Genomic DNA, 276,569 nt, shown 5'->3' on the forward strand with positions numbered 1-276,569 from the left:
ATGGTAAAATTTAGGGAAATTAGATGTTTGCATGTCGGGTTGAGGCTCTTGAGCAGAAACATGGATAGAATTATATCGTTGCTTCATTGATTTTTATGAAAGTGGCTTCTAAATACAGCTCTGGACTGACTCCTGATCTCATCCGCTGGGATTTAATCTAGGCAAAAGCATCCATAAATCCATACTCGGAATGTTTTGCTTTCTATAGACTCGTCTTGGTGTTTTAAAAGTAGATTTCTTTGTTGGCTGTGGTCCCTCTGTGACTACAACAGCACCTAAGCATCTTGGTGTAATAGTGTTATGTTTTTTGTGTATTGAAACCCTTTTGTTTAGGAAAAGGATTGTGTGGAAAAGTGTCCTGAAAAAAACTCTTAGTAAGACCCATTTTGGTTTTTAATATCTGCTACTCGTTACGAGTGCCCATTCCCCTGGGAGCCCTGGAAATATGTTAGATGCCAAAAGCTGCATATTTGAAACTGGTCCTATTGTAGAGCAAGTAAATATTATCAATATGCTTTATTTGGGAAGGATTCCTTGGCCAAATAAGGGCTTTAAAATCTAGAAAGAGAAGAGAGAGTCTGCAGAATATGAAGATATTGATGAGGATGATAAGCAGTGTGTTACAGATTAGGTATCCACGAAGATGAAAGGAGAAGGAGCAGTGAGTGAGCCCCATGGTGGCTGCTGCAGTAAAGATGACCACATCCCTCAGAGCCTCTGCATCAGATGGGAACACAGATATCCACAGCCTGGGGAACAGCAGGAGGGGTGCTCTGCAGAGATGGAGCTGGGGGAAATCAAACCCAGAAATGGGGAAACTGAAATTTGTCTGATAGGGAGAAGGAAATGAATAACCGGTGCATGGAGACTGAAAGAAGGGCTTTAAAAAAGTTATTTCAAGATGCAAATGCTTCCTCTGTTGTTTCCTATTTGCATTTTAAAGTATTTCAGTATCAGAGCTGAGGCATCTAGAGAGGACAAACCTGCCTCGGGTCAGCTCAGAGGTGACGCAGAAGAGTATTCAAAACATGTTTGTCAAAAAGGTAAACCTCACCAAAGTTTGTTTTCAACTTGAACAGTCTGTTGCTCCAAGAACTATTTGAGACTACTCTCAATGAAGAACAGAGATGGAGGGAAAGGTTGATTTTTTTTTTTCTATGAATTTTTCATATGTACATATTTTTGCAATGCTTTTTAAGAAAGGATACTTGCACTGATTGTTTGGGTCAACAAGGAATAAAAAATATGGATTTAAAGAATGAACGGCACAAACCTGAGTACTCATCACTGCTTTAAATCCCATTGGAACAGAGTGACACTCGAGCCGTACCTTGGGTGCCATTATGACAGCAGGCAGTGAGTGCCCAAATCCTGCACTGATGCTATGGCCCCAGATGAAGATCTCACCCAATGACCCCCAACCTGCTCCCACATGCTCTGACTCACGGGCAGCCAGTTCCACACATACATACAAAAGGGCTTTGCCAGTTGTGCCATGGTGCAAAATAAAGGAAATCTCCCTCTTTGCCCGTTATAATGACTCGTGTGTTTCCAGCCTATTCTACCTCACAGCACAGCGTATGTGCAACAATGCTTAATTACAAAGAGGCCACGATGAAACCAGAGGAGCCCAGTAACCATGGAGATCAGTGATCAATAATATAATACTATTTGTTTATAAATTATCCATAGTCCCTATATCCTTCTGTAAAAGGCAAGTGAGATCCAGGCAACATGTTCAATTTATAATTATTGCCTAAAATAAAATGTGATTCTGTGGCTGAATACCTGCCCATTAATAACATTATTTTCAGATTGTTCAATATGATATGGATCGGTGGAGATAACTGTGTTTGGAGGAGAAATATAAAGCTGCTCAATAAAGTGGTGGCTGTAAAGATTCATCTGAAGGCTGTGATGTGGAAAGTACTGCTTTCAACCAGAAGTCTCAGTAGATACAACTGGGCTGTGTTACATTTGTGGTGCGAATGGGGAATGACCTAAAAGCGTATACACCAAGCACAAAACACAAACCATGCTCCCAGTTCCTTTTCCAGGAACAAAACCCTCATCGTGAAACTCTAAAGGTGGCAACTGTAATGTGAAGGCTGTCTCAGACAATGAGTAACACGACTCTGGAGGAGCTTTCAAATCTTTTAGCTGCTTTTCCTTTTGGAATAATTAAGATAAGTTCTGAGGTTTTTTTATTCTCCTCCCCGCTTTTATATAAACAACTTGTTAGTTCTACTCGGTAGTTTCCATTGGGAAAGCCAATAGTCATCAAAATTTGAAGTTTTCCTTGCTTTACTGTTCTGGTATATTGGGGTGATAAAACAAAATGATTTTCATCTCATTACTACCTATTTCAATGTTTCTGTGGTATTTCCACATTTTTAATATTTCTAGTTTCTTTTCAAAACCACTTTGTTAAAAAATGGATATGAAATGTGGAAATGATCTTTTTATATTATTCAACAATGTTATGTAATGCAAACCCATCAATGACCTGCTTTGTGTTTCACTCCATGATGAGCCTTTTTTTCCTTTCAGCTGGGAATGATACTTTAAGAAATCTTCCACAGAATATGAAATCCACCTCCCCAGCAGTATGAAAGGCACAGCGTGGGGAAACAGGACCCATTTCACCACAATCTACTGTAGTATTTTAGTCAATCTAGACAATGCACAAATATAAGGGACGGAATGATATTCCAGAACAAAAATATAGTTATGTGATTGGCACCGAGAGGATGAGAATTAACTGATTACAATGAATCCCTCTTTTGCAATGACTACATAATATTTATGTAATTGTCATAACAAATCCCATTTTTATGGCTCCTCACAAGTGAAGTGAAAGCATTCCCACTGCTGCTGAGTGTGAGCTTTGGAAGGGACACCCAGGGATGCAGGGTTCTGGTGGACGAAAGTCTGGACATGAGCCAGATGTATGTTCTTGCAGCCTGGAAGGCAAATGGTACCCTGGGCTGCATCAGTGGAAGGGTGGCCAGCAGGGAGAGGGAGGTGACTGTGACCCTCTACTCTGCTCTTGTGAGGCCCCACCTGCAGTACTCAGTCCAGTCCTGGGGCCCCAGGGATATCTCATCGCAGTCTTCCAGTACTTAAAGGGAGTTTATAAACTTAGATGATAGTGATAGCACAAGGGGGAATGGATTTAAACTGAAAGAGGGAAGGTTTAGGTTAGCTGTTAGAAAGAAATTCTGCACTCAGAGGGTGGTGAGACACATGAGCAGGCTGCTCAGAGAAATTGTGGATGCCCCATCACTGGAGGCATTCAAGGCCAGGCTTGATGGGTTCCTGGGCAGTCTGATCAGGTGGTTGGCAACCCGGCCCAAAACAGGGGCATTGGAACTAGCTGATCTTTGAGGTCCCTTTCAACCCAAGCCATTCTATGGTTCTGTGATTCTGTGCCCAAGATCCCCTCACATCGGCTCATAGTGCCGCCCTGCTGGGGCTATCAGCACCGTGGGGCTTCAGCATCCTAACCAGATGGATGGTTGAAACACGCAGAAAAAGGCCCAGAAAACAACACAATGAATGCTGGGGCTCAGCAGAGGAGAGAAAAGGTGAGACACTGTTGCCTAAAAATAGAGATGAGCTACAGCTGTAGGGCGAGCCCTGTTGATGAAAGCACACCAGTCGCACTCAGGCTGCTTGGCAGGCGTCAGGCACACACACAGCTTGTTGTTAAGCAGCATGGAAAGCAATCACGAATGAATAGACTTTCTCCCTGTCCATTTTTAGTCCTACTGCAAAGAAGAGGTCACCAGAATTCCTTTTCCCTGAGCTTCAGTTTTGGAAATAGCTGAGCTGCTAAGAATTGGAGGAGAAAAAAAAAAAAATAAAGAAAAAAAAGAAGGAAGGAAAATAAGAAAGGTAGGCAAGTGTAGACAAAAGATGTGAACTGTGTTTAGACATGTCTCCTTACCAAGAAGGATCACTGCTCTTGACCAGATTTTGTCAGTTCTTTCATTATGATGATTTTCTCCACATTCAGCACTTAAAATCCATCACTGGGAGAGGGATGAAGATGGAGAACAAAGGGAAGGCAGCAATGAAAGCAATAAACCATTTGGTTCCTGCTGGAGAACATACCTGTATATAAGGGGTGAGAAAAATGCAATAGTATGTTTTATTTTGTGTTCATGAAATCAAGGATTTTCATGCAAATTTAGTACCAATATTCTAAAACATACTTTACAGCACAGTAGGAGGTTCCGTAGTTAAGATGGTACAACATTTTAAATTGGAAATGTGAATGTAATCCCTTCAGTTAAATGGAAAACATTTAAATACTTAACCTGATTGCTGCCAACTGCCATTTCGTACAATAAGTAATTATGAGGAGAGAGAATGGTTCTTAAAGGCACATAGTTCACATGAACCTACCGGAGACTCCGATCTGGAAACTGCACCTTCATCTCTGTGTATTGCCACTTGTCATAAAATAGTAATAATAATATGATGAATGTCAGAATCCTTTCTTTTTCTTCAGATGGACTATCTGGTAATGGAGTTATTGACAGCAGATACGGCAAAATGACAGGACTGTAGTCAGCAGAGCCACATGAATTATCTGATATCTGAATTGAAAGGACAAAAGAATTTTTTTCTGGTAAAGCTGAAGAATTATCATTTTATCTATCTACCCACCCATCCATCATTTCTGTCAATAAACCTGGGATTAAAACACACTTCTGCTAAAATATCTCCATGATGAGGACAAGGTACAGGTGCCAACTGGCAGCTGAGTGTCATGAAGGATGTGTGAGCTCACAAGGACACCTTCCTACACATTTAGAGAAAGAAGCAGATGAAAAAAGACTGGGTGCTGGCCTACAACAAAGAATTCTAAATAAACCCATTTCAGGAAGTGGTCATTATAATTATTATAAATCCTGTACACCTCTGCTTTGAAGAGCTGCTCACTGCATAACTAAAACTGCTCTTACGGAATGACGTTCTCCCGGAATGCTATGTGTTCTGATCCCCACTGCTCCCACCGTGGCTGACAACAGAACAGCTCTTTCAGTATATTTGGAGCAAACACTCTACTGAACCCTTCCCAGACGGTGTTTTCAGGACTTAAAACACTGAACAAATCAAAATACTTATTTAAAAAATAAATGAATTCTCAATGACAGGCCTGATCTCAGCAGGAATCATTCACCAGGAGAGAAGCAGGACAAAACAGCCCACTTCCAAGCACTGAGCTGAGGCCATGGCACGGCAGTTCAGTCATTCCTGGCTCCCATCAGCCAAAGCGAGGCTGAGCTGGAAGGGATTTCTGACCTTAAAGTTGGCTGAAGAGCTCCTTCTTCCCTTCTCTCCTGTGTGGATGGAAACAAGGATGACTGGGATTGTAATTAAGCACACTGGCACAAAGAAAGCATAGAATGGAGATGTGTGTCGGAGAACTTTTCCTCTCAGACCTTCTGGCCTGGGTTGAGCCTGCAGACCATTAAGGCACCTAAAAGTTCAGGTTGGATGCATATGGGACAAAAAGTTCAAGGGTGGAAATTCTCAGATAGGGATCTCCCCTCTTCTCTGTTTACTCCATATTTCATCATCTTAATAACATAATAAACAGTGTCGAGAGACTGTCTCTAGGTCAGAGGAGTTTAAGATCAATAGATATATACAGGGGGAAAGGTAAACAGAGTAATCCAAGTGTTACTGAGTTACATGGACTACTCTGTTAGAGACTGACAGATTACTGGGTCCCAATCTCCAGACTGAAATATCAGAAGTGAATGGTATTTCAAAGAACTTTTGTACTATTTTCATTTAAAAATCCAATGGCAAGATCCAGCTTTGAAGTAGTTACTTTAACTTTACCACTGTGAGTGGATGCACATACTGCACAGTAGATGTATGTAGGGGAAGTGATTGTAAATCCCTCTATTAATTCAACATCCATTGCCCATACAACAACTTCCCAGTTTGCCTGCTCCCAAGCCATGAGTTAAACTACAGTATGAATTAAACTACATGAAAATACAGGGAATATGTTAACCTTGCAGATAAAAATTTAGCTGTAACTACAGTAAGACGGATCTGAAATATCTACAAGTACTGTAATGCTATTTGAAATAAAATTTGGCAATCCTTTTTGGGATAAATTTAATGCATATGTTCTACTCCATCCTAGCAAGTAGAAGAAGTGTAAATGTTTTTTATTTGAAAGCTTACTGAAGGAGAACTGACCAAACTACAAAAGACATTAAAGTCAAACAACAACAAAAACATCCTTTGTCTCAGTGGGTAAGATAAATATTACATATTTGACAAAAGCCCTATCTAAACATATAATAGTCAAAATCAGAGCTACAGGAACCTAAAAATGTCTTTTAGAGCAGAGTAAGCCAAGCAGATGCACCAGCAGTTTCTAAAAACAGCTGAAAAAGGAAATTACAACATAGTTTCCAAAGCACCACACGTTGCTTGATTTTCTTGAGCAGAACAGACAAACAGATCTCTTCACAAAAAGGGGTGACACTGCGCTCAAAATGAAGTCTCAACATCTTTTGCGGTTCTAGTCAGTATCAGTTCATTTAAACAAGTAGTTTCCTTCCCTTCCTGATGGCCCATTTCACCTGAGCCTATTTTCTGACCCCATCTGCTTCAAACTTCTTTTTGCTGTAATTTAGAAGGATGCCCAGATCCAACCCCTTGAAATAGTTAGATGAACATTTGGATACAAGTGGCTACTCTCATCATAAAGCTGATACCCACACACAGTTGGATGAGGGATGTTTATAATCGATACTCATGGTTTTTTTCTGTTGTTTGCCTGTGAGCAGTTTCTTTCATGCTCTGTTATTGAAACGCATGTGCTGACTGACTTAAGACAACAGCCTTGTAAATGAGATCTTTGGTCTCAAGAGTTTATTTTATCTTTGAAGAAAGAAAAAGTGAGTTGAATTGGCTGGCAGAACCAAAGCCTCTCTTTCTTCTGTTCTACGGCTGTTCCATCCTTCTGGGGTCATCATTACTTCCACTCCCACCACTAGATACTCTATTTTGTCCAAGGAATTAAAAAAGCTTCTCCAGTATCTCACCGTAGCTGGCAGCACAAGGCCTGAAAGCTCTGCAGCTCCCGGTTCTTGTAGGAACCATGCAGCATGCTCACACAGTTTTGTTTTTGTAGGAGGAACACATTTGACAAACTGCTGAGCTCTGATATAGCAAAGCTCTTTGAGCAACTCTGATGTCTCATTAGAAAGTAAACTTTAATATTCATTGCCCTTCTGTGGTGAAATACAGACTAGAAAGGCTACAGCCTGGAAGGCTGCAGACTGAAAACAAGCACCAGCTCTGAGATGTTGAAAGAAGTACGCAGTTGTTACTCTACGCATTACACTACCTGTAAACGACAGAGGCAGTAACACGAGGGACCTTTGTGCTATCTGCTGCATGTACACAAAAAAAGACACCGCTGGCACAATACCAACACCAATTTACTTCCCATTTGGATCACCAATACAATAGTGTTGTCAAATTGTTAGCATCTGCATTTCATTCAGTTTCTGCATTTTCCTTAAAGCCAGTTTCAGCTACTACAACAAAAACTTCTTTACATGTCCTTGCCACCCTTTCCCCCTTTAGTTTGATTTAATTCCACCATGTGTTCTTTGTTCCAAACAACGTAAAAAAACAAAGGAAATATGAGGACTCTGCCATTTCATAGTAGGTAGATATTTGTACAAAACCAGTAGTTTCCAATTGCCTCAAAGTAATTGCACGCAGAACAGCCAGGCTTAGTCAAGACCTTTAGCACTCCTCATGAAAGCAGGAACGTTTGCCACTAATGTGCCTCAGAAAATAAAGTTTGAAAAATTATTTTTGAGAGTTTTATTAATTGTTTAAACCATTTATACATGGAGGAAAATGCTTTCGCATACAGAATTGCCTAAGGACTTCATCCACAGAGGTCAAAGCAGTGCTTTGGATCTCATTGCTTCTTGGATCTTATTCCTTCTCAGCAGGCTCATCGGCACATGCTGAAGAATTAAAACAGTCTTATTCACCAGCATCACACAGAGCAAAGGGAATATCAAACACAGAAATCTAAAATTTGCTCTTCAGAACTAAGCAGTGAGGCGCCATGCCTTGAATTTCCTTCTTAGACTCATGGAATCTGAAAATGATGGAATTCCAAATTGATAAAAAAATCAAGTTGTGCTTTGTGGGCAGCAGTGCTTCTGAATTAGCTGGCTGTTAACAGGAACAAGGTAGTGCCTTTTCTCCCCTTCCAGTAGGAATGAATACTTATGTTGCTTCCTTTGAATGGCTCTGCTCTGATTCAGCCAGAAGGAAGGCTCGTTAGCAAAGTGCCTATGCAAAAAGGTCCCCTTTGCAGAACGAAGGCTGGGTCTATTTTCTGGAACAGTCTAATCACTCTAAAAGATATTGAAAAGAAATAGGCAGTTCTCTAGAAGAATCAAAGGAAGAAAATATCTAAGAAAGAATATGGCCTCAGTGAATAATGGGTAGATTCACAACGCTACTTCAAGGAATGTGACACTGATGGGAAGAAATTAGTCCTGATGTACCTATGGCTAACTTTGTGAGCTCGTTAAGCTCATGGAAATTCATCACAGCAGATGGACTGAGCAAATCCAACGTGGCTTATTAAACTTTCCTCTTCCTTTTGTGCCCTTTGGCACGTAGAAGGAGACTGCCTTTGGATTTTAAGGACTTACTCGCCAGGCTCGGCCTCTGTTGCTGTAGCAGACACACTCTGGCTTTGAAAGGAAATCTGGTTAATCTGGAATCGCCTTGTCATCAGAGGAACTGTGGCAGTTACCTAAGAAGGGAAGGAGTTAGCCCCTGTTAGTTGCAATTCTGGTTCCTCTCTGTACTCACTAGGTTGAGAAAACCCAAAGCAAGATGAATGATTATGTCATAACAAAAGGGCGGTGGGGAGGAGAGGAAAGCAGTTTCTCAAGCACAAGCTTCATGCTATTGTTCTGAGCAGCCCGTTCGTCCCACACAGGGAGGCTGCTTCAGCTTTTTGTGGACGTGACAGGTTCTCCAGCTAACAATGCAATAAACTGCATATTATTTTGAGCTGCTGCAACTAGCATGGTGAATACACTCTTTGCCTTTCACCCTTTTTTTTTTTTTTTTTTTTGCTCTAGGGTCAAAACCTCTCATCCGTGACCACACAAGCATGCACTGCCAGCTGTGGTAACAAGGTTCAGGTCGTACTTTATAGAAAACAACAGAAAGGGGATCTGTAACCATCTCCTTGACTGACCTCCTTTGCACAGTGTTGTCTGGTTCCACTTCTGAGTTTGTCACCAGGGAGCTGTCTGTAGGGATGGGCTCACACTCAGCCTTCCGTAGAGCTGCTCTGGATGCAATTATACTTTGATTTACCTTTGAACATGTGGGCTTTGGTCTCCTTTTTCTACATTTAAAATTAGGCTGTTCCAGAGGCCTGTATTTACTACTTTTCCAGAGGAAATAAGAAGCGTCTTGTTATGTTTGATTTATTAGAAAGCTCCATAAGGAAGCCATCACACAAAGCAGAGTACATCTTTTGCAAGGAAAATGTACAGAACTACAAATGAAACTCAAAATATGCCACGAACCAAACTCTACTTAAATAAACTATTTAATAAAAGAGAAAAGGCCGAGTAAAGTGTCCACTAATGGCAGTAGCAAAGCTCCCATTTACAGCATTCCACCAGCACAGGATCATACCTCAGGCTTTCATCATTAGCTCTGGAGTTGGCAACCTGTCTTAACTCTGATGTTGCTGATATCAGCTATGAAATATCTTTCAGTTCAGTCTAAACAATTTACATACATACCCATAACACAATGCAAACAGCTTTATTCCAGTTCTTGTTTTAATATACAGAACATATAGAAAAGACTGGCTGGGGCGTTTTACTGCTTAGATCTCAATATTGATTATATTATAATAGTTTATACTTCCATTTTTTAAAATCAGTGGCCTAATGTTTTAAGGACAACCACTCAGCTTTTGCTGCCAGTGACTGATAGGCATTTACAGTGCTATACACTTTTATATGAATTAAGACTGTTTGAAATCTTTCATTTTCCAGAGATTCTGTACCATCTTCACGTTATTAGCAGGCAAATCCATAAATCTTGCTAATTTATAACAGTCTAAGTGTCTTTTTTCTTATCCCAGTGGGAAGAAGTTCACCTTTGTGGTCTGGATACCATTAAGCTTCAATCTACTTTTTATGGATGATGTTAAGCAAGGGAAAGCCTCAACCCTTGCTAAAGAGAGGGCAGCGAGGAGACGCACTCCAGTACCCCTGCTCGTTACAACTCTCACTATGTGCAAATTTTCATCTTTATGGAACACGGCCAAGGATGCAGGCCAAATGCTTAACCTACCGGCCATATTTCTCACCATGGGTGAACGCAACCTCGTCCTCACACTCTTTTGCATCTTCTTTTCTTTTAAAAGGACACCTTACCGGCTTGCGAGCACAGCAGAGCATGACTCTGACAAGATATAATTATTTTAGATGGATTATCTAGCTTTAATCAAAAACAAATGCCAAAAAAAAGTTATGTGCTGTCAGCTGACAAGGGAAGAACGAGTATTGTGAGTTTGTTGGCTTCTCAGCAGCATCGTGCAGCTCTGCTTCCAGTCCAGCTGAGCTGGAGAGACATTTCAGGTTTGAGATGAACATCTTGAATGGAAGCATTCTGTTTGCTGAATGGTTAATTTTTAAAGGAGAAATATAAAACAATCATGGAAATTAAACAGTGCTTCAGGTATGTTCTAATTAGAAAAATAGCAAACAAAACAGTTTTAAGCAGCTTTGTAAAATTAATTCTTTCCTCTGAAGGGTCTGAGTACTCCCAGCTCACAGCAGCAGTGTCCTCGGAGCAGTGTATCAATACCAACCAACCACTGCACATCACCAACACAATGCACAAAATACAGCAGATGAAGGTGTCACAGTCTCACTGAATACCCTGATTCTAAAGTGACACTGAAAAGATTTTCTAAATTGAACAATTTCAAGCTCCCACGAAGTCTCAATGGTCACTGGTACAGAAAAAAAACAGGTCGAGCCAAGTATTAATTGTCACACATTATTTGACAATTATTTATTGGTATGCAGTACACTTACTTTCCCTGAAGCAAGTATTTCAGAACATTTATGAACACAACTGTTAAACACATACTAACAAATACACTTATATACATACATTAAAAAAGATTAAATCTTAAACACGAATATGTAACAGCCTAAGACATTCACAATGCAATTTTTCCATCATTTATGGTATTTATCTCAAATACCTGCAGAATGTAAGTCTGAAAAAATATATATTTTGAGCTACCACAGAGCATAAAAATATATGGAATTACCTACTAAGGTTTGGCACGATATAAATACCCCAAGAGAGAAAACAAGTGTAATCTTTTGTGCAACACAGAGCATTATTCACACAAATCAGTATTACATCAGAGAGCTGCTGCTCATACAACAGCAACTCTGGTTTTAGTTGGAAAAAACATGCTGGAAGCATGTGAGCTAGGGACACAGTGGTCTGTGAGAAAGCATGTTTAGGTACTTAGACATCTAATTTAGCTGGATAAGAAACAATGTAATGTTTTCCTGTTGTTAAACATTGCCATCTGTATCTCTGGCACACAAATTAAAAAAAGGAGGGTGTGACCATTAAAAGTACGTGTCCTGAGATTTCCTTCTTTAGGGGGCAAAGAGGTTAAAATGGAAAAGCTGATCCGTTTATAAATCAGGAACACATGTGGTAGTGAGAACAAACAGCAGCCAACAGGCAGCCTTATAGGACTTCTCCAGGCAACAGGAATGGCACAAAACGAGGGCACAAAAATACCATCCACAGGGAAGAGAGTGGAGCAACCCATGGCCACCTTTAAACTGGTAATCAATCGTACCAAGTACTCCAAATTATTTCAGCACTCAGAATTAACTCTGAGTTTCAAAACTTATCTCTTGGAAAACTCTCTGTCCAGTAGTACAAAGAAGCATGCTTTACTATTAACACTGGCTTCTATCTGCAGAAAATCAAAGGTGATCTAAAGAAACACGTATAGCAGGATCTGCGTGTTTATTACCAGAATGAAAAACAAAACAGAGCAGTTGTACTCAGACTTCATCTTTATGAAATGTTTGTGTCTACAGCCTACCTACGAGAAGCAGATACCAACATCCAGCATCAAACTGAAACAGTTCTGCTTGATTTCTTTGTAGATAAACAGAACCTTAACATAGTAAGTTACAGTCCACTTAGATCTAAGGAATATAACACAGCACTGAATAACAATCCTTTTGATCCAATGGATCTTATATCAGTGGTAGGCCCCCCCAAAAATTAAGCTGCTCAAACTAAATCTTTATCTTCACATTCAGACTTTTCCCTTGACACACAGAAAAGATCAAGAAAACATTATGGCTCACAAAGAACAGAATTTTCAAGCGTAAAGTCGTACCAAAATCTTGATAAATTGTCATTGATGTTGTAGGTGAGCAGTCGGTCAGGAACATCATTATGGGTGCCCTGCACTGCTAACACATGTGGTGCCAGGGCAAAGGGTACATCGCTTAGAAGGTCTGACATGAAAGGGCTGCTTTCCAAATTTTGGCTCCTTTCATTTCCCACCTCTGCTCTCGATAGAGTCAATTCCGATTGGTGCCCTGTATTTATCTGAAGAGAACAGAAGAACAGTAATTTAGATGCTACACATCAGGCAGATATGGCTTCCTCTCATGAAAAAACAAAACAAAACTAAAAAGTAGTTCCAGAGTTTAGTTCAGCTAGATCCGAAATAGCAAATCTTAATGCACGTTGATAGAATTCTTTGAGGTAGGTTAGTTTGAATCAAGGCTGAAAACAACAGTTTTTTTTTCTTGTTTTTTGAAAGATTATCATAATTTCTCCTATTTAATGTTACTCCGCCTTTACGAAAATCAAGGCAGATGGAACACTGTCTTCAAGTTTAGGGGAAAAGACTCTACACAGTTCCATTTATAAACTGACAAAGCTCCTTTTTGGACAGAAAGTTATGTTCCTTGTACCCTTCTATACCCTTTCAGAAGTCATCTATAAATGTAGGACTGTTTAAACAAACAACAAGAAACCCGAATTACCAGCTCCTGCTCTAGCTCTTTCAAATTACTACTGATCACGATCTCCAATTTAAAACAGAGTTGTTTCACTGACTCGTAAGGTCTGCTAACTGTGCTTTATAGAGCATTAAAAAAGCACAGTAAACAAAACTATAGCAGACAAACTAAAACCAAACGTACAAAACCCATAAAACAAAACCAACAATGAAATAAAAAAATCCTGACTTACAGAATAAGTTAAGGTAATTTATGGAAAATGCCATCAGATTGAATGGTGAACACAACAGTCTTACAAGCTTTGATACTGGCTTACCAGAATGACTTTAGTAACCATCTATCCTAAAACTTTTACCATTTTAAAAACAAAGAAAAGACTGTTTACTCTGCCTCTGAAAGTAAATCTAACTTATTCTACTATTTCTAGCAACCAAGTGCTATTCAAACTAAGAGTTCGCACACAATCTCGAAGAATAAGATGATTGTCATGGGGATTTCCATTTTATATAAGTACACATAGAAAAATATTCCAATTCAGCTCCTTCCAAAGTGCTTAACAACTCATATAAGAGCCAAAACCATTGCACGTTGATTTCTGATTGCAGTCTGGACTTCTTCCTTTCAACCCTCCATGCTCAGCACACATTCAGAAAAATCTGTGAGTAGGGAAGAGAAAGTACTGAAAAACCATAAACCGTAAGTCAGTAAGTTCAGGAAAACTCCTACAACCTCTTGTATTTGTCTCCTGTAATTAGCAGAGCTATCTGCAAATTGAAGACCAGCAGCTCTCGCTTTCAAAGGGATCTCAGCTGCTGTAGTTGATGATCAGTTAGCAACACTTAAGTCTTCCTTCTTAGTCTTCCTTCTTGTCATGGCCAAGCAAGCTTAAGGCGTTGTAACAAAACTCAAATCCATTTTTCTGATAGAGACACACTGGTTTACTAAGAACACTGTTGAACACACAGAACATTTCTTTATAACAGTAGTTATACTTACCTAAAAAAAAAAACACAACACACCAACAACAAAATCCTCCACCACACTCGAAATATGTACCTAAACTTGTAGCTGCTCAAAGTTTCAAGACATCCTATACTGTTCTGCTCTGCTCAAATCTGTTAGACTCCTTCCTGAAAGAACAAAGCTGTGGAGCTTTCACTGAGGTGCTGGTATTTGCTTCTATTACATCAGTCTCATATTCTAAAGAAGAAAGTGGAGCCAGAAAGGCCCAAATGGAAAACAGGAAAAGGTTACATCTAGGAATCAATTAAACCAGATCTTCAAAGAGCCTCCCCCACTCATGTGTTCCAGGGAAAAATGATCTCCTGCCGTCTATTCCCATAGCTTGGACAATAATTTGAAATCCCTACAATCTAATGTTTATTTTATTTGGCAAATTATGCTTTTAAGAACATCTTTTTCTGTCTTAATTGTCCTACAAGCTGGATGAACTCAATTTACAATGGAAATCAGAGAATCAGCTGGCAAATCTAACTTCAAGGAGAAAAAAATTGCACAGCGCATAAAGCATCCCACATTTTCTTCTTCTTTTCTTCTTTTTTTTGTTTTTCTTTTTGTTTCCAGAAGCCTTACAGTTGTTAGAAGGGTGCCAAATGGGAACCCCCACAACTTAGACCCCTACTGCACACAGAAACAATGTACTGATAATGACAGGACAAGAATGAGCTTCCCTCATTCTCAGCCCCGCTTCATGTTTCAATGCAAGATTGAGTAAGAAAGGATAAATTAGAAATATTTTACTCTTAAACATCATCTTACGGCGCTTAATATCTATATACTGGTTGAAAAGTTCTTTGCAGCTTATAGATGCTAATACTGATTGAATAGTCAAAACAACATCATAAACAAAGCCTGAAATGGAACATAGGATATGTAAGCCAGGAACAAAGGGGGAAAAAAAAGGCCAGTCAGTGTAACAAATGCCATAATCTGACCTCTCATTCAATAGCTTTTTGGTCTCAGTCCACCCATGCCCTCATAAGATCTTGGATGCAGTATCACAACATGAGCTCACAGCAGAAATGAGAAAAGATCTCAAGATTTCCTATTCCAGTTCCACACATCAACCACTACTATCTTTCCCAAGAAAAACAAAATTAAAACATGCCTAAAATAGTTTAAAATGTTCACATTCACAGAAAGTCGTATTTTAGACTGTCTTATTGTACTGATTCACCAACAAATTATACAATGCAAAAGATACATGACCTGGGGAGGATGGCTGTGTAATACAATGTGCAAAACCCACGGGTGATAGGAAAACTCCAGACAAAGTCAGCCTGGCCATACATCCCTGCTGCCATGCTGTTCAGAGAAGAACAGCTTAAAAATGAGAGGGAAATTAAAGTATGCCACAGAGGTGAGGGAGTGAGGCTGGCCCTTCTGCCTCCCTATCTCATTCCAAAAGTACAGCCCCAGAATGCAGAGATGAAGGCAGCAACAGAGACAGCAAGCGATACCTTGCCCTGAAAATAGGTAGCTGGAGAACTGTTATGTTTGCAGTTTTAATCCTTGAATACTGTGGATCTCATCTTTTTACCTGACGTCCAGTGTCACATGCACTATGGCAGTGTCTGTTATCTACCAGCTATCCAAACAAAAAGAAAAAAATGTTCCTCTCCTGAAAAATTCAGGGTGAATAATTATCTGAACCCTCTTACGATGATATTCAGATAATGGCTTCATGTGCAAGATGTTATCAAGCTAGATACAATTTTGCACTTCACAGAATCATAGAATCACCAAGGTTGGGAAAGATCATCCAGTCCAACCATCCACCTATCAACAATATTTCCCACTAAACCATGTCTCTCAGTGCTACATCTCCATGTTTCTTGAAAACTTCCAGGGACGGTGACTCCACCACCTCCCTGGGCAGCCTGTTCCAGCTCCTCATACTCCTTTGGAGAAATTTTCCCTAATGATCAACCTGAATTGCCCCTGGTATAACTTGATGTCATTCCCTCTCGTCCTATTGCTAGTTACATGTGAGAAGAAACTGACTCCCACCTCGCCTCAACCTCACTTCAGATAGCTGTAGAGAGCAATAAGATCACCTCTGAGCCTCTTCTCCAGACTAAATAATCCCAGTTCCTTCAGCTGCTTCTCATAAGACTTATGCTCCAGACCCTCACCAGTTTAGTTGCCCATCCAGGGCACGATTTTCTAATTATAAAGACAGCCACTCCAGTTAAAAGTCTTCAGTACAGCCAACCCGACCAGCAGGCTTTTACAGCATCTGTGGTAACAAAACAATGAACTGGACGCTCCCGTAGAGAACATCAGGCACCCACCAAGGCTAAAATTGCCCAAGCTGGTTAGAATGCAAACACCAGCACAAAGCCACGCTGCATAACCAAAAGTCAAGGTTATGAAATGGCTCATGTTTTCATGCATGCATTCCTCAAGCACATATAGAACTGCAAGTCCTAGAGAATTTGATATCCCACATTAGTCACACTGGTTTCTGCTTAAACGTCTAATTTATTTATCCCAAATACAATCCATTCAGAGCGTATTCTCTGGACATTAGCTAAATAAAGCACTGCCAAATGCTATGACACACAATCCCACTATGAGAAATATTAATTGAATGCACTTAGAATATCATCAAACAATTTACATTTCAGCAAGCACCAGGGAGTTGAAAAATCAGTTAAAATTACAGAAGGTATAGTGCTCAGATTCAATTCCAATAAGCAAGGTGCTCTCTTCACTCTTGGCTTGGAATCCAAATGAAGAGGGGATAAAAGAAACTGTGTGTAAACATACATGGTAGTTGGCTACCAGATACCAACTGTGCTATGACAGCAATGGCACTGTATGTTATTTCAAAACTAACAAAGTATAAAATTATTCTCTAAAGCAAATTCCTCATCTTATGCTCTTATACTGTTACTTTTCATGTTCCTCAGATGCATTTAAAAACACCCAATTTGCTGCAGCTACGTGTGCTAACGACAAAGTCTGCCAAGGAGTCTCGTAAGAAAAAAAATTCATGGTTTGCAGTGTACTTGGAAACCAGATTTACATTGCTCTGAAGAAGAATCAAAGATCAGTGCTAGCATTATTATTATCCACATTATTGAACAAGCTTTTCTACCAAGAAATGATTTACCTCAAGAAATTTGTACTTTCTGTAACAGAGGCTTTTTTCTTTTTTTTTTCCCCAGAAGCAGATCCATTTCCCTTAAAAAGCCAGCCGTAAGAAACGTAAGAAACAGGTTCCATATTCCAAGCTGTCTAGTAAATATTCAGCAATATCGTAACTCTGCAAAAGACAGAGACTGATAACACTGCTGCTGATACAGAAATATTTTCTTCAATTCAGGCAATTTTGCAGTATTAGGGCAAATAGTGTATCCTAATGCATCTTCAAACTTCGGTAGCTCTGACGTATCAAGAAGCAGAGATTGTCTTAGTGGATCGTTCTTCCAATTGTGTCTCAATTGATGCTTTTATGATATTCATTGGGCCTTTTTAGAAAATCTGTAGGGATTCCAGAGGCATCACCACTAATGACAATGAATGGCTTTGCCATTACTTTTTGTATTTGAAAAGAGAAGCAGGTGGGAAAATAAAAAAACACTTGAAAGGCTTGTTTGCACTTTGTATTCAGAAGTTTAAGCTTGAAATAAAGGACAGGAGGGGTGAAAAAAGTGTACATGACATCATAGTTTCTAATGTCACAAGAACGCAAACCTGAACACAGGAACAAAAAACCCCACACCCTGCACACCAGTAAGTTTGCGGCCTATGTCTTCACAGAGCATACACAGACCAGTAAAACAGGAACACCACTGAAATGGCACAGAAACCTCATGTGAATCTTGAGAGCTGAACAGCTTGAAGGTTTAATGGGCTGTTGTGCTGTTTCTACTATGGGACAACAGAAGTAGATAGAGGGAAGAGTTCAGGACACCTCACACTGGCTGCAATACCATAATGCCTGGTGTTGGCAACGGTCAGAGAATTTCTTAAGAGGAATGCAGGCATAACCATAATGCTAGTGGCCGTCTGGCACACAGAGCCAGGATGGAGTTCTCTCAGAGGCTTTTAGAGCTATGGTTGCTGTCAATGGAAATCAGCTTCCCCGGTCGGTTTGGGCTCTTGTTTCCCAACTTTTTATAACTCCCATTCTGTAACACAGCACTGAGCTGTTTGTCCTAAAGAGCTGCTGCAAAGTTCTTGTTATGAGCCTGCCCCAGCCTGAGCATTCAGTGTTTAATAAGTGTTCCTTGTCCCTTCCAACAGCTAGAAATGATAAACAGAGAAAGCACTGCGGGACTGCTATCTGAACTGCTGATATCCTGAATGTTCCATGGTTAAGATACATTAGTTTAATGGTCCTGGTAAATACTAGAGATGCTTGTGGGTTTTATTTATTAAATACCTGTAAAATGCAATTTCACCCTGGAAAGTATTTTTAAGTACCACAAATGACTGCAAATCTGGTGTGTAACTACCTCATTTACTCATGCTAGAGGAAAAACACTGTTTTCTTAGTTAACAGTTTTGCAAAGTTCAACTGAAACAAGATTGAGCTTCTGTTTTACTCGACTTCCTAAAATGCTGATTCAACAAAAGAAAGCTGTCTCAATGTCTTAATTTCCAAACATAACTACAATATTTGTGTCATAGGAATTTGGAGTACCTAAACTTCTAAAATGAATATACCTAGATTTCTTTACACCTAAACACCATCAAACTGTATAAACCAAAAAGGCAGAACTGCAAAGGTCCCAAACCAATAACTGATCTAAATAAGAGATGGCTCTGCTCTGAGCTCTGCCATAGACTTGGAGCTCTGCCACTCAGCATAGAAAAATGTCATGTAGTCAAAGAAGCCTGATCTTCAGCTGAGCATTACGAGAGGTTTGCAATATCAGGCACAAAAGCTTTAAGCCCTGCACTAGTGAGGTAGGGCCCTAATTTCTTTTTTCTTTAATAGAATTCATTTTCTTTTACCCCTTTCCTGGAGCCAGGGGCATTCTTGCACACAAATGATTTTGCCAACAATAAGACATCAGAAATCAGTCTATCTGGGAGCAGTTTGGCACTATATCATGAGATCCTTCTAAAGCAATATCTTTTATGATAAATTCTTTGAACAATTATAGTTGCTCTGGAAGCAGAACGTCATTCCTGTCCTTATCCCTCCTTTTATCCCAGCCCATTCTAGCACTCTGTGCTACTTCAGTATGCTTATGGGCTTTTATGCCCCTCAGAGCAGGGTTCCTGCTCCTGCTGCCTCCCCAGTGCCTCTAAGTGCTCAGGGCACTGTCCTATCAGGTGGATTTTGAACATTTCCCCCCCAACGGGAGCGCTGTGATAAGAATGATCTTAGAAGTGAGAGTGGTTCAGCCTATCAAGTTCCCCTGTTCCTATGAAGCAGCACACAAGCTATTCATAGCAAGGATCTCACACAGCACAATAAGCAACACCAACAATATTCAGCGTGCCGTGATTGTGCCGGTGCCAGGAAATGCTGCTAACTGGGCCAGATCGTGGCTGTATTTTTTTCTCTGTAGTGTGTATGCTGAAAGATTAAAAAGGTCATGAAAATTACTACAGTGAGTAAACGGTGAGCCAGAAGAACTGTGATTGAAAATACAGGCGGCTCTAAGCACCCAGCAGTGCATCCCACAGCCACAAATCTGAAGTGAAGGACAATATCTGAAGTGAAGGACTTGGGGGTTGGACTCGATGATCTCTGGAGGTCCCTTCCAACCCCTACAATTCTGTGATTCTGTGATTCTGTAATATGCTGCAACGCAAACAGAGGAGGATGATAAATGCTGATGAGGGATTTCTTCTGCGACTTCAGTGCAAAGGCACAAAAAACTCAGATTTATTTTGTTACCCTCGTTCCTGACGTAATACTAACCTCATACTAACTACTAAAATGCAGTCATCTGCTGAAGCAACTGAACCATGAATGAGTACTTTGTATGTGGGGAATAATTTCTAAGTAACTGGAATGCAAATATTCCTCTAAAAATACTCTTTTAGTGAAGCTGAAATGAGGAGCAAAGGTTGTGTTTTAACTGTTCATTTCTTCATATCTTCTCAAGATATATTGATTTTTCTATAAAACTGATTGCATATTTAAGCAAACAGTATTTAAATAATGAGTTTAAAGTTAGCAGCTACGTTCAATCTCTGTGGTTAATGACAGGATCTGAGTTTCTCCACATTGCTCTAGGTAAAAAAAAAATTCTGAAGACTTTTTGGGCAGCTGATGTCTGACCAAAAGAAGCAGATGGAGTCCCTGCCTCCATGACTTTATCTCTTGTTCCCAATCCCTGCAACAGCAGAAGCTCCAGAATGGCAAGCTAGAATTACAGGAGAAAGATAAATTTCCTCTGAAATAGCACATGGTCATGGAGCAGAGCCTCTAAAAAGGAGTGACAATGCTGCATTTTGCTACATTATTGCATGTGTATGAAAATGCAAGGACTGGAAAGAGTAAGGAAGAACTCTACCTGAGAAAAGAATGTAGAAAAGTTAATTAAAAATAAAAGGTTAGTAAGAAAATATTTAGCAAGCACGGTTTCACTAAAGAAGTCAGTAATTTTGCCAGCAAAGTGAACCAAGAAGGAAAAGCTGCCGAAATCAGAAGTTACAATGATGTTTTCATTTCAGAAGAAAAGTAAATCTCTCCATGAGTCTAGACAACGGCATGCCTCCCTACAAGGTAAATATCAATGAGAGGGAAAATACATGTAGGTAACTGGCATCTACAACAAGAGGAAAGAGAAAGGCAATGACCTTGAATTTGGCTTTCTGAAATTACTAACTGTCCATAGTGATTACAGAAAAAGATTAGTAATTTGAGCCCACGGGAAGGCTTCTCCAGCGTAACTGCAAGTCCTGTTATCTGTGGTCCGTCCTCAAGTTCTGTAAGACAGCTGATCCCCTAGGTCTTCTCACCAGCATCTCTCCTCAGTTTTAAGGCATTTCAGGCAGATATACTGTGCAGTACTGTACTAAGGGCTTTACTCCAAGGTTTTTATCCTGAGGTATAAAATCAGTGTTTGTGGCAAGTCTAGCAATATATTGCAGCTAAAAATTAAAAATATTCCAATGCTAAAAAAATGGCCAAGTATCTACTAATGCAACTTTCTACCTGGTCTCCCTACAGAGATTCAAGCCAATAGAGAAAGGAAGGATGGATATCTGCCTGTAAGTTATGCCATGCACAGTGTGTAATGGTAGCACTTGTCAAGAGCACCTTCTGCACAGAGAGGGCTTATCCAAAATCAGAGCTCACAAAACAACAAAGTTGTCCTCAGCACCTACTGCTTAGGCTTTTGTGACACATGGATGAGAGCAAGATGATTTTCACAGAAGAGGAATAAATAAGACAAAAAGAAACAATTACTGGTCATTTCTTTCAGCTCTGTGGACCTTGTGGTTCTCTGTAAAAGGAAGATAACTGGACCACAGTGAAAAGAAAGGGCAATTTTTCAATACTTAAAATAGATTCATTTTTATCAAGCATTGACAAAAATTGCATTGTGACACTAGAAAAATATTCTAAACATTTATGATCATGTGGAATCAAACAAAAAATTGCAAACAAGCCCATTTTATCTTCATATATAATTAAAAAGCACTTCAAGACAAATTTTGCTATGAGCTACCCAGTGGAGAGTCTTTTTAAATTCCAATACAGTGAAGGAGTGGTGAAGTTTTGAGAGAAACTTTTTAAGGTACAAATTAAAGCAAAGGCACGCTGTGGCGGAAGGATCAAATCACATTGATGGAAATTACACAAAAACATATTCCTGTATTATCAATACTTGCATTTTGGACTGAAATAGGGCAGTTTTCACATCATTTTTTCCTTTACTTTAAAACAGACTGGTTACTGCTGGTTTTTGTTTTATTTATTTTTTCCCTGATAGTGGCAGAGAAACTAAACTAAGGACACTGCTACTTTCCTTACTTGACGTTTAGAGTAATTATTAATAAGCTGACCCATACTGTGGTCTTTCAGCCACCATTTTGCGCTAATGCATCACACTGTAAATATCACACTTCCATCAGGCTGTGTTAGCACATTGTTTCATCAAGTGATGTATGATCTAAAATGTATTTTAGATCAATTTTAATATTTTGAAAGCCCAGAAGGGTTACTCCCAGAGGCAGGATGACTGACCAATCAATGCGTTGACAGCAGCAAAGTGAACCAGCATTACTGGCTTTTAGTCCAACCGCATGCGTTTGGGCAAGAGATACAGGATAAGCAATTGTTTCATCTAGGGATTAAGTTAGTCAGAAGATTTCAAAATTAGACAAAGCCTGAAAATGTGAACCATCTGGGCATCCAATTTTAGCATCTCCTTTACAACTAATAATCCAATGTAACTGAATGAGCATGCAAATACAGTAAGCGTACAATGAATCTCTGCCCAAACTAAATAGCAAGGTATGCAAACTGTGTTTCTGCATACACGTGCCTTGGTCATCATATGGAGCATATGTACCTAGCTCTCACAAATGCAGAGGCTGCCAATCAGGACAATTTTACTATTTTATTAACTTCTACATGTGGGTGTATATGGTGCTCATTATAGATTTTCGTTGTTTAGTACCTAACACGGCTGTGTGCCATTCTTTCCCTCCAGGAGGCAGTTCTCCCTCCTGTTGCACAAATCCCACCGATGGGCAGATCAATCCCATCCCAGCTCCCAGTTCCAGCATGGCAGTGGGGATCCCAAATGTCTCTGCTGGGGCTGTGCTCCAAGTTACAAGTGTATTCTAACCACACAGAATGTTCAAAGCTTCTTTTGAAAAGAATGTTAAGCATCCTCAGTTCTTGTCACAATGAAACCTCAACATAAGTTAAACAAAGGGACTACATTACAAGTAGCACTAACTTGCAAAGTACCACAGAAAAGTGTTTTGTAATAAAGCTGCATTACTTTTTTTTTTTTTTAAATGAGAGGAAGCTGGTGGCAGCCACGTTAATTCACACCTCTCCATTCCCAATCCAGTTCCCTAGATCTAAAAATATAATACTACCCTTTAAAAAAAAGGACACTGACATCATTCTTGACATTACTATAATTACTACAGATCTGAAGTAACCTCCAATGTCTATGATGATATACAGATGAGTTTAACTAATCACTTTAGGATTGAAAAAACTCCTAGAAGGCGGTACTCTTCTAACACATGACCAGCTTTTACTGGTTGACTCTAGGTCACTAGATCATGAGAGTTTATAAAACACTGCTTGTGAAGCCACAGTAACTTATCCTTTGTAATGTGCAGAAGCAGACTTTCTTATGGATGATCGTACTGCTTAAATTTTATGCATGCATGTATACATAATACATTTATACATAACACGTACACACCCACACACCTGCACCCCCCAGGTTGCCCACCTGTGGATGGCAAGCAGAAGTCCCCTGGTCAGTATGTTCCGGAGATCTTCCTAGTATGAGAAGACCCCTTAGATATTTTGATTATCAAACAGGCAGCAATACAAACAATGTAATTAAGCTTTATGAAGTACAGATGCTATTAGAGTGTAAAAGCTGGTTTTTAGCTGACTTTGCTGTTTACCTTCTTTCCCAGTAAGATCTCAACCACGTAGTGTGACTTCCTTATCATACAGTAGCTCTGCTTTGAAGGGATTCTCAATCTGTGTCTGCACAGTAAATGTAAGTCCTCCAGCTGTGTATCATACATGCATGGAATGGAGGGAGCTACGAACGATGATGTTCATTGCAAAGCATCAACACTGAAAACGATTAATCTCTTCAAAAGTTTGTAAAAACTTCACTTCCTATAGCTAAAACTCATACACAAGAGTCGAGTAAAGCAGATCTTTCTTCTGAAGGCACCAGCATTCAGAGAAAAGTATGCGCTTGATGACCTGATGTTACAGTCTTATTCCAGTCCCTCCTAAGAGTGGATAATTTCATTAAGTGATTACTGCTTACGTGCCCAATTAAGAGAGAAAATATGAACCAACACACTTTAAGGGCTTTATAGACGAAGAAGAAATACTTGTAGTTAATACGACATATGACAAGCAATTAATCTAACCAGGACACAGCTAGAATCCCAGCTTAAGAAGGCTTTCTTTTTTTTTTCTCTCTCTTTTTTTTTTTCTTGTTTTAATAACATTTTTTATAAACATTAGCATTTGTCAGAGTGGAGCAGACTAACCACAAACACTGGCCAATAATTGTAATGATTTTGATATATCAACCACTTTCTCTAAAGCAAATGTGGGGAATTTAAAATGATGCAGTAAAACTGACCCAGAACATCCATTTTGAGCCTTTAAATGCAGGAACTCTGAACGGAAAACTAAGAGCTGGGTGACTAAATGAAGGCACAATCAGTAATACCTCGTTTTCTGCTAACTTGTAAAAATATTCACGACAGCCAGGGTTTAGTAAAAACTGGACAATACAAGGTCTGGAAGAATGAATTAGTATACACATATATTAAAAAGGAAAAGAAGGTAACATTAGCATTATTCGTATCCTGGAATTATATCAGACAATTGCCAGGTGATCTGCTCTAAAGGAGATCTTAAAAGTCTAACACATTCAGCAAGACTTGCTATTTCTTCAGAACAGCAAAAGTAACAATAAATTCTTTTCTGTTCACTTTTTTACTGTGCGCTCAAGCTCCACTATCTCTTCCTTGACATTTTATATCTTCTGTCTTCCCCATTGACAAATACAGCCAAAGAAATTGCTATTTACAGTTATGTAGAATCCTTAAATAGCAGAGCTTTAAAAGGGATCAATGTAATGAGGATATTATCTGCAAATTCTGATACAAAAGTTTGGTTTTTTTTCTAATTTATTTGGGAACTCAGCCAAAACAGTGCACTGTGCAGTGTCTCCGTGCAAAAAGCCATGGATAATTGTAAATTTACTTCAGGAAACATGGCCCTTCTATCTGCTACATTCCCAGTTTGTAATATTAAATTATGCCAAGAAAGATCACAAGAGCTATAACAGAATGACTGCAATTCATAACAAAGGCTATGTCCTATGAAGATAAGTATCACAGCAAGGTATATAATTAAGAGTGGCTATAACAACAACATATAAATTAGGTACTTATGGATTAAGCAATCCCTTGGAGGATTCTCTCTTGCCCTAGAAAGCGTGTAACAAGCTCCTTAGATAGAAGGCAATAGCAATTGAGTATCTAAAGGAGAAATAGGGCTATAAAATAAACCAAAATCCAACACGCAATAAGAGAAAAAAATCTTAATTCACAATCTAAATGCAGCTCTCATTTTTGGTGGTTTATTTTAATACACTTACTGGTATGGTTTCCACCCATTAAATCTGCTGACATGTGTTGGCTAAAGAGCGTACGTCAGATTATCCAGAAGTGCCATATCAAATAAACATGAACTGCTTCTTAAGGTGACAGTAGGGAGATGCAAAACACTGCAACTATTATCAGATTTTTTTCTTTCTTGCATCAATGTAATAATCCCAGGTGCCCTGCACACCAGACATGCAATAATCTTCATAAATCCTAATTCACAGCTATACCATCTGTCAAAAATATTTTTCATGTCTCCTAATAGACACGCTATATAATTGCTCTCACAGTAGGACAAAAACACACGGTTGCACTAATTTGCTCTACCAGTGGAACAGCTCATTACAAAAAATAACCCCATCACATTACGGGGGCTTCTAGCACTCTGCATATACAAACCTATACACTTCCATTTGGTTACTTTCTGTAACCTTGAATTCCCAATGAAAGCAGATAAAGATTGAATTATCTGGAATGGAAAACCCACAAGCATGAAAAAACCAATCCATAATCTCTCTATCGTGATGGTGTTGCAGTTACAACTAGATGCTTTGCGTTTCACTGTCACAAAGAGACAAATCTAAGTTCCCAGTCCTGCAGAGCACTGAGCACTTTGGCCCACATCCAGAAAAGCACTTAAACATGCATGCAACTTGTAGTCCACAAGCCTGAAGCAGCTTCTGTGGGATGGCACATGCTAATGGGGATGGTGCACACCTGTGGGTGCTGTGTGCTTGACTGTGCCCAGAGCACTCATTACCCGGCCTGACCTCCAAGTTCCCTAGGATTAAGTGGGCATCAGAACCCTTGCAAGCTGGTGATGGAGAAGATGCTTTACGTGGGACTCTTCACAGCAGGAGATTCCGTCTCCACTGTATAGCAGAGTGAAGCTGGTCAGTGAAAACACCAACGAGGCTGTAGATACCTGCAGTTCCTCTAACAGCACCACACGCAACATGGAAACCTCACAAAACAACGCAGATTGCAGGGACTGCCACTGCTACAGGAGCTTCTGTTAAATGTTGCAAGTTGCAGCAAAACAGTCTTGTCTCAAGATTTAATTTGTGCATTAGTTTTATATAAATACAGCAACACTGCACAAACGTATGTACTTGAGAATTCAATAGCTGTGCAAAAAATGAATCCAGTAGTACCTAAATGGGAAATTCCAAGGACTACAATGGTTACAAAAACATACTCCAGAAAACATGTTCTTCAAAAATCAAACGCAACCTCATTTCCTTTTCAGATAAGGAAGTGACCCATAAACAAAGCATGACTTTATTCTTTAAATCATATTTCTAAAAGAACCTATTCATGTTCCACAAAGTCAACACCTATTAAGTTGTCAAATGTATAATGTGTTAAAACAGAAGCAAATTTCCAGCAACTTTACTGTTCAACTATGCATGGAAAATATCTGGTATTACATTGCAGCTTAACAAATCTATTTCAACGTACTGTACTATGTTTCTGAAGTATTCTTGTTTTAATGATAACAAGCTTATTATTTCAATTAATGTCCCACGCCTCTAGGACATACTGAGTATATAAAAACACTTTTCCAGTTTTCTTAAATTGGTAGATTTCTCCCACAAATTTATAAAAATACACTCACTGCTGTAAACAGAAATATTGCTTTCCTAACAGCCAAAACTATCAATTTCATTTCCATGGTCTCTATTCAATTTGAGAAATTGAGAACTCCTCCAAGTAAACATGAAGTTCAAACACATGAAATCCACAGACTGGAATTAAAATGCTGTCTCTCAATTTAACTGGCATTGATTTATACAAGCATTTTGGTGACATGTAAGCCTTTCAATATAAAAAATAAATATTTATTCTATTTTCATGGTAACACTTGCTATTTTATTTTGAAAACTGCTTCTTTCCTCTAACTCGTAAGCATGCAGTTCCTACTCTGAAGCTCCACAGAAGTGCAGTCACTGGCAGCTCACAACATCTAGTGAGAACACCACAATAAGGGAAACTATGTCTGTGCAGTCAGTAACCACAATACCATGGCATTCTACCATCTCAAAATGGCAAAACACTTTGCTCAGATGTCCCTGGATTCAGAAATCAGACTAAAGTTTTGCTATTAACTTGAGCTGATTTATAATCCTATGTTATCAAAAGGCAAAGCTTTCACGGATGGTGAAAGAAAAAATTCCATATAAGGCACAGTTTTTAATTAAAAATTAAAAATGAAAATCTAGAGTGCACCCCCACAGGCATTGCCCAATCTTAGATTAGCAACAGTGACACACACACCTCTGATACTCCAAAGGCTTACAAGGGCTTAGCAGTAATAAATGCTACAATGGTGCTGGGATGAGAGAGAGATATGGTTAGTTCTGATATGAGAAAGAGACAGGGAAATAATGGATTAAGGGGAAAAAACAGTGCCACAAAAACAACAAAAAATAAAGTGAAATGTTATCTTGTAAATGTCTAAGATTATGTAGCAATGGAAAACAGGCTCATGCTTATTGCAAAAGCACTTTTAAAGCAGAAAAAAATGCGTGTAGGCTATATGCTGAAATCTTTTGGAAAGGTATACATAGATTAAATATTAAATAAACAAGAGGACGTTCATATTTACAGTCACACAGCACTGAAACAGAAAGCAAACACAGTGAAGAAAGTCCATTATACTCACACGTTTACAACACGTGAGTTACAAAGGTGGCTGTGGAAATAACTTATGTAAAAGTCTGACATTTTCCATCACTGCACTAATACTTGTACACAATTCACTAACACCCTAGCCACAGTTCCACTGTTGCAAATCTCAAGTATAAAAACAAGATACACAGCAATAACCACACAGTCCAGCCTTATACCTGCATTTTTTTCCATTCAATATTGGTGGTCATAATAGTATTACCATCTAAATTTTAATAATGCTTCTTTTATGATGGATGGCAAGAAAGGCTGAGTAAGCACTTAATCAACATATATCAACATGCTGAAACCTTCTACAGCACACTCACACTTCTCACATGAGCTGCTATCAAAGCTTCTTCATGCATGAGTAAAGTAGCAGTCTCCTACCTGTGGAGGCTGGTTGTACACTGGTCTGGTCTCAGGAAATGAAGCTTTGTCCTTTGCCTCTCTATTTTGGTCATCAGCTGTGTCACCTATCAAAGTCAGAAAATACCTATTAAGTCACTAAAATCCTTCATCTTAGGGAGGAAGAAAACATCTTAAGTCTTCCTAAAATCAAATTGCACAATTTCTTTAGAAAGGGAGAACTCTGTTGCCCAAGTTACATTTTACACTGAACACAAGCATTGAGAAGCAGTCTCTAAAAACTGCGCGTAAATATGTCTCTAACAGTTAAAGTGACAGTTACAGAGAAACAAAGAAAAAGAAAGAAAGGGAGCAGGGCTTTTCTTTTTGAAGACTTCAGGACCATTAAGTCCTAACAGTGGCAACACCTCAAGCAGAGGAGACATAGCAGTGGGAGGATCTGGTGTAATGGCCACAGCTGAGCATGTGTCAGTTATGTTTCAGGCCCAGGTCAAACTAGGACACGTGTGGCCACTCCATTCTCATGTACAACCTAGGCTCTGCACAGGGCATATCTGAGCACGAGTGCCGAAACAGAGGTGTAACGCATGCAGAGCATATGCAGATCCCTAGTTTTGTCCATCCAGGAAAATTACTGGGGGACAGGCTGGCCACTACTTTTCCGCCACAGCACGGACATGGCTACCTCTGCCCAGGATGGTACTGACAACACAGATACCAGTTTACTTAAAAAACTGCAGCTGGTGCCAATCTCAGATGAGCAGATCTCAGCAATAAACTAGTGACAGAGTAATTAAGTGGTATTAGAGAGAGAAGTAACATCAGTAACTTTTTCAAAAATGTGAAGGTAGTAAAACAAATCTACCAATAAAAAAAACAACCCAAACCAACCCACTCAGTCTATCTTCTGTAATTGTCTTTGTCTGAGAGAGGCTGTACAAGAAACTGTGAAGATCCTGTGGTTTATCTCCTTATGCTGTTAGTGCTACTCAGCAAATAGTTTGTAAGAAACAACGTAGAGAGATGAAAATAATTCAGCTGCATAATTCTGGTTTTGTTTTTATTTGAACGGATGGTGCTTTCTGCAGCAGATTATTTTGAAAGCCTGCATTCTTAAAAAGAGTCCTGCAGCCACAGTTCTAAATGAAAAGGTTCACGTTACTTTAGTTTTACTCCTTTGGTAAGCCTGTGCTTGTGGCTTTGCTAGAAGCAGGGCACCTGGAAGAGCCCATAAGGACAGCGGCCAGCTTCTGCCCATGCCCAATGAGCCTGGAAGCTGGTGGCACCTGGGGCCATGCAGCCTTGCACCAAGCTGTCATACACCCCAAAGGACCCTTGGGTACATTGCAGTACCTAGTAAAATATCTTATAAAAACAAGTAGAGATATTTAGTCATTGGGTATGCTTTTAATGCGTTTTAATAACTGTAGGTCACTAGTCCATACTAGCTCCATTAATGTCTAGGCTTGTCACAGTCCTTTCTGGAACTGAAAAATGCTTCTTGGTAAACTGGTAATTCTCTATATAAAATACTCCAAAGTATTCACATTCACATCATCTATTCTAAAAAAGAAAGGGAGTGGGAGGAGTGGAAAAAAAGAGAACAAAGGAGATTAGGAGTCAGTTCATCTGCACTTCTTCCCCACAGTACTCCAAAAAAACAAAATTCGTAAGCACCTATAATGATATAAGTAATGGCCATGAAAATAAACTGCATCAGACCTTTAGTTTACATGCGTAATGAAGGAGACGACTGCAAAGAAAAACTAACTGTGGCCTTGTAAATGCTACCTGCAATGAAATGTTGCAAAAACTCGAGGAGGCATGAAAATAGTCCGCAGATGCAGGAAAGAGAGACTGAGGGATGATTTTGATACATTTGCAAACAAGTTTAAACTAGCAAATTTAGCAAGATCAGCTTCACCAGAAGCAAGGCTGCTTAAGAATCAACTACCTGAGGAAGCAGCAGAACGTCCACCTCTGAAGGATTTTCAAAAGAAGTTGAAGAAACATCTGTTATGAATGCTTTCAGTCCTGCCAACACAAGGAGGATGAATGACCTTTTGTGCTCCCTCCCAGTCCTACATTCAATAAAAGATGCAGGAGGAAAAACACAGGATACCCCTCCCTGAGATCAGGATTTGTCAGGGGAACTTGTGCTGGCGGCAGGGAGCCTCGTGAAGATGTGAGCAGGCTGCAGCTATAGCTGGACAAAGCCTAATCTGGAGTGAAAGGGCAGAGCCGGTTAGCCGGTCAGCAGCAAAGGGACAGCTAATTGAGATCAGTGAGATGGCTCACGTTGGGTATAGTCGGGTGTATGCAGAAGCATAGCAAAAGAGTGTTACAAGGGAAATTTTGTCTCTTTGTCCTTACAGATCATCCTTAGAAAGCGCTTGAAAGTTTTTATACTCAAAGAAACTGAAGATCAATTTGATATGTGCTAATGTCATCTGGAATATACTCTTTTTCCTGTGATTAGATTTCCTTAAGATGAAAATAAATGATAGCTTGAAATCAGAACCAGAAAGTCAAAAATGTAAAAATGATCACAAGAAAAGAACAAGAATAGCTTACTGGGAGAGAAAAAAAAGTATCTTTTCACTTCGAACTCTGGCATCCAGCTCCCACAGGTGGCAAGTTCATACTATCTACGGTTTTTCACAATTCAAGCTGACTTTGTAAAATGAACTTTAATGCAGATCTCTTGCTAAAACAAAAGTGCAAATGGGAAAACCTCAGCATCCTTCCAAGTTTTCAGTTATACAGTCCTGCAAACATAATACACAAATATTTATAAAGATGAGTATTATTTGAGTTAATGAAATTATAGGCAGCTCTAGATTAAACTACCTAAGATGTCCATGAGAATAGAACAGTCTTCTGGAGAAAACACTATGTCTGGTTTTCTTCTTTGCTTGGTTCCTATTTCAAGTATCCAAATAGATTAATCATCCTAATTTCTATTAGCCCAAGTGATTAATTAACTTTCACATACCTGCCCAAACCCAGGCTCTCCTAGCTCTATCAGTTCCCAGCCTTATCATGTTTGCCATAACCAACCCATCTTGTTTCGCCACCCCCAATTTTTTTGCTCAGCTTGCCTTGGTTTCCCATTGACCTCAGTTCTAATCTCTTCCTTAACTGCAAGTCCAAGTTTCTCTTCCCTTGTCAGTCTCGCTTCTCAAATGCTTCCCTCTGATCCGATTTTCCCCTTCTCCCTACAATTTCTTCTTGTCCGCCCAGATGTTAGGAAGGTGGAGGAAGGTGAACCCTAGATATCACATGAGAGCAGACTTTTGGGAGCGGGACCTAAGACGGGTAATTTTGAGCACCTTACAAATTAAACTTTATAGTCCTTGACCTAAAGAAAAAACACTCTTACAGATTCCTGATACAAGTAGGTATGTAATTATAATTTTGCCAAACTAAGCAATGGAGATCTGGCTCTGAAAAAAATCAAGAACACACAACCTCAGTAGGCAGGGCTATCAGCACTCCCCATCCAGCCTTTCATCAGAACTGAATGGTAAATATGTTGATAGATAAAGTCAGAGGGACCACTGTAATCATCCTGCCTAACCTCCAGATAAATACAGGCAATAAGATTTCTTGAATTAATTTGTTTGAACTAGAGCAAGTTTAAAGCTGTATTTTAATGAAGAGATAACAGGCAAAATGATTCATTTTACAAGACAATTAGATTCTGGCTCATATATCTTTTGGCTTAAAAGCATTATGCAAAGTTTTAGTCATAAAACTCATATTAAAAAAACTGAAGTCATGTATTTAATACATCATGTACTATTTTGAGAATCTAAGCATTAGTAATGAAGGATGTTGTGTGCAATGTAATTTGGTTTAAACATCAGCAGCATAATTAGTGACATACAGGAGATCACTTGGTGAATTTATCAGGAAAAAAATCATGCTTCTTCCTGAAAAATATTCTCTTACTAAACAATGGAAATATATCTTCAAATTTGAGAAGAGAGCAGTAGACAATTATCTTGCTTTCCAGACACTCTCAATTCTCAGCCTTGGGAGGCTGTTTTTAGGTTGTATTAAGCCTCTTTCGGGTCCAAATGAATGATGTTGCAATTGAAGGTCAGACACAGGTTTTTCTTCCTCTCTTTGCTGGATTCCCTAAGTTCCACCAGTACCTTCTTCTTTTCCACAAACTGTAGACAGATGTTGACCAGGAAAGAAACACCCAGGTCAGTTTGCAGTATGTACAACCCCCTCAGATCTCAGAATTTTTGGCATCATCAACAACTGGCTTTTAGCCGCCTATCCAGACCTCAGAAACTCTTGTATATAAAGGTTCAACCACAAGTTTGGCTTCTACTCAACAAGGAAGTGGGGTTTCTATTTATACTCCTTCCTCTCCCAGCATTTTGTCATCCTCACGCTGTGTAGTCTCTTGATCAACAGACAGCACTTAAAAGTCTATCCCACCCTCAGCCCAAAACAGAGAAATTACTGTAAATACATGTTAGAGCCTTCTTTAACTTAGACTGCCATTTGGCCTGGTGTGGATAAGAATCCAATAAGAAAGTGAACCATGTGTAACACAGCAAGCAGTAATCAGATACCAAATACAAAAATTTCCACCTTTAGCTTCAAAATGAAGATTGTTATTTTCCATTATACTCTACTTAGTTGTTTTAAATATTTCCTGCTTGTCACCACTTTTTCTTTCCTACCTAAAAAATGGCAGGAACAAATAGTATTCTGACTTCTGGTTGGAAATAAAAAGACAAATAGCTCTAAGAGAGGATTAGTAGGATCTGAAAACAGGAGATGCTGACGGTATGGAAGCATAGAGGTTTTATTGCAGTTTCTCACCCCTTTTTCCTACTCCGAAACCTTCCCCTCCTTCACGGAGACAGACAGCAATTTTAAGTCACTAACAGAATGTCAAATTTCAGTTCATTGACAGATGCAACACTATCATGGTATGAATTCTGGGGAGGTATTTAAGTACTGTAAATCCCTCTCTCCTCTGAACATATGACTCTCAGGTTATTCTACAGCCTCACTTCTGTGCAAAGGGGTCTGATAGCACTGCTCTTCTCCTGCCTTATTCTGTAGCTTCCAGCTCCTTGAGCATCCATTTGCTTCCAGTCTAACTCCATCCAAAGTGATTTACTAAAAAGTTCTTCTTCCTTTCCTTGTGAATATAGCAGACAGGCAACCAGCAATGGATGCCACGTTGCTGCCGTTCTCCTCACCACTATTTCCAGCCTCAAGCTTTGTCTCAACTGCTGTGGCTCCTTACAAGAGAAGCCCAAAGCCACATTTAGTGCCAGAGAAGAGTTCTGAGCTGCCAACCCAGAATATCAGTGAAATATCTTTCCCAGGTACATCTTGCCCAGAGTGAGCTGCGGACTGTAGTGGAGTCATTCCAAAGAACACAGATGGCAGCATCCAGAGCACAAAACTGCGCTGATTTTGTGGGACCAGGACTGTTAACAGAAGGCAAAGGAAAGAACTTTAGAAGTATTTGCTAATGATCATGCATTGTATAAAAGTACAGCAAACTGTAATAAATTGTAAGTGATTTGACACTTTCCGTTACAGATTAACATATTACTCACTGATCTATTTCAGTCAAATAAGGCACTAGACATGTGCTGTCTTCTTCAGTGGGAGAGATGGGACACAGATGGATGGGTGGTTCTCTTCTCTTAAAACACGACTACCAGTTCATACAGCATTTGTGCCATGCAAACTTTACATTAATTCTCGGCAGCTTCTATATGCATATGACCAAGACATAGTAGACTCATAAGTATATATATATAGTTGGCAAAACAATGAAGTCATCTTAGTTTCAGATCATCTCATCCTGGTTTCATATTAGAGCTTTTCATATCAACAGCAGTTTCATTTCAACAAGCTAATAATACCTCCTTAAAATCCAATATATCAGCAAAAAGATTCTCCACAGCTGCAACTTTCAGCAAACCAAAAGTTTAAGAGTTCATGAAGCGTAAGAGTGAATGAGAAGGAAATCTGTCTAAGCCATCCTAAGGCACAGGTCTGTGTTAGACTAAGCAGGCCCACAGTAAATCTTTGTCAGCCTTATACTGAATTTCAACAGTGCTTTCATAGCTGGTATTAAGATACCTATAAATGAAGCTTTTATAAGAGTAAAACTTACCAGTATCTTCTGTAATTATTCTGATGAATCATAAGAAAATGTATATAAACACTGCAGAGTGAGGATTCTGAAAAAATACTTTCTTCAAACTTGTGAAAAGGGAGGTGGAAAAATGTAACAAGGTAAACATTATCATAACTGTTTTGCATTTGCAAAAGGTCCAGACCTTAGTAAGAGAAAAAACAATCATGATACTTCTACACCAAGCAAAAAGAAACTCTGGGGATCAGTCCCATTCCATTTTACTGGTCTGATGCTTCCACGCATGTACCTTCTCCAATACGTGTTCCTACCAACCTTTCCCAGTAGCCCACACCTTCCTTCACCACTTTCAGCAGACCTCGCTCTTCTATTCTGCTGTTTGGAAATCCTGTTCTCGAGTTCATTACTTTATATGCTGTCACACCTTCCTTATCTTAGATTATTATCAGAGTCTTGCTACCCAACACATCTTTAGCACTGAAGCAACCAGTGCAGTACAGATGTGCGTAAGGGCTTACAACGGATTCAATCACTTTATAAGCAAGAAGTTGAAAACACCAGTGACACCACAGAAGTGTAGGTCCTCCAAGACACCTGGCCCAACAGTCATGCTTATCTGGATATGTGTGCCCATGCCTAAGGGAGAGCTTCCAAACTCTTCGCTACTCATCCCATGCTGAACAAACTGACAGCGCTCTACAGATAATCCATAGCATATCTATGATATGCTAATATATTCCATGAACGTTGTCTCTAAAAAAGTTTTACTTGATTTCCTGGCACACACAGACTAGATGCCATAGGTGAACCTGCACACGAATTCAGCTGCTGAATCTGAAATTACTAAAGAATCTACAGTCCTCCCTGTCATTCACCTTCTCTGTCAATAGAACCCCTCTTCTTCATATAAAAACAAACACAACCTTCTAAGCCCAATTGAATCATACTTCACTGGGGAAAAAAGCCACTTAATGTACTTTTTTTTTCCCCTCTTGTTTTTAAGAAAGTTTTATAAATTAATTAGTTTTTCTTTAGACTTACTGAATAATAACTAAGAGCTTACTGCCATGGTCATCTAAACCAGCTTAATCATCCCGTAGAATAACTAGATTGTTTTCAGGTTAAGAATAAAACAAGAAGCCCCTTAAATTTTTTAGATGTTTGGAAAAGTTTAGACTTAAACTATATTATCTCTTTCCACCTCATTCTCAAATCTGCTTCCTGGGTAGTGACTCATTATAATCCACCTTTGTTATATGGATAGTCTGGTATGCAGCAATTGCAAAAGAAGTAGTTTGAAAGCTCTCTTAGGGTTACAGTTTCTTCCTGGATCCTTTTTGTTTTTCCAAGAGAGGGAGGTAAAGATAATATTCTCTGCCTTTATTTGCTCTATTTCTCTTGCCTAACTGCATCTTTACCTTTTATGAGGATATGAAAGTCTACACAATCTCTCTTGCATTTTCTTACTTTGATTGGAAGGATGATAAAAAGTTTAAACTCAGAACAATAAAAGTCTTTACCTCCTCGTTCCTGATGAGCAAGCAGTAAAAGGCTATGTGGAAACAGTAACAACAACAAACTTAGCTGAAGACAATGGTACAGCTCACAGAGTACAGAGTTAGCGAGCAACCTTCTCTTAAAAACATTTTAACAGCACTACTTTCATGCTACTTGCTCAACTAACCTAGAGAGAAACATTTATAATAACGATCCATTTTTCACAATGAAATTAAGATTTTTTCACTGTCCACATGTCATCCTGAGGCTGAAGCCTCCTCCTGTTTTGTTCATGGTAAGGTTCATTCAGCCTGGTTGGAAGAAAACAGCGCATTGGAAGCCACCTTGGTCAGCATAAAAGAGCTTCTCCTAGCATGTAAAAATCTGCAGCATAGACTCCCTGATCAGTCTTTTGGTTACACTGTAAAACTTCACACCACTAAATCCAGCATGTATTAAAATGATTTGTCTATCAAAAATTTCAGTGTGAATAGTCTCATATTTGCATGTGAGAGTTGCTACATAAATGCAAATCAACAAATATTGCAAATTTAAGCTGGTTTCCTAAGGGATTAGATTTACATGACCAACTTCTGTCCCTGGTAAGAAAGAAAAACACTGTCAAACATGACTGAAATGGCACAGAAGAATAAGATTTTTGCAAAACATAATCATCTGTAGGTGGGCAGTAAAATGAGACCAATTCTTGCTGAAGATGAATCCCATTGCTCTCTATTTTTCTTGGCCTGTTGGCAGCACAATTAACAAATACTGCTGTGGTTGGTCACTGCAAACGATGACAAGGGAAGGGTAAGAAGCAGAAGTCACTACATAATGCAGAGAAATATCTACGGCTATTGTAGAGGGATAGGAGGACTAGGAGATCTTCAAGGAGCTCTTTGAGAAACTGAGGGTTAGGATTATATGGATTCACCGATACGCAGTTTGTATGTGAACTTGTGACTCACAGGCACTGATACATCTGATGACAAAAGTTAAGTCATAATATCAAAGCTTTTCTTCAACACATTTCAGACAACAAAGCTTACAGAATTCTGGCTCAAGAAGTTTCCTACCCTTCATTTTTCTAAGTGATTTTCTAGAAGGCAGTCTTACTGCTGGGATCAATCTATGTATATAATGGCAGTTGTAAGGGGAAAACCTTACGTTACAACCACTGTTGCTTTTGCATTTCAAACACATGCCTGCAGTATATTCATGAGCATAGCATACTTTGTTTTCCTCTAAAAAGAAGCATAAATACTATGGAGTTTGTGTAGTAGCAAATACATGCTTATGAATACATCTAAAGGTTTTACACAATGAACATGAAAGAAGCAAAACCTCCATCCAAAAGCAATTAGAAGACATTATTCAGGCACCTCTGCCTCTAAAGCTCCTTGATATATTAGTCCTGGTTTACAACATTAATTTCATTTTATTGCTACAACCTTCTGAACTACCTCAGCCTCAGGAAGGAGATCTAAAATCTAAAGGCAAACCAACAAAAGAGGCTAAGAATTAGGCAGTCTCCACAGAAAATAAAACATAAATCCATTTACTCTGTCCTCAGAAGAGGCAAGAACAGTACAGCAGCTAATCTTCAGGCAGACTTCTCTCATGAACAGCCAGCTTCACAGATGATTAAAAGGACAACACTATTTTATGTATTTATTTATTTATTTAGAGCACGTAGGTCAATAATGTGGATTAACTTGGATTAAAGTGTTATTTTCCAATTACTTCTGTGCTTTAAGCTGGTTTAGTATTTCTAGGAACTTTATTTTAAAGCCAGCTTTGTAGGAGAAACTACACTATGGAACTTCTTGTTTGCCTTTGACTTGTATGTAAACAACATGGAAATGTCAGCTCTAACACATTACCAGTATGCTATTTCATTTGAAAGGCAATGAGATAAACAGCATCAAATATTCACAAATTTTTAATATGCATGGCTTCAGCGCATTAAAATGTTTTTAACCACTGCTTGGATCTTCAATTACATGACAATATTACACAGAGTTGCATCAATTTATAACAATTTAAAGCATCAGCACAACAAAGCGCAGCAGAATTCCTTAAAATCATGCAGAGTGGAAAGTAGAAGCCATTGTGGTGGACAAAAAGGGACAAACCAGAATTTCTGAAAAGACAAAGAAGCTTAGTTCACATAGTCTAAAAAAAAAAGAAAAAAAAGAGCCACACTAAAATATCCATTTACAAAGATAACAGATCAAAAGATTTGGCTGTTACGCTTTTGCATGGGTTTTCAATGAAACAGCAAAACATTCGCCTGCACACAAAAAACTGACACAAACACTGCTCACAAAGCAAAGAGAAAAAAAATAATCAAAAGAATTGTGCCATATTCTTTTTTTTTTTTTTTTTTCATTAAAAAAAAAAAATTGCTGGGGCTTTGTACTGCATTCTTATCACAAATGGAAAAAATGAAGAAAGGCCACAGCTCCCTGTAACTTTTATTATCAATTGCTAGTGCTGTGTGATGGCAGTGATCAGATATTCCTACGCTGTATATCAATCCCTTCCCAAGGGCAAGTTCCCAGGAAGGAGCACCCAACACATGGAATTTTTCTGCAGAAAGCTGTCATACAGCACAGAATAGAATGAGTACCTATCTCAAAACCCAGCATAACAAAAACAGACAAGGCCACCGTACAAAAACAAACTACGCATCTTTAGCAACTCCCTCCTGGCTACTGTTTGAAGAAGTACTATTCAGTCTGCAGTAACATCACTACCCCAGGGTGAGTTTTCACAACGTGGCTGAGTCAGGCTCACAGCTCCACGTGCCAAAAGAAGCAGCCCTGCCTCTCCTCTAGGTGAAATATTAGCTAACACGTATGGAAGGTTTGCAATTTTGATGCATTTTGTTTAAGATGCATTGAAATGAACCCTGAAGATCAAGAATTTTAAGAAGGTGAGTCCAGAACAATCACAATTATACCGTTTCCTGTTTCTAGCCATGTTCCTAGCCATTTAAATTCTGAATTCAGTACTCACAAAAGCACAGACCAACAATATCATTGTGCTGTTTACGTATAAGACAAGCCCACAAATTAACCCAGCCCACACACAAAGGGCTGCATTATTGGATCCTATTCAATTGGCTGAAGACTAGCAGATGAAATTCTAGGTCACAAAGACCTGAACACTTGTGTATGATTGGCAGCTGCTGTGGTGGATTAATGATTCTCAAAAAACAATACCACATCCAATTTCCATGATGCAGTTACAGCATAACACATACTCTACTAAGGAACATATGCTGTATTTGGAACCTAGAATTCTCGTGCCATAACCTGCCTACAACTATTACATAGCCAGGTATGCAATGAGAAGTGGAAAAAAGAAATACAGGAACATAAGCACAAAATGACACTCCTTTGTCCCCCAAAGAACACAGCTTCTGCTCAGAAGACAACTGATTTCAAGTCTCCTTCTAGGTGGAGGTGGGGAACACAGGCTGGGTAGCAGGACAGGTCCCATACGTGGATGTAGTCAGAACAACTTGGCTGGCATAATGGCCATCCATTCTGGAGCCAGTGAAGCTTCCCAGGGCATCAGTGCAGCTCTCTAGTCCAGAAGGACTTCTGGCTGAATGTGCTGTTACTCTAGCGAGCAGTCCCAGCTATCGGGTACCTTAACAGTGCTGCCTGATGAGAAATTAGGAGGTGATCCAGCAGCTCACTCATGTCTTCCCTTCTCTATCATTCAGCCCCTTTGAGCCAATTCACATTATTATGAGAGCACAACACTAACACAGAAGAAATACAACTCACAAAATTGCAGAAAGCCAAACAGCAAGACTGTAGAGTTTGCAGCAGGATTAAGGACCTGGCCTTCCCTAAGGAGGCCAAAAAATTCAGCCCAATTAGCCTAAGATGGGGAGAATTTCCAGAGGGAATACTTCTGTGTAAAATGTAATAATTTGCTTTCATTTATTTATTTTTTTTGCCTGGATAAGGGGGAAAGCCTGGGAAGCCACATGAGGCTGTTTGCTTCCCCTGAGGTGAATTCCTCTTCTCTCTCCCTGGAAGGCCTTGCCCTTAATGTGACCTAAGCCAACAGAAATCCACCCACCTTTTTGTCTGAAACTGAGCTGGTTCACAAAGAAGCCCAGGGGACACTGGAACTGGGCAAAGGAAGATCCACTGGAGCAAAAGTAGCACCTTCATTTTGGGAGGCAGCAACCTCATAAAATCAGATTATCCTCTCTCAAAATCGCTCCTGGCCAAACAACTCTGAGTAAGGTCAGACATAGGAGAAGATAGCATACAGGACTTTGTCTTTGAGATATCCCACTGTAGTAACCATTAAAGCTTTTGTGGTTAGACAAAATTCCTTTGCTTCACTGTCCTGCCCCAAAGGGATTAATAAGGGACTAAGGCCTAAAACCAGTCTCCACTTTCTAAGCACCCTGGAGGTTAGAAGACAATGATGGTTTGGAACTTGCTAAAATGTAGGTGTGTACATAAGCACAAACTGGAGGCTTGTTTATTGGAAAGGAGCTGCAATACAGGCACTGAAGCTAGGAGACCAGGTTCCCCATGCTGCTACTGCCCACAGCGTTCCCCAAAAGGTGGCAACTGTACACCTGCTTCTCACGCAGGGATGCATCTTTTCATCCTGTGACTAAATTGGAAGAACCACTCCCAAATGAAGGTGCCTGCAGTCAAACACTCCTGTAAGCAATATTTTCTGCAGCATTCTCTCCACCTGAACGCCTCCCTGTGCAGCCTGCTGCAGGGGGGCTGCTATGCAGAGCGTTTTGTCGACGATCTCTGGACGTCCCTTCCAGCCTCTACAATTCTGTGATTCTGCAGCAGAAAGGATAAACCTAACCTAGGCAGCTCTCATGAAAGGCTACAATCAGAAGAAAAGCTCTGAGACACTGACAACAACTTCAGATGAGGGTTGTGAGCGTGTTTCTACAGCCCTCAGCCACTAAAGTGATTTGGGAAGAAGAAAATGCTTCAGAGCACAAGAGATGCTCTATCCTGCTCCAGGTACCAGAGGTCCATCCCAAATTGCTGCCACCCCACATGTGCTTCTTTTTATGCATCAGTGCAGATAAAACAAGGTCTGCGGTGAAAGAATGAGCTGCAAATATGAATCTCTGTCTAAATCACAGGAAGATCCAACAAACAACAGGAAACAGAAGCAGATGCTTGCTTGGACTTACACCTTTTTCCAATTTTATGCATAAAAGAGGGATTCTAAGTTTCCCTTACTCGAAATTATTTCTAAATTAATAAAAAGTACTGTAAAAAGTAACAACAAATTGCTCAGAAGCATGACTTCCTTCTCTGCATCTGAAGCTTTAATCAGTTTCCTTAGTTGCAATCAAAAGTAATGAAAACACGTTACATCTTGGAATTAATATCTCTTTAATACTTTCCCAGAACCATAAATTAAAATCTCAGGACAGATCAAAGGAACATTACCGCTGTGTTAATACGTCATAAGAGATGTCAGATTCAAAACAGGGGCTCCCAGTTGCACAGACCCTGCACAGAGTTGCCCAGCTATGCAAATAATGGCTCTTTCATCACCTTCCTTCTAACGTACAGCGCCAGGTGAGCGCAGCCACAGCCTGAACCCCAGCAGCACAACAGAACCGAGTTCAGAAAACAACCCGAGCGTCCTTCTACATGCCAGCTAAAAATATCGCCGCCCTACCAACACTCTCAGCGTTCCCAGGGGTCCAGCAGGAAAACAGGATTATTTTCTTATCTCAGCCCACATGGCATGAATATATTTACCTGCATTAACCTACAACCAGGCTGCTCTCATCTGAGAGCCCTACCTACCATCCTCCCAGCCTGCTCCCCCCCGAAACCAAGAGTCATTTGTGATAATTGGTGCTAAGTGAACCAGAAATAAGAGAATGGTAGGGATTCAGCTGACTCATTAATACCAGTGTAACGGATTAACCCTTTTACATTGTCTTCCCCCCCCCCCCCCAATTAGTCAGCATCAAAGAGACTTGAGACTGCACTCATTGGAAACGTAAAATGGGACAAAGTGTTTGAAAACAAAGGAGGACATCGAGGAGCAACATAATATTTTGCCACAAGGACTGCTATCTTCAGGGATCCCTTCTTACAGCTGGGAAAAGTATTTTAAAAAAAAGTTAGGCTAAATGTTATGGAAAGGGCAGGGAGAGAATGACATTGCTGGTCTGGAAAGAGTGGAATGCTCTGGTCTGTACAATTACCCACAGCTCCATAGCAAACTGGTCACGTATATGAGGAATGTATAGCGCAGCACGAAACACACAACTGGCCAGCTCCAAGTACAAGCTACTTATTAACTGTGACTATGAAATTGTTGATGAAATGTTTAAACTCAACCCTTTCTTTATTTTTATTTTCAAACACGTGGGCAGCACTTTCTGATTTGTGATGCGCAGCAAGATATTTCTGGTTTAGTCAAACAATGCTATTTAGAAAAGTCTCTTCTACAGCAAACTGTCAGTCTGAGGTTTTACATCAGATGAGATGGAACACTTATTTCTCCATGTTAACTTGCTTTAAAAAAAATTCTTCTAAATGCATAACTGCCATAACTGCCGCTACAGATTAATGACTGCCCTCGGTGCCTCTGTTTGCTTCTATTTCATCCCATAAAATACAACCACTTTTATTTGTCAAAATAAGCATACGTAGAGAACTGTGACAGATGCATTGCCATTTAGACAAACGTCCCAGACAATTTAAGAAAAAGACCTCAGCCAAATTAGTAACAATATTTTGGAAGAGCGCAGCATTTCTCACTGCGCAGTGATGCACACGTGCACCATCACCAAAACCTGGATTGCTGTACACGGTAACTTGTGTGCCAGCACCCAAGACTTCAGCTCTGTTTAATGCAATATATGTAAGAACATCGCTTGCTTTAAAATGTTTCATCATGGAGTAAATTCCTGTCTGCATAAGTGCTTCTCATCCTTTTAAAAATTCAGTTACAGTTTAGTGAGTACTCCGCTCTTAAGACATCCATTGGGCATTAACATTTGTTTCACACAGTCTGTCTCAATTATACTGCAGCTGTCTCCCAGGGCAGAGCTGGCCATCTCCATCACCAACAGCCACTGCAGAATCTGAAGTTCTTGATTAAAAAGCGAATGGTTTTGTGAGCAGAGCTAAAACTACCGCAGCTGCTCCATTTCACAAACCCAGCACCATTCAGCCAGGAATAATGGCACCGACTCGGAATTGTTCTTCCTGAGAGTTTTCACAATAAAAACAAACCACACTACTTCCAAATTGTCAAAGACTTAAAAAAAAAAAGAAAGAAAGAAAGAGAGAAAGAAAAGGAAAGGAAAAAAAAGTCTCCACTATTCTGGAAACAAGTGTTTTCTTTTTACTCTGGGCTTTTGATTTCTACGTCAGCGTTCCTCTATGAATTAAGAAACAAACTGAACACAGCCCCTCCCCCAGGCACGCACACACACCACGCGGGTTCCTGTAGGCTCCCTTAATAACTGTTTACAGCAAGTTTGCAGATTTATTAAATGAGAACTGCAGTGCTCCAACCTAAACAACCCCCCCCACCCAACAGGACTATAGGCCCTTGGGCTAATTGTTGCTCATGCTGGTACGTACCAAATTCAGTGACAGGATAACTCAGGGAGATATTATGATAATGATTATTATTCACATACATTGATGCTACAATACAAACTGTAATTCCCTTCACAAAGGCAAAATACAGCTCAGCTCCTGATCCCCTGCACTCCAAAAACTTATCTATTTTTTTTACAGCATATGAAACAAAATGTCAGTATAGAAAAGTGCATCTAAGTAAGCCAGAATACGCATTTGAGAAAAAAAAGTTCTATTTGATACAACGCAGTGCACAATTTTTGTATGCCAACTCCTTTTCTTTTAGGTAACTGCAGCAAAATGTAACGATTCACAATAACAAAAAGTACAAGCCACCCAAAACACAGCCACTAAAAAGGTGAAGCAGAATTTTCCAGGTTTGTCGAAATGACTTAAAGGAAATATCAAAACCCAAACCCTTACGTAGGTTTCATACAACATCCTAATACCACTGTCTTAGTAGGCAACCTACCACGTGTCCAGGAAAACACAGCTAAATTGCACTTAATGTTTCCAAAATAAGGCATGGCCAGTTGGATTTTTAATTTTTCAGTTATCTGGCTACATGAAATCCATTTGTTGTCTTTGTAAAAAATAAGCAGCATGCAGCTGAAAACACTTTCTATTTGATTCAAATGAAACTATTCAGGAATTTCCCTGAAGTTAATGCTGACTGACACAAAAATCAGAACCCTTTCATGGTGTTAAAATTCCCTCATTTCCCAGTTATGTGAAAGAAAAGTTGTGCTCCATTGGAGAATTTTCTTTAAAAAATGGCCTATAACGTCCCTGTCACCACTTTATTCATTACACCTTTATCCCAGAGAAGTATCAGGTTAAACACAGACTGGACATTATAAAATGCTTCAGAACGTTGCCTTTTCAGCATAGAAAAAGAGGAAAAAATCAGAAAAAAAAAAATCAGATCTACTTTACTTTTCCTGGAGCTGAAGAAGGGTTGGTTTTGTGTGGCCAACTAATGAGGACAGTTTTTAGGCTATAGATATCACTGCACCGTTTTTAGCAAAATTAATATTCTTGCTGCCTTTTAAATTCAGTCTGAGAGTAGTAACTGAGGATGACAAACAGACACCACTGGATATCTTCTGAATATTTCTCTTTAAAAAACTCACCGTTTGGAAAAGAAAGGAGGTGGGTGGGTTTGGCTTCACAAATCAACACCTTGCATCTGAAAAGGTTATCAGATTTAGAATTTGTTTTTGAAGTTTGTTGGTTTTTCTTTTTGCCCCTACTGTAAACAAAAAAGACATTCTGAAAGATGAAGAGAAACTGAATGTTTATCTGCAAGCAAACAATAATCTCAGATTTCAGTGGAAAGACTACTTTAATTCTGGAAACCTTACACGCCATGGCACAGAACTGATAAGTTGGAGCTCTTCTGTTTATTTGTCCTTGATATAAATGTTCTGCCCCTATGAAAAATAAGGATTTCAGTGGTCTAACTGCAGCTGCTGTCACAAAGCTATTCTGCCACTTTCATTTTTGAAATGTCTTCCAGGTAGTTAAACTCAGCACAAATTCTGAACTCCTTTAAGCAAAGCTACTTTTTTTTTTTTTTTTTTTTTTTTTTTACTTTATTTTTAAATCTACTCCTTAATAACTGTCAAACAGTATTTCCACCTTAGCAGGACTGCTTGCAAAATAGAAATATGAATTCTCAATACTGACAGTAAGAACGAAGGCTTACAATTTGAATCTATGTTTGATTTTTACTCCAGGATACATATTTATCTCAAGACAGATAAGAATCCTGCTGTGCATTCGACTTTCACCACTGCTACTTCAGAAGACAAGGAGAACACAGACTGTGTGGAGCCCACATGCCAGGGAGAAGACTTAAGCTTACCATGGCAGCATGGAATCCAGTCCCAGCAACCCAACATGCTGATGTTCCCCAGCCTTTTCCATACAAAAATGCTGCTGAAGTTCTGGCTTTTACAGAATTATACACGCTTCCTGATACACCATAACTCAATAAAGAGAGACAGCATTTAAAATTTTCCCCAAAGCAGGGCTTGCAGTAATATCCGTTCCAGTTTCAGATTGAAAGAACCAAGCAAAACCATGTACAATGTTGCATCAGCCTCTACTTCAAGGTGGTCTGCTAAGAGGAGCAAGCAACTCAGTGCAACCAAGTGGCACAAGGATGTAAGTCTCAAAAACAATTACATCTTCCCAAGTTTCATGAACAAAACAGATGGACAGACAGAAATGAATCTTGACTGCAGAAAAACTTTCAGACAGATCTTTCACTAAATGATGGGATAAATCCAGAAGTGTTGGGGCTGCAATGATTCCGAAAACACCAATGTAATTCCCATTCTCAACTTCATTATCATTATTATTATTACTTATTTGTGCATTTTTAGGTCATGCACAATGAGCAGAGGGGAAGAAAGAGAGACTGCCATGACCTACATACTGAACCCATATTCCCTTTTGAATATTCACATCCTTATCTCCTCCAGCTCCTCTAAGGTGTTTAGAAAGAGACCAGGGTACTTTGCTGTTCTCCCATTTCAGAGCTCAGGTGAGAGCAGGGAAATTGTCTCACTTGAATTCATCAAATGTGGGGGTGGGATGGAGAGACAAATATTACAAGTTTTTAGTGAAAAATCCATTTGATGTCTGTAATGTTTGCATATTCCATGGCAACATTTTTACACTCCATGGATTACTCTTATAAAAACTGACTGTTTCTGAACAGGGAGACTGAGAAAGAGTCTGATCTCTTTGTTAAATTTAATAAATGCTTCATCAAGAAAATTATGTAATCAGGAGGCTTGGAATCAAATGAAATGCAGAATCATCACTGAGATACAAATTAAATAAACTGTTTTTAACTGTAACAGAGTATTACAAAACTACTATTGTAGTTTTTACTTTAGGAAATACTCTCCAATTCACTCAGATGGAAGACCTGCTACTACAGCAATGTCAGTAAGATAAATCAGGTGACATTCCTCAAGGGCTCAAGAGAAAGCTAGTCCAGAGTGTGTAAACTGAGGTCAAAAAGGAGTCAGCCTCAAACAAGTCTTGAGATGTGCCATTTACAAACACATTCTTCATAAACAGCTACTTCAAAAGGAAGCTAACAGTGGCCAAACATTTAGAAAAAATAAAAACTAAACACGATCAATATATCTTTATGAACACGAGAATGTGCTACACATCCACAGCAGTTAGTGTTAGATATTCAGCAGGTGCAAAAATTCGTATTGGGTATTACAAGGCTAAAAAACACCTCTTCTGAAATCTCAGCTATTTAAGACTGATAGGGATTTTGTGAGCAAATGCCAGGTACAACCTGCAAAGTCTAGCTGAAAAATAATATCAGAATCAGAAATAAGTTGACCTAACAGTATTCCAAGGGGCAAGAGGGAGGGTGTTTGGATTCCATTCTTGCTCTGTTAAAATACCCAGAGAGCAATGGAATCAACTGGATACTATCATAAACTCTGTTAGGAAGTAAATCTTAATAAATGTTTTGAACAAGCTACGTACATTGTCACTTACTATGAAAAGCAGTGAAATGCCAAGCGTTTTTTCTTCCCACTTTGTATGTTCTAAGGTGGAATTCTGACTGAAATAATCCTGGATTAAAACCATTCAAGTCACATGAACTCTTTGTTCTCAATAATCTGCACTTCCTTTAATTTGAAAAAGGCAACACTAATACTGATGTTTGGAAGAGTATAACACTGTTGGATTCAAAATCTATCACAAATTTTTTCAATTACAAAACCCCTGATAAAAGTCCTTTCCAGTATGGACAACTGAAAGACAATTTCAAGAGACAATGGATTAGCTTCAGTATTACAAAACAAACATTAAATATGGGTGGATATACACCACAAAGCAACACTAATATCTTTTTACTGTGATGGAACACTTTCTGTATTCTACAAAGTTTACCCTTACTGTTACCTCATTCTGTTACTCTTCTTCTACTACAGCTTTCAAGACATGGGGGAACAACCTAGAGCATGGTTGTGTAGGATGTACTTTTACAGTTTGCATTCTGTTCTTACTGATTATGATAGGTGACAAAATTTTTATTTCTTCACATCGCATTGACACAAGTTTGTCCCGAAAAGGCAAGTCAGTCTGGAAGCAGGCAGCGTGCATGGCAAACTGTAGAGCTGGGAGAAAAGACTGAGAGGCTGAAGTCAGTGACATACACAGCAGCTGAAGAAAGCAAAAGCATACAGTTTCAGCCCATGTTATCAGAGCCACTGTGTAGTCAGGCTCCCACTGTTACAACTCAGAAGGACACCCTCAGTTTGCAAAGTGACCTCCTTTCTCAGCCGAAGATTGAAGGCCAAAATGCTTCAGCAAACTTTCGGTCCTATTTCTTGCTAAATGTGTATCATTTCAACAAATTGGCAAGGGCTGATTTTACCACTTGAACACCTTTGAGATTAGAAATAAAGTTACTAGAGCACAGAATCAGCATATCACAGTCTGCAAGCTTCTATTTAGGTAATGAAATATTTATTTAATGGTAATACGTTTTTCAAATCTCTTCAGCCTAAGGAATCAATGTAAACATGAAGTTACTGGCTATGAAAGGGTTAAATGTTTAAAAATTAATTTAGTTATGGTACAGCAGAAAAATGTGCCATAATGCAGTCTGGGTCCATTTATAAGTCAAGGCAAATAGGAACCACCATTTGGGAGGGCCACGCTCCTCTGAGCTACCAGACACTCCCCAAGCTTACATCAGCTGCTCTCCATGGCAGTATTCATCTGCCAGGGCCATTGGTAGATAAACAAAAAAGCCATCCCTTGGTTCGACACCTTCTGCTTGACTTTGCACTTAATGAAGCCCTTCTGTGCATTTTTACCTCCCTGCTATGCCACTTCCTTTCTATGCTCTCGTTACTGCTTTCCACTTTGTTCAGCAGCAGCACAACGTCTCTGCGTTTTTACTGCAGCTCCAAACACGTGCCCTCTGAACGGTATTTCAAGCTGATTTCACAAGGCATTTACGTGAAGTAACCCAATTTTGTTCCCTACGAATGAGGCACACAGCCATCCCCACAGCTGGGCCAGCTGAGGGCCTCAGAACCGGCTGCAGCACTGCTACTTTACCCGATGTTCTGCTGAGAGCTCGGTTTGTTCAGCAGGCAGGAAACGCCAACACGTGTGTGTGCGGTGTGGGAGGGAGTGCCTTGTTTTGTACCAGCTTAGTGAAATGAATCAAATCGTCAAAAAAGCAGACAAGCCACTAGACTGGTGCTAGGTGCAGGAAGAACAGGCCTGCAACCACTCTAACTCAGTAGCCCTACCTGCGCCTGAAGCAGAGGCCGCTTGGGTGAAGATCTGTGAGCTTGGCCTCCACTGGCCACTGATCTCACCTCTTTTTTAAACAGAAGACTGGTGTAAGAACAGTACATGAAGCTAGAGCTGGGCTGTGCCTTGGAACTGAGGTGAGTGTGGGTACAGGAAGACAAGTATTGCAGACGGTATCACTGATAACTTCAAAAATTAATAAAAAAAACAGCAACGCATTGAGCTCAAATATTTCATCACCTATCACACATTAGTCGTGGAACTTCATTACACAAGGTTTTATTATGCAAACGTACCAGTGAAAAAGCACCATTTCTTTGGTGCCATTTTATATGCAATATATTTGTGATGGGTTTCTCCAGGGGCAGGTACTGTTTTCAAGTTCTTCATCTTACTTTGAAATTATCCAGAATTAGGACATTCTTTTAAAAAATCTTTAGAGCAGAAGCTGCTGGCGTTTTGAAGTTACAATAGCAGAGCAGCACCCCCACGGAGAAAAAAACCAAAATGAACTAAGGTGATTGAAAAAAAAAAAAATCACCTTATGCTTGTCCAATGGAATTTAATGTTACTTTAAGTTGCAGCCTGGGATTTAGTTCAAAATGCTATGTTGTGCATACCCTAAATTTCATTTGCTTTTGATTCTACAGGATACTCCTCAGGATATCTGTACATTTTCAAACAACTATTTTAGGACAGTCACGATTCCCAGGATGTTTCCACTGTTGCCCAGAATTTCACTTTAATTACCTCCACAGTGGACAAAGGTCTTAAAACATCGCAGAAGGGAAAAAAAAAAACCAACTCAAAAACAGTTATAAGTATGCAAACCAGAGACAAAACAGTGAAGTTAAACATTAACTTCCGGACAAGGTTGGCATGCTCTTACCTGATGGCAGCGTGTTGTGCTATGCTCATTGGGCCAGACTGCCCTGACAAAAGACTACCTTCATGTAGCTGCACTGGCTCAGAAGCAGATACAAAATACACCCCAAGCCTCTGCAACTCAGACATATTTATTTGACTTCTTTTTGTGCCTGATTTCCAACAAGCATCTATTCTTGTGGGCAACATTCCTTTTTGGGTAAAAGAAACAATGCAGATCAAGTTGTTTTCCTCCCACTTTGTTCCCTCTCCATCCAGGGTTTCTGGAGTTGATTTACATTAGAATTACATTTGCATCTCTCTATTTTAAATCAGGCCCATTATTTCCTTCCTTTTAATTGTTTATGGTGGCTGAGGAAAGAGGAAGGATTTATTTTTCTTTTTCTCCTTCTCAGATAACTAGAAAAGTACAACCAAGTAATGTATGCTTTGTAATATAAAATTTAAAATCACCAATTAAACAGAGTAAAGAGCAGCAGCATCAAACTTCTTGGTATCATTAGAAAACTTAGTACATCTATCAAAATTCTACTGAACATCTATTTGGCATTAGTCTTCCTGAAAGTAACTCCACTACAAAAAAATGGCCATGTAATTCGGGGACTAAATGAAAATGTGCTCCTTTCCCAAAAGCTTTGACATGTGATGCTTGGAAAAGCTGCAGAGGAGCCAGAAATTCCAGATAACAGAGCTCTTCCACATAATGTTACTGCTTCCCTTAATTGCGTTTCCCTTAAAATACCTTTGTATCCTCTCATGGGGTTTGATACTGGTCCTATGAAAAGCAGTTAGCTTTAGCGATGCAAGATCAAGCCTACTATAAGGAAAGTTCAACTACCCGTATGCTGCAAACAAGCTTGAGACAGATAAACTAGATGATGCAATATAAGGAATTCAATGAAGGCACCTAAATTAGAGCCTAGTAAGTTTATATGGTTACCAAAACTATCTGGGGGGCAATTCAAGGTATTGAAGCAGAAACACAAGATGTTTTGTAGCAAGATTTGACTTTGTTACAAGAGCTCTTGATTTGTTTATAACTGCTTTCTCTCCGAATGTAACACAACAATGCTTCTTTGCTTCCCTGTTTATCCAACTTAGATCACTGCTATTATTCTGGTGCGGAGGAAAAGGAAAGGAAGAAACATTAATCACATCCTTACTTGCCAACTTTGAACTGATAGTTTGAAAGTAGTTAGATTGAATAAGGATAGCTGCACCTAGATCATCAAGCCTACAATTACATTGTCCCTGCTATTTACCACAACATACACAGCTAGGCATGTACTCCTTTTATACAAAACAGTACCACTCATCTGTTTTGTTGCTGTTGTTGTTTTAATCTATCAGTTATCAGAACATACAGACAGATTTCTTTGCAAGAAAATAAGATCAGTCTCCTTCCCCAAGCCCCCTCTTTTTAGTTTAACTTCATGACTTCTGATCTATTAACTGCCTCAGTTTTGTGATTCTTTGTATAGCCTTTATGCTGCAGAGACAGATGATGTTTCTTTGTTAAATGCTTTGCTGTTTCCCGTTGTGAGAAATTAATTGACTGTTACTATTCAAGTCCTAACAAACAGCATTACTACTGTCCTTTGCTAATTACGCCATGCCTGTGTTTTACATCACATTTCACACTACATTTGTTTTTCTACTTTATATTTTAGGGAAGCTTATTTGTAAGAACGTGCATTTTTGTTCATATTATCTTGACCTAGCAGACCAGATCTGATTGCTTTTTAAACGTATGCTAATAATTGCCTTGGAAACAACAGACAAATACAAGTGCTGCATTCAGCGTGACTGCAAGAAAAGTTAAATTGAGCTGCCACTTTGAATAAGCTCAACTTGCCATTTTTAAATGCATATTTTGCTATGGTCCCAGTGATTATATAATGGATCTACCTCTGTGGTAGTAATGTCTGATGATCTCACACAAAAAAAAATAAGCCTAGCCTGTTGGAGAACTCAAACAGTAGATTATGGCGACCATAAAATGGCTGGTCAAGAAAGAGTGAAGGGTAAAATAGCTAAGACAACCTCTTAGTATTGCCATGCACACTACTCAGGCAACTAGCAGTAGTTTGTCAAAAATATACAGGATCTTTCTACTATTTTTGCAACAATTAATTCATATGAATTCAAAATAAAAGTACTGATATACATAACTGCTAAAAGATCAAGTCATAAAAAAGAAATTGTTCTGGTTTTCAGACAAAAGTGTTTCTGAAAATTAGCTTCATAACAGGGTGCTGTAAGAAAAAGAGAAAGATTAAAAGGAATGTATTGGTCAGATTGAGGAGGAAAAGCAACAGACATCTTTTCCTTTTTGAAGGTTAGATCAAGAATCAGCAAAGATTTTGACTATATGAAAAGACTGGTTCAATACTGTAACAAAGGTTCATAATTACATACAGTCTTATCTAAGACACATCTTTGATTATCACAGTGTATCTTTTAGACCAGGATTTTGGGGTTTGTTTTCTCAATTTTAACATGGGAAAAAAAGCTGAATCAGTAGGCCTAAGTGCTCGCTGAAGTACAGAGTACAAAAAATTTTGGTAGCTGTTAGAATACAATAAATCTGGGTTAATGGACAAATAACAAGTGTCTCTTAAAAATAACTGCAGCAGTGGTTAGCTGTACTTGTAAAGGCCTAATAACTCGAAAAAGACAAAGTCTACATGCAAAAGTAGGGTAGACAGCTAGAGCAGGCTGATATATTAGGCTTTGGGTCACAGAAGCCTTTTGATACCGAAACTGGAAGCAGTAACTCTGAAAACTAGTGACAAGTGTTGAATTATTCTTTGGAGCTGAGTACAGATTTGCACATTGTTCATAAGAGGTGTTTGTTATTTTATCTGATGGACATTAAAAACCATGGCTTCAGGAAAGATCTTCGTTTTACAGTAATTACAAATGACTCCCTCCTCCCTACGAGACAATGAATCCCTGTCATCTCTCCTCCCACCACATCTCCTTTAAAAACATCAACCATCTTTTTTTTTTTTTTTTTTTTTTTTTTTTTCTTTTTTTGTCCCAGAATGGTTCAATTTACCTACATTTTGAGACACTGTCTCAGCTCCTATCTGGCTGTGGAGCAGCAGCTTTGATTTCCACACCTGAGGAAGGACTCGTCTCTCCAAAAAGCTGTTCTAGTTTTCTGGTTATTAGAAGATATTACCTCTGCCTATGACAGTTGCCCTGCCTAAAGGTCTTCTACCAAACAAACTCATAAAGTAAGTAAAATAAAACCTAAATGAATAAGAAATAATTCTGAAAGACAAACTCTATGCCAGTTGCAGAGAGATAGGTTACCTCAGAGTTACAACTGTTCAACATTTCCTTTCCAAAGCAGAAGCTTCCAATACATGTAAGGATGTTTTCATACACTGTGGTTTACTGAGAGAAAATCTGAAGTAAAAATTCAAAGACTAATCTGCTTTTGAAACACAAAGCAAATTTAATGAGATATCTGTAATTTTGAGTTCAAAGATGTTAGAGTGAATAGTCCATAACATACAGCAAAGACCATTTTTAAGGACAGAAAGTGACATAAAGGTAGATCTTAAATATTCCTATTTGAAAACAGCCTGCTGCCATTAATTAGAGCCGTTATTGTGATGTGCACAGACAAACAATTAACACAGTGTAATCAAGCCTTAACTTCTGCATTTCCAGAGTTCGGTTCTCAGTTCCATAACTGACACCATCTGGCCCAAGCTTCGCATATCGTCTCTCGCCATGTCACAGGACAATAAGCTGATCTCCTTCTATGATAAAGTCACCCGCTTCATGACTACGGCATCAATTCATATGCTAATTCTGTAATCAGAAAGTCTCCATGGAATGCACAAAAATTTTCAGTTCTGATCCCTACGCTGTCTGTGTGCGTAGCTTGAACATCATTTCAGCTGAGACCATGACAATTTGCTCTAGATAACTCAGTGACTAATGCCGAAGTCATTCTCAACTTTTCTCACTACACCTCAATGCTGCCCCTTCCACATCAGCTCTTTACTCTGACTAAGCCTTCACCGTCTTCACTGCTGCTATTTTTCTTTCCAAATTTGTTAATGAAAATAACATCATCAGGTTTCTCTGTGATAAACTTCCTGATGCCATCAGCCACAAGTGGGAAAAACTATAAAACAAAATCCATAACAGTTTTCAAGACAGTTCCCAAAATTCTGCTACCTGCAATACTTACACCAAATTGCCAACCGACAACAACCACCACAACTTTACTTCTGACAAATCAAGCAAGCAAACAACAACAACAAAAGTTCATATTTTTCTTTATTATGCAACTCATCTATCTTTCAGATGACGAATTCTTGGGACGGGGTCTTTTGGTGATACGTACTCACCTTTCATAACATAGCAAAAAGAAGTTAGCTACTAGACAAAACTAGGCTATCACCAAACAGGAATGACAACTACACGCTGGTATTATTTAAATAAGAACTGCAACGTAGCTTTTATTACAAAGACTAACGGAATGGGATGAAAAAAAGAATAAATAACTGCAGCTATAATTTTCTGGAAGCTAGGTGCAACGTTTTTTATTGCATCCCTGAAAAAGGAAAAGTGTCTGGCTTTAGCCTTTAACACATCCATGTCCAATAGAGAAATTAAGCTAGTTTAGCACCTTGTATTTTGCCTAACGGACTATTTCTGCTCAAGCTATAAGGCTCTGCACCAGCACAATAAGATTGTATTTAAAAAAAAAAATAGTAGAAAAAAGAGTTTTGTTTCAGCAAGGACTTCAGAATAAGATTCTCAGAAAATAATCCAATATCTGTTCCTCTAATGACTAGCCAGCAGGAGTATTCAGGCACAGTGTAATCACTCCTCCACCATACCCAACACTACTGCATTAAACTATAATTTAGTTGACCTGCTGCTGAGAGTCACTTTTTACATTCGAGTTCTGTGGATGATGATAGTGCATTCAATGACGCTACAAAACAAAGAACATGCCCTTACCAACTGGACATATTTATCTACTACATAGATAATGGGCTTGATGCTTGATAAACATGAAGATTACTTCAGCAAAGCTCTACGAGAACACCGTTTATGCAGGAAAGTGGTTACTTTTCTTTCTCATTCTGTACTTTCCTTCATTTGATGCTTGCACTTTGTCTGAAAATTGGACTGCTTACAGATTTTGAAAGTACACGTGTACATCAAAGTGAGATTGAATTACTGACAAACTACAACATAATTTTTAAAATTATGTTTGCTGAAGTCTGAAATATATTTTGGTGTCAGTATTTGCATTCTTTAGGTTAGTTTCTTTTATTTGCATTCTTTAGGCCTCTTTAGGTTAGTGAGCAGTGACAGTACCACGAGTAGTTGCTCTGAACTGCCCTGCACCCAGTGGTGTGTTCTTTGAACAGGGCTTGTGAAGGCTGAAGTTTTATACTGATCAATTAAAGCTGTATGGGTGTCAAATAAAATCAGCTTTTTCAATTTTAAGGAAAATCTTACTTTAAAATGCACAGGCTTGGGGTTTTTCTTAGTGTTCTTATTTCATGTGGTAATTGAATGATGGGATTCTCACAAGCATGAGTGAAGGAACAAATTATTCTCCACTCCAGCATGTTGCTTGCTTCATTTGAAATTAATTAGCTGAAGCCTAGATTCTAGATGTCTTCTCATAAAGCACCAAGTGTCTTTAATTGGCAGACTTCATTCTGTTTACTGCAGCATAGAGTCTGTACTAGGTCACCAAAACCACTTGTGTTATTACCAGTGTAAATATTGAGCCTTTACTGCACAAAAAGCTCACTCCAGCTGAGTCCTGACTTGTACAGACTACAGACAGCTTCAAAGTTTAATATCATGCAGAGATTTCAACTTCAATAAATTGATAAGACAGAAATCAGAATTTTCAACATTATAATAATTATTTTCAAGAGTACACTGCATGGATGTATGATTAAAAGCCAAAACAGACCTTAACCCTGTAGTAACACTACAATGACTTACCGAATACAAAACTCAACCAGAGATCTCAGCAAAGTCCATTATTTGGGACCAGCTGAGCACAAAAGTGAAAGAAAAGATCATAGATGAGATTCTTTGCTAGCTAAACATGCTTATCACAGGATGTAGTAGGAAATTAACCTGGTTCACCATGCAAATTTACAATTAAAGCAAACAAACAAAAACGAAACCATCAACACTCATAAATCAGGATACAATTCTAAAAGGAAAACAATTAGTAGTAAAAGTATGGATTTCCCCATACCTTCCGAGTTGGTAGATGCAGTCCTTAATGGCAAAAAAAATAGAAAACAATCAGACAAGCTCTTTAGTAAACATTTAGATGGAACTATTACAGACCAAGAGTACAACCTTTCACTACAGCAGACTTGTGACATTTCGTGAGCAAACAAAGAAAAAAATCAAAACCAAAAGAGAGTCATTCAAAATATTCCACATGTGCAATCTCAGCACCTTCCTAAAATCAGCAGCTAACCAGAGATACGATGGCAAAAATCAAATGTAAATATATCTGACAACAATTTATTACATGCTTTACCTATTTTACCTTTTAAGTTGACGTCTACAGGACTTCCTAGTTAATGGAAAACTTCTCATAAGACTTCTAACATCCAGTTCTGCCAACCTGGTTTATCTTGCTGTGTTTTATTAAATACAGTGAGGGACAAAAAAATGCCATCTCTCCAACTTTTTTTTGTGTGTGTCAGCTACTAATATGAAACACTTTCCGACCATGACAAAATGGAAATGACAGTGGTCTTAATGTTAACAGTGTTAAAATAAATCTTTACAGAATGTGAGAGCACCTATGGCTAAATAAATACTCCTAAGCATCCCCATTCAGCTCAGGTTTTGAACAATATATACACAGTCATATTTTGCCATCAAAATCACACAGCAGGTCTTTCTGAATTCTCTCAATCAAGAAAGTATTCATATTCAGTATATTCAGCTGTAAAAATCAGTGACTTTCTTTTTCATTTGGTTAAAGAGGTTTCCTCAAGAAGTCAACAAATCATTTCATTGGCATGTCCCCAGATCCTCAAATGTTTGTTTCCATCCTATTCTGAACAATCTCTTTATCTGAAGAGTGGGCCAGAACTGTAGATGCCGTTACTGTAAGAACAGTAAATTCCAAGTAAGCACAATATGAAGAATAGGAAAAGATATTCAGATACCCTGCTATATGCAATGCTACAGAGTGCCTTGATAACATACAAGATCTGTCAGTGAAGATCTACAACTAGACCTACATCTATATCAAAATAGATCTACATCTATTTTTTTTCCATATCTTCTGTTTATGTACAAATAGGAAAGGAGATAGTTCTAGATGGTGTTCTAAAAATCAAATAATCTGTCTCTGATCACTTGATCAGTGATAAGCTGCAATATAAAACCAATTAAAAAAACACAACTTTGCTTCAGTTTCTAGAGTGGGACTTGGACACACAACTCAAGGAAGAAAGTCTATAACAGTATATGCTTTTTAAGGATGGCAAACTTTGTAACTGTTTGAGTTAAATACTAAGCTTTAAGGAAAGCTCCCAATTTCCATCAAAATGCTTCACTAAAAATAATCACGACAGGGAAAATGATAATGATTGAAAAGAGATTTAAGTGATCATGTTACTAAACCAGCAGGTTTGGATTGGGGGTTTGATGTCCAAAGAAGGCATTTAATGTGAGTTCCTTTCTTTGAACATGCTTAAATGATTGTAAGACATGTGACCTGCAGTTCAAACACAGCCTCCCTGTGTTATATCTTACAGGACTGACACTATAAAGTAAGGTACGGTACAAATTTTGTAGCAGTCACTAGTCATAAATCAAGGTTTTTTAAGTTCTACTGGTCTTATGAAGAACCCTGTCATCTCTAGAGTCCTTGAAACCACCTGGTTTCCAGACACAAATGAGTTACACATTTGCCCTTGAGTCTGAGGATGTGCTGATATAGCTATGTACTGGCAGACAAGCTCCTTTGCAAACCTTTCTACACAGGCAGGAGTCAAGGCAACCCCCACTTGGACCAGGTAGCTCCACTGCTGTGTCACTGTGCCAAGGTAATCCAAACCTTGCTATCAGCAGGGCAGCAGCTCAAGCACAGTTCCAGCACTGTTGCATTTTAATAAGTATGGAAGTCTCATGTACAGAAAACCTGCCTCCAAAATGAACTCAAATCTATCTGGACTTACTACATAGATAACCTAGAGGTAAGTTAAACTGACTGCAAAAGCCACAGGCCATTCAGGAAGAAACACTTTAGAAAATCCACAGCAGTATCACTGTTATTCTCTTTCCTACAAGGTTTTACTAGACCAAATGTACAGCAATAAGAAGCTTAAAAACGCATCCATGGCCTTGCTCTTTGCTTCTCAGGAACAATCCACAGCTTCACATCCTGGTTCTGATACGTATGAGTAGCAATAAGGTATTGTACTCAAGATGTAAGAGGGCTGGCCTAGCCAAACCTGCTGACATGCTCTTCTTGCAAATTTTGGTGTTCATCTCCCCCTGGTGGACTACGTGCAGAGAAGGGGATCTGGTCCACCAGGGAAGTCCTCTCCTAGAGGAGAAGTCCTCTAGAATCTACCTAACTCCACTCATCTTCCAGTTATTACAGAATCTTTGACCTCAATTCACCAACTGGCAAAACCAGCAAGACCATCTGAAGTAAGCAGGTTCTGAGACATCAGCATGGTCAGCATGTTGCCAAGAGGAAAGGGGTAGCTCTTTTTCTGGAACATACACGTGTGCTGAACATGCAGAACAATTATTCTAACAAGTACAGATTTCTAACTAAGAAATCTACTAACAAGTAGATTTCTTCAAACTTATCTGCTGTGGCACTGGAAGACTGAGTTCAGTTTATGTATGGATGGGATTGATTGGTAAAAAATAACACCCACAATGAGTGTAGACATATGAGATCTGGATCAATAACACAGGAGAACAAACAGAACCAGAATTCCTAATAGACTTACTTGTATATTCTCTGAAAGATGCCAAAATACTGTGCTTCCAGTATTGTGCAAATGCTACAGGATACTCATCAACTGAAGCATGTAAGGACAATGAAAAGTCGATCAATCTTCCTCAGCTGATAACAGCATTAAGCCTTCGCCAGCACAGCCAACAGAAGCTGTCTATACCAGACCTACACTCAATTTCTAGATCTACTCAAGACAATCAATCTCATTAACTTTTTGCAGCTCCCTCTCTTTTATGCAGAACATTTCCTTATATTACTTTTCCTCCATATTCCCTGCAATCCCTCAGTGCTTCAGGTGAAGGAGCTGAAAGAGAACATATGGCTAAATGCTAAAATTAAAATTAAAGTTAAAATCTTTGGAAGGCAGCAAAATAAGAAATCATTTTTCTTTTTTCAATTCTCATGTTTGGAAAAATGAGGTTCAATTTATCCATCTTTTTACATGATACATCCAGCAGGACTTTCTCCAGGTTCTTCTTGCTTTGAATCTACTAATAATATGAAGATTTCAGACAATGGGTAATAGTTTTTGGCATTTGCTCTGCCCTTATTCAGCTTTTTCCAAAAACCTACCTTCAAAGTGTGGGTAGCACACTTGAGAGTGAGTCTCAACTACAAACAAATCTGAACTTACAGCAGACAGTGCTTCATGCTTTCATTCCGCATTTTTAAGGCCCCCAAAATTAAGTGATGTTTACTTACTAGAAGGGCTTAAAAGCAATGTAGACAATGTAATGGGTTAACTCCTTCAATATCAAACTAGGTTTATTAACCACACTGTGTTATTCTTACAAGCCACCATAGTGAGCAGACAGTAGGTATCCCCAGTCTGAGTTAGCACAAGCTAAGACTTTCCATTACAAACTTTCAAGGTGACAACTGTTCTCTCTAGTCAGCACTTGTGAATTCCTAAGTACTTACATTTTATTAAAAATAAATTTGAAGTCACTATCTGTAGGCAATATTAAACACCTTATCTCAATGTGTCAAGTATACAAAACTGTTTAACTTTCTACCAACTGCCATTAATCATATCAAGCCTTTGCAGTTCTTAGTGAAAGCTAACTGGGTAAACTTGGAGGGAAAAAAAAAAAGGAAGTCTGTATATGAAGAGCAGAAATACAGATGACTTCATTTTTTCTGGAGATTTACAGATTTTTTTTGCAGCCTGACAAAAGGTTCCAACTTCACCTGAGTCTGCTGACAATCAGCTGTCTTTAATACCAGAACCAGAATAAATTTTCCAACCTTCTTCAATCTGAATTCACTGTGGGACACAGCACATGAACTTCATTCCTCTGAAAAAGCCTGCTTTCACTCCATTTGTGAGAAAGTTCTGATTTAAAAAACATGCTTTTTTAAATGTATTAAGGTGATGTAGTAAGCACTTCAAGCATACCAGTAAAACCACCTACACTTCAGCTGAGAACACCCAGCTTGAACACCAAATTCGTAATGGGCACACAGATGCATCCGTAGACATGCAAACATTATGTCAGTATCTTCATAAACATCAATCTATTTAAGGATCCGCTTGCTTTGGACATTTGTCTTTTAGTTAAGTTGCTCTGAAGCTTCCAAACAATAGACCAGTGTTTATTTTCTACTATGTATCATAGAATGATAGAATGGTTTGGGTTGGAAGGGACCTTTAAGATCATCTAGTTCCAACCCCCTGCTATAGACCAGGTTGCTCACAGCTCTATCCAGCCTCTCCTTGAATGCTTCCAGGGTGGGGGCATCCACAACCTCTCTGGGCAACCTGTTCCCAGTGTCTCACCAAGAACTTCTTCCTAATATCTAATCAAAATCTACCCTCTTCCAACTTAAAACCATTTCCCCTCGTCCTGTCACTACTTGCCCTTATAAAATGCCCTTCTCCAGCTTTCCTCTACTGCTTCATCCACCCATTCTCAGTAACCTCCGCAACAATTCCAGGTAGCAATGTGTGCTCTCACAAAAAGGCAGTGACATTCTGCTCCTTTTATAGGACTTCTCATAGCCCATGCTTTTTTTAAATGTTTCTCTTTTATACTTATTTTTTCTCTTAAAAGACTCACTTTGAGATCTCAAACCATCCAGACACCTAGCACAGAGATTTGCAAAAGCAAGCAACTTCCTTCTTCTGAATGAAACATCTATGAAACATCATTGGCTTACCATACACACAAGTCATCTTCCAGCGCATGGCTGCTCTAACATAGGTGGGCTCAAGTTGCTCCTACTCAAACACATCCACTCACCAGAGACAGATTATGAATTCACCTTATAAGATGTTTTTAACGAGTGCAAAGCTTTTGTTTAAACAAACAAACACAAACCCCTTCCAAAAATACCGAACCAATACAAAAGAGGTGGTATCAATGCACTATAACAAGATTTCACTTGTGCTTGTGAGATAAGCTTAGCTACAGCTACCTGAGATTTTGTAAGCATAAAAAAAGATCTACCAGGTCTACCAACTGATATACACAATGCTGTTATAGCAATAAAAGAATACCTTGCTGAACCACCCAATTTTAAAAGAAAAATAACATAAGCTCAGCATGAAAATCTAAGATTTTTGTGGGTTTTAATAAAGTTTTATGTAAAGGCTACAACGAATGAAAAGGTTTTGACAAGTTGAGAACTGCTCCTAAAAGAAAAAGTTAGCTTAGAATAACAATACGTACCCTTTCACAGGTACAAAAAAATATAGGTTTTCACACTCATGTGGCTCGTGTGTTTTTCTTTATTACTCATTAATAATTTTATGATTGCTGTACTAATTAAGCTTCAGGGAAGTTTCAAGAATAGAGCTGCTAACCCAGCTCCACGCAAGGAAGGTGACATGATTGAAGCAGCCGCTCACGCCACTGCTGCCCACCAGCAGTCCAAAGCCAAGCACTTTGCTGGGCTTATCCAAGAGCAACTCCTGAGCTACCTTGGTGACTGCATGATTTCAGACTAACCCATCCCCAGCGTGACACCTCTCAACCAACTCTAAGACCAAATTTAAAGGAGTGATCTGAAGGGGGCATTAAAGGACTGACGCAAGAAAAAGGAAAGAAAAAAAAAAAGAGAGAGAGAAATGAGCTAAGGTTAGTGAGGAGAAAGTCAGAGAAGACCAGGTTTTATCAGTTTTGCTCGTAATGCAGCTACCAGCTACTGTGAAAGGGGTTCTTCCTTTCAGAGCCATTGTCCATTGCTTATTACTGTAGACTGCACTTGTGTTACTGACAAAATACATAATTTTCATACTATTTAAAAGCAGGCAAGCTAATGATTCACTAGATGATGATACATTTAGAAAGCATAACTGTCCTATTTAGAATTTCAACTTTTTCATTTAGAAATGAATATTCAGATAGAAATACTGTACAAGTTTACGGGTTGTTTTTTTTAATTTATATCTAATTAGCTTTCACTGGAAATAAAAACAAATATGAAATGTATAGTTTTTCCTATCAACAAAGAAATGTACTATTTAGTTTCCAAAATCACTTATGTTTCTAGCCCAAGAATATATCGCATTTCTTTGTGAATGATCCGTGGAAAATTATTTTCCTCCTTAAAAACCAATGAGCAAAACATGCCCAATTCTTTTGGATAAGATAAACTTTATTTTGTACCACAAGGACTGCTCTGAAAGTAACATCCTTTATTATGTCAGTCCACGACATCAGAGGCAGATGTCAGTGGAACGGCAGTAAGGCTGCAACAGATGGCAGCACAGGGGCAGCCTGACAAAATGGCGTCTGACATGGGAGCGTGTACAAAGCAAAGGTGTGGAACTGAATTTCTCCATATGGAAAAAATGGCACCCACTGGCATTCACCGATGCGTGCTGAATGTTGATGGAGAACAAACAGTGGATGTGAGCACAGTAAGGTGGTGGGTGGTGCATTTCAGCAGTGGAGACAGCAAGAGCGGGTCACTTTTGCCAGTGCAGATGTTTGTGAGTGCAGCATGCAGGCTCTTGTTCATTGCTGGCAAAAATGCACAGCTAATGGCAGTGATTGTGTTGAAAAAGAATGTTTTGTAGCTGAGAATTTGCTCTGTCTAATAGTGTTGTTGTGCTCTGTGCCAATTCCATGAAAATAAAGAGGAAACTAATGCCTGCTATGTATTTTTCTCGAGTACGGGCACCACTCAGTGCCATAACTTTTTTTTTTTTTTTTTTAGATAAATACGTAACATTCAGCTTTCATTACATCACACTGATTTTTAAAGAGTAAGGTATATGACATAAATGTGAAAAGGAAACGAAGGTATTTTCTAGAACTATTTATAGTAATCCAGTCACACTGAACTGATGGTATTTCCTCCTGTATTGAAAATGCAGACAGCTGCATACAAAATAGATAGCACCAACTTTCAATTTACACCTAATGCAGAAAATAGTACTGAATCCTACTAGTACGGAAACTTAATATTGCTTTCAGTTTACAACTGGAACGAAAACTTTACTGTGACCAAATTTTGCAAGTAACAATCTGTATGGATAACCATATATTTCTGTGGAACATATTAGCATATAAAAACTACTAACAATTACATTCATTTTCTTAAGAATAAAATTTTAGCATTGGTAAAACATTTATTTCAATGAAAGCACTTAGATACAAAATAAATTGTTGGCAGAATGAAGTTGTTTTGTATTTTAATTAAAAGAAGCTGTAAAGCAGAGTTTGTATAACACATCGTTTCTCCTGAATGTCTGGAATCCAGCCAACAGCTATTGGTTTCTCTAAGATTTAAGTCTTCTGAACAGCAGAAGTTGAATTCTGAACTGGGAAAGGTAATAATTTGCATCATGTCTTTGATAAGTTATGCTTTTTCTACCTGTCTACCTACTCATTTTAAAATTTGTTAGCTTTAGGGTCAAAAGGGCACTCTAATTTACATGGACAAACTAATCTAGTGACAGGCCACCTGAAATTGGTTAGTTCAAGAGTAAATTAAAGCCATACTGGGTCCCTTTCACATTTCTTCTCATGTTCCAAAGCATTTACAAAGAATTCAATTCCAGTGGTTGCATCATATGCAATATTTAAAGAAGGCATTATCGTGGAAGATACCGACACACCTCACTACATCCTAGTATGCCTATTGTGAACACCAGAAAGAAAAGATGTTGTGACATTGGATCAGATATTTCATCTTTTTCAGTCTTTTGCTTCTCTGCTTACATATTGTTTGACTGTTCAAAGATCTCCCCTAGAAGATCTCACAGCAGCAAGTCTGAACTGTGAAACTCTGGTTTGCTTCATTACCTTTGAATTTACCTTTGAACCTTTTCAGCTTTTAAGCCTGTGCTGAATCCTTCTCCAGTGCATACGCATATTTTAATTTAGACTATTCCTTCAATTCACTGTTATGAAAATAGTTCATTAAACTCAGATTGGGAACTAAAAATCATAAACATATGGCTCACTAGAAATATTCTGTTGAGAAGCAGGTGGTACACATGCAGCAAAATTTTAGTAATGTTCCATGAGAATCAATTCCACAATGTAGTATTTCCTCCAAATTTTATAAAACAGGAAAATAAAGGCAAGAATTATCCCTCCCATGCTAAGATACAGCCAGACTTTAGGGGAAAAAATGTAACCAGACAGTCAGTTTAGAATAAACTAAACATAACAAAATCTCTCCCATCCGAATGCTGTTTATTCAATTTGTATTTACTCAAGGCATGCAATACATCTATGTTGAAATTAACATAAAGATCCAGGACATCTGGATGTTTCAACCATGACTGTATCTCAGATTGTTGTCACCACTGAGAACCTCAAGAGCTCTACCAACTAAAATAATTGCACATAAGGCCAATTTGGAAAAGTAAGAAGGCCACAGACATGACCCTCAACATGCACACCTGCAGCATTTCAAGGAAATCTACAAACTGTACCTAAACTTCTTAACAAACCTCTCAGAGAAACGTCCATCATGCTTAGCTTTGAGGTGCACAGTAAGTACAAATAAGATATCAATACACAACTCCGTTTAAGAAGGAAAATTATTTTGTATTAACTAGTATGCCAGCAGAATGGAAGGAGTATAATTTATACATACATAGGTTATATACTTTCCTTTGGATAGGTTTTTGTCTTCAAGTATAAAATCTAAGACTCTTTTATCTATAATAAATATCTATAATAAATCTATAATACATACAGCAGAAGCTAGAAATATGTAGAAGTAGACAGGATTTAAACAACAGGGACTTTCGCACATTTCTGCCTCTGCCTGACTAGCATTCAGCATCTTATGTCCACGTCACTTATTTTGAATACTTGCCCATTTTACTACACAACTAGGTCTCCTACAGGTGATTCAATTTATAATTCAGAATACGCACCCCAGTTAGAAGTGCTGGGTGTTGTGAAGGGAAGAAAGATGGACAAGATTCATGCCATGGTCTACTCTGGCTTGCAGATTATTTCTGGATGCACTTCATATTAAATTGATCTGTTTAATTACCTTGAAGAATACACTCTCTTAAAAAACAATCTTCCTGTTTATTTCAACACTGGTTCTGTTCTTCTGAGTGGTTTAACAGCAACAAAAACTATCTGAGACATAGAGTAAAAATAAGAGTCAAACAACTACTCAACAGTACACCAGCTATCATCTGCTTGCAGAACATTGGTACAGTGCATGGCTCAGTTCTTTCAAAAGGGGCAGAAGACACAGGACTCCTGCCTGACACATTAGGTGGACACGCTGGCCCTTAACACTCCAAACACCACATAAAAGTAGTTATACTATTTTAAGTCACACAGACAGACAACATAATTAATTGTAGGTTGCTCTTCATTTGGCAAAGATAATAGACTACAATTGAGGAAAGTCATCAGCAGGAAAGTGGAAAGAGAGGCTTTAAAGAGGCCCTAAAAGCATGTTCTTTATATCTCACTTTAAGCTTGATCTTCAGAGCCTAGATCAAAAGTGCTGGGACACATTCTCACCAGAAAGGTCTTAACTTCATAATTCATTCTCTGCTCATTAAGTTCATTGACTTTAGGTACAGAACATAAGCAAACAGATGTCTTATGCTGTCAGGAATGTGCTGATGACTTAGAAAAATGTAAACCCACAGGGAGCAGAGGATTCAGAAGTTCCACTGAAACCAAAGGAGGGTGAGGGAGAAGAAAGATAGCAGACAGCACTTAACACATATGACACCTTCTGAAATCAGAACACAAAAGAATCGAGAGCATCTTCAGCTTTGAGTTGATTCACCAAATCTAGAGAAAGGAAAGAAAACAAAGTCTTTCTTTTTCAAGAGCAGCTGCTAGGAAGGTAAATGCATAAGATAGGGAGCTGAAAGATATTTGTGCTTAATGTACCTGCTGCTCAATGTGAGCTCGTGTTGCCTAGCCAGTAAAAAGTACCAGGAGAATATCTGGCAGGCACAGTGAAGTTCTTTTAATAATGGAAGGAAGCCTGATTCTATTTAAAAACAACTTCCACAGTTGTTTTTAAGCTCCAAGTTTCAAAAAGCATAAAGGAATAAAGTTTATTAAAGATTTTACATTCTGAGGTTCTTAATAATTTCTTCAGAACAAACAGAATCAAAATGTGCTAAACAGCTCTTATTTATTTTCTTATTTAAACACTAAAGATGACCCCTCTTCCTTACAAGCCTCGTTGTCAGCTTTAGTGCCCGTGGAGAGGAAGAAGGTCCATGCTGGTTGGGTCACAAAACCAGTGGCAGAGGGAGCACAGAGGAACTCTGCTGCTTGGAAGCGGTGCCTGCTACCCTCCTCCCAGCAAGGCTTATTTTAACCAAGCTTTGATGGATAATAAATGTGTTCACAGCTGTGACAAGTTGAAGATCATACGTCGGGGTGATATGCAATTATTTTGCCTAAAGTTCTCCCCCTTATTACTCCTAAAATTTTCTTAATATTTCTAAAATGTTAATTTAGTCTAGTAGCGAAGATCTGTGAGTATAGAATTTGACTGCAGTTTAATACTATTTAAAATGAAAAGCATATTATAACAAACCATGGCTCATTATCTTCATGCAGTACACATTTTGCTATCAACAAAAAGATTAGAATGAGTGCGATGTCTGGAAAGGCATATCCAAAACAATAATCTAAAAAAGCAGCTGTCTCAGAAGCCACAAAATGCATTAGGGATCTAAATTCATTAGCTGTAGCTTCTGCAGATGAAAACAAGCATCCCAGATCTGAGTGGGAAGCAGCTTAACTCCTGCCTTCCCATGCAGCACGCTCCAAGCACAATGGGCACCTTCTCTTGAAAAGAAAAATGGGACCCTAGAGCAAATCCCACCTTCTCCCCTTCATCTTCTAACCAGCCTACTCAAGATGCAATGAACGTGAGCTTTGGGCTCCACAGCCTGAAGGTATTCTCCAGCTCCTGTTCATCACAGGAGCTCTCCCAGTCAGCTATGCTCACACTTGCTTGAGGTACCTTTCTCCCTTCCATTTGAAGCTGGATCTGGTCCTTTCACACAGAAAGGAAAAGGTGCTTGGAACAGAGTTAAACCATCAAATGTAATGCTTACAAGTTGGCAGCAAGCACATGTCTCTTTGTGCTATTTATGTTTATTTTTAATCATCTCCATTAAAGAAAACAAAAATCAAAGAGCACAACAGACACAGGGTAGGGAGTAGACACCAATATTCCATTTTCCTTACTCCAAGGTCACTGCAATTCAATGATTAATGCAGCATAACAGAAGCTCATATATCTTGCACTACTGGAGTAGAATCACTGTGCAGCCAAAGTAAACAGAAGTGGTCCTTCCAACTGGACTGTTTCACACTTTGATGCTAGAAGATGTGCTAAGCCCATGCAGAACTAGATTTTGAGGTTGTTGGATGAACGCTCTAATAAGCACAAGTATGCATTTCAAGAAGAACATTCTGTAACTTCAGGTTTTGTTTTGAATCAAGTAGACGGATGTGCTTGACATACAGTGCTTTGACTCTGACAATTCAGCTCCACAGCACACCAAGAATACAAGCTTTCTCCTTTGCTAGTGGGTCATCTTAGGCAAATATGCTCAAAACATTTTGAGAACTGGATTTCAGAAATGCTGAATTCAATTTCTTGGATTGGCCTTCCCTAATTTTGTATAATGCAGTGCACAAGTTGGAAACTGCATATGGTTTGCTCCTGGTTCTCAGCTCCAGTTTACAGAGCAGTAAAGCAGGAGAAAATTTTTCTAAGTTCATAGCCAGTACATACAGCTGAAATTTATATCCAGTTCCCCATCCAAATGAAGGGTGCACTGGTATGTGTATTTAATATCCATGTTTTAAAATATAATACTGACTGCTTTCTACAATATCTGTACTAATGCTTTAATAAGGCAAATCTTCCTTAGAAACAGCATTCCAACACTGCAAGACTTAAACTTGAAATTATTCAGGAGGAATTCAGGCAGGTTCCCTTTAAAAAAAAAAAAAAGAAAGAAAGAAAAGAAATAACTGAATTCCCATTCTCTGCCTCTCAAAAAAGGGGAAGAAAAATCATGAAAACTGAAAGAAGAATAAAAATTAATCCTATGGGTTCTAAGTTGTTCCTCGCCATTACTCACCCTGTAATAGGAAACCAATGAGCTTGAGCTCCTCAATAACTGCATGTCTGTACAGGTCTCAGTAAAGTAAGCTTTAGAATGATATGGTCTATCAGACCAAATCCTCTCCCTGCCCCCCACTCCCCTAAGGAAAATCTCTGCGACTCTGAAACATTTTAAGGAAGTTTGCCTGCTTTCAACTGAAAAAGTGAGTTTATTTTACATATGTAATGGTAGACAGATGCTTAAAGACTTGGCAATTAGTCTGGAGGCAACTGGAAGAAAAAAGAAAGACAGACACTATACCCACCCTGCCCCTCACCCCCCCTCTGATCTCCCCATCAAAGCAAACCAAAAGACACCCTCACAACTGATAGTACTACTTTGAGCTCCCTCTCCAGTTTGTACTCATTCTCATAGACAATATTAAAAAAAAAAAATAAAGAGTAAAGAAAAGAGTGAAGTGATCGTGGGCACCCATCCACCATAAAAATAAATGCGGAACTGACATCACGCATCCTAATTTATAGGGGGGAAGTGGCATGAAAAAACTGAAGCACATTCAGCTGCTCGAGCAGTGATCAGAAAGCACGCTGTATTTTTGGCAAGCACCAAAGATGTGTTATGGCAAAAGCAAAAGACATAATACTGAAGTACAAAGGGAGGGATGTGTGTAAAATCAGCTCAACATAACTTTTCCTTCACAGAAAATTAACATTGATTAACACCTGTGTCAGGCTGAATGACTTCCACCAGACAGCGACTACAGACACCAATACGAAGCACCCATTTGGAAAGAAAGATCTCTAACTATGCTGTAAATTTCTAAAAGACAGACTTTGATCTGAATTTATCATTTGCCAGGATAGCAACTTAGACTTCTGGAAGACATTTTCCACCACTCTGTTTTTCAGTTGTAAGTTCATCTTACAGCCTCTTGAGTCCAAGTCTGATTTTCCTATCCACCTTCAACACTTTCCTTTGCAACATAAAGCAAAGAACTTTTTACTCCTACGAGGGATTTAATGACCAGTATAAGTTGGGAAACAAAGTTTACAGCCGACATCTGAATATCCCTACTTTTGTGTTATATTTTGCTATTCTAGGCAGCCATTATTTTTATTTCTTACATTCCAACCACAGGTAGCTTTAAGAATGCATTACAGACCAACTGACTGAGACACTACCTATGGGAGTAAAGCTGTCAGAACTCAGGTGTCAACAACAGTCACAAATACTATAAACAAAGGTTAAAGAACACTGGTGTCTATGCAAATACATCATTGCAGAACAATCAGGTCCAAGGAATGCCTTGATCTTTCCAGAGGAGAAGTTTCTAGTGAGGGAAAGAGGGATTAAGAAAAATAAATAAATCAGGGGGGGAAAAAAAAAAAAAGAAAAAAAAAAAGGATTTTCTTCATCTGTACATTCTACTTCCATTGCTATTTACAAAAGCTTTAAAATCAGTAGGGTGAAACCTCTCAGGAGCATTCAGGAGACGGGCATCCATAGAAAGTGACTATTATACATCAGCTTGGAAGGCAGTTAATATGAAAAACAGGAATCCAACTCCAACCAATATTTTCCTACAGGGCTAGCAGCAAACTGTCAGATGCATGTATGACCTCAAAACAACCTTTTGCCAGATGCCTCTTTAACCTCTTACAATTACATCAATTTCTAAAGAGATTGGTACGTTTTACCATTTTCCTCTTTTGGTTATGCAACTTAAAAATATGTGCTTAAAAGACTGACTAAAAATGCTTCACTCTATGCATTTTTGATCTACCTTAAAGCTCCAAAATAACAATCTCAAATACACTGGCAAATATTTGAACTTTTTTTCCCCACTCCAGAAATAAAACTGCTATAAAAGTTGAACACAAGAAGTCTTTAGCATTTTTGGGGCCAAGAGAGTATGAAGCCTAACCATCAATTTCAAAAAAGCATTGTTTTAATGTCGTTTTAAATAAATGTTTATCATTAAAAAGTAGATTAAATAACCTACATTTAAAATGAGTAGAACCCAACACAGTGATTCAAAATTTGCCTGCATAGAAACATTTAAGAAAGGGCGTTTTGGTAAATTTAAGTCATTTACAGAAAGACTTTTTTTGCAAATTTAAACTTTAATGAAATATAATACATATCATGAATGTGTTTTCTGAGGCTCGAGCCTTAGAAAGCATAAAGACAAATGTAATGGAAAAATAGGTCGCATACACTGAAGTGCTAAAAATTCTAACGTCTGACTTGTGGCTGAGATAACTATTTGAAAATCTGGAGGTACGTAAATAAGCAATTAAAAATGCTCTGCCAAAAGAAATCCACATTTTGATGAAACAGTAAAATGGAAAGACTGCCAGTACTGCACAAAATCTAGAAAAAATATATATTTCCTTTGAGAAATATACCTACTTGCACAGCACAACAATGAATTTCAGTTGTTCTGTAACCCAGTTCCTTTAATCTGCATAAGAGATGCTGACTGAGTTCACTCAACCAAATCACTACTGGCTTTCAGAATACAATCAACACATGCTTTTCAACAGTATTAATATAGCATGAAGCTTGTGCTCCTAATTATTCATGTTTTTGCATTCTGTTTTTCCCCCTGCTGTAAAATATGCAAATTTACTTCTTTGTGTTATTTAGGTCCCACATGGGCCTCAACAGATCAGCTTGGAAAGAATTACAAGCCAACATCTAGATACATGCTGTCAACACTTCAAGCTTCATTATTTTTATTAGACTGGAATTCCATTATAAATTTGATATTAGGCTTTAAAAAGCTTTTTATACATCTGATGAAAACCTACAGTCTAATAAAATGTTGTACTGATAATTACTATTACTCGACTTTCTGTGTGTGCGTGGGCATATGAAGGAGAAAGAGAAAAGCACTACAACTACGAGATGCAAGAGAAATCACCATCTAGTGGTACTACTGAAAAATGCAGTTTGTTTTTGTTTGAAATTAGTACCCAAGAGAATTAGTTTGACTTCATTACTGAATGAAGGGTAGCCATTACCTCCTTATGCAACTAAAGATCAGTAACAGGAGAGGACTGTTTCTTCTCTTTCTGAATTCTCCCACTCCCTTTTCAGTCAACTCTGACTGAAAAATTCAGTGCCCAGATGAGCTACCACCTCTTTTTTTCAATACAGAATGCAGAAAGCAGTGATTTGAAAAACAGGTTGCTTAATATAATCAACACACACTCCTCAACAGTATTAATACAGCATGGCATGCACCAAAACATTTACTTACATTGGCACAGGCTAATGCATATATTCTTTAGAAAAATATATATATGTATTAGAATTCCCCAGAAACCTCAGATTGTCTCAAAGTTAACATTAAATATTTTCAAACCTTCACAAGAAAATGAAATGGCAGCTTGCTTATTGGAAAACAGCAGGGTTGGAAATAGCTACACAAACACTAAATGCAAAAAAAAAAAAAAAAAACCCTTAAACCCACCAATGCAGAAAATAAAAGGACACTGAAACCTTCTTTTCTCCAATGGGCACTAAGCCTTGTGGATTTCTTAAATGTAACAGCATATTATCTTAAAATACTGCAGCATTCCAGTCTTTGTGACCAGCACCACTAGAAGCTCCTTAAATATTACAGTGTAAAGATTCACAGGATTCTACTACAGATTACTATCAAGCCACAGAAAAACCAGCAGAGGCAACATTAAGGTCTTACAGATCTCTTGGTGCATTTCCTCCTTGAGGTGCGTGCATGCAAGAGAAAAACCAAACAGCTATGTGAATTGCACTAATCAAGCAGTGGGGATGCAGTCCTTAGATTCAGAAGGGTCAGTATATCATGTTTCCTTTTCAAAACATACTTAATTCTTGAAGATTTTAAAACTGCAGATTTATCTCAGAAGTTCTTCCAAATATACAGAGACCTACATTATTGACATGACCGTATAAACAGTATTTTACTTATGTACTTACACGTCAGGAAACAACTAGGTGTACTTTAATTCATGACAATTTCTCCAGTTCTTCCACAACAAAAAGCACCCCAAAGAATATCTGTATGTGTAATACATTAATGGAACACGAAATGGACGGCGGGGGGAACAACACATGAACTGCTCTTCAGAAAAGCAGAGCCAAGATTTCCAGAACTAAAGACTGACTGGTGTTGATCATTTGACTTTTTCATATCTTCATCACACAGCACTTCCTGATTAAGCCCGTTAAAGCTGAGCTTGGTCACTGCCACTAGACCTGCTCTGCTCTCCTTACTCAGGCAGCACAGTACAGTGCCTCTCAGAGCTGAGGTCTCTGCCTCAGCCTGTCTGCCCTCACATCACCTTCCCTCCCCTGCAGGTTCACCTGCCTTGGGGTGTAGCTGCCCTTGCTGCTCCTGCACACCTGGCTTGTTTCAAATTTTGCTGGAAGAATAATCAAGACTCTGCACATCAGCATCTTAAAACATACCTGAAAACAAAATGAACGTTGAACAGTCGTTTTGGAAAAGCACATCCAGGGCTCCATCCAGGACCACCCAAAATTCAAACCGTATCTCTGAGAACAATGTTTGCAGAGTTTCTGATTTGCTCACCAGAATTACATGAAAACAGCACTGCCTCAATTTTTCAATGCCTGATTTTTGACAGAAATTAGAACTACAGATCACATGCATCTTTGTTAACTGATGAGAGATTTTTAACTGTGTTTAAAACCAACACACTAGCATTAATGTGTTTTCTTCCACACAGCTACCAAGAATCATCAAAATGGATGGTAGACTGGAATTCATTTTGCAAATAAATTGTAATTTGATTATTTCTTGATAGGTCTCTCTGAGACTTTAAGTAGGGTTCCTGAAGGCCCTCAATTAATGGTGCATGGTATGAAAAACCTTGAAAAGGATTTGTGACAGGCAAGCTTCTCCTGACTACAAAAAGCTTCTGTGGAAATCAGAAGCTAGCATTCTCTAAAGATGCATTTTTTTCCTCTTTTCTCTCCATGAAAGAGAAGCAAAATGCTTCCTCTCTTCTCCACAGAGTATTAGTGAACAAGGCTGTTAGTTGTTTTTTTTTTTTTCTCCTTACATGCTTCAAATGAAAGACTGGGTTTAGAAAACAAACTGAATCACACAACATTTAGCTCTGACCCCCCGTTAAGACTGTTTGTTCACTGCCTAAGGCAATATTCACACTTATAACTTAAAGATGCAGTCATAAGAACAGCTTTCCTATGATTACTACTAAGATAAGACTTCAGTACTGATGTTCCAGAATGCTTTACATCTCATTTTGAAAAGTTTCAATATCTCCCATCCAAGCAATAAAAAACAAACTAGGAGAATAACTATTCCTAGACAAAACTTCTACGTAAGTATCTACTTAGGTACTAACCTATAACTCTGCAACTGCTTCTGACCAGCAGCACAGTGATATGCTTCACTGACAAGACAGGCAGTAATTGTTCTGCCAAGTAAAAGTTCAGATGAAAAGACTATGTGCTATCTCATCACAGCCTGCAAAATTAACTGCGATTCAAGAGAAAAGAAATAGTAAATAGAAATAACAGAAGACTCATGCATACTTGATAATTCTTCAGTTTATGTTTAAGAGATTACTTTAATACGGATTTACAGGAATAAAGTTTAAGTAGTCACTGACAGTATTTCAAGAAAAAGGAATGAAGCAAAGTTAAGTACAAAACTGGGGTGAATGGTTGTTGCAGATAAGCAACCTTTATATGCAGAGCTCTCTTTCTGTTGCAGAATTTGAAACTCTGGTCTCCAACCTTTTGGGAGATGACTGTGGTCTCTCCTTTAACCCTTCCACAATGCAAGTGCTGGAATTATTTAACATAGTCATCAAAACCAAGGTGAGTAGACAAGTCCATATGAAGAAAATCCAGTGGAAGACAACTGTTCAACATAACAGTCACATATGTGAAACTGGATCTATTTTAACAATTGACAGCTAGCTGTGGCTATTTGTTTTAAGAAAATGAGTAAGTTATCCTAAGAATGAGCTCTAGTAGTCTCACACTGTTAGATTTTGATAACTCAGCAGCTCTCCTTACTTCAGAATGCTCAAATACCACTTACATAGATTCCTCTAAGATTCCTGAATATAACTCAGTTAATCAGAGCAACAGAAATTGAACACTGATGATGACAGTTTTACAAGGAGAAAAATACAAACTTTCAGAAGAGGAAGAAAAAAAGGATCAGTTACAGCACTACAGCAATAAATTCTGTTTCTCCTGTGTGCTTGAGCCATCCTACAGAACTTGTGACAGAACTTACTTAATGGTGTAGGTTTAGCCTGGCCACAGACAAGTACACTTCAGATTAAGTTTTGAATAACAGAAAGACTTGGAAAATCCCAAACTGCTTAGTTTTCATCAAACTAATCAAAAGTCATATTCTGAATCAGAACATTCACCGTGTGACTGGCAATACACAGACACATCTTGCCTTCTAGTTTAAAAAGACTTTGGGGATAACATTAGAAGGAGGGAAGTTAGCAGCTGTAACAAGATATTCTCTCTGCAACTCTAACCATAAAGTTAGTAACTCTGAGGTTTCTTGTTCTGAAAAGAAATAATGTTTCATTGTTTAAAACATGAGGGGAAAATAAGAAATTGGAATTTCCACGATCTTCAAGAAGAGCTTGTACCTATTAAAAAAAAATAATAATAATGTGAAGAAATAAAGCTTTAGCTATTTAGTCTGGAATAGTGTAGGCTTACTTGTGGAAAAGCAAGAATTCTGAGTTGTTTTTGTTACAGCTTCTTTTAACTCTTTTCTCTCAGTCTAAGCATCTCAAAGACCTTTTTACACTCAAAGATTACAAGAATCATTATATACAGAAGCGTCACTTACCCACAATAACAAATCCATCTGCTTCTCTCTCTTGCACTGTAATTTTCTTTGAATCTTGACCTTTCCGGAAGAAGCTGAACATAGTCTCTTTTTCTCTTCTTCTAGCTTGTTATCTAGAATGAAGACAATTTATGTTAAATACAAGACAGCAGAATTTAGCATAAAAAGTTCATACCACCCCAAATACCAAATGCATGGTATTACAGCTAGATCTGTATTACCAGATTTGAAATATCAGGCATTAGCATGTCAGATAGAGTTCCTTGTTGGTATAGCAATTGACTTCAATAAGCAAAAAGTTTAAATTACTAAAGGGTTTTTTGTGAAGAATGGAATAAAACCATTTAAAACAGACAAACATCTTCCTAATGGAAAATTAAAGAAGAAAACTCTCTTCAGCATTTATTAAGCACCTTTCCATATTCTTTTGTGTTTTTGAATTGTTGTTACACAAATTTTCCCACCAGAGTTTGCTCTCAAGGTTTTAAACCCTAGAGCCCAAAACATGATCCTAAAGGAAATGTAGTTCTATAACATAGCAGTACTTTAATTAAGCAAATCACACTGTATTAAGTGTCTGTGCATCAATTACAAAAGCACAGATAAAAAATAAAAACATACACAATAATAGCATAGCATCCATTTTCATTTTTCCAGTTCATACCCTTACATACAGCTTAATACTTGGGAATATTCCCCTAAAAGAAAGCACAATACAATGAAGCAGCTTCTTTGGAACAATAAGCCGTTCTATGATAAGAACCTGCCAAACAGACTGTAACTATGACTTCACATGAGCTGGAACAAAACAGGTAAAGCATAACAGTAATGGGATAGTGGCAGCCGTAAATGATTGTGCTCAGTATCTCAGGAAGGCAAGATTTGAAGCAATTTTAATAGCTTAAAGAGGACAACCTCGTCTGGAAAAGCCTCACAAGCATTAGTCAAAAGACAGCCAGATGGGCCAGCTATGAAGCACACCATATATTTGGATAAACCAAAAGACATCCTACATAAATTATCTAATTATTCTGAACATTTAAGATGTAGAATCAAGGAAGGATCATTCCTTTAAATAACTAAATAGAACACAACGTTATAAGAAAAGTTTCATTAGCAAGTCCCACTTCAGCAAAAACTGAACAACAGAATCACATGAAGTATGCATTTACAGGTTTGACTTACTTAGTGGACTATCAGTACAGCATCACTTTCTATTTTCTACACAACACGCACCACCAAACACAGTAACCAACTCTCACCATCTCCTCCAGCAACAGCAGCTCCCATCTACGGAGCTGTTGCAATGGAAGAGGAAAGCAGCACTGCCCAGCAGCCACCAGCTCAACATCTGCTCACCTCCAGTTCTCTGAGAAGGTGCCCAAGTGGCACCCTGGGCAATGCAGAGCCACACAGCAGCGTGTGAACGGACTGGCTAAGAAGTACTGCATCAAATAGAAGTGAAGGTAAAGAGAGGTGCATAAAGCTTTTCTCTACTGAAATACCAATACAAAATTGGCAAAGTCAAATAATGCAATTTTGAGTCCGAAGCAGAGTTCGAGGAACTGAATCCTGACTTATTTTGAAGATATGGATAGAGAAGGGGCTGACAATCCAACAGGAGTATATAAATCCTAATATATACACCCAGGAAGAGTCAAGTCTTAAGAAAAGAGGTATACTCTAGAGATAATATTATTTTAAACTAAATATAAATAAAAAAGAATCATCATGAGTGAAATATAGGAAACCACAATGCTAGCTTTCTTATTTAAAAATTAAAAAGAAAAAGGATTAATTATTTGCCCAAATTCCTCCCTTCCCATCCAAGTATTTGTGATCCCATACACAAGACTCGTTGTGCCCTGCTCAGTGACCTGCAGTAATTTTCTTCACAACCAGCCCTGACTATTCACCACGTATGAACTGCCCCCGCTCTGCTATTACAAGCATATCAAATCCTTCCACGGAGCAGAGCATACAGAGTCCTTTATGAAGTGTAAGCGTTGGCTTTCAACAACGGTATATAAATAGAATGTGGTCAAAACCAGCAGTGATTCAAAGCGTGGAGTGATACCTCTGAATGAAACTCAGAGCAGCCCAGAGGCCGGCCAGCTACAGCTGCCTTATGCTGACGCAGTGGAATTTCTATCAGTCAAATAAACCACTCAGATGCATGCAAGAACACCCCAAGCCAACCAGCCTCAGATATGCAGTCATACGAAAAATGAATGTTACTTATGTGCATTTGATTCTTCTGTGCACATTTCCTTACCTTAGCGTGTGGAATACTGGTGTTCCAGTCCCATGGAGGTTACACAGCAGAAACCCCCTAATTGCCTCCTTTCCCCCACACCCAGGCTCAACACATGGCGCCAGCAGCATATTCCTTTTTTTAGCCCTTAGGGAATAAGTCTTCTCCTGCTACCAATTAGGGCTGTCAGCCCCATAGCTCAAGCGGTAAAAACCTGTGCTGCAATGCTCAGGAGTCAGGTTTCTGCTCCAGTGATGTATGAAGGAGAAGCAGTTGTGGAGCAGTTTTAAAATGCAATTTTACCTTCTTCCCAAGCACACAACAACAAGAAGAGAAATCAACTTGATGTGTAAAATCTCACAGGTAGCTCTGGTAGAGACTCCAATTGCAGGCAGCCGCTCCAAGAGCTGCAATTGCTCCATTCCCTTCTTTTTCCTCTCTGACATCTGCATTATTTTACAGTTTCCAGCTCTTCCAAACAGTGATCTCCTTTCACTATTACTCACACAAAGTAAAGCATCTTACTAAGTGCATACATCTACACAAGAGTGTTGTGCAGGAAAATATGAGCTTATCAGCTTTTAATTCCTGCACACATAAACATCAGTGCTTTAAAACAAACAAACAAGACTGGAGGCATTTCAGTTCAGAGAAAATGAGCAGTAAGTACAATTTGATACAGCCAAATTAGCTTTACAAGCACTTTCACAGCCTGGATTTTTTCCCCCATCGCTGACAGAAGGCAAACCTTTTCTGAGTATCCCATTTTTTGTTTCCTGTAAACCTGTAATGCACTCAGGTCTGCATCAACAACTTCCCTTCTTTCAGTCTCTATCCTCAACACAAAGATTAACCTTAAATAAGAGCTTAAAAAAAAAAAAGAGAAAAAAAAGAGACAAAAAGCAGAAGCATATAAAGTGAGGCTTATATATAGGAGAAGGATGGGCAGCACTGTGATAGCTGTGATCTTTGCTCTCTTCAGAATTTTATCAACTGTGGTACTTCAAAAGTGAACATAAATCTCTCCAGCAATATGAAACGCAGACGTGAAGTTTCCTGAATTACATGTTAAAAACAGAACAAAGAAACACCGAATTGAATGAAAACACACGCGTGCTCTTGAAGATAAGAGCACTGTTTAAGCACTTGCAGAGTCAGGCTGAGTCTTACTACTCGTAGATAAGATGAGGCTTTATTACACAAAAGCTGAGAACAACCAATTTCGGCACAAATTTAATTTCAGAGTAAAAAAATCACCTTCAACGTTTGGAAATTCGGATGTATGGTCACATGAACTAGAGAGAAAAACACATGACATCTTTGCTTTTAAAAAGCTGTCAGCACAAAATCAGAGACAACACACCCACTATTCAGAGAGTGCCACATTCCTTGCAGTAATGCCTCCAGTGTAGCACACCACTTTCCTCTTTCCAGATGGGTTTAATTTTATTTCTATAGGAGACCTGAAAATTGAATTCACTGACTAGAGATAAAAATCTCCCTTGGAGGGAATATGCAATTCCCTTCTCCTCATGTTTCCCCCTCAACGGAAAAGGGGACATAATTTTTCCTTTCTCCAGTCTCATTGTTGGTAGTTGAAAAAATAACTCTTTTGGCACTGCTTCAGTCATTAGCAAGTAACAAACTGTGAAGTACAGCAATTCTGTGAGACTGTAAGAAATATTTTGTCTTTATGTGAGGCTCTGAGAACAAACACGGCACTGGGCAATGATGAGTTGCAGAGCTGATCACAGGGGTTAATGTATGCCTGGTACACTTTGTCAGTCTGCTTTGACAAGAGGTATGGGAGACCTTTGAGCCAAACCAATACATTACATCCAATAGCATTTTTGTATATGTAAGGATCCTAATCTATTTAGCACTACTTTCTACCATTTTCCTGCATGTTCACAAGTAACATGAGACGAAAGGTAAATTAATGATTAAAAAAAAAAAAAAAAAAAAAAAAAAATGCTTGGGAATACAGCAAAGCAGAACTGTGATGAAAATACTGGTGCTTAGATAGATGATGAAGTGAGGTCAGAAAAGATACAAAGACTGATTTTAAAGAAAGAACCACAATAATTTCAAATCCAGCTGTCTAAGCTGTAGAACCCACAGAAAGAGAAAACGAGGTGGCATCAGAGCAGTTCTCTCATCTATATGAGCATTTGCTGTGATAGACTACTAAATCAGCAAGAAAATGAGTAACGTGTTCACAGCCCTGTACAGCTCACTTATAACATGAAACCAACTAATTCAGAGTCAAGAACGCACATGTTAAAAAGATTTCCCTGTGACATCAAAAGAATTTAAAAGCTTCTGGCCTAATAAAGGTTTGTACAAGAAGAGAAGAAGAAAGAAAATCCATGATAAATCATTTCTTTATCTGCCACTAATTCTAGTCACATTCCTTTAGTTTATGGATTTGATGAATATAGGTGTCAAGAGAAACATAAATACAGAAATGGGACACACATTTGCTAACGTGCTAAAAAAGACGTAAATACATATATATAAATATATATTTATTGACACTGTTCTAACAGAGGACCTGAATTACTCAGTGCCAACGCAACCTCAGCTACCCTCATACAAAAATACACCAGGATGTGGAATCACAAACAACCACCACGATTAAGGTGACAAACAGAAAGCCAGGGGTGAACCAGGCAGAGTCAAACTGCTGGCAGCAATCCAAACGCTCAAGAAAGCAGCAGATAAGACAGAAAGCCAGACTTTCACCAGATGCAATGCCTAACTGCCTGAAAGCTAACTTCTTTCCCTGCAAACTCTAACAGCAAACCTCCACTGGCAACTGAGGGCAACAGAGATGTAATGCTACTGACAATAGTGCACAGGATCGTACTGGTGCTCCAACCAGACACGACAGCCCCAGGAGCAGCGCTGCTGCACCTTGTGCTACCTTCGTGAGACGTCTCCTTCACAGCTTTGAAGAGATGCTGACGTGACAAGGATCTCTGGCAAATTAACCGCCGCGAGGCGAGCAGCAGAGCGACCCTGAGGAAATGACAGCGCTGAGGACAGCGCTTTGGGAAAGGAAATTAGAAAGACGTTCTATACTCTGGAGACATTCACAGAGCACAGCCCGACACGGCAGCGGGCACAGAAGGAGCCTGGCGCCAACTCTGCCTCGCGTCAGTCGTTCAGTCGGTCGGTCAGCCAGTCGGCGCTGCACAGCACGCAGAACCGCGGTTCCCCGGGGCAAGAAGCGGTGTGATTGCGCAGCGCTCGGGCAGGCAGCGGGCACGCGGCGCGCGCGCTCCCTGCAAAGCGAGCGGAGGGCTGCCGACAGGGGAGCGGGAAAGGGGTCAGGCTGCCATCGCCAAGAACTGTAAGGGCTCGGGCCGCGGCGAGCAGGCCAGCGGGAGGACGAACAGCCCCAGAGCTTCCCTGCCGCCTTTCCCAGGGCTCAGCCCTCTTCCCGCCGGCCTCCCCGCCGCCTCCCCCGCCTCAGCCCTCAGTCACCCACCAGCCCGCCGCCGCTGCTCGTCGCTTCCGGCTCCGTGAGGCGACGCCGCCACCCTCCCCCCCGGCTTCAGGAGACGGCAGCGGCGCGCTCCCATGACGTAATAGCAAAGCGCCAAGCCGATTGGCTGGCGGCGGTAAAACCCCGCCCCGCCGCCGTCCCGTTGCCAAGGATGACAGGGGGCGACTCCGGCACAGCGCGGGAAGGAGGCCGGCGCCATGGGGGACGTGCACGAGGCGCCGCGGCCGCGCATCGCCGCCGCGCAGCTGGCGCAGCACATCGGGCGGCCCGTCTGCTTCGTGGGGCGAGTCGAGAAGGTCCGTACGCAGCCCTTCCCCCGCTTCTCCCCGGGAGGCTCTCCGGAAGCGCCGCTGCCCCTCCGCCGCCGAGTGCGGCCTCGCCCGGGCCGGCTGCAGCCTCCCTGCGGGCCGAGGGCCGTCCGCCCGCTCGTCTTTCGGCCGCCGCTGAGCGCACGGCGTCGTTTGTTTTGTAGATTCACCCGACGGGGAAACTTATAGTTCTGTCGGACGGAGAAGGCTGCAACGCGACAGTGGAGCTGAGCGAACCTGTAAGTAAGCGGCTGGGTTGTTGGGAATTTTTGGCTGCTGTGCAGACAGGCTTCGTTCCCCCCTTCCAGACACGTCCCTGGCTGGATGCCAGGCTTGCCCTATTCGCTGCTTGTAGCACGGTGTGTTTCACCCCACGTCTTGTGTTACTTTTTCTTTCACTTTTTTCCTTCATCACTTTACTGACCATATTCCTGCCCTGGACAGCCTCCTCGGGCAAGCTGTTCCAGTGTGTCACCATGCTAACCATCCTACACTTTGTGAGATTGATTGAAACAAACCTCAAGAATTATCTTGTTTTTAAGAGTCCCTTAAATGGATATTTCATGTGCAGCAGTACTGTTTCCTTTGTGACCAAGTACCAGTAAAGGAGTAACTTCCAGGCATTTTCTCTATTTTTTTTTTTCAACCTCTGAGGTATGTTGTAATTAAAGGATTACTGTAGTTGTGACACCTCCTGATGACAAATGCTATAGTTTAACTGAGGGTGGCAGCAGTGTTTCCATCTTTTCCTCTGAATGAGTTGTTAAATATACAGGCAAGTCTGACTCCATTGCTGTGAAATAATTGCACCGATACTCTGACTTACAAGAATTGAGTCTCATTTGTGTAAAATGCAATCTGGAGAAGAGTTTGGTCCTATAAATATGAAACTGTGTTCATCTCCAAACTGCAAGAAAATGTCTTTCCTGCAGGTACTGCCCTGTAGCTTAACTCTCACTTGAGCTCCTGAAAAGGTTTCCTGTGTTGAGCTGTTGCAACTTAGGCTGTCAGCATCTCACCAATGATTCTCTGACTTTCCATGATAGAGTAAATGGGTGAATGTCATAAATGCACAGCTGGATTTCAGTCTGTGCTGCAGTGCTGTGTAAGGAAGAAACGGGTGTGTTTGGAAAGATCACACAAGAGTCAGATACTGGAAGGGTATTACTGAAATAGTACCACAGTCTTCAAATGAATATACTAAAATCAAAGAGGAAAAGAAAACAAATGATTTTAGGGTGAGATGAAATTTTTAGCCTTACTATTTTTTCTTACTCAACCAAAGGTTTATTACCTAAGAAATAATTTTGGATGATAATCTAAATCCTCCTTAATCTAGAATTACTGGCACTGCTTTCTGGCACAAATAATAATTCCTTAGCTTTCATAGAGTCTTACAATCTGCAAAGTTTTGAATGCAGCTCATTCAAATCTGGATTTTAATTGTCTCTGTTGCCCTAGACCAATCTTCAGTGTTTAGACAGCATAGTTTCATACACCCTCAAAGTTCAATCTTCCCTCTGCTGCTGCTTCATACCTTTTCTGTGTAGTACTGAAGTGCCTTTACAAAAACTGTAAATCTGTAAGAGGTGCAAAGCTTTTGTTGTTTTTTTTTTTTTCCTGTTGTCTCTTAATTCTCCCCTCTCCCCACCAATACTCATGTATGACTTGATGTAGAACAGAATCTGTTGTAATGAACAAACCTTCAGAGAATTCCTGGTTTGAGTGCTGTGCAGTGGAAATAACAGCTAATTTGGTGATGCTAATTTCATTTCTGGTACATTCTGCAGCTCGATGAAGAGATCTCAGGAATTCTTGAAGTGGTGGGAAGAGTAACAAATCAGGCAACCATCATGTGCATGTCATACGTCCAGTTCAGGGAAGATAAAAGTCCATTTGGTAAGTAAGGATATGTTAGAGCAAATTAATTTTGTATTCTGAACAGTAAATAAGGAGAGCATCATTATCCCTTCCTGTGGAGAGGATCATTCTTCAAGCTGCCTAATATGGTATGGAAAATACATAAACAGACAATGGCATTAGAAAATACTACGTGCTGAATACATTATTTTACTGCCAAACTGTAGGGACCAATTCAAGGCCTGAGCTGACCTAGGCCGTTGTCCCAGGCCTGATTGTTTCCCCCGTCCCAGCTACACAGTTCTTTGTCCTCCCTGTCCTGAGTTGGACCTTGTGTGATGTCCAGTTATTAGCAGGCCTAAAAATAATCCCTCAAAAAGAAAGCAATGAGACTATGGCAGGGTTGGAAAACTGGAGAGCATGTAGGGGAGGGAGAACACTCAACTGCATTGCGTTAAAATTGGCAGTGCTTTAATGCTGCAATTTGCTAGTGGGGAATTTAAGCTTTTTTCTTTTTTTTGCCCTCTTTCAGATCTGGAACTCTACAATGAAGCACTGAAAATTATTCATGAATTCCCTGAATACTTCCCCTTTGGTACTGGGAGGAACAATTAATTCTTTTTAGAGCTTCAGGTGTGCAACATTACCTTGGCTGTCTTACCTGACAGCATGGTAAGACTTGCATTAGTTTCCAAAAAATATACTAAGAAGATGCTATTACACATGCCATGTGTAGCCAGTGAAATATATTTTCTTAGAAACTTTTCTTTGCATGAGCTTAGTGAGAAGCAGAACATTTCTGTGGCTATCTTACTGACTGTATATATTTAATCCTTCTGCATTCATGAGGAATGCTCTCTTGCAGGATTTGACTTGCTAGAAATGGACATTTTGTAGGTGTCTTTTCCATTGTCCACGGAGGCCCCAGGATACTTAACACAAAACTCATACTGAAGATGTATTAATGTAAAGATATCTCAAAATATCTTTTGCTTTGATATAAATTTGTTGAATGTGGGGGGGAAGATTTATTTTGCATCTTGATAATGGTCACTTCTCCAATAAACATATGACTACGTACAACTGCTTGTGGTAGTATTATATCTACCTAGTGCTATTTCCAATGATACATGGTGATTCCTATTCCATTTACCTAACAAGTAATTTAATTTTGACAATGTGGAGTACAAGGTATTTGCCTTTTGCACTGCTGTTAAACATTAGAGAGATTTAAGTGTCTGATTAGGCTTGTAACTCAATCACACTTGAAATCCCCATCACAAACTTCATTCTTGGTGGATGTCAAGGCAGAAGTACCAGGACTCTGCTGGAATGTCTTGATGATTTTACTCAGACAAACTTCCCCACAGTCCAGGGGGAATTTTATTCTATTACAATCCAGGCTATTTAACATCACACGGCAGAATTCTTACCTCTCCACGTAACACAGTTAAATCTAACTTCTGAAAAATTTTCTGTGAATTAATAAAATAGTTAGAAAGCATTTTAAGTAAACTTTTTTTGTGTGTGGTTCCATGTTCACTAGCCTTTTCTAGCTGCAGTTTTTATAGCTGGATTAAAACCTTATTAAGATCGCTAGCACTGTGCTTACTTATGAATATCTCTATTTTTAGTCAAAGAATCCGTTTTTAAAGAGGCCTCATTTATCAAACTTACTACAAACTGCAGCACTACTCTGATTGTTACAAATCATAAGTGAATTAGTTCTTCCAGCTGAGTGGCTGACCAGGTTAATCAGGTGCTTTATTTTCTTCCCTCTCTGCTCAGAAGCTGGACAGTGACACGAGGGGAGGGAGGACCTGAGAAGTATGAGTCAGTCTCGTACTGTAAACCTGAACAAGAAGGTCCCTCTGGCATGACACCATTCTCTGTTTTATAGTACCATTACTACTGTATTTTAGCATTCAGCAAAATTAAATGTCATTGCCAACAACTACATGCTTGTTTGACTGGCATTTAACTCTCTAGAAAAAAAAATCTATTTTGTGCATGTATATATATTGTAAAACATTACATGCAAATAGTTCTTTACAAGGTTATCTAAGCCCAATAAAACGGATTCCACCACTAGATGGCTATAGCACTTTATGCCAACAGAGACCATTCTTGGATATGGGAACTTGTGTGTAAGTATTTGATCACATCTAAGTGGTAAATGCTAGTTTTCCCTTGTCTGTCAAGACCTCTATCCCAGAGCAATGATACACAGAAGAAGCAGTATCAAACTGACTGTGTGGCTTATACTAATAAGGAACTGTAACATATTCTTGCTATGAAAGGAAAAGTAATGCTCAGGCTCTGTATGTATTTAGGAGGGCAACAACTAAAGAAAGTGCAAGACATTTCACATATCAAAGAAATAACCATGGGGACTGCATTGCTTCCCCCCCCCCCTTCAGAATTTCACTAACTCAGTAAATGTACGAGAAACTGCCAGGGCTTAGAAACAATAAAGGGAAACGCTGGCTTAGTGGGTAACTCATGAAAGGGGAATCACAAGGGGAATCACACCATAAACACCAAGGGAAAATATCAGGTCAGCGAAACTGGGGCATGTTTTTCCCTGCTGTGGCTAAGAAGTATTCTTCCTAACTTCAGCCAAGGGGTACTATACTATCCCACTGCCTCTTTCTCCTGGAACATCTAGTGTAGTTGGCAGGATCCTAGTCTGAGTAGGCATAATTGGAAAAAATGGATTTGAGTAGAGAAGGGATGCCTGCTGAGTGCACTGGGAAGCACAAATTGGAGAAGAGAGCTGTTGGAAATGCAGAGTAGGGGGGTTGAGCAGCTCCCACGCTAGGCTCCCTTGGGGTACAGTGAAAAGTGAAGTGAACCATGGAACTGTTTGAGTTCAAAGGCGCCCTTAAAAGTCAGCGAGCCCAACTCCAGGAACATGGCACAGCTCAGTCAGATTGCTCAGGACCCCATCCAGGCTGACCCTGCATAACTCCAGGGACGGAGCATCCACCACCTCTCAACATCTGGGCAACATCTTCTGTACCTCACCACTCTTATAATTTTTTTTTCTTTATATCCAAGCCTTGTCAGAGGTGTCTCCCTCTTTGCCTCATGGTCCTTAGCCCACAGTCCTGGCCTGAGCTACACCACCTGGACTGCCTGTGTCTCTCAGTGACCCCAACCTGCTGATGTGAATGCCAGCCTGACCTCAGTCCTGCCTCATCACTGTGACTTGTCTGAGGAGTGCTGGACACTTGGATGATGTTAATCTCTGTCACCAGGCTTGCTCCGCTCTCCTTGCTCAAGCAGCACAGGACTGTGACCCTTGTAGGTGACAGAGACCATAACAAACTCAAGTCAGTTTGTGCTCATTTGCAAGCCTCTAATGCATAAGATGAGAAAGTGCTTGCACTTAATCACATACTATGAAATGAAAATAATGTAGTCAGCATGAACCATAAGTTCAAAAAGGCGTTCTGGCATGCAAAATCACCTTCAACTATTTAAATAATAGAGTCAAGAAGATAGAAAATAGTAAGTGTGAATGTTATCTGCAGATAATGAAATGTCTGCAGCCATACTTACAAATCAACTTGCCAAATCACAGCTTTACTAATTAAGAAACAAAACAAGAAAAAAGATGATTAAGTACACCTCTTATAAGTTTTTAGGAATAGTGTAATTATTGGTCTGAAAGCTCAAACCCCAATTACAACAGCAAAAGTTGGTACTTACACTGGACCAGAATATGTACATATTAATAACCTAAAACATTTCAAAGACATGCTGAACATCAAAGTAGGCAACTTATTTAATGAAATGATAGAAACTGAAACAAACAGGTATAGTCAAGTCAAAAAAAGTTGAGCCTTCTTTTTTACATTAAAAAAAGAGACATTTTTAAGCAGTTAGGTTCCTGAACATGGTATTTATCATCAAAATTTACTGATCAATGGTACTAGAGAGGAATAAAAATATATCCTTTGCACTTACAAATCCTCACTTCCATAAAGCAAAAGTGTTATTGCCCATGTTTATATAAATAGGGTATCATACATCAAACCCCAGTTTACATTTATTAATGGAGAACATTTTAAAGACCACTTCAACAGAAACAAAGTGTGCAAAAATACTACAAATAAATATTCCAACAAGAAAAAAAAAAACATTAACCACTCCTCCATGATAGTCTGACTACAGGTATTAAGTACCTTTTAGATTTTAACTTTATATCTTTGTCAATTAGGCAAGAATTTTAGATCAGAGTAGGTATGGCAGACGTAGTACAGCATTAATCAGAAAATATGACTGGAAGTTCCAAATGCAGTCATGTACACCCACAGACACCATTTCTACTTTCTATCTTGTTGCAACTACATTAGAGCACTTAGAACCCGTGGTATGTTACAATATATTCTTTCTTAAAACAACAAATGTCACAGTCCTGGCAATATGGTGCCAGTTTATTGCTAGCATTCCATTTAGTATTTCAAAGCACACAAGTAATAAGTAACTCATACACTGTTTCTAATAGTAAATAAACACACACCAAGTAAACTGATGTTATTTTCACATACCTTAAAACAGGTGTTTTTTCCCCCCTAATATGAATTTTGTTGCCTACAAAATCAAGGACAACAATACTGATTAGCTCCTAGCACAGTTTTAGCAAAATATCATTGACTCTCAAGTTAATAAATATACTTAATTCCAGCTGGTAACATACATATATGTTTTTTTTACCACTTGCAGTCAATGACATAAAATCGTGCAGTCTTTAGGAGCAGACTGGTGTCCAGCAGTGACCTGAAGCAGGATTTAAATAGGTTCACTTCACACTTCCCAGTCTATTTCAGAAGTGCCAAAAAATCCTGATTATCCAAAAGTCCCCAAAATTCAAAATGCTTGTAGATAAAACTCAGTATGTAGTTTAAACCTGAAATGTTTACAAGTCTCCAGTCTTGAGATTTCAGATCTTCACAGTATTATGTTAGAAATAAAACAGTCGTATCAAACTTCTGATAATTTGTCTGCACTCTGCAGTGAAACTGACACATGAGTTTTCAGGGAACTCCTGTCTAGGATAATTTCCCCAGACTCTTTAGCATTATAATTCACATCAGCACGTGAAATAAGCTCTCAAATTGCAAAGGTATTGCTTTACTGTTAACAAAAGTTGAGAAAAGAAAGAAATAGGTTTTCCTGTAAAATAAAATTATTTAGAATATAATTAGCAGTGACATTCTTAATTGACTTACAAGGAAGTGATTGCATTCAATGAAGTGTGATCAATCAGTGAAAGGACACCACAGCATTGTTCTGCCATCCTCTGAAGAACGCTTTTTCGCCATTTGCTTTGAAGGTTTACTTTCACTGAGCACAACAGATAAACACTGCTTTATTTGGAAAAACTGATAGAAGGGCCCAAAATCATTACCCTGAACAAGTTGTTAAAATTCTTTGAGTTTCAACAAAGCCTCCCGGCCCCTTAACTGCTTAAATCCACTGGCTGAGGCCCACGTGATAAATCCAGAGGCTTATTTCCACATTATCAATTTCTACCATGCACAGTCATACACACAGCATTTTACTCATCTGATAGCAATTTATTTTTTCACAGTCAGTAAGTCACAAATGACCCCTGTCTAAAATGTATGCTTGGACTAGAATGGACATCCATTAGAGATCCTCACATTTTCAAGGAATATTTACACCTGAACAGTCTCTGCTGGAATAAGATTCCCTGTTGTATCCAGCTGCATACACTTACACGAACAGGCAGACACAGGACACTCAGTATGGTCCCTAGATAGCAATAGCAAAGAAAAGGAAAAAGCAGGTAAGATCAAGCTAACAAATGTTTTGCAATCTGTAAATTTAAGTATGTGCAGGAACACAGCATCACACAGAAAACTGCAGCATAGTAAGCCTAGCCTATGTTGTTCTTTGGTTTGTTTTTTTTTGTTGTTTTTATAAATACAGACACTTTAATTGCATATACAACAAAGGAGACACATTGTACTTCATGCAGCATACAGAAAGGAAAAGCAAAAGATCTTAACATCAACTTACCTGAACCAACTGAGCATATGTCCAGCATGTCCACCATGCCTACAGTTGTGACACCAAGTAAACCAGTTGTTGAACTGGGCTAACTTCTTGTCTTTGCTAAGATCCACTTTTTCATCTGACTTGGATCCTCCTGCACAGAAGCAAACAACACAACAGATAAATGAAACATAATGGCTTAAATTTCAGTCTCACTAACACTGTTAAAATGAATTTGGAATTAGGAACTTCAGGTGAAGTAGCAACCTGATTCTAAAAGGGATGTCAATGCAATTATTGGAGATATATGAACTGGTGGAGAATCAAGAATTGTATTGCTTGGCTAATGTCTCACACCTTACAGACATGCTAGTCTTGCCTATTAAATTTTGCAGACAATCTCTTTCAGTGATGATTTATGTTTCAGTGATTAATTTATGTTCCAGTGAATTATGCATCTGTTCTACTGTACATAGAATGTTCTGCTTTAAAATATGTAAGATTAGCAAAATCTTAGTTATGAGTTGGAATAATTCAGTAATAAGTCATGTCACGGAGCAGTGAAAGAATGAGAGAGATATAAATAGATGACAACTGTACAGCTGCTCATAGCTCTTTAACAAGACTGACCTAAAAATATGGAAAAAAATTAATTTTACTTAGACCTTGTATACTGCTGTGTTCAAGAATTCAGAACCAAGAGATTCTAGCAATAGCATCTCCTAGCTGTTCCAGCAGGACCCATACATTCTTTCACATTTAGTCACAGAGAGTATACATATACACATTACATTTATTTCCTCTTCCAATTAAGGAGCAGTTAGTTGATTCACATTACAAGATTCGTGCAGGCTCCCAACAGTTCATCCCAAGAGAACATATCTCCCAGTTCAATGTCAAAGCTCGTAACACCAAGCACCCAATATCCAAATCTTTTTCTCCTGTTTAAGCTGTGGAATTCTACTACCAATATCACTGGAAAGAATGGCCAGAACGAGGTAACCATGCATACAGTCTGACACACAAAAAAAAAAAAAGATATAGGTTTAATCAAAATATTGGATGGGATGTAAATGTGTTCTCTACTACAGTCTCTCTTTAATTAAAGTATATACAGTACGAGTACAAATAGGAGGAAAAAGTGCAACAGAAGATCTTCTTTCAGGAACTGCTAATTAGGCCTCTAATGAGGATCCCAGCTGAATAACATAAAATGAGTACATTATACCTGGACAACTGGAAACTGGAGTTCCCATATTTATCAAGCAAAGTGCACAGCGAGGAAGTGGCTTACGACAACCAGGGCAGCTGGTAACTTTTGACTTCGTTGGTGAACCACTAACCCCATACTGGCTGAAACCTCGCCCCTGATGAGGAATGGCTGAACAGCTGTAGGAGATTGATTTTCCACAGAAATTGCAACTCACAAACACCTAAAGAGAACAAAAGCCCGTTAGTTTTTCAGTTTGTTTCAATTTCTACTATAATTATAAGTGAATTTGCTCAAGCTAGTGAAGACTTGATTTACTAGATATTCTAAAGACTGCGCTGGGAAGTCTTGCGAAGGTGTTGCTAACATCTTGGCTTATAGACTTGACATGCAGTTCTGAGGAGTAGGCCTCAATGCTGCCCATGTACTTCAACAGCACATAAAACCCCTTAAAACTGTTACTGCTTGGAGAGATATCATTTAAGAATATAAGAAGTTACATGTCAGGTAACTAAAGAAACTAAGCTTACTCAGTCTACAGGCCTCTCCATCTTTCTACTCAAGTGACTCAGTTTACAGTCCACAACATGAGGATTTGCCTAATAATCTTTACCTGCATACCTTATGTCACAAGTTGAGGTATAATACAGAGAAAAGTATTACTTTCAGCTCTTTAGGAATTACTGATGTTCATGTAAGGCAGGAGCAGTAAATTCAACTCCTTGCTTGGAGCAGTATAGATGGAGTTCTCTTTAAAAAGTTGTGAAGAATGTGACTCAAAACAGCCTTCCTTAGAAATCTTTGAGTCCCCAAGGCTTGTAATGCACATATTAGCAGGCATGAGCAAATAGGAGTTGCTGTAGGCAGAACATTTTGAGTAAAAACAGTACCAGATAATATTTGGACAGGGTGTCATTTTTCAGCTTAGCTTATGCTCTGAGCTGATAAGGAAAGCTGCTATTCACTTCAGACTCAAAGGCTTCAAAGGTTGAGTTAAACGAGAACCAATTGGAACTGGTCCTGGTTTCTTTCCCTAGTTTCAGCACCATCCTCATCATGATGAAGAACTCACTAGGAAAAGTCTCCCATTTTGTTTTTCAATGCTGGAAGGAAAAAACCCACAGTTTCACACGAAAAAAAGTGTGGAAACATTACAGATTCTGAAAGATGAGTTTCTGTTACAGGAAAAGACTTAAGAAAAAACACACCAAATAATGATTGAACAAAATGGCACTTCCTAGATTAGAACGTATGTAAATTTGTTTACTTCCTTACTTCCTACTAAAACAGTTAAGTTCTTCCTCTGAACAACATTTTTAAAAATATTAACAAAATGAATAAAAACAACAAATAGAACACAAAACATTGATTTAGAGTATCCTTAATTGAAATCTTTCCTTTCCTTTCTTTTCCTCACAAAAGCCAAGATGCAGCCAGGAATTTATTTTTTTCTTTTTAAGTACCACGTTGCCTTCCTGAATTGGTCATACTTCATGTAAGAATCACATTTACCTGAGCTAAAGGTTTTGAACTGGGATCCAGCTTACTTCTGTGGATATCAAATTCTGCACGTTTGTGCCAAAACCTCCAAGCATCTAAAAGATTCCTATAGTTCTCAATCCAGTACTGAACCCTTTCATCCTTAAGTACTTCTGATGGAGAACCCTAAAGAGAAAGGAAAAATGGTCAGACATATGCTGAACATGCACAAGTTATTCACTTTTTGAAAAGGCTTTACCAGTACATAATACAAAATACAAGAAATAATAGCATAATTTGCATTGACAGAGATGATATTTGGAAATATTTAACACGAGTTTGATAAAAGTTTTCTTCAGTCTGCCTTTCAGGTTAAGCATACTCGTGCTGCTGTTCTCCTAAAAACTCAGATTATACATTTCTGTAGCACATCTGAGTTCATACCATTCCTATGGTTACATACGTAGTCAAACACAGCGCTGGTAGTAACTCCAACTGTGCCAGTAAGGACCAAGATAAGCTCAAAACAAAAACCAAAACCAACATCCACCCAAAGACAAAAAAAAACCCTCTACCTTACAGCAGTTCTCTAACAATACCCTGGAAGCAAAAAAGCCTATTTTGAACCTATCAGAAAACACAGCAGTAGTTCGACTACTCAACTGCTCAACTATTTTTCTTTTCCTGTCTTCCCCTTGTCTTTACTTTCTCTGACTGAGACAGCCTGAATATATAAGTTTGTAGTTATCATCAAGTGTTTCATATGATTGCACAAAATCATCTGGCTATCTATTGTCAAAATTTACTACAGAATATACTTTTTAGTTCACAAGAATCAGGGCTATACTGCTAAATAAACAATGTTTAGTTCTCTAATGTAAAGATTCATTTTTGAGAGAGACACTAACCTGTAACATGCAATAGCTTGCTGTCTGGACATCACCTGTTCTGTCAACGTAACTTTCCATCAAGTCCACACCATCTTTTGTCAGCCCTGTCAACAGTATTCCTTCTAAATTGCCAGCATCTTTCATTTCATTCGTCAGCTTCTCAATAAATCTGTTCAGCTATAAAAAGAAATTACTTAACTTTTGCTGTTTGTACATAATTAATTTAATGCATACAGCAAAACTTTTTTAAAGTTTAAGAGTATCTTTTGCTAACAGTACACACTGCTTGCTGCATGTTGTACAGGAAAATGTATATGGCTGTATCCACTATATACCGAGAATTTAAATATCAGTGTACTTTAAACCTCCTGATGCAAAGAGCAAAAAGGAGGAGATCACCAGTTTTTCCATACACTCCTGTATATTCAAAGGAAAACATTCCTACTGTAAAATAAAGGCTTTTTTTCAAGACAAGGCAAATGTCTGGAAATAAATACCAAACACAAATACTGTCCAGTAAAGCATTTAGCTAATGTGATATGATTTTTAAAACGAGTAAGTCTAGAACATTATTTACTTTAAGAAAAAAAAAAATCAAGAGAGAGAGGGAGAAAAAATATACCATAGCTTATATCCTACTGTGAGGAAAAACCAAATCCCTTATGATACCCTGCTTTACCCTCCCACCTCAAATTTTCATCTCACTAAATAAACCCCAGCTTAACAGTTTGCTTGAATGTGTAACCATAGGCTTACCTGAGCATCATTGAGGAACTTGCAAGCAAATGCCACTCTGTCTCGTACTGCCACATTATTTTCATACTTAGGAGAGAAAAATGGGAATATCACCATCACATGCCAACTTACAAGATTTCAATACACTGCTTCTAAAAGTCAGATCGTTTATCTTACTGTACAGCTAATATTATGAATTTGATTACGTACAAAGAATGAACCAGAAGAAAGCTAACACCAAATATCAACTGATCAGTTTATGCTCAGATATAGGCAGGTATAGACTGAGACTGTGGCTACCTGGAACAATCTGCTCCTGTGGCAGAAAAGCCTGGTACAACACACTGTACGTGCTTTTTGAAACTATACAGTAAACAGAAGTTTTACAAATCACATAATTACAATCAGGGCTAGGCTATAGCATTTCTAGCACATATAGCCAAGAGTCTCAATAAGTCACAAAAAGTAGAACAACCAACCCTTCTTCTTCCATATTTATAAAAAGCCTAGCCCCACTACTTCAGTTTTCCTAAAACCACAACTGAAGAAAATAGTAATAATAAAACGACAATACCCAAAACATCAATTTCTCAAAAGTATATTGGCACCCAACATGCAGCATGCAACATTTACTTGCTGCTTTTTAATCCTTTTGCTACATCATGCACACAAGAAGAAAAACACCTTGATTACATTCACCCCGGTACTTAGCTGTGCCTATATAAAATCATTACCTAACACCCAGAGAACAAGAGCATTCTCTCTTCCTCACAGAAAATGTTTTCTCCTCTGGGATTCTTACCTTATTCTTATTTAATAGCCTAAATATATCATATTTTGTTATCTTTCTCTTTAACATTTGTGGGCCAATTACTCTTCTACATGTGGGTTAAATCAAGCATATCCATTATTCTCTAACTAAGGATCAAGTATGTTACTTCTCCAAAACGTGAAATATCTCATGATTACAGATTTAGCATCCTCTTTATATCAATTCTAGAAGATATAAAATTGTTTATTATTTCATCACTCCAAAAATATTTTAACAATTAAACAAGAAAAAATGAAATACAATTCAGCGCAAAGACAGCATCACAAAAACTTCTCTGCACCTACTGTTTCCTGCATTTCTCTTATTAGAATAGAACAGTTCATAGAATCATAGAATGGCCTGGGATGAAAAGGACCTCAAAGATCATCCATTTTCAATCCCCCTGCTATGTGCACGGTCACCAACCAGCAGACCAGGCTGCCCAGAGCCACATCCAGCCTGGCCTTGAATGCCTCCAGGGATGGGGCATCCACAGCCTCCTTGGGCAACCTGTTCCAGTGCATCATTACACTATGTGAAAAACTTCCTCCTAATATCTGACCCAAGCCTCCCCTGTCTCAGTTTGAAACCATTCCCCCTTGTCCTATCACTATCCACACTTGTAAATAGTCATAAACCCCTCCCATTTATATGCTCCCTTCAAGTACCACAAGGCCACAATGAGGTCTCCCTAGAGCCTTCCCTTCTCCAAGCTAAATAAGCCCAATTCTCTCATCTTTCATCATTTGGAAGGGACCTACAAAGATCAGTGAGTCCAACTATGTTGGGCTAACCAGTAGTTAAAGCACATTATTGAAGGCACTGCCCAAAAGCCTCATGATCACCAACAGGTGTGTGGCACCAACCATCTCACTAGGAAGACTGCTCCAGTGTTTGACCATCCTCACAGGGACGAAGTTTCTCCTTATATCCAGCCTGAGCCTCCCCTGGCACAGCTCTGTGCCATTCCTGAACATTCTGTCACCAGTTCCCAGGAGCACAGTCCAGACCTTCCGCTCCTCAGGGAGCTGCAGAGAGCTTTTGGCCACCTCTTGGACTCCTCTTCTCCAGCCTTCTTCAGCCTCCAGCTCCCTGTCCACCTGGGACAACCCAGGTGCCTTCAGCTTCCCCTCACAGAATAGACCTTACAGCTCTGTTCCCAGAATTAATGCCTTCTCTGGATACTTTAAGGGACCTTAACATAATTGTCATATTGTGGAGCCCAGAAATGCACACAGTATTCAAGGTGCAGCTGTACTAATGCTATATGCAGAGGGATAATCACCTCTTTTGACCAGTTGGCTGTGCTATGCTTAATGCCACTCAAAATAGTTTTCTCCTTGGCTGCCAGGGCACACTACTGGCTTGTACTGAATTGCTGTCACCAGTACCCCCAAGTCCTTTCCTGCAGAACTCCTCTCCAGCCACTCATCCCCCAGTTTCTGTTTTTATCCAGCACTGCTCCATCCCAGGTGCAAACCTGGCATTTTCCTTTGTTAAGCTCCTTGCCATTGCTGATGGCCCAGTGCTCCCATCCATCTGGATCCCTTTGTAAGATCTGTCATCCCTCCAACTAGTCAGCAACACCTCCCACATTAGAATTAGCAGCGAACTTGCTGAGGATGTACCTCACTCCCGCACCCAGATCATTAACCTCTCTCCTGCTTTTTTCCTATCAGCTTATGTTATTTTGAGAACACATTTCTAATGGCTTAAGAATTGCATGCTAAAAAAGATAAACAAAATCCCCTAACAACTGTGTCAGTTATGTTGGATGTTTTGACTGCCTCTGCATATTTCATATAATTTTCACACTGACACAATGCTCACTTTACTGACATCCACGTATTTATATGCATAACTATTATTTAAAGAAATTTAACATAAATTTACTCACCAAAACACCATCATATGAACCAGACTCACTTGTCAGAAAAGCAAACATAGCACACAGGTAGGGATTGTTCAACTGCAGTCTTAGAGTACTGCACATTTCTCTCCAAAGTGAGTTCTTCTCATCTGTATAGCCTGACAGGGCCATTGCTACTACATTAAGGTTCAGATCACCTGGTTTAATGAAAAAAATGAAAGAATATTTAAGTTCAGAATTATTTTTTTTTAAAAAGGACATACAAGAGTTTGAAGTTAATACGTTTCCTAAAATCATTATACTAATTTCATCTAAATACTCTGTTAGAAAATGTTTCCTGTTTTCTAATTCAAACAAAGCCAGACCTTGTTCTGAACCTTCTCCCGACCCAAAAAATGCACACACCTCCCCCAACCTCCAAAAATATTAAAAACAGAAGAACCTTAACAGTTTTCTTCATTTCATACCAATATACTTTGGTGCTAAGTCACTATTTTAAATTTAATAAGAGAGCAGATGCAAATCAGAGTCCCAGGAGGAACTAAAACTAGCTCTAAAATCATTAAATCCACCTTCATACATTGTCACTTTCCCAAACAATATTTCAGAACTAATGCCTTCTGTAAACTTTGAATATTTTATTTCAGTTATACCAGCCACTGCACTGGCAGAAAGCTGCATACAGCCCAACTGAAGCAGACCTGACATCTGACCCACCTGCAATTACATTAAAAGAAAAAAAATCCCACCACTTTTGAGTGGGTTACTTTTGGGTGTAACGTTTTCTGTGGTATGTATCAATATTTACAACGTTTTAATTACATATAAAGCATACTACAGTGTGAGGAGTGAAGAGATAATAGGATTTGTCAGATTCTGAGGCTCCAATACAGCCAATTCAAATAAGTACTGTAAAAGACAGCAGGCATATTTTCCACACCACCTTCCAAAATCCTGTTTCCGTAAGCATCTACTCAGGTGATGTACCTCCAAAAGAAAGGACACAAAACACAATACAAACCTTTTCCTGAGGAAGCACCTTTATTTAGAATTTGTATTGCCCGCCGTATGTCCAAATTGAACAGTGCTACAGCAGCAGCTCGCTCCCAGTCTCCTTCCTGTTCCAATGAATTTAAGAAAGGTTCCACATCTAAGTCTGTTCCCTTCTTTATCCACCCACAGAGCTGCAAAGCCAAGGATCTCTCCTCACTCAGATACTGAATAATATCTGCCTGTCTATCAGATCCACTCCTGCTGTGCCTGAGGTTCTCAGTTGTTCCTAAAATGGGAACAGTATGTTAAATTATGCTTAAACCATAACCTAAATTGCAACTGCAACGCTTTGATTTCAATCATAAAACAGAACATAAAAGCCAAGTATCCCACTTTACTACTCAATTAACATCAACAATAACTACATGGTAAGGAGCAGCAGATAGCAAATGATTTTATTCTGATCTCCTAAAAGTCACACATCTAAACTTGACACTTACTCCCTAAGTCTGTCTTTCTTTCCTCTTCACCCTAAGATTGTGGAGGCTCCTGTTACCAAGACAGGACTGATCAGTGCATTCAATTTGAAAATACAGTCAAGCACCTGCTCTACCAGTTCTCCTCAGCAAGCATCAATGTGCTAGAAACATTCCCAACACTCAAGAGTTGCTTTTGTTATCTCCCCCCCCCCCCCTCCCCCAATCAAGCAAATCAAATATTAATAAGACACCTAATGAATAGAGAGGAAAAGATTCAAGAAAGAATCCCCTAAAAAATAACTCAGCTTAAGAGGCATAATGTGATACACAATGAATGACTGCCACTTCAAAATAATGTAGCCTCTCTAAACATACAAATGTACTTTGGCTACAGTAAAGTTAGCCTTTAGAACTATACTCCCATGTAGAACTTTGAAAAATACAACAAATAGTTATGCAGGGAGCAAGACCTTTTGGTGCCATAGTCAACAGCTAAATGTTTGAAACAGCTCAGATGAAGTTCTACCTCTGAGGTTATTTTGTTCTACTGATGATCTTCAAAGAAAACAAACAATTCAGGAAATCACTGTAATATTAACTGTTCACTTACATTTCTGTATTTACGATATATATTAAAATACAGACTGATGCACTTTATTTCTGCATCCTCCTTCAACCATTTTTAAAGACAAAGTCGTGAGTGCTTCATTTTGTAAATATACTGTAATATAACTTATCAAAGTTAGAACATTCTTACCCAAAGATGACTTCACAATTGACTTAATGCCAGCATAAACTAGGGGACCTTTGTTTCCTGTAAGTTTTTGATCCATATCTTCAGTATACTGCTTCATAAGTATTTACATGTATAGGAAGCTTATTTTTTTCCAAAGAATTTGAAAAAACACTTCTTCAAAGTTAAAACTCATATTCTCTTAACACAGGCCTTTCACAGGACACTGCATTGTATTTAGACTTTTACACACTTCACACAACCCGTTCATGCTTAAAGGGGTGCATTACTTCTTTAAAATATAAACCACAGTAAAATAAAGGATATAGTGCAGAGTGTACCAAAGTGATTTCAGCTGAGGATCTTCATTTCCAGCTAGAAGGTGATTTCTCCAAACTTGTTCAGTATCAAGGCCATACCTTGATAAAGCTCGGAGCCGCATTTTGGTCGCTATATCCTTTTCCAAGGAGCTGGCCTTTCCTTCTTCTGTACACTCATATAAGTGTCGCCCACAAGCCCACATTAAAGATGTCACTGGACTCCATGCAAGAGAAATTCTTTCAAAAACTGTAAAGTCAGACATAGTTCTATTGGGAGTCACTACCACCATTCGATTTTGACTTGTGGGATGCCAGGCAAATGAGGCAATGTAGTTTTCACATGGTTGGACACTTCTTTCAATTATTGTAGGCTCAGTTTCATCTCCAATAGGCGTGGGAGTATGCTGCATATCATACAGCCTAATGATATTACTATCCCTTGTTAAAGTAGCTAACAGTCCTGTCCTTGTTGGACACCATGCGACTTTTGTTAAAGGTTTTGGTTGCTCTGTCAATGTCAGAACTGGCTTTTCAAACTTTCTTAAATCCCATATGGCAACTTGGCCTTCATAGAAGGAAGCTACACGATCATGGAAATATGGATCAACAGTCACTCCTTGGACAGCCTTGGTATTTACAAATATTTTTTGGCTTGTATTCCTCAGATCAAAGATAGCCAGATTGCGATGCATTCCAGCTAAAAGAAGCTTCTGATCCCGTGGAAGCCAACAAAGGGAGAGACAAGCATCGTTCTGCCCTAACTCATAAAGTGGCTTTGTTACCACTAGTCCTGCTTCCGGATCTCCTGTTGAAAGTCTCACTTTCTCTGTAGCAACTGCAGTCTCTGGAGCATATTTGCTACTGATATCCCAGATTAATACTGAAAAGTCAGCCCGGTGTTTATCTAATCCAGCAGCGAGCCAGTTACTATCTAGTGGGTTCCATGCTAGAGTATTGCACTGTCGCGCGTGCTTGGGAACAAACTCTTTCCCTATCAAATCTTTAGATTTTGAGTTGTGGTCTTGACCAAGGCTCGTAAGCACCACTCGACCATTGGCCTGTCCAACAGCAAGAAGACATTCAGGATCATACTTGGGATACCAAGCCACACATTTCATATACGGTGTATCCGAATTTATTGACAACAGCGTGGCAGTAGTTTCTTCTGATAAACGCAAGGACCCTGCCTTGAGTTCTGAACTTACAGCAGATTCAATGTGATAAAGGCTCAATTCTGAGTCACACACAACAAAACGGTCGACGTGATGTGGGGCCCAAAGAATATCAGGTTTGGAGCCACTCATGTTTAAGGTGAGTTCACAAACAACTTAAACTGCTGTAGGAAGATTCTGGTGACATCCATTCATACGAAAACTGTTAAGAAAATCATTTGTAGGAATGTTATCAAAATCCAAACTCCTTTTTCATCTCAGATCAGCATTTAAAAAAAAAAAAAAAAAAAAGAATATTTTTCTCCATTGCTTTTAGCCCAAGTTTATTGTGTGCACACATTTAAAGCCAAAACTAAGCATTTCTCACATTAAGCCACTTTTCCGATGACATGCCCTGTTTTTGCTAAGATACATTGACTGGGGCAGAAACCACACAGCCACCTACAAACCAACAGCAGTGTGTTCACAACCTCCAGCAATACCAGTATTGCTTATTATGGAAGAGAGCATCAACCAAAACATGATACAGCGTGATGTGTGGGTGTGCTGCCAGGAAAGGGCCAATCCCTAAAACACGTAGTAGAAAATGTCTCTGCCTAATTGAAATGCACTAATTCACAGATATTAGAGTCTGTCTGCCTTGTTTAAAGTTCCATCTATAACCTACAAAGGCTTACCCTACTTGAAGATTTCTGTAACTATAAAGCTTTACATGCATCACCTCCTTCTGCTGCTCCCAGTTCCACTTTCTGCCCTGCTGTCACCAGGTCTCTGCACGTGGCCTAGCAGCACACATAAACCCACGTTGTTGTCAGTTCCACTGATTCCTGCAGGAGCCCCACGTCCAGAATCCTTACACGCTCCTACATACAAAGGAAACGACCTTGTGATTCCTACAAATTTTTCTTACGGCTGGGAAAAACAAAAGATTTACCGTACCGGGAAAAGGCAGAAAGAAGCATCACTTGCTGCCACCGGGCCTCCTCTCCACACCCGCTGTCCGCTCCCAGCGCTCCCCTCCTCCCGCCTCAGCCCAGCCCCTACTCGGTCCGGAGTCCGGCCCGCCTTACCGCCGCCCCGCTCTGCGGGAACGAGGAAGCCGCCGAGGCCCGCAGAGACGTCGCGGCAGCAGGGCCAGCCCGTAGCAAGAGCAGCAGCCAACCCCCACCCGTCCCCGGGCGCGGCGGCCGCTTACCCACCCGCGAACGCTGCGACACCGCCGTGGCGGGACCCGCGGCCAGCCGGAACCTCCGGCCCCGGGGACAAACGACGGCAGGGCTCCGCTTCCGCCTGCGGGGCGGTGAGGAAAGGACAACAACTGCACTTCCGGCGCGCGATGAACGCCCTTCCGCACAGCTCGTTCCGGTGGTCGGGAGCGCGCTCTCACTTCCGTGTTGGGAGTGTTCTGGTGATTGGTGTGGTGACGTCACGCAGCGGCACCACAGCGCCCCCCCCCAGTGGAGGTGGGTGCGCTGCGCGCCTTTGATGCTGGGGCGGGCTGTTCTAGCTCTGTTTTCTGAGTATCTCAGTGACAGCAACATGTGAGTAAATCCTGTCCAACTTCCCCGAGCACGCGTCCTAAAATGTAGAGCGTCTCTGAGCTCCATCTTGTGGTCTTTGGATGAAGGCTAGTAGTCATCCTCAATGTCAACTTCTAACTTTTAATGAGAGGTAAACCAACTGTGTTGCGCTGAGCTGAGGCATCTGTTTTGATGTCTTATCTTTCTGCTTTCTTATCTTTACTTGACACCAAATTCCTTCAGCTCCCACATTCTTGTTCTTGAGCTTTCATTTACACAAGCATTCTGTCCTTCAGTTTATAACCACTGTGAAAAAGTGTTATTATGTGAAAAAACTGTTCACTGGTCCCTGTCAACACCAAGCTGTGTGGTACAGCTGACATGCCCGATGGATGGGATGCCATTCAGAGACCTAAACAGGCTGAGCAGCAGGCCCAGGTGAACATCATGATGTTCATCAAATCCCAGTGCAAGTCTTACACCTGTGTTGTGGCAACTTGCACTATCAGTACAGTCTGGGGAATGTTAGGATAGAGCAGAGCCCTACCGAAAATAATAGGCATGGCAGCGGGGTATGAGCCAGCAGTGTGTCCTTGGAGGTGTGAAAGTTAAAACTGGGGGGGTTTTTCCCAACCTCATATACAAGCTAGGGTACTCCTAGACAAACAGATGAGCAGATAGTGAGAGGCTCAGCTGTCAAGATTGGGGAAATGGATGGGACAAACACAATAAGCAGGAGGTAATAATTTATGAGGCAAGAATGAGAGAGAGGTCCAAGGTTGATGGGATCAAGCTGTAAATACAACAGCAAGTGTCGGGTAGATTGTGAACCTGAAGTACTCAATCAACAAGGAAATGGGAGGAATTCTTGGTGTCAGTCAATAGGGGATATAAGGCTGTGATTTTTTATTTTTTTTATTTTTTTTTTTTTTGTGGTTGTGTGCTCCTGCTTGCTGGATGTCTGCCATTGCAATCACAAGTTAAAACTTCTTCACAAGAGATCCGGTCTCCGAAAAATCATTTGAGTTATTTCTCACAGTCTGGGAACTCATTCAGGAGCCATCACCTTTCAGGGGTCTCTGGCTACCATGGATAGGAGAGGTGCACCCTGCTGAGTTTAGCGGACCTGTCAGGGGCAGTGGGGCACCTCCCCAGAATGGCTGACAGGAGGCCAAGACTGTTTAGAGATAGATCATGAAAGATTGAAGAAGGGGAGAAGGTACAGGCACAAAAATTGATACAGGGGCCTGGAAACTGCAAGTATGGATCAGGGTAAGAGAATTTTGGCCAAAATACTGGACAAAGATTAGGTATGTCAGACTTTGAATTCATGTGTAAACAATATGACTCCTTTCTCTGAAACAGAATTGGAATTAGTTTCTCTAACTTCCCTCTTTCCAAGACATTTTCCCCATTCCAGTTGGAGTTGTTTATAACAGGATTACATTATTCAAGGGATTACAGTTTGAACATACAGAATTGCATATGAACTAAAGCCTGTGCATCCTTATTTTACCTTCTTTTTTCTCCTCAAGCCACGTACCTTCCAAAGTATACTTCTCCAAAATACGAACAGTGAAGAATTTCTTTTTAAAATAATGCTTTTAACCTCAAAACTCCTCACCCACAGTAGCACTCTCTTAATTGTTTTTATATCTTCAGGGAGAGCCTTGCTCTCCTGGTCTTCATGGTCCTCTAGGACTCCCCACCACAGGGAATCATGAGCCTAAGGAACTGGTTGCAGTATGTTTCTATCTGAATCTTTCAAACTACGATTTTAATAAATATGCTCATTTTCTAAAACATAAAATTCAATTTCCTAAATTTTGAAACTGAAACTGATGTGGTTCATAGATTTTTGTATTTGCACAAGGTGGCATTCCAAGCTAAATTATGATTCCAGCTATTGACTTAGCTACTGAGCTGTACTTTAAAAAGGCCAAATTTCATTTTTGGAAGTAGAAATCACATTTTGCATGAAAACACAGCTCTTTTTTCTGTAACAATGGTCATCTTTAGGAACTTAGTAATGGTTTTGATAAATAAAGCAGGCTAAAATTTATGGAAAAAATAAGAGTAATTCAATTAGGGTAGTATATCATATATCAAAGCAACATTGGCAGCCTGTATTTTTGTGCTTATTTCACTGCCTATTCATTCTTCAGTGATCCACTTCCTTTGGTACTGTTGAAGTCAGACATACTGACTTGTTCCCATCTGTTTTCAGTAACCACCTATAGTTGCATTATCTAACTGATTTTAAGAGGAAGTTCTTTAGATATGTGGGAATGAGGAGCTTAAATATCTGACATCTTACTCACTTCTTGAGATCTCATGACAGTGTAAGCACACTATTGAATTGCAGTGTAATTGGTAGTTGTTGCTTTTTGTGTGGTGGCCATGAGAATGTTAGCAGGGAGGTGGTAGAAAGTCGAGTCGCTGCAAATGTTGATATTGGAGCATTACACAGAGAACATAAATGAACAGGTTTCTTTAATGCAGCAATTTGAAGAACAGTTTGTTCACGTGTATTCCAGAGTGTCACAATTAGGTTGTCATTTGAATTCTCTGAAAACTCCAAACTCTGAAGGAACTCCTTCAGTAGGTTGTATTAATTTGCTGATACATCCATTGGTCGCTTTGAGCAACCATTGATTTTGTAGGGCACAGAACATCAGGTCCTGAGGCTCCCTGTCTGGATATCTAAAAGAAGAATATCTGAAATGAGTATTTAGTTTATCCGGATCAGACAGGGACGGAGTGCAATCCGTTATTCCAAGAGATATTTTCTCTCATGAAGCCCAGCATCTCAGTCTTTTACTATCTTAGTCTTCAGCTTTCACTTTCTATTACAAAGGGATGTGTGTTATACTCTTATACCATAGGCTTATGTTATTTCGTACATATGGACCTTGTGTTTTACAGTAATTTTGTTTGCTAATTGTGTCCTGATTAAAGGCTGAATAAGACGCCCAAACTTATTGCAGTGCATAATCACGTAGATACACCAGAGGGCAGAATTTAGACAGCATAAATAATACCTCTTTATTTTATATGTTACACACCATTTAACTCAGCAGCTAAATGATCATTTGCTTGGTATATTGCAGTCTTATTTTTGAAGACTATATGTTACATGAAGCATGAATAAGAATGTCACTGACTTAATATACCTCAGGCATTAGGCTTAAAGTGTGTACTTCAAATTGCATCCAATTGCTCTGTTTCCTAACAGGATGTAAAAAATCTACAGTGTATTCAAGGGAATGTTGTCATTCTTACTGTGTGAAGGACATACTGGGGGAAAAAAATGAAAATTTAAGGCATTCAAATCTGATTGATATCACTGATCAAGCAGAATCAAAACATCTTGACATATCATATTCCTGTACTATACAGTAGTCACCTTCTTTCTTGCTTTTGTAGATCTGTATCATACTCACATTCAGTTGTGGCTATCCAAGTGAAAGAATTGTCACTTTCTCATCTCCCTTCATCCAGAATCTCTCTCGTCTTTGTCACCTCTTTCTGTTTCTTTACTGTGCCATTTGAGTTGCTGTAACTCAAATATCAGACAGTATCCACGTTCTCTCAGATCATGAACGATAATGTGAAGTTTATTGACCAAAGTCTCATCATCCCCTATTTCAATCTGGAGGGGTTATCTGCCCTGGTAAGGGAGCTCTGAGAGGTGGAGTGCAAAAGGTCAGTAGCTGCAGTGGGTACAGCGAGCTGCTATGGCACACTAGGGATTAAGTGCCTATGCTTTCAAAGAGGTTAAAGCTGTTTTGTGTGAAAGTTATGCCCAAAGGGATTTAGAACTTGTCATCTGTATATACATTTGCCAATTTAAAATGTACAAGGGCAGCTCTGTAAGTAATGCCTCCTATTTTGGCCTTTTAGGCATTTAAATACATTCATATTGCAGAATCTGAAGGTAATCTGAATTTTCGAATTCTCTGGAACTTATTATTTCTTTCCCTCCCTGATCACAACTATTTTCTTTCAAGGAGAAAATAATATTGCGTCCAGGTTTATATGTGCCTTGCAATTTGTTTGTGAAACAATGAAACAAATGCTACCTTCCTTTGGGTTGTACATCCTCTTTACTCCCAGACACTCAGTGGTAACTTCAGTCCTCCCAGTATTTCTCTTTACTGCAGTGCACCCAAGTTCTCCTCTTCAAGCCTGAGCTCAGGCTGTAAGGGATGCTATGCTAATGTCACATCTCTTGTGTGGCCACTGCTGCATGGAGAAGCTAAAGAGGTGTGGCTGACAGGGTTGATAGGCAAAGATGTAAATTGTTTAGGAGCAAGTATTTTAGTGTGAAAGTTCAGCTGTGTAAAAACGGAAAGTATTTGTGCTCCTGGACTGACTCTGTCCCTTTAACAGAGTGGCTTGGTCTCCCACTCAGCACTGGCAAAATGCCTGAGTGTTTTCATTTAAATTTTGGCCAACTGACCAGAAATAATGGACCATAAAAGATCTTGAGGCAAGATAGAGTCATTTACGAGTGGATGGGCTATTTATTTGCAGTTTTCTTTGTTTTTCCATACTGTGTAAACCTACTGGACGTTTTCTATGCTGACAGCTCATTCTATCCCCAGTTTGCCCTTTGAATATCTTTGAAGGTAAGAGACTTTTGTACCTGTAGAGAATGACACTGATAGATTCTATAGATGTAACTGCTTGATGGAGTGGGAGGTAGTGCTTAGGAAGAATAGTTAAATTTGAGATATTATTGGTTACCATTATTAATGGTATTTCAAATTACTGTGAATTAAAGGCTTTTAAAAATTGATTTTTAATGGAGTACAGTTTTCTCTAGAACTATGTTAAGTCACTGCCTTAAATATTGCAATATTCACTTTTTTAGTGTATGCTGTCATAATAGACTACTGTCTTTTCAGACAACATTGCACACATTCTGTTATAATAATGTACATTAATGACACACTCATGTACTAAATTTCACTGCTAAGCCATTGGTTTTTTTATAAGTCATTCATGCTAATTCTCCAGCCGTGGGTAATATATTTGTATCCTAAAGTGCTTAGATCTATTTATCCCTAACAATTAAACATTTCTAGAGATTATTTGTATTTTTATTTTCCGTAATACCTCTGCTATTTTAATACAAATATATTAATAGCAAAATATGTTGAGAGCAACATTAATTAATGGCAATTTCTTTTACCTTACTTTGTTGTAATTTCAACTGGAAGTTAAAGATAGCACTGATGTTTTTAAAACTGAAAAGTGGGCACTGTGTTCTACCCATAAATCTCCTCTAACAGAACACATTCTAATATAAACTGGAGCTCCAGTTGGGATTGCACTGGCTGCTATGCTTAAACCACCTACGTGATTACTTTTTATAAGTGTTTTTAAGAAGTTGCCTCTAGAATTGTGCTTTCCACAAACGTGTATTCTGTCTGTAAATATGTATGTTTGCTTATTTGCATTTACTCATGAAGTGTTCACAGATTATTTTTTTCTTTTAACAGGAAGCAAAAGTCATCTAATTTGGGATAAACAGCATTATGAGGAAAAAACATTCTTTCTTTTGCTTTCTACTTCTGGCTGTGGCAACAAACCAGATAGCAGAAGGACAAGATAAAAAGAAAGGGAAAAAGTCTTATTCTTTTTTGCAAAGAGATGAAGGTAAAACCTTTTCCTAAATATCTGAGTTGACCATACTGCATGTGTCCTCGTGTTTAAGAATAAATATGAATACATTCATAAATGTAATTTATTTTGATTACTGATAACCACAGATGCTGAGCTGTGTCCTGCATTTTCTTGGCTAGGCATTACAATTTGCCCTATTATTTCAATTGACACATGTTTCTCTTTTAAATGATAAGGCACCTATTCTTCATTTTGAAATTGCACGTGGAAAATTTGTACTTTGTGTGCAAAACTAATTAAAATTCTGAACCAATCCCATTAAGAACTTAATTTGAAAGTGTCTGTAGATTGTCTTTAATAATTCTGATATAAATTAAAGTAAATTAAATTTAAATACTGGACTTTAATAGAATTTATTGGCATTCATAATGAAATTCTCTTCAGAACAATACTGAAAAGACAGGAATTTTGGGGGAATGGTTTGAAGATTGGGATTGTTGCAGAGAGTCTGTAATGCAGATGTGCCCATCATTCATAGATTTAATTTCCTTGCTCCCCTGCAGGTGATTTGTGTCTCGTTGATATAGTCTTTATCGTGGACAGTTCAGAGAGTGCCAAAAATCAGTTGTTTGGTTTACAGAAGAATTTTGTTGTAAGCTTAACTGACAACATTTTCCAGATGAAGCCAGTTAAATCTCAGAAGTACAACGTCAAACTAGCAGGCATGCAGTTCAGCAGCACAGTCAACATTGATCATCCTTTTATTGCATGGAAAAATGTGCAGAATTTTAAAGAGAAAATCAGGGCTCTGGTCTACATTGGCCAAGGCACCTACTCCTACTATGCAATTTCCAATGCCACTCAGCTGTTCCAAAATGAAGGTCGGGAGAGAAGTATAAAAGTGGCTTTTCTGATGACTGATGGTGTGGATCATCCAAACAGCCCAGATGTCCAGGCCATAGCCACTGCTGCAAGGAGTCTTGGAATAAACTTTTTTACCATCGGCCTTTCCAAGAAAAATGTAAAGGAAGAAAAATTGCGCTTGATATCTGGTGATTCATCCTTTAAACGTGTCTTATGCCTGGATGATGAGAACCTGACAGTTGATGTAGTATTGGAATTGGTGAGTAATGCTGATGTAATATGGTCCCACATCTATCCATGGCCAATTTCCTTTAACTTTGTCAGGTTAGTCCTGAAGGCAGTGCAGAGATTTGCAGTGAGGTACAAGAGACACTTCTAAAATATTTCTCCCGTTACAGGTGTATATTTTGCCCCTATGAATTGACGTATTAGCAAATCAAAAATTCATCGAAGAGATCTCAGGGAATGGTGCTGTTGGAAGGAGTATTTTTGTAATTCATGTCTCTGTGGTAAACCAAGAGTCAGGATCAAGTTGGCTGCTTCTTTCCAGCCACTTTCCAAGGATTTGTGTGCTTGAATAACGATAGCACAGCAATGAAGGGACAGGGTATTCCCCAGCACAAGGAGTGTGTCTCTGAGCATATGGTAAAACTTCAACAGTTTACTGGTGCTATCATGCATAACACTGATAAAACATTGAGACCTTCCTCTATGTATTATTTTAGCAAAAGCTTCCACAGTAAGGCCTTTCCTCAATCTTTCATATTCCCCTTCTTACCTTTGATTTTTAATATTGTCTCTTTACCTGTCTAGTTACTTTCTGGTCATTATAGGGCATGTGGAGCACCCCCCCTTCTCATAGTGAAGAATCATTTCAATGTGATTAGTTTCATAGACTAGTGTTCTTACCAATGGTGACAGGTGAAGGTGTTTATATTCTTTTCCATTTACCTTGGGGAATTCTGTAAACCAGAGAGGGAAAATAGTTAAATTAGTACACTGTTAAATGAGTTCTATGCGGAAATAATACATTTTGTTTTGTTTTGTTTTTCCTACAGGAAGCCTTACTTCGGAAGAAAGTAGGTTTTTTTTGAGTTTTACTCCTTTTACTCTTGGTTACTCTTATTAATGCTAGATGGTATCTTTTCCTCCTGATATCTGTTTCTCTTGTAAAGCAGCAGTGTTGCAGAATGAATCACCCTTCCTTCCCTGTGTATAGCTTCTCCCACCCTGTTCCTGATAAATCTTCAACTTCCATTTGGTAGTATTGGTAGCATAAAAAACTTTTCCTTCTGAATCAGAATAGAAACACTACAATATGTGAAAGTTCATTAGTTGTCTCACTAAAAACAACAGCAATGTCAAAATTACCCAAAAAACATAAAGTTTCACAGTACTTTACAGTGTGTATATGCAGCTTTAAATATTTGTAATTACATCAGTAACTGATTTGTGTTATAAATGAAGTTTGGAATTCAAACAACTGATTTTGGTTAGGCTATACTGAACTGTAATGTTGATTCTAAAAGAAATATTTGTTAATATATCATGTATTTTATGTTTTCTAATGTTTTCTCATGTCAGCAGGCAAAAGCAGAGTTTTTACTTAAGAAACCTGAAATAACACATTTGAAAATGTTTACATAATGTTTCTAATAACCCTTTAGTGTATGCAGAAGAACTGTGTCTGTGAAATGGGAATAAAAGGAGACAAAGGTGATCCTGTAAGTATGCATTCATGTGGAAAACCTTGAGAATTTGCATTTTAATCATTGTGATCAGTGTTGCACTGTATTATAATTGGTTAATGTGTTTATAAATCAAGGTATTTTCTGTGCATACATGATAAAACAGAAGCGGGGTATCATAGTATGTCACTGACATCTCTGGAAAGGCTGCTGCCATTTTAAGAGCTCAAACAAAAAAATGTCTGTATTCACATGCTGTCATGGACATATCTTTATATTACTAGATAAACACCACGGTTAAAAAGGTGCATTATTTTGAAACTCAAAAAGTTATCCTAGAAACCTGCAATATGGAAACGAAGGTCTGTTAGACAAAGATTTATTTCTACCAGAAAATGATGGCTTATGTGAAGAAAGTTCTAAAATTCTTCCTCTACCACTCTCTTGTAACACTTCAGAACATAACAGCTTCTTGGCCCAGGGAAAGAACAGTGTGTGACCTCTGAACGTTTTTGTACCTTTAATAGCTCTCCCAGAGACAGACAAGGTACATATGAAGGGTTTTGCCTTTCTCCCTACACACTGAGCAACTGATCAAATACTTTAAGGCTTCATTTTAGGGCCACTTCTCTTTAATGTTTTTGTAAATGACTTCGATGTAGGACTAGAAGTTGTTCTGAACAAGTTTGACAATGATACTAACTCTGTCAAGGGTGGGGAGGCCTTACAGTGAGATCCAGGATAATTAAAGAGCTGGGCAATTACCAACCACCCAAAGACTAACAAGAGCAACTGCCAAATTATGCACCTAGGATGGGGCAGCCCTTGCTATGTAGACAGGGGATGAGACACTGGACGACAGCCCCAGAGAAAGGGATCTGGGGGTCTTGTTTAACAGCAAGTTGTATGTCAGCCAGCTGTGTGCCCTGGCAGCCAAAAGGGCCAACCATACCCTGGGGGGTATCAGGTCCAGCGCTGCCACCAGGTAAGGAAAGTGATCGTCCTGCTTTCTGCAGCGCTGTGGCCTCACATCAAGTACTGTGTGAAGTTTGGGGCACCAAAGCACAAAAAGGACGTGAAACTATTAGAGAATGTCCAAAGGAGGGGTACAGAGATGGTGAAGGGTTTAAAGAGGAAGACATATGAGAAGTGACTGAGTTCACTTGGTTTTTGCTGAGCCCAGAGAAGAGGAGCTGAGGGGAGCCCTCATGGCAGCTGCAGCTCCTCAAGGGATTGAAAGGGCAGCGCTGAGCTCTGCTCTGTGTGACAGCAGCAGTGCCTGAGGGTATGGCATGGAGCTGTGTGAGGGGCAGCTGGGGGTCAGGGAAAGGATCTGCACCAGAGGGTGGTGGGCATGGTCCCAAGAACCAGAGTTCAAAAGCATTTGGACAGTGCTCTCAGGCATAGAGTTTGATTTTTTTATTTATTTTTTTTGTGGTCCTCTGTGGAGCCAGGAGTTGGACTAGATGATCCTTATGGATTCCTTCCAACTTGGAATATTCTATGATTCTATATGTATGGAAGTTGTGTCACATGTGCCATACCTGATTCTGTGTGAATTTATCCCTTAGCTTATTCAAAAATAATTTTGCCAGCACCAAATCTGTAGCCTCCAAGGAACTGGAAATTTTTTCCTGACCATTGTAATAACATTCTCCTGCTTTATTTCAGGGTGATGCTGGAGACAAAGGGGAAAGAGGTGAACCAGGACCAAAAGGAAACAAGGTTGAGAGAGTTTTTAAAAAATATAGGCACATTTCTATCTATTTTTGTCCAAACTATAGAGGTAAAAAAAGCAAAGGAGATATGTTAAAGTGTGGTTTAAAAACTGACTTTTGCTATGAGACATTTACAGTTAGCTGCTTTAGTAGTCAGCTGTTAAAAGAAGACCATGTTAAAACTGCTAGTCATTCAATTGTTTCTCTAGCAGCAGAAATCTCTGGATCTGTCTGATGGCTTGCTAAGCTCCACAGAACTTTCTAACAACAGACAAATCTCTTGTATGGAGCAGTTTGCTCTAATGATTGATGTTTCTGTCATTTAATAACAGTAGTTGAACTTTCTATATTAATTTTTGAGAATATTGTGTTCATAATTGTGTGAGGAAGTGCTGATATTTCTAAATAGAAAAGGCAATTTTTAGTCCTTGAATAGTGTTCCAGGTTCTACTGTAGTAGTAAGAAATAAAAGAACAATGCCTATTTCAATTATGTTCCTTTGCTTCCAACAGGGTGACTCTCAAAAAGGAGACCAGGGAGAAAAAGGTGAAGAGGTATGTGAGTACTACAGAGCTAACTCATATTTGGTTGTTTTTTTTCAGATTATCTTCCAGATCCTAAGGATATCCAAGTTTATTTCCACTGAATTGAAAATACCTTTTCCATTTTTTCACAAATTCAATTTATTTAATTATTTAGAGCACCTAAGCTAGACTCTGGCTTAGAGAAGCATCTGTGCTGAGATGAACACATTAAAAATTGCTTAATTCTACTCGTGTGCTTAAGTGTAGAGTTGGGATTGCCACTGACAAAACAAACTTTTGAGGCTACATGATTTTGTATTGACCTGCATTGTACTTCTGAGAAGACAGAGTTGAAGATGTCATCATTAACAACATCTAATTAGTTCTACAATGACTTCTGAAATCTGGTATTTCTTAGCTTGAATTCTTGTTCATTCCAAGTAGAAAAATTAACGTTACTCCACACATAAGATCAATTCAATTTAAAAATCTTGTTTAAACGTAGTGTATATCTGCTAAAAGTCAGGCAATCTGATTGACATATTTACAGCAATGTCATAACCACATAATGCACATTTCTAAATTTGGATATAATTACAAATTAAATGATACCAGAGAAATGTTTTATTTTAATGAATAGTTAAACTTCTTAATCATAATTAGCTACTGGTTTTGTTTCCTGTACAAATTAACAGCGTGTTTGCCTTTGCATTTTCTTTTATGATCTTCCCCTCCCCTCCTTTTTCCTTTCTTTCTTTTTTTCTTTTTTTGTTTTCAAACAGGGAGCTCCTGGCTATAAGGGTGAGAAGGTAAGATTTTTATAGAATGGATGAGCTGTAAAAATAAATTATCACTTGTTGATGAGTGAAACAATGGAAAGAAGAGCCTGTCTTGCCTGTTTGTCATGAGAGCTCCCAGAGCAATCCCTAAAAGTAAAGCAAAAATGTACGTAATTTATGTGAGTTGGCAGACTTGTTTGTTGGAATAAAAAACAAAATTACAAGATAAAAAATATAATCTAAATATTTTTTAAAAATGCCAAAGACTGGTGAAAAAGCTGCTGGAAAGAAGAAAGGTGAGTGCTGAATACAGGTTAAATAGAAAGAATTTGAAATTGTGTGTTGCAAACACAAGTAGATTTGTAATTAATTGGCTTTTTAAAAACTTGACAGAAGGAAGCTGACTTAAACTAACTATTATTTGACACAGTTAGTGCTCGCCCAAAACAAATCCCAAGGGAGGTTCTTCAGAGAGGGGAAAAAAAAAAGAAAAAAAAAAAAGTATTATTCAGGATCTTGTCAGATTCTATAGCTGAAATAGACTAACTTGGCCATCATAACCAGTAAAGAAACAGAGATTATCCAATTTTCTCTAGTAATTCTTCATTTTGTTTATACAGTCTCACAATTATTACTCCGGAAAATAGTGGACATCACAATAATGAAACTGGAATATAGAGAGAAACAGGATCTTTGGAGGCAGCACAGCAAAGTGGAAAAATACGGCAAAACTTGTTGGATATTAAATATGTTATCCTCTTACTATGTAGGTTGCATATTTTGTAGGTGTTTTCAGAGACAAAAAGTGTGCATCCTGAGTAGGGCCCACCATATCTTCTGCAGATCGTGCCTAATGCTGCAGCTCTCAGGTCCTCAAAATCTGCTGAGCCTCTTCTGCTATTGCACTGCTTGCACAGTTTTAAGTGCATCTAATGTAATCAAGACATCTTGTTTAGATCTTAACATATTGATTTCTTATAAAGGGTGAAAGAGGAGAATGTGGATCCCCAGGAGTAAAAGGGGAAAGAGTAAGTACAGTTTTTATTTCAACTGTTGCACACTGAAAAATACAGGGCCTATTTGTAAAAAAGCTTGTACAGATTACTGTAAAAATTGAACCTCTTTTAATTCTCTGGTATTAGGTATTTATTTGCTGTAAAAATATTGTTCATAGAAACAAACACCCAGTCCACTTTATTCTTTTTTCCATTTTGCAGAAGAAAAGTAATTGAATACTCGATTTGAAGGCTATCCTAACTGATGCCAGGTGCTGTTTACAAAAGACTGTGGTGTTGTAACAGGATTAATCAGAATTTTTTAAAATATACATTCTAACTCAAATATATGAAGTTATATTACAGTGGAAACAGGTTCTTACACAACCTTAACAACTTAAAGAGGACATCCGCTAGCCCATCTGTGCTGATATGTACTCACACATCTATCTGTTCCTCTTCTTTTAATCTGAAGTGTAAAAGTCATACAGTTGTATGTGGTTTTCATCTGGATTTTATAATCTGAAAGATGAAAGGACAATGCAGTCCTGGTAGAGATAATTATATATGTTGGGCTCATGTAAACTGCTCATTTATGATTAGATACCAGCTACAGTACAGGTGATCATTCAGTCAAAACATTTCTTCAATTTAACATCTGCATTATGCTTATCTCTGTCAAAGATCGAATTGAAATGTTTGTGATTTCAGTCATGTGCTCTGTAGTGATGAATTACAGGTACAGAAAGTAGGAAATATTTAATGCAGAAGTATTTGTCACAAAGAAAAAGGAGTATTAAAATAAAAAATAAAAGATCATGTGTATCTTTTAAGAAACTGCCAGCAACTGAGCCAGAAAAGACTGAAATACCATTAAAGAATGAAAGAGTGGCAACTCTCTGAGGAATAAAAAGAAGTCATTACTTCTTAGCTTCTTTATCCATGCAATATGTAAGAAATAGCGTGAGGTTATGTGAAGTGTCTACTAAAATCAAAGGAAGTTGTTGAGAAGCTGGCATAGAACATAATCGGATCAGCCAAATAGATGTAGAAACCGTATGTCAGTGTTGCTGGAAATGTTCTTGATTCATTTCTGTTGAGGACAGCGATGAAAGGAAATTTGACATCTGTAGAGGATCAAGAATTGATGTATTTAGTGGAGTAAATTTCCATTTCCATGATTCCCAGCTTCACATTCTGAAAGGTAAATTATTATATATTTTTTTTAATGAAAGTAATCTCTGCTGAACAAAATCATCAGAAACAGAGCGGATATGGCAAAGAATAACTTCAATATTGCAAAATGGATTTTTGAACTGCAAAGAATTTGTGAAAGATTTGTGAGCAATCTGCACTAGCAGTTTCTGATAAGGACTCTTTCCATGGAGAAATAAGAGCTAATGGAATAATAAAATATGGCATCTTAACATGATTTTTGCAAACTATTAGTATGATTCTACCTTCCTACAGTTTGAGCTACTGAGACTAATTAGCTGAAGTTATTCTGGTATTAGCACCATAATGTTTTCTAAGAATCCCGTATCTGATATATGACTTGAACTTGAATTTCAGGACCTATGGCAAAGAACAACCAGTTAACCAAATAGTCATTCATGATGTTAAGTAGCCATCCACAATGTTTGTTCTAATATTGAAAATTGAATTAACAGTTACTGAGTACAGAAGGAAAACAGCAGTACTGTGAAGAATGAACAGACTTACTAGAAAATACTTGAACGGAGATATGCTGTAGTTTGTTTTGAAGCTGGTAATCACAATTTCTTCTTAATATGATAATTGAAATTTCTCTTTCCATAGGGTTTGGAAGGTCCTTTTGGCCCTAGAGGACCTCGGGGACCTCAGGTAAGGGAAGTAAAAGATACCAAATAGAAGAAAAAACATTATTTTCTGTAAGTTTCTAACCTGTCTCTGAGTGTCATTGTAACCTGGCTCATGTGTCATTGCTCCTACAGAGCCATTAACGATTTCATTGTGTGAGGGGACACAACAGCTATAGTAATGTCAACAACAGTTGACATGATAATGTCAGGGAATTAAAATTAATCTCAGCTCATCAGCTAGAGAGTGATTTAGAAGAATTAATTTTTACAAACAGAGCTGAAGTGTGGGGAGTGGTGGCTTGTTTTATTTTCTTGGGCAGAAGAAATAATATGAAAATTATTCAGATCTGAAGTCAGGAACAGGAGACAAAAGGAAAGCTTTAGATAAAAAAGATGAAATTTATATGGGGTAGTAAAATACCTTTTCTGCCAGCACTGCTTATTGAATATTAAGAGTATGGTATTGGTATGCTGGACACTTAACAGGATATGAGGCAGAAGTTGCTTGTCCTTCAGAGCTTTGCATTATGCTACATTTTACTGTATGCACTTCAGACCAAACTCAAGAGAAACATTATATGCACCTCCAAAGAAAACTCATTCTATTCTTTGACTTTTGTGTAGGGCATCAGTGGACCTCCAGGTGAGCCAGGCCTGAAAGGCATTCAAGGAAACAAGGTAAGATGTGGTTTTATATGGGTAGATTTTATATAAGAAGAGAGGATACAGGAAGTCTGTGTGGAATCTTAATACTGTACTATCCTTTTTTTATCAGTAATAGTTTTAGTGGTGTTCCTTGCATAGCAATAATATTATAGAATCATAGTTTTTTGAGTTGGAAGAGAGCCTCAAGATCATCTGGTTCTGACCCCCCTGCTACAGGCAGGGACACCTCTCACTAGACCAGGTTGCTCAGAGCCCCATGCAGTCTGGCCTTGAATGCTTCCAGGAAGGGGACATTCACAACCTCACTGGGCAACCTGTTCCAGTGTCTCACCACCCTCACAATAAAGAACTTCTTCCTAATATCTAGTCTGAACCTACCCTCTTCCACATTAAAACCATTTCCCCTCCTCCTGTTGCTACATGCCCCTATAAAAAGTCCCTCTCCAGCTTTTCTGTAGACCCCCTTCAGGTACTGGAAGGCCACTATAAGGTTTCCCCAGAGTCTTCTCTAGTCTGAAGAGCCCCATCTGTCTCAGCCTATTCCCATAAGGGAGGTGCTCCAGCCCACTGATTATCTTTGAAGACCTCCTTTGGACCTGGTCCAACAGCTCCATGTCCTTCTTGTGTTGGGGGCCCCACAGCTGGATGCAGTTCTCCAGGCTGGATCCCACAAGAGCAGAGTAGAAGGACAGAATCGCCTCCTTTGGCCTGCTGGTCACACTTCTCTTGGTGCTACCCAGGATATGGTTGGCCTTCTGGGCTGCAGGCGCACATGGCTTATGTTGAATCTTTCATCAATAAGCACTCCCAAATCCTCCTCAGGGCTGCTCTCAAGCCGTTCTCCGCCCAACCTGTATCTGTGCTTTTTGCCTCAATATACCTCATAATATACATAATATACTTCATCTAGTTGATGCACAATAGTAGATGCACAAGGATCATCTAAAAATAAATAAATAAAAAAAACATTTAAATGAATTTAAAAAAATGAATTTTTAGATCATAATTATAAAATCTTAAGAATGAGCTTTCAAAGTCATTTTTTTGTATTGCTTATATACTGGAAAAAAAAAAAACTCAGGAGAACTTTAAAATTAGTAGGGATGTAAGGTTAGTTACACTGAAAATAGACCATTTGGAGGTATTGACTACAGCTTGTGAAGCAAAAACAATTGGATATCTAATTAATGTAGGCAGTCTTCTGATTTGCAAACCTTTTGCAAATTGCATTATGTAATTAAATACAGTTGTCCTGCCCATGGAACGGCTATTAACATCGTTCAGTACAGAAAGATATTTTAGTTATCAGTTTGAAAATGTAGAGTCTAATGACAAATATATTTTACCACAGGCAACAAAATTCACATAGAGCAATTTGACAAAGATGCAGCATTCATATTTTGTTTCTTAGGCAACAAGTTAATTTGAAGATCCACAGAAATAAACTCAGATGTAGGAAGCATTTATGGTAAAAGGTCTGGAATACTGGCATTAACCATGATTTTCTTCTTCTGACAAGTGCTTTTTCTTTCTTCTTGTTTCTTCATCTTTTTACAAAATGCTTGATTAGGAGATTTGGTACAGAATATTTCAGAAGTGAGGAAAGAAAGAAGGCAGTGGATCTGAAAGAAGCTATTCATGCATGTGGTGGAAAAGTCAAGCCTCTCTTTAATTTAGCAGAGCAAATGACAGTAATTTTTTAATTTGTCATTTCACATTGATGAGTCCAAGATAATATACTACTGGATACCTTAGTTAAATACTAAATTGTATTTGTTGTATGTTCGTTGTCCTGAAAATCTCGTTGTATGCTTACCTGTCTGTAAAATACATGCAGCTCACTCTCTATGATTCACCTACCTGAGTTCCATATTTGTGGTCTTTTGCTTCACTTTGCTGCAGATTTTCACTATGAAAAAGAAAGTTTCCTTGTTTGTCAGCCTCCAACTCAGCAACCTTCTGGCTATGGTTAATAGACAAGGCTTTTCCAGGATCAGACATCCATGAAAATAAAAACACTGTCAGAGAAGTCTAATTAATACACAAGTCATTATACTTAAAGCTAAATGATAGAGGAAAACAAAACAAAACATATGCACGTTTAGTTTCGCTCTTATCTCTACCTAGTGCCAAGGTCAACTTTTGGCATTGCAGAGCTTATTTCAAATGAGTGAAAAAATTTTTAGTGATCAGTACAGATAATCAGTAGTTGTTTATAGCTTAATAAACACCCATTCAGCTACTAAAGGTCAAGGTCTTTTTTGGTTCAGACACATAGCGAACTTTCCAATATTTTCTGTCCTTACAGAAAGATTGGTCAGTTGCTTTTTCAAAATTAGTTTTCATGACACATAGTACGATGTATCTGAGAAGTAGCAGTTATTTATAGTTGCCATGGGTAAAAGAAATAAGGCTATTCTTGGTGCACTTCCTTGTAGCCATGGCCTTTCCATGCTAATTCTTATGCTCTTCTTATTGAGCTGACTTTGCTGATTTAACAGAGATGAAGGCAGTTCAATATGACACAAAACAGAACACCACTACTGAACATTTATGTTCATTGTTGGTGGGCCGTGTTGAGCTTTGAAAGGGGCGATTCAGCTCCTCGCGATACAAACTCCAGATCAAGCTCAGCCTACAGATGTTTTGGGACTCTTGTGTGAAGTCTGCAGATCACTCATGTATCTGCCCAGTCAGTCCATCTCCAGCCTCCTTAAGCAGTGCCATACCCCTTCCCTGCTTTGCAGTGCCTGATGGCAGACACAGCTGGAGACACTGTTGTCTGTGTGCTGCCCAGATGCTGCTGGCTCTGGCAGCTGCCGGCAGGATAGGACTGACAGTACTGCAACTTTAACTTGTCTGCCTGAGTTTGACATGTCCGAAGCAACATAATATGGGATCCAAAACCTACGTTCAAGAAATTACTTGAAAGAAGTTTCATCCTTATTTCCTTCTGTTATTCATTTGCATTTTTTATTCTCTCTTAATATACTGGCTAATCTTTTCAGTACACAATTCTTACTGCTTGCACAATCTGATTCTGCTCTATCACATCGTCGGTGAACAGTTGAATAGATCTTCAAATCCCACTGCTTGGATTCCTGCTTTCCAATTTACAGCCTGCTTCCAAGTAGACATCTAAGTTTAGGAGTATTCATATAGAGTTGAATCATACCCTTAATCTCTTAAAGTCTTTCTGTGGCACTTCAAAATCGGCCCTTCACTTTAATAATCTCTTTTTTATAAAAGCAAACAATGTCATCTTACTTTTGGCTTCTTTTCAAGAAGGAAGGTAGGAACATATTGAAGAACATTTATCCTGACAGAATGCAGGCATTAACTAAAAACTCTTTTTGCTATTAAGGAAATTTTTAAAAAGCTTTCTCTATTTGGATTTCTGCAGTTATTACATCTCAAACATAGCTAAATAGCTTTATTACCAAATCAACTTTTTCCATAAAGATGCCAAAGTGTCTAAAATGACAAATTTAAATTCAATTTCTATAAGAATAAGAATAGTTAACTCATCTTTTACATATATTAGTATTAATCTCTCTGATGAAATACATTTCTGTTTAACTAAGTGTTGAACTTGTACATTAGCAGAAAATCTGCCACTCAGCAAAAAACATAATAATTTTAGAATAAAACAAACAGAGAAGGCATTTTGCTCATAGGTAGGAGTTGGAAACCAACCAATTTCACTTTTTGTCTCCGATCTTCTGAAACAATCATCATGGTCCTGTTCTCCAGGCATGTCCTGAGAAAATGACCAGGATAATTCTATTTGGTATCTGGTTTACTTTCTGTTTTCTGTTGGCAGTGTTTCACTAGAAAGATGTTGAATTGTTGCAGCCAAAGTCTATATTGTCTTGTCCCTCATACTAATTTAGAATACCAGGAAAAAATACTCTTCACAGCTGTACTTATTGTATCTTCTTAGAAGGCTGATGAGAGTCATTCACTTTAAGGCATACTTCAGCTTCATCAACTGCAACATATTATCTGCATTGTAACAAGAAATAAAAACATACATCAAAGCATACTGTACATCTCATCTAGGTATAGAACACGTAAAGAAAATTACAGAAGACCCAGAGGAAAAAAAACTTCAGTAGTTCTTTCAAAGTTAACACACCAAATTGATTAATTAAGATTGTAGAGCTTCAGTTTATAATACTCCATCTGTTGTGAAGACATTTGACTCTTGTTCTCAGAATAAGAAACTCAGATTTTTGTGTTCCCTAGCCTGTGATATGTTTTTTGCTGGATGACACAAAACTATTATTTCTCAAACAAAAAAAGCAACCAACCAAACAAAAAAAAAACCTACTGTCTCACCAAAAGAAAGATTATAAGATTAAAAATACAAGAAAGAGAAATAAATAGGAAGTCAGCAAAGAAGAAACCTCTGCTTGTATCTGCTTTAGTAATATCCTGTATTCTTGCCTGGATTGACAGCAGAAGGTTAGATGGCTTATTAATAAATGGTATCTTGATTAAATCAATAGTAATTGCTTTTGTAAGGTGTGCTTCTCAAAGATCACATTGAGCTGATTACAGGAAGGCACAGGCTTTCATAAAGGGACACAGTAGGTAAAGTTAATGTTTTCTGCTGATGGAAACAAAACATCTACTTGCTCTGTGAATGTGAATGTACTCTGCTGTAAGCTGTAGTGCTCAGAAACACTATCCAAATAGAATCTCATCTCTCTTCCAACATTTCTAGTAGCCTGTTTTGTGTGATTTAGTTACTTATGTTCTACGTAGCACTTAACTGCATTGGCTAATACAGGAAAATAGCATCCTGACTACTGCATTTGATATATATATATATATATAATTTATTTATTTATTTATTTATTTATTTATTACTACTGATACTATGTGGTTATGGTCTTAATAGAAGACAGCTGTGCCTTTCGAAAGCAGTAAAAAAAAGGTTATAGGCTAAAATGTGAATATTCTAACATGGAATATGTCATGCATCTTGGTTTCCTTTCTAAAAAGGAAACAGAATCACCTTATTTTTCTAGAAAACAAGGGAGTTCCAAGAATGAATTTAATGCCATTAAATTAATAAATAATTTTAATGTCATATGTTGCTTTAGCAGAACTCTCAGTTCTAAGCTTTTACTGCTTTTTTGCAAAATGAAAGTACCTCATCAGGATCAGCAATGTAAGATGTACAGATACACTTTTGCATAGTATTCTTGATGTTACAGAAATGAATTTGCAAAATGCATATGCCTGTTACCAAGTTTTTCATTAATTTACTCAAAAATAATTGTTTAACTAATTTTTAACCTAAAAATGCATGTCTATACAATGGCACAAATAAGGTTCTGTAACTGTTTGTATTCAAGGCAGTTGTGAAAATCAGGGAGGGACTGAATATTCAAAAAAAAAAGTTGACAATTCACAAACAGATTTGGTTACACGTTATAAAATTGGGGCATAAAATCAAGGAGTGGATATGACCTGTGTGGCTGAGGTAGCCACTTACAAGGTGTTCTTATGGCTCTCATTTCAGAAATAACATTGAGGTGACTCATTTAAACTCTTAGACGAGCTACTGAAAAGAAACAAACACATTTCCAGGAACTGAGAGATATTCCTTACTGGAAAGACAGACAACATTCTTTAAAAGCCACTGTTAAAGTGAAAGCCACTCTGGAAAATTTCATATGCGTAGTAAGATCCTCAACTACCATTTAATATGAGAACTGATGTGTATTCAAACTTCTGAGGAATGAAACAGTTAAGTTTGAATGTGGATATTCAATTAGTTATTTCCTTGAAAATATCTTGGGGAAATACTTTTATGCAAAATCCATTATTGCATTTTTTCCTGAAAATGTGTCCCAGAATAAACTATTCCTGCTCCTTCTCTCATGACTTACAGATTCTTTCCTTGCTTATCTGGCAAGTTACATCCTTCCCAGGAGACAGAAAAATACAGTTTCCTGATACAGTAACATAGTTCCAATGTAGCACAGCTAGCTTAGAAATGTAAAATATCAGTAATATCTGTAAATATCTGTATTTGCTTACATTGCTGTTTCTACTGTTTACTTTGAAAGGAAAATCATTAAATTTGAAGGCTTATTTTTCATTTTAGCTTAATTGTTGTCATTCAGGCATTATAGTATTAAGGGCTCTGAAATACACTCTTTCTGTTCCTTGCAGTGTGTACTTGCTGTCTTAAAAGTAAAGAAGTTGTTTATAGCAGCACTAATCATAAAAATCTCTTTGCTAAGGGTTAGACTTTTAATTATATTCCCAAAATTGTCTAATTTTAATGTTAAAATGTTAAGCTCAGATGAAATTTTTCTTTCTGTTGCTTTAATTGATATTAAATGCATCTTGAAAAAAAATCCCAACAGAGAAGGAAGGTAGAATTTGAGTAGTGCTCAACAAAAAAAAAGGTAACTACAAGGAGGCTATTTTGGAAAGCAGAATTTTACCTCTGAATGTCAGTAATATCTCCGACAGCAATTAATTGTTTTAATACATTTCATATTACCTGTAGCACCATGACTGCAGAACATTAACACCAGTCTTATTAGTAACTCATATTATTAGTAATATGAAGCTTGAAATACACTGTCTTTAGAAATAGTTTAGATAGAAATAGTTTAAGTTTCAGATTTTGCTTCCCACCTGGGAAAGACTGTTTTTCTTTTCCAGTCATCTTCAGGCATTCTCCTTTATCAAAGAGTAAAAAGTTTAACTGAGTATTTGGAAAAATACTAACTTCACTTGGACTCCCATTAAGACAGCACAAATATTAACATAGTTCTAACACATGGGTGAATTTGGGAAGGAACCAATGATTTGTAATTGGAAGCATTCCTCAGATGTCTTTGGAAAGTTCTCTTTGGAAGCTGTTATAAACAGATATGAAGCTCTTTCCAAACAGAACAAAGGGACACGGTTTATTGTTTCGGCTCAGAGAGGAGCCTGTACTTACCAAACAAAACTTTTCAGAATGGAACAAGTTCCTACATGATTTCAGGTTTAGCTTTGACAGAAGGAGCCACTGTGCTTAGCCTGTCCATGGCTGCCAACTCAGATCTCTGTAGTGAGTGTGTGAGAGGGACGGATGGGGAGAGAGCACAGGAGGGAAGAACCATGGCAAAACATGAATATGCGGCTGTGCCCTTGGGATAAACAAGCACCAAGCTCAGTAGCAGCTACAGCTGGCTTGTCAATGTGTGTGTGTACCATTTCTAGCAGTAGCAGGGTGAGATGGCATCTCTTGAGGATGTGATCCCTGGCAGAGCCTACAGCTTCTCAGGCCGGAGGCCAGAGCTGGGATCCCATTCCAGCAGTTGTCAAAGACAGCTCATCCTGTCAGCATGTGAATTTAGTGGGACGAATGGTTGTCACACTAGCATGTTTTAAGCAAGTCTTGCAGAATACTAAAAGGACTGGGAGAGATTCTCAGTAACAGTGGATAATGGAGGAGAGAGAAGCCAAGGCCATTGCTGTGTCACCTTCTGGGCTTCCCCATCCCTATAAAGAAACTGACTTGCTCAAAGCCTGTTGAATCAAAATGCACTGACTTCAGTAGTCTTCCAGTGCAGGCTCAGAAAGTGAGGAGACAGCAGTAGTCAGCTATTTATGTTGTGTTAGTTTTCCAGTCTGCCATATCTCGTAGGGATGCTTTTACCCTGGAAGTGGAGCACATCATGGGGCTCTGGGTGTGCCCTGCTACAGTGCTGAGGCAGCTGGTACTGTTCTGCACCTCTACAAACTGATGCACACTCAGAAGCTGAACTTGCATTAATACTTGAGTCATTGTGACCTGCCAACAGTAACGAAATTCTGTAGGCAAAATTACTCCTTTTGGAATTGAAAAGGAGGTTTCTAATTAACTTCTGAAAATGTGGCTTTTTGTGTATATTATTTCCTAAAAATTCAGCTAACTGTTCACTCAAAGGACAGCAGTTCTTAAAATAGAGTTTGAAAACAGAATTAACGTGGAGACCAGTACTAGCTTTAGTTGTATTATTCTTGGCCTTCTTTAAATTTCCTGCTGATAGGAAATAATAAAATTGGTTTTGATCAGCTGAATTTACAAGGACATTATGTTCAATCCCAAATTAATTCCATGGAGGAACTGGATGTCCAGAAGATGGGCCTTTTGAGGAGAAAAAACAGAACAGCTATGAACAAAACAGTTCAACCGTAACCTGGGGTGCATCAGACCCAGCAGTGCCAGCTGGGAGAGTTTGTCCCACTCTTCTCCGCTGTGCCCTCACATCAAGCACTGAGAGCAGTTTTGGGCACTGCAGTATAAAAAGAGCATAAATCTGTTCAAGAGTATTCAAAGGAGGAGGTTAAAGATGGTGAAGAGTCTAGAGAGAAAGATGTATGAGAAGTTGTTGAGTTCACTTTGTTTGGTATGCACTGAGCTCTGCTCTGTGGCGACAGTGGCAGAGCCTGAGGGAACGGCATGGAGTTGTGTCAGGGGAGGGGCAGCTGGGGGTTAGGGAATAGGGAAAGGGTCTGCACCAGAGGGCAGTGGGCATGGAATGGGCTGCACAGGGCAGTGTTCACGTCACCAAGCTGCTGGAGTTCAAGAAGCACTTGGACAACGCTCTCAGACATTGGGTTTGGATTCTGGGTAGTCTTGTGTGAAGCCAGGAGATAGACTCAATGGTCCTTGTGGATCTCTTTCAACTCAGTTATTCTCTGATTCTCTGATTCTAATTTTTGTTATATCAGTAAAGAAATGCATCGTTTATGATAATCTGGATGTGCACTGACTTGGGATTCTGGTCCAAAGCCTTCATGAAAATAAATACAGTTATTTAATCCAGACAGAAGCTGTATCAAGAAATACATTAAATTTTGCTATGTCCTATATTTTGGCAAGATCTACGTGCATAGAATGCACACTGAAGCAGCATGGATGTTGGTAAAATCCTATTAGTTTCTCAACTCTCCTGGTTACATATGTTTTCAAAGTTGTACCAGCTTTCTCTGATTTTTATCTACCTGATAAGAATTATTTTTTTGATGCTGTATTAACTTACTAAATTAAGAAAGTGTGCTCTTTTGAATAAGCATTAAATTTCTTTGCTATTTTTCAAATTATCATATTGTTTAATAACTATCCCAGACTATCCTATTTATAAGGAATTCTAAGTTGTCTTTGAATTTGTAGATCTTCATTTTATGAACTTTCTAGAAATAACATGAAAATGCATTTGAGGCATGTTATTCTTCAGTTGAGATAAAATAATTTTGGAATTCTTTGTGCCTATAACATCACAGATTGCATTAGTTTTCACTAACTATAATACTTGAATTTCCAGCTGAGCCTTAATCTTCAAAGAAATTGTAGATACTGAGTGTTTAGCCTTCCTATGTACTGGAAACAGTTTGTATTTAAACACACGTAAGCCCAGTGAGATCATGCTCAAGGTCCCTTGTTGTACCAGGGTCCTGGGACAAATTAATGTGCAGTTATCCTATCAGTTTTACTGGAATTTCTGAACAGAGCAGTGTGGAGCCCGTTCAACACAGTGGTTGTAATCTGTGTGAAGTGCATGGAAGGAGAATGTATATTTGTTATCGACTAACTGAGTTCATTCTGTCTTGGAGAACTTTTAAGTACTTTAAGTTGCAAGTGATTGGAAATCATTATTACTACATTAGCTACATGAAGTTTTAATCTGAGAATTACTTAAGTTAAATTGGATCTTAATAACATTTTGAGGCAGTGATTCCAGAATGTATCCAACATTGTGTCAGGACTGGCATTTGTAGCATGTCAGTGGCAGGCACTCCCGGCAATGAAGATCAGACCTTCAAAGGATTGTACCTGCCTGACCCCTGCTTATATCTCCAAGCGTCAGTTTTGAGGAGATCTGAAGCTTGTTTTCTGTAGAAGATACAATGGATTTGTTAGAAATTTATTAAACCTACAAGAGAATTAGGAGCTGCTTCAAAGATAGCACTAAGAACAACAGTTATGAGGTGAAAAAAAAATCAGTTCTTCGTTTAAAACATAAATGTGGGTTGATTTCCAAATGAACGTCTCTCTGGGAATGAAAGGAGCAAAGGAAACACATACCAAATTACTGAATAAAGTCAGAAACAAAGGCATAATGGAAACAAATATATTTCAAATGGTTTTTAATATCATTATCTATTGCAGCAACGTTTATTGCTGGGATGCTGACCTTGCTACTAACCTAAACATTTCACTCTAAAAGATTTAATTTTTTAACTTAAGATACATATTTCTATAGCCCTAAACAATGGAGTGGACAGGTAATGTGGGGGAATTTGATCAAGAAAAGAGGCTATTGCATTAGGAGTCTCCTTCCATGTTTTTTTTCCTAGGGAGAACAAGGTCCTATAGGTCCATATGGTCCTCCAGGAGTCCCTGGCATTGGAGAGCCAGGACCCAAGGTAAGTCTCAATTATACACACATCCATTGAGGTGCTAACAATGTACAAACATTTTTGGGTGAAAGTGCTCACTTTATCAAACTCAAATTCTTTTGGTCTAAATATAAAACTTGTATAATATTGATAGGTTTGCATGTTTGCATAGGAATGAGGCAACTGGCTTGCCTTTTGCTCAACCCTAAGTTTTCATTATGATTGTGCTGAAATATGTCAGACATAATATCATTTAAATGAGGACTGAATATGTGAGAGTCAAACACTAATGAGTAAACATAGTTCAAAACATGGAAATACATCTCAATTACTGAAATATACAACCAAGTGACAGACTTGTCATATGTGTTTTCACCAGTGAACCAATATTCTTCTACACTCTGCTGTTGGCATGAGGGCTGAAATACAATCTTGGATTCCAAGTGTTAACTGAAATGTGTTTTCAAATGCTTCTAATTTATCTTATTTGTTTGTTTTATATTATTTGTTTTACTTCAAGAGATGTTTGATTTCAGACCTTTCTGATGACATGTTTAAGTCATCTATATATAAAAGTTTCTCTTTTCAGAAGCATCAAACTGAACTAAAATTGAACTTTCTAATTATTTTTCACAAGGGTTCTCAGGGTTTAGAAGGTAGAATTGGACCTCCAGGGCCTGCTGGAATTGGTGAGCCAGGAATAACAGTAAGTCATTGATATGTGTATTGGAAGTGAAAATAAGTAAGCCTTAGTAAGTTTTAGTAAGCCTTAGTGATCAACAGCAGCTGCTGTACTGATTCCATAAACCCCTCTGCATAACCTAGAGCAACAGGAGTTTTTTGGCTATGCCAGCCAAAATTTGTGTGGTTTACCAGAGTAGTAGAATTAAGCCATGTCCAAATGTGTTCTGGTGAAATAAAAAATTATTTGGTCCCTGTGAGCAACATTACAGTATTCAGCTTGCGGACAGACATGGAATTGTATGTTAATAGGTGTACTCCTACTTTTCTGAGATGAGAATATATTTAAAAATAGTCTGAAATATTATTGTAAGAAGGTGAAAATTCAGGAGCTGAGGTATTTTGCAACTTTTGTCTGTAATGTGATTTGCATAAAGTACAAAGCTCCAAAATGATATACTTTTACTTATATTTTTAACTCTCAAGTTAGAGCAAGTTACCTTTAGCAAGCTTTTTGTAGCTTTGAGAAACAGTTCTCTTTTTCTAATAGCCTCCTTGGAAGGTATTTTCAGTTTTTAGCAAAGGATTGCACTCTTTCTTCATTGTTAATAAGTGCTTGCTGGAGACTTTTTCTTCCTGTTGGTCAGAGTATGTAATATATAGTTCTCTTATTCCATTAAAAATCACAAAAAGATTGTTAATTAAGAAACCACACCATGTAAATAGCTGTTAGAAGTCATTCTAATATTAGTTTTGAGTTTCCCCTACTGATAGTGAAACTCCCCCACACAAAAAAGTGGGAACATTTTAATTTAACCAACATCATCCTTAAAAACTCTTCAGTATCTTTAAAATAATAAAAGAGCTGATTTTTCTGGAAGAACAGAAATTTACCATAATAAAAAAGTAGTTAGTATTTATTTAAAACAAAATTGACGTTCTCTGAGTATGTATGTTAAGCCAGTCATTTTGTGTGGAAAAAAAATGTGTTCAAATTAGTGACTGACATCATTTCAGGTACACAAAATTATAGGAAATAAATTTTACAGCAGTAAATATCATTACTGTAATTTATTCCAGAGTTACACTTGGGTTTTAAAGATACCATCTTTAAACATTAATTATGTTCAGGGCATTTCAGCACTAGCTTCTAAGTGAAATCCTCCAATTATGGTTTATTACAATTTGTTTTAATCACCTGGACTCAGCCAGCTGTTGTGGAACTGTTGCTAGCTGTCTGTGTTGTAAGAGTGGCTAGGAGCCATATTAGCAGTTAGAGAAAAAGTCAGTAAGAAATGAAATGCTGATGTCATCTAATTCTTTTTCTTTTCTTACAGGGACCACGTGGCCCCGTTGGTCTGCCAGGTGAGAAAGGTGAACAAGGAGAAGGTATTCAAGGCCAAAAGGTAGTTTTATGGAATTTATTTCTTTTTAAACACTGTGGAACAATCTGCTGTAAAGTCTAAGCTATTTAAGAGAATTGGTTTTCCATCTCAGTCTTCTGAATCACTGTGCTCTCTGAATATCCCTCCTAGTTCAAAACTATCAAGATAATTACAAAAGACCTGTACTGTTCCTCTCAAGAAGTCAGTGTTTGTCTTATTTATGTGTTCAGTAAGATATCATATTTTTGTTACCATTGTCTTCTGAAAGATTATCTATGTTCTCTATTGGAAGAAAATATTCAAGAACTGTTTTCTTTCTGTCATACCATTTTCAGAAACTAAAAAATGGGTTATATGAGTCTCTGTGGACAGTTACCTCATTAATGGCACTTGATAATACATGTAAACATTCTTTTTTAAAAAATAAATAGAAACAAGCAAAGACTTATGGTAAAATTGTGACCGGGCTTCTCATCAGAATCCTTGAGTGACTTCAAGATTCTCTAGAGCCTTGAACTACTAAATAAAGCAGATTTTTCTTCCTTTCATGGAAACAATGTTAGCCATTTCCTTGCACTGGAAGGTTCTGAGCCACTCTATTTACTGATAAAATGAACTTATTTTCGCATTCTCAAAATGTGCCTCTCCATTTCCCAGAGTTTAGTTTTCTCCTTTTGAAGCTCTATTCAACAACACAGTGAATGCAGATGGAATTATGAACTATAATTGAATTGCTTTTCTGTAAAACTAGTAATTCCATTGACTGTTTTTCTTGTTTGTTTGCAAAGGAAAACTTTTTTTCTCATTATCCACATTGTGCTGATCAGTTTGTCTTGGATGTTCTTTATAAATTCCTTAGTACAGTTCCAAACTTTTTCATATTTCTAGGGTGAAAAAGGCTCTGAAGGCAAAGTTGGTCCAAAGGGACTGCCAGGTCAATCAATAAAAGGTAACAAGGTGAGGGACTGAATATTTTCCTAATCATATTTATTGTTAGTTATATATATATTAAATTAAAAGATGAATTATTTACAAAACTTCACAACAGTTGTGTGAATCTTAGGAGTCTGAGTGAATCCTGGAATCTCAGGAACTACTTTATACATTCAATGCAGCTTCGTAGTCTGTGCTTATCAGTATCAATAAATGAGTCTCATAATGTTAACTGCAAGTACCAAGCACTGTATTCTGTGCAGTACAGAGTATGAGGGAAGAAATAGACTTTTTTTGTTCCGCATAAATTTATTTCCAAAATGTTGTATAAAATGTCATTTGAATATTTTAAAAATATTGAACACGCTTTCAGTCATATAGTCTAATGGACCTGAGACAGATAAAGAAACACTCTGGCTTCTGAAATGTGTTAGCTTTTTGGTTCTCAGGATCACAAAAATGCAGTGATGGCCAGGGTAGCAAGTATTTGGAACAATTTCAGTAATTAAGATCTTCTGGTGTAAATGAAATGAATTATTGTTTTCTAGGGACTGGGGTCACACATCCTGGATATCTTTGTGGGTGTGTGCCTCTCCCAGTACCCATACCCTCCCAATACCTCCCCACCATAATTCCTCCATTCTCTCCTTAAGTGCTGTAGAAAACCTGTGTAATGCCACTTGATAAAGATTTTTCCAAAATATTCTCTAACTGTCCTCTTCATGGTCACGAGCTTTTCTTCTGAGTGTTGTGCCAGAAGCTGTATATTTCAATGCAAGATAATCCTTCAAGTTAATCTGTGTGCAAATATAAGCTACTGATTCTTCTAGCCTTCACTGTCTATTATAAATGAGATAGTGTTTGAAGGAATGAAGAAATTTCATTAAATCAATTGCCATAAGCAGACTTTAAGGTATTGTGGCAGGGGATTGGAACTGGATGATTCTTGGGATCCCTTCCAACCCAAGCCATTCTATGATTCTACTCAAAATTCTTATTTCTCTCAAAAAGAAGCAGCGCAATTCAAAATAATTCAGCTTGAGGCACTACTACTCTGTGATTAATTTAAGCATGTTAATCAGCTAACATGGTTTATTGCAATTTAGCACTCTGGAATACTTTTTGTATAGGGCGAACAAGGCCAGGTAGGACCACAGGGCCCACCAGGACCACCAGGATTCGGTAATCCAGGAAGGGAGGTAAGTTTGAATGAGGGACAGACAGACACTGAGCTGCAAATATGCCAGAGACAGCTAGCATGAGCTGAATCATGTATTTGTCTGTTTCATTCTTAAGTCAGAGGAAACCCATAAACAGCCTAGATATATATTGTACGATCTGTCCTGCATTTCATCCAGTCTTTTCATAGAGACCCAGCCACAACTGAACACAAAGCTGCCCCTGAGGTCCACCGGTTCTGAATTTCAAGCTCTGTTGAAACTTGAACACAGCCTTGAATAGGTGGATGCAGAATAACAGAAATGTCCAAAGATATTTTGCTTTGTGTTTTTGGTTTTTGTTTTGTTTTTAGAAAAGTTGATTAAAGGTCATGCTTACCATGTACTGTACCAGTGAATCAGATCTTACATGCAGATACTGAGATGCTTCCCATTTGCTTTCTCCCTAAAGAGTAACTGTGATCATTACACTTGGGTGAGGCTGTAAAATCCACAGAAAAATGACAGTGATGAAATAATATAATTGTAAGCTGATAGACTCATGGTTAATTTCAAATATAGAAGAAAATAATGCATTTTTGTTTTATAGGGTATACAAGGTCCAAAAGGAAATCCTGGGCCAAAAGGATCTAAAGGTTTTGGTTTTCAGGGTCCAAAGGTAATAATTAATACATCATTTTAAAAAATATCTTTCACTAGCAAGAAGCAACAAGCAGTGTATCTGTGCCAGATTTTCAAGATTGTGCTTCGTGAGGTGAAAAAGTTCACTGGAGAACTGTTCATTGAAAATAGCAATTCACTTTTGAATCTTTAAAGGAAAAAAACACTCATGTTTTCAAAGTGGATTTTATGTTCTAGGTGAACACAAATTTATAAACAAAGTGTCTTTCAGACATGTTTCTATCAAATGAATTTAATTCCTCATACATATTACATTTATATAATTTTAGTAAGCTACTTATCTGTAAACCAGTTACAGTTTGGAGACTTGTTAGGCTTGTCTATCCTTCAGCCTTTCACGGTGACCATGAGAGAGAACCAAAACCAAAGGTAGAAACACTAGGAGAGAGAAAAGAGCTTAAATATAGTAGGCAACCGTGCACCATACGAGAAAATAGGGTAAAGAATTACTGCTTCCAAAGTCCAAGCCTCTAGCAATGTCTAGTATGAGGTAAGAGCTGCGTGAGAGGAAAAAGGGAATTTGGCAAAATATTCAGGAGAGCTAATGGAATGAACTGATAAATTATGAAGTGGATGTATGCTTCTTAATCACCTTGATTTACAAAAGAATCAGTTGTCACTCCAGCAAAAGCAGCAAGTACAGTCATGTTCATCTGGACATTACTGTGGCACATAAGTAGCAGTCACAGCAACAATGTTTAATAGTAATGTAGGGAAAAATAGGCAGTTCTGAAACATTAAATATGAAAACATTTCTTTACTGTGAAAACCAATCTGAAAAACGTAACTGGAAAATTAAATTCCTATTTCTTTAGAAATAACTAGTTTTATACTGCTGGAAAAAAAGAATCACAAGGGCAAAACTTTCTCTTAAACAGAAGTTCTGATTTTTCTTTATATGGAATTGTCTTTCTTTCAGTGAAAGCAGGGTCTTTGATATATGAATATAAAATAGAAAATACAGTGCACTTAAATGAATTAGAACAAGAAGAAGGAAGTTGGAATTATTTACTTAGACTTTTTCCACAGTGCATGGCTGAATAAAATAGATGCAGTCCTACAAGTTACTGGAGTTTTAACAGAAAAGAATATTTCAGTCAAAAATGACTTGACTGAAAATTTGACCATTTCTATGTGCAAACAAGTTATTTAAGTAATACAAGCAGAAGTTTTTTTTGTTATTAGGGTGAACAGGGTGAACGTGGACAAAAAGGAGAACCAGGACTCCCAGCAGTTGGAGAACGAGGGTTAAAAGTGAGCCTGTTTTCAACTGTTTCTTACAGTGAATTGTTTTTTTTTTCCCATGTTACTGATAAATAAAGTAGAAGATTTTGTTTCTGTTAATTAACTAAAATCAAATCAAATCAAATCTATGAGATCTAGATATTCCTGTCATTTCAAATTTTTACCCTTTAGAATCAAAATGTCCTTCTAAGGCTCCCATGCTGCTAGCCCCATTACTGCAGCCATAACAGAAAGAGCTTGTTCCCATCTTCTCTAAGCAAGTGAGATACCTCTGTGGCCTGTTAGAAATGCTGCCGCTACCTCTATTCCTCCACAGTGATTGGAAACAATTTGGTCTTATCTGATGGCGGTGCTCACACTGCTTTCATGTTAGAAAAGATGGTAAGCGCTTACGGCTTTGACTTCAACTGCCATTACAAAAGCTGTGTACAAGAACCTTGCCATTTCAAATAGGAATTCCCCCAAAATTGGGTGAAGTGTCATGGGTATTTTGAGTTTGGTGATTTTTTTCATGGAAGAAGCACTGGGCAGTACTGGTTCCTATAGATATTTTCAACTCTTTGTAGCAAGGTCTGTCTTAGAAGCATTGCCTAGACCAGTTTATACAACAAGCAAGGCAGTCTTCAATTCCCACTTTCATTTATGGAACAAACCAGTCTGTGAGCATCATCCAACTCATGCAATGCAATATATTCAGATAAACCAAAGATTATAATACAAATTCACAAGAAAAATGATTAGTTTACACATGCATTTTAGACTGAGCAATCCTTCAGTCCACAGTGTTTGACTTTGCAAGAAAACTGCTTTTTTATTATGTTAGCATTGTACACAGAATAACAATCAAATTTCATCCATGTTTTTACTTGCTGAATAAATGTAAATTTATTTAACACAAAACCAAGGCTTAAGATGTAGGCTTTAAGAGAACTTCAGAACACTTATCTTTTTGGATCTATAGAATATGTGACTTACTGGGAATAACAACCTTTACCTGAGTAAAAATATCGTATCTAATGAGTTAACATTCTAACACACTGTTAGAACCATTTTACAGAATGAAATAATTTATTGATATATGCAGATACTATTATTTATTCGTATCTAAGGGAGATACAGGTCCACCAGGAGTCCCGGGAGAGAAAGGAATTCAGGGAATCCCTGGGGATCCAGGCAAAAGGGTAAGAAAATGTGTTTTCCTGCATATAAAAGCCTTAGATGAAAGAAGACCAAACTCAACCTTCAATACTTTTCAGATATTTAATAACGAGCAGTTCATCCTGGGGGATAGCATGTGCCAATAGATTTGTGTAGTACAGGAGGGTGATAGTTGAGATGTTTCCAGCAAATTTTGTTTACAGTGACTGTCATCTGAATATGCGGCTGTTTCAGCAGTCCTGCCTTTTATGGGCTGTTGACTTCCACTAATTTTCACAGTCTTCACAACAGATAGTGTCTTGTGTCTTAAAGTTTGTTCAGATTTTTCCTGACACAAAGAAATCAGGCTACATTGATGTAGCCTGCAATATCTAGAATTGTGAGCTGTGGCTGAAGTCTTCCAGCACGGTATCTAAACTGCCACAGAGATCCAAAACCAAAGCTCCTTGTTTCCAAGGGAAATTCTGAGACTTTAAGAAAATCTCAGGCATGTTACAAGAAAGGTTAATAAATTCAGTATGGTGGAAAAAAGTTTAGAGGGCAGCAAATCAAAGTGACCAATACAGTCAATTTAGAGCAAGGAGGAGGACTTTAATTTTACTTCATCGAAAGAGAGTAAGGTGCTGAGTGAGCAAAACTCATTGCTTTGGCTAGTTGTTGAATGGCTGCTGACAATCCAGGGGCCTTCAAAGTCTGCTGCTGTGCAGCTTTATATAAGGGTAGCACCTTAATAACATACTGAACTGATGAACTGAATGTGACTCTGGGGAGATCTCACTGTGATCTTCCAATATTTGAAGGGAGTGTATAAACAGGAGAGGGTACGACTGTTTACAAGGGTGGATAGTGGTTTTCCCCCTTGTCCTATCTTAACTAAGATAAGGCAGGTTTAGGTCAGATATTAGAAGGAAGTTTTTCACACAGAGGGTGGTGATGCACTGGAACAGGTTAACAGGTTGCCCAAGGAGGTTGTGGGTGCCTCACAAGGCCAGGCTGGATGTGGCTCTGGGCAGCCTGGTCTAGTGGTTGGTGACCCTGCACATAGCAGGCCTTTTCAATCCAGGCCATTCTATGATTCTATTATTCAGTGTAATATTTTTTAACTATAAATCTTTAATCAGAAAGTGTCCAAATAGCTGTAGTTAACACCTATTAAGGATGCACCTTCATGTTTTTTCAGCTGCAAGGGCAGTGCAATTACCAACATTCCACTATGGAAAGATATGTGGCATTTGTGTTGTTACTTTGGAAAAAAAAATGAATAGAAATCACCTACTATTAAAGTTCTTTGAAATGAAGCTCTTGGTGTATCAGGAAGATACAACTGAATTGAGATTAAAGGTTGAGTTAAAGTTACATTTAGCTTTTGTCCTTGACGATGCTGAATTTTTCTTTCACATTCATTATTCCCATGATCATCTTGATATAATCACCTTCATTGTCATAATTCGTTATAACTTAAAATGTTAGCACTGAGCAACTAACTTGTGTACTCAGGACAATGCAAAGAACAGTTTGATGTCTGCTGTGAACAGTGGGCACAGAGATGTTCTGGCAGTTTTATGCCAGTGGAAAGATGTCTTGCAGAAACGGGACCACAGGGATGCTAAACAACAGCAGACTCTGAACTACCACGTCCATCAAGACCTCAAATCAAAGATGAATGCTTAAACTTCATTTTAATCTAATTTTCATTTTCTGAATTACCTGCAGTTGTTCTAATACACTAATTCTGTTGATATTATGCAAAAAAATCAAAATTTTCCTATATAATTTTCCTAAACCTAATATAATATGTGGAACCTAAGACGTTTTATGACTGTCTCAGCATGCTGATATGGAAAGAGAAGGAACTAAGGTAAATGATGTGACTATTTAGATGTCTAAATATGAAATTAAAAGATTGGAAAGATTATGAGTAAACAAACGTTTTTATCCCTTATCTAGTTAAATTTAAGACATTTGGAGCAGATTCGAAAAACTGAATGGGATTTCAGATTGAATGAAGCATCTAAATTTCTAATTATGGGCATCATTCAGCTGTGAATGAAATTTTGCTTTAATTTAAACCAAAGCTTTGCTTTCTTCAGGGTGACCTAGGAGAAAAAGGATCCCATGGAGAGAAGGGTCTTAAAGGAGAAAAAGGCATATCTGGAGCAAAAGTAAGCTTCTTTCAGAGCAACCCTTCACTTTGTATTTCATACAAAAATTCATAGGATATATTTAACATATAAATTTCTCAAGTGTACCTTGCTTTAAAAAGCCAAAACAATCCTATCGTTTGTTCTGTTTGTACTAAATGACATGAGAGTCCTGAGAGGAGAAAGAACAGGAAAATGTAATTATAAACTTTATAGTTGTGCTTGAGCACTGGGAAGCTGAATTAAAATTGCCAGAGTAATTCTAATAATAAACATTGTGCAAATTTTGTCTTGGAAACATTAGCTTTCTATCAGAGTATTTTGTGTGCATTAAGTATAATGGTAAGTAAATTGAAAAAATACCAGCATTCTGGTTATTATTCTGGCTTAGTATGCCAGGCACAAAAAATTAATTACTATTTTAAAAAATTAAATATGAAGTTAAACCAATAGTCATTTAAAACTTGAAAATTGGACCACCTTCCATGAGAGCTGTAAGTTGATTTATGTTTTTTTCCCAAATATTGTCAATTTTTATGTAAAGTTTTATAGATGTTTTTATAACATAAAGTTTTGAAAATATTTTTAAAAAATTGTTACTTGTGCAGAAAATTATACTGTTTAAATGAGAATTATGCTATTTTATAATAGGGTGAACCAGGAGAGAGAGGGCCACCTGGTGTTGCTGGATCATCTGTTCGGGGGCCTCCTGGACCAAAGGTGATTATCTAGTCTGCATCTGCTGGGGACCAGCGACTGGATATTTTTTAGTGCACATTTCTGTCAAAGGTGAAGGAACGTAAATTAAAGAAGTTAAAATTTCTTTTTTGTAGTAATAAAGCTGAGTGCATTTTAGAGGTCAAGAGTACTGAGAAGCACCAAAAAGTAACATAGTGTTTTGTGGCCATTTAACATGGTATTGGGCTTAGTGGGTGTTATTGCTTCTTAAAGCCATTTATAAAAAAAAAAAGTATTGGTCCCTACTTTTAAATTAATCACTTTCATCTCCTCTTATTTCTCATTTTCTTAAGCATTTTTTTCTTGGAAAGTCTAAAGATTTCTTGAATACAGCAGTGAGCCCCTGCAGGAAGGTGTCTTTGTGTACTTCCACGAGTTATATGCTGAACTAGAAGACATTTTGGAAGTGAATGTTTCTGTGTGTATCTTTGCATGTCATTTTCAAGAGAATAACTGGACTGTGTGCAGTGCTTTAAATGAAAGACTATATACCAGATAACTAGAGCTATATCCCCTTCATTTTATCTACAGAAAAAATGTACTTGAATTGGATGGGACTTGTCCTTCTGAGGAAAATATGCTGATTTATCAACAGTAAAACTAACTTTGAAGGTTTTGAAAACATTTGAATATTCATAAATTCCCATTTTTATTTTATAAATAAAATAGTGGCTGTTTTTATAATAATAAGTTCAGCATTAATTGATACTCTTCAGCTTTGGTATAGTAATCACAAATTCAGTGACTCTGAAGACATTTCATCCCCAGTTTTCTTCTCCCTTCAGTATATATTTGCACCTACACACATGCACACGTAGGTATTGTATATTCAGTGTACTTAACAGCCTGGCAACAGGACATCACAGAGGGCTAGGTTGTGGTTTGAGCTGGTTTGTGTACAGATGAGGTAGGAAAGACAGAACAAGATCAAGGTACAGCTGTAGTAAAAATGCAACTACTGAGAAGAAAGAAAGGAGTGTGAGCTGCTCGTAGCTCTTATTTTAGATTAAAGTCATAATAATTTGCAAAACTTTATGTAAAGAAAATATGAGTGACATGCTGTAACACCTGTCAGCCTTCTGGACATAGTGCCATTTTCTTCATTAATGTGATATTTTTTAATAGACCAGTAAGTCATTTGTATGACAGTCTTGCTGAAAATAATAACTTTGTAGATTTTACTGCCCTTTCCACTCTAATTTGATCAGTTTGGTACAGTTCATTGCACCTTCATAGCAGAAGAGCCACAATAAAAATTCACTGGAGCCTGTAGGAGTTTTCAGACTTTACTAGATTTTATATCAGGCTTTTATGTGCAGAAACTAGTACATCAGTATAAGTAGTTTGAGTATTTATAAAGTGCAAGTTGGTTTTTAGAATATATAAAAATCTTTGCTGATTTAGTTCCATAATAATTTTTTTGTTTAAACAAAATTCTTTTGTGTTTCTGCCAACTGCTCAAAAATATAACAGACTGTACAGGTCTGTATTCTCTCTTCATTGTGGAAAATACAATGTTTTGCTAGCGTTCATGTTCTTGGAATATCCTGGTATCTGAAGTAGTGAAGCCAGGCATAAATTTATTAGGCGAGGGAAATAGCATACTTTGCAGTCCCAGGAGTTGTCATGGTCTGAGGTCTTCTTAGTACATCTCTAAGTATTTAATGTAATAGTAGATCTACATCTAACTCCTGAACAGCTGTGGTTGTGTATTTGGAAATTTATTTGTTCTGAGCTACACCCACGTTTGGGGATTAGATGTTCATTTCCCTAGACAGCCATTATGCTGTTACTAATATGGAGACAGTAACATTAGATAGCAGTTTTTACTTCAGATTCCTTTCTCATGGTTGCAGTTACTACATGGTTTTGGCAGAACCTTTGATCTGCATTCCCCAGTGAATGTCCTGAAACACTGACTTTCTCAGTACTTTTAAAAAATAGCAAAAGTTTCACTGGAAACTGAAGTTTTCTTTTCATGATGCTTAAAGTAAAGTAAAAAATCTGTTGTCATAAATTGAACATCAGACAAAGTCCAAGAGTTAGCATGAGAAAAGTGAAATCTAAGCCTCTTTGCTTTCCAGGAAAGTCACTGGCAGGGCTAAAATTACCCTGGGTAATATCTGAAGAAAAACTCAAGTTTCTTCCTGGGTCTTCATAAAATTCAGCCTGTGGAGTTTGCAACTTTGAAATGCTGTGCCATATGCAATTGCATATTTAGCCTTTCTAAATATCCCCTGTCTTTGCCATCACTTTTAATTTCTTCTTAATTTTAATTTCATCACTGTGCTCTGGCAGGAACAAGGTTACATCAGCCTTACACCAGCCTGTGCTAACTTGTGCTAGTAGTAACTTCCTGTTGAAGTACTGATTTCATACTACCTAGCTCAGCAATTGTCGTGTCAGTGTCATAAGGAATGGAATACTTGTTCTTTCCTGTAAAACCTCAAATATTAATAATGAAAATAATGAAAATGTCTTTGGTTTTATTTCTTTTTAAATAGGGAGATCCAGGACGTACTGGGCCACCAGGAGAGGATGGACGTCCTGGAGATTCAAAACCGGGTCCACAGGTAGGAATTTTGAGACAAAGTTGGAAAGCAAATCTGAGACATGCACAAAGCTCCTGTGAAAGTGTAGAAACTGCCTGAGCAACATTTCTATACCCGGTGATGTCTACGAAAGTGAAAGCTATGGGCACATTTATGTCTATATTCCTTTCTCTTTTCATTTATTTTTAGGAGCAACAGAGTAACTGTCTCTACAGTACTCCTTCAGGAAATAACTTTAAAACAAGTAGTGTCAGTGAATTAATTCAGTATGTCATCCGTGACAACGTCACCTGCCTTGTTCAAGTACACTGACTCACCTTGAGTCACTGGGATTGTATTATCCAGATACCACAAAATTGTGCTGTGAGAAGCAGTAATTGTAGACATGCTATATTGTAGCCATCTCTATTGTATTTCTGATGCAGACTTTAAAAGTAAAACAACACAAAAACAACTGCATAATTTGGGCTAAAGAGCTATCTCTTATAGCAGATTTGGAAGTAGATTTATGATTTATGTTATGTTACTAATGGCAAATCTAACTACCTAACAGAACCCCAGTTATTAAAGAAGAGATTGTGTTAATGTGTGTTTGGTGTTTACAGTGGTTTGCTAAAATTAAATGAAAATCTGTTTGGCAGGTTTTTTACTATGCTGGAATTGAAAATAAAAATAGAGATGAACTCATATTTTATTATTTTAATTGAGGCCCTGGGGTGTGTCCAGAGAAGGGGAGTGAAGGTATTGAAGGGTCTGGAACACAAGTCTTACATGGAGCAACTGAGGGCAGTGGGATTGTATGGGGAAGAGGAGGCTCAGGGAAAAACTTAATTACTCTCCAACAGCTAACTGGAAGGAGGTTGAAGCAAGGTGAGAGTTGATCTCTTCTCCAAGGTGGTAGGATGAGGGGTAGTGGCCTTAAGTTGTGCCAGTGGAGGTTCAAATTGGATATTAGGAAAAATTTCTTCTCAGAAAGACTGGTGAGGCATTGGAACAGGCTGCCCAGGGAAGTGGTGGAATCATCATCCCCAGAGGCATTCAAGAAGTATGTAAATTTGGCACTGAGGGACATGTGGTTTAGCTGATGGTTTAGCAGGCATGGTGGTGATAAGTTGTCACTTGGACTAGATGATGATCTTAGTGGTCTTTTCCAAACTTAATGATTCTAAGTTTCTATGATTCTATGAACTAACCTTCCATCAATCTATAGTAGAGTCCGTTTTCCTTTCTTGGCACTCTAGTACTGTGTGAGGGGATGTGCAGTGTCCCCTGTGTGGCTGTATGCGTGCCATGCTTAGATGTGGGGTGAATGTGTGACTTACAAGTATTAACAAGGAATTCCAATTGTTTCGGAAGTCACATAGGAACAACTTTAGTGCAAACTGCCAATGTACCTTGAGAGATACTTTATAGTTTTAAGTTTTATTTTGTGATAAATGAGAATAAAGAACTGGCCTTAATGAACATGGAGAAGACTGAGGTACTGAGGTACTCAAGTTTTTTGCCTTGGTGGCAGTCAGGCCTTCCACATTTATCATGTACCTGAACCTCTAGGTGGGGGCTAGGGGAACAAAATCCCTTCCACTTTAAGAGAAGAGCAAGTCAGAGACCACCCTATGAGACAACATGTGTAAGTCTATGGGGTTGGATGACATGCATCCCAGGGTCCTGAAGAAACTGGCTGATGTGGTTGCCAAACCATTCTCCATCATATTTAGAAAGTCATGGCTGTCAGGTAAAATCCCTGGTGACTGGAAAAAGAGAAACATCACTTCCATTCTAAAGAAAGAGAGAAAGGAAGAGTTGACAAACGGCAGGCCAGTAAGCTTCATGTTTGTGCCTGGGAAGATAATGGAGCAGATATGTTAAGGCACATGCAAAAAGAGGAGGTGATGTGAGATAGCCAGCATGGCTTCATTAAGGGTAGATCACACCTGACCAATCTGTTGGCCTTCCTACAATGGAGTGACTGCTTCTGGGAACAGTGGAAGGATGACTAATGACATCTACGTGTACTTTGACACAATCCCATGTGACACTGCTATCTCTAAATTGGAGAGAGATGGATTTAAAGGGTGGACAATTCAGTGGATAAAGAATTGGTTGAATGGTCACAGCCAAAGCGTTCTCACAAATGACTCTAAGTCCTGGTGGAGGCCTTTAAGTGTGTTACATTACAATGATCTGGTTACATGCACAGTGCCTGATTTATTACTTTGTATTTAGGGTAACCCAGGACCACCTGGACTACCTGGACCCCGTGGAGAAAAAGGTGAAGGCCACAAAGGTGAAGCTGTAAGTATAAGTTTAATTCTTTACTGTTTATTGCTTATAATTACATTCTGTACTTAGTGTTATACAAAAACAAAAATTGCTTTGTATGCTCTATATTAGACATTTAAGTGTAACTAAACTTCTCTTTCATCCTTCACCAATTTTAAATACCTCAGATTTGTTATGAAGCCCTTTCCTGTCCTGGATACTAGATCTACAGACAGTCAGAACTGGGCATGGACTGAACTGCTTTTGTTTCAGCATCATGAAAGAGTTTTTATGTAATTTCATTAAAGTCTTCATGGCTGCTCATATGTGTTCACATTATGTAATAAGATTACATTACGTATGTAATGTTATTATTGCTTTGAGTTCCTTCCTCTCTTCCTTTTTTTTTTTCTTTCTTCCTTATTTTCTCTTCAGGAGAAAATATCTGCTTGGCCAAGCCATTCATTAATAAAACTAAAGCTGCTGATTATATTCTACCCAGTTACAGGATGGAAAACTTAGGTTTATGTATGTGTGCATGCTGCATTTCTATTAGAGACCAAACAATAAGAAGAGTTTTACTCAGCAATAGTATTCCTTAAATTATGGTTATTACAGGACTCCTATCTCCAAATGCTGTGAGAAAAACTGTCTGTGTTTCTCCCTGACATATGAATACATATCTTTGAAATATCTGCAGGTGGTAGCTTGTGTCTTTCCCATTCTTAGGCCAACTTTGCCTACCTCATGACCTGTAAAGATCAGTTCTGTAAACTACAAGCAGATATGAATGGCAGTTATGTAGCTAAGTCTAAGTAGCTTTGATAGAGCAAAGACATCTGTCCTCTGAATGCTGAAAGGGAGGGTAGGGATGCCTTCAGCAGTATGATGTGCAGCTGAAGGGGTTGTGAAGGATTGAGCTGTTGCTCAGTACACAATAGAAATACTGCAAATTTGAGAACAACAGAAACAGAGAGATTAATAATACTGCTGAATTTCTCTTCTTTATTGCAGAACGTATCTACTATTTCTTTAGGACAACTAATGACATGCTATATTCTTCTTGTACCAGGGACCTCCAGGACCAGCAGGCCCTCCAGGACCAGAAGGCCCAAGTAGTATGGGAGATCCTGGACCAAAGGTACGTGCAATGGTTATACATGCATCTATCTGGCTAGTAGACAGTATAGACAAATATCTCTCCACAAAGCGCATTACGATGACAAAATGCTGAAATTTCATCTCCCGCTTTGCTTTTCGATTCAAAGAAAAGCTTGCAAAAGATTTTTCTACCTTGTTAGATGCAAACCAGTTCTTGCTTTATATCTTCAGATTTTCCATACAACCAAAAATCAGAGTGTTTTTATGTGCTGGAATTTCCATATGGAAGTCAGAATCCAATGCAGGCAGAATATTGCTTAGTAATTACTCACTTTCTTTCTTCTGGCAAAGAAAAGGGCAGGACTCTGAACAAATAAGGGGAAGTAGTGATTACAGGTGAAACAGTGATATATTTTTGAAATTCCTAGTTGTTGATTCCCCAGAGAAGACTATAGATCTTACCTGAAAATGAATAACACTTTACAGGAAAAACTTGATAGCAAAAAATGAACACACAAACAAAAGGAAACAATAAAGAGATTAGAAGTTCAACACTGAAACAGTTCTGAGTTTATTTGTTTGCTTTATCATAAAACACAAAATAGCTGAAGTGTTACAAAGCTCCATGCAGTGTATAATTGGTCTAAAAAGTCACATTGTAGCTACTATGTTTTAAAAACTCAGAAAAAAGAAAATTATGGCTAAAATCATATTATAAATTGCTTTATGGTGTCCTGCAGAGTGGTTTAATTAATGATTTCCTTATTACGTGTGAAATAGGAAACACAGAGCATGTTGTAGTAGAAAGCAAAATAAACATTACCTTTTTTTTTCCCAACAGAACTTTTAACTTCAGTTCTCAGAGCATGAAAGTTCCCATCAAAAATAAACAATAACAATAATGTCTTAAAAACAAATCCACAATGAAGGAAAAACTGAAGGCCATTCACCTGTAGGATTACCAATAGTCTGATGATAGGGACCCGGAACACCGGGATTTGTGCTTCTGTTCACAGTTACCACTTTCTGATACAAGACATTCCACCCGGAGTAATACAGAATCTGGCACATGCCAAGACTAACGAACATGATTTCATTTGTGGCAGTCAGTATAGACTTGCAGAAAACAGATAGCACTAAACTAATTAGGTATTTTATGTGAGGTTTTTTTTCCAAATAAAGGTTTTACACTTGATATAATACAGTCTTACAAGATATTTTTTCTTGTTACTGCAGAATAACATTTCATTTAAACCCTAAAATATTGTAGAAGATTATTAAACCAGTTATTACATAAAAATATAACTTAAGGCTGCAAAATGTCTAGGGACAACTTTACATCTAGAATTCCCCCTTGATTCCTAAATATATAATTCTGGGGAATAGTATTTCCTCCAGAAAAATAAATTGGAAGGTCATGTCAGGTAATCAGACAAGGTGATCTCTCACTAAGATGACCATGGCTGAAATATTAAAAAACCAAGAAATTTAAAACAAAATTTAATTGGGAATATAGGGATTTAATGTAAGGAAATTTGAGTTAAACAAATCCAAAATGCAATTAAAAGGGTTTTTGTTTGTTTGTTTTCTTGCTTTTAAGTGAAACAAAACCACCACAATAATTGCAGCGGAATTTCCCAAAGGAGAATTTTTATATCACTGGAAAGTACAGTGAAAAAAAGAAACAACACAAACAGTTGTTCACCCTTCTATTTTGTCTTTCTGTTTGTTCACACAAAGTTTGAAATATTTAATCTCTACAGAATTTCCTGGAAGCAAATGTTTCACAGGGGAAAATAATTCACCTGAACAGTGAAAATCCCTCTAGAAATTAGTTCATAAAATGGATGATCACTGGCTGTCTCTCATCCTTTACATGTTAAAAAAAAACCAATAATAATAATAATGCCAACAATCTCAGAATGTGAAAAGAGCATTTATTTCATAACAGAGATTCATAAATTTACTCACTAGTCAATTTGAAATTCCTTTGAGTCTCATTACATATGAATGTTCCATTCAGCTGAATCACATTCTGTTCTCCCTCTCTCAGAAAAGGCTCACATATGTGCACACTGTAAGATAGGAATTTTATAGATTAGAGGTCAAATTTATATGAAATCAAAATTGGAACATGTGGAATGCATTCAATCTGGGCAGCACGCTATTTTCTATAGCATTTAAACAGAGGCAGATAATGTCAGAGTAAAATAAAAAGTATACACATAAGCAATATTGCTGAATGGGAGATGGGTTACAGACATTCAAGAGTAAGAGCACTGCACCAAGCATAAAGAAAATTTCATTCTCAGTAATCACATAACAGGAGGATTATTAAAATCCTTCTCACAGCATGAACATTTGGGATGGATCCATTTGCAATGTTAATAACTTCTGTGGCTTAAGGCAACTCTACTTGAACTAAAATGAGAAAGGTAGAGATGCAAGGTCTTTTTTTCTTAAATGCTTATATCAACCAGCTCTCACTGACGAGATTGCTGCAGTGTCTATTATGTGTTTCAGTACCAATACAAGTCTTAGGGTAAATGAGATACATATCCTTGGAGGCCAAAATTTATTTTTCATGTGAGCATTAGGTCATTTAATGAGCTTTCTTGATCGAATGATAAGAAATAAGTTTTGGAGTCCTGTACTTTTATTGTCACAGAAGCATGGAGAGGCTTGAGTTGGAAGAGACCTTAAAGATCGTCTTAAAGATGTTTTCAATCCCTCTGCCATGGGCAGGATTGCCACCCACAGATCAGGCTGCCCATGGCCCCATCCAACTGGACCTTGAAAACCTCCAGGGATGGGGCACCCACAGCTTCTCTGGGCTACCTGTTCCGCACTTTCTGAGTAAAAAGTTGCTTGCTAACATCTGATCTAAATCTCCCCTCTTTTAGTTTAAAACTAGTTCCCCTTGTCCTATCACCATCAGACTGTGTAAAAAGACAGTCTGCCTCCTGTTTATAAGCTCTCTTTAAGTACTGGAAGGCCGTAATGAGATCTTCCTGGTGCCTTCTCCTCTCCAGGCTGAACAAGGCCAGATCCTTCAGCCTTTCTTCATAAGAGAGGTGCTCCATCCCTCTAATCATCTTTGTGGTCCTTCTTTGGACCCTCTCTGACAGCTCCATCTTTTTCTTGTGCTGGGGGGCCCAGGCCTGGCCATAGTACTCCAGGTGAATCCTCATAAGGACAAAGTAGAGGGGAATAGTCACCTCCCTGCCCCTGCTGGCCTTCCCTCTTTTGCTGCAGCCCAGGACACTGCTGGCTTTCTGGGCTGCAGGCACACTGTTAGCTCATGTCAAGCTTTTAATCCCCCAGGACCCCCAGGTCTTTTCTCATCAGGGCTGCTCTCAGTGAGTTCTTCTCCCAGTCTGTGCATATATCAGGGATTACCCCGACTCAACATCTTGCAACACCTGGCACATGGTCTTATTGAATCTCAATATGTTCACATGTATCCACAACTCTAGTTTGTCCAGGTCCCTTTCTATGGCATCCCTTCCTTCTGCTGTATTAACTGCACCACATGGCTTAGTGTCTTAGTAGTCTTGACTCAGCTTTTTATTTCTTGTTTCTGTGGTGTTTTTCTAGTTCACCGATGGTGACTTAGCTTGTCTACAAGAACAGTGCAGGAAATAAATTAGAGCTCATCAGAGAGCAGCACTAATTCTTTTTGAAATGAATTCCCTGGAGAACAGCTTAGTGTCACACCTTAGGAAAAAAAGCCTGCTCCCTTTTGCAACTTATAAAGCAAAATGAAAGTCTTTTTCTCTAAGCCAAGAAATACAAAAACTGATAATTTCTATAAAGCTCTACAAAAGAGCTTTTCAGTGAGGCATCTGGTATTAACTAAGCATGTGAGGCTAAAATTTGATCCTTCACCTGCATTGACCCCATGTAAGAATGTATTACTTGTGGGAGAAAGAGAGACAAAACTTCAAGACATCCTTGTGCTTTTTTTTTTGTCAGGGCTGATTTAAGAGTAGGTTGCAACTGCAGCAAAATTGTTTATTTTGCTCAGTACCTTCCCTTCACAATGGCTTACTGATTGCTTCCTTGTCCACAGCAGCCCAGAATCTCTTAAAAACAGTGTGTATTGCAAAGCATTGTCAGTATAACTTCCTCATAGCTTTGACACACATCTGGCAGGTTTCAGAAGCTTGAGAAAGGGAAAACTTTGGCTCCTCTTTGATTCATCTGCTTAGGATTGTTTCATACACGGACACTGAGAAATAATTTGTCTCGATAACAGATGAAATTTAAAAGGAAAGTGGCTACATTTGCCTAATCTCATACTATTCGCTAGTAATACAACAATCTCAAGCGAATGGTGGGGAAAGCTTTGCAGGAGGAACTGATAAACCACACAGGTTTTAAAAGATCAGGAATATCTACCATTCCTCTCACCATAGAGGGACATCTGCCAGCATTGTGTGTCAGATTTAAGTGCTACAATCTTTAAGTGCTTAGGTTTGTAATCTTTAAATGTTTACAGATAGAAACTGCCACAAAACAAAATAAAATGTCAAGGACACTGCCAGTGTCTTTGTTCTTGAATTAGCAGGGAAGGTGTGATAGAAAAGTGTCAGATCATCAGAGGAGGAACACCTCGCATCCAAAAAAAAAAAAAGAAGAAAAAGAAATAGCCCTCTCTTCAGCTCCCTTTTCCAAACCAGACCAAACCAACAAACCAACCCTCCTCTTTGATCAAATCTGAGGGAGAAATTCTCTCCTGACTAATCTGGCAAACAGCATAACCCTCAGACTCCGAGCTTGACACATCAATTTGAAGCCAAGAGTGCCGTGTACCATGCCTACATGTTGGCTCAAGCTAGCCATCGTCCAGTGCTTTGGAAGAAAGAGGAACTGAAAATCAATCCAGTAGCCAAATATTACATCAAGAAGGAAAGCATTATAAACTTAATCTAAGCCTTGGTCTTTGGATTCAGGTTTACCGCCTCTCCAAAATCAAATCCATCAAATCCATCAAAATGGAGCTAAGGCCTTAACGTATTAACATAAATAGCACATCCCAGAACTTAGCATGGGAGTTTCATAGCCATATACAAAACACACAGATTGGTGTGATCTGTCACTGGAGATTGAATTTCAAGCATTTAACCTAAAAAGCAGTCAGTAAGATCTGAAAACTGCACAAATGTTCATGGAAAGTAAAAGAAGTCAGTAAGAGGTTCTGTACTCGTTTCCTTCCTTTTTAATCAGTACAGTATGTTCTTTTTTTTCACCTATCACAAATGAAGTGTCATGTGTGATCAGTGTGATGTGTACACGCAGTTTTCTTCTGGCTGGACTGCTCCCTCTGCAGGCATATCAATTTGAAGTGCTTTTCCTAGTGTGAAAGCAAATAGAATGAAGACTTTCATCAAAGAAAAGTTTTATTTTATCAAGAGATACCATCTGTTTTGTAAGAGATACCATCATGACACTGTTGTTAGTATATTGGATGAGTGATAGCTTATCAGAACATTTCTACCTTTTGCATTTGTCTGCACAGATATAATTTAAGAGCATTTGCTAAACTTGGTTCAGAATTTTCTGTGCCTGTATCTTAACAGTTGTTTGTTTTTCTTTTTGAAGAGATGAGAGTTTTCTAATGAAAATGTGCTGGATATGTGCCTATTCATTTGTACTGTTACAGACTGTGGGGAAAAAGCTGCCTTTCATGTCCCTGTGCCTTGCCCCTACCAGCAACGTGCTCTGGCCCCCATCTCCTTCCACTGAGCTTGTCTGCAGCAGGCAGGGCAGCATGGTACTCAGAACTGCTCACATTCCCACTGGCCTGCCAGCTGCCACCCTGGGTTTGCTAGCTTATTAGGGGATGAGCCCTTCTGTTTTTTTCCTCACTGTTAACTGAGAAAAAAAAGTATAAATTGACCTCTTTTTTTTAACCTATAAAGCAAATGTCTGTAGCATTTATTTGCTTTCTTTTATTTTTGCTTGGTTGTTTGACCAACTGCTTTTTGAGTGTATGAAAAGTGTACTAGTTAGTAAGTGGTAAATTACTGATGTTATTATGACTGCTTTCAGGGAGAACGTGGACTGAAAGGCTATCGTGGGCCCCCAGGACTGATGGGAATCGGAGTGGTTGGTCCTAAGGTTGGTACTACATCATCTTGAAGTTTCCTACTTTGTTGTAATGCTGGCTGCCAGACTCTCTAATCTCTCTGACACCAGAATAGCTCCTTCAGTTACTGATTCATGTTGGTGCAACTGCAGGAGAAATCAAGCTTTAAAGCATGGGGATTGACTATACATTTCTGCTGCCTGGGTTAGGAAGGAGTACTGCCTGAAATCTGCATTTGCAGCTAAAATTTATGAGATCACAGCTTTAGATTACACAGAACTAATAATTGAGTTAAATGACACATTTATTCCTTTTGCATCTTATATTTCCAAGATATTCTTCTGTGGGTGAAAATATGTTAAATTTGGATTTTATGTTTGCTTTTTTTGCTCACTGAAATTGAATCCTGTTGGCTTCATTTGTAAAACCATTAGGAAAGAAACATAAAGCCAAAACATTAATTCTATAAGGAGCCAGCATGCAACATCTGGACAAACTTTAATTTCCTCCACTAAAATGAATGATAATTCAAAAAGGAAAAAACTGCTGCTAAGAAAGATAACTCAGTTCATGCCCATATTTCTGTATCATGAATGTATCCATTCATTATTTTTACAAAGTCAATGGAGAAAACATGGGATTTCTATATATATTTCTCCACTTTTACTTAAGTTAAAACATGTATGTCTTTGTAACTGTTTCTGTAATTTCTTTATCAGATACAATAACAGAAGTCTCCACGGCTGTTTTGAATAAATAGGCGTCTGAATAGAGAAATGTTATTATCAACCTGATACAGAAATACAGTGAACAATAGGGCATGAAAGTTTTCTCAGGATGTACATATGACTTTGCATTGCTTTGTGAAAGCTATAGCAATTTCAGTACCTCAGTAAATCATATAGCCAGTCAGTTTAGAAAGAGTAATTTTGGTAAGAATCGGTTTAGGCTGGGTCTCAAAGCCAACAAAATGTGTGACAATATATAGTGCTCAGCCCAAAGCCTTAAAGAATGAAAAATATATTCTCTATGTGAAAATGATATTTTGTTTTCAGGGCTGAGGACCATCTTGTATCATCCAGTTCTCGAGATAAGATTTTTAGAACAATGTAAACATTGTCCAAGGAAAATGTAAACAGTGTGAACCCCTGCTGATATAAATGTAGCTTAACGGTAGTTTTTACGAGAGATTCTGTGAAAGTGTGTGGCAAAATTTTGTCTATGGATCCATAGGAAGACTTTACCTGTTTTCTACTGTAGCCACAAAAATCAGCAGGTGTTGCTTTGGCTGTTGCCACTTAAGATTTTCTGAACGAGTGATGCTCCCAGAGACCGTGGCTTGAAATACACGCCTATGCAGTGTGTAAGAGCTAGCGTGTCTAGCTTTATTGCTCTACTGCTTGTCTCTGTGTGTAGTGATTGCACAGAGCAGTTGGATAAAGTTGGCTTCTGTTGGTTTCTACCCAGGAAAGGAATGGGAAAATCATCACACTGTTTCATGGGCTTATTTTGTTCTTTAATTGTTTTCTGCTTAATTGTTCCTTTACTTTCCTGAGAGTTTGCTAAGTATAACTACTGAAATCTACCGTGTGAAAACCATAAGCGACAGAAGGATCGGAAGTAGAGTCTTCAAAAAGGTTTTGCTTCTCCTTGCAGTGAATTTGAAATGACTTCTTTAGTGTTATCAGAAATAGAATTTATCTCCTAATCCTTCATTTTTTTGTCACACTGACTCTAATAGGGTGTTATGGGACAGAACGGAATGCCTGGTCCCCCTGGTCCTCCTGGCATCAGCATACAGGGAGATAAGGTAATCCAGTTTAATATAGTATGTTTCCAGTTTCTTTTTATATCTCTTTGCTAGGAAGATTCATCTTTTTATTTTTTCTTCCTCTGTATATTCTGTTTGCCACTGAGTCACTGAACTCTTGCAAATATTCTTTGTAAATCATTCATAAAGTATGTAAAATTTACTTTAGCTGTTGACTTTCATTACCGTTGACACCTGACTGCTCTCCTATTATTCTTATTGCTACAGATATATTTAACCTCTCTCCTCCTTGTCACATTTCATGGACTTGTTAGAGCACTGTCCAAGGAAAACATCTGGAGTTTGCTTTTGAGGCCCTTATGTAAAGACAGTAACAGAGAGCTACTGTATTTATCCAGAACAAGACAAACAACACGTAACTATAAGAACATAAAAGAAATAAGCCAATGTCCAACGTATTCTTACTCACGTCATTACTAGCCTAGTTCCAGTCATATCAAAACATGCCTCCTTACAAGGAGAAAGGCAAACATGGTAACACATTCTCACTGTTAAAATTTAATGAAATGCCTCGTCATAAATGTGTGGAAACAAACTGCTAAAACTGAAGGCTCTAGTGGAGAAAAAAAAATGTTTCTCCTATTTCTCTGAAATCAATGTTTAAAGTTGAGCATGTGATCGAATATTTCCCTGGATCAGGAGTTGAGCTCCACTCTGCAACTCTAAAGTTTTAAATCACCAGTAATTTGATAAGCAGTGCACTATTTCAGTTGGGTTAAGACGGATGTCTCACTATACCGCATACCACACTGGGCTGTAGAAACTAAAGCCACCATGGAATTTGTTGGCAAAATTGGTTTTCATTGCAAAATAGTGATGGGCTTAAATAAATAAATGAATAAATAAGTTTATGTTGCTACCAAATGTTTCATAGGATAATCTTTCTTTTATTCAGGGTGGAATTTCATGCAAGCTTAACCAGGAAAGCATTATTCCTGACTTTTTTCTCATCAGTACTTACTCTAACTCCAGCTTCAATGTCTTCCATAATAATGTTAATCATTTCCTTTTTATACAAGCAGAGAGCACTTTCCTTCTTCACTGTGAAGTGTTTTATAAGAACATACTTTACCACATTCTCCCTTTTCTCATCTTTTCTCATTATTATATAACTCTCTTCAACAGATTCTGATTTATCACATTTCAAGACTCCTAGACAAAGAACTGTCTGTGGTTAGAGTTATCTGACTGTCTGAAACTTTGGTTTTGATCTATCTGCACCTTTCTTCTATTTTAATGATTATCAGTGTCCATAAAGATAATAGGTATTCTAATGCAATAATGTAGGTAATTTCTTCCATCCTTTACTGAATTTCAGAAGCCTATTTGCACTATTCTTGAAGAAAGCAGAAATGTTTCTGCCATCTCTATGTGCTTTATAGTATAGGAAAACTGTTTCTGCCTGGCTTTAATAGACATTTTTCTTGTGTTCCCAGAATCTAATACTTGGAATATTTCTTTGTTAATTTCATAGTTATGGAGGTTAGTTATAAAAGCACAATTCCCATTCTGAGCAGAAACATTTCATGACTCAGTTTAATGCAGGAATAGGTATATTGATCACTGCGTATTTTTTCTCTTCCTGAAGAAAAATAAAAGTCAAAATATTTTTAGTGGGTAATAGGTAGATACGCAGATATGCAGACACACAGAGGTTTGGATGGTAGTAATGGCACTGCTATGAATAATATCTATCAATACCCGTTCCCTCCATTCCTCGCTTGTTGAACGTCAATCTCTTACATCTGTCTTTTTGTCTCCTCACAAACATCACAAGCTTCATATTTTATGGCTGTTCTTCATCAGCTTAAAGCTACTATACTCCTCAGTTTTGAACTATCAATATTACTCCAAGTGTATTCTTAGATATACATGGAGTTCTGTGGGCAAACGGTAAGAATGGAATGTCAAAAATGAGATGGGTTACGTTAATTACTTTAATATCAGCATCCATTGGTCTTTTTTTGTGTGTGTGCTTGGTTTCCTTTCAAAACCACAGTCTAGACATTCTCAGGTCTGCACTCTGAGAATGGCATTTTAACATAAAAGTCTACTTATTGATCAGTGATCTACCAGGATATTATGGTCAAGGATTTATGGGTCCTTCTTTAGATGAATACTGCTTTAATTTTTAGGATAAGACTGGTGGTCAATTTTGAGTTTAACTTTGTACATGCACTGAGCTGTTATAATGACAAATAATTAAAAATTTATGCAATATACTTCTTGCTTAGTTACTAAATATTTTCTTATGGTATCTATTACAAATCCTTTCTGTTGATGATCAATTACACAAGTAGAGGAAGCAGGATTTGGTTCTGCAGTTGACATTTGAAGGATAAAATTCACGTGTGTCTGTGATTAATGTCAGCTGCATAGGCTTGATTTTTTTAGAAAAGTAGGTCTCTTTCGATTTTGTTGCCTAAATGCCATCCTAACTGGCAAACTGTCAAAGGACTTCAATAAATCTATAGTTTTCTTAGATCTGACATTTACTGTTAATGACAGACTACTGGAATACAAAGCAGATTCTAATTCTGGTTCATGTGTTTGTGCTCTACAAATCTGTAAAGAAGTTAATCAGGCAGTTCTATCATGACTGATTAGGAAGAGCAGTCTTTCCCAGTGCTGGACAGCAAGCATTGAAACAGGCTGGCATGCTACTTCACTGTGTTTAAAAGTCATTTGCATTAATAACCTATATAGAAGACCTGTGAAGTACAATCCTGCTGAAAAGTAGCTTTAAGTTAATTAAATACTCACTGAGCATTTAAGAATGCCAATAAACTCCTTTGTGCATTCCACTGCCTTATTAATATTTCCTATTTGTAGGAAAACCCATTATTTTTCCTAGTGCATTAGGTTTTTCCTAGTGCATTGCTGCAGTTTCTTTTCCAGTATCCAACGTCTACTTAACAGTGCCTGTTCTTTCTAGCTGTAAGAAATTGTGGAGTGCGGAAATGGGAGAGTTGTTCTTTTTCCAGAGGCAAGAAGTTAATGATTAGCAGGGTAGTGGTATGTAGTCCTGACAAGGAGCAGAGGTTTTGAGCTCCCTGTGTTGGGTCTAGTGGATCTGAGAGGCTCCCACAGGGCAGGGCTCTTCAGGCAGTGCCTTTGGTGAAGGTGTGTTGCAGTGTGGTAGGTGCCTTTGCCTAGTACAGGGCAAAACCACAGCTCACCTGTGTGCAGTCAGAGGCTCCCATTTCAGCAGGTTCTCGGTGAAATCTGGGATTTGAACAGGAAAAAAAAATCACCCACTGACTTTGACTCCTAGTATACTGCCTCTTATAGGAAGGTGCATCTCACTGTGACTCCATGTGAACTTTCAGCTCAAGAGAGCCAATCATGGGAAGAGAAATTGTCTGACTTGGTTGTGCATCACGTAGCTGCTTCTCCACCTGAAGAAATCTGTGATTCTCTTATCCACTCCAGCAGAAATGATCAGTCCACCAGTTCACCAAAAGCACTAGTATACCTACTGTGAAGACTGGAGTCTTGAAAATTGTGTATTTCTCTGTCCACTATGAGCAGAATAGCCACTTCAGCTACTTTACCTATCCTAGTAGGAGTATGGGATGTGTGAGACAGTCTGAGCTCTTGACTGAAAAATATAACTCACTAGACTTGTACTGGTCTATGCAGATATGCCTAAGCTAGGTTTACTGCAGGCAATAGGTGATCTCACTGATATTCCCTAGAGCTGTTTCTAATATTTGCACAGGGCATTGCTGTTATGCTACAAATGTGAATTTTGAGGAAGTTTTTTTGTATCAGGGAATCTAAATGTCTCTAACTGTGCTTAAAACGTATACAGTATTTTATCTGAAAAGATTATTTACCCTGTTAAAGAGAACAGAACAGTTTCTGGAACCCACATGCTGTGAAGGATTTTCTGTACTTATTTTATGACAGCTGTGGTTTTCAGTGTGCTATGTCCTCATCCTACTACTGTGAACATGCTTTTCAAGTCTCTGTTTGCACAGCAGGACATACAGAACAATCCTTTCAAAACAAATTTGCACTTTGTAGCCAGATTGATCCTGTCATCTGAAGTCTCAGCAGAAATGTGTTCTCTCCACATTGTGAAAAACAGAGACCTCATTTACTTAAAATCAGAAAAATTAAGTCAATCCTGAAGAGATCCTAGGTGTGTGTGCCTAGAGAACCTTTGAGTTGGACTTTGTATTTCCACTTGTAGACTGGATGAATAACTGAACCTCATTGTGTGAAACTCACTACTTCTGTCTTTCATTCATGTCAGTGTAACGTCAATATTGTGTTTAATTAAACAGGAACGTAGTCTTCATTGTATACTTTATCAAAGTACATTGTGATTCATACTCAATTGTTTATTTCTTCATTTCTTCAGATTCAGAGCAATTCTATGTTGAAAATTACACGTTTCATTTCCTAATACAAGTATCTGGCTTTCTGTATGATGCAGGATGTCATAAACTGAATAGACACAGCATGGATTCTACCTTTATTTTTCATTAAACTTACTTTTCATATTCTGTTTAGGGAGAAAAAGGAAATCCAGGTTTACATGGGCCAAAGGGGTCAATAGGAGTTGGCATTCCTGGACCAAAGGTAAATCCTTGCAATAAGGAAAGAAAGGTTTTATTTTCTTTATTGTTGATTTAATGTGACAGATCTTTGAAGATAGATAAAAAGCAAAGCAAAAAAGCAAAAAACTGCCTCATACAGTTGGCAAGACAAGTGCTTACCACTTATTGTCAGCTTTGGAATCTGTGAAAATCTTAACCATCACTAAGATCAGGCTCTGAAGTAATATATGGAACGAGCTCTTACCTGTTAGCAGGAGGAAATACTAGTAAAAACATGCATTCTGCTATATTCATATAGTTTTTAGCTATTATAAAATCAAAATGTCTGTTTATTTGCCAGGCTTTGACCAAAAATCTCTCCAAATTCTCAATTTTGCTGTTTGTTATTAAAAAAGCAGACTTGTCACAAAAAAAAGTTTAGTTCAGTAGGAATTTTATTTACCTATTTTCTACTGAATGTATCAAAAACCAAACAGATCTGTTTTTAGCATATTTGTGTGCATGAGAATACTAGCATCACCATCATCTAGCATCAGTAGATTGCATTTGCTGTTTCTTGTGCTGACATTAATTTTGATGAGGTTAGATAGAATTCACAGACAAATAATGCAAAGTAGTACTATTAGCTGGATATTATGATTTTGTGAAAATAGACCAGCAAGTGTTTTCCAAGAGCTTACGTAGTGGAGATTTCCTTAACACTGTGGAGGAGCTATGCAATTTTCAGGTTTGAATAAGATCAGAATAAGACTCAGGGAGTCAAAAGGGTTCCACAGAATTGATAGCAATCATACTGGCAAATGCTCTAACAGGGAATGGTATCTAAATGATTCCATTGTCTGGGTAGCAATGAGTAACAATATTGAAATGGGCATTCCCTTCACAGAACTGAAATTTCACATGAAATATTAGGTGATCAGTAAATCCCAGAGAGAAGAAAAAAAAAAAAACTGTCGTGCACAATCATCTCTTTGAAGACATTTCTAATTAAGATCCAGACTCCTTTCCGTAGTGTATTTCATACCTGCGGTAGCTGAAATGCAGTAAGGTTGAACACCTTCTCTTCTAGGGGTTCAGATCTTCTCTTCTTCACATCTATTCACTCAAATTTAAAAAAATGAAGAATTTGTTTCTAATGACGTAACTATGTATTTTCCAATGTATGTAACAATCCAGGTATCTCTTTTCTGGGCAAACTCACAGTATTTCATGTGGGTTCTGCACAAAGCTGATGTGAGTTTCAATATGTTGGCATATTTCAAGCAGTTAAGTCTCTCCATAGATTTGCATTAACATGGGCCAGTTTAGAATTCAAGAAAATCAAAGAAGACTAAAAATTATATAATTTCATAATCAGCATAAATTTATCTTCACTCTTTACTGATAAAAATTTCTTGAAGGTATTTATGTTGACAGTACTTTCTTTCTCTAAGATGCTCTGCTTAAGTAAATCAGCCACAGGATAAAGCTCAGCTCAGAAATTTAATCTTAAAAACTAGTTGAGCTATAATTCCAGCTCTTACTACCAACAAAACTGAAGTTGTGGATTGGGTTTAATGTGACTGCTTTAAATTAGGGAGACTACGGAGATAAAGGTGATCCAGGAAGAAAAGGTGCCAAAGGAGAGATGGGAGACCCAGGACCTCCAGGACCAAAGGTAAAAGACATTGTACATTACTTCATTTTACACAGCAAAAAAGTGATGAACTTGGATTTTGGTAACTATCTCACTCTACACATTTTCAGGGAGCTTGGGGAACAAAAGGTGAACCGGGTCTTTCAGTAAGTATGTATATGAATTAATTTAAATGTTAGAAATTTATTTTGGAATGTGTTTATAGATTTTGTGATATTAAACAAGGCTGATATAGGAGCACTGTATTCCCTGCATTGGTGTAGGTAAATAAGTTGACCATTTCAGCATTCTTAAAACACACAGCGGATTAATTAATACTTTTTTTATTTTTTTCAGAGAGAAGAGGTCATAAGACTTATCAATGAGATATGTGGTAAGCATTCCAGTATGGGAAAAAAAAAAATAGCTCTAAAACTGAATTTATGTTGCTTGAATGGATATCTCCTCTTCATGTTTGTGTGACTGTAAATCTGTTATTTGAGTTCAATTCATTTATATAATTGGAAGGTGGTTTCTCACAAAATATCTGAAATGGTTCTTCTTCCAGGTTGCGGTACCAGATGTAGAATAACACCACTGGAACTTATATTTGTCATTGACAGTTCAGAAAGTGTCGGACCAGACAACTTCATCAGTACCAAAACATTTATGAAAACAGTCATTGACGAGGTTTCGGCCAACCACGCTAAAACTCGCATTGGCGTTATCAACTTCAGCCATAAAGTGGAGTTGGTATCTTCTCTAGAGAAATACACAACCAAAGAATCTCTGAAATCTGCTGTTGATAAAATGCTCTACTTAGGAGAAGGCACGTACACAGCTTCTGCCATTAAAAAAGCCATTAACCTATTTCAGGCAGCACGCCCAGCAGTAAGAAAAGTTGCTGTGGTAGTAACAGATGGACAAGCAGACGCTCGTGACGAAGTGCGCCTGGATACGGTAGTAAGGGAAGCACATGCTGCAAATATTGAGATATTTGTCATTGGAATTGCTCAAGAAACTGATTCGCATTATGGTGATTTCCTGAAAGAAATGCATCTCATTGCAACAGACCCTGATGAAGACCATTTTTACCCGATAGAGGACTTCAAGACACTCTCAGGTAAAAGAACTATGTAGGAGAATATTTGAAATAAGCAAATAAACGTGTTTGGCCTTCCCCAAACAAGGCAAGGCAGTCCATACACGCTCAGTGAATGGCAGCTGATGCCTGTCTTTTGGACACAGATTGGTTTTCAGTGTCCCTTGCTCTTTGGCCAAATGAAACTTTTGGCAAACTTTTACCTCTTCTAGAAACAATGAAAACCAACAAACAATGATTTTCAGAGTTGAGGCCTTCTTTGGGGCACTTCTCTTTGCTGAGAGCTTCCATCAGCTTTCCCTTACACAGTGTGTAGAGCCACAGATTCAGCCCCAAAAGAATTTCCTTCCATCTTGGCACACCATTTCTGTCTCTTTCTCTTTCATATATGTCTGTTTTTAGTGATTTGTCTCTCTGGCAGTCCCTTCACCATCTTTTATATACACTCATTTTCTTCTAAAAGTCATAGGAAATTCTAGGCTTTCATCCTGATTCTAGGGTGGTGAAGGAATATCAACAAGGGGATGAGGTCTGCTTTATTCTGCATTATTTATTTCAAACAGACTTGAAAAATCCTATGGCCATATGTGGAATCAGAGATAAAAGACAGAGGAAACCTATAATAACCAGTGGAAGAAACAAACATTGGTTTCAGCTAACTGCAGTCTAACCCGATAAACTATATTTATCCTGAGCATAAACTCATTTTGCTACACTGAGCCTGTGGATGGGCTTAAGTTAATGCGTTTAAGGCATTAATGATGAGAACAGAATCTGCACTAATGTTCTGGTGCCAGCTAGGATTAAAATTACAGCTCTAGCTCTGGCTCCAGCATTCAAGTATTCCCAGTCACTGAATATATATATATATATATATATATATATATATATATATATATATAATTTTTTTTTTGTGAGAAGAAATAGGATCTGTAACTCAATTTATCTTCTTACTTTTTACACATAAACACATTCTTTCCATCGTCCTGTTTTTCTCTCTAGACTGTTGAGCTATAATTTATGCTTCAAATGAGTTTTGGTGTTTTTATCTGTTGTTTCCAAAAAAGAACTAGAGGTATTTAAAATCAGTTCTGAGAGTGCATTATTTTATTCATTCCAATCTGAGTTTTGGTATAACTTCAGAAAACAGTCTTTCACAAGTCACTGTCATTATAAGTTGTGGTTAATTCTGCACTAAAAGCTTGTGGAGAATCATTGTGACTTTTCTTTATTAGTCTTAATAAATTTCATCATTTGTTGATGTTTTCAGCTCTTGCAGATAAACTCATCACAAAAATCTGTGATAATGTGTCTGAAATTTACAGTAGAAAAGAAAATGTTCTATCGCCACCTCCAAGTCCAGAACCTGAATTGCCTAATGAAGTTACTAACACTCAGTTGACTCGAGTGACAATTTCAGAGACTTCAGTGCCCCATAAAGAAGGAATCAGTTACTCAGTAAGTTACTGAATGTTTTTTAAAAGGTGTAGCTCTTTGTTGACATTCATATGTTATTTATTACACCATTTACCAATCTTTTAATACATGGGTAATATCTCAAAAAAATCTGAAGAGAACTTTTAGAGAGTTTAAAATAGTTTACAAAAAAAAAAAAAAAAAGAAGGTAATACTGTGTCATTGTTGCAATAAATGACAACAATCTGTATATTTGTATTTCTGATTCATTTTCAAAGTGAATTGGAAATATTTCAGATGCGCGCCTATGCAGGCAGATAGTGTGCAAGGCATTTATTTATGCAACTGTCAGTGCAAAGTTGCTTCTCCTGGTGATGCCCTGTAAGTATCATTAAGCTTTCAGCTTTGCTTGGACTGTGTTTCCAGGACTCCTTGCTCACATTACTCTTTATTCTCCAGTTTTAATTTCTCCTGTCCTGTGTTCGTCCATTCTCCGACATGGAGTTGTTGTACAGACAGAGAGGACAGGTGGTTTTTTAATGCAATAGATAAATATTTTCTGCAGGTGTGCATCAACTTAATTCTCTTAGTAGGTCTTTGGTATTTTTCAGTCGCTGTCTTAGTATCAGAGAAGGACATTTGTCACCTTTACAGTACTTCAGTACAAACACTCTAGAGTGTTTTAATTGCTTTGCCCGAAAACAGCTGATGATAAACATGGAACAGATGCTTGCCTCCATAATGTGCTGAAATAAATTTTGAAATATTTTCTGTATGATCCTTCGTAGCTGTGTGGAATGGATACTGTAGGCCACTGTACCAACATTTAAACATTAAGTGAATTGAATGCTGTATATAAATATTACTGATATATGGTGAAGTCAGTGAACTCCTCCATTATTAGCCAATACTAACCCTTTGGATCATTGTGTATGTAATATGATTGGTAATTACATAAATCAACTTCACTTTCAAAGTTCAGTCTCATTTCCCTGAATGACAGATACAGTCTAAGTGATTTAGGTTTGGGCCCTGTAATACCTCCATATAGATCTGTGTGACACAGAGGATCAGCTTTGTACCTTCATCATTAAGGAAAACAATAGGGAAAATAAATGTTAATCTGGTATTATAGATGCTGACATTTATATATTTTATTATAAGAATCACAAATATGAATAGTTCTAACTAATTAGATGCTCATATGCTTGGATCTGATTGGCTTTGGTTAGTTATAGCTGAATCTTAATAATTTAATTACCATCACAATAAACATTATCTTTTTGTACATCTGTGAAATGCAACATGCAAAGGATTGGATGAACTGTCTATTCACATTTCAGTTAGACTTTGGGTTTCAAAGTACCAGTGGCTAAAAGGAGTTTTCTTAAACTGAGTGACACGTCAGTACAGTCCTGTAAATGGGAAGATGTTAAATATAGTATCAAGTTTCTTCCTTCCTGGTTTCAGTAGATTATGAGATGTATGGATAAATGCAGTCATTTCTACCATACTTTACTAAGAAACATGCAGAGCTTCTTGAATATAGTAAAACACTGGAGAGGCACATTTTTAGATAATAATCTTCACCTGAAGAGGTCTGTTACCTTCTGAACATTTTGGTCAAGGAAAACCCTACAATTCTGATAATAAGCAAATGGATGTTAGGCAGCCAGAAACAGGAAAAAGAGTGATTTGTCACTTGATTTAAGACAGCAAGTATGCATCTCTGGAGACAATCTTGTTGGATTGGGATGTGATTTCCTCAACACAAGATTTGCATATTTTTGCTGCATTCAAGGGATTCCACATTTAGAAAGATCTTTGGATCATCTTTGATGAATGTGTTTCTCTATCAGTAACATAACAAGTATCCTGTTCCTCTTGCCTACCATTTCCCTTTGTTTGACAGACTCTTTACCAGCGAATGTAATAGACGTCTGAAAGCAGAGACTTACCTCATAGTTCCTTGCTTTTTTAGTTTATATTACAAATAAGCACTGGCTGAAATTTTACGGCAATGGAACTAATTCACCTTAGTGACTAAATGGAAGGAATTACTTTCTTTTCTCATTTAGCTGTCAGCACCAGAAAATGCATTTGTTAAAATCATGGTCCCTTACTGAGAAATCACTAGAACAAGGTCTGAACCCACCTGCCATTATTGCGAAGTAATGTGTGTAAAAAATACAATTACTTTCCTTTATAATTCTCTCATTCTTTTTCTCTTCACACTTGAGCTCTGACAGAATGTTAACAGATTTTGACTCCTTTTGCAGCATAGCCCACCACAGACCAGATATACCGAGCCGCTGCCGTCTGCTCAGGATCGCACGGTGACCACCTCTGTTCTCAGAGAATCGAGATTCCCTCCATTTTCCAACACAGATGAAATCAGACGTCAGAGTCCAGTTGTCAACCCTCTGCTCAATATTACCACTGCTAAAGATCGCCACGCAACAGCACAGCAATCACAGGTAGCAAAACCTCAAAAAGGTACGTACTGTTGTCTGAATATTGGGTAGCAGATCTGTATCAAAATCAACCAACCAAAAATCCCTACTCCCACCTTCATATAGTTACTGGATTTTATCATCTTTTGTTTTTCTGGGTGTTTTGGCTGCAGCCACCATACTCAGAGTTTCAAACCTATACAACAGCCCTTGTGTATTGATTTTGCTTAAGTATTTAAATGCCCATTTGAGTCTTGCATCAGAATTTGGGTAGCCTGATTCCAAACCAGTCATGTGTTTGTTTAGATCTATTCGTATATCTCATTAACTGAAATGGAATTTGGCTACAAATCTGAGCTGTGTATATATTCCAGGCATTATGAGGAAGAAAAAAAAAAGATGCTCTAAAAAAATGATGGACGGATAGGGTAATGTAATGGAGGGATAGGGTAATGTAACTGATACCAGAATCCAAGTTAACTTTTAAAGATATGCTTTCAGATCCCAAGTGCTTGGAACCTATGAAACCAGGTGATTGCCGGAACTATGTGGTGAAATGGTATTATGACAAGAATGCCAATTCTTGTGGCCAGTTCTGGTATGGAGGTTGTAATGGTACCAACAATAGATTTGAAACACAAGAAGAATGTCAAGGAACCTGCATTGATGAATAAGTAAGTTTTCTCTCCATCGGGTTCTTCTCCTTCAAGCACTTCTTTTCCAGGCTAAAAAGATATAATACTTAATTGTCTCCAATACTGTGCATACGTATTATTTACACCTTTGATCAGGTTTTACTCCTTTCTGAGATGGTGGGAGCAGAATTGCCCTTCGTAGTCATAAATTTATACAATGACACAGTAGTTGTCTACTTTGCTTTTTACTCCTTATCTTACAGTTTCTCATGTTGTATTTGAGTTTGTTGGGTTTTCTTTACTATTACTGAGAATTAAGGTGACATATTCACAGATCAAAATTCCAAGGCCTCATTTTAAGGATTGGCTGAAAAGCCATCATTTTATACGTGGATTTGGGATCATTTTTCTCATATGTACAATTTCACACTCTTCAAAACTCACTTTTCCTTTTCCACTCACACCTTATTCTGTCAACATCACAATGTTCTTCTACAATTTCTTGCAGTCACCCCTTTCCTTTTCTACTCTAGAGAAAGATAATATTGTCACAGACTTGGTCATCTCACCTTTTACTCCCTTCACTAGATCACTTATGATCATTTTGAGTAGGACAGACCATTGTAGCATGCATCTTCCAGTGCCTTCTTTCCAGCAGCCATTTATTCCCTTTCCTTTTCACTGTTTCTAAATCAGAAGACTTCTCCTCTTGATCCAATATAATTTTCCTTTGGTGAGAGACTTTATCTTTTAGAAATCCAGACAGACTTACTCACTGCCTTAGGCCCACATACTCATTGAGTGATGGTCTTCAAAGAGCTTGCTTATCCATAGTGCATAATTTCCTTTACAAAAAACATTTAGCTCCTCCCCAGTACACTGTATTAAGTTCTGTTTCATCTTTCAGTACAGGAAAAATCTGTTGATATATATTCTATAGCATATTTATTTCAGAACGCTCCAAGAAAACTAATCGATTCCTCATTCCTCTAGAAATTACTGCCATTTGGAGTTTTTAAAGCAGGAAGTTCATGTGTATTAAGGAAGAAGTGGCTGAGAAGAATCTAAAATGATGTGTGAACATGAATATATTGCCACCATGCTCCACTGCTTTCGCCACTGTGGAATTCACATTCATTAGATTCCTGCACAGCATATGTTATCTGTAACATCATAACAATAACTTTATTACACATACACATGCATGGGAACATACCTTTTCCCTTCAAACTCATAGTAATTTGATAATACTAATGTGGCAAGGATAAGATTTGATTTTTAGCATTAAAATGCTGGAAGTGTTCACACGGCATTTAATGGCAGAGGTCTCTTATTCTCTTGGAAGGAAAAAATGTGCTCTAGTTTTAAACAAGAGTAAGTAGCTCTGACATTAGCACTCTTAAGACAGCATTTAGTGTCATAATTTAAGATTTTCACTAATTAGACTACCTCTTGTGAATGTAAATGCCACAGCAAAATTAATTAGAGGGGAGGGTTTTCCCATTAAAGCATGTTTATATTAATACCAGTATAATCTTTTCGCTTACAAGGGTGGGACTTTCATTTGAAATTACATTAAAACCAGGATTCTTCATGTCCTTTATGGCAAGTAAGCAAATTTCAGTTTCTCAGGGTCTCTGTGTTTAAATACATATGTATTTCACTCTGATAATATGCTATTAAGTAAAAAAGGAAAAGAACTGAAAAATGCATATAAATGTTTACGTATATTCTTTCTACTTTTAGCAATAATCCTAATGAATTATCATTAAAACTGAGAATTATGAGTCTGTAATTAAAATGGAAAGCAACATCTGATAACGAGTCTGGCATTCTTACTCCTTTGTAGACAAGAAAACCTATGATCTGTATATACAGTCTGAACAGATCTTAATACGTTTAAGCAATGCTTGCACATTTTTTTCCCCAGGTGCCCAAAAGATAGCATATACCATGCAAAATGAACTTCTTTATAGCAAACGAGGCACTAACCTTATTCTATGAAATGAAGTGCTTGAATTTTAGGAGAATTAAACACTTTTTTAAAAAAAAAATTAGCTTTGTTAGTGAGTTTCAAATTAGAAACTAAAAAACTGATGGTAGCCTCCAAAAATGCCACTGTTTTTATACTCAGAATGAAATATGATGGTCACTCCAAGAAGAAAAACAACCATGAAGCCGCGATTAATCTTGGCTGGAAAAGAAGCACTGGAACACAAGGACAATATGTTGTGCTACATACTCTGTAGAAGCCTGAAAATGAAGGGATTCAGTGCTATAGAAGAATGCAACTTCAATGGGCCTGGTTGTTTGTTGTTGGTTTTTTTTTTTTATCAGAAAAGTAAATAGCTTCAAAATATACTGCAAAGGATTGTCTCTTGTGATATCCAGCTATGTACAGGGCTGGGAATAATCAGCAAGTCAGACAAAAGGTTTCAAGCTAGTAAACTTCCTACTAGTGATGTGAAAAGATCATGGAAGGATTGAGTTCCTCCTCAGAAATACAGCTTGTGCAATATCACCCAACTATATCTATGTGCTGGAGAATTTAATAGTGAACAGATGTCCAAATGAATTCAGCAAGATGGGAATAAACACAAAGTGTGAGGAAATGAAAGAACAAGAAGGTTTCAAATTGGCTGAAAAGGTGGATTCAAAACTTAAAACAGTACTGAAGTGCAGTATCAACATACTTTCAAACTTGGAGGAGATACCGAGAGACTTTCCTCTTGGCTATGTCTCAAATCCAGTATCCAGAATTCAGTTTAGTTTGATGACAAAAGCAATTTATGAAATACTAAAACAGATAAGCAGTGCAAACCTTTTTAATAGCAAGATTAGCACAAAATGACAAGAAAAAAGAAACATTGCATTGCATTCCATAACCATGTCACCTTTCATAAATACCAGCATTTTTTCATGAGACTCAAACAGAGGAATAAATGATGCCCCCAAATGAACAAGAGGTGAATCTGTTTAAACAGCACTGCCCAGGTCATAGGGTGCCAAGTGTTTATTTGGGCATCATCCTCCATGGGCCTTGGAGAAAAGACTTTGGATACTGCATTTCTTTAACTGTGCCTTCTTTATCCACTTTACTTCTTGCATCTAACATGGACCAGATGTATTTATGAAACAGTGATTAAACGCTAAATCTCTGTATGATGCTGAACTGAACATCAAGGGAAAGTGTTTCCCTCCTCATGTATTTGTTTCCTGTTCTTTAGGAATCACATAGGAATTGTTAAGCTGTGGACTTACATATGGCACAGGTCTGTATGAAAACACTTCAGAGCTTTCATGCACAAAAATTGGCTTGGATCATATTCTTGCCCATAATAATGCTATGGAGTTTTTAATAGCAGCTGCCTACTCTTTGTCAGAGGTAAGCAACCTTTGTAACCAGCAGGCCCGTGCCAGTAGCTGTTACCCTCTGCACAGCAACAAAACCTGATCCAAGTTCAGCAGTCAGTGGGAACAGTTACTGAGGAGCAGAGAGGGATTTATGCCCTTAAAACCAATTGTACATTAACAGGGATATATAACTGAAAGGAGAAAGGCAAACAACCTATAACAGAAGTAAAAAAGCCATGTATATATGACACAGAAGGGAACTTCCCAAGGGAAGGAAGTAATATATTTTAACACTGAGACAAAGCATACTCATCTCACCACCCTTCTATAGAACAGGTCATAAAAGCCAGAGTTTGCATAGCACCAGTCAGAATGGTGGGCAGAACTCCTGCCAGGATATCCTGCTCCTCTGGAAGGAAAGGGGGACATGAAAAGCAACACAGGAGCTGTGAGCAAGGAGGCAGGCACGGCTCAGCTCTGCCAGTAGCTGAAGGGAGTGGAGATGGCTGCAGAGCTGAGCAGCACCTGGGAGAAGGAAAACCTGCAGGTGCCAACATATTCCCTGCAATGCTGACAAAGTGCTGTGGGATTGTAGATGGTGGTGAATTTATCAGCATGGGACACCCACGTGACTTGTACTCCTTTTTTCTTTCCTTAAGCTCACTGAGGAGATGCTAGTAAGACTGAATGCTGTTTTCGTAGTGATGGCTTTAAAGCAAGAAGATAGAGCTGATGCAGGAGATTCTCTCTCATCAGGATTGTCTTAAATTTGTAAACATTCAGATCTAAGTTTGGTGAGACAACTTCTGCTTTCAGAGACTGTGAATAACACTTGCATTAGTCTGAACACATTGCATGAAATGTAGCTTTGGAAGCTGACAAAGACAAAGGCCATAAACCCCAGCATAGCTGCTACAGAGCAGCTCTGAAAGCAGGATGTCTGCAACTAGTGGGGCAACAAATGCTCCACAACAAATGTCTGGGTAAACAGACACTGCCTGTTGTCTGCTAAAAATGAGATAACACTGGCAAAAGGGAAGAAAGACTTTGTTATTCACACTGAACGTCTACCAGCTGCTGAACAGAAGAGCTCTGCCTCCAATTTATAAATTGATTTTAGTTATGTGTTGTGGATGAGATCATAAAACACTCTCATATGAAAGAAGCATTGCTGTAAGGTAAGGATTTAACAAAGGTTATACCAGACTGGTGATATAAGGTCACTTGATTATGTACTGAACTGGGTCAGACAGAACTGCTGGGGGAAACCCTCCTGTTGCACCATGAGGTTCAGAACGCAGCCCTTGGCCAACACTTTATGTCTACAGCATTCTTTGTGCAGCAGTCCTTCATGTCACTCAATAGCATAGAGCAAGTTAGCAAGCTGCAAGCAAAGTCTCTCAATCTCACAAGAATCTATGATGGAACACTTGGCAGTTGCTATTTGCAGTGATAAATGCTGGAGCTACTGGTGCTGGTCAAGTGCTGTTCTGTGCTGGAAAAACATCAGATCTCCAGGTATGGTTTTCTCTGCAGGGTGCTGGACTACAGCTGTAGGGAGTTTGGAGACAACAGTTATTCATTAAAACAACACCACAACTGCAACTACACAGACATCTGTTAGTTTTGATTTCTACCGAGCATCCAGGGTTTCTCCCCAGTTAATTTTTATCTTCCATGTCGTGCTCTCTGTCTCCATGAAGGGAGGAGCTGACGACACCTAACAGTGTGATGTTCAGATGATTGCTCATTAAAAACTCAAGTGCAATAACCAATGGAGTAAATCATAGAATAAGGTTTTAAAGGTGCAGGGTATCAAAACAGATGAAGTTCGAAGTTCTTTCAGTCAGCTGAGGGGAAGAAGAACCTTGACATGAGACTATGAAGAATTTAGAGCTGCTGGGAACATTGAATACTGGGGGTGGAACAGAGCAGGACACACCGACCAGGTTTGCTTATGAGTGAAGTTAGTGACAATGTTCCTCTCCTTTCAGCGAGTGAGTACTACATCCTATGAGGGGACAAACCAAGAGGGCACGGAGTTGCTGGGAGACAGAACAGAGATTCAAAGGAACCAACCAGCCCTGTGGATTTCAGGATGCCAAAGGGATGGGCTCACAAAGGCCATAGGCAGGTCTGTAAAACTAAGAACTGTATCCTGCAAACGCTTACCTCCTCAAGCAAAGCTGTAGTCTAAATGTCAGGAGATAAGCAGCTGTTCAAACAAACTTTGTATTTTAACAAACATTCCTGAGAAACTCACGTCTCAATCTACTCAGATCTCCTTAATCTATAACCCTCAGGTTGACTCTTGCTTTGGTAGTGGCTCATTTAGGCAGGCTGATTTCAACACAGTTTGCAGATTACTAACCTCATGTATGAACTTTTGCATCCAGACCTGAAGTGAGCCGCAGACACCTGAAGCGTGAAAATGACAAGCCAGGTTCTAGCATGAGCCTCTCAAAGAGAAGGCAATACCTTGAATGTGCAAAAGAATCAACTTTTTCATCCCAAGAGCAGTATGACACATCAGAGAAGTCCCAGGTGGAACTGGAACACTGGAGTTTGGCTCAGCACCGCTGCAGGCTCCAGCACCCAAGGCTTCAGCTGGAACCAAATAAGCCAAAGAAAGGTGGCTAGGGTTGCAGGAATACATATACACATGTACTAGAAAGCTGGAAAAGCACAGAGCTCAGCCTACATTTCTGATGTGAGTATTCACCTTTCCTTTATAAATGACACCAAATACCACCCTAATGCCTAGAAATAATTTCTCATGATCCAGCTGCTTTTCCATGTCTATGTTATTTCCTAAGTGCAACAATGAAAATATTCACTTCAGGGCTCTGACTTTCTGATTCCTTTCACAGTTGTCAAAAGAAGTTACTCACCACACCACAACATTTGTAGAACCCAAAGGAGGGCCTCATAAAGGCAAAAAACTCTCAAAAAGGAGGGAAGGCTGCAGACCATTTTGCAGTACGTTGGAACCAGCAATGCACAAGTGCATCCACCCTGCAATCAGGGAGCCTTCAGTCCCTGGATGGAAAATATTGACTTAAATTCCTTTTAAACTCACATCAGTGCACAGAAAAGCAGTGTAGGAAATTCCCCTGAGCCTGCAAAGCTGTCTATAAGTGGTATTTCCTGTCAAATGTGGTGCATTTGGAACAATGTTGCTTTATCTCTGAGCATCAGCTACAGTCAGTTCACTCAGGATGCTATAATAACATGGAGACAGTGAAAATCAGCACGATGAAGGAACAGCAGTCTGGCTATGTGGATCTGGTGCTAGCACCTGTAATTAATTTAACATTTTCTTTACATAAAGTTTTCTATGTAGCTTGCTACTTGCTAGTAGCATGCAGAACAGAGAACTCAGCAAGCTTTCCACCTTTCCTGCAACCACCAAAACTAACGAACACACAAGGAAAGAGAATATTCTTATTGCACTCCACTGTGCTGCCACACTACTGGTATATAGGGCGGGCAAATGAAGACAGACACACAGTGTATGGAGATAACTTATTTCATTTATTCAATTCTGAACTTAATTTTGATGCTAAAAATTGGTCAAAGGCACTTCAAAGAAGGTATTTCAGAAACAAATCTTACGGTGATCAGTCCAGACAAGTCACCAATTTACACCCGTCAGTAGGGACACAACAGCCTATAACTGCAAAATGAAACATTCACAGGTTTTTAGTGGAATATACTGTCCAGCAGCAATATTCATTTTATTTTTTAAGAGCATTAACAACATTTCTGGAGTATTTTAAATACAGTATGGTAAACTAAAACAAATTACACCTTTGGAATCTCACAGAAGTTTTTCTTGTCAGAAAAAGGACAAAGGACAAAGCAGCCTTCCCACGTTGTGCCACACTGAAAGGTCTATGTCCATCTGCCTGTGCACTATTAGCAGCAGCAGCAGGACATCAGAGAAATAACCCACATCTTTCTTAGTCATACGAAGATAAAAGCCCTTCTCGGATGGCAAACTGTGCACTACAGGTGTGCCAGATACTCACTGAAATGCACACTCTGGAAACAGAACAGTCATATGTAAAGAAAAAGTGATTTTAATACATAACCCCATCAGAGCAAAACAAAGACAGTGTCCTTACAGGCAAAAGACATTGGGAAGAGACCTCCCACAAGATGAGACACTGTGCTAACAGCACACAGTCTAACCCCTTCACTAAGTCCAACACAGGCTGCACAAATGAACTCAAAGTTAAAGATTAAATTTGTTTTTTTTCTGCAAGCCAAATTTAACACTGTCCTCCAATTAGGAACTTTGCTTGGCACTCTCATTTCTTCTGAGCTAAAACACACTGCAAGGTTAATACGTTACTGTCTTATGCTAAGGAACATTCCCATATCCAGGGGCAAACAACTGTTTAAGAAAAGCCTGCTGCTTCCTAATTCCAAGAAAACTAGTTCATAAATGTTAGATGCACCATTTTAATTACAACCAACCATACCAATGGAAGTTTCTAATTTTGATTAAGAGATCTGAGAGCAAGAGAGAGAGAGAGCATGCAATAATCTAAAGAGCCAAAGAGACTCTGTGCTTCTGAATCCTCCCATGAAGAAGCCTGCTGGGGCTACAGAAATACTCAATACTTTGTCAAAGCACGAAGACCTGAGAGTGAAATAATAAACTGTTAATGGTTCTGTATGATGGCATGTGAAAATTACACTAATTGCTCAAATTCCAATCTCGTCCGCTTCAGCTGGTGAAGAATGAGATGCAAACTGCCCATTTCAGGAGGTATAGGCTCATTGCTACATTGCAATTTAGCAGAGAGCAACAGCCTTCTATTAGAATGTTAAATCCATATTTTTTCAAGCCTATTTGGATACTGACAGGAAAAAAAAATTTGGATTTCTTTGCAGCATTGCCAGAAAGGCAAAAGAAATAATACCAGAGGTGTGGGAGCAGAACACTTTAAAACAAAGCAAGAATGAGCACTGGAAGAGAAGGCTGCTCTTACTTCTCCAGATAGGCCGCCTACTTGTCATGAGCAGTAAGTTCTCGGCCTTGCAGATATGTGCTGCTCACTTCTTTATTTCCCCATTCCACCCGAGGCCCTGCCCTGCTCTGCTAAGCCCACCAACCACAGCTGGGGAACAGGCAACCATCAGAACTGCCCCAGAGGAAAGGCAAAGAGATTAACGCTGGGATCTTGATTTCATTCTACAGTTTCCTGATGTATTCCAGAACCTCTAATTGCAGGTTTGAACAATGCCACCAGAGTTATCAACAGCATATGGATTTCACAATCTTAGTGTTCGCATGGCATGCGGGATAAACGTTTAGCTGACAGAAGGAAGCATCCAACTAAAAGAAGCTATCAGGCATTCTCTCTCTGACTACAGCACTACAGCACCCCTCTGACTACAGCAAACTGGAGGCCTTTTCCTTTTTCTAAACAAATACGGTTATGATCTTCTAAGTCAGTTAACATAAAATAAAGCTCATCTCTTTCAGTATTTCACAGAATCTTCCTCATGAAAGATCAACAGGTTTAACATACAAACCTAGCCTATATTCAGGCAGAGACATGACAAACAGTATTTCAATTCCATATATTTCAGTAATTGCCATTATGCTGCAGAGTAATGATCAGAAAAGCAATCACAACCTCACTACTGGACCACAGACAGAACCCCAATCTGTGCGAGAACTATCTTTGGAAAACACAAATTCCAGTACTTTATGCTAACATCCTCTCCAGGAACCTGAAGGACAGCAGCAGTAAATAAGGCTGCCTGCTATCGGTATGTGCCCTTTCCAAAGCAGTGACTGGAGGTAATCAGGTTATGTCCAAATTCATCAATATGATGAAGGTGAAAAATGCTAAAAAGAAATTTTGTTCAAGTGTGGAATAAAGGCATGTCAGGCTTAACCCCATCCCCTGAACTGCTCTATTAACTGAATTCGAAGAAGTGAAAACCACAGAGTTTTGTGTTGTGTATGTAAAACACAGACTTGACTTCTGAAAACTCTTCGGTAATTAAAACCGTTTTGTTCCACATCAAGAAAGTGTTTTCACTTACGAGGCAGAGATGCTCATAAAGTAGTGGAGAGATTAATGCACTTGAAAGATACCTGCATTCAGGCTGGGTTACCTGAATAACCAAATACTTCAGCTTCACAAGAGTGACACAGCAATCATCTATCACTTCGTTCTGAAAAAAGTAACAAGAAACTTTAAGAATGGAGGAGGAGTTCAGAAAAGGGAAATGAAGTTCTCTAAGCCAAGCAGACAAATGAGCTTTGTTCCTGTTTTAAAACAGCATGTGTTTGTACCTGTAAAATCCTGTGAATAAGGTAATGTCACAATCTCAAAGTACAGAAATGGGGAAACTGAATAGCAATGAACTAATTAACACTGGCTGAATCCAAATTATTACATGCCACCGCAACTTGGCTAACATACTATCCGTTCTGTTTTACAGAGAAAATGTAATGGGGGAGAAGAGCTTTCATATGAAAAAGCATCTTTAGCTCACAAGTTCTGAGATGAATTTATTTAGCCAAATGGCAACTTGATTAAAATAAAATTAAAAAAAGCCACGGACAAACATAGTCTCCTCACATCACCTCAGTAATCTGAACAATAATAACTATCCCTGGATTTCTCCCTAAGACAGTAGTGATCTAACTTCATGTTGTTCTGTACAATAAAGATTTACAGTAAAAAACTGTAAATAATTCCTAGCAGTGAATTTAATTTCTGAAATAATTCAGACATTAATCACTGAGGTGTGTCTCTGTTCTTACCAACCAGTCTGTCATTAAGGCAAAGCAGATTTGAGGCTCTATTTTTTACCCTTCTTATTTCCTTATAGGGCAACATGCGCGCAGTAACTTCAGAATACTGAAAATACTGGAGAAAACCATCATGAAAGCATTCCCGTTACATCAGATTTCTAGTATAAGAACTCACATAACAGAACAATTGGAAGGGAAAAAAAGAAACACTGTAAGATTATCTTTGAATCTGTCCACTATGCTTTTAAATCTGAGTTCTTCTAGGAACCAGCGTACCAGAACCTCCTCCTGTTCCACAGCTCTAGGGCCCAATATCTTTGTGAGTAGGGCTGCAATGTCACACTATCCCAATCAGCCAGAGCCTACGCTGGACTCTTTTGTGCACAGGCACTGACTGGTAGTACTGCCAACGTAAGAATCGCAATGGATAATCCTAGTCCACAAGCTTCATGCAGGAGTTTGAGAAGACTCTTAATCACCGTACTGCCTTCTTTCAGTTTCCTTCAAAGTCCAATTAATTCTCAGAAGTCTTTTGCTTTAGCTTTGGATTATCCTCTAGTGCTTCATTTTTGTTCTGCTCCCCCGGGCTCTTTGCCGAATCAGGATTGTACCGATACGAATACCCATATGGACGGAGATGGTAAACCAAGTACTCCAAGTGATACATAGTCATGGAATCAACATAGTGAAATGAAACCGCAAGGTCAGAGCAGCATCCAGGGCCCTAAAATACAAAACAAGTCAAAATCATCAGCAAGAATTCCAGAGCATGCCACGGATTAAAGATACTGGAGGAAGAATTCAAACACACATTTGACTTCCTGGGAAAAAATCCCTTTCGTCATTCATGTATTTATTTCGAAGCTTAGCATTAGGCAAGCAAATTGGATCAATCAGGCAGATTTGCCAAAGCATCTTTCATAAGACAGAAATGGATAGATAGTCTCTGGCCTCTGTAATCAAGCCAGTGAAGAAACTTGCTGCCTGCACTTAATGCCAGAGGGCATTTTTTGCTTTTACAGAATCACAGAATGGCCCAGATTGGAAGGGACCTCAAGGATCATGAATCTCCAACCCCCCTGCCACAAGCAGGGCCACCAACCTCCACATTTAATACTACACCAGGCTGCCCAAAGCCCCATCCAGCCTGGCCTTGAACACCTCCAGGGACGGGGCATCAAACATCATCATTTTACATACTTCATAAAAATGAATCAGGCAGCAGCAAGCAGCTTGCAGAGACACTGCCTTTTATTTAGGCATTTTCAGACTTGGAAACTCCTTATTAGTGCTGATCTCAGGACAACGCCCTGCAATCCTGTGACTGAGTATATGATATACAAAGATATGCAAAAATCTAAATGAAAAATGGCTGAGCAAAACAAATACTCAAGTTGGAAACTTAATTTAAGAGAAGTCAGCCAAAATTAGGTGTCCTCGTGGATCAGTGCTGGGGTTGATACTCTTTAATGTCTTCAACAGTGACATCAACAGTGGGGTCGAGTGCACACTCAAGCAAATCACCCCACTCCAGCTGTGGGGTGAGGTCAACACACCTGAGGAATGGGGTGCCATCCAGAGGGATCTAGACAGGCTGAGCAGTGGGCCCAGCTGAACATCATGAGGTTCAACAAATCCAAGTGCAAGGTCTTGCACCTGGGTCAAGGCAACATCCATTACTAATATAAGGTGAGGGACAAAAAGATTGAGTAGCTGGGGGTACTGGCTGATGATGAAAACCTAAGAAACAATCATTATTTTTTAAAACACTGCTTTGTAATGAACCTCACAGGACTCGCTTCCTATTGCACAGCAGTCTGAGATACAAGGGTACAAAACAGAACAGGAACTTTGCAGGTAACTTTGCAAGGAACGTAGTAGTGCTGACACCAGACAAGTTCTCTTAAGAAGATTTCATCATTTCTTGCTGTCCACCAAACACAGGAAAACAGTAATAGCAATTCAAGATTGAGTAGCTCCTCCAGAACATTTATCTCTTAGCATCAGTTTTAGCTGATGACTATGGTATTTAACACAGGTGTATCCAACAACGTCACAACAAAATTTTCCTTTCTAAAATACATTTAGCTGCCATTCAACTGTCAACTCAAACACTGTATCACAGTAAGACGTACGTCATGGAACATATGCCACATTCCAAAAGACTTACCTCTACAGCAGGGTAATAATTGTAATTCCAGTACCAGAATGTTTTTGGTAGGTATCCTCTGATTAAGAGATGTTCTGGAACAAAGGGATGAAATGTTTCCCTACCACTTGTATCCCTGGAATCTCCTGCTTCTACATTAATGATCTCCATGCACTTTCCAAGTGCTAAGTCTTCAATAGAGGAACTATGAGAGCATTTGTTGGTTTTAAAAGCAGTCACAAATCTTTTCAGAGCTTCTTTGCTCAGAACATACCCCGCTCCTCCACTCATGTAGCCCTGTTTCACATAAGGCTTAAACCTTCTTCCAAAGTATATCGGCTGTTCAGGACTGTACTTTGAAAGAAGCCACCTTAAATTGTCCAATATAACATACGTATCATCATCCGCTTTCATGAACCAATCAGCATCATCAAAATAATGGTCATAAACATACTGAAAAGCTTTTATAGTCTTCCAGTAAAGTTGGTCCCTGCCTTCTTTGGTTTCTAGGCCCACTGTTGGGAAGTCTTTATTTTCCTCAGAGCTCATAAAAAGTATTTTATTGCAACGTTGGGCCCAGGTGGCTTTAACATGTCTGGCTTTCTTCTCCAGATTTTGAGGTCCAGTCATGACCCAACAAAGTATTTTCACCTTCTGATAGAGTCCATCTGCAACATTTTTATTCTCATCTGAAAAAGAGAGGAAAATTCCCAAACATCAGATTTGGCTGAGCACTGATACATACAGGAGAGCAAGCCCTCCCCAGACACTCTGCTTCTAATTCAGGAAATACGTGCAGAAGGACAGGAGGTCTTTGTTTTCAAATGAAATTAATGTTAAGTTTCAGAAGAAAATAAACAAACTCCCCAAACCAAGACACTAAAATTCTCAAAGTTACTTTGACTTCACAGGATAAAGGGAAGCATAAGAGCTGGATCAAAATGGGTATCTTTTCATTGCGACTTTAGAACGGTTTAACACATAAAAACCGTGAGAAGCCATCCTCTTTGTGGCATTACAAGATTAATTCCAGTTAAAAATATATATTTATACCATTCAGAAAGTACACAGCAACTGAAAAAAAAAAAAGATCTAAGAACTTCTTATCTTTGTTATATCACTTTTTGTTAACTAACAAAACCTAATAAACAATTCTAACATACCAATCTGTTTCTGAAGGGAAATGCAGATGGTAGGGCAGAAAAATTTATTATAAAATCAAGTTAAATCTTACTTGTAAATTATCAGTGGTATTAAGATAGAATGAACCCAGTATTAATGTGCCAAACAACAGATGTGGAATATAACATTTTCCAAGGTGCCAAAGCATTTGTTTCCCCTCAAAGAAACTTTCACTTGACACATACAGTGATGTTAACTCATGTAAAAGAACATTCCATGGTTGGTGAGATTTGTACCACTGGTCCTAAAATATTACTGTTTAACCTTATCAAAAACAGTTTTCTTTGCAACATTTTTCTACAACTACAAGCAAAACACTCACAACTTCACTTACAAAGCTTGCAGTTTAAGTACCTTTAGATTATAAATTACTTATTAATGCCTTGTGAAATAAATGCATTATAGTGCAGGCAATTTTTCTTATCTAAACTGCCCCAGTTCAGATACTCTCTGTATTTAGGACTGAGAATGAACTCATGATAAGATGGATCAAATATAAAAGTGTGCCTGAAATATCAGAAGGGTGTGCCTTCTTAAAAAAGAAAAATCAAAGTGCAACAGACTTTCTCTGTTTCTAGCTGAGAACAGCAATTAGTCTTGTGGATTGTGGATCAGGAAGGCAAAGAGGGCCCAGTGAGGCACCCATCCTATCTTCTTCCTTTTAGGGTTATCTGAGAATTAGATCAGATGTTAGAAATGGTCCAGAACTATCTCCTTAAAGCTGACAAACAATTCAATCTCATCTTCAATGCTAACAAATATATCTGCCTAGCAAAGGTTCCAAAGGGAAAATGCAAAAATCACGAATGTGATGTAAGCAAAGAAAATCACCTTGCAGTAGACCTCAAGAGAACAAAGTTACTTAGATGTAACCTGAACACTGGCAAACAGAAAGAAAACGATTCATACAAATACTTGGCAGTTTGTGGTGCATGAAAGGGTACTTATTATATAATAAATCAGGTGTAACAAAATACCTCTATGCTGTCCAGAGTCCGCATTGAAATTCATTTGTCCTTGCAGCTGATTGTTATCAGTATCTTCTGAGTGTTGACCATGTGGATCATTGTGAAGAATACGAGGTTGGATCTCAACCTGTTCTTCTAGTATCATGCTAAACAGGAGATAGCATAGAAAAAATCCTATTGCAGATCCAAAACTGAAGGTCAGAAGGTTCATCAAAGACTTAGAAGAGGCCATTTCCTGAAGGTAACACGCTGTCAAAAACAAGTGGAAAATACATTAAGGGTAAAGCAGCTTAACACATAACTCAAATCTAACATACAACAAGAAATCAAGGACAAAACACCTTAAAGAAGAAACCTCAAATCTAACTCTGATCCAGAACCCCTGTGCTTGCATGGGAGTTTAAGTACAGAAGCAATGCAACTGGCTACAGAAAATGTACAGACATATTTAGGGCCAAACCCGACTGTGTACTACTTAGCTTACAATTATAAAGGACAAGCTGAATACACAAGAGTGCCTGTGCACACAGAAAGCACTTCTTTAACCATACTGATAGAACATTTATACAAGAATACTTTAAAGTGCAATATCTTAAATATAAAATGGTAATACATGTTCACTTCTCTTGGCCTTAAGAAAACTGTGCTTAAAAAGGTAATGCCTGTCTTACAAAACTAAGAGATGATCCAAGGCAACGTACAGGTTGAGACACTGTGCGGGCAAGAGATGAACTCCAGCAGTTGGAATATCATAGGAATTCTTAAACAGATGCCAAATACAAGCAGACATTCAAGACTTATACAAGTCAATCTACTCTGATCTCAAAGTAGGGCATCTTCCTTTCACTTTTAGAAGTACTGAGGACAGACTTCCAGAAGAAAAGTGAGAGAACATCAGAATTTCAGTAAAGAAACACTCCCTTTTAGAAGGCATTTGGAAGAAGAGGAGAACAAAGCACGTCAGCCTCAAAGCCACTCCTACATGTCAAAAAACATGTATTCCAGTCATGTAAACCTAATCTTTGGCCACACCTGTGCTGCTCAAAAAGAAAAGGACTTGGCTTAGCATTGTAAGAACTTTAAAGAAAGACCTACATCTATGTAAAATGAGCTTTATACATCTAAAACAATGGTGAATTTACATCTATTAAGCACCTGTGGACCAACTCCAGGCCATGGAGGCCTGAGAGATTTGAAAGGAGTTGAGATGTGTTCAAATAATTCATGACTAAGCCACAGAAACACAGACAGTTAAACACATACCGGAGTCAAGCCAACCTTACAAACGAGCTGTTGGCATTCCCTCCATTAGCATCATTCTTCACATCATGAGGCAGAACCCCATTTAGTTAGTTGGGAGCCAAAAAAAAGGTTAGAGAATGCACAGAGCAAGAGGACTGACTTCAAAATGAGCAGTACTTCCTACACAACCAGCTGCCACCAGGGATAAGGCAGGCGGAAGCAAGCGCTCAGACGTTCTATTGCAAAACCCTTCAGCCTCCCTGTGACATCAACATCTCTACAGAGCAGAAGGAAAAACCAACACTGGTGTACAGAAGAGCTTGGGCAAGAGATCTCAGAATGCACAGCGCCCAGACTGCAAAGGTGTGTCTGAGGCAAACAGACAGCAGTAAAGAGAGAAACTGTTAGGGAACAGAAATGTTGCAGTGCTCCATGACACTGCGGTGAACCTGGCTACAAGGGTATCTTCTCTTAACATCCTTATGCCATGCTAATGATGTTGCTTTGAATTCACCTCCAGCTGTTGCTTTTCTAACACAGTAGGTCAGTCCCAAAATGACACCTCTGTTCTGCACATTATTAAGGTGGGACATTCCTCTAAAAAGCTTGTTGGATACTTGTCAGTGTTACAGCAAAAATGATATTTCAAGTTGGTATTCTGCTGTCTGTAATGTATTTGATCTATGTCATTACAACAGCAAACATCAGTAAAGAAAAACATCACGATGACCACAAATCATAAGCTGATGCTGCCACGTCTCATCAAGGCCCCACGCACACAGCTGCTTCTAAGCAAAGGTATCAATCTTCATCAAAGGCTGAATGCCTTCTAGAGATCAGCATCCAAGATCCGCCGCCACCAGCACAACCCATCCAGCCCGCATCCACCTCCCTTGCTGGCTATGAAGAGCCTTTTGCAAAGTGCCAGCCCCAAGCAAGCTGCATGAATCACCACGCAGCAACACCCACTCCAAACACCGGCTTCCTGCCCCTTTGACGTCCTTGGATCAAAAAGCAGAGAGGACAGAAGGCAGGTGTAGCCATGGGGCTGGGGCCTCCAGAAGCCACCTGGCTCAGCTGAGAGGGGAGAAGCTGCAGCATGCGACAAAGCCTCCTTTCCACACTGCCAGGAAAATGAAACAGAACTGGAAACGCAACTTAAAGCACGGAAGAAAAACTAAGAGGTCAAAAGGCTGTACCAGGCTGTAAAGGAGTTGTAATTCTTTAATATGAACAAGCACAACATACAGTTTTTAATCATATATTGTCATATGTAATGTGCCTAGCTTTATTTCTGTGTCTTATATGCCATAAACTTGGACAGAAAACCCAAAAACTTAAATGAGGTGCCCAACCCTACCCTGGCCACAATTTAAGGGAAAGCCCAGACGCACAAGCAGCCAGTGACTCTGAAAAGCACTCACTGCACTAAAGATATCTTTTTGTGCTTTAACTTGTCCCACGTATCACCACAAAGGTCAGCTCAGAACTGGAAATGAGCAAAGGGAGAGTGCCAGGATAACACAATGCCTTCCTTCAGCATATTTAAAAGGAGGAAAAACAACCCATGGATGCACACAAAGTAGCTGCAGCAGTTTCTACTAGAAAAAAAGTTGTTTCGCTGTTCAATACTACCATTATTATTATACAGTTTTCAATTGGAAATAATCTGCTCACGACTTCATTTCATATCAACAAACTGGACATACACACATACATCCCCATATGCTCATGAACTCCAGCAGCACACAGGACAGTACTTCTGTTTTTTAACAGTATGTTGCTATTTGACACATGCGGTGCCTTTTAACTTGCCAGCAGCAGTTACTGAAAGCCACAGCAGTTCTTATGATGACAAACACTTCCACTCCCACTTCCTTGTTACCACTCTTTTCCAAAAAGGGATTTATTCAGGGGTGAGATACAAGTAGAAGGAAAAGGCAAGTGCAGAACACAGGACACTAAAAGATTCCCATTTTTATTCCTACTCCTATCTTCACTTCTTTTGACTTCAAAAAGAGACACAATTTAAAAGGAAAGGAAAAAAGCCCTGTAACGATAAGCTTACACTTGTGCTCCATTACTACATCATGACAGCTTAAATAAATCTCTTTATCTACTTACACACTCATGTAAGTAGCCTTATTCACATCAGCCAAAACAACAAGTGTTTTAAAACTCTATGACAACTTAGCAGTCATTGGTTTGGCTTCAAATTTATGTTTTGAGAACCAAAGATTCCTGCATCCTCAACTTGCAGTAACTTTCACCTGCTGGGTGCTGCCGGTCACGCCACAGATCACAGAATCACAGAATCACCCGGGTTGGAAGGGACCCCAAGGATCATGTAGTTCCAACCCCCCTGCCTAGCAGGGCCACCAAACATACACATTCAGATCAGGTTGCCCAGGACCCCGTCCAACCTGGCCTTAAACACGTCCAAGGACGGGGCATCCACAACCTCCCTGGGCAGCCCGTTCCAGGGCCTAACCACTCTCCTAGTAAAGAACTTCCCCCTAATATCCAACCTAAATCTTCCCTCCTTCAACTTAAAACCATTTCCCCTAGTCCTGCTGTTATCAGCCCTTTTGAAGAGTTTACTCCCCTCCTGGGTGCAGGTTCCCTTCAGGTATTGATAGGCTGCAATGAGGTCACCCCGCAGCCTTCTCTTCTCCAGGCTGAACAAGCCCAACTCCCTCAGCCTGTCCCCATAGGGGAGGTGCTCCAGCCCCCTGATCATCTTAGTTGCCCTCCTCTGGACCCTTTCCAAAATCTCAATGTCTTTCTTGTACTGAGGGCTCCACACCTGGACACAGTATTCCAGATGGGGCCTCACAAGAGCCGAGTAGAGAGGGACAATCACCTCCCTGTCCCTGCTGGCCACCCCTCTCCTGATGGAGCCCAGGATCCCATTTGCCTTTCGAGCTGCCAGAGCGCACTGCTGGCTCATATTCAGTCTCTCGTCCATCAGGACCCCCAGGTCCTTCTCTGCCGAGCTGCTCTCAAGGACCACTCCTCCCAGCCTGTACAGGTGCCTGGGGTTCTTCCGGCCCAAATGCAAAACCCTGCACTTTGCCAGCCCGAGGCTGCTGCAGCTTCTTGTCCCAGGCACCAGCAGCAGCAAGGCTGAGGCTGTACAGCACACATGCACAACACCTCACGCTGTTCCCTGGCCAAGACAAAGGTCTGTTAGTGTGAAATACGAGCATATGCACAACGCGGATCTCTACAGGGACTCGATCTAACCAGGAACTGCTGGTCTCCCCACAGACCCCCTCCCATTCCTGGTTCAGATCTCATCATGATTCACAGTGCCAACTCCCCATGGGTGCACCACAGATTCCTCACTGAACGGCCCCAGATGCTCCACCTATCCAGTACCCAGACAGCCTTTGTATCCGGTCACCTCTCTCACACATGTACACCAATGGGCCTCTAAAACAATTTTCAAACCTCATATTCTCTTCTGATCTCTCTCACTGCCAGCTCAAATATCCCCTCATCTCACTAGCACTGTGCCCACACCCAGTTGCACTCATACTTGGCCCCAGGCCCGCTGTCCTACTCACCAGCCAGCCCAGCCCAATGCTCACGAGCAACCATACAGTGGCAGACCTGCCAACACACGTGCTCTGCTCTCTCCAGGTCACCAACCCAGCTGGTGGCACCTAGACTCTCTCTTTCTCTCATCAGTCACAGAGGTCCCTACAGCTTACAGTATCATTCCTGTTGCTGGCACTGAGACTTCAATATGCACATATGAATACAGAGTCCTCTCTTCCAGGAGAACAGTTATATATGGAGCTTAATGACAAAAAGGAACAGGCTGCAGAAATTCAGCATAGGATACAACCAGACAAACATGCTGACCAGTGTTTGTTTGCACTTGACTGGGCCTTTTTATCCTCTTTTCCATCTATTTTCCCATAATTGTTGCTCTGCAAACCACCTTGCTCCCCTCCTCTGGTCACTCCCTTAAGCATCTGTAAGAAGCTCTATACAATCACAAGATGCTCCTCTCCTGCATCCCATAAGACGACCCATGCTCTGCTGGCAGTTACCCCTCTCAACCCTGTAAGCTGTTCCAGAAAGCCTGTTGACATGCTGTGTGTCACACCCTGGGCAATGGGGCCGATGGCTGTCCTGTGACAGGACACAAACACTAATCTCTAATTCCTCTAATGAGATTCATGGTTCCCCCATGGTTCCACCACCACTACTGTCGTGCCTCTGCACTCCTTTGCATTCCTGGTGATGAGCCTCTTACCACAGCCTGAAATATTGCCCTCACTCTGCTAGCTGCTTATGATGAACACCTTATAATTAACACTTTGAATTAAACGCAGACCATAAAACCATCTAATGTTGTTTCAAGAGGAAACACGTTCAACAGTCAAAAATCAATCCGTGGTTTTGAAACTTAGAGAATACGTTATGCAGAAAACAGCAGAGATCCAGAACTCTTGCACCTTTCATCCCACTATCGCTCCATCCTCTTTTGCTCAAGATTTCACAAATTAATCATGTAAAACATGGTACACACACAGCTGACTCTTCCCTGCGTCCCTTTACTGATGGAGAGAGCAGGAAGCAGCGAGGCCCCAGCACGAAGCAGAAGGCACAGGCCAGAGAATCACAGCATATCCTGCGTTGGAAGGAGCACTGAGTCCAACCTCCAGTGTCCTCTGCGGGCTGCACCATTGGCAATGGAATCGATGGCTTTTACACTGTGCCTGGAACAGTCAAGTGATGCAACAAGGTACTTAGAGGCAAAGCACAGAAAGCACAGTTAGCTGCACATGCCAGTGAAGGCTTTCTGCTCAGTAGGAACCGCTGTTTCTAGAAGCTCTGCGCACACATCGGCGCTCCTGGCACGAAGCTGTACATCCACAAATGCTGCACCGAGGGCCGGGCAGCTTCCCTGTCAGCCAAGCGCAGATGACGTTCTCCGCTTTCAAAACCATCGTTTAACATTCTACCGGCGTAAGCACTTCTTAGGAGAGGTCCCTTCCCGGCCGGAACCGCTCGGCCGCTCCCACAGTCAGGCGTAGCGGTGCCCGCTGCAGGCGGCTCACGGCGGCACGGAACCGGCCGCAGCCGCACACGCGGCACGAAGGGCCGCCGGCTCCGGCAGCCCCCGCAGCAACAGGTCAGCCCCCGGCCGCGCCGCGCCCCGCAGGCCGGCCCCGGGCCCCGTCTCGCCGCCGTACCTCCCCTCCGCGCGGCCGCCGCCGAGCGCGGCCTGCCGAGCGTCTCCTCTCCGCCCGCGGGGCCCCTCCGCTCCCGGCGGACGCCCGCCGTCCCCGCGGCCGGTGCTCCCCCGGGCGGCCCCTCCCGGCGTCTTCCTTCCCACGCGGCCCGACGCTGCCCCCTCGCTGCGCTCCGCCGGCCCTCGGCCCCCCCTCGCCACGCTCCCCTCACCTCAGCGGCCGGCGGGGACCCGGCGCGCGCTCCGCCGCGCGACCCCCAAGCAGCCGTTGGCCGCGCGCCGCGCACACGGCCGCGCCGCCACCATCCCTCCGCCCTGCGCGTCACCCCGCGCCGCGCATCCCGCCGAGGGCGGGGCCCGCCACGCCCCGCCGTGCGCTGATTGGGCGGCGAGCACCGGGGAGGGCGTGGCCATCCGGGGCACGCGCATTTAATCCCTGGCGGATTCTATCCGCCGATGGCCGCCGTCTGTGGGGGGCGCCATGACGCGCGCCCCCGGTGCTGCCACGGCCGTTCCGTCCGGCTGCTCCCGGCGCTGCGGGGCACCCTCGCTGCGTCGGCGGCTGTGCGGGACGAGCCACGCGTCGTGCTGGGAGAGCGGCGAGGCAGCTGAGGGCGTCCGCTCCCCGCAGCGCTCGCGAGTTCTTAAGCATGCTTCCCTCCGCGCACGTCCCCCCCGACAGCGCGGTCCTTCGTGGTCCGCTTACCTTCCTACCGCCGCTCGCAGCCCCTCGCCTCCACGGTGCCGCCGGCCCGGAGCCTCCGCGCTGCCGAATTGCCATGAGGCGGCTGCACGGTTGCTAGGAGACCGAGCACTCCGCAATCGCTCCTTATCGCCCAGTGCAAACGCCGCCTGCCTTCCCAGCGCCGGTGACGTTGCGTTCTGGATATCTTTCCTGGGAAAATGCGGTTAAGTATGTTGACGAACTGCGGATTTAGGTGGTTGGCGTTGCAGTGTGACCAAGGAAGCGTTTGACAGGTAGCAGGAAGTTAATGGGGTTCTGTAGATAGGGATTATAGTGCTGCAAAGAGTGCGGGTGCAGCTCCCGTCAGTGGGGTTCAGCTCGAACTGCGGCTTTGCCCTCCTGCAGGTCGTTGTGTGCTCGCTCTCTGAAACCGTCTGGCCCCAGCTGTGCCCTTCCCTCGGCTCTTCTCCTAATGAGTCACTGGCACGGCTGCACGAGATGAGGCTTCTGTGTTGGCTGCAGAAGTTCCTATCATAGTTCCAGTCCTGCCTCATTCTGCTCCTTGCTGTGTCCTCGAAACGATGACCAGAAGTGAACAGGATTTCCCTGAGCAGTTCCATCACAGTAGGCGCAAAGTTGAGGCGAGCACACTTGATGGGAGAGTTTGAGTGTTGGGCATTAATAAATACAGCTGTAAACTACGAGGGCTGCTCTGAAAGTACTGGTTCCTATTATGTTGGCCCATGACATAAGAGGTGAATGTCAGTCTGGCAGTGGAATTGAACCTTCCCACCAATGTTCCACTACGTTTTGTTGCCATGCAACAGGTGGCAGCAAAGGGGCAGAATATCTAAAGTGGAAGCGCACATGAAGCAAAGGCATGGAATTCAATTCCTCCATGTGATAAAAGTGCTGCCCACCAGTATTGACTGATGTTTGCTGAACGTTTGTGGAGCCCTGAGGATGGATGTGAGCACAGTGAGGTGGTTGGTGCTGCATTCCAGCAGTGGTGAGGGCAATGTGAAAGATAAACCATGTTCAGGACCGCCATGAAGGTGGCTGTGATCGCAGCATGCAGGCTCATGTTTATCACTGCCAAAAATACACAGCTGATGGCTGTGACTCTGTTGAAAAATAGTGCTTTGTAGCTGAGAAGTTGCGCTATCAGTGCAATTGTGCTCTGTGTATCTGTTGTAGTTTGCATAGAAATAAACAAGAGGTGTTATTTTTGGACTGGCCTACATATAACAAAGGCAATGGAATTGGCAAAGGCAGCAGATGAGGTAGAGGTGTCTTTGTCTCCTTGTTTCCTCCTTTTTTTTTTTTTTTTTTTTTTCTTTTTTACTACTTCAGATTCTGATTGCAGTTCTGTCCACCCATGTCCATGGTGTGCCTTAACATTTTGAAATAGGTAAAGTTTTCAAAATGTCTCATATTACAGGTATTAAATATCACGGAGTTGAATGCGAGACTGCATCTTGCTTGGCAAACCCGAAAGTCTGGTTTGCATCGTGGGAGTGCTACTGCCAGGGATCATGGCCTATGTGTATCACGTATGTATGCATGAACTGCTACACTTTTTCACACTGATTTGTTTACTGAGTTCTCTTATTCCTAAGCTGGTTTGAAAGGAGAATTTCAAAGAACAAAGGTGGAATGAGCTGTAATTTAACAAAGGTCAGATATGGACTGACTATTAATATTGCTGTGCACAGCGTTTGCTTCAACAAATGGCAGGGCGTTGGCCACTGCATAACAGCTATTTAACACTACATGCAGAGATTTGCATATCACACACAGAAGCAGTCTTATTGCTCTCAGATATTGGTGAGTTACGGAACACAAAGGGATCTGTTTCTTCAAAGGAGATACCTTGCATGTGCAGCGGCAGCAAACACCTCTACAAACCTTCTGTTGAGCTACATAGCAGCGTGATGCTTGGTGGCTGTGTGAGGGAAAAGCCATTCCCTCCCTCTGGGAGGGAAAGGGGAGCACACCTGGTGCTTAACCACCATCCCTTTCTTATATGTGTGCTGCTGCTTTGTCCTCTGCTCCTGATAAAACCCGCAGTGATGGGGAACATATTGGTACCATGGGAATATCTCAGTGTTATTAGATTCACACAACTTCCTTTCTTGCACGCTGGGATAAACGTGGCTGAGAATGAATGAGAGGGAAAATGATGTGAAGTAATTTGATTTACAAGGAGATTAGCTACTTCATGGCATTATGCAAGAAATGAGGAAAGGGTGAGGACTTTCCCTATCTAGGTAAACACAGGATCATTTCCTGCAAGCTTCCAAAAGATGACAGGGCAAAGGCAGGTTAAGAGGCCCTCTGTCACTTTGCACATCTCTGGGTAGTTTTCAGGAGCTCCCTGGCTGGGCATCTTCACTACAGAGCCCTTTGGGGAGTGCTTAAGAGTAAGTATCTGTCCGAACAGATACACATCAGCTGCGTAAATCTGCATCTCTCTGTGCAGCAGTCTGAGAATACAGGTGTCTGTGCAGGTTGTTCCAAAAGTAATGTCTCTTTTTTATTTCCATGGAAGCTGCAACAGATAAAGAGTGCAGTAACATTATCTGATAGAGCAACTTCTCCGCTATTAAAACAAGCAAACAAAACCTCCAAAACACTGCTTTTTTTCTGTGTAGTTACTACCATTACCTACGTGTTTTTGCCAGTGACGAAAAAGAGCCTACATGTCACCTTCAACCTCATGTTGGCTCAATAGGTCCTGGCAAACTTGCATGTGGTGTTCTTTCTTTCCCTGTGTGAGCATTCGTGGGACCCACCTGGTACAAACTTTGGGATATTCCAATGTGGCCACCTCCATTTCCAATGTGTTGAAGCCAATATTCAGCTCTGTACGTAGCTCCCTGGTTAAAATCCATTGATTCACATGGACTATCTGATTGAGATGCTCTTAGTTTTGTGGTGTGACTGCAAGGCTGTCTGGAACATGGCTTGTCTTTCATATTGATGTCTCCACTGCTGAAATGCACCACCCACCACCTCACTGTGCCAAAATCCACTGTTTGCTCTCCATAAACATTCAGCAAACATCAATGAATATCAATGGGAGATATTTTATCCACGTGTGAGAATTCAGTTCCACCCCTTTGCTTCATACACACTTCCACGTTAGACACCATTTTGTCAGACTGCCCTTCTGCTGCCAACAAAATGTGAAGGAATATTAGTGAGAAGGTTCAACTTCTATGTCATATCACCAACATCCATCTCTGAGGTCATGGGCCAGCATTATAAAGTAGGAGAATTGCTTTAGGAGCAGCCTTGTAGTTAAGAGGAATTAGTTAAGACAGAAATGTTGGAGACAAAATGTTGTGATTCAATAAGTCAATGACTGAATACATATTTAGTTAGATATCTAAGGCAGAACTCTGATTTCTTTCTGCAACCTACTTTCTTCATATTAATGTCTGGCAAGGAACCAGCTTTAATAGGCCAAATTTTACATAGTTTTTTTTTCCTGATGATTTGTTCAATTATAAATGGTTCTATCTTGAATTAATTTATGCTAGTATTTTTATGAATCATCATCAAAGACCATGGAAACATATACGGATGAGTAATTTCCATATTTTTTATCTGCAAGCTACTTTTTTTTTTGTTCTCCATTCATTTTTGGTTAAAGAGATGACCATATTAAATATTATGTTTTATTTGCTTAATATTATTTATAGAATAAATCCTATTGTCTTTCAGACTCAGTGAGATCATTCTTCTCTACAGAACTTACTATTCACTCTTTGTGAGCATGTGAACCCACAAATTGTAGTTGCAGGCAAGCTGGACTAGCTGAAGTACATGTATAATTTATGCCTATGCTAAATCTGAGAGTGAAACAAAGGCCTTCAGGAAAGCAAACAGTTTCAATTTATCACCATGACCTCCACCTGCTTGACTTGGGAAATCACACACTTATTTGGTGTTAGGTCCACGTAATCCATATGGTGCATCTACAGACTTGTAAAACTAATTTACTGTCATGTATTTGAGAACAGTGGATTATAAAACAATAAAGAAAGGGGTTATCTGTGCTTAAGTTTATTACTCCGTTCTTCTTTTGCCCAAAGAAACACCTGGTGGCTTTAAGTCTGACCTCCTGCTATGATAAGGAACTTCATTTGCTGTATTTCTTGCACAAACAATGGAATTGCCATGCAGTAATACACCTCACTGATCTGTAAAGTTAGAAATACTGTCTGCCTTTAAACAGTGTATGATCTTTGCATTGCTACCCATGCTAATTAGATGTGCTTTAAACAAATAATTAACTTAAAACAATCCACAGTGTTCAGCGTGTGCCAAAAATTTGAATGATGCACTTCGAGTGGCAGACTTGAAGAATAATTTCTGCATCTTGCTGATATTTTAAAGGACATTTTAAAGAACGTGCGGGAAAGGCAATTTGCTCATTACAAAAATTAAAGAATGTTAAATATCTTTATATTTTGATTGTAAATGTCAGACAAGTTGCAATATGCTTCCATCCTGAATGTTCTACAAGAAAAGCATTTCCCACGATGTTTCCGTCCTGCTTAGGCACCCAAAGCCCACTTCAGAATGCCTTGGGCTACACCTACATGAGTCAGAGCTAGGAGCTGTAACTACTTTATGACTTTTTTTTTCAGTCAAAATAAGCCAATGCAGCCTGCCAGAATGATGTTTACTTATCACTAAACTGAGAAAATGGTGTTCACCTTCAGTACCATGGTATGTGATGGGAAGGCATGCAGGAGCACTGAAAGGTTATGAAGTCTGCTAGGATTCCCTTGGGTGGATGGAATGAAACAGTCTCATCCATGGTGCTCTATAGAGGTAGCTCTTGGCAGGTATTATTCTGTAACCCACGCCCAGAGATTTTCTCAAGGAACGCTACTCGGTATGGACATAAATCACACTGACAGGTGTGCTAATAATTAGTTAGGCTGCCATAACAAAATGTACTTTCTGGCCCTGCTGTGTTTGTTGAAATGGCCTTGATAAACCAACTTTGGCACTTAAAAAAAATGCATCTCTTTTTATTCTTGTTACTGATATATTTCTGTACAGATAAGTAAATTCCCATTTATTCTACATCTACGTGCAAGTTAATAGGTAGCCAGTGCGAATACATTCTCTGCCAAATCCTACAGAAATGATACATCAAAGGTCCCAACCAAAAGAGGTGAATTTTAGAATGGCTTGAAGAGTAGCCAACACTTGTGGGTACATTCTTTTGTTTGCCTGTCTCATAGCCGTTCCTGGTGAAAGCAAAAAGGTTCCGTGGGTGGCTGCCAGAGATCCAAGCATCAGTATCGTATATTTGTGCTAGGGTGAGAGCTGACAGAAGATTTTAGTTCATTCACATTTCCTTATTTTTCCTTAGAAAACAGAATAACACAGAAAGCTTAATAAAAATGTTGGAATTAATATTGGAAATCAAGCTTTTGCATTAGTAGAAATGCATTATTATCTGAAATATCTGTGATGAGAAATGAGGTACAAATTAGCATGCAGAACAAAGTTCCCTACTTTCCAACCATTAATTGTTCAGTTCTTTACTCCTTTTGAACTGATACTGCATTTTGAGTGCCTTTAGAAAAAGTTTTCTTCTCTTTTGATTTTTTGGTCTCTTGTTGGTTGTTTTCTCTTTTAAATAGGAAGAATTGTCTTTCCTTCATGTTCTCTTTTCTTAACATGTAAAGAAACATTTTTACAAAGTCTGTTGTTAAGAGTTCCTAGCTATGGAAGAACAGGGAGGAGAGACATACTGTGTTACTATTTGTATAACACCAGTAACAAAAATTACCTCTGTGTAGCATTCAGAACTAATTCCTAGGGGAAAAAAAAAAAGCAGAGTAAATAGCTATAATAAAGAAAGAAAGCAACCATTAGAAGGGTTTGCTACTATTTAACAGATTAGAAAGAAGGCACCACATACTGACTAAGCAGTAAGCTGTATTTCAGCATGCACATATGTGAGAAAACTGGAAACAAATGATTTTTGCTGTTATATTTTCATTTAAAGAAAATATTTGGCTTAGTGTGAGCATTACTGCAGTTATTTATTTTCTACACTGCATTTTCTACAGTGCATTTGCCAGTCTATTTCTTTCACTGAGGACCTTTGCTGTATTTGTTCCTCACCTCTATTTCTGGTAGCTGCAATACTAAAAGCAAGACGATTTCTCATCTTGAGGCAATAGCACTATCTAGTGATGGGAAACTGCAGTTGCATCCTTATGTTTTAGACTGGCTCAGTGTCTCAGCCCTTTATAAACCAAATGATGATTTTACCTTCTCTAAAAAAAGGCACTATTCACTAATTGTCATTCTTCCCCCTCTGATCTTAATTCTATTTAGGAACATGAAATACAATGCTTTACAAGACTAAACTTGCACCACTGATGTGTGTGAAAATGACTTTGTTAGAACCAAGTCAAGTAATTCCAAATCAAAAATACATTCCAACGAGTTTTAAGACTGTTATATATGGTCAAACACAGGTTTTGCTGTTACAAAATTACACCAGCTAGCCATGGCTCCTACAGTGGAATTTAGTTGTATTCTAGATGAATAGGATCTTGTTTGTAATAAAACATCTACCGAATTGGGCAAAATGTCACAATGGGTGCTGCACGGCGAAAAAATGAACTGAAGATTGCAATTTGCTGTTAATCCTGCTACACTGACTGCAGCTGTTAAAGCCTAGTTCAGCTGACATCTGATCTTTTGTACTGTATGAAAAAGAACCAGGATTTAAACTAGCTCTACCAGCACGACTAAAAACTCAAGAGAATTATTCTGCTTTATACAATTAGCATCAGAAAACTAATTTTTCTGTCTTGTTTTGCAAGTTGTTAAAAAAGCATTTGTAACAGTTCTTTGGATTGGGGGTTTCGTCCCCTGCCCCCAGGGATAAGAGCACAAATTGGCATTAACCAAGGCCATTATTCAGTTAAAGTCAGCAACGTTTCATTCTTCTGCGGTCTTGGGCCTTCTCACAAAAGACCTGTTGGTAAAGACCGGTTGGTAAGCCATATGCCAGCCTGCAATCTGCACTGTATGGCCGGCAGCTCTTTCAACAACCTTTTCTCATTTGCGCCAAGAAACGCAAGGGATAATGGAAGACCTTGGAGCATTAGAAAAGATGCTGCAGCAGTGTAAAATGCTTGGTCTTTTGTGCAGGCAGTAACAAATCACCTTTCTTTGTGTCTTCTCTGGCTGCTGCACTAGACATGCCTTCCTAGTACATTACTGAAGATCTGAATGCCCAGCTCTAGAAAAGATATTCTTTTAACACGTCAGTGCTCTCTTAACTCTGAGGTCAGAACAAGTTTTATTTGTTTTGAAGCTTAACATAATTTAGCAGAAAGAAAAGAAAAAGGATTAAATGAGAGAGACTATAGCAAAAGGAACTCCCAGTGGAAGAGACAACCACTTTTTGTATCGAGAGAGAGAAGATTTTGTCTGGAGGACAGACAGATAGTCTGCATATCCTTTACATACCTCCAAAGGATGAAAAGAGAACACAAAGGAATGAAAGAAAAATAGATATATTCAAAATTATAGGAGCAAACAGCACAGTTCTGGGGTGGTAAGTTCTTTAGAAGCTGCAAGCACAAAGCTCTCAGACATGGGGTACAATTCCAGCAGGTAAAAGACCGAGTAATACAAATTTGAGCCTCTCTTACTTCAAGTTACAGATCTGCAAACAGCTTTTGATTCTGACAGCTTCTGTTTTCTGTTTTCGCTTGTTTGTTTGTTTGTTTGTTTTCCCATTCAGATCTAAGTGTTAAAGCATGTCGTTGCCTGAGAATTTCAAAACTTTTTCCTATTTAGCACATCATGTTACTGTTCTCCTGGGGAAGGAAAACCAAACTAGGAAAAGGGCTTTGCTCCCTGCATACACATCCCTGACATATAATCATGCATTTGAAATGTGAGAGGTATTCTCAGACCTGGCACTTCAGATATCACCTAGTAAAAGTGCATGTATCTAACTGCACATTTTTGTATTTGTAAAAACAGGCAGAGTATGAGACATGTTATCTATGCCAACCCATGCAGTTGTGAAGGAATTGATCTCCAGCTTCCACTGAGTCCAGCCCATCAGGTAATTTCTTCCAGTGTGTAATAGGTTGGTGAGGCTGTCGTGGGGTAAGGATGTTTCTATTGGCTCCATCAGCAGAAACAGCCTTTTGTTTCCAAGCTCAGTTCCTGTCCCAGAATGTATATTAGGCTGCTGCCAGGAAGAGCATTTGCTGCTTGCCACTTGGTTCTCCCTGCCCCCAGGATGGCATCTTGTTCTTGTTACAGTATGCATTCAGGAACAGGAGAGGTCTGTAGAACACAGAGTTTAACACAGAAGTAATTTGTGGATGCTCACAAACAAGTCATAGTAGCATATCCCACTCAGGTGAGCCTATGATGATGTCTGGTGATGTGTTGTTGCAGCAAATATGTGAAAGGAAAATTTCAAGCTGGAATATAGAGGATTCTTGGAGATCTGTGCCCAGCTTACATCATGAATATCCATTCCCTGAGAGTAGAAAAAAAGATTACTCAAGGCATCTAGAAACAGCCTATTCTCATGACTCCATTACTACACCAGTTAGGATTAGAGATGACGTTGCAATTCATGTTGTGTAAGGCTAAATGAAGGGCAGTGGGCCCATGCTAAAAATGGATACTGGATACAAAGGAAGTCATAAAGGTACTTCAATCCGGGTACACCAAGGACTGGAACACACCTGACTAACCACACTTCTGTTTTAACAGTCAGTTTACTGTAGCCTTATTAGAGCTCAACGATTCAGGTGATCAATGATTCAGATATAACTAACCAACCAGCATCCATGATTCAGGCCCATTTCTAAGGGGATTGATCACAAGTTGATATCTGCAAAGATCCGCCGTTAAACACCAGTCAAGCATCAGAATAAGAACAAATATAGGTCTGAGTCTGCTTGCTAGGAGTTTACAAAGAAGGCTGTGATCTTGGCATATAGAAATGGGAAAGCTGGAATACTGCTGAAAGTTGCTTCAGGGAAGTCATCAAGAAGACAAAGCTTTGGAGAAACTATTGCCCATTAGCAGTGTCTGCAGGGCACTGAAAGATGGCTGAGAAGAGCAAAGCTGCTTTTCTTCTCAACATTTAATGTAAAAGGACTGCATTTAATGTAAAAGGGCTGTAAAGAGCGACTTGACAGTAGTAGAGAAAAGGCTAGAAAAGGACAGAGACATATCAGTTATCACCTGTGCTATTGCAGTTAGTGACTGGTGAAATTGCGAACATCTGAAAATATATTATGTCTGGTATTCCTCCCATTAGTCCTACATTTAACAACATAGACTTCATTAAAATGGAGGATGAAACAAGCAAGACACATTCAGATGTGGCCATTTGCTCCAATTTTTAAGAAGGGTAATAAAAGGTAGGATAAATAAGTGGCTGTTACCCAGTGTGCCCCAGGGGCACAGACATTAAGGAGGAATTGGGCAGCCTGGCTGACTGCTTGTCCAATATTTCTTCCTGCAGTTTGCTTCTCACCTCCCCGCTCTGGCTTTTTATGACAATATTCTCATTTTTCCAAATACTTTTGTATTCACTATTATAAAACACTGTATGAGACCCCATTATGAACCAGGAATTACCCATAAAATACAGGCTCTTCCAGAGATCTTTTCTTTGCAGGTAGAAAAGAAGGAAAAGAGGTAGTGAAAAGCTATTAACAAAAGACCCTGACAAAAAAAGCAAACAACAGCAACAAAAACCACACAAACAACAACCCTACATTAATGCAGTGTTTACCTGTTATTGTACATTTTCAAAATGTAGTTTCTAACATTTAGATCTCTGGAATAAAAAAAAGAAAGAAAGAAAGAAAAACCAACAACAACAAACCAACAGGAGGCTGCATGAGGTGCTCCCCAGCAGAACCAGTGCTCTCGTGCTGTGGGCAGTGACTGATGTGCCAAAGCTCACACTTTCACTGTGCTCGCCCACGCTGTGCAAAGCTGCTGAGAACTGTCCATCTGGCACCTGCACAGCTGCCCAAAGCTGCACCTCTCCCAGGTCCAATCTTTCGCGTCAGTAGGTGTAAGCAAGGCTGTGCTGAGCAGCAGCTTCCTACCTCTATTCATGATCAGCATGGGAGGCACTTCTCATGCATACAGTACTACAGCATGCTTACTAAAATCTGAAAAAGTAACTTTGTAAAGAGTTCTTCATGATCTGAAGAACTTTATGCACAGTACTGAAGTTTCAAACCAAGTCAGCTAAAGCAAATGATGAAGTGGCATTGCAAGTGACTACTAACAGCTTTCTTGAAGTATGTGTGGAGAATAAAGGTTTATATTTAGCGCTTCTCTTTCTAGTTTTCTCAGCAGAATTTATTCACTTCAGCATTTTCTAAGGGAAAAAGGCAAAACTGCCCATTAATGAAGTTCACACAGGCTTCAAAATCCCTTTACCAATAGCATATGTAAGTTTCCCAAGGCAAGCTCCTCAGTAAATGCAGTACTGTGCAGCCTTGTAAATGCTCTCTTTTCCAAACAAAGTAACACAGCTCTAAGAATCATCATTATGGTTGGAAAAGACCTCTAAGATCACCTAGTCCACCCACCAACCCATGCCCACCAACCATATCCCTCAGTGCCACATCTTAACATTGCTTGAGCACCTCCAGGGATGGGGATGCCATCCTCCCTGGTTAGCCTGTGCCAGTGCCTCACCACTCTTTCTGAGATTTTTTTTCCTCATACTCGGCCCGAACCTCCCCTGCCACAACATGAAGACATTCCCTCTCATCCTACCGCTGTTACTTGGGAGGCTGACTCCCACCTCGCCACAACCTCCTTTCAGGCAAGTTGTAGAGGGTGATGAGGTCTCCCCTAAGCCTCCTTTTCTCCAGACTGAACAACCCAAGCTCCCTCAGCCGCTCCCCATTAGATTTGTGCTCCAGACCCCTCACAGCTCCACTGCCCTTCCCTGCACACACTCCAGGACCTGCACGTCTTTCTTGCAGCGAGGGGCCCCAAACCGAACACAACAACGCAGCCCCGTGGATGAGTTCTGATGGCTACAGATCACCCTTACAAATCACCCCGTGAACCTGAGGAGTCCCACATCGCCTAGAAGTTCGCGTTTTTCCTTAAAACACCCCGATAGGGCCGGCGCGCTCCAAACCCCCGGCCCCAAGGGGCAGCCCTCCTCCATCGGGGCTGCCGCAACGAGCCAGCCTCGGCCTGCCCGCGCCAGGGGCGGGCTCCGTATGATGAAACCTGCCCGCAGCTTTCAGCAGGCGGCGGGGGAGGAGCTCGGCTACCGCTCGCCGCCTGGCAGCGGACACGGCCGCGGCCGCTTCTTTCTCTGCTCGGCGCATCGTGGACGGCGGCGCTCCCTGCAGGCGGCCGGCACGGGTAGGAGCTCGGGCGGGCGCGGGAGCCGGCGGGCTGCAGGGCCGCCCCGCCGCACCTTCCGGGCCATCGCCAGCCGCCGTTCCTCGGCCGCGCGGGGGCTGCATGAGGCCGCCGAGGAAGGGGCGGCCAAGGCCCGCTACAGGGGGGGGAACCCGAGGTCCTGGTGTGCTGTGAGGTCGGCAGTGATCGCCTGCGGCGGGCTGAGGGGCGGGCTGTCGCGTGTTTCTCGCCGTTTGGAAGAGCAGAAGACCCTGGGGGGAGGGGCAGCCCGATGCACGGCATGGGGGAGGTACCGCTTATTTCCCTGCTGCTGCTGCCTGCTCCACCTGCTCTGGTCCGGCCGGTGGGTTGGAGGTGATGGGCGAGCCTTCTGAAGGCGCGTGGTGGGGCCGAACGCCCATCTCTGCCCTGCTGCTTACAGCAGCGCTCCTGGCAGGGTTCGGCCGTCCTATGGCTTCCCCGTGCCTTCCCAGCGACCGACACCCCGTTCCCTGCATGGCCTCAGCGCCCTGCCTGGACACCGGCAGCGGGGCTGGGGAGGGATGCTCGCCCCTAGGAAGGGCTGGCTCTGCACGGTACTTCTGGCAGAGAGTATGGAAAAATTGATTTCCCATATAGCGTAACTGACCAAACAGCCCGTCCGTACCTAAATACAAGGAGAAGTGCTGGGATTAGCTCTGTTCCTAGCTGTGAAGCTGCCCTTGTGCCTTGGTACCTTTGGTGGCAGAAGAACAGCTCTCATGTGAAAGAACAGAAAGCATCTGTTGGTGTGATGTTACTTCAACAGATCTTACCTGATACCCAGCTTGGTGCTGTATGAAAAACAACCCGAGGATAAGTTTAAACTGAATTTCATGAGCTGGACAAAGGCTGCTTATCATATCCGCATGCTGTGTTTTACCTTGTGTTGATAAGGTCTGCTGCTCTCTTCATTAGCTCTTTTTATGGTCCAGCAATTGATACCCTACTTTTTTGATTTATCAACATGTGGTATCCACAATTTCCAGTTGTCATGTCCTGCATATAGGTCAGGTAGGTGATTGGACTTTGTGCTCTATAACGTTTCCTTCAGCCTAGGTGATTCTGTGTTCTGACTGAATGTGTTTTCCATTTCTAGGTAACTCAGCAGCTTCACAATGTGTGGCATCTGGGCCTTGTTTGGAAGCGATGAATGCCTTTCTGTGCAGTGTCTGAGTGCCATGAAGATAGCTCATAGAGGTCCTGATGCATTTCGTTTTGAGAATGTCAATGGATTCACCAACTGCTGTTTTGGTTTCCACCGCCTTGCGGTTGTTGACCAGCTGTATGGCATGCAGCCGATCCGGGTGAAGAAGTTCCCTTATCTGTGGCTGTGTTACAATGGAGAAATCTACAATTTTAAACAGGTAAGGGTATGGTTCGAATATGCTGAGCTCAAATATCATCGAGTCAGTGGGGCTCCACACAAGTCTGCCCAAAACCATATCCTGTGCCTGAGAGCATTGTCCATATGGTCTGTATACTGCTGCTGAACTTTGTGTGCCAGTGCTGAGATGTGTTGCTTGTAAAGGCAAGTGATTCAGATAATCCAAAATTAGACTATAAAGCAGCTTACAGTTTTTGACTGATTCTGAATCATGCTGCAACTAAATGCTTAAAATGGATCAGAAATATATGAATAATCTGAAGTGTCTTGTATTTCTAACACATAGAAGTTTTGAAGTCAAGCTACTGTCAGGGATGTCATTGGGAATTTGGCTAAATAGGAAGGGGACTAACATTTCATCTATTAAGTATCTGGCTTTTTGAAAGGTAGGATGTACATACACCAGGGCAAAGTGTATCTAAAGGGTATTGCATCAGCAGACTAATATTAATTTTGTTTTGCACTGAGGTTTTTTTCTGTTGCTGTAAGGACTAAGAATCACTCACAGTTCATGTCACTGAAACCTAAGGGGAATGTAATTATGTAAAACTTGACGTTCTGTCAGCAGGAACTTGTTTGGTTGTTTTCCCTACCTTAGTTAAGGGCCTTCTTTTTTTATAAAGAATCCCTTTTTTTTTTTTCCTTTTTTTTCCTTTTTGTTTCTTACCTATGAAAGAACCATTGGTGAAGCAGCCATCTTATTTAGGGCAATGCCTTAGTTATTTTAATAATTAATCAATTTGAGCCAAATCTTTGTCTCATGAACAGCAATTAAAATCAAAGAACTTAAGTTAAAATGCAAAAACATTGATTATGTGGGGCTTCTTTACTTTCAGGTGTTTTACTGAAACCCCCACCATCCCCCATCTTCCCCCAGGTGTCCAGAAGTTGTTGAAAGGCCTCTAGAAGCAGCACCGGAAGAACATTAACTATGCTTGATCTTAATGCAGCTGTCTTCTGTTTCTGGTCCTATTTTGAGTGGAATTTTCAGAACCAGTGGCTGCCTCCTTCTGCCTTTTCTCTTTGGAAGATGTGCTTCTTAAAGCCAGGGTTGTGTGTTTGCAATTTTATTTCTCCTAACAGAAGTGCTTCCCTGAAAATAGGCCATAATGCACATTGCTTGAGTTTGCAGAATTAATCTGTGTTGGCTCTGAGATGATCCTGGATAATATTTTGAGTACATAAGTGTAATTTCCTTCTTTGATGGAAATGTTTGTGAAACTTTGTGCTCTATTTTACAAAACAAAAACCTTTGTTTTCTTTAGTAAATTTTCTTCTTTTTTTTTTTTTTTTTTTTTTTTCAGTTGTTAATCAGTATTTGCAACTGTTCATTTGTGTGTTTCTTTTCTTAGTTGCAGAAGCAGTTTGGATTTGAGTATCAAACGCTGGTGGATGGTGAGGTTATCCTTCATCTTTACAACAGAGGAGGGATAGAACAAACAGCATCCATGCTGGATGGTGTATTTGCTTTCATCCTTCTGGACACAGCAAACAGAAAAGTGTTTCTTGCAAGAGACACCTATGGAGTCAGACCACTGTTTAAGGTGCTGACTGATGATGGATTTTTGGGTGTCTGTTCTGAGGCAAAAGGTAAAACAGTTGTATTGAGCATCTAGTATTAAGTATTGTTATTGGAGGCACGCTTTTTTAGTCTCTTCTAAGTATGAAGAGAAAGTGAACTATTAGTTCAGTAATAAAGAAGTAATGTTTAGTAATATGAAATCTGTGCCTCATTTAAAACAAACAAACAAAAAAAACCAACACCAGACGCTAACTCTTGAAAATGTTTAATTGTCCTTAAAATCCCTAAAATAACTTTGATTTTATAGTTCTTTGTGTTCTAAAACAGTATTAGTATTGAGCCCAAGGTATTTCAGTTACCCAGAGTTGAATGTAGTCTGAAGAGCTAAGCTAGATTTATGCTTCACTAAATGATATTAGAATTTATTCCTGCAATTCAGTGGGAAATAATGCCACTGGAATTTACAATCTGTAAAAGCCAAGAATTTTAAAACCCCACTGAAATTTTCTGTAGCTTTGGATAATTTTTTAATGGATGCTAATGTTATATGATGAGGTTTTTTTTTCCTTTGTTACGAACACTTTCAGTATTATTTATCTATTTCTTTGTGAGTAACTCTCTCTAGTGTCAACACTTGCATAAACAAATCTAAAGTTGAGTGAGGTATACCTTAGAAAATCCAGGTTGAACTATCTCTCTATTTTATTTTGTTTTCCTCCTGTTTCATTTATAGGACTTATCAACTTAAAGCATTCAACATCCTTATTTCCTAAAGTGGAACCATTTCTTCCGGGTCATTATGAAGTGCTGGATTTGAAGCCCTCTGGCAAGGTTGCGTCAGTGGAAGTAGTAAAGTTTCATAGCTATAAAGATGAGCCACTCCATGCTGCTTGTGATACAGTGGAAAATCTGCCTTCAGGTAGTACAGCAAAGCGTTTCCTATTAATTCTGATGAAAAAGTGGGAATAAAATCATAATCTTTGGTTATGAAATTATGCTTTTCTTTTGGTTTTGTCTTCTTTCTCCTGGTCAGGCTTTGATCTTGAAACAGTGAAGAGCAACATCCGTGTTCTGTTTGAAAATGCTGTTAGAAAGCGTTTGATGGCTCACAGAAGGATTGGTTGTCTTTTGTCAGGTAAATAGCACAAATTGCAAATTGCAATGATTCTGTCTGCTCTCACTTCTCAGCCATCATCGACCAGTTAGAAGAAAAAATACTGACTGTGCTGCTGTGATGTGCCTGAAGTGATCTGAATCTTCCATTTGCTTTCTTAGTTAAGAGACCTTAATGGTCTGTAATGAAGTTTTCTAGTTTACAGATATGTTGAAAGTTGTATGCTTGTTAAGTTTACTCTAGGCTGGGATGTTGTCTTGTTGAAGAAATAACCATTTTCAACTAAGAAGAGAAAAAGGTGGTTTTATTGCAAAATCACCAAATATACTCTGAAACATAAAAAAGAGGACTGTTTCAGATAGCAAATGGGACTGAAATCCTTACATGTCATATTCTTTGACTTAGCCTACATCACAAACTGCCCTTTGTTTACCAAATTGCAAGGGAACTTCTGGACCAAAATTATTTAGTACACTCTTTTTCAGGTGAGGTAGTAGCTTGTGGTACAAGAAGTTGTTCTCTGACACAATGATGTGGTAGTTCAGTCTTGCAGAGGTAAGGCTTTGTAGCCATGGGACTCACATCTTATTCACTGTGTTTTTGTAGCACTTTGTACTTCTGGGTAGAGTTCTGGTAACACTGTTTATTCATGCGCTGAACATAGGCAGTTACACTCATTTTTCACCTATCCTAGCAAGTGTGCATCTGAATGAGAGAGAACTGACCAGGAGATTCTGTTGAAGCATTTCTTTACTGTGACATGATAAAAAGAAGGAGGGAGGGAAATGAAACATGGAGGCATGCAGAGCTGGAATATCTCAGCCTCAGTAAATATCTGAAATTTGTTTTTGAAATGGACTTTTCAATTTAGAGGACAGTTGACTCCTCAGGTCCACATGTACACTGCATATCAGTGGTAAAACTCAAGTCCTGTACTGATAAGTTACCAGAGTATCTCCTTGCTTCACAATTTTGAGTATACCTGGAGCATCACAGAGTTGCTTGCTCTTCCAATCACAAAGGGATTGGAACTCAGCTTCACTGTGGAAACAGTGATTCCCTGATTTTCAGTCTCAAACACTCGGTTTGATTTCTGTGTTTTCTGTCTTTCCTCTCACTTTGCATGTAATTCATGTAATTTCCATAGGGAAATTTTTGTCAGGAAAGGGTTCCCACAGAGGACAATCAGAGTGGGAATGTTTGCTAGTGCACTCAGCTGAAAAACTAGGTACAAAGTGTAGGAAACAAGCAGAAGAACATATTGTTCTCTGCTAGAACTGCAAAGTATGGGACTGTGCTTTGCTCAGTATAGCAAATAAAAGGGAGAGCGACAAGTAGAAGTAGACAAGGAGCAGTAGAACTAACTACTCAGAGTAAAATAGAAGAGCCTTAGGATGTCTCTTGGTATTTTGTTGTTTGTTTGTTTTTCAAACTGTTCAAATGCATCCATACTCTTCTAATGGAAAAAGTAAGGGGAAGAAAAGAAAGAATGCTGCTAGTGAGCCTTTTCACTCTGAAATAGTTTCAAAAATGAATTTCACTCAAAATGTTAAGCATGCTTTTGAAAAAATGATCAGGGAGATGTGGAATTCTTACACTGACCATTCTGTTGTAGGTCAAACAAAATGTTTTTGCTTTGTTTTGGTTTATTCAAACAGCACCTCAAATTTTTTTTTTTTCCTTAGTTTTTTTAGTAAAGTAACGTATGTAGAAGATGATGGAGAGCAATTTTGAAATGAAGAGTAGAGCCTAGTGTAGCTGGGTTGAGAAGGGGCATCTCGAGTGGTACAATGTTAAGCAGAGGTAAATGTGCAGTTTTACAGATGTGCTTTAGATTCACTTTGCTTAAAAATGAAACCTGCATGTGAAATTCTGCTATCTAGACTTAATGCCCTTAGAGGGAAATAAAAAACAGTCAGTCAGTCATCTAACAAAATAATTTGGCACTTTGTTGTTTGTTTTGTTTTTAAAAGGAGGCTTAGATTCCAGCTTGGTTGCAGCTGTTCTTCTGAAACTGATGAAAGAAATGAACATAAAATATCCACTACAAACCTTTGCAATTGGGATGGAAAACAGTCCTGATTTACTGGCTGCCAGAAAGGTATAATAAATATTGTTTCCAGGTCGTTCTGAGTTGTTGAGTATTAGAGACTGCATATTAATTGTGCTAACTTCATGGTACAGTATTGATTTTGGTACTGATTAAAATTTGAAGATGTAAATCAGTTTGCTGTGAATCATTTAGTACAACATTTGATGTTTAATTAATTGCTACAAAAAGAGGATTTGAGCCATAACTATTTTCCCTTCATTTTTTTGGGAAGACTTTTGTGATGGACTATTACTTCATTGTTACTAAAGGAAACAGTACCTCAGGATGGTCTCAGTCTCTTAAAACCTCTGAGTTTTATGGTCAGTCACCATGTTATTGTTCCTCTGCTAATGGCATTTATATGCAAGCTAAGTACTTCAAGTTCATTGTCAGCATCTTGAATTAAGAGCCTTGTACAAATGGTTGGGTATCTGAGGTTCCCTTTGGGTATCCAGCTGTCGTAACTTCTGAGCTGTCTTTTTTCTTCTGAGTAAATTCCAGTGTATTTAAATCCTCTGCAGATTCTGTTAGGCTTTGGGCAAGTAGATGTGGATGTTCTGCAGTCAGAATTGAGCACAGTGCAGTTGGGAGGAGTGTTCCCTTTGACAGAGCACCACTGCAAGTAGGAGTGGCTGCTACAGCATTGTGTTTTCTTGTCCTTAAGTCCTGTAATTCTCACTGCTTATAGCAAAAGGGAGCTGATGCTTTCAGAGGGTGTGTTTAAAAATGTTTTAATACATTGTGACTTCTTACCAACAGGTGGCAGCTCATATAGGCAGTGAACATCATGAAGTAATATTTAATTCTGAAGAGGGAATTCAGGCAGTAGAGGAGGTTATCTTTTCTTTGGAAACCTACGATATAACAACAGTAAGAGCTTCAATTGGTAAGATTTTTAATAGCAATACTCACTTTGTATTGCTTTAATAACATTTTATGCAAAACTGTTTTCATCATTAACTGCTGTAGAGTTTGGGAACAGAAACTCCCGAGTTCTTGCCCCCAGCTCTCAAATGTGACGTTGGATTGAGGCCAAACTGGTGATTAGTTTCAAAGTCACTGACTATAAGATATTGTCAAAAGCTATTCCTGAAACTTTGTGATGAAAAAGGAACGCGATATAAAAAACAAATATTTGATCTATGGGTCTAGGTTTTCCATTCTGATAAGTATGAACCTTAGAAGAAGAGGGAAAACGTGCAGGTTATGTGAGGCATAACCTGTATTTGAGGAATAGTGTTTGAGGCATTGAATGTTACCATAGAGAAACAGTTATGGTTACCACGTTTCTTGCATAATCTTAATACTAAAGTGAAGTATTTCTTATCACCCTCTAGTAATACATATACACTGAAGTCAGGTAGACTTCTCCTAATGTATGCTTGATTCTGAGAAATGGCAGAAGTCACCAGCAGGTCCTTAAAAAATGGTTACCAACATGATAAGAATGAAAAACCCTAATCTAGTGTGGCCTTCTGCCTAATGCGAGCTATGGCATTTTACCCAGTTACACTTACATCAGCCTATAGCTTTGTAAACAAGTTAATAAGCCAAAAAGATAAAACAGGTTTGAAAACTTAGGTCCTTGAATGGAACTTTACATGAGGCTAGGATTTTGCAGTGTGAAATACTGAAAATGTTTGTTTAAAAAATAAAGCCAACTTTTCATCTGCTATCCTTATTTTGTGATTATTTCCTGTTAAGAAATATAGTAAAATAGGTCCTTTTCATAGAATCACTCAGGTTGGAAAAAACCTTCAAGATCATAGAGTCCAGCCACAATCTACCCACACTAGCCTAACTCTAACAACCCTCTGCTAAATCATATTCCTGAGCACCACATCCAAATGGATCTTAAACACATCCAGGGATGGTGACTCAACCACCTCCCTGGGGAGCCCATTCCAGTGCTTTACAACCCTTTCTGTAAAGAAGTGTTTCCTGGTATCCAACCTAAACTTCCCCTGGCACAACTTCAGGCCATTTCCCCTCGTCCTGTTTAATACTTCTGTTATGAAAGCATACTACTTGGAAAGATTTAATGGAGGAAGGATATAACTCTGATAAATAAATACTTATTTAAAAAAAAAAAAAAAAAAAAAAAAAAAAAAAGATTTAAGTCCAGAAGGTTTTTTCAGGACTCTGCTGAGATTAAACATGCTTCATTTTTAATTGAGTTAGAAGAACTTCTGTGTTTGTTCCCATGAGAATCTTCCAGCATTCCCAGGGTGACTAACACATACATCTTGCATATTTTGAGTGCAAACTATAAGTACACATTTTAGATGTATCTGCAGCATTTGGTTTGTGTGGCTGGTGATGGTTGGCTTTAAACAACAACAAGGTGTAGTGTTAGTGCACTGCAGTTCTCTGCTACAGAAGAAATTATTGTAGGCAAGAAACTTCTAAGATACTAAATTAAAACTGTACCAACTGTGTATAACATATATAGCTGTATTTTAATAACTTTATACTTCTTTTAAGGTATGTATCTTGTCTCCAAATATATACGCAAGAAAACAGACAGTGTGGTCATTTTTTCGGGAGAAGGATCAGATGAGTTGACTCAAGGATATATATATTTCCATAAGGTACGTATATTTCCAGCAGGCCCTTGGACTTCTTAAACAGAAGTTCTCCCCTTAAACAGAAGATCTCTACTGAGATCTCAAGGTGTGAAGTTTGAGAATTGTCACAGCTGTATACTTGTTGAGACTAACGCCTGAGGGGGCATAAAATCCAAGGGACTCGTGGAAAAGTGACTTTTTCAAACTCAGTCTCTTACTTCTTGTGTGTATTCTTTGCTAGTTCTGAGATCGTGTGAATCCTACTTAAGCTCTTGAAAATGAATATGGTTAAAATTAAGAGTTCTGTATGCTTCCAGTTTATGATGATGTATTTGCAAAGGCATGCATTGGTCTTACACCTTGTACTTGAGGAGAGATTGCTTATTTCTATAAATAGGTATCTGGGAATCTTAGTGTGCAAGTTGACACGTTTTTGTCAGCTGTCGCTTGCACACACAAATGTAGGACAGTGAGTAATGGTTCCCTTACTGCAGCTGTATTAGATCTGCATGCTACATACACGTCTGGTTACAGGCACCATCTCCTGAGGAGGCTGCAGAAGAGAGCGAGAGGCTTCTGAAGGAGCTCTACCTGTTTGATGTACTTCGTGCAGACAGAACTACTGCAGCACATGGGTAAGGTGTGGTCTCTTGGATGCTGAATACACCTGATAGAAGAGCTTAACAAGATAATAAAAGTTCCTTTGCCATTGAGAAGACTGAATTACTTGTTCACTTGTTGCTGGTTGAACTTCTGAATGGTTTAGAATATTGTGACACATGATAACTTCATTATTGTCTGGATCTAAACTACTCTGAGAAGAACATCAGTCTTAAGAGCAGTAGTAACAAACTGAATGCAGTCTGTACTCTGCTTGAACTCTGTATCTAGCATAGAATCTCCATTTGCCTTTGAAGTTGGGAAACTTAATGTCTCTTGAGGGAAAACACTGAGAGCAGTTTTTCCTACCCAAGACACAGTCACTGTAATTTTATTTGTTGCCTCCGTTACTCTAATTTTATTTATTGCTTTCAAGTGTCCTTAAAAGCCATGTCATCTGTAAGAGAGTATGAGCAGAAAGACTTTGTATCTGTATATTTGCTACTGACATAGCCTGCATATGCTACAGGAGAAGTAGGCAACAGCTGCATGGTGTCTGTACAGGCTCTCTTTCAGTGTTTTCTGAAAATACAAACAAATGTGGATTTCAGAAATCTTTGCTTGATTCTGTGACGTCTTTACAAATACTGATGCAAATCCCAGTCAGCAGCTTGCAGGTTCTTGGTAGTTCTCTGGAAGCAAACAGATTTTTCAATGTATTTTTGTTTATGTGAAACAACAGATGTTGCAAATCCTGCAGGATTGTAGTTTGTAAATGCATTGTACCAGAAGCTGTCCGGCAGATGGCATCATAAGTCATCTGAAATCTGTAGTTAATCCACTCAGACAATAAACTTAACTCTCTAAATTGATGAATTAAATGGAGTTAGTCATGAATTAGTCATGAGTTAGACATGAATACAAGTGAAATTTCTCCCAAGTAAAAGCAGAAAATCTTGTGCTGATGTGAAAGACAAGGACAGTTTAACTGTTAAGGATTTTGTAAGTGTCTCGTGTGTTGGATTAATTCAGTATCTCTTCTGTTTTTCTCCCCAATTAGTCTTGAGCTAAGAGTCCCATTTTTGGATCATCGCTTTACTTCTTACTATTTATCTCTACCAGCAGAACTGCGAATCCCAAAGGTGTGTAAAACTAGGGTTGAACCCAAATGCAGACCTAACGAATTAACAGCTATGTGTTCTAAGCATGATTGAATTGCTGAATTCCATGTGACCAAATATGATTTTAAATATTTTGCTGGAATATTGGGCTACTGGGTGCTCTTTTCTGGCCAGATCTTTTGAAAGGAAATATTTCTTAGTCAAGTATTTAAATCTTTGTACTGCAGTTCCTGAAACTCATGGCATTGTTCGTTCTGCAAACAGAATGGAATCGAAAAATACCTTTTAAGACAGTCCTTTGAAGATTCCAACTTGCTTCCCAAAGAAATACTCTGGAGACCCAAAGAAGCTTTCAGTGATGGTATAGCATCAGTAAAGAAATCCTGGTTTTCTATTCTTCAGGACTATATTGATCAACAGGTATAGTACCACAGTATTTGGGGTTTTTCTCTTTCACATTTAGTTACATTGAGATATTACTGCCAGAGAGGAAACAGATCATATTCTTAGTTGGGAGAATAAATCTAGATGTGATAGTAACTTGAGTTTCATGGTGGAGGAGCAAGAAAAGTTTTAATCAGTAGCCTTCCAAGTTCACAGAATTGTAGAGTGGCCTGGGTTGGAAGGGACCTTAAAAATTAGCTTGTTCCAACCCTACTGCTGTGGGCAGGGTCGCTTCCCACTAGGTCAGGCTGCCCAGGGCCCCATCCAGCTTGGCCTTAAATGCCTTCAGAGATGGGGCTGGGATGGGAGTTGCTTAAAGACATTTGAAGTCATAGGTACAAAGAAATGCTAGAGTCTGGCAGAAATGACTGTAAGGAAATGAGCATCATTTAAGTATCTGGATTGCAAATTAGGTTCTGTGTTGGCAAACACAATTTCTGGGCTATAAGTAAAGCAGCTGCTTCAGTTGAAAACACTTGCATGAACTTACTCTGTGGTGGAGTAACAGTATAATTACTCTAATATCCTTTCTTCATTTCATTTGGTTTTTTTTGTAGTTATGCCCACCTGAGCCCTTTTGCTTTTTAATGCCTCTCTTTGCACCAGTGACCACTGAAGACTTGCAGCATTCTGACTTCAGACAAAGGGTAGTCTCTGGTGCACAGAGGTAGTTAATCACTGAGAATAACTCCAGAGCTCTGTTACACAGAAATATGTGTAGTTGGGCTTATGGATGGGCACTTGTCTGTCTCACTACCAACTGTGTGTGTGTCCTTCTCTACTTTATCCACAGGGAAGAAAGCAGTTCTTAGTGTTGTGCTGCCTCTACTGAGCCTGTACTGGTGTAGTAGAGGCAATTTTATTTCATGGCTGTGGGGAATTACACAGCATGTTGAGGGGAAGCTGCTTTAGAAATTGTCAACTGGTGCAAGTTTTCTTCCTTCCTTTCTTAGCCACGTCAGCAGCTAAAAGTGTCTTCTGCCTCTGTATCCCAGATCTTCTGATGATAGGAGCCCAGTTTTACAAGCAGAGTGAACAGCTCATTATGAACAGAAAAGAATAGGATGCCATTTACATGGAGGAAGTCTGCTTCATGTTGTGCAAGTTGATTTACAGCAAAGAGAAGGATAAGAAAAAAGGGTTTTCTTGAGCATAATAACAAAAGGATATTATATATAATCTCATGTAACGCAGAGAGAAACATTAACAGTGCTGGACATTTGGTTATGTATCCATAAAGATGGAAAGGAGCCTGTGACAAAAATTCACCTGTGAGAAACCTCTGCCTGCCTTTAGAATAGGTTTAAAGGTTTTTTTAAAAAACTTATAGGCCACTTGTGGTGAATTCTCATGTCTGACTTTGAGCAAATCAGCTTGCATAAATTAGAAAGCAGCCTAATGTGAGTTCTACTGTTTCTACAGGTTGATGACCTTCTGCTGGAAAAGGCAGCAGAGAAATATCCTTTCAATCCTCCTAGAACAAAAGAAAGTTACTACTACCGTCAGATCTTTGAGAAGCACTACCCAGGGCGAAGCAGCTGGCTGCCCCACTACTGGATGCCAAGATGGGTTAAAGCAACTGATCCTTCTGCTCGCACACTGAAACATTACAAGTCAGCTGCTCAAGAGTAGCTGTTGATAGAATCAATCCTAAATACAAGTGCTGCAAGCAATTTGCATGCGCTCTCCTTTTAAAAGAAAAAATAAATATGCAAATCTAAAGCTTAAGTGGTCTTTGAGATAGATTTTGAAAATGCTATTGAAAGTAAGAGCTTTCTGTAGTTATTCTATTACAAAATTCATCCTTCTGTACCAAAATTTTGAAATTAATGGGAAAATACTTTTTGGAAAACTTTGGTTCCTTATGTGATGGTCTCAAATGTATTGATTTGCCTCGTAGTCATCTAACATATTTTATTGTGAACTCTGCATTGAGGACTCAAGGCAAAGTGACGCAAACTGTTGTTGGTCCTGTGAGAATAAGGCAAGTTCACCTGAGCTGTTCAGAGATCTGTATGCCTCAGTGTGGGGTTTGGATATATTACTCTGTTCTGAATGTCTTTCAAGTAATTCATGAGAACCTTGGTATAGTTTTGAAAAGAATACGTATCTATGCAGAGGTGCTTACTAGAGTTGATAATGGTGGTGGTGCTGGATCATACTTAAATGAAACTAATGGGAATCTTGTTAGCGTAAAGCCACAAGTTGTCCCTTTTGAATCTTTTAAATATACCACCTGTCTGAGGTTAGCTGTGACTATTATTGAAGAGAAGCTGAGTTACGTCTTTGTTTCTAACTCAGGGGCTTCAATTTTTAAATGTATTTATTATTCTTGAAAATAGAGCGTTAACGGGGTGATTTGTGTCAGTCTGATGGAAGTTACTATGACTATTTTACTATGACTAAATATTTTAAGCATTTTTTCACTTACTGTGAGATGGAAAGGTAGCCTGTTGCCGCTCAGCTGCGTGTCATCGACTGTGTGGTGAGCCAGCCCTCAGCCATAGGTCGTCAGACAAAGCACCTTTGAAGACAATGGGATTAGGGACCTTGCTTAAGAAAATGGAAAAAGGAAAAGAAAAGAAAAGAAGAAAGACTTCATAAAGCATAAGAATTTTTAATGCTCTACCAAAAAAAAAAATTTTTTTTTTTTTTTTTACTCAGGACAAGTTTTTAATAATTATGTAGGAACAGGGGCTTTTTTAAAGGTAACTTGAAACAAAAGTATGAGCACTGCAGACTGACTTGACTATCATTGTGCTAGACAGTAGTCTAGTTTAACGTCCCTTTTGACAGGGAAACCGAAGCCATAAGCACTTCTGGTATTAAAAAAAAAAAATTTCATAAGGTGATTGATTGTCCATTACTTTTTTCACCCCTCCTAATCCATTGAATCTCTTTGAATTTCTGAATTTGCCTCTTTGATCCAGAAATCTCTCAGTACTGTGGAGCTCAGGAACTGTCCAGCTTTACTAGAAGTGGCCTTGCACATACTTGTTATCAACATGCCATGAGTAAGATAATACGTTCCTGCAGACCTATTTACATAAGGGTCATATGTTTGCCTTGGATTTTTTTTTTTTTTTTTTTTTTTTTTTTAAGCACTAAAGTGTATTTTGACTTGGGCAAGGAGTATAGAGTGTATTGATTGGCTTCTGCTGTGCAAAGATAAGATCTATTACTGTGAACTTTCCAAGGCTCAGCTGGTATGAAAAGGCCTGCAGTAAAAAAATAGGTGCAGCACATGTTCTCTCATCACTCTAATGCACATTCTGCTGCAATGTTGTTCACTTGTGAGATAAGGAAGAGCAACAAGCAGGTGGTAGGCTGTAGGAGGGATAAGTAGTCTTGTGGAAGAGTCAGATATTTAAGAAAAACTACCATAATTCTTTTTAATTCACAGTGCATTGGGCATTTACTTAGAGAGGCAAGATCCTATACTGGTGATCCTAATTATTATAACTATTTTCTGGAGTCCTGAGGAGGAAGGCCTTGTTTATGTGCCTTGTTCTCATTAAGGGCATATATGGTAGGGGTCTCAGGAGTAAAAACCTATTAATTCATTCCCCATATATAGGCATGAATTCTACAGCCTTTATGACTTTTGTGAAGCCGTGTACTTTTTGGGTTTTTTTGTTTTTGTTTCTTTCGGTTTTTTTTCTGATTTAAGGCAACAGCCACATGTGGTTGGCCAGCTGGCTGAAGATGGACTTGGACTTGTAGCTTGGAGAGTGGGATGGAGATCCAGCATGCAACACCCTTCTTAGTGGTTTTCATAGATTCACAGAATGGCCTGGGTTGAAAAGGACTTCAAAGATCATCGAGTTTCAACCCCCTGCTATGTGCAGTGTCACCAACCACCAGACCAGGCTGCTCAGAGCCACATCCAGGCCTTGAATGCCTTCAGGAATGGGGCATCCACAACCTCCTTGGGCGATCTGTTCCAGTGCCTCACCTCCCTCTGAGTGAAAATTCCTCCTAATATCTAACCCAAACCTCCCCTGTCTCAGTTAAAACCATTCCCCCTCGTCCTATCACTATCCACCCTCATGAACAGCCGTTCTCCTCCTGTTTCTGTGCTCCCTTCTAGTATTGGAAGGCCACAAGGAGGTCTCCCCGGAGCTTTCGCTTCTCCAAAAAGTTTTACTTTTTGTCTTTCTGCGTTCACCTCCTTTTCTTTCCCCATTTAATTTGGGGAAAAAAATAATCAGGACTATGTTCACACATTATTATAGCCGATTAGGAATCAGCAAGCAGGGACCACTTTTCTCTCCGAAGAAGCCTGCATTTGGGCAGGGCGGAGCACGGCTGTGCTGCAGGGCAGGCAGAATTCCTTCTCGGCCCTTCCCGGCCGGCAGAGGGCAGCCGCTGGCAGCCTGGCGCCGCGAGCAGCCCGCTCGTGATCCTGAAAGCCGCTGTTGTCCCGTTCCGCTTTATGTCCGGAGCTCGGTTTTTCACATGCGCTTGTTGATGGGATTTTTTATTAAGCATTAGATTAGAATAGGAGCAAAGATAATAGAAAGGAAAGGTTTAATTAAACTTGCTCGCGAGATACCGCGCAGAGCTTATTATGCTGGTGCTGCAGGTGAGAAGGCAGCTCAGAGCTAAATGCACTGAGTGCACTCACTATTGCGTTTGAAAGTAATTTAAAACCAGTTATGATATTACAAATCAGAAGTGTGAAACAAGTAGATAATGCTAGTTCTAAGGAATGTGTAAGGTAGCACTGGGCAGGGGAATGGGAAACGTTGGTTTTATTCTGAGGTCTACCCCTCCACACCATTCTTGTGATTGTTAATATAAGGAGCATAGGTGTTCATGCAGTGTGTGACCCTCTGTGTGCCCGGGAGTCCTGCTAAGAAGCTGCCTGCAAAAAGAGCCTCCATTTCTGCTACTTCCAAGGCTATCAGTAGTCATCTATATTAATAAATGGTGTTATTTAACATCTCTCGCCACCGCTCTTGAAGACTGCTCTTAACACCTGGGGCAAAACATATATTAATACAAATTGCTTTTGATTAAAACCATTATTATTTTAGCACAAAAAGGAGGGGGGTAGTGATGCAAATTATTGGCTGACTGACGGCTTGCTAATAATAGCTTAAAAATGCAAATAGAATGATTATCCTAATTGATGCTAATTGTAACTCTTATGGCAGCCTCTGAGGACAGGGCAGGAAGATGATGTGATTGTTTCCTCCAGCTCAAATCAGGTAGGTGAGGAAGCATAGGGGAGCTGCACGGTGGGTGAACAGGTTGCTGTTACCTGGGCAGATGATGGACTGCCCTCTGCAGATGTTCGGATTCCTTGTGGTGTATTTCAGGAATGTGCAGGAATCCCAGCTTTGAGCAGTCTGCCCTTCCTGGTCTTTTCTGAATTGCAAAAAGGATTTTTTCTTCACTGCCCGCAGCTAAAAAGTCTGCTGACACAGAGGATTCCACACAGAGCCAGTGTCTGGGAATTTAGAGCTTCATGGGCCATAAATCAGTATGAATTTTTAGTGCAGAATCTGGTTTAGGTGGTGGTAGAGTTGCTTATCTTGGCAGTGGATGAGTTACTCATGCAAAAGGTGCATTACCAACTCAAAGCTCATTGAGATATGAGATGTGTGCATTTTGGAGTGATACCCAGCTCCATTTTCTGAAATAATGCCTCACATGTCGTTCTGTGAGGCACAGTGAGATGCTGCTATCAGCACAGGTTTTGAACTTCTCATTTTCTAAGGGGATGGGAAACTTGTGCTCAGCTCCTCACTCCAACATAAACTTCTCTGATGAGCTGCAAAAAGCAATTCAGCCCCTCTCCCCTCTTTAGCAGAGCCATTTCATTTCTCTGCCTTCTGAAGATGCTGTGGAGGTAAGTTCAGGAATGGCCAGCTGGGATGCACGTTTTCTTCACTTCTGGCTGCATGTGCTCCCTTTGATACAATGATCTTGGTTTGGAGTTTTCAGCAGGAAGGTGGAATTTTTGTTATTATTTTTTCTTCTCTGTGGGAGAAAAATGGGGATCTAGAACTTAAATATGTTTCTGGGGGGAGAAGTGAAGCAGGCTTCCTATCTCTTTTAAGTGTAATTGTGCAGCATAGCCATGAGATTGAGGCCGTACTTTGATGCTGTGTGCCAGGAGATGCTCCTGGACAGCTGTGTCCCTGCTGAATGTTTGCTGCCCTTTGGGGCATCAGGAAGGTCATGTGGCTGAGAGGGTCATGCCATGGTGCCAGTGAGCCTAGGCAGAGCCACCAGCTCAGATCTGGCCAGGCCAGGGTAGTTGAGGATTGGAACACTTCCAGCAGTGTTACTCATTCGAGTGAGGGCCTGTAGGACCTGGTCTGGGAGGAAGATAATTTGAGTATATGTGGGCAGTGTGCAATTGTAAGGTGAATGTCATGAGGGCAAAAGTCAGAAGCTCATGTAGGTGAGGGGTGAGAAAGGGGATGGAGCCATACCTGTGCTCCCAGAAACCTACAGCCTTCCACAGGGAGAAACCACCAATGGTGCTGGTAGGTCTAGAGGTGTCTCTTTGGTGTGTTGTAGTTGTTTTTTTTTCCCTTGTCTCCCTGTATTTTCCAAATCTGACTTGTGACGGATGCCAGGCTACAGAAATTTTGTTCAAATCCCTCAGCATGATTTATTTATTTTTAAATCATACCTCCTTATCTGTTAAAGAATTAAATGATTTCAAAACAGCTCAGGGTGATTCATGTCGAGTTTTGCTCAGATACTTCTGCTGTGGTGAAGAAGAGCACAAGCTGAAACAGCTGGAGCTGTCAGACAGCCCTTCTGTCATGTTTAAAATTAAGCATGGCTTACTGCCCCAGCTTGAAATAGAAAAAGAAGATAAATGCAGTGGCTGACTCTCTGTAGAAGTGTGTCCTCTGTATAAATGTCTTACTGAGGTAGCCTATGAAAGAATCAATTACTATGGTGTATTTCCTTTTATCATGGTCAAAATCGTATTTTTATTATTTTTGTCATTACTTTTTGTCCCAAATCTACCTGATATTTTTGTAGTCTTTTGCTGCTTGGGATTGTGAAGATGTATTTGCATTTATTTCCTCTTCCTTTTGGTTAACGTTCTTCTTCTCTTAGCACACCAATGACTGATTAGAGACTTTTATGAGATAATGAAACAATTTTAATATGCAAATACTTTCCAGTGATGACTTGGCTCTGTCACAGTTCCTCAGAGGGAATGAAAGATGCTACCTTGTCCCGGTGGATAAAAGCTGCCCTTAATATTTGCAGCTCTCTGGCTCCCAGCTGATTTCTCATTGCTAATTTTGAAGTGCCAAAGAGCAGGTCTGCAGCTGGGATGGTAGGAAGCCTGGTGTCACAGTGGAACAAAACTTTCTTCTGTCTTCAGATACAATACTTTACTACAGATTATTTCATAGAAAGTTGGTATTACAGGGACATCAGCAGTTTTTAACAACTGGGTAAGGAACAGGTGATGGGCAACCAGCACACATTTAAGATAAATATTGTTATTATCAGGCTGCTGACAATAGAACAATATTTACATTTGGCCTTTGAGTTCCTGTCTCACCTCTGCTAAGTCCCAAGAGCCACAGAGCACATTCCAGGTGATGCCTGGCACGTGGTGCTTGCAGGACAGGAGATGGAGTGGTTTTGTGCTCGGCAGCTCCACAGCTTCTCCCACTTCTGTTCCCCGTAAGCTGCAGTTCAGTGGATGAAGAGATATCTTGGTGTGCAAGGCTAAGCAAAAAGTGGAGCAAGGTAACACATTGTTTTTACTTCAAACACGGGGAGGAAGATAGGTAAATAACAAATGTAATTGCCTCTGAAGCCACACCATTACTTGACAGGCCAAAATGGATGGCTCCATTGAGAATACTCTATGGAAAGTGCTTCTTGTTTAAGGTTTATCTTTAATCTAAATCTCAGGATCGTTATTTGCTTGTTTATTTGTTTCTATTTTAGACAAATCTGAAGGAATCAATCAAAACCAAAGTACAGGAGGTATCACTCATTACATTCAATTACATTACCTGAAATAATGTTGCAAACAATCAGGGGCCGTTTTTTGTTCCATTATAACTTTTGATCTCCTTTGCTCAGTAGAGGCAAAAACAGATTCATGGGCACTTCAGTGGAGCAGGGCTTTGAAAAAGTATTGAACTTTAGGACTGTGCCATAATCACCCTTAAATACTACAGCAGTGGCCAAACGATCAGCTGGGTCAAATGCTTAAAGTGTGTGTTTGGGAGTATTGAGGTTGTTGTATCTCTTGAGGTGTGTGTAAAAGGTGTAGCAGTGTGCTACAGAGAGCACTGTGGTCACCTTGCTGCTCTGAACGCCTGAGCTCACTTCTCACCCTGTCTTTTGGAGCACGGTTATCTCTGTCAGTGAAAGCTGCATGAAAGAGGGGATTCTGGCTGCTGGATGGTGCTACTGGGCCCTGCTCATGGTTTCCTTTCAGAAAGAACTTGTGTAGTTCTTCTCAATACAGTATTTTGTGATACAATTTAAACTGTTTTAAATATGCTTTTTTTTTCTTCATTTTTTTGGATAACCAAAAAGCTTGCATGCTCTGAGTTTCAGATGACCGAAATATCCCATTCAGGTAAAACTGCTGAATCTCTAGTACAAATAGAAATAAATTCCCTCTTGTTTCTTAGCATCACCACATGAGTTAATAGCCAAATATTAATAAAGATTAAGGAAGCGATACTCCATGGCAGCTTCTGCATGTATTTTCTGTGTCAGGAAGTGAAAACTTTCACTGCACAATTCTAAGAGTTGACCAAAAGGTTGAAAGCTCAAATCAAAAGTCCTGCTGAGAAAATCTTAAAAATGCTCTTTGCACCAACGAAAGATAGATAGATTTTACATAGAATCATAGAATGGCTTGGGTTGGAAGGTACCTTGAAGATCATCCAGTTCTAACCCTGTACCATGGGCAGGGCTGCCCCCCAGCAGCTCAGCCTGCCCAGGACCCCATCCAGTCTGGTCTTGAGCACCTGCAGGGATGGGGCACCACAGCTCTCTGGGCAGCAGTGCCAGCACCTTACTGCCTTCTCAGTAATGAATTTTTTCTTAACATCTAACCTGAATTTCCCCTTCTTTTAGTTTAAAGACATTCCCACTGGTCCTATCACTATCAGGCCATGTAAACAGGTGATGTCCCTTCTGTTTATAAGCTCCTCCAAACTAATGTGGTGAAACTCGTGAAATTTTGTAAAAGACTCACTGAAACATCCTATTTCTGTTACAATGGAAATATTCTCCTTTCTGAGCTATTTTAATATTTTATTTTCTTAACGTATTGCCTGTAAACTTCATTTCTTGTACAGCACAAAGTTTGGGAATCTCATATAATCCTATGACCCCGCTACATGTCAAAAACATCAGAGAAAGTGAGATGTGTCAGCACTGTGCTGGCTTTGGGCACCTTTCTCGAGGAGCCTCTTGGACAAGCTTTGTAAGAATTAGCATTAAAAGCTTTGAAACATCTGTTTTGCTTGGCAAAGGAAAATATGAAAGGTTCTATCTTGACTACGTAATTCACCATAAAATCTACTACCATTAAATAAATATCTTTGAAATGTACTAATAATGTATCAATGTTATAGTTCAAGCTGACTTTCTCTAATATGGTTTGTAATATGTAATGGGCTTGTTGGTTGCTGTTCAACACAAAAACTTCAATCTGGGAAGCAGAGCAAATTCAATTGGCTTGAGAGGGACAGAAGAAAAATGTTATTATTGTTTCTACTTTATTATTTTTTCTTTTGCTAACAAACATACACTGTCTGAGCTGGAAAGTGCTCCAGCCCATATTCATTTAGCCATTGTACTGGTAAGTGGTGGATGAGATATTCATATTTCATATTCAGTGCAATAAATCATCCTCTTGCAATGCAGGTAGCTGTGTGCTTTACACGCAGCAATCCCAGCAATGATGATAAAACAAAACTTTCCTTAGAAAACAATTGAAAAAGATAAGCAAATAAACTCTTGGTGAGCTCTCAGCACCGAACAGAAGTGTGCACTTTAAAAGGAAATCATTTATGCTGATGTCTTCCTTTCCAGGTGATTTCCTTCAAACCAGCCCACCCCAAGCAGCACCTGCTGCAGCGCCAGGACATGCAGCAGGTGCCAGGGCCCAAGGCTGCTCGGGCTGCAGCTGGGAGCACAGCACAGGGGACTGAGCATGGGCTGCCCTGCAGGCCTTAATGAGAACAAACAGCAGCTCTTTTTCTGCGTGGAGTCCCAGTATTGCACCGTTTGATGCGTCTCACAAACAAAAGCTGTAAGAAAAATGAAACAGCAAGCAACATAATTTCCTCAGCTGCATGGTGTACAGCTATTAAAATAATCTCAAGTGCATGGGTACATCCTGTGAGCAATTAAAAAAACAGCTAAGTGCATAAGCAAAATGTTTCACCTTTAAATAACTGCAGGTATATGCAAAATGTTTCTTAAAATATTGCTTTTTTATCATCCTGAAAACTTAATTTTGCAGTTGTGCCCATCATATAACTTAAAAGGTATAACTATAGCCCATTTTTCACTCAGAAAATCTGTTATCAGAGAGGTTCAATGTTTAACTTCTGCTTTGAAATGAAGTCTTAATGTAGCCCTGTTGTATGTGTTTGTTCCTTCAGCAACAAAGGAATGTCTTATCCAAGCAAGGTTTTCTTCTGGAGGATGTTGCTTGAATTGTAGTGCTTTTCTACACTGTGCTTGTGCCTTTTGGGAGCACCTACCCCACAGGGACAGGCTGAGAGACCTGGGGCTCTTCAGCCTGGAAAAGAGAAGGCTCCAGGGGGACCTTATAGTGGCCTGAAGGGGGCCTACAGAAAAGCTGGGGAAGGACTTTTTGTAAGGGCATGTAGGAAGAAATTCTTTACTGTGAAGGTGGTGAGACACTGCAACAGGTTGCCCTGAGAGGTTGTGAATGCCTCCTCCCTGGAAGCATGCAAGGCCAGGCTGGATGGGGCTCTGAGCAACCTGATCCAGAGGGAGGTGTCCCTGCCTGTAGGTAAGGAGTAGGAACTAGATGATCTTAAAATCCTTCCAACCCAAACCATCCTGTGATTCTATGAAATAAATATCAATTTCTTATAAATATCTAAAAGGAGGTGAGAGATAAATGGCTGAGGGCCAGGCTCTCCTTGGTGGTGTGTAGCTATAAGACAAGGAGTAATGGCCTAAAGCCTGAACACAGGAAGATCATGAAGAACTTCTTTCCAGTAAGGGTGATGCAGCACTGGAACAGGCTGCCCAGAGAGGCTATGGAATCTCCTTCTGTGGAGGTATTCAAGACCTATCTGGATACCCACCTATGCAACCTGTTGAAGGGTAACTGTTTAGCAGGGAGGTTGGACATGATGATCACTTGAGGACCCTTCCAACCCCTGTGATTCTGTGGTTCTGTGAATTCCACAGATCCCAGATGCCCCTCCTGTTGACAAATGTCTCAGTCTGTGCTCTTTCAGAAACACTGAGAGTAATGTGAGGAGGGTCTACATAGTGTCCCTGAAGGATGTAGATAGATTCAAGCACTCTGTACACTTGCTGAAAGCAAAACAAAAACAAACATAAACCTACCCTTCAGGTATCAACTGTTTCCTATAAGGGAAAGTGCACCATTCTGTAGATAGCAAGAGGACACCACACTGTGTGCAGTCCCACAGGCAGCTGCATCCTGGCAGAGTACTGTGGCAATGCCCTGGGGAAAGAGCTGCTGTATGCTCCTGTCCTAGCATACTGGCAATGTTCATTAACAAAGTCTACAATATTGTGGCTATGGGAATTGCTCAGGAAAATTTGGTCTATAACAAAGTTTGCAGAGGGACTTGCACAGTTCTCTTTATGCTGAAGCAGTTATCTGAGCTATAGTTTAGGTACATACAGGGACAAAGTCTTCATATAGATAATGTTTTTTGGTAGCTCTGAAGGAGCTCTTATTGGCTTAGTCTGGAAAAAACAGAATTTTTAAGAATCACATGAATAATTTGAAAAACAACTCTTGGTGCTACTCTGCTCCAGCTAACAATATCTGGGGACTGGGCTCCTCTGCAGGGATCACTCCGCTCAGACATTTCCAGATTCTTCCTCTTCTTTTGCTTAGGACTGTACTGAAAGCCAGCAGCCTTACAGGACAGCAACAAAGGACTCGCTAGTGGCAGCTGGGTGGGCAAGTGTTGCGAGACCCAAGCTACCCTGGTGTGAGCTGCAGGCAAGGGCAGACCCCTGGCAGTCTTCTGCAGTGAATTTTGCCACGTCTGCACGGTAGGAAAACAGCCTCAATACAGCAGAGCAGTGGTGGTGATGGATGGAGCTGACTGTCTTCTGGGTCACGTTTCATCAAGGCCGCCTGCTGAGTGTGGGTTCAGCATCCCCTGCCTGGGGAGGGGAGTGCATTTGTGTGTGAGAGACATTACCAACTGTAGCCTCCATGGGGATTGCCAATAGGGTCTTATTTCAGCCAAGTGTTAACTTGTTGCAACACTAATCATTTAGGTTTTACTCTATGCCTTAATTAACTGTGATGATGGAAGTGAGGAGCTGCTTCCCGGTTCAGAGCCAGCAAACATGGGGGAGCCAGAAGGAACTGGGATACGGGACACAAAGTTGCGCTGGTGGGCAGCAAGTGAGCAGCCACCAGCCATAAAGCATGTGTATGATGTATTTCTGGGGGAAAATAGAAGCAAAAAGGAGGCGGAGTGCTTTGAAGGTGCCTGCAATGTCAAACTGCCTGCAGCACCTCCCCAGTGGGACAATTACCAGCATCACTCTGGGATTGCTTTCTGTGCTGACTTCCTAGACAGATTTTCAATATTTTTTTTCTAAAAGCTCGCTGCCATTTCACTGATTGATGCCATACTGTAGCTTCACCGATGATGTCAGGCTGTTACAAACAGGAACGGCTCTGCCTGTGTCATGGATGTGGCTGGAAGTGACAGAGCAGTTTGGGGCTCAGTGAAACCCTCCCAGAACTTGCAGTTGAGTTGTGGGGCTGAACATGCAGGTGGCCTGGGGCTACAATGCTGTCTATCACATAAAAGTATTTAAAAGCTAAGGGAGAGAACTGCCTCACAAGGGAGAATAAGACAAGTGATTAAAAAGTACGTCTGAAGTTTTAGCTCTCAATAACGCGTAAACTATATTGTTTCTAATAAAAGCAGGAATAAAGGCATAAGAATTAGACTGTGAATTTGCACTTTTGCCTTGTAGCATCAGGAGGACCCTGATGGCAGTGAGATGAGCACGGGCAGAACACCAGAGGGAAACAGGAATCTTCCCCTCCTCCTCTTTCTCATCCTCCAGAGCCTCACTGAAGTGAAGCATGTCCTCCCTGCACACTGCAGGGATGGGCTGCTGCTCCAAACATGCTCCCAAATGCTCCTTCTCAAACTGGGGAAACTGCCCCGAAATGCTACCCATTTTTTGCTGGTGGCGGAGTTAGCTGGAATGTTTCAGTCCCTGTCTCATGTTGTATGGTTGTTCTATTTGTACCTGGGAATGTGTTTCTGTGCAAGCATAGACATCAATGCCAGTTTTCTTGTTCAAAACATGAATTAGCACAAACCTTACTTTATTATGCTATCAGAAATGAAGACAAGCTGTTTCAAACGTCAATAAGCATTCTGCTGGGATCCATATAACAGGAGGGTTTGTGAAGCTGAAGGGTCAGCTTTTCCTTCCAGGGAAAATGGTTCCACCAGAAGATTCATGCCTTACCTCTGCTGGATGCTGTTAACTAACACCTGTGCTGCCCTCCACATGTATGAGACTCACCCTCCCTGCTGTCTGGGGCTATTTGTTCTTCCCCCTTCACTGAGCATTACTCAGTGCACACGTGCATATGGCTGTGCTCCCTCAGCAGTGCTTGCAGCTCAGCACAGCTTCCCCTGATCACTGAGCTCAGCGGGAGCAAACGCAGCCCCTCACTGAGTGTCGGTGAGACCACACCTGCAATGCTGGGTCCAGTTCTGGGCTCCTCAGTGCAGGAGAGACCTGGGCACTGCAGAGTCTGAGGATGGCCCACCAACATGATGGAGCGACTGGAACATCTGTGCTGTGAGGAGAGGCTGAGAGAGCGGGGGCTGTTCAGTCTGGGGAAGAGGAGGCTCTGGGGGAATCTCATCAATATACAGCAGAAGGAAGGGCCTGTGTCCATCAGCGCTGTTAATAGGTACAGCTATGGGAATGTCTCAGATAAACTTGAAAATTGATTTTGCTGAGTTCACTTCAAAAATGGAAAACAACAACTAGTTAATCCTTTTGTACTGCTTATTTTGAAATTCAGCTTGTATAGACTATGTTTTTACTGCTGGATAGTCTACAATGAAGGCTTGAATGAAGGCAACAGAGAATGATAGCTTTTAGCAGATGGAAAAAAAATAGATCTCCAGATGCTTTGGCAGCTGGTGAGGTGAATGTAGCATTTTGGGACTGTCTGGAAATATAGTAACCAGATATTTTAATTAAAAAGGTAATTATACCCGCATGTTTTTCTCTTACATTGCATTGGTCCAAGTCAACAGGTGTTTTTATTGTGAATCAGAGGGCTACAATTTATTAAAAGCTTGGCTTTCAAATAACAGACAATAGTGGATGAAATCCAGCAAATGAACTGGAGGACACAGTGGGCCCTTCTCACTCAGCCAGCGCAGACTTTGGATTCCATAGGGGTGGCACCTTGAATGACCCAGAGCTGCTGCCTCCAGTAGCAAATCCCCCAAAGCTTTCACCAGCCCTACAGGAGGAGGCCCACAGCCTCCCTGCAAAAGGAAGTCATTATGCTGCAGTGTATTCTAGTCTGAGATCAGTTTCTTGGATCTGTGTCTCATTCTGGAAATAACGCCATCACTATCACCAAAGGAAGTATGTTGCAAAATCCCCAGAGCAGATTTTATTTAAAATGTTACTATCATAAAATTCCAGGCTACGAAATGAAGACTTCGGATTCACATTCAAACCTTACCCCTCCCACCTTTTTAAAATATATAGATATGTAGTCAGAAAACGTAAAACATGCTGCAATGATACAAATATATTTTGATACAGAAATTACAGTACATTATAAACCATGAAAACAAATCGAGGCACTAGACTGTACATCAGCTCTGTTCTGCATGGTTGTGAAGCTGATACAGACTCACTTTTGATGAATAAAAGAACCTCTGATTGGTGAACATAACTCTACAGGTCATATTGAACAATGTGCTTTGTTGTGAGACGTCACCAAGGTCACCGGTCCTGAAGGAGATGTCCTTCCAGGACCCAACACTCCTATGCAACATGTGTCGCTGCCACTACATGAAAAATAATCATCTTATTGAATGTCTAACTCAATAAAAAAAAAAAAAAAAACCAGAAACCAAACAACGCAAAACCATTTAGTATTGTTAAATAAATAATTATTCCATACAGTGGTCGGTTTATATTACACCGCATTGGCCATTGGAACAAATAAAGTTTAATAAATAACGCGCGGGAATGTATCATTTACGCCTTCGCTCGTAATTCTGTGCTATGCTCCTTTCAGAGGACCCTGCAAGAAGCAGAAAAGCATGAGACACAGTGAACAGCCACACATAATCCCACAGCCCACATGGCGCCTGCAGCCAGGGAGCAGGGAGGCTGCAGCTCCATGAGAACTCCAAGGTTCCCCATCTCCCAGTGATGCTCCTGCCCCACAGAGCTGCTCGGAGGCTGCTGCCAGCAGAGATGTGAGGTCCTGGCACAGCCCCCAGCTGCTTAATTTGGTTCTGCCCCTCAGAACATGTAATCCTTCAGGATGCTGAGGGTCTGTGCCTTTTGCTTCTCATCTATGAGCTGCCTGAAGTACTCTTACCTCAGAACCTTTTTATCTTCCAGTATTTCATTATGAAGAGGGGACTTGAGCACTGAAATCAGTGCCTGAATCTAAAAGACTTTCTGCACTGACATTCCCACCTCCTGTTCCCAGCATAAACCTTCCTTGCCTCCAGCCCGTACTCACAGCCATAACTTGTACCAAAGGCTGCAGCAGAAGCTAGGCTAAACCCAGAGCACCCCATGGGCAACTGCCACCTATAGCAGTCCAGTCAAAAACAGCGCTCAGCAGTGGTGGGAGAGCTTTCCTCTTTGCTGCTCTAACATGAGGGAGCTCTGCAGAGCACTTCTGGGCAGGGCCTGACCTCAGCAGGCAGAGCTGGTCACCTCTGCTGTGACCCCAAGGAAGCACTGCAGAGCGCAAGCCTGGCGTGCGTGAGCACCCTGCAAGCCTGGGGGCATTCAGCACGATGTGCTGCAGGAGCTGCCACTTCTGAGTGTCACCATCACAGTGAGGTGTGGTTTTTCACATCAGCCACAGCTCAGCAGGGTAAAACCTCATTATTTCCCTTTGTTACAGATAAATACTTAAATACCACAGCACAGTACTCCAACTATGCCAGAAATTTTGAAATCAAAGCAATCAAATCCTTGCCTTTTTCAAACATTTGCTGTATACTGCATCCTCATACTCACACAAATGATTCCATTGGGATTACAAAACCCCATTTGTTACTTCCAGGCTATTTACTTTTATGATAGCAGAGATATTTACAGGTATTATGTATTTAATAGCTATTGCCACCACAGATAAAATTGTACGAAATTATTCATGATACATAGCAATTTGCAAGATGATGCAGAGAGCAATATTACTAGTCTGAACGGGGATTAATTGAAAATAAAAGTTCCTGACAACCATAATTGCAGAATATAGATCACAGCATGTATCCACATAATATAAAGGTGTCAGCTAGTAATTTAACTTTTATCATCCATTTAACAAAACAGAGAAAACTATTTATGAGACATGAAATGGGCATTAGGGCTTGGGGTTTTTTTTCATTCTTTTTTTTAAAAATTCCTATACTAGGGAATTAACTGATGCTTTATGGCTCATGATGGCTTTATTTAAAGCATTTGTGGCTTTATGATTTTTTCATCGCAGCCCCACAGCAGAGCTGGAGCTTCTGGCAGCCCAGAATCACCTACAGGCTCATGCTTGTAAGGGAGGAAGGCTATGGGAAAATAGTAGAAATTCACAGCATTCATTCAAGGATTTAAGTGTTTGTTTGTAGCTTTTTCCATTTTGTGGGTAAAATTAAAACCCAGAATGTTTAACAGCTGCACCTGCAGAGTTAGATGCTGCCAATTGCAAAGCTCTGCTCTTTCACCTCCTGCTCCAAATCTGAGCAAGAGTAATCTGCAGAGACAAAGAGAATATCCCTTTATGTGGGAGACCTGGAATTGAAGTGCAAGTTGAAACAGATTCATGTTTTCAGCCCCTGATTTTTTTTTCCCTGATGCATCAGTGAAATGTCGCTTCCTTGTCATAGCACCTTGAAGACAAGAAGAACACACAAGAGTGAGGGAAGCGCCCTGGGGACCATCACCTTAATTCACCAGCTTGGTGGCAGCCAGCAGCAGGTCCAGCCACACCAGAAAGCAGGGCCAGGGGCACCCTGACACATGTGGATTCAGAAAGCCCCAGTCCCTTCTCAGAGAGCTCTCTTCTACCAGCCCGTGGGTGAGAACAGGGGCAACAGAGTTAAGCAGCTGTGTATTACTGATTCAGTCACATACATACCAGAACTTAAAGATCTTTTGCCCATAAGTCCAACAAAGGAGTCTGTTTTATGCCCTGAAAAAATATATTTGGGGGTGTTTTAATACATTTTAAATAGGAGGGCTCTTAAGACAATGCATTCTACAAGGAAAGAAGACACAGACTTCAAAATCATTCATCTCACATACTCATTTTTCATTCCACTCTCAGAGCACGGAGAACAAATATTGGTTACTGACTCAGATTGACATGCGTTGCCTCTTTTCTTTGTTTAAATATGACAGAAAAGCAACAACCAGTAACTGATTCTTACTCATTTCCCGATACAGTTTTGTCAGTCTTGTCAAAGGCAGCGTCCTGGCAGAGCTTTCATCTGTATGATACACCTACTCTACCTGTAGGTGTTAAACCCTCCTCACCAACCAGGCAGAGCCTTACTAGAGATGGAACCAGTGCGATGCTGTCTGGCCGTGTCTAAGTCAGACAGCCAGGCTCTATTTGTGGAATATTTATTACCTTCCTGTTCCACTGAGCACTCTTCAAGCCACTGGATTTGTAGAGGATAAATTACTCCAGCTTTTGGCCTCTGGCACGTATCAGATGTGGCAACAGCTGTAGTTCAGGTAAGGATGGAAAAGGAGCCATTCTTCTTTCTCTAAGCTGACTTTTGAGGCAAACAGAGATTTCTCTTTGGGAAGAATTTTGCCTGGCTACTTCATCTACAGGCCCAGAGGAACAATTTCAGACCTCGCAGGTGCTGAAGCAGCTTTGGAAGGCTGCAGGTTTTTTTTTTACTTTAGCCAGCAGGATGTTTGACTCTGTAATTGGTCTTCCAGTGACAAAATCCAGTGATGAACAGAGAACTTATTGACCTCTGTGTGGGCAGAGGAGGTCTCACAAAGTAAGAAAATAATTTTTAAGCTGATTAGGTCTTCAGATCCTATTTAAGCATCTTTAGATAGAGAATACACCTGTCCTTGTGCACAAGCAGGATACAGCACACTGCTGACACCACCTTCCACTCAGTGTGGCAAAGGCACAAAGCAAGTAATGCACACTGCTTCTGTTGGCTGCTCCTGTTTGTAGGGCAGATCAGCAGCCAGTCCTGCTGTCAGTAGGGCTGACTCAAACCCAGACAGCACAGGGAGCACCTCACGGCATCTCACTTATCCCTGGAATCATGCTCAGGGATTTGGGAATTCACAATTCTAATCTTCCAGAGTTTGCTGTCTTAATTGTTCCTCTCTGAGCCTGGCAGCAAGCCTGCCTCGCTTCTAAGAAAGGTTTACAGAGCCCCCTGAGAAATTAAGAGCTGCAGCATCCTCACTTTAATGTGGATTGAGATCTCCCAGCCAGTGGCGGCTCATATTGAGTACAGGTTTGAGACATGACCGTGGGGTGGAGCAGTGATCCACCTCTGGTGCTGCCATTTCTCAGCTAAACTCAGCCACACCTGCACCCTGAAACATGCAGTTCTCCATCTGAGTATCTTCACATAAGTATTTAAAATATTTACATTTTTTAACTTACTTTTGTGGGAGATCTGGCCATATCCTGGTTGGAGGAGAAAGGAAAGAAAAAAAAGGGAAGAGTAATTAAAAAAAAAAAAAAAGACCACAAACAGGCAAACATATACGATGTTACTGCATTATTTTAAAGCATCAAATACAGAAATGACACCAAGCACGCTCCAGAGACATAAGGAAAATTAAGGTGATGTTTACAATTGCATTTCTCTTTGAAGAGACAACAAAATCTGATGCCAACATACTCCTTACTGTGTGTTCTCAGCAGTTTAACCTGAAACCCGTTCCTTTCTGACTGGGGGTTTATCTTATACTAAGCTTGAACAAGCAACAGAAAAACTCTGGAGAAAAACAAAGAGAGAAGGGAAGGGGACCTCTTTGGAGTGCGGATGGATGCTGGCACAGCATGCAGGGGTGCCCTTGTCTGGCTCACCCGCATCCCGCTTGCCCATGAGGCCGAAGAACTGCTGGGGCCGGGGTCTCCTTGCCATCCTCTGCAGAAAGTGCTCCAGAGGAAGCGGCAGCTCCTCCTGTGGGGTGACAGCACGGCACTCAGCGCAGTCCCAGCACCCCCAGCACCCACCCAGCCCTCAACCTCAGCACTCACCTTCTGCTCACCGTCGGCCCAGTCTGCCCAGTAGCTGAGGTCATCGGGAGCTGCCATCTCATCAGCCAGTGCCTGTGCAGAGGCCAGCAGCAGCACGGTGAAAGCCAGCGGGAGCCTCATGGCCGCCTTGATGTCCTGTGGGGTGCAGGGTAAGTGCCTGCAGGGTAACCTGCACACCTACACATTCAGGGGACAGATCACACGCACAGACACATGCCTGCTGCCCTGGGTGTGCATAAACCCTGCAGCTGGGCACCACAGCATGCAGACACACATCAAGGTGCACCCATCCTCAGACCAAAGCACAGAGCTACATGGGCACACACCTTCACATACAGATGTTTGTGCATCTGAATACACCCTCACATTTATGCACACATAGCCATGTACATGTAGGTCTAGTTATAAGCTCACCCGTGACACACGAGCTGCACACACACAGCTCTCCACACACACTCTGTCCAGGGATGCTCACACACACCACCAAATACACCCTTAGCCAGGCTTGCGCATGCAGCACACAGGTGTGAACGCACAAGACACGCAGGCACTCTTCCTCCTATACAGCCCGACACATCATACAGACATACACCCACAGAAGTCCACAAGCACGTACCCCCACAAGCACACAGACACGCACTCTAACGCCTGCAGGCACACACTGACAGACGGACGGACGGACGGACGGACGGACGGACGGACGGACGGACGGACACGCACCGTTCGCAGCGGGAGCCGAGCGCTGCTCGCCGCGCATTGGCCGCCCGCGGGAGCGCTCCGCACTTTATAGACCTGGCGACGGGGAGGGCCGAGGCTGCCTCATTTGCCTAAATGCAATTACCCCCGCTTTTATCATCCCAGCCCCGCGCCAGCCCCCGCCCCAGCCGGCAGCCCCCGCCCCCAGCTCCCGCCGCGCCTCCCGGGGCTGCCCGGGGCCGCTCCCCCCGACCGGCCGGAGCAGGGGATATAGGGAGCGGGCACAGGCTGCGGGCACAGGGAGCGGGTGTAGGGAGAGGGCACCACCGCTTTTCTCTTCCCCCTCAGCCCGTTCCGACGGGAGAACAGCTCCTCACCTCCGCTTAAGGAGGGCGGGCAGGGATGGGACGCGCGGATCTCCGCGGCCACCCCAGTGCAGGTCCGGGCTGCCATCGGCGCGGCGGGGATGCGGGCAACGGAGCAGTCGCGCAGGTTCTGGCTGCTCCGATGGGACAAACGCTATCCCTGCCTCTCCAGGACGAGCTCCCTGCCTGCGGCCATCCCATAGCACAGCATCGGGCGCTCTGTGCTGTTTGTCAGGAGCGTACAGCGCTTCTGAGCAAGAAAATGTTTCTCGGGTGCTGAAATCAGCTCCCTGGTACTGTCCCTCTGCTTGCTGCAAGGTGCTCCGCTGAGGTGCTAAACCTCCTCTTCAAGGACAATTAACTGGGAGGTAACTGCGGGGGCCAACTGGGGACCCAGCACTTCATCTGTTAAATAAAGGTGTGACTAACTCCAGGCCTCCTTGTTCAACAGAAACACTCCCCAGTTCCTGAAGTGTTTCCCCAAACGCAGCCTGGCATTAGCCTCTTCCCAACACTGGGGGTGCCCCCAGGATTCAGCACATCAGGGAGGAAGGATGCAGCTCCTCCATAGCCAACAGGGGCTGCCCAATGCAGCGGCTGAGGAACATATAATCATAGAATCATTAAGGTTGGAAAAGACCACAAACATCATCCTGTCCAACTCCAGCACATCTCTACCATGCCCACTAATCATGCCCCTCAGTGTCACATCTGTGTGGTTGTTAAACATCCCTGGGGATGATGACTCCACCACCTCCCTGGGCATCTTGTTCCACTGCCTCTATACCCTTTCTCAGAAGAAAATTTTCCCAATATTCTGTCTGAACTTGGAGGCCTGGTGCAGACCAGGGACCATATGCACCCCAGGCCCATGCTGGGCACCTCTGCTGGCACCCCCAGCATGGGCAGTGTGAGTGCTCATCCTTTGCTCATTGTCAAGTGACTGAAATGACACTTCAGCAACTCTGAGGAACCCAAACTATCAGGTTCTCTTGTTGCAGCTTTGCAGTGTTCTCTTTATTAGGTGAACTTTGAAAAGCGTTGATGGAAAATTGTTTGTTTTGTTCTTTCCTTATGCTGTTTCTGTTTAACATAATGACCATAGACCAAGAGGTCAGGTATACCACACTAGGCCTGGCAATCCTGCGAGTGTCACAGAATCACTGAAGTTGTAAAAGACCACCAAGATCATTGTGTCCAACCATCCACCATGTCCACTAACCCATGTCCCTCAGTGCCACATCTACAGTCTTTTTGAAAACTTCATGTTTTACAGAAGTAGCAGAGCTCCTGGCTTCATCTAAAGTCAGTTCTATCAGCCAGGAGTCTGAGCTATGTATGATCAGTATAATATTTTTGAACTGGCAAGTTCTGTCTGTTCTGTAATCCAATGGTTCATCAGAATGGATGTAACTATAGCTTCACCTATGAAATTACAAGGATTTTCCTTCGTCAGAGACAGCAAGAGATGGAAAATTGACAGGAATGTGTTTCAGTATCCTCTATTCTTCGGAAATGGTAATGAATTCAAGCACTTTATATCAGACTTATCTGATAGTTTGGGTGGGGGTGGAGAAATGACTAATAAGGCAAGCTCACTTTTCTCTTTCTGTTTCTAAAACAAATTGACTGCTTAATCTTTCTTTGACCTGCATTATCTGGACATTACACTATGGGCTTTTCAGAAAGTGAGCATATTTCGTGGCTAATGAGGAAAACTGATTCCCAGAGAGATTTTCTCAGTTGATTTTTCTCATGAAGGGGCAGTAGGAGGTAGGGCAGGAAGGGCCACATCTCAACTTCGGAGCAGCTGGAGCTGCTACCTGCTCCCTGCCCTATGTGTGCCTCAGAACATAGTAAAATGTCCTCAAGTCTGCAAAAAAAAAACCCTGCTTCTGCAACAGAAACAAAAGCAAATGTCTTCTCACAATATTAGTGAGTTAATATTTATATTTTATATTGCAAATAAGTATGTGAGATTGTGCATGGGCACAAGGCATCTGCATTGAATGTCCACCCCATCCTCACTGCACGGATCCCATCCTCTGGTGCACTTAGACTGTGAGATATCTATCAGCCAACACAAAGACTTCTGTTCATTAATCAGGAGATCATTAGACTTGTGATAAGCCAAAGAGTGGTCAAAATTTCCCATGGAAGTCACAGAGAAAGGCACCATTGGAGTTATTATCCAGACATTTCCCTAATTGAGCCGAGGAACCAGCTTAAAGGCTCTTGCTGTGGCTTGAATCTTGACACTAATGGAAAAAATTGGGAAGCAAGTGCCTATGAAACACACCTCAGAGAATTTCTTTTCAGATGGGTTTAATATAATACATCCTCCGCGATGATCTTTGTGAAATGTTTATTTGAATTTTATGATGATGATTTGGTTTCCAGTAAAAAGTCCCATAGTTAATGATAAGACACAATAGCTGCTGCTCTATTATCAAGTGGTTCTTTTCCATTAACAAACAGCTAATGTGCACTGGGAAAATAGCGAATTAAATGTAGCCATGAAAGATTTTGAGCATAATGCAAATCTGAATTGTTCAAGGACATAAAATTTCAGAGCACTTGAGCCAAAATGAATGCATCTGACATTGTTCTCCCAAGTTTTTATGCAATATAATAATGTGCTAGATACTTAAACCTGGAGCGTAAGTCTCATTTGTATTGACATCTCTTTTCATCCCTTTATGAGGCGTCTGAAAGTAACAGAGTGAGCCATAGAACAGCTATTTTATACAACTTCAGAAACAAGGGATGAGATGCATTCTACCTAAGCAAAGTGATGCAGTTTTCCGAATAGATCAGACTGATTTCTGTTGTGACAAGAACAGAAACATTCTTACCCAGAGCTGTAACTTTTTACATATTGGAAAGAGACCGTGACTGATGACCTCTTAAATTTTTCATAGATGTAAGTCTCCAGGGGAAACAGAATGATTTTGATCACAGGATGCAGTGTCTTTGTAACATAGTGATGGATTTTGACTCTATAAGATTATTTATTGGCAAAGCATCAAAGTGGCATTGGAAAAATCAGCAGAGCTCACAACAGTCTGATTTTCTAATCATCTATAGCCAGCTCAGTGAATTACTTTTGCCTGTACTTAAATTTCACATGACAATTTTGTTGGCTTGTTTTCTTTTAATGAAGGCTTACATTTCCACAGCATATGCCTGAATGTACTAATGCATGCAAAGCATATGTGGTAATTATGCATCTCTGTCTCTCTTCATCCATGAAGAGAGTGAGAAATTCTACTGCTTGTGAAATCAGACAATACAGGGCCAATTACACTGTGTTCACAGACAGGTAAAGTGGAGCAGTGAGATCTCTGTGCCACAGAATGCCTTTTTCTGGGCAGGCACAGAAGGAAGAAAAGCTAATCTTACATGTAATCACCTGGCAAGAGCTGGAAATGCCAATATTGGTCTTTTGTTCTAATTCTGAAAAGAAAAGGCAATAGTGTTCCCACTCTCCTGGTCTCTGTGGTCTTTCACACTCCTATCTCTGCTCTCTGCCCTACCAAGCCATCAGTGTCAATTGCTTCTTACCCAGAGAGCTTCATTAACTCTGATCCAAGGCCCACATTGTCCATGCTGTCAGGTAAACAGATTGGACCAGCTGAAATAAATAAATGGCAGGGTGTTAAGATACTGACTGTAAACGCACCATGTACATGATGCGTTTCAAAGCTGTCTCCTAACCTAGTAGCTCAGTAGATGATCAACTGAGAAAGGAATAAACGCAGTTCTGCTGAGCTCCTTATGAGAGAGAGTGTCCGTGTTCTTGGAAGAGAAAAAACATTTCTCAGCCATCTGGAGATCAGAGGGAGAGCAGAAAAGCCACCTCTGCATGGAGCACAGCAGGAGCTGTGGGGCAGCTGGTGAGAGGGAATAGGAGGGTGGCTGTCCAACTGCCCATGGATGCCTGCTCCTCTAATGATGACAGGGCTGAGCAACTGCCAGAATGGAAGCATTCCTACATCTGTTTTCATTCAGTCTGAAGGAAAAAAATAAGATCTGGACTTGCAGCTCCTCTGACATGCCTTACCATCATTCTCCCAACAGTTTTGATTAGGAGCATGGAAGATATGATGTTTGCTGGTTTTTGTTCATTAAGCCAACAAGTAATAGCCATTCTAACAACACATTTTAAAAAGCAAATACAGAATGGCATTCACTTCACAAAGACAACATCTTTCTCTATAAACCATGAATCTAAGTGTGCTTTTTTTCCTCATTTACCATAACACGAGATGTGGCACAAACTACTTCTGGATGCTCAGGCATATTATAAGCATCACAGGTCTGAACACAACCAGAGAAGCTGAAGTGTGAATTCCCATCACAATGCAAAGGACATAGAGCAGCCAAGGAGCAGATGCTTAAATTAACCAAGTTCATCACTCTCGGTAGAAAACTGCTGACATTGCTTTGTTCTGTAGCAAACAGAGACTCTGTTTGTCTCCTGAATGCTTATTAAATTACAAGTATATTTATAAATCAGTTTATTTGATACAAATGAAACCTTCTGAGTCTGGAGATCTCACTCCAAGGCTTTTTGCTTTGATTGTCCAAGCTTACATGAAAACTGCTTCACAGTGACCTGTGAGGAGAAAGGGAAGGTTTAAGCCTACTTCTTCAGCAGCTGAAAATAAAAAGTCAGTTTTTAATCTAGCCCCGGCACACCTTCAGTAAAGCTGCAGGAATTCTGCATAAATTTCTGCAGGAAGAACAATCTTCTCTCAGAGAGCTCTGCAAAACTAGCCTTGGTCTGCAGCAATTTTGCAGATGGGTCATCAAAACCAATCCTTTTGCCCTGTTTCCAACACCCAAGTGACTATCTGATTTTGCCAGCAGAACCTGTCATCATCACGCTGAGTACCTGGCTTATTTGGAATTGAGTCCTGCTGATCCCCACAGCTTCCAGTGTTCATTGCAACAGCAGAAGAGAATGAATGCTGCTCATCCCTGGTACAATCTGTGGTTCATTGAAATAGTTGTTCAACTTGGGATCAAATACTCATGAGTCTGTCCCTTCTATGCCTCCTGTTAGAAACAAGATAATTTATGTAGTTGCATGGCCAGTGAATATTAATATTTTTTCTCAGAAACACAGCATATTTTAAAAAGATTTACGAGGATAAAAGGCTAAAATTTAAACGAGCTGATCTTCCTACAACTAATAGTTTTGTAATAGCTATGTCAAACAGCTTTCACAAATTTATAACACTGTTTTCTTCCTTGTTTGCATTTGGTGCGTCTCACTCTTTCCTTCCTGGTATGCCAACAGAATTTCACCACATCTTCACAAACCTTTGAAGTCCTCAATGGTTTTATTTATGACTTTCCTGCTTTTTGTTTACTTTACAATTTTTATAAGACTTCCTTCTATATTCTTAACCCATGTATCAAAGTCTATGCAGCAACCTTATTGCTCTCCACAACTACCTGAAGGGAGGCTGTGGTAAGGTGGGGGTTGGCCTCTTCTCCCATGTAGCTAGTGATAGGACTAGAGGGAATGGCCTCAAGTTGTGCCGGGAGAGACTGAGGTTGGATGTTAGGAAAAATTTATTCTCTTAAAGAATGGTCAGGTTCTAGAATTGGCTGCCCAGGGAGGTGGTGGATGTGTTCAAGAAACATTTAGATGTTGTATTGAGGAATACGGTTTAGTGGGAACTAATGATGCTAAGTGGACAGTTTGACTGGATCATCCATTGGGTGATTCTATGTTCTATGAACTCATAAAAGTAATCTGGCATTCCTGGAACAAACATCTGTGAACTTGGTTTTGAAGGTGGCATTGTGTATGGTGAGATAGAAGTGAAATAAGGAAAAAGAAATTGCGCAAGAAGGAAATTTGTGGGAGATCTAAGAAATTCAGATACTCAAAGAAAGAGAGAAAAGAAAGGTAGAGAAACAGAGAAAATAGCAAGGACATTCTTCCTTGCTGCTTTGATAATCACTGGAAGTAAAACTTATTTCTATGGCTTGGCCATATTCTCTTCCAGTTTTCAACTTTACATTACATTTATTTTTCTTAAACTCTGAAGTTCTAAGCTCATGTCAGTGACAACATCCTTTTTAAGTAGGCCACTACCTACCAAATCATTCAGCTGGAAAAATAAAGTGTGAAATGGGCATCGTTTATTATGCAGAAGTTTTAAAAAAGTTGCTGCCTAACCAAAGAAGGGTTATTGGTGCTACAATTCAAGTGTCTCCTAAGAAGGAAGACATGTTGCTGTTGGATGCTATGGAAACTTGAGAATTTTTCATCATGTGGCATGTGAGTTTATTTCATCTATTTGGTTTCACTGCTTCACTGTGGCTCTTTTGCACTCATGCCATGCTGATTTCTCAGCAAATTTAAAGCCTTGCCACATGTAATGAAAGCACTTTAACAAACTGGGAGCTCAGCTTCCATTGGCAGAAAGAGGAGGAGGGAGGCCACCCTTCAATAAGCCTTGGAGATGTCCACTATGCCCAAGGAAATCAAAGAAGTTTTCTCCCTCCCTGCAGACCCCACTGCTTGATGCCAAGTCACTGCCACAATGAGCTTTCCGCTGAGGTAATTTGCATCTCTTTCTTTTAGAGTTCTTTTTGATGATGAAAGACCTGAGAGTATGCACAAAGAGCTGGAGGATGGGGCACGAGGATCATACATCTATGGCTGGGCCTGAGGAGGGGGATGCCATGTTCTGCCTTTCGGCCCGTGGCTGGGCCCTCCTGGCACTGGATGCTGGTCTTCTACAGCACAGCGGACACTGAGAGAGGAGAGGGAAAAGCAAGCTGAGCCCAGTCCCAAGGTGTGTCCCAGGGGGATTGTTCACCCTCAGGGCTGTTTCACTTTGAAGCAGATGATCATCTTACAGCTGATGGGGCACTGGCTTCTTCTCAAATATGACCAAGTATCAACGGCTGCAAAACCTGATATATTCACAAAAGGTGGTTTCAATTCAGAACTTTCCCCAGTTGTATTTGAGGCACCAGCTGGGAATTGTTCTGCTCTTCTGTCACATTGCTGGAAGCATGTTTCCAAGCTGTTGCCCCTCCTGATCCAAGTCTGATACACATCAGGCAAACCCAAGGCATGAGGCTCAAAACAGTGGAACCACACATTATCCTGGAGGTCAGAAAACACCACTGAACAGTCCTTTCTGGCTTAAAACTGGAATTGGGCTGTTGTCCTGAGCCCTCCATAAGCTATTTTCCTCACCATTCCTGTCCAGGTATGCACACTGCACTTGCTATAGTGACTTGGCTCTCACATTCCCCCTCCAGAGACCAATGGACAAGAGTAAATGCAATATTAATCTGGAAGAACTCATGTGTTTGGCAAAGTCCACAGCTCCCAGACTTTTATTCATCTGAAATGAGATGCCTGCACCAGACTCATAGTCTTGCCAGTTCCAGTCCAATTCAACTAGATGACTTTACTAAGTTTGAGGTGCAAAATAAGGAATTATTAAACTAAGAAGTTGACAAAAATCAAGCTCCTAGGTATTCATAAGTGCAAATGCAACTAGGTCATCGCTTGGCTAGAAGCTGAAGTTTTCATCCTTTCAGGTTTCACACAGTAGAGGAATGCAACTACCAGGTCTACGACCCCCTGCTCTCAACCAAGCCTTACCCATAAACAGTGCATGTGTATGAGCAGGCATCTCCCTTTCTGCTGAATTTTTTCCCTTTCACTTGACTGCAGCAATAAGAAGTGGCTTTTATCTGTCTTCATAGCATTATCCAGATAAGGCAAAATTACTGTATTTTAGCTAACCAGAAGATGCATCAGGACTTATCTCATTAAGGGCTGGCCCTTACTGTCTGTTCTCTGTCTCATTGCCTGTATTCTCATGGATGCATTGTAGAATGTGCATGCAAATATTTTCTGGAAGTTTATATTAATCATTAAGGAACTCCCTGAATGGTTTCCCAGAAAGCTGATTTTCCCAGGACATTCAGAATAATGAAATCAAACAGAAGTGATAAAGAAATTTGCAGCTGTACTAGCTCCCATGTAACCTGCCATTCTGCAACTTGCAATTCTTCCTGGCTTTCTGCTCCCACAGCTGCACATGTAGCTGGGTGTATGGGCTCTGCATGCTGCAAGCAGTATCGCTCCTTCACAGCCAAGAATGTGAAGAAGGAATGGCTATTTATTAAAATGTAGCTCAGGTGGCATGCTGTTTGCTTCCAAAGAACAGAACCACATCACGTGCATCGCATGTATTCCCAATTAGAGAAATATTCACACTTTCATACGAAATTACTAATTTTTTTTTTAGAATTTAAGTATATTAAAAACTAAGAAGTGCAATACTTAATATTAGCTGCTTATCTGAGCACCTGAAGAAATGCAATTCAGGTTCCTCCTTCTCTAAAGCCAAGAAGAACTAAATGCTTGAAAATGGAATTCAAACATCCAGCTCACAAAAAAGACCACCCAGGATTGGTCAGTATCATAGAATCACAGAATGGCTCATGTTGGAAGGGAACTCAAGGATCATGAATCTCCAACTCCCCTTCCACATGCAGGGCCACCAACTTCCCTATTTAATACTAGACCAGGCTGCCCAGGACCCCGTCCAAACTGGCCTTGAACACTTCCAGGGACAGGGCATCTACGACCTCTCTGGGCAGCTGTTCCAGCACCTCACCACTCTCACAGTAAAGAACTTAAACCTAAACTTAAACTTAAAACCATTTCTCCTTGTCCTGCTGTTATCTACCCTTTCAAAAAAATGACTCCCCTTCTGTTTATAGGCTCCCTTTAGATACTGAAAGGCTGCAACTAGGTTACTCTGCAGCCTTCTTTTCTCCAGCCTCCCTCAGCTTATCTTCATACGGGAGGTGCTCCAGCTCTCTGATCATCTCTGTGGCTCTCCTCTGGACCCTCTCCAACAGCTCTCCATCTTTCTTGTACTGGGGACTTCAGACCTGGACACAGTACTCCAGATGGGGCCTCACAAGGACAGAGTAGAGAGGGACAATCACCTTCCTGTCTCTTTCTCCCCAGAAGAAAGCACAGATCTCTGCTAACCTGCCTAAGGTTGGGCATATCATCAGCAATTTGCTCTTCTGTAAAACTAAAGATCTACAACCACTCTGCTACAGGACTGAGGGGAGTTTTTGCAGTCATTTAAAATGACTGGAAAAATACAGCTCATTTTATGTAATCTGAGATGTAGTTTACATGTGAATCTACCATAACTGGTGTGCATTCACTGGGCAGTACATAAAAGGCAATGCATATTGCTGAGTAATTTTTTTAAGTTGATAAAAGGATGAAGGCGGCAATTTTCAGGTAAAACTCAGGTCAATAAAACTAGATAGAAAGGCAATCTTATGCTTTGCAGCACTCGCAAGCTTCACAAATGGATCCATACCTCTTCTGAACTATTTCTGACCCATAGTCTGTAACTTTCCTTTTACATTGGTTCTGGGTCCAATTTTTACTTTATAAGCAATATGTCAACATCTAAGTGAAGGTTAATACTCTTCCTTGGGGACCCATTTGGAATGAAATTGCAGAGATTTGTACAGCCCAAACCTCTTTCAATTCCTAGGCAGCTAGCTTCTGAGCATGGCCAGGATTCAAGTGACACCTCCAGAAGAGGACGTTTTTGCATTTTGAGAGTGTTAACTGTGGATATTTGGACATTGTAGGGATTTAAACATTTCCTCAGATAGGCGATAGACAGATTCCCTCATCAGGGGAACCTAGAGTGGTTACTCCCATCTTAGAATGAAAATAGTTTATACTCATTAAATACTCACATTTTCCCACATTAATGTGCAGATGTATAATTCAGAAAAATACCAGTTACAATTACCCTAAGTTTGATCAGCTTACTCCAAGTTTCGTGCTTCAAATGAAGAAAAACATATGAAATATATTTGGACACATCAAAGATAAAAACATTACTCATAGATCTGAGGTCTATTACCTCAGGACACATTATGCATTCTGTTTTTCATATGTTTTCAAGCATTTCATTAAACATTAGTATTTTCCCCACGTTTTTATACTTTCCCCTTGATATTTTGCTTGAGAAAGAGAGAACGTGACAGCATTTGCTTCCTGAGTCAAACTGTGTACCTTACTTTTTATGCAAACTTTTGAAAACAAAGACTTGGCAGACTAGATTGCAGTTCTTTCATTAATGAACAACCAAGCTCTACACAGATAGTTAAGTGTACATCATAAAAGGCATCAGGTAAGCAAAAACCTTTTCTCTAAAAAATGTCAGTAAACACATTTAGCTAAGGGATAGAGTGATTTTGCCATGGATATCACTACTTCAACTGTAAGGGCATTTTACCTCTTATACAACTCACTTATTCTGTAAAGCAGGCATAAGTTTTGTCATGCCTTTCTGTAGGATCAGTGATTGGGAGAACATTACCAGTCCAGAGAAGGCATAAGCATCACTTCAATTCCCTTGATGTCAAATTCCTAAAATTATCTGTTACCGCCTCTCAAACAGAGATGAGCCTGTAATTTTACACTGCAGCTGTGTATGGAGAACAGAGTCTGTGATAGTGTGAGTTCTGTGTTCCAAGGACTTCAGCAAATGCCATAATACCCATGTGCTACCGAGACCTGTGGAAAAAGATCTGTAACTGATGTCCAGGAGGTGGCAACAGAAATAAAGCATGAAGATCCTCATAAAGTAGCCAAATGCAGCTGTGTATGCAGAAAGCCTAGTGTTTCCTGGAAGAAGACTGAAAGAAACTTTTATGACTTCTTGAGGACAGTGCTGGTAAGGGAACACCAAAGTGTTAAAAAAAAAAAAAAACAAAAAAAACACCCATGGATAAAACCATGTCTTAAACTTGTCCTCAATCACTGGCAAGTCCTGAGGACCAGGACTTGAACTAGTCCCATAATACGAAAGGGAGACCCACCCTTTGAGAATATTCAAGGCATAGAGGAAAAGGAGGAAGCAAGTAAAGCACAACTGGCTACAAGCTGAAAGCAGAACTACAGTTCAGACTTACATGTGAGAGGTAATAATTGTGTGAAGGAAGTAGTAGAGTTTTGGACCTGGAGAAAAGTTTTGAGGTTCTTCAGTTTTAATTGGTTCCATGATCAGAAACTACAGTGCTGAGCAGGGGCTGGACAGGATAACCTCTTGTAATTCTTCTGTGGTAGAATAGAACGAGATCAGTGGTCATTAAGTTTGGGAAATATGTCTCTAATTCCCTCTTTTCTTGCTACTCAGCTGCAACTATAGCCCCACGTGTTCCTGTTATCATAGTGACAGCAGACTGAATGCTTTCCTGTCATCAGTGCCACTGTCTGGTCAAAGAGCTGTCTGATGCAAGGCTGGGCAAAAATGATGCTGTGATCCAAGGTGAGAAACGTCTGTAGCTGGACTCTACAAGATAAGCAGAGCCTGAGTTTCCAGTGTTCCTGGATACAATAAACTCTTCTTAAATGAAACTACTTTTATGTGAAAGATGGTTATTGATGGTGGACATGAAACAGTTCAAAACAGAGTGCTGTGCATCTTAAGCAGAGGAGGAGGTGGAGCACACTGGGCTGTTGGCTTAGGCAACGTAAATGTACCTTTGGTGATCAGAGCCGTTCTGTATTTGTACACGAGAAAGGCTTGTCCAAGGCTGCTAGTACAACTAGGAAGGGAACCAGTTGCAGTGACTTTTTCTGCTCATAAGCAGAAAACATGATTTGTATAATTCATCACATAGTAATTCCATTCAAGTTGTAGATGGTCTGAAAATAATATAATATAGCAGTAGGGTAATATAAAAATAACAGATACATAATTTTTTTCCCTCCCTTTCCAAAAATGAGTTACTATATTTATAATTACATAGAGCAGTATTACTTCTCTGCTTTCTTCAAGATCCATTCTACAAATTTCCTGCACGGTTCTCATCCTCTTCTTTTCAGTGGCAATATCACAGAACTGAGCATTTATAACTAATTTTGCACAGCAACACTCCAGGGTGGGAACAGCCCTATGCAGGCAGGAGGGATGAGATGCCTATTGCAGAAATGCAGGGTCTATGTCTTGGGTCATCTTCTGATGCACACTGTGACATGCCACAGGTCTGCCACCAACAACCCTCAACATACACTTGTTTGCATCACCCTGTAATTCCTCTTGCGTGATGGGACCTAAGTTTTGCTAAATTATATGGAATCTGTCCAAAATCTGGACAATAATAAAGACATTGTCTAGGTGAAGGCATTTACTGTAATTAAATTCTATACAAATAGTGACACAGCTGTAATCCAATCCCAAGGGATAATTTACACTTTTTACTTTCTTAGCTGGGCTGATTTCAGTATCTTTTGATATAACAAAATAATAAATTTTTGCATTGCAGGATCAGTTATATGTAGGGCTTTCTAGTGAAAAACACTCCAGACATACTCTAAGAATCTTAATGTTACCTATGGCATTCAAACACCAGAGACTGAATGCAACTTCAGTTTTTGAAAGAGAAAAATTACAAATTCCCGCTTTTACTGAGTGCTCTGATGCCTGGCCAATTTACCCTTAGATTTGCAAAATAGAATGACAAAGTTGCTGGAAGGAGAAACAAGCTCCAAATTGTATTTATAGCAGAGTAAACAGTAAGTTCTGCTTCTCCATACATTCATATTTTACATCATTATGTTAGAAACCCTGCCTGTAATCTCAGAGAAGCACATCTTATCTGTGGCAGTCTCATGAGAGATGTTTTTATATTTCTTCAAAGCAGTGGCACGGGCCATCCATCATTCATACAAACAGAATCTGGTGGATATTCTCTTTAGGAGGGTTTTGTTTGAGTAGAGAGTAAGTAAAAGATTTAAAAAAAAAAAAAAAAGATACTTGAAATTTTAAGCAGCGTGCCATGTTAGCTAAGTGCACCTTGTTTTATTTGCTGCAGTAGGACATTATAAAACAATACTGTAGAAACAGAAAATATGTTAAAGGTTGTGTTTGTGGGTTTTTTTGTTTGTTTTTTTTTTTTTAACTTAAACAATCTGACTTGGTGAAGAAAGTTAACTGATGTCCAAAGCTGCATTTACTGTTCCTAAAACATGCCTTCTCTGCAATACTGAGCCACACAGTTTCAAAGGTGTCAGTATCATCACTGTGTCTCCAATAACTGCAGTCACTGCAGAGAAGGAAAAACACTCCCTGAAATAAGTTTTTAAACACTGTCACAACCAAAAACAGGAGTTGATTGACAGGAATTGTGCCATAGGACAAGAAAAACCAATTGCTTCCACACAGTCCGACAGCAACTGAGTTGTTTTGCTTTGACTGGAGTAACAGGAAGGATATGGAGTATTAGTATAACGAAGAAGCACACACAGGCATTAAGAAAACTTTTTTGGGTTCAAGCCATCAAATTGCGTTTGGAAAGATGAATGCAGAATGGTGTTACATTATTAGGATAGCCTACAATGTGATAGTAAGCTGCATAAAAGTTTTGGTTTTTTTTTTTTTTTTTTTGGTCAAAGATGGGCCCAGTTTCACCAAGAGGATTTAAGCTTGGGGTCAGGCAGGTCTTTTTTCCCCTTCCTCTGCCTCTGCTACTGCCAAATAATCAGTCTTTTCATTTGACTTAATTATCCCATCCATATTAATGTTTTATCTGTAGAATTTCAAATTTTCTTTGGATCAGCACCGATATTTTGAGATACAATTATATGCAGGGAAATTAATTTACTAACCAACATATTCTCTAATTAATTCATGATTTCTCAGCTTTTGAAACACTAAAACAATAGAAGAAAAAGAAGATAAATGCTTTCTTATTAAGTCGGTTAAAAGGCTTACTTTTCATATGTAAAATAAAAATGCTTTTATGTTAGCAGGCCTGTTATCTTGTCAGCGAATAAAGGATTTGCACCCCTAATACTCCTTTCTGCTCATAGAAGAAGAGATCACATGAAGAATGTGATTTGGAATGAGTAATAACTGATGAATTCAATGAAGGTTTTAGCTTAGCTTCCTAGAAAACAAGGCTTCTACCACCATGCTGTCTGTCAGTCCTTAAGCTCACTGCACACGTTTTTCAGCATGGTAGTTGCAGTTCCAACCAAGTACGACAAATGTATTGACCTCTAACAGGTTTTCCTCAAACTTCAGAAAAACACTTGGCTTTTTAAAACAAAAAGACTGAAACTGCTGCTCTTCATTGGAGAAAAAACCACAGAGTAGGGGTATGGAAAACTATATAGATCTTAAGGGAACAAAATTCTACTTTTAACCTGCTCATAGCATCATAGAACATCCTGAGTTGGAAGGGACATACAAGGACCATCCAGCCCAGCTCCTGGCTCTATGCAGGACCACCCCAAAAAAATCAGACCATATAACAGAGAGCATTTCCAGACACGCTTCTAGAACTCTGGCGAGCTCAGTGCCATGACCACTGCCCTGTGCAGCCCATTCCATCCCCACCACCCTCTGGTGCAGAAGACCCTTTCCCTAAGCCCCAGCTGTCCCTCCCCTGGCACAGCTCCATGCCATTCCCTCAGGCCCTGTCACCAGAGAGCAGAGCTCAGCGCTGTGAGGAGCTGCAGCTGCCATGAGGCTTCCCCACATCTCCTCTGCTCTGAGCAAACCCAGGGACCTCAGCTGCTCCTCATACATCTTACCCCCAGACCCTTCTCCATCTTTGTACCCTTCCTTTTGACTCTCACTGATAGTTTTATGCCCCTTTTGCACTGTGGTGCCCAATGAACATGCACAGAGCCTTTGCTGCACCATATAGTTGGCAGGAGAGGCTCAGATCATCCTTTGGGCTGCGTGAGCTGACTGAAGGGGAGATGGTCATGACATGCTGTGCAGAGATGGATATGGCCTGTTCATTCACCAGTTTTTCAAGTCCAAGAAACTGGGGCATTATGAGACACCATAATAGGAGGAAGGTTTTCCAAAAGGCACACAACACCAGAGTTGTGGAACTCCTTTCCCAGGATGCTGAATGCATTTCTTTGGTTCACAACAAGCCATGCTCATCGCATTCAATTGGGAGAAAAATCCCAATATAGTGAAGGCTATAAATTGCAAGGACACCCCCTTGGCTCAGAAAATCTCAAAGATGTGAGTATAGTGGGAGGGGAAACGTTCAGAAGTGTTGCTGCTACCATTTCTCTCCATTGGAGTACTGTTGTAAGTGACTGTGATCTCTCTACTATCCACTGCAATGTTTTAGGTATGGAGTTATTTTTTCCACAAAACGCCTTCCATTTATTTTACTTACTATTTGTATTGCATTTGTTACAGTAGCATATGTTTATTGATATTTTATGATGTTTATGAAAGACAAGCTTCTTCAAACTAACTTATTCACACTGAAAAAAAAAAATGATTTTGCAGAAGGCATCAGTCAGAAATAGTAACTGCTCTTCCTTACACACTAGAGGGAAGACATCCATTTTTGCATCTCACTACTCAAATGCTTTATCCCTTTATAATCAATGAATATTAAGATGCTATAATTACAAAATAAAGAAGAGATTTAGGCAAAGCAGATTACGATAACAGAAAGAGAATAGATAGAAAGCTTACCTCTATCCTGGGCTCACTTAAAAACTCCAGCAGAACAGATCTTCAGAAGAGACCCTTCCCCCCTGGTAGCTAGTGCTTAAATCGGTCTAGGAGGCATGGAGCCAGGCTTCACCCCTTCCAGCAGCACAGGTGAATTGCCTTCACCTGTGCTCCTCTGGCTGACTCATTGCTTGCTTCAGGTGATCAATCAGAGATTCAGGCCATGACTCAGCAGTTCCCATACAATCCCACTTTTCTAAGTGACACATTGTCCATCGCACTCTCTGGGAGAGGTGATCAGTGTAGTGCCTTTTCAGAAGGATGCTTGTGGTCCAAGTACCATCCTGGGAACATGTAGCGTCTATACCTCTTGTAAGATAAGCCACCATCAATAGTGCATATGAGAACAGCTGGAAGCCCTACACAGAATAGTGTACTATTTTTCATTTAACTGCATTTATGCATCTTCACTTTCCTTTCTGCAAGCAGGCTTTTGATCCAAGAGAATTACTGGGGAAGGGTCTTCTACAGCTAGCCTGAAGGACTCACACTTGTAAGTATGCATTTATAAGTACATACAAACTTATAAGTCTGAAAGACTTATATTTCTGTAAGAATTAAAATATTAGTAATTTGTCATTCATATTTTCCCTAAATAGTTTTAGTCATCCAGATAAAATGATAAGAACATCCCTAGGTCAGGTTTCAACCTAATTGAATTAGACTAATTACTTTAGCAGTAGGAAGTTCATATGCATACTTGCCTGGTGGGTAATTTGCCTAGTCAGGTAGAGAAAAATCCTCTCTTTTATTGGTAAATAGATGCTAAAAAATGCAAACACTTTTATCTTCTATTTCTCTTTTATAGAAGATTGTATCTCCACAGAAATGAGCAGTGTGCAAATAATGATTAATGGTTATAATATGTGGAGAGCTGTATTAGCCATAATCACATTAGGCATAACATAAAGGTTAGATAAAATCTAGAAGAATTTTTTCAACTCTTGAAAGTTAATTTGTGCGATGTATTTTAATACCCACTGAACATAGCTTTGTTCAGTGCAGTGTAGTCTTAAAGCGATGAAGTACGTTTGGTGAGATGTTTCTCTGAAAGGAAGAGTTGAAATATAGGGAATGAAGCAAGCAGATATATCTGTGAGGCCTCACTATGAGGATGAATTTATTTATGTGGAGGTGACTACCACTGAGCAAAAGGACAAGGAGAACAAGACTAGTAATATTTGGAATGGGAAAACCTCATAATCTGGAAGTTCCAATAGAAACTAAGCCTTGATGGAAAAACAAACGAGAATTAAAAGATTTGTTAGTTAAGTTTTAGGAATTATAGAATGATAGAATAGCTTACAGGATCCCCAGTTTCTCTGGGCAACCTGCTCCAGTGCCTATTTTGAGCAGGCATGGAGAGCCAGAACACTAATGCATTTTTAGTCCTTAATTTTTCAGCAAGATTACTCCATGTTTTACCCTCATAGAAACAGAAATTCTTTTAAAACCAATAAACTTTGCTTGGTTTAAAACCCCAGTTTACAGAATATTATGCAACCTAAGAACTTTCCATCTATGATCCAAAGTCTTTTTCAGAAAGTTGAATCTGGCTGAACTGACATTTCTCAAGCACCATCAAGGTACTGTTACAAACTAGTTTCTGCAGTGTCTTGAAACAGGAGACTCTTGATGGTTTTGTACTTACATATCAAAAAGAAGTCCTCAAAAACATTGATTTTGTTAACAGGTTCTGGAAAACTGATGAGTCCATTACCACTGTGCTTTGTAACTCTGGAAGAAAGAAGGAAGCCCAGTAAGGACTGTCTTACTGGGCTTCTTTTTCATACTCTGTTTTCTCTATTTGAGGAAAGAATGTTATTGGTACTATCAGTTACAAACAGTGACAGTCATTCTCCCAAGCCTCTTCTTTTGAATAGAAATGCTGAAAAATGATCATAAACTAAAAAGGAGAGGAAAGACATGGAAAAAGACACTTTCAGAACCAACAGAGTAGTTTTGTGATTGCTTGCTGCAAAAAGTGTAGGCTTTCATGAAGCAGAAATAAAGATATGAGTAGTATCAGGAAGTCATGGACAATTATAAAAATATCCAGCTGCAACTAGTGCTCCCTACTGAAGATGTAGAAATAACCTGGATTCCTGAATGAAGCTTTGTGAGGGAACTGAAATCTCAAAGAACTGATTTCTGACAAAGGCAGCAATACCTTGGTGCTTTTTCCACCCCAGTATTCCTTTTAATGTTTCCTGTCCCACTATCATCCTTCCCATAATTAAGTTCTCTTCCTCAAACTGACTTCTCTCGGAGAAACTTCTTTCTTAGAAACTTGTTCCTCTCAAAACAAAAGCACTAACAACAACAAAGAACTCAACCCTGTATTAAGTGTGAAACTGATGTCCATTTCCAGGCATTTTGAAAGCCTCTCAGCTTTGTCTTGCCATAGAAATATAGAAGCTGAAGGAAATTCCCAACACAGTTACCTTGGAGTATTAGTTCTTATATTACCAGCTCATGACAGCAGTATTCTTAATATTTGCAACCTTCCCACCCCCAAATCCTGTGATAATAGATAGAAAATCACAGTTTACCTTGAGCACAAGCAAAGATAGGCCTGAGTGGGGAAAGGAAAACTCTGAGAAACCTCTCCTGCCTTATGGGACAAAGAGCACAGTGTGTCACAAGGCCAGATCTGGAGGAGCAATGCCATATCTTTCCAGGCACATTTGGGTTGGGAAAACTTTGAAAACTTTGGGAAAACTGAGAATAACTGAAAACAAAGTTTTACAATGAGGAGGAACAAGAAAAGTTAAACATAAGTGCGACCATCTGCATTGCTTATACAAAATATGCCTGGGTCTGCCACAGCTTTGTCAGATCCATCCTCATCTGAAGGCCCTGGAATGCAACACAGATAGTGGGATGGAGACAGGCCTTGGCAAAGAGGGCTCTGTACAGATCTCCAAAATTGAACCACCTTGTGCACATTGGGTAGATGTGTTTGTCAAAACACCATGCTGCTGTCAGTGGAGCAACAGTGGAGGCTGAGGCTGTTGCATAAGCCCACATGAAAACAGTGAGGGATGGAATATATCTGCTTGCTTAGAGGAGAGCATAGCTCACAAGCATATAGATTGCCTTGTCCGCATCATTAATATTTATAGGTTTACACCTGGTAACATGACTTGTCACCAAAGGAACCGCTCACAAGACCTCATTAATATTGATAGCAGCAAGCCAAGTAACACAGCTCAGAGCCCGTGCCTCTTCCCAATACTTCATTAATATTTAAACAGCTCTGCAGGTGATTTATTTAACTTAACAGAAGTTCATTGTGCTAAATCATGATAGGGAGGTTAGGTTACAGTGTGGCCATTCAGGTTAAGTAGTATCTTAAAATAAAAGATTGGATGTGAATTAATGTTATCATAGGTAATAGCTTCTATTCTCTTTGCTTTTAGCTTTGTAAATCAGCTTATATTGAATAAAGGTTTTCAGCTGCAGCATAAGGACTCTTTGCAAAGTAAAACTGAAGCAGTGGTGTTTCCATTCTACCACCTCTGTGTTCCAGTGCATCCCACTCTTTTTGATACAGTAGGTTTCATTATCAACTATATGTCTGCCAGTATGTATTTCTGGTCTCCTAAAAGTGGTTCAGAACTGTCTTACATGCAGGCCAACATGATAATAAACCTTAACTGTTTCAGACCAACCAAGTGAGTATATTTACAGCCTCTATATTACACCCAAAGCGGCAGGCTGGGCTCTCTGTGCTGCACACAAGCGGAATTTGTTCACGATCCCGGACAATTTCAGAAATTTCAAAGTAATTTTCAAATTCTGTAAACCTGTACTTAGATTTAAAGGATTGTTATTGCCCACCTGTAGCCTTTTAAAAGATAGATGGAAACCTGGAAAAACACTGTCTAGATTCAAGATACTTTAAAACAAGCCATGGAACAGAAAAGGAGTCAAACAGAAAAACATCACTCTGGTGCAACCTCTGTTGCTCTAAGCAGCAGATTTTAGTCTTGTATCGTAATATCACCCCTTTAAAGTTTTTCTCTTTCAGGAGTTTGAAGAGATATCTTCTCTTTATACTGTTCAGAAAACACTGTCAAGTTAGTGCAATTGTAGCACTGTGACTGCTGGGTGACTTGAGTAATTTCCTGCTTCTTTCCTTGAGATGAACGAACAACTAGAAGTTAAGTTTTGGCTATCAATTGCATTCACAAAACTGTTACCATTATACTGGTTTCTCCCCAGTAATGCAGCTGCTGCATTTCAAATGGCTGAATACTCATATCCCAGCACTGAGATCTGCAGTCTTTTAAGGGTGCTGTGGATGGCAGGATTCCTTTTCCAAATTAGACCTGAAGTGTGCTGGCATGAACTCAGCAGAGGCTGAGGAAGCTGTCAGTGAGGAAAAAATCAGCCAACTGACCCAGTGCTCCTCTCCTTACAGAGATACAAAAATTTGCAGGGCACATTGTCTTTCTGCTTAGCTCAGTGTTCAGCTCCCAGCCACACACACTCTCAAATCTGCAGAGAAGCCCCCTTTGGTATGTAACATAAATTGTAATATCCTGCAGTAGCTTAATGATGTTTAAGCTACCAAACACTTTCTGGTGCTTATATATTAATATGCACAAAATTAGATGATTATGCAGAATCTACTAATGTTCATCTTTTTATATTCTTCTGCTTTCAAACTGATAATGAAACAGAATCCACTCTCCCACCCACCCTTCTCCTTGGGCTTAGAAAGCAGATTCCTTTTTAATAAAGGCAGTTTTGGGACACTAGCTAACATTATACTGAAATTAATATTTTTCTAAGTGCCTAATACTTAGAAAGAGAAAGATTGAGATAGGGAAAGCAGAAATATAAGCATATAGTTTTAAATGCGAAGAACAAATGGGCTTTTTCAGACCTACTTTCAGTGAGGTGCAATGCTACAGCATCCAGTAGTACATCCCTGCCCTACTCTTTAGAAGTGTAGACACTAATAACACATATGTAAACCCCAAGCAAATGTTTGGAACTATGTGGCCCTGTACCACGAATTAATATTTCTCTCTCTTTTAGCTACTGCTTGACCTGAGGGTCTGCCTAAATTCTGTTTGATTTGTTTCATGCTGTTACTTTTCATAGAATCGTAGAATCACCAAGGCTGGAAAAGACCTCCAAGGTCATCCAGTCCAACTTTCCACTTACCACCAATATTCCCCCACTAAACCATGTCCCCCTTCTCTGCTTCTTATGTAGGGAAAGATGAACCTTGGAGAGCGATGGAACATTTTCTACAGGGTGAGTAGAAGTGGGGACAAAAATTATTTTTCACTCAAAAATTTTTTGAAGGCTATTCCAAGGCAGGTACCATCAGCTACAAGTGTCAGTGAAATTATTATATATAAACGTAGTGGGGTGAGTAGTGGATAGTAATAAACATTTTTGGAACATCTGGAAAATTGCTGTGCACATAGGCAGCAGATAACATTAGAGGCAAATAAAAAGAATTATTCTTTAATCTAGTGGCAAACAAGGTGCCTTCTACAAAGTGCATCCCTTGATATTGCCAGAGGAAGGCTCCTGGATTTAACGATTAATTCTGACTCTTCTAAGTGCATCCATTAAATGAGGCACCAGGCTGACCCTGCAATCCTGTGCACTTGGGTCCCACTTCTCACCATGGCTCAGTGCCATGTTGCAGTCTCTTCCATGCGCTGTTCCAGCTGGATCTGACTCAAACAGTACAAAGAGTGAATGTACAGCCATTATGCTGCAGCTAATAGGTGAGGCTCTGAAAGGGAATGCCATACTCCAGAGCTTGGAGTCTCGAAGTGCCGTGAGCACATAGAGAAGAAAATGGGAAGAGGAAGAAGAACTGCTCATAATGAAGAATTATGAAATATTTAATGAATGAGGGAGGTTTTCCTGGTGGATGATTTGTTCTCTGCCACCTCTCCTGTTTTCTTCCAAATAGTATCTTAATTGCTGTTCTTCAACTTATCCCACAATTAAAGATCTCTTTACTTTTGCCTTTATTTTCAACACATCGTTTAATTTTCCTTGTTTACTATTTAATTAATGAGCTGACGCTTTTTGACTTCTTAAAATTCATTGCCTTGAAAACCCTGGCCCCTTACTATTATGTTTCAGGAGCAAAAAAGTGAAATACATTTGTCCCAGACAAAATTAATTTGACTCTTCGCTGTATTTCCTCTCTTCTAATGAAGGAAATCTTTTGGTAAATAAATTGATTTTCTGTGCTTGAATACCTCTTCTCCTTCTGTCACTTTTGGCAACAAAGGTATGATGAGTTGTCTTCTGCTAACAGTGTTTTTCTGCAGAATAAATCAATACTTGCAATAATAATTAGTGGGATTTAAACTATAGTTTTCTGCAGAACTGCAATTTTTTCAATATCTTTTCTGCAGATGTCCCCTTGGGTATGTACAACAGATGTACATAAAACTCTAGAATTGCAAAGTGAGATAAACGTGCTCACCGAAAAACCAACAGTGTAGACATAAAAAGGGAATGCATTCATTAGCATGGCTTTTAGGTAGATGTAATTTATTCATTTCCTCAAGTGTCTGAATAATTTGCTGTGATTTTTTTCAAGTAGCATTCTATTTCTAGTTGTTAACCAAATCATCAGGTTGTGAGTAGATGAAGGTGAACGTAATGCCTACCACCTGTTTTCCATTTATACTTAAAATATCATCGTGCAGAGAACACCAGACTTTGGTTTTCCCATAGGCTCACCTTCAAGAGCAGAGTGTCCCAGGTCAGTTTCCTCTCAGTCCTTCAATGCTACACTCCTACCTTACCCCAACTCTTTCTGCATCATTAGGTGGGACTGCTTCTTGTTAACGAAATGAAGAAATGAATTTGCATGGTTTGAAGTGTGTGGCCTTCTGCACGTCCTGAGAATTTTGCTGTTTGAGAGTGGAGATACATTCAACTAATCTGTTGATTTCCAGGGGTATAATGTTCTTCAAGAGATAGCTGATCACTACTCAGAAGTGGACAACAGCCTCCTGAGAGACCAAGTATGCACTGAATAATTAAGTCCGAGAGCATATGTCTACATTGCCAGCTTATGACTTTATTGCCCTGCCAATGGTATTACTGAAAATCCAAGACCACACACAAGTCAAAAGAAAGTGAAAGTGAAAAGTTGGCAGTTTAACAGAAAGGAAAAAAATTCTTCCTCTTTCATTCACAGTTTTTCATGTCATCCATAATAGAGCATGAATGATTTATCCAAATGACCAGACAAATATATAGTTTACTTGAAGTACATTTCATACACTGATCTTACTATCTGCTTAATCGTAGAATCATAGAATGATTTGGGTGGAGGGGACTTTTAAGATCATCTAGTTCCAACCCCCTGCTACAGGCAGGGACACCTCTCTCTAGACCAGGTTGCTCACAGACCCATCCAGCCTGGCCATGAATGCTTCCAGGGAGGGAGCATTCACAGTTTCTCAGAGCAACCTATTCCAATGTTTCACCACCCTCACATAAGGAATTTCTTCCTAATATGTAGTCTAAATCTACCCTCTCCAGTTTAAAGCCATTTCCCCTCGTTTATCACTACATGCACTTACAAAAAGTCCCTCCCCATCTTTCCTGTAGGCCCCCTTTGGGTACTAGAAGGCCGATATAAGTTCCCCTGGAGCCTTTTCTTCTCCAGGCTGAAGAGATCCAGCTCTCTCAACCCAACAGGGGAGGTGCTCCAGTCCTCTGATCATAATGTTCGTGTGATTACTAAGGTGCATATCTGTAGTACAATTTAATTTGGCATTAATGGAACAGTACAAAAAGTAAAGCACTAGCAGCTTTGTGAATACCCATGATAAAGTCATGCAACTTTTAGTGGTAACATTCTCTTTTGTGAGAGGTTTAATGACTTGTTTTTTTTTTCATGCAAATTATTCCAACTCCTGAGTATTCCATAAATACTTGCATATATAGCTGACTATCCTCCAGAATTGTAATTAGAGCTCTGTCCCACTACAGATTTACCTTTGAAAAAGACATCATTCATTCAGAAAGCAAAAACGCATGGTTGACACGAGTCATGGAGATGTTTTACTTAAAACACATGGTAAAATATGTGATGAGTACTATACAGTGAGTAAGCTTGGACTTGGTGAACAACTTAAACTCAGGACTGCTTCTCAGAGAAATCACAAGAAGAAATAGAAAAATTCTGCAGATGACTCCTTTAAAAAGAAAAATTTAAACAAACTATGTCCTGATGAGTATGCAAGTCATTTGCATACTGCATGGCATTAAAAAAAAAAAAAAAAAAAAAAAAAAAAAAGTTACTTGCCAATCATGTGCATTAATAGAAAGCAAAAGAAGTTTTTAACCTGGTTTCCAGCCAAAGTTTTCATTTCTTATCCGAACCCATGATGCTGGTAAGTACAATAAGGCTCTTCCACTGGTTTCTTGTCTATGAGGTTCTTCCTACAGAATAAGACACATTTAAGAATAGTAACGAACGCCCAAAATGTAACACTAGTTGCCAGGTTAAAAAGGAGCCATGCAATCCCCCAGCCTGTAGAACCCTGTGAATTATCCTATTCTGCAACTTTATGCAGTTCTTTAGCTCGGTCCTCTGTGTTTAGTAAAGAACTATATTTTGTAGTCAGCTTCCTGTTGTGATGCATTAGGAGGAAGTGTTGGATCACTCTATTGCTCCAAAACAGATAAAATGGTTACGGCTTATGGAATATGACATATGATTCATCTGATTAAACTAATCAGCTGGGAAAATAAATAGAACAACGTATATCATTAAGCTGAACCATATATTATTATTATTGCTGTTTACTTTTACTGAGATCATACAGACATCAACTACAACTCAAGGATGTGATACAAACTGTACAGAAATTGAGTAAAATAAGGAATTTTACTCAAAAGATCCAGTAAGCTAGGTCTTATTTGCTAATGCCGTATATCAACTGAAGCACAAAACCTATCTTCTTCAGCACACCCATCTTAATGAGGCAGTATCATGGTGTTATAACTCCAGTTTGCCCTCCAGTAGCATCCCACCAGTGCATACTTGGGTTATCCTTACAGATGCCTACAGCAAGTCCATGTGTCCATGCTCAGTGTCTGTGCCCACTGTAGCTCTGAGAGAAGATTTGCAGAAAGGATTTGTGATTTGCCTTCAGTTTCACTGTACCACTCCAGCCCTGACGCTAATGTTGGTGGAAGGCTAGGACTAACATCAGATGATCTCATAGTATGTCATGTATATTACTATTTAACACAAAAGGTGGCAAATGCTGGCAAACTTATCCTTATGTATTCTATGAGCATAAAAAGTGATTCAGAGTGAGCCTCTCTCCTGAGACGACAGACATGGACTGAGAGGCAGATTCTCATCTGTAAAGATTCCTGTAGTGAACTCATGCCCTCGTGTGAAGACACTGTCTTCAAATCTAATGTGGCTTTGTCCTTCCATAAGGGAGAGGCAGACCTGCAGTGATGGAGTAATGTCTGCACTTTCCCTGCTTTCAGGGAGAGTCCCCATGAAGTTTGGGAGCTCTAACTGGATTGCTGGGGAGACATTCAGCCCCATGACTATGTCCCATCATAGCACTATCTTCCTGGTGTCATTAATGGTGGGCTGGTATGGAGTGCCTTAGGAGACTATTCCTTTCCTGACAGTTCACCACCTTCTGCATGAGGGGCTGGACTAATCTTGTTACAGATGACTTGGATCCCTTGGGCCCTGGAAGCGTGGGAGGCAGATTTACCGATCTGCATGCTCTTGTTTACAGGAAGCAGCATTCTTTCACTGTGGGCTTTCTGTTCCACTTGCATGCATTCACTTTTCTTTTTGAGGATATGCACAGCCCTCAGTCTTTCTGTAATTGCTGTACTCCGAGTGGTATACACTGTTCTAAAGAAGATGTATTCAGTAATCACTGACATAATGAAGCCTGCGTACTTCACTTGTCCGCTGGGGAAGAAGAAGTAGCACTTGGAGGATTGCAGTAACTTTATATCAGAAAGCTTTTAAAAAGCATTTTCTATTTTATGAAAACTGCTTTAACTACAGGGAACATCAGAGGCATATATTCTTGCCACAAGCTATTGTTGCTGAGAATTTTACTTGTGCATTTTGAGGGCAATATTACTAAACTGAGACCAACAAAATGTTTCAGCCTTTGAAAGGCAATACCTTCCACTGCTCCCACAAAATGCTGTGCTGCCAAGTGAGACTGCACCTTGAGAGACAAAAGCTGCTGCTGAGCTGCTTGACAAAGAAAGCAGGAAAGCCAAGATTGCTGGGAAAGGATTTCAATTTCAATTCATGAACTCTTAATGAAACAAATGAAATGAGTTTCTGGAAAACAAATGCAAATTTGTGAGCTGAAATTCTCAGAGGTTTGTTTTTCATCATTTAAATGGCTTAGCATCTAGATTAGTGAAATCTCTAAACTTCAGTGCTGGAAGTTAGCTATGTGACACCGTTTCTTACAGTGATCTTTACAAACAAACAAAAAAAAAATAAGTGGTTCTAATTTATGCTGACTTACATTTGCACAACTCTGTCAGCTTGAATATTTACATCTGTTGTCTGAGAAGAGCATCAGAGATTTGAATTTACTCTAAATATATAAACCCAATCAATCAGTTCTGATAAACTGCAAATTAAATTGAGAATCTCTGGATTACAGCAGTACTTCATATGGAGAATTAAAAAGAAATTCCCTGAGACAAATGGGCTCAAGTACTCATGAGTGCTTCCTTCAGAGAATCATTTTATAGGTTTCTGGAAAGATTTTGTTGGGCATAATATCTGAAAGATTCTGAAGTAGTCCGAAAGGAAGGATAATGCTTTAAATGGCATGACCTCAGTATTGTGCAATGATATGCTGTAGTTCTTTGAATGGAAGAGGATCATGAAAGCTCATTTTGTTCACCTCAATGTAAAAAGCTTGAAACAAAACTCTCCAAGCAGTGCAAAAGACAGAAATCTGCCATACTGCAAAATGTTGAGCATGTTCCTCAACAGTTAAATAGCTGTGTGATGGTAACACTGAGTAACAGCCAACGATACAGTCAGTTGCTAAATGCACAGATCCGCTGCAGCAAGGTATCTTGCAATTCAAACTATTCTATGATTTCATGATACTGTAATGTTGATCAATTACTACATAAAAATAGTTATTTCAGTACAAGTGTTACTTAGTGTATGATTTTAAAGGAAACAACATTTATGGATTTGTTGTAGAAAAATTTTGGGATGGAAAAGCATATCTTGTGTTGAGATAGAAAATGATAATTAATGTCAGGAGTTTGGAGCAGTGTGTTGGTCAAGAAATGGAATGGACATGTTGAACATCAAGCTGCACAGTAACAGAGTGTAAGCAATTCAATATGACCAGCCATTCAAAAATCCAATTTCTAGACTCAGTCTGAAGGACTTGCTAAAGACTGTTCTCAAAATGTGTTTTAGCTTTAACAGATCTGAAGGCACAGACTCTTCTTGGGATGGCAGGAAGCACAGATCGTTTCCAAAGAATCCAGTGAGGTTTTGGCAAAAGGCAACGAGGTGAACCCCTTGTAGCTCAAGGGAAGCCGAGGGAGTAGGGGTAGAAATTGCAGGAGGAAAGATCTGAGGGCAGCCGCTTCTCATTGCAGGTGGCACCACCATCAGTGACTTCAGCTGCAGAAAGGAAAGCAGGATTAAGTCTCCATGGGGACGTAGAGTAATTTACAAAGCTTGGTCCCAAAAGAGATGCACTGCTCTTTCTTCCCCACAGATCTTCTTCACCTAAAATGGCCCTAACTGGATACAACTCTCCTCCCTTTCTTGCCAATGCTAAGGCTTAGACTTTGTCTTCAAAACAGAACATTATCTCTGCAAGATTTTAATATGAGAATAACTGAGATAGATGAGGGTCTGATTAATCTCTGGCATGATGCTGCAGAGGGATACCTGCAGTGATCAGTTCTGCATTGGGGTGAGATGGACTAGTGGCGCTGTAATATGTTAGCTGGTTTAATCAGGTAGAATAAAGCAAGGAACACAGATAATAAGCAAATCTTACATCCCTTCAGAAGCTGGGAACCTTACTTTTGTGAAGCACAGGGCAGATCTGAATGCTTTTTTCCCAAGGCATACTGCACAGATCCTATCCATGCAGAGGTTCTTTTTCACACCTATACCATGTTTCATTTTATTTTTTTCTAATAAACACAAGTATATACCTTCTCCTTTCACACTGGTATGTTATCTCTTTTATAATGTGAACCAGTGAGCAGCACACAGTGTTCCATTAGGTTACAACATCCTTTCATGCTGACGTATGCGCTTCCCAGTGCCCAAGTACAAGGCCCAGTAGAGTTGGCATAGCTTGCCCAAGACCAATAGCTCCTGGAATGCAGTGTCTTCTACAAGGCTCCTAATGTAGCATCACAATGCCTACTCCAAAAATACTTAAAGAAAAAAAGAAAGAAAACAGTTATTTTTATTGTAATTAAGCAATATTTTTTATATATATCTTGTTACAAAAAACAATTTTGTAGATCAGTAATTATGTCATGCAGGCACTTCAGAGAAGTAATTGAAAAGGATTTTAATGTCTCAGTGCGTAAGTCTACAATGTGATGGGGGATTAGTAGGACCTCGTGGGAGGATACAGTCATTCTGCATCACATGGAATATTTTTGTAGATTGGACTACTTCATAAACTAAATCATAGTATAAGTAAATTTTCTATGGTCCTGATCAGACACTGGTCTGTGCTCAACCTCATCAAGCCAATTATGGAATTTTCCATGAGAAATATTCCATAGAATTGATGGTTAATAACATGGCCAGGTCCTTCTGGCCCTAGAATAGAGCACCCATGAGAGCTCTCTATGTGCTGCAAGCATGACGCTCACTAAGCAGCACATCCACTTCAAACTGAGGCAAAAAGCAGTGGGAGATGAGCTTGTGTTTTGCCCCATGAATATCCAAATTTACTGTTGGAAGATAATTTCGCAAAGTAAAAAAAGATTTAGAGGCTTAGACAGGACCCAGGGCAGCATGCCAAGCAGAGCTGGGTGAGGGTCTGTGTCTGACATGAACAGTACAACCCATGTAGTTGTATGGAGTATACACTCATCAGCTCTATTATGTCATCAATTATTTAACTTACAGAAGCTGTTTTGGAGCAGAAGCCTATTCCATTTTCAATACCACCAGGACAGTCCTATCTTCAGCAATTTGTTCCAGCACTATGTGAATCAGAGCATGACAATGATTACCTCATCACCTCTATTTAGGTATTGAAAGAACAAAAAGCTTTCGTTCTTTAACAAAGGGTAAAAGACAATCCAGCAATTACCATTTTTGTTCTCCAAAGGCCAAATGTTATTTGAGGAATTTGGGGTGATAAAATAATTTAAATTAAACTTGCACCTCCTCAGGTTGACAGGCTTCTTTTGAGATGGTAATAACACTTGACAGTGATTGTGATGTTGCTACAATCAGCCCTAAGCCAGCAGGTCCCTTCCTTGCAGTTACCATGTTTCCTAGCTAAGCATCAAATTTGGACTAAGCATAGCAAACCATAACAAAACCATAGCAAAATATCTACAAATCTGCCAATATTAGTCAACAGGCTGATACAAAAAAACAAGTTTAGAGACCAGATCAAATTGTAGGAACAAGTATGATGCTCTAGCAAACCTAAAGATGCCCACAAGACACATATATGCAGAGCAAAAGGGAGAAAGAAAACAGGAAGAACATTTGGATGCCTATCAGTGTTACAGTTTTGTTAAAAGAGGTTTCCACTTTTCCCATGTTTGCTGCTATTCTAGGATACTTTGAAGAAGGGGAAGACTGTCACATTTGACAGGAATTGATGAGGCTGAGAAAGGTTGTTTTCAAAACAGAATTAGAGGGAAAAAAATAAAAATCAAGTAACGATAGAGAATCCACTTGTATTTTCCTGCCTGCTTCCCTGTTTTCAGCATGTCGCGTGCAGCAATCCAGGCTTATAAAAAAAAGCTATATTCCTTGTGTCATCCCCATTGGGGTTGTTCCCTGAAGGCAGTCTTTAAGGGAAGAAACATCATCCCCAGTAACAAGGTTTTTGTCACAGTGAAAAGATTTGTCCAGGACTACGTTTAGTTTTTGAATCTTTTGACTTTCTGATTTAGATAGAATAATGCATTTCTGAGAACAATACAATTTGAAAAATCTGCTGCAGGCAGGATGGCATGAAAATAAATAACCTTTGGAAGACATTGGCTTATGCTCTTCCATCCCTGAGTGCCTGTGGAGCAATCACCAGCCTCAGCTCCTTGCTGGGGATGGGAAATTTCCTGGTGTTTGCAGGTGCAGCTGAAGTCCTTTCCTGTGGTGCTCTGGAATCTCAACGACCTTTTGGAAACTCCTGAGTGCCCAGAGGTTTGGACTGAAATATTACGTGAAATCAGGGGACAAATACAATCTCTCCATCCTTCTTACCAACCCAAAGTGAGGCCAATAGAGTCACAGTTTATCATTCAAGGTCTTTGCTGCTTTTATTATTAATTACCCAAATTTCCTGACAAAACCAATACCATGGAGGAGACTGTCACTGTACAGACCCATCAGACTTGCTGGGGGTGTGATGAAGCATGAATCTGATAGGCTGGGTCTTACCACTGCCCCCATCAGGCTTTCCCTAGTTTTCTAAAGATGGATAAAGTATCAGGCATAGATACAGCAGCTGCCAGAAAAGTGCCTCCTCTTTACTCTTGTATCAGATGCAGGTAGCAAACTGTGGAATCACAAGCATCTGGTTTCAGCCATCTACAATGGACCTACAATAGGACAGAGCTGAGCCCCTCAGCTGGTGATATGTCTGGAAAAACATATTTAAGAAAGAACAAAATGTCACCTGGACAGGAGAGAAATGAAGAAAAAGGAAGGGAAAGGTGGTTGTGGTTGCTGAAGGGCTGTAGCCTGTGAAGAAGATGTGCAGTGTAGTAGGGGAAAAGTATGGAAAGGGAAAAGTGACAGGGATCAGCTGTTATGGACTAACTACAGCCCCCATTCTGTTGCTCAGAGAGGGATCTATGCAGAAGAGCTAATAATGAAAGAGCAAAGCTTAGCTTGTGAAAAAGGAAAAAAAGGATTTGGGAGTGTTTTTGTTTTTGCTTTTGTTTTTTGTCATCTTTATCTTCTACTTCAATTAGCAATGAAAATAATTTCCCCCAAGTTGAGTGTTTTACCTGTGGTAGTAATTGATAACTGATCTCTGTCTTTATCTCAGGCCATGAACACTTCCATTTTATTTATGTGCAGTTGAGGAAGGGTTGTGAAAGCAGCAAGGTGAGAATCAGGCAGATGAGAGGATCTTTTATGTATGTACCAGATTTGCTGTGCTGAAATAGGGAAAAAAAAATAATTCTAAAATGACTTTAAACGAAAGGGTTCTCATTTTCCCTATTGGCTACCCACAGACCCCACCAGAGTTTGGATAAAACACATAAATTAACTACAGTGATCCAGGACAACACATTATCAGAGCAAGCAGTTGGAGATTTCCAAAGACCCCCAGCCTTGTTGAAAGTGCCTTGTTTAGGAGCGTGTTTTTGAAGGCCAAGGTGTCCCTTACTACTTGCTACCCTCTTCCCTTCACTTCCTGCAGACAACTCATTCTGATCTGTACTCAAAGCTTTCTACAGCACCGGGCAGTGTCCCACCTGCTGCCATCTCCTCTCACAGCCAACAGTGCACTTCAGATTGTGGCACAGACTTCAGCTTGAACTTGTTAAATATCTCCTGGGAGGCTTGAAAGTTGAAATATTCTGTTCTTTGTGACCTGTAATTGGAATGAAACCTGCAAGACAACTCATCCCCTACGGGATGAGGGGAAAGACAAAAAGGTGCTAAAAAAAGCCCTTGTTTTCTTCTTAATAAATACTGCATGAGGTGATGCTTTCTTCAATGTAACCTGTCACACAAGTGTACTAAGATGCTTTCTCTCAACTAACACCTTTTAAAGATTAGGGTTATGCTTTATAACCAGCAGGGATACACCTGATGACTGATGGGAGCTTTGCTGTTGGCTGCAGACAGGAGGAGAGAGGATGATTGTCCTCTGAGGGGCTCTGCAGGGCATACAGAGATATCACTTGTGTAGGGCAGAGTGACGTATCTGTCTGGGCAATCACAAGGGGGTACTAAAACACCAACAAATAGTGTGGCTGTTGCTTGATGGTGTGATGTGCCAGCATCTATCTATTTAAGGTTTCCCATGGTTCTCTTACTGAGTAGTTGGAGATGGAAGCTTTTGCTGAATTCCCCTATATCGACAAAAACATAGACTCTCAGCAGGCTGAGTAAACAAACACCATGTTAACTACCGATAGGATTTTGTGTACTTGCTTGTATGTTTCAGTAGGAATTGAGATGTAGGCGTAGGCTAGAAATAAATGGAGGGCATTCAAACAGTCTTGCCACTGGGCAAACAACAGCTCGTTCATGAATTCATAGAATCATTTGAGTTGGAAGGGTCTTTTAAAGGTCATCTGGTCCACCTCCCCAGCAATGAACAGGGACATCTACAGCTCATCAGATTGCTAAGAGCCTGGTCCAGCCTGATTTTGAATGCCTCAATGACTTTGATTTCTCTGGGTATTTTCTGGTAGGCATTCAGCAATATTTGAGTACTTTCTCTGAAGGGCCCATTCATCTCCTGATAATGTGTAACACCTTACTTCTTAATTAATTTCATCTAGTTTTCCAGAGAGCAATATTATATAATCCTGGTCTGAGAAAGAAAGCTATAATTAAATAATCTGTTGATGTCATAGGCTGTCATGAGTGGAAAACTATGATTAAATTATAACCATTGGCTCTCAATGCAATCTGGAATTAATGGCTGTTTCCATGAGTAATTAAGATGTCTATTCTCATTTAGAAACCTCAGTCCAGGCTCATGGCAGCTATAAATCGGTGTTTTCTTGTGGTCTGCAAAGAATGACAGCAACTTAAATTGACAAAGTTCTGTCCAGTCAGACTGTGTTTATTTATTCTAGAAGCAGTGATGAAACCCTGTCCTCTCAAAATGGAGACCCAAGCTCCTGGCTACAGCAAGGCATGTGGATTTGTGAAACACCTGTGTCCAATTTGGCATTTCTCTCACTGTACTCTATGGACATTTGTACTTGCTTGTCACTCTCATTCCATTTGATAACAATATGAAGTACACATCTGAAGATTTTGGAAAAGCTGAACACAAATGATGGCTGTTATCTTCCTACCCATCAAAAGGTACAGCCACTCTTTAATTTTATTTTAGGTCCTCCTATTTGAATTTGACATGTGATGCTTATACAAACAACCACAATGCATATCTGTTCATTTCATATTCATCTCCAACATGAGAAAACCACATTTTTTAGCAAAATTTGTAGGGCAGTGAGTACTCAACACTCTTGCCAGAAATGGGAGCCAGAAATGCTTAGAACCAACTCTGGAGTCCTTTTCCCACCTGGCTGTAGGTGCCAGCCTTTGGATCCTCAGCACAGAAGGGCTGTTGACCATGATTTGCCAGAATATAGGCAGTCTGTGCCTGAATGTTTCTTTCACAGGCACACAAGATGTGGTGAAGAGAGGCTGCAGGGGACACAGCTATAAAGGAGAAAAGGTTTGAGAAGATTCCTGGCCTCTACTATTCTCCTCCAGCACACAGTGTTCCTCCACCAGCTCATCCTATTACAGTGCATCATGGATAATTTTCTCTAGTTCAGTATTTGCTTATTAGAAAATACACTATTTAGTCAAAGATAAGCATGTGTGCAGAGAGTAATTTTATTAAAGGAATGGTTCAACTGTTTTTTTGGAAGAGGGAAAACTTGATCTCTTCCTTTCCTTTTTTTTTTTCTTTTTGAGATGGCTTTCTCATTTCTTAATGTGTTGAATCTTCTATTGAGCAGAGGAAAGAATAGACAAATTGAAGTGAACACTTTTACTTGACCTACCTCCCACTCAGCCTTTTCCTCAAATATTTGTTTCATGAAAACATATGGCATTTTTGTTCTGCTTCAGAGTGAGAACAAAATTCAATCCAGTGAAATTTCCTATGAAATGAGAATTCTGGTCACCACCACTGCTAATATTTACCTGTCTTAAAGGAATGCTAAATAAAGCCTGTGAAATTCCCAGGGCTGCTGAAGGGTAGTGGCTTCTGTCCTTTGCTACTCCTTTCCATGGTCAATCTGGCTTCCTTTCCAAATAATTGAAGTAAGCAATCAGCATAAAGCTGTGTTGTTGGCAATTAACTGAGATGAAGGAATGGCACATCTGTCCCCATGCACATTTCTGAGTTTTATGTAGGCAATATGTGCTTGACACAACTGATGTTTCTGTTAACTATCTTTTTCCCCTTCTGACAAAAGCTATAAGTGACCTAAAATATACCCCCCAGGTAAATCCAGTGAAAGATGTTTATTCATATAAAAATTACATATATCAGAAAAGTATTTTAGTTAGAGCACAGTGTCATGAAGCAGTCTTTGCATATCAGATCCAAACAAACCTATTAGTCACTGGTGGTGACATTAGTAGAAATAACATCACTTGAAGTCCTTTCAGCATTTTCCATAGCTAATAACCGTCTTAAAAATGAACTGTAGAAGTTCATTTCCAGTCAAATAAGCTCTCTTACAACTGATAAATACCTTTTCTTCCATTGTGAAAATCTTGGTTTCTCTTGTATCTTTTCAAATTTTAAAATAATCCATGATCTGACATAGTGTGCTTACATGCAGGGAAGTATAATTTTTGTTTCCTAACAGTCACATCAAAGCTAATATCTGTCACTGATTACCAAAGGATAAAACAAGCAGGTAAAAGCAACAAAGCAGCTACTCATTAAACACATTTACAGCTGTTTCTGCCAAGGACTCTCATGTTTTCTGTGTTTTCAATAGGACTGGTTGGAATAAAGACAACATAATACTGGGCCAAGTGCAAAACACCTCTTATCACTTTTTCTGTTTATTCTAGGAATCAAACAGGTGACAAAGATGGGATGATTCCTGGAGATCATGATGCTGCCAACAAATCGGAACGTCACACGTCATTCCACAACATAACCACTGCTGCAACCAGAAGGGCTCTCACCTATTCTGACTCCAAGGAAGAAACATCTCAGTGCAACTCAGAGAGTGTTCCTTGTGCCTGACAGAGAAGTCAGAATATAGAAATTATACCTCAGGAGGAAACAGATTGGAAAAGAGGTAAAATAGACCAAAAGTTAGCTTTATCAGATTTAGAGATTCCCTGCATTTCCTTCATTAGTTTGAAAAATAAAAGGAAACACCATGGTTTAAATAAAACATTTTAACAATCACAGCTTACAAAAATAAGTTCTACATTTCTCTTTTTGTTGAAATTTTGCAGTGACATTGCCACAGCTCTCTGCTCCCAGGTGCTTTCCAGGGCTCCCTCACCTTCAATGGGATCTGGGTCTCTGCCTGCTGTTGGCCCAACCTCCATATCTTGGGTCAAGGCAGTGACCATGACTAGCTCAGTGTACTGCAGAGTCTTCATTTCCTTAGCTGCCGTCATGACTTCTTATTCTGTTCTGGCAGGAGATGATGTGCAGGGGTTTGCTTTGCTTCATTCTTCATAGGATTTATGAGCTTTTGCATAACTCATGCTACTTTTAGAGTGCAAGATGATTGTCTTTCACGCTCTTGCTCTAACTCACATCTGCATTTAAATAACCTTAATGAAACGAATAATTGAGTTCCTGAGGACTGAATACGTCAGTGAATGAATATTTGAATGGAAGTTTCCACCAAGCTGATTGCAATGGTCTGTCATTTGATTATAAGATCACACTGTTAGCATCCAAAATGAAGGAGCACTTCAAAATGCGATAGACAAGATGGAAGAAAAAGTTCATCGGGCAGGATCACAAATCACAGCATTGCACTGAGGGAGCTCTGGTAGTGCCAGTAATGCATGGAGTTAAACTGGCATTTATTGTGGTAGATATGCCACAGGTAACTTAGAGTGTGTAATTATCATAAGTCTTTTATTACGTATACATAAATAATGGTAGGTTTGGCATCAGGGACAGCTAGAGTCTGCGTCTTCACATTGTGCTTGGAATCGATCAGGTCTGGGTGAAGATGGCCTACACTCTGAGCACTCAAACAGCCCATGACTTCAGGCAGTGCTACAGGTCAGGACATGCTCTGAGGCCCACAGCTTTCACACACTGAGCATGAGGATACGGTGTACTTCCAGGGACCTTTGCCTTTAGATTGCTCTTCAAGTCCATCTCTGAAGGAACATGACACCGTGTTGCAGCATCAACAGTTTCAATGGCAGATAGTTTTTCTTCCTTTTAATTTGTCTGCCAAATTTAGAAGGGTGACAAAAAGTGCCAAAGACTTAGCAAAGTTAAGAATAGTGAAGCTTATGGTGCAGGTCAATGAAGATGATGTGGCTGGATTTGATGAGCTGAGGCACCCATGATCTTGAAGGTGGTTTGAAACAGAGATGTTTCTAAGATTTCCTGATGTGATGTTATTTCCTGCACGCTCTCAGCATTGATATTTTCTAAGTAAACTAATCAGAGTGATGAAAAAATGGGACAAAAATCTATAGTTTGGATATCAGCTATCTTGCTTTTCTTCCTCTTATGACAATGTGTTGGAAAGCACACCAATGTATTAGCAGTTAAAAGAGTATTAACACTGCAAAAATGGGGTTTGTTGAAAACCGCTCTCAGGCATCCCAGCTGTACTGTACAAGACAAATGTGTAACTTGTTGGTGAAGTGAAATGTGCTGTGGAAAATGAGGAGCAACACACTGGGCATGGCTGGCTGTGTGTTGGTACCTGCTCTGTGGGAAGTCATCAAATCCATCCATATGGAAGAAAGCTACTTAGGTTCTGGTGCTTAAATACAGCCTGGGCCACGGACTGCATCCTCATCCCAGTAAATCAGGCTTTTCAGCATATAAACCCAATTCAGAACATATACCTGTGCCAGAGATGTTGATCTATACTAGGGCAGAGTACAGCTTGCACTTATCTTGAGGGAGTGGAAAAGTCCACACCTGGGAGACTTTTGGAAACAGAGAGATTTTTATTTCCTCCCCTGAAGGCTGTGTGGGATGCAGCAGCATGGCTCACTTGGCAGAAGCAATCTGGTTACCAGCCCCATGTGGAGCATCTCTGACAACCTCTGTTGTGCATATAGGAGAGGAATCATCTCTCCCTGCAAACTCTTCTTCTTGGCAGGCCTGGTGGCTGGGAAAGGTACCAACAGCATTCGCTTTTTTTCTAAGTTTTCATCGTCAATTATTAAAATGGTTTGAGCTGCAATGAATAATTAATTTGGACTTTGCTTTTGTCAGGAGGGAGGGCCGTTGGTGCCTTGGAGAGCTGTGGATAACCCACAGATCTTATAATCGAATGACAGGCATAGAACCCAAGCCCACTCAGCTGTGTGGTGCAGCCAGGGCAACTGGGCTCCTCTTTGTTCTCTCCTTCACATCTGTTTACAGTAGGACCACTGTGCTGGGGAAGAAGAAATTATAAATGCAATGAATCTTCTGCAATGAAGCTCAGGACCTGTTTGAAGGCCAACACCAAAAGCCCTTGTGCAAGATGGTGAAGTTGTTGAACAATAGCACTGCTGAAGAACACCTCAGAAAATCAGATATATATCCACCTGCTGCAAGAACAGGGGACAAGGCACACATTCTGAGTGAGCATCATTGTCATACACTGCACTGAGAGGGAGTTATTTCCTCCAATTCAGCACTGATGAGGTTGGACATAATTGCCTTCTGGCTCAGGTCCTGAACAAAGGGTTCAGAAACAGGATGCTTTAGAGGCTGAGAGGATTGGGAAATCAATCATGTAAGGATGCTTTCACTCAGCTTAACATCTACAAGGCCACATACTCATTCAGGCAACACTCTCAATGATTTAACAGGAGTGTTTTGCTTGGATAAGGTTCTTAGCATGCAGAACAGACAACCTGCTGGAGCAGGGAGTCATCCAGTTCTTCATGAGGACTTCACAATGAGGAGACAAAGAGCTCCTGGGACTTATTTTGCAGTCAGAAATGAGGAGATGATGACAACTTCCTCCGTCAAGGAAAGTGTGTGTCAGCACTTGTGGGCCTGAAACCTGACTTCAAAGCTGTGGGTCTCGATAAAACCTCTTCCTAGCTGTCTGTCTGAGGTACTATTACTTTTGCAGCTGTAAGAGACATCAGTCAAGATTAGTCGAGCTGTCAAGAAGAGTGCAAGCTCTTCTCATCATAGATTTTTTTAGCCCACATTGCAGTTGGGAAACTGTCCAGACTTGAGATTTTATTTCTGGAAATTGAGTTTCTCTGAAAAGTTTGAAGTTGAGTCTCAGTGTTTAGAAGCTGGGTAAATGTTCCAGTTCCTTGCAAAATACCTTTTGCAGGATGCTGAAATCAGCACTCAGCACTACCTCCTGAGAGCAAAGGACTGTTCCATCAATGGGAAGTGACAGGAAGTTATTCACAGGAGAGCAGAGTCCCACATGGTGTTCCTGTCTGCTGAAGTTTGGAGCTTTCTCAGTAAATCTGAAAATCATGTTCAGACCAGAGTCCACATTGTCTCTTTACATTGCATTCTGACGCACTAGGTCACTGAACCATAGTGCTTGGAGCAGAATCCTGATACTCAACCTGAATAATGGCATCAGATTGCGTTTCTAATGTTTTTCCATGGCCAATCAGTTCCTACCCTGTGAGCCGTATATCTAGTAACATATTAAACTGGATGCCAATTTCTTTGCCTTAGTCCAGTTTTCATTGAGAGAGTTAAAAATAAGGGATTCTGTTGGATGGTGGGAAATATTAAAGGTTGAGAGTGGCCCACTGCAGCAGGTAAAAGGTTGTTGATACAAGTGCTGCAAAAATTCCCAATTTTTTCAATATATCTATTTTGAATAAAAACTGTATGTTAATGTTTAGGAAGAGTTTTACTTATGACAGTATTCATCTCGATTTGTGTCTCTTCAGTACCATCAGACTCTCACTGGAGCTATGTGGTAGGTTACTTGTGGAGGGAACAAAACAGTCTTTGATAACTGTGGAGACTTGTCCCAAACTCAGCTTTAAAAGAAAAAGAAGAGAAAATGAAGAGAACTTAAGAAGATCTACAAACCTTCAGCTCAGGGTTATTTGCTAGGTGAAGGAATTAGAAGAAAGGTAGTGCTGGTAAACTCCCGAATCAAAAACATCTTCCATTACAAGAGGCTGAAAAGTAATAAAGAGTTCCAAAGTAGTGGATGAGAGGTACCCTAAAGGAGAAATTTCACAACTGTATTAGAGAAGAAACCAGTAATAGAAAGAGGGGAAGGACATCTGTCATATGAGTGAAGCCTCAGAGATACAAAGCAGAGAACACTATTACTAGAATGTTTTTCATGATCACATGAGGAAGATCCATATGCCTGTCTTTTAAATGATAGACTGCATTGATTTTTCCCCTTGTTGCCTTTAGAAGTTACAGATTTGCTCTTGAAATCTTAAACGCTCCAATGCACCAGACCGTGTATGCTGATCAGAGTAGAGATAGGAATTTTGTATTCTAAACTTTTTTCTTGAGTCAGTGGTGCAGATTTCCCCCACCCAAGAGGGACATTCTCTTTGAGGAGTCTTGCAATTGCTGGAGGACCTCTTCAGGCACTTGTGAAATGTCCACAAAAAGACTTTTGTCTTCACTGAGCTGGAAGGGTCTATGTGCACTGGTCGGTTTGAAATGGATAGACAAGAAAAAGCAAAATGTTAGAATGCTTTTGTATATAATAAAATATTGTTTAGAAGTCAGCAATGGTAATAACTGGATACCTTGAATGTCCCCACAGATAGACAGTATTCAATGTAACATCAGCTGCTGAAGGAGCTAAAACAGTCTGATGGTGCACCTTTTTGGCAAAAGAGAAGCTTCTCAGGGCTTAGAGATGAAGGTTAAATGTTCCTTTATTTACTGTTGTTCTGTGGGGCAGAAGGAGAGACTTCCTCTCAGCATTTTAAAGTCGTTACAAAATGTCACAGCAGCTCTCTACTTTGGGAATGTTAATGGCAAAGGAAAAGTAGATTGCCACAAAAGGGAAATGGCAGGCTTGGTTTTACAGAGCAATTATTCTCAATTAGATAGAGCGCTCTGCCCAAACATAGCGTGCAGATTCACAGAGGGGAAAAAGGTACAAGGGATCTTTCCTTTTCCACTTTAACACCAGTCAATCCTAATGGGGAATGAAATTCTGCAGAACCCTGTAATTTCCCTAAAAGCTCCCAGACTGAAAATGCATCTCACACTGATGTCTTGATGTTTTCTTTGTGTACTCGGCACAGCGGGCAGATGCAGAAATGACAGGGGAGATTTGTCCCCAGCTCATTGCTTAATCATTTAAATGGATATGCCAGCTACCATATTTTATTCAAAGCCTGAGGTCGTACCATGGGCATGACAACATGATACGTTGGATTCTGCCTCAGACACAGACTGCTCTATCAGGCTGGGCTGATGCTGCTGCAGAGGGATGGCTGTCACAGGCAGGAATTATCACCAGCTCTGTCCCCAGGAGCCCTGAGGCAGGGAAAGCCACGAGCTGATGGAGCTCACCCTTCTTTTCAGCTGACTTTGTAAACAGTTTTTAATTACTGTAATTAAAAAGCTGTCAAAAACCTGTTCCAAAAAGACATTTGCATGCAGTGAAGGGTATTTGAAGTGAAAGAGAAAAAAAAAACTATTGGCACATTTTAATAACAGTAGCAGAAGTTCAGATCACTTCAGCTGGGAGTTGTCTCACAAAAATGCCACCAGAGGGACTTGGTTTAACCTCTCCGAACCCTGCCAACTTCCACTCTGGTGCTCTTTCTGAAGGCCTTGCAATCAGTAAGCAGCTCTGCCTCTGACTCCTTCAGAGACAAACATGGGCTTGCGCACTCCTGCAAATGCCTGTGCAGAAGTTGACTCCCTGCAGGAAGCAGCCTTTTAAAAATGAATATTTTTAATATTGCAAAACAATTTGTGATAGAAAATAATCCCCTTCCTTGTGCTGTGTGATTATAGTCAGCAATTTTGTTGTTAGCGGATGGCTCTCAGGAGACTCTCAGGCAGTATTTTACATGTTGGTGGTGGGTATAAACGTTCCCTGAAGCAACTGATACCACTGCTTTATCAGCAGTCTGATACAGGAGACTGTCAGCCATCAAAATGGCCTAAGGCCCCCAGACTGTACCTTTTGGGTCTCCATTTCTTTTTTTTTTCAAGGAAACAAGGAGAAACTCTGATTCCCAAGCCAAGGCGGAACACCAAACCATTCCCCTCCTCCTCATGCCCCATTTTGTTTGCAAAGGCTGCAATGCAGTCCTGCATCCTACAGCCACAGACATTCTCAATGCTGCTGAAGAGAGAGATGCTGTGCCAGCAAATGGGTCCACTGAGGACAAGGGTGGAGAGGATTTCTCGCCATTCAGTGCTAACCAGTTAGAGCTGGAATTTAATTTTGTGCAGTGGACGTATGAGAATCAGGGCAGTGTTTGCCTTATTGCCTTCTCCTCTCTGGTGTCTACACCTTTAATCCAAGAACAGCTGCAGACAAACACATCAGGTCCTTATTTTCCTTCTGAAGGTGGTCCCTACTGCTTTTAAACTATAATTTGGGGATAACCAAAGTGCTTCTGATGTTTTTTAATATGAAAGCTCAGAAGAAGGTACCTTCTTCTTTTGGACATGTATATATTTAGAACCATGAAGCAAGAAGTGCTGTTTATAATGTGCCTGTTGTTTGGTAACGTCCCCAATCTGTCCTCAAGCAAGAAAAGGGAAAAGAGTGAATATTGCATTGGGTACACACAGGGAGAGTGTGCAGCTTGCTGCAGGCATCATTTTGGCAAAATGAGAGATGAAAAGCTGAATGAAAGGTTTTTTCTCCCCATGGATGAAAGAAAGAACATTTGCAGGGGGAGTGGAAAGCCGTATAGCTTGCCATTGCCTCCATTTCTCAGAAGGAAACATTCACTTAGGAAAAAGCAGCATTGGAAAGAAAAGACCAGCAGAGAAAACTGCAAACATACAGGCCTCTATCCCACATACAGAGCAGAAAATGATCCTATTGTGTTCAGCAAGAAACCTCACATGCTTCTGCTCATCCTGGATGGGCTACTCCATGATCTACTAAATTCAAGCTGAAGTGTTTTTCAAGATCGCCTCAATTTTACACCACCTAATATCTTCCAGACCTTCTTGCTTCATATAATCATAGCAAGACCTTGAAACTCCACCGAGTGGTGCAATCAAGACCTGGAAACTGTGTTATCATCATGTCAGCCAGATCTCCTAAAGCATTCTGTTGCTTCCACAAGCATTGTGTTGCCCCTTGGGAAGCTTAAGCCATTTCCCTGTAGGTCTTTCTGATTCACCTTCACTATTGGTTTTGGTGTCTTCCATTTCAGCCCATTTCTCATTAGAGAGGTTCATCCAAAATGCTCCAGGTCAAACTGTGGTTTCAAAAACAGAAGTGAGAATGAGCTTGCAACAAAGAGAACTGTCAGTCTGCATCTCCTGCTCCTCTTGTGCCGGCATGATTCTGCTCCTTCCCTTAATGCCCACCTTCAGGCATTTAGAAGTTTTTGGTGTTTCTACCTTTCCCACTGCAGTTTTTTATATCAAACATTAATCATATTTCTGAGATATTGGTCCTTTAGCCAGTTTAGCTAAAGCTATGTGGGTTCTACACCACAAATTGTGCCTGTGAGATTAAGAACTTTTTAAATATATATCATAGTTCATATTACCTATCAGCTGCAAATCTTCATGGTTCTTTAGAGAGTAAATTACAACAAATTACTGAACGTATTATTAATTGATCCCAGAGAATGTGTATTGAGAATGTGCACATCACTTAGGGCAGCCATGTCCAACCCTCTTTACTTCTGCAAGCCCTCTCATACTAGAGAACATTCCTCCCTTCACAATCATGCCTTACTCATGTAATCACTTTTTGGTAGTATGTATATTTGTGAGCAACTCTTGACAAGGCTAATGTACAAAAAGAGTAAAATTTCATCAAAAATCTCCAACAAACCCCTTGAGAGCTCACTAGGAGCTGTGGCCACTGCCATTAAAATAGCTCGATGCTTAGTTTCACTAACACAAGGTCAAATATCTCACCAATTCTGTGTTTTTGCTGCTCTCTTTTTTTGTTTTAACAAAAGACATTAAAGATTAAAAATAAGTCTTGTTACTTAGGTACATGAATTACATTATATATTTCACGAGAGCAGCACGGAAAGTAATGCCTCCCATTTTATTATGCTGGCTCATGATGTCAGAGGCAGATGATGGTGATCTGGCAGTAGAGGTTGAACCTTTCCACCAATATCCCATTACATGTTGTTGCGTTGTGACGGATGGCAGCAGAGGGGCAGTCTGACAAAATGGTATCTGACGTGGAAGGGCACCCACTGACATTCATCGATGCTTGCTGAATGTTTACTTAATCTCAACAGTGGATTTGAGCACAGTGAGGCAGTAGGTGGTGAGTTTCAGCAGTAGTGACAGTGACAGCAGGACATAGTGACAGCAGGTCACTTCCTCTAGTGCAGATTTTTATGACCATGGCGTGCAGGCTCTTGTTCATTGCTGGTGAGAATGCACAGTTTAACAGTGGTGACTGTGTTGGAAAATAGTGTTTCATAGCTGAGATTTTGCTCTGTCAAATAGTGTTGTTGTGCTCTTTGTATCAGTTGTTTTTTCCATGGAAATAGAAATTTTTACTTTCAGAGCAACCTCAGTGTATGTGACCCAAGACAATTCTTTTTCACTCAGTGCAGCTCAGGCAAGCCAGAAGGTTGGACACACATGATTCAGGGTTTTGAACATTTTAAATGATATTGTAACATTGCAGTCAAAATGTGATAGCCTTCCTTGCTGTCCACACTTTTACAGTTGAGGCAAGAGAAAGAGCATTAAAGAAGTTAAATACATTCCCTGAAAGTATTACGGAATATTTCAGCAATGAAGACAGTTAAAGAAACTATCCAAAGACAAAGTTTTTATATGTTTCTTTAGAGGGAGATTCACTGAGAGAACTTCCTGGCTAATATAAACCAGAAACTCCTTTCTGGTCAGAAACATAAACATCTGTCAGAACACAAACTTTCCCATTTTCCTTTGATATTGCTTCTGATGGTGACTACTAGATGAAACATGAAAACAGAAATTAAATCTACAGCTGAGTGAATCCTAGCAGAGCTCTCCCAGAACCCAGCTGAGCCATATGCTGATCCTACAGGCTCCTCTGAACTTGCATGATTCGCCCTGTGGGATTTCAGGTGGTGATGATTTACAGCCTTTGCAATATAAGTTGATTACTGATGTCCACAGTTTCACTGTCCTCATCTCCACCTAGCAGAGACACAATGCAATGTTATTTTTCTTTTTTATATTTATTGCACAGTGGAATTCAGAGGCTTGCTTGCTTGCCATTTGCTTTATAAATATAGGCTATATATATATATAGGTAACACACTTCAAGCATCATCTAAAGAGAGCCACTTTTGCTACATAGTGGATATCAAGCAGAGGAGCTAGAGAGGATTTAATAAAAGAAAGCACTGTCTGCACTGACCTCTTTTTGCCTGAAGTAACTTCCATATCTTGTGTACCCTAGTGGAGACTGAAGGGGAAATAAAGCTGTGAGTCCTACAGAAAATTGCTGTTATGCTACCTTCAGCAAGGACTTTTGAAGAAATGTAGCTAATAACATCCCTCTGAGAGACAGGCCATAGAAACCACACAATAGAGTCAGACTAGCAGGTAAAGCGTGGGGTTGTTCATGATGAAACACGAGTATATTGCAGTTTAATTAATAAATTGAGAAAGGGTAAACAAAGTTGGTATTGATACAGACTTAAGCACACAAAGGGCACGCAGTAGAGCAGAATATGACTGAAGAAGTTTCTCTTCATTGTTAGAACAGCCAGCAGAACAAAAGGCCACCCATCTTTTAGGAATCACTGCAGTGTAGTTTTATTTCCTTGGTTTGCATAGTCAACAGTATTTGTACTGAGTACACTAAACTTAATACAACATTCCTTGGAATATACATCCTCATTTTGAAAATACATTATGCAGGTTTTGCTCTACTCTTTCCATCTTAGAGAATATTACTGTTGATCTTTATAATCACAAAGACAAAATTGCTATTAAGAATGTTGATATGCCATTATTGCTAATAATTATGAAAAGAAAAACCAACAATGTGCATGCTCATGTGCATACATATTCATCTAATTATGCTAGCTTTTCAATCACTGATAACGTTTCCACGGTTTTCATCATTACTAACGAAGAACTCCCCATTCCAGATCTTTTATTATTCCCACTGGAACCTGGTAGTAACAGAGTCTAAAGAAGAAGTAATGCTTTCATTAATTATTTACACTGAAGTGAATTCAACACATTAGAGCCTGGGAAACCTGTTTGGAGCAGAAAGTAGGAAGGCAACAAAGCCGAGATGTCTGCACAGTGAGGATCTGGTATGAGCTGAGAGCAGCAGTGAAGATGGGAGGGCAGGCTGCATGCTCTGGTGCTGAAGCCCATTAGGCACCACTGTCAGCCTGCAGGGACAGGAGGCATAGTGATGCCTTTGCTGGGGCTTTTATGTTGGTGTTCTCTTGACATGTTAGGGTTTGTTCCAGAAGACATATAATGCTTGCCAAATTACACACTTAAAAGCCTAAATTATGTCATCACAATGTGCCAGATCTTTATAGGTCAGCCACTTGTTTTCTGCGGGGCAGTAAAATACCAGGCCAAGTTCTGTCCCAACTCGAAGCTCATGAGGCTGTTCTCTCTATTAAGAAAAAAAAAGTTACCTTTGATTTAGAAATTATTTATTTAGAAATTACCTTTGATTTTGAAATTATATTTAAATGCAACAAAGCACAATGATTTCCATCTTGAGGTATAAGAACAAGGTTGCTTCCTTCCCTGTGTATACCAAGGTCACATTGAGACTAGCTGGAATAGGAAGAGCTCTAGATACAATCCAAACATGAAAATTCTCCTTTAGGTACAAAATAATCACTGTCCCTGAACAGATGACCCACGAGGCTTGAGGTTGTTTCCTTCTCTTCCATATCCCTTGCATTTTTCTCCCTTCATTTTCAAATTTCTTCAAGTGTTGGTACTCCAATTAAGCCCAACCAAAACCACACAAGTAAGAACTGTAAGAACTGCCTGGAAAGGCCTGCAGAAAATAGCTAGATTTCTGGAACAATACACGTACTTCCAGGAGAGATGGAACACTCTGCAAATAGTAATTGGTACCACATCCACACACACCTAGTAATCTTGGAAGCTCAATTAAATTACTGTGCAGTATTAAGAAAAGTATGTGACCACGCAGCTAATGACATAGAACATGCACAAGGAAAAGAGCAGATCTAAGATCACATGTCCAGTGCCTGGATTTTCCCACTTTCTGAGTAATTAATGATCTTTAGGATGCCTTAATAAGTCATTTTTTCTTGAAATTCATAGGCAGTGGTTTTTTTTTTCTCTCTTTTTTTTTTTTTTTACTTCAGCAAAAAGATAAAATGGAAACAAATGGTAAAAGACATCAGAGGTAGAAGATATGAAACAAAGAATTTATGAGCTTTAGAACTTTTTGCTCAAGAGGAATGGCCAAATTTTATCCTTCTGGACCACAAGGGCACGCTGCTGGCTCATAGCCAACCTGTCATCCAGCCGGACCCCCAGGTCCTCTTCTACAGAGCTCATCTCCAACAGGTCGTCTTCTAAGCTGTACTGATGCATGCAGTTGTGCCTCCCCAGGTACAAGACTCTACACTTGTTCTTGTTAAACCTCACCAGGTTCACGTTATCCTAGCTGTACTGTCTGTATACAGGGATGATAGACATCTAGTAGTTCTCTTTAACTGAGATATCTCTCCTAAATCTAAACGCTAGTAGTGATCCCGCTAGTATTTTCATGGTGAATGACAGTAACAGGGAGAACATCTATCTGTCTCTTGTTGAAGAGTTCTTATATGCTGTGTAAGAAGCCTGTAAATATTCATCACAGATTCATTAAACTATGTTAAAAGTGCTCTTCACTGCAAAAGACTGAAGTTCTTCACAAAGTATAGGAAGCTCAGCAGAAACTCAAGGAGCAGAGATGAGTAAAATCAAGCAATCTGGATAGTCAAAAAGAGTCATATTAAAAACCCAATAAAGGCAGATGTTACCTCAGTGGCACCACAGGCAAACTCACGTAGCTAACAGCTAGAACAGAAGCAAGAAAGAAAGCAAGTGGGTGAGGTGAGAAAGAGTTCTGGTAGTAAGGACCTACCCTAAACACAATGATCAACAAAAATGCTGTCTGAAAAATCAGTACCCCACTAAAGTGCAAGTGACTTTCTTTCAGTAATGATATAATAATTTAATATAATTGGGTGCGGAATATGACTCACTTCTATTGAAATCATTGGGAACAACATTGGATTGGAAAATGTGAGATGGCAAAATAATGTAACAAAGGAATAATGTAACAAAGAAGCTCAGATTCTGAAGGGTAAGCTAGACTCCATTGTGAATTAGGAGAATTGCCTTCTGTTTGTTGCAGCCAAATAAGTGTGTCAAGAGGGGAAAGGGTTGGTTCATGTGGAAAACATAAATTTTATACTAAGTCAAAGCTGTTGTCATGTATGTCCATATCCAGGGACAGCCTTGTCATGCTCTGGCGATCACCTAGTCAGCAATCAGGACTGTGGTCCTGGGAAAGGTGGCGCTGAAAACAATCTTTGTAATCGGATGGATTGCAGCTGTTGAGCTGGCCAAAGTAGGAAAATAGCTTTTTTATCACAAAAGAATCTCTCAAAATATCAAATGTGATGCTGTGGGAGATGCAGCATTCCTACATGGCTCAGCACAATTAATAAGGGACGGAAATTGGTACTGATGTTAACTACTGCACATGTGCAGGTGCAGAACTAGATTGACCAAGATGGAGATACTTGAATTGCTTTTGATCAAGAGCTGGCACCCAAATAGTGCACAAAAATGGAACTGCTATAATGACAGGGCATACAGAAATGGTGGGGACCTGGACCAGGGAACATCTACTCTTCTGTGTTCCATGGAGAGAGATGCTTAAGACTACAAGTCTGTCCAGAAATGCAGATGAAATATATTTAATTTCCAGGGAAATAAGTACTGAGGACAAAGAGGACAAGACAAACTTCGAAGTGCAAGTAAACGACTCCTAATTTCTACTAAAACTGTCAAGTCCAGATAATTGATTAATATGCATGGAAGTAGAGAGCTTCTTAGTTATTTCATACTCTGCTTTGGCTTCGGGGTAGATTCTGCCTGTATTTCAGCCAGCACATTTCCAGATTAGGCTAATTCCTGCAGTGATTTATGCAGTTCCCAAAACTGAGATCCAGTCTTGCCGAAGAGGTCCATCTCTTGTCATTTCCCCTGAGGTGGGGTAAAGTGTCTTTTTCTTGACAGCATTCCTGATTAACTTCCCATTTTTTAACAGATGATTAATGAAAAATACTAGTCTATATCTCTTACGGAATTTGTTATCCTGTCAAGCATGGACTCACTTTGTGTTGTGAAATGATGGTCGTGGAGCACCTCTCTCCTTGTTGCACCTTGTGCTAGGTCAAACATCTAGCTGGCTGTAAACAAGCTAAGAAAATGTATCTTCCTGTCAGGTAGACACGTGGATAAGACTATGGATATGGACTTCCTATGTGATATAATCAGAAATAAATGTTACACTACGAAGAAATAATACACAGAAATAAATGATACACTATAAAATAAATAAATGTGCAAATGGAAGAGGTGAACAAGGCTTGTCGTTAGCCAAGATATGACTAGACATGATGGCAAAGAGAAGGCATGGAATGTAAGAAGGAGAATGAAAAATCTGGGTGTTAAATATGTTTTTCCTGAAAGCAGGAAAAAGCACAAATCTCCCTGCCAGTCACAAGAAAGCTACAGTTCTCTGTCAGGGCAGCTATATTCATCACTGCTGGCAGTTGCGCTGTGGACTGGAAACAACTCTCAGTCATGCTGTCTCCTTGCATGAGTGATATTTTCTCCATCTCTTCCATACATATACAATCCAGATTCCAGCTTTATACCCAAGGGGAGATGTTTTCTGGTTTGGTTTGATTTTTGCAGTGTGTGTTATCAAATATCATCAGAGCTCATGGAAAGAAAAATACTATTTTATTTAGTTATACCAGAACAGAGAAAGATTTTTAGATAGCTTAAAAAGAAATCCAACAATGAAACATGACAGGTTTCATCCCACTACCTGATCACGTTGGAAACTTATAAGGCAAAGAAAAATAGTGCTTTAAAGTGAACAGACTGAATGTAAACTTATTTGTTCTATTCTTACTGTATCATTCGGAAACCATTGGTTCCTGACAAAAGAGGCATGTAATAAAATAAAATGTCACAGTGTAATATGTCAATACAATCTTCCCCACAAAATGAATCATTTTGAATGCCTTTAAAACAAGTTGGATTCACTCTCTTGTAGCATTCTAACAATGGATTCCCTCTAGCCTAAGCTGATCACATCAGTCTGTGCGGGAGTGAACAACGCTTGCTTTGGATCTTGTTTGGATTTCCTTCTCCTTTTCCTTCTCCTTTTTTTTTTTTCTTTCTTCTTTTCCTTTTCCTTTTCCTTTTCCTTTTCCTTCTCCTTCTCCTTCTCCTCTCTCTCTCCTTTTCCTTCTTCTTCTCCTCCTTCTCCTCCTCCTCTTCCTCTTTCTCTTTTCCCTTTCCCTTTCCCTTTCCCTTACCCTTTCCCTTTCCCTTTCCCTTTCCCTTTCCCTTTCCCTTTCCCTT

The 276,569-nt window shown here is 39.7% G+C and overlaps 7 protein-coding genes and 1 long non-coding RNA gene across 18 annotated transcripts in view; 3 read left to right on the plus strand and 5 right to left on the minus strand.

The window, feature by feature from the left end:
- The window catches only part of LOC122189672, an 8,478-nt gene extending 3,902 nt beyond the window's left edge, over positions 1-4,576 (minus strand). Inside the window, exons 1-2 of the long non-coding RNA XR_006181922.1 lie at positions 4,411-4,576; positions 3,950-4,116 (exon numbers count right to left, since the gene is read on the minus strand). This is a non-coding gene — a long non-coding RNA (uncharacterized LOC122189672). The remainder of the gene's footprint in view (positions 1-3,949; positions 4,117-4,410) is intronic.
- Positions 4,577-11,098: 6,522 nt separating this feature from the next.
- On the minus strand, positions 11,099-81,229 carry UMAD1 (UBAP1-MVB12-associated (UMA) domain containing 1). Of its 2 annotated transcripts, XM_042889166.1 has the most exons (5): positions 81,146-81,197; positions 80,579-80,702; positions 75,399-75,511; positions 28,530-28,615; positions 11,099-12,714 (listed from the first exon to the last, which is right to left on the minus strand). In XM_042889166.1, the coding sequence occupies exons 3-5, from the start codon at positions 75,478-75,480 to the stop codon at positions 12,457-12,459; spliced, it is 426 nt and encodes a 141-aa protein (XP_042745100.1). In that variant the 5' UTR covers positions 75,481-75,511; positions 80,579-80,702; positions 81,146-81,197; the 3' UTR covers positions 11,099-12,456. The 2 variants fall into 2 exon arrangements, with proteins under 2 accessions (XP_042745100.1, XP_042745099.1); XM_042889165.1 differs by lacking the exon at positions 80,579-80,702 and having other exon boundaries at positions 81,146-81,229.
- A 131-nt stretch (positions 81,230-81,360) lies between these two features.
- On the plus strand, positions 81,361-84,411 carry RPA3 (replication protein A3). Its single transcript, XM_042888711.1, has 4 exons — positions 81,361-81,459; positions 81,636-81,710; positions 83,262-83,370; positions 83,864-84,411. Exons 1-4 carry the CDS (start codon positions 81,361-81,363, stop codon positions 83,944-83,946), a joined length of 366 nt encoding a protein of 121 aa, XP_042744645.1. The 3' UTR covers positions 83,947-84,411.
- A 2,559-nt stretch (positions 84,412-86,970) lies between these two features.
- On the minus strand, positions 86,971-101,350 carry MIOS (meiosis regulator for oocyte development). Of its 4 annotated transcripts, none has more exons than XM_042888850.1 (12): positions 101,250-101,350; positions 100,772-100,913; positions 98,886-100,252; positions 98,583-98,681; positions 97,375-97,632; positions 96,381-96,550; positions 93,694-93,759; positions 92,956-93,114; positions 92,081-92,233; positions 90,587-90,791; positions 89,383-89,512; positions 86,971-89,115 (listed from the first exon to the last, which is right to left on the minus strand). In XM_042888850.1, exons 3-12 carry the CDS (start codon positions 100,180-100,182, stop codon positions 89,019-89,021), a joined length of 2,634 nt encoding a protein of 877 aa, XP_042744784.1. In that variant the 5' UTR covers positions 100,183-100,252; positions 100,772-100,913; positions 101,250-101,350; the 3' UTR covers positions 86,971-89,018. The 4 variants fall into 4 exon arrangements, with proteins under 4 accessions (XP_042744784.1, XP_042744787.1, XP_042744786.1 ...); XM_042888853.1 differs by having other exon boundaries at positions 100,728-100,913; XM_042888852.1 differs by having other exon boundaries at positions 101,246-101,311.
- A 137-nt stretch (positions 101,351-101,487) lies between these two features.
- On the plus strand, positions 101,488-164,913 carry COL28A1 (collagen type XXVIII alpha 1 chain). 3 transcript variants are annotated; one of them, XR_006181947.1, is made up of 36 exons: positions 105,825-106,201; positions 107,078-107,234; positions 107,765-108,324; positions 109,124-109,144; positions 109,733-109,789; positions 111,425-111,478; positions 111,984-112,025; positions 112,778-112,804; positions 113,758-113,802; positions 115,588-115,632; positions 116,235-116,288; positions 126,636-126,704; positions 127,315-127,383; positions 128,696-128,764; positions 129,632-129,700; positions 130,807-130,875; positions 131,444-131,512; positions 132,721-132,789; positions 133,890-133,961; positions 136,029-136,100; positions 136,731-136,799; positions 139,322-139,390; positions 141,596-141,664; positions 142,704-142,772; positions 148,787-148,855; positions 150,565-150,633; positions 155,176-155,244; positions 156,799-156,879; positions 156,969-157,004; positions 157,195-157,231; positions 157,406-157,960; positions 159,210-159,397; positions 161,635-161,851; positions 162,310-162,482; positions 163,437-164,052; positions 164,578-164,913. XR_006181947.1 is itself a non-coding variant. In XM_042889086.1 (35 exons), exons 2-34 carry the CDS (start codon positions 107,114-107,116, stop codon positions 162,480-162,482), a joined length of 3,423 nt encoding a protein of 1,140 aa, XP_042745020.1. In that variant the 5' UTR covers positions 101,488-101,513; positions 107,078-107,113; the 3' UTR covers positions 163,437-164,913. The 3 variants fall into 3 exon arrangements, 2 of the variants coding, with proteins under 2 accessions (XP_042745020.1, XP_042745019.1); XM_042889086.1 differs by lacking the exon at positions 105,825-106,201 and adding an exon at positions 101,488-101,513 and having other exon boundaries at positions 163,437-164,913; XM_042889085.1 differs by having other exon boundaries at positions 163,437-164,913.
- A 4,397-nt stretch (positions 164,914-169,310) lies between these two features.
- C1GALT1 (core 1 synthase, glycoprotein-N-acetylgalactosamine 3-beta-galactosyltransferase 1) lies at positions 169,311-183,587 on the minus strand. The gene is made up of 4 exons (XM_042889043.1): positions 183,544-183,587; positions 176,890-177,129; positions 174,752-175,419; positions 169,311-173,305 (listed from the first exon to the last, which is right to left on the minus strand). The coding sequence occupies exons 2-4, from the start codon at positions 177,110-177,112 to the stop codon at positions 173,096-173,098; spliced, it is 1,101 nt and encodes a 366-aa protein (XP_042744977.1). The 5' UTR covers positions 177,113-177,129; positions 183,544-183,587; the 3' UTR covers positions 169,311-173,095.
- Positions 183,588-185,377: 1,790 nt separating this feature from the next.
- On the plus strand, positions 185,378-209,047 carry ASNS (asparagine synthetase (glutamine-hydrolyzing)). Of its 4 annotated transcripts, none has more exons than XM_042888664.1 (13): positions 195,370-195,449; positions 196,386-196,481; positions 196,567-196,834; positions 198,207-198,444; positions 199,110-199,295; positions 199,410-199,511; positions 201,464-201,591; positions 202,342-202,468; positions 204,067-204,173; positions 204,684-204,784; positions 205,810-205,891; positions 206,135-206,290; positions 207,737-209,047. In XM_042888664.1, the coding sequence occupies exons 3-13, from the start codon at positions 196,586-196,588 to the stop codon at positions 207,944-207,946; spliced, it is 1,686 nt and encodes a 561-aa protein (XP_042744598.1). In that variant the 5' UTR covers positions 195,370-195,449; positions 196,386-196,481; positions 196,567-196,585; the 3' UTR covers positions 207,947-209,047. The 4 variants fall into 4 exon arrangements, with proteins under 4 accessions (XP_042744601.1, XP_042744598.1, XP_042744599.1 ...); XM_042888666.1 differs by having other exon boundaries at positions 195,424-195,449; positions 196,457-196,481; XM_042888667.1 differs by lacking the exons at positions 195,370-195,449; positions 196,386-196,481 and adding an exon at positions 185,378-185,569.
- A 12,212-nt stretch (positions 209,048-221,259) lies between these two features.
- TAC1 (tachykinin precursor 1) lies at positions 221,260-226,779 on the minus strand. 2 transcript variants are annotated; one of them, XM_042889047.1, is made up of 6 exons: positions 226,663-226,779; positions 226,023-226,157; positions 225,849-225,945; positions 225,420-225,443; positions 223,911-223,964; positions 221,260-221,840 (listed from the first exon to the last, which is right to left on the minus strand). In XM_042889047.1, exons 1-6 carry the CDS (start codon positions 226,777-226,779, stop codon positions 221,791-221,793), a joined length of 477 nt encoding a protein of 158 aa, XP_042744981.1. In that variant the 3' UTR covers positions 221,260-221,790. The 2 variants fall into 2 exon arrangements, with proteins under 2 accessions (XP_042744981.1, XP_042744979.1); XM_042889045.1 differs by having other exon boundaries at positions 226,743-226,766.
- Positions 226,780-276,569: the final 49,790 nt, after the last annotated feature.

Source organism: Lagopus leucura, unplaced genomic scaffold (genome assembly GCF_019238085.1).
Source record: "Lagopus leucura isolate 7727_CA_CO unplaced genomic scaffold, USGS_WTPT01 Super-Scaffold_100157, whole genome shotgun sequence".
NCBI classification, from domain to species: domain Eukaryota; kingdom Metazoa; phylum Chordata; class Aves; order Galliformes; family Phasianidae; genus Lagopus; species Lagopus leucura.

Excerpts from the sequence above, each read along its gene's own strand:
- ASNS (XM_042888667.1), top strand. The coding sequence starts at position 196,586 with ATGTGTGGCATCTGGGCCTTGTTTGGAAGCGATGAATGCCTTTCTGTG. Across the intron at positions 201,592-202,341 it reads ATTTACTGGCTGCCAGAAAG|GTGGCAGCTCATATAGGCAG; the intron begins GTATAATAAATA and ends TCTTACCAACAG. Across the intron at positions 205,892-206,134 it reads CAGAACTGCGAATCCCAAAG|AATGGAATCGAAAAATACCT; the intron begins GTGTGTAAAACT and ends TTCTGCAAACAG.
- TAC1 (XM_042889047.1), bottom strand. The coding sequence starts at position 226,779 with ATGCGCGGCGAGCAGCGCTCGGCTCCCGCTGCGAACGGTGCGTGTCCG. Across the intron at positions 225,946-226,022 it reads GGGCCGACGGTGAGCAGAAG|GAGGAGCTGCCGCTTCCTCT; the intron begins GTGAGTGCTGAG and ends GTCACCCCACAG. Across the intron at positions 225,444-225,848 it reads CATGGGCAAGCGGGATGCGG|GATATGGCCAGATCTCCCAC; the intron begins GTGAGCCAGACA and ends TCCTCCAACCAG.
- COL28A1 (XM_042889086.1), top strand. The coding sequence starts at position 107,114 with ATGAGGAAAAAACATTCTTTCTTTTGCTTTCTACTTCTGGCTGTGGCA. Across the intron at positions 109,145-109,732 it reads AAGCCTTACTTCGGAAGAAA|TGTATGCAGAAGAACTGTGT; the intron begins GTAGGTTTTTTT and ends ATAACCCTTTAG. Across the intron at positions 130,876-131,443 it reads TCGGTAATCCAGGAAGGGAG|GGTATACAAGGTCCAAAAGG; the intron begins GTAAGTTTGAAT and ends TTTGTTTTATAG.
- UMAD1 (XM_042889165.1), bottom strand. The coding sequence starts at position 75,480 with ATGTTCAGCTTCTTCCGGAAAGGTCAAGATTCAAAGAAAATTACAGTG. Across the intron at positions 28,616-75,398 it reads AGATGGATTTGTTATTGTGG|GTGACACAGCTGATGACCAA; the intron begins GTAAGTGACGCT and ends TGACTTTGATAG. Across the intron at positions 12,715-28,529 it reads TGTACAACCAGCCTCCACAG|ATAAATACAGGGCACCAATC; the intron begins GTAGGAGACTGC and ends TGTTCTCTTCAG.
- MIOS (XM_042888850.1), bottom strand. The coding sequence starts at position 100,182 with ATGAGTGGCTCCAAACCTGATATTCTTTGGGCCCCACATCACGTCGAC. Across the intron at positions 90,792-92,080 it reads GTTCAAAACCTTTAGCTCAG|GTGTTTGTGAGTTGCAATTT; the intron begins GTAAATGTGATT and ends TGTTCTCTTTAG. Across the intron at positions 89,513-90,586 it reads TCCAGTTTCCAGTTGTCCAG|GAGGATCCAAGTCAGATGAA; the intron begins GTATAATGTACT and ends GCTTCTGTGCAG.
- RPA3 (XM_042888711.1), top strand. The coding sequence starts at position 81,361 with ATGGGGGACGTGCACGAGGCGCCGCGGCCGCGCATCGCCGCCGCGCAG. Across the intron at positions 81,460-81,635 it reads TCGTGGGGCGAGTCGAGAAG|ATTCACCCGACGGGGAAACT; the intron begins GTCCGTACGCAG and ends TTTGTTTTGTAG. Across the intron at positions 83,371-83,863 it reads GGAAGATAAAAGTCCATTTG|ATCTGGAACTCTACAATGAA; the intron begins GTAAGTAAGGAT and ends GCCCTCTTTCAG.
- C1GALT1 (XM_042889043.1), bottom strand. The coding sequence starts at position 177,112 with ATGGCCTCTTCTAAGTCTTTGATGAACCTTCTGACCTTCAGTTTTGGA. Across the intron at positions 175,420-176,889 it reads GGACTCTGGACAGCATAGAG|ATGAGAATAAAAATGTTGCA; the intron begins GTATTTTGTTAC and ends TCTCTTTTTCAG. Across the intron at positions 173,306-174,751 it reads ATTATTACCCTGCTGTAGAG|GGCCCTGGATGCTGCTCTGA; the intron begins GTAAGTCTTTTG and ends TTTGTATTTTAG.